Genomic DNA, 281,899 nt, shown 5'->3' with positions numbered 1-281,899 from the left:
CTTACAGTTATGGTACCCCAGTGATGTTTTTCAAAAGGAGACAAGAAGGATAAATAAAGGGAACATGCACGTTTTTATTTATTTTTTTAAGTGAAGTGAAATGGTCTTGCAGTAATAAAAAACAAACGCAGATGCTGTTGTGTAAAGTGATTAGAGATTAGTGGGGAATTAGTGAGGACAGGCTGGAAGTAATCAGTAACTAAAGCCAGCATGTCAGGCTGAGATAGGGACTGGTAGGTTTCTCAAGCCCAACAGGGCAAAGGAAGAACCTGCAACACGAAGGAATCTCAAGAGGCACCACCTGCACGAGCCTACAAATACGTGCTTGATGCTCAGTGCTGTAGCAGAACCTATGAGAAGAGAATTGACAGTGTTGAAAAGAACCAAGGTTATGTCATGAATCAGCAATTGAAAGAAGGGTTTATTTCAATTACACACCGATATGGATTAAGCAAGACTAAAACAGATGTTATCAAGTATAGACTACTTTTTTCTGTAGTTCTCAAGATATTTAAGCAGCTTGACATTTCTTCCATCAGGCTTGTAGCAAAGTGTCAGTTGCTCTGTCCTTATAATTGTAACTGGCATATACTTGTGTAATTCGATCAGATATCCTTGTCCTGCTGGCTCAGTTATGAATTCAGAGTTCTTGCCCTAGGGGGGCAGTCCACATCACAAATCCACCATGTAAATGTACACATCATTTGGTCACCTTGGCTATCATTATTAAAGAGAGAAGTCTAAGTGAACAGCTGGTCCCTTCAGCAAGCCAGGCTTGAGTTATGCATGTAGGGCACGTGTCACTGATTTGGGGTACACCTTCTCAATGATATAAACAGAGATTTCTATCTCGGTCTCCAATTCAGCCTATTATTTAAAAACAAAAACAATACACTAATCCCATCTGTATTTTATCTTAATACTAGCTTATTGCCCTGAAGAAATCCAAGCAGAACTGTTAGACTCCACAACGACAACACAATAGAGTGATCCTGACACAGGAACATTCAGTGGGTCTACAAATTTTACTGCTAAAAGTATGTCAGTCAATAAGGGAAGCAGCTGGTTGGTTAATAAGAGGGAAGAAGCCATTGAAAGGTGGGGAGATGGCAAAGGAAGTGCAAAACTATCTGAAAGCATGGTTTGCAAACATAGATTTCTTTAAACTAGTGTAGTACCGGGCATTGTGTTTTAAAATAAAGAATACATGTTTCTTTCCAAATGGCCCATGTGAGCCCAATAGAATGTCTGTAAGTGCAAAGCGGGTAAGACCGATGGAATTATCTTGTTTTACACTATGTGTGTGAGTAAAGACATGAACAGCTCGGTGTCTGTCTTCCCTTTTTGTGTGTATTCTCTCGAATCATTGTCATATCCTTTCTAACTACAAACACTTGAAGATCATTTTGTACGGGTAGCCCGATGCGCAAGATTTACCCCAATCACACTGCCAATCAAGCTGGGATTTAACCTTTGACATCATGCTGACTCTGTATTCTCGTCATGTCTCCTTGACATCACCCCAGCAGGCTCCTGGCCTGACCTTTGTGGTGGTAATGTCAGTGAGTGGGCTGACAGGGAAGACCCCCATGTGTCTGTCTGAAGGATGCAGGAGGCCCTTTCACCTTGTTACATGTTTAGTAATGGATTGTGATATTGTGGACACATCAAAGGTCTCTCTGTTAAAAAGGGAAAGAGAAATACGTTTCATGTGATCTGGAATATTTATCACATGTTCTTGGGTAGTCGTCATGTCATAATTTCTCTTGTTGTTCAATGTTAACTTCTACCTATCAAGACACCCTCCCTTAGAAATGTTTATTGTCGTAAATGTACTTTACCAGACACCTTTACTGTGCTTCACAATACTTTGATATGATTTTACCTTGGCATATCATGGTATATTTTTTATATTTAAATACGACACAATTTGGGAATTAAGTATACTAAATATACAGACTAATGTACATCAAACTGTATATAATAGGGCTCTAATTTCTTCAAGGTTTTTGTCAACATATATAGATTTGATTAATCAACGTTTTCAATGTTGCAATCTTATTAGTACAGTAAGGTGTATTGTATTTGTTATAATTAGTCAGACAATTTGATAATATCACTTTGCTTATTATAACACTCCAGTTAATATCAATCACATTTATGTCATGCAAACAAACGCCTCAATATTAAAAGGTTCTATTTAAATAAGGTGCTGGACAGTATTAAAATGGTCTGAAATGTAATATAACATATAGAAAACTGCAATGCATATGGTAACAGCTTTTTAATGCTTTTAAGTATTGCAAAGTTCAAATTAAAATGTATTAAGGGCCACTATTGAAAGCATACCTTTTACTATATAAGCAAAACAGGCATATTTGTTCAAACTTTGATGTTATTTTGCCAGGTTATTGGTGAGCTCCTGATGCAATGAAACCCGCTTGTGTTGAATTAACCAAGTCTGTGAACTGCATTCAGCCACCCCATGAATAGTCAAGGCATTCAGTATAAAATTAGAATTCAGACAATTGCATTCATGCCATACCTCTGCATATTTAAATTAAATGGCGATCACTAATATAATAATTATGTTTCTATAAATCTTTAGCTAACTGTGCTAAATACATTATTCTATGCTTCTTGGTGCAGATCTGAAAATGTATAATCATTGTCCTTGAGCTGGGGTCACCAAGTGTTTTTATCTGCATCTCTGTCCATTACAGATTACAGTGCAACTGCTTTTAACCCATAGTAATACTGTGGTTTGAAACCAATACAGCAAAGGTTTTCAAATGTCGAAGTTTAGGTATAAGAATGTCGATTGTGACCGATCTATTGCAGAGGATTTGCCGCCCTCTATTGGCAGAAAGAAAGTAATGCTATATCCAGCTTGTGTTTTATATCGGCTACGTTTTATAAGTTGAAAACGTGATTGTAAATATTATAATGTCGAATATTATTTAGTAGTAATGAAAAAAATGTACTAAATTAAAAATGCGATGTAAATAAATGTAAATACAGCATAAGCTAGACAAGGAAGGTAAATGAAAGTGTTATAGGTAGTGTTGCATTAACACACTTGTGAATATAACACTACCTATAACACTTCGTTTGAGAATTTTTAAGCAGTTATTATATTTTTCAACACAAATATCAGGCAGATCGCTTTACCCAGAGGCATTCTGCAAAGTAAGCAGATCACCCAGAGCACGACCTGGACCCGCTCAAAAATTAATACGCAATTTCAGCGAAGGCCCGGGCGTCACCCCGGGACGTTATTTTCCTTACTCATCAGTTTAAGGCATAACAACACAGCGCTCGTCGTCGGATAGGGGCTAGAGGGGCCAGACAGCCCTGTCATGGTGCATTGAGTGGGGGCGATACATTAATAGTGCCAGAGACGAATTTAACATCAGAAACATTCTTAACACTATCGGACATGTCATTGAAGTATATGCATGTATTTAAACACGTATTATATATACAAACAAAACACGTAATTCAAGATAATACAAATAAGAACGACGCAATGCATTGTGGGAGACATGGCTATAGCTTCGGCAGGTGTGGTGTGCTACAGGTGCAGCGCAACGTTCATTAGGATGACTTGCATATGCAATATATTGTATTCAAATGCAGTTTATTAACATACAAACATGTTAAGTTCTGGATTTATGTCGACTGTCAAAATTACATCACCTATGGGGTGGAGTGGGGTTTACGGAATTCAAATGTAAAGTTTTAAATTAATCAAACTATGAGCTTAAAAAAGTAAACATAACATTTTAAGACAACCCCAAGCTTGCAGTGCATTGTGGGAGGTTTGCACAAACTAAGCGCAGTTGTGGTGTTGAAAATACAGAAATGCCATATTCAATTATAAAGCATAACTCTATTTGATAAGACTTGATAGTTGCATTTAGTTACAGTAATGCAGTTACTGTACATATATGACTAGCTATGTTAATAAAATGATTGAAGCCACAAAAAAGAGAAAGCCATTATCCCAATGCATTATGGGAGTGTACAGTGTTTGTCTGTGTGTGTGCGTGTATGTTTGTGTGTTATGATGTTGCAAGGAGACGTTTTGTTTTGAAGAGACTGTTAGAGGTTTTCCAAAAGTTTGAGTTTGAACTACTTGACTAGAGATACAGAGTTCCAATGACCCACAAAATTCCACCAAGCTTTTCAAGATATGAAAAGTGTGCATTACACCATGGCCACTAGATGGCACACTATCCAATGCAGTACCGTATTACAGGATCAATGGCCTCTAGATGGTGCACTAACCCTGGTTTTGGCAGATGTCTTACTTTCCCTTTCTTCAGTCAATGCCAATTAGGAGCAGCAGGGGGAGAGATAAGCAGGAAATGTTACAGAGACGCGTGCATTTGAATGCTCTGCAGAACAAGCTGATAACCAGGGATGCCAACTGCTCTGACCTATTTGTACTCAACCCAATGAATACCAGACTTGCCAGTCACCATTGAGAGGAAAAAAATCTATTCAAATATCTGAAGCAATGGTTATGACTGGGGTAAAACAGGCAACTAAAGTTTCTCCTTGTCAAATATTTACTCTGATCTCAAGACAGCTGTACTTTGAAGGTTCTGTAGTGTATATTGAGAACCAAAGCACGTAATGCTGAGGGAATTCAAGGCATGTTTTATCCTGTGACAGTGATACACAAGTCCACAGAGGCTGCTATTGGGGGATAGCAGTGCACAAGCCTGGAGCAGTGCCATCTGCTTAGACAGATTTCAAACTGCCACTCTCCTATCTGAACAATTACATTATTGGGCTTACGATCTGAAATGTCACCTAGCAATCTGAGAGCCAGTGTAATGGGCAGTTTTGTGTGATGCATTGCCATTACGGATTCTGTCCCGTCTCTGGTGAGATCAGGTTCAAAGCTTTAAAACCATGAATGCAGACGAGCCCGGTTCTTTTGTAAAGTGGTTAAGATGACCACGTGGTGTGCGGGGTCGCCGGTTCATGCCCAGCCTGTGAAGAGGTGCCAGAGGCCAAGTGTGTAACACAGATCACAATTGCACACAAACACTAGAGGGCGCTGTGCCTCCTTAATTTAATTTAAATGATGGGAAACAGCCCCACCAACAGGTTACTGATGAAGGCATTATTTGAAAAGTTTGTAACAAAATGATAACTGCAGTACTAAGAACTTGGGGCATGTTTTCACTGTATTCTTATTGTATGTAATTGGACAAAAAGAGATACTCTGAGTAAACTGAAACAAGATGACAAGTCTTCAGCCAATGCAATCATTGCAAAAAAAAGAATGGTAATTGAAAGTGACATAACATGGAAAGATGTTCTGAAACAAGGTGCATGCATGCAGCAAACTGTCAGCACACACAGATGGCAAAGGCAAATAAAGCCAAACATAGCAAATGATAGACGCTTCTAAAATTGCTTTTAAAAGCAAGGCTTTCAGATTTGTATCTCTTATGAGCTCTAGCAATATTATCACCAGCCTCCCTTTTCTTCCGCTGAAGTTGGTTCTTAGTTTGTGTTTTATAAATTGGTTTGGAATATGCAGGTATGTTAATACTTCAATGTATATTCAATAATATGAGGGATAGACTCCTATTACATAGCAGTTTCACCCATCTCCATTTTTATTACTAGCTTGATTAGCCACAGTGTGCAGGTAACAAGCCCAAGTGTGTCATGTTAAACTCCTAGTAAAACCAGGAATGGATAAAACAGCTATGCAATGGGAGTTTAATTTCCATCCCTGTTTTCTGTATATACACATATGATTAACATTTCAAAAGGGGGGTGGAATAGCCAACTGGTTTTTCAAAGACTTCAGTCATGAGAGTTAACCCCTTCCATCTCAATTCAATTGAACATACGTGGGATGAACTTGAATGTTGCATGTGTGACCACAATCCTCTGTCCATTGACCCTGGGCCATAATATTTGAGGAAATATTCAGGCCTATTGGAGACCTCAGATGAAAAAGATATACTCGGTGAGTAAACTGGAAATAAGACTGCAAGTCTATAGTCCCGAAACAGCCAATGCAATCACTGTAAGAAAAAAAGAAAAGTTAATTGAAACTGGCATACAAATGGAAAGATGTTCCAAAACAACACACACACTTACATGCAACACACAATGCACAAACTGTCACACTGATCATAAAGGCAAAGAGAAAAAAAATCTTGTATATAGAAAATGCTAGATGTTTCTGCAATGCACACACACACACACACATATATATATATATATATATATATATATATATATATATATATATATATGTATATAGCTCTGGAAAAAATTAAGAGACCACTGCAAAATTATCAGTTTCTCTGGTTTTACTATTTATAGGTATGTGTTTGGGTAAAATGAACATTTTTGTTTTATTCTATAAACTACTGACAACATTTCTCCCAAATTCCAAATAAAAATATTGTCATTTAGAGCATTTATTTGCAAAATGGCTGTGTGGCATGGAGCATTGTCCTGCTGGAAAAACCAATCCTCAGAGTTGGGGAACATTGTCAGAGCAGAAGGAAGCAAGTTTTCTTCCAGGACAACCTTGTACTTGGCTTGATTCATGCCAAAGCTGCCCGATTCCAGCCTTGCTGAAGCACCCCCAGATCATCACCGATCCTCCACCACATTTCACAGTGGGTGCAAAACACTGTGGCTTGTAGGCCTCTCCAGGTCTCCGTCTAACCATTAGATGACCAGGTGTTGGGCAAAGCTGAAAATTGGACTCATCTGGGGGTGCTTCAGCAAGGCTGGAATCGGGCAGATTTGTCTTTGTGAAGGACGCATGAATCAAGCCAAGTACAAGGTTGTCCTGGAAGAAAACTTGCTTCCTTCTGCTCTGACAATGTTCCCCAACTCTGAGGATTGGTTTTTCCAGCAGGACAATGCTCCATGCCACACAGCCAGGTCAATCAAGGTGTGGATGGAGGACCACCAGATCAAGACCCTGTCATGGCCAGCCCAATCTCCAGACCTGAACCCCATTGAAAACCTCTGGAATGTGATCAAGAGGAAGATGGATGGTCACAAGCCATCAAACAAAGCCGAGCTGCTTGAATTTTTGCGCCAGGAGTGGCATAAAGTCACCCAACATCAATGTGAAAGACTGGTGGAGAGCATGCCAAGACGCTTGAAAGCTGTGCTTGAAAATCAGGGTTATTCCACCAAATATTGATTTCTGAACTCTTCCTACGTTAAAACATTAGTATTGTGTTGTTTAAAAATGAATATGAACTTATTTTCTTTGCATTATTCGAGGTCTGACAACACTGTATCTTTTTTGTTATTTTGACCAGTTGTCATTTTCTGCAAATAAATGCTCTAAATGACAATATTTTTATTTGGAATTTGGGAAAAATGTTGTCAGTAGTTTATAGAATAAAACAAAAATGTTCATTTTACCAAAACACATACCTATAAATAGTAAAACCAGAGAAACTGATAATTTTGCAGTGGTCTCTTAATTTTTTCCAGAGCTGTATATATATATATATATATATATATATATATATATATATATATATATATACAGTAATGGTAAAATGGATTTTGGGATCCCGTAACAAAACCCTAATTAATCCCTGTTAATGGTATTAGTATTTGCTATTACCTGAATTCTCACCAATTAAACCTATTAGTAGCTTACACACAGAGAATGTGAACTCTATATCATTTGTAAGATTCAACCCACATTAATTCAAGTAGCAAAGCATTTTCTGACTTTCCCCTTAAACATTTCATTGCCAAGTAGAGGACAGGAAGTGTAATTGTGCACAGCCGAGTTACCACAGAAACATAGGGACTATTGATCACTGTAGGACACTTAACTCAGGTCAGAGAGACTGCAAGAGAAGAAACCTAAACTTAAATTCCAGGGATTTTATAGAAATATATTTATTTATTTCTTGCAGTTAACTCCTGACCAGATTAATGGAAGGGAATGTGCTCTTGCATGTGGGATGAGTTGGTGCTGTAGACACCTATCCATTGTGAGGATCAAAGCCTCAGGGGATAGGTCACAATGGGATCCTACAGTTATGCAACTCGTTATCAGTGTTACAGCTCCAGCAGCATGCACTGCAGCAGATTGTAACCCAATACTCTACTCATTCACTCCATTGAAGAACAGAGATCTGTTTCCATTCCCGTGACTACAGGCTGCTAACAAAAAAAACAGGCAGAGGGTAGACATCATTTTTGTTGACGGATCACTTTCCAGTTTTATCCAAGCAATCAATAAACAGCCCAGCCCATTATTAATACTCTAACATGGAAAGTTATTATATGTTCAATAGTGTGAAAAAATGCATACATGCAATGGAGAGTTTCAGTCTGATGTCATTGTTTTATATTTAAAGGTAGTTATAGTCACCTGCCATAGATATATGTAATGTAGGCTAGATCAGCCAAAGTGTTTTTTTTTATTATTTAAGTAAGCATCATCACTATCTAGTGTGCAGCCTTCTATTGCCAGCTAAACAAAAGGAAACTTGATCCAAAGTGGTAGATCAAAAAAAATGACACTGCCTCTTACTTCTATGAAGACACTAGCTGATCTAGCCTCCTACATATAGTATATCTATGGCAGGCAAGTGGAACTGAGGAACAAAAAAACTGAGTATTGCAAACACCATAAAAAGGTAAGTGGACAGTAAATCTAAGAAAATGAAAATGTACGTAAACAAAAATCACAAATTTCCATGTCTGGATGAGACGCACACATTTGCCGCACTCTAAAATATGTTCCTGGGTCATCAATTTCACCAGGCAATGCTGATCAATCTTCACAGCTCTCTGGAGTGTCACAGTGTTGACAGCCATTGATTTGCTGTCATCAACTTCAGCAGATCCTTACGAGGAAAGGGAGGGCCTTTCCACACTCCATGCAGCATCTGTGAAAAATTGTGTTAAAACATCAATCACTCTAGATGTTAAACCTTCGACTGTATATTGTACATTTGACTTTCACACTGTGTTTCAGCTCCTAATGGGGGACTTGGAAGTGTGTGAAACAAATACAGCAATGTACAACTTGTCAGTCTCCTTTTGTGGTTTGCCCTACGGGGAATGAGGAACTTTGAGAACTTTTAAAAGCTAGTAAAAAATGGCATTAATCTGACCTAATGTTCTGCCATACACTGTAGGTCTGCCATTCTGGGGTTTTAAAGAAACAAATGCATATTATAACGGGCAAACATCCAAAAAATGGACACCTGTATGCGCTGATCATGTCAGTCTGTCTGTCTATCCCACTCTATTTGGGACTGCATGTATTTTGCATCGTCACCAGTTTTTAACATACACTGGTAGCCTCCTATTCATATTTCATATCGCATTATATAACGTTAAAGGGTGGCGGTATTTAGATCTGTCACGGTTTAGATCATTAAAATTGATCTCAGTGTTTTTGTGTAATATTTCATACATTCAGATTTCATACATTCACCATTTGAAGTAAATGTTGCTAGGCATGAAAGTGTACCTTTCTTTTCACCTTTTCTCAGATGCAATATTTAGCCTCTTACTTGCCGTTTGAACATTAAAATCATTATATATTTCTCTTGCATCCAAACACCCCAGTTTTCTTTATTATGCATATCAATCTTTGCAGAAGACTGTAGTTTTTTCCTCGGACGTAATTTTCTGGTGCACCAAAGGTCTCCTCAAGAAGCTGTTTTTAAAGAGCGAGCGCGGTCTGTCCAGACCAGAGTGACGCGCGGAGCTCTGCAAGAACGCATTCAGTTGGACAAGAACTGCAAGCATTGATATAACACTATTGTAGAGTTATGGCCATTATCGTGGAGATTATTAGCTAGACATGCAAGTAAACTTTATTTACCTTATGCTAGAAAAAAAGTATCCTATTTCTTCAAGTGTGAATATTTTCATTTAAAATCAAGCTCTAACCACTAGGCCACTCTGCCTCAGTCTTTTCAACTCTAACCACTAAACCACACTGCCTCCCAGTCCCTTGACTCTCAACACTTTACCATGCTACCTCTGATTCCTGCAGCTCTAATCACTAGGCCACACAGCTTACCTCCTTGTCTCTTATGTCCAGATTCAAATGCCTCCCAGTCTCTCAGCTCTAACAACTAGGCCACACTGTCTCTTAGTCCTCAATATGAACAGAAGGGCACACAAAGTCAACTGCCAGTTCTAATTTATTCATTAGGCATTCTAGTTGAATCCTCTTTTAAAAATACATAAATACAGAGTACAGTATATATATAATAAGACCAGTAACTGCTCTGTTTGCAAAATATTTTTTTATCCCAAAGTTAACATTTGCTAACATGGTGAACAAGAAAAAGATTTTAAAATGATAATTAAAATTAGAAAGGTTCATATGTGAGGTTGCTTTTAGCCGTAGGGTTGACTCATTGCTGACTGACATCTATACCTGCTAAGCTGCTTAGTGAGTGTTTATGTTTCATGATTGTGTTTTTTACTCCTCATTTATTGTGTTTGAAGTTGTTTGCTGTGGTGGTGGGAGCCTCTTGCCAGGTCGTCATTGGAAATGATAATTTGTTCTCAATTGACTCATCTGGATCAATGAGGTTTTGATTGATTGAGTGGTTGATTGAAATGCGGCTCGGATGAAGATATTGAAGAAAGGAAAATTATAGCAAATTAAACAAGTGCCCATCATACATACCGCTTACCTATTGCTGACATTCATCGGCAGCTGGTCAGAAACAACTCATAAACATAAACTCTAAAAGGCGGGTTATTTTGTGAACCCTTGAAAAATAAACAATGGAAAGGAGCAAGCCCATTTATATCTAACATATTAGTATTCTTATAATCTCACCCATTACAACTTTACGAATTTTAGATTTCAGTAGGTGTGGTCCAGCTTGAGGGAGAGAGCTCTTCTGTACTGGTACACAGGGACATGTCAAAGTGAAGACATGCATTCTAAATTAAAAGTTCAGCTGCTGTAAGAGAAGGAGGTTTGGGGAAGGCAGTGAAGTTAATAAAATATAGGCAATGGATTAAAACCTTCAGGACTACACTTCTGTAAGTATTCCAAAACTTAGACAAACTGAAGCTTCGTTAAGTGCTGCTGTACTTAACCCAGAGCATGTTCATCCAGAGCATTGGAGCAGAAAAGGTCAGCTGGGATCAGACTTTTATTCTCTGCTTCGAGATTCATGTCAGGTTCTGGAAGCAGTGTGGATGTCTGTACTCTGGCTGGTATTTTGAAGGGGAATTTCCATGTTCTAGATATTAAATTACTCATGAAATATTTGCTTGGCCTCCAGGCTCTTTTCCAGCCTTTTTAGAACACTCCATTTAGCCCTGGCAATGTCTCAGAGAGAAAGCCTGCGTCACCTCTCGTAGCAAGGTCAATTTTTTCAATTTAGAGCAGCAACATTAGAAGGCAAGCAGCATTTCAACACACATTAGAGTCAAAGGGCAAGCACTATACATTCACTGTTGTGTTTTATTTTTTTTTCTGGAGCTGTTTGGGGTGGGTTGGGTAGGGAGAATGAAGCCTCCAGGACTTAGCAGAATGGCGGGGCAGAAGAAAATTGTGTATATATTTCTATTCATGTATTAACAGAGTAAGACGTCTGCACTTTCCTCTCTTTTGGATGAGAGGGTTTGTTTTATAATTTCTCCTTGGAGCAGGAGGCTGGGGTGACCTAAAGGTCAGCTTGAATGCGGGTGGCAGTAATGTTAGAACTCTGCACTAGAAGCCAGGACTCTTGATCCACACAATCGATGCACCGCAGTAGCACACGCTATATCAACTGATTATAAATCACAAGACTGTTCTCGGCAGGGTCTGTCCCTGTCCGTAAACCTGTAAATGACCAAAAATGTCAGTGATTTTGGATCTAAATAAAGGATGGTATATTTGTTATTGATTTGCGGCTTTCCCAATGGCTCGAATGACATATACCTACACCTTATGTGATGGCAGTGAAAAGTATCAAAAGAAGAATGCCAATTAACAATACTGTCCTGAAATCAATATGCGTTCTTCAACCAAGTAGCCACAGCACAGCGAGCTCGGGAGACATCGTCCAGCTTGCAATGTTTTTCCCCACAGATTGTTCTTGGAAATATGCTGGTTAGCCTAGAAATGGAATGTATGCAGTACCAAGTGACTGACTTGACAGATCTTAGACGGGATCTAGAGGCTGATGAAAACTGGCACAGAATTGCGCTCTTGTCTACACCTAGCGGAGAGCCGCGCTTTGCTTCACTTGCCAAGCTTGCCATGAATATGTTGGCTTTGCCACACAGTACTGCAGAATTAGAACAGGTTTTTTCACAGATGAACCTTGTAAAAACAGATGTAAGAAATCAACTGGATCGAATTCTGACTTTCAAGACTGCTGTTAAAAACAGCACCAGTAATGAAGCAAATGATCCAGTCTGCAAATGTGTTCATGTATGACTATAATTAAATAATACTTAAAGAAATGTAAATACATACAAACTGCCTGTTTTATAATGTATTTTATTGTTTCAGATTTTTTTAATGATGTCTGTAAAAAAATTTGCAAGATTGGCAACCATGGTTCTCTGTAATGCCTATTTAACAAAGTGTATGTTCTATGCACAGGATATATACCTTTGTGTTACCAAGTGTATGAATAAAACAATTCGATGTTCATGACACTGTTTCTGTCTTCTTTTGCAACATGAATTCACAACTTTATTTTATTAATAAATATATTAATTTATTGTAGCTTGCAAAATAACTCCATAATTCTCCATGCAATGTACATCCATTCACTGTATACTGTAGGTGTAAAATGTGCAGATTCGAAAGAAATCTATGTTTTAGTAAACATGTATTTTCATTCTAAAACATGCATTGTGGAGCTACACTAGGTTAAATAAAGCTCTTGGCAGACCTGGCTTTCAGATAGTGTTGCACTTGCCTAGTCGTTGATATTGTCCTGATCTCTTCAATGGCTGCTTTCCTCTCATAAACTAAGCAGCTGCTTCCCCTATTGACTGACATGCTTTGACCAAGAAGGCACTGCTGAGTTTAAATGACCCAGGAAGTGCAAGTGTTTCTGAGTGCAAGGCATGGAAACTGAGAACTTTCTTTAACCGAAAGTAATACCAGGTATTGTGTTTTACACAGAAAATACATCTTTGCTTTAACATGTATTTCTACCAAAAATGCACATTTGAGGCAAAACAGGTAAGTTCATGGAATTATTATGTTAGCTACAATTAAATAACCTGCGAGTTAAACTGTGTGAATATGGCCCAATGATGAAATTTAGATGGGTAGTGACAAAGTACTGTTTATAAATTTATTTCCTTTTATTTAAAAAAAAATCGATGTTGAAAATTATAGCTCTGAGCGCCACAATCTGGCTCTTTTGAAGTTTGAAGTTTATACTTACATAATATAATATAGTTTATAATAAAAGACTGTCAGACAGCAGAACTAGCTGCTCAGTATGTAGCTGCCACAGCCTCAGAGACGCCACATAGACAGACACTCTACACTGGGACCAGTCACAACTGTTCTTGTGTTATTGTAAATATGGGGGGGGGGGGAGTATAGGGAGTGGGGTAAGGGTTGTATACGGGATGGAGGGGCGTATAGGGGGAGAGGGTACTGGGGTTATCTATTTGTATTGATGAGTTGTGTTGATGTTCGTTGTTTAAATGCTTTGACAAAACGTAATTTATTTTGTCATGCCAAGAAAGCATCTTTTTTTTTTTTTTTTTAATTTGAATATAGTGGGTTTGAAACACAGCAAGGACAATCTGTAGTCTTAGAAGCACATGCAGTCAAAATGCAGCACTTTGATGTTTTAATGAGAAGGAAACTACTAAACAGGGAGTCTTACTGTTGCTGCTTCTCTTTAGTCAGGGTCGTAAACTAAACATTTTTTTTTGTATGGCTCTATTGCCAAAAGCATTTTTGCTTTCTTAATATAAATAAAAATATATATTATTCTCTTTTCTGCATGCATCTCTCTTTACAATTTAGTGATGAATCCTCTACTCAAGTTAATATTATTTTTAGTCCACCATGGAGAAAGCTTCAGACCATTTCTTTTAATCCAAACCCGTTGCTAGGTTTAGACCTTTTCACTCATAACATTAAAATTGAATCCCAGTCTTTATTACTCCTGCCACTGCAAGCCTTTTTTGTAGAAAATGTCATTTTTGTTTTGTTGCAGCAGTCTCGCCCCAGCAGTTTACTGTATCCAGCGCAGTCCTTTTAGCCTTGGTGACCAACCTTGAAGCGCTGTGCTGAAATATTTATATCTGACATTTTAAAAGTGTAACAAATCCTTTAAAACCGTATTCACGTTTTTTATTCACCGGGGTGCAGTTTCATTAAAATTATATTGTAGATGATTTCCAAAAGGTGAGATTCCAGTCATCTGTGAAGTATTAGCATTTAGAGAATACATTTGAACAGTGAATATGGAGAATGTGTGGCACAGTGGTTTGAGGTGAGGGACTGGGAGGCTGTGTGGTAGTGGATAGAGATGTAGGATGTAGGACTGGGATACCTAGTGATTACAAACTGAGAATTAAAATACCAGTGTTTTATTAAGCCCTACCAGAACCATTATAGGTAGGGATTCTGATTGTTAGGTTAAAAATAAAGGTTCTGTTTTGTTTTAATCTGGCTTTAATTCTACACTTACACAGAGGGAATCTGGTAGAATCAGGTACTATTTTAACTTGAAAAAATTAATAAAGTATCCTTGATTTATGAGAGCTAATCATGTTAACTTACATTTGATGACAGCTTTTTCGTGTTGCATCAGGCCTAATCCCTTTATGGGTTGTGGTAGGGTAGCTTTGCAGCCAAGGGTAACTTTGAGAGAATAGGTAGGCACAAAGAAACAAAATATTTACACCAACAAATCTAAATAAATCTGCACCCAAACAAAGGCTAACTCAGTACAGCTACAGGGAGCCCAATCTGCTGCTCCTGAAGTAACTGCCGGGAGCCGTCTCCCAGCTCCTATTTTGTAGGAAGTGGACAGGTGTAATTAATCATCAATGAATCAATTAGGACCGGGCCATATTCCACACATGTTTTAGTGGGGAGGATATTCTCATCCCAGCCTTTCCATATTAAACACATCCTTTTTGCCAAAAGGAAAACAAATATTTACAATAGGGGGGTAGAAATCGTGTGTTCCCGGGTTTAACCTTAAAATCTAGGGTTTCTTTGTATTATAATTGGTATACGGTGGTGTAATGATATCCCAGTGGTATTTTTCAAAGTGTAACAGATGAGCAGTAAGGACGCAAAGAAAGCATTTGAGCTTCTATCCTTCCTTCCCAGATTTCCCCGGAGGTATCACTATGCCTCCCAGTACAACCAGTTAGACGAAGTCAGAGGTGACACTGTAGTGCATTGGCTGGCAGTTGTATATCTTTCTTCATCCATAATTATATCAGAGTAGTTATGTGCTTATCTCATAAGTGCTTCCAATTATGTTGAATGGGGTTAAAATACACCACTGGAGTGCAGGGTGAATCATACAAGCATTCGAATCCTGGCAGTGTTGCATCTGGGAGTACAGCATTGGATCTGCTGGGGAAAGGTCACCTCATTTCACTTCAGCGCCCCCTACTGGTGAGACACTATGAGGCGTGCAGGCAGAGACCTCAGGGTTCAAATTAAGCAGTTTTCCCATGCTTTTCCCATGGTTACACTATGCATTTACCATAGATTACACTGGTTTGTATGTTTATTAATACCTCACCATACCTCACTATTCTTTATAACGCTTACTTATGCTTTACCATGCTTTCACTATGTTTAATAAACTTTGCTATGCTTTTACTTTGGTAAACCTTTATAAGAACTACAGGGTGAATCATCCAGTCAGGGTTGGAGAAGCAAAATTGTCTGGGTCAGAGCTAAGATCTATAGGTGCCTGTCACTTGCCTTTTATGAGTGCTAAAGTCACAAAAGAAAAGCAATTTAACAATATTGGAGCAGTACTCAAAGCTGTTTAAATATTTAAGGCCCATTAAACATCTAACTGTGTTACTCTCTTTAGTTTGTATATGGGTTCATAATTTAATAATTTGAACTTGAAAGGGGGTTTACACAATAGAGTACAAATCTTTTGCAGTCGCCTCTTGTGTCACTTCTAAAGACAAATAAGAAAACTGACTTGGAGGGTTTCCATAGAGTGTGGGACCCTGTTCTCTCACTTGGAGAATTCTTGTTTTCAAAGAGGGAAGTTATGTCTGTTGACTGGAGGTTATAATGACACTCTTCTAGAAGGTCAATAATGGGTCGCGAACAACCAAATGAGGCGGAAACGTCATGTTTGTTTTGTGTACAAATAAACCTGCTGGTCCTAATGTACATTCTTTAAGGAACCTAAAAGGGAGTCTTGCAGGTCTTAATGGAATATGCTTTGCTAGTCAAATTGAAGTGGATGCATGTGACAGAGATCGAATGACTCTTGGTGTTAGATCTCCCTCTCGACCTGTGAGGGCACGGTGCAAGAGGAACAGAGTACCCTTAATTAAATGGCACGACAATTTATTCCGTAGGGTAGGTGGAAGTCGGTCATTTAGGAAGGGGGCAGAGCTACGGCACCCAAGCTCATTGACCCGGACGGTAAGCGGCGTGGCATCCGAGGACTGGAGGAGCGGATGCGCTTGTTAACCTCGGGGTCAGGGGCGAGGGTATAAATAGGGGGCATGGCTTGAGTGATCTGTTCCTTTGCATATGGTTAAGTTAAATAACCGAGAAGGAGCCCGTACTGTGAAAAACCGTGAGTGTTTTCGTGTCTGTGTATTAACACTGTGTGTCTTGTGTGTTATCAGTCACTGAAGATTACTGAGCACGATCCGGAGCTGCAGCCGCAGGCCAGCAAAAACCCGGACTTCACCATTCACCTTTTCCACTATCGGAACTGTCTTTGTTTTCACCACTAGCACTAGAATCACGCACTGTCTATTTGTGTCTGTGTTTTGTGTTTTGTGTGGGTGACGGAATGGGACTTTGGTCTACGGGTCAAACCCGTGGGATTACAAACCGAAGCGATACACGCCGCTGTATCACTTCCAACACTGTTATTATTTGCAGGTTTGCCTTAAGGCTCTGGACATTTATTAAATTAAATAAACACCCTTGCACCTGTACAAACGTTGTCCGTGTGTTACTCTGCACTGCACTCACCTGCACGTCTTTACCACTTTGCCACAATGCACTATTTACATGGAGTGATTGCGCCTGTAGGCCTTAATGAACTGTGTTCAACTTTTGCCCCTGAGATACTATGGTTAGTTGTTGTGGGTCATACGTTTTGGTGATCTTAGCCCAGCTGAATAATCTAGTTTTAAAAACTGTATTATTTTGGAGCCTGATGGAGATTTAGTTCTTAGATGGATGACATCCAAGGAACATCAGGTGCTACAGTAGAAAGCTAAACTAAGAATGTAGTGCACACCCAATGAGTACAATGATCTGCTTTTCATTTGTCTCTCTGTCAAGCATCGTATGTCACAAGTAGGCCACGGAGGTCATTGTCACACAGGTAAACCTAGTGATACACAGAGATTGTGGGTAACTTTTGACCTACAGGCCAAGGTCACAGGACACTAGGGTCAACCTTCTGTTTTTCTCAAGTGGCAGAGGACGGAAGAAGCTACTTTTTTTAAATTTGCTTTGCCATACTTTACAACTAAAATCTGTATTAAAAAAAAGTCTGGTATGACATCAATCTGCTTAACTACACCTGTTTAAGCTCTATTGTCAGATGCACTGTGCTGGTATTATCTGTTTGCAGGACCTTATCAAATAGTACTAGTATTAAGGTAAGCCTACTACTAAATATGGAAATTGTGCAATTTTGAAATGTTTTTCTTTTTAATACCAGAAGCCAAATATTTGTAATAGGTCAGCCAGCAGGGTAGTGATTTGATGGGACAAGACCATTCCGCAATGATAATCCTATCTAATTCCTTGAGGCAAGTCTTTTTTCCAGAAAGGCACATACAGTCATCTTTTCTTTTCCTTGTAAAATGTCAGTAATGTGACAGGCTTTTCTGTCTTGTCCATTGTGAATGAAGGGAGATGCCGCTTTTATATAAAGTGGCATGAGTAATATTCAGATAGTTGCCCTTTGTAGCTCTTGCCTTCCTGCTGCAGTGTGATCCTTTTTCTTGGTCATTGTGGAAGGGTGGGGGTATTCACTGACACGGGAGAAGATTTTAATGGCAAGCACCACACAGGTGCCCAGATTTATTTATTTCACTTATTTATTCTTTTATTTAGTTTAGCCCGCAGAGAGCGCTGTTGTCCGTGGTCTGGATACTGTTGGCAGTAAACCAGGACCACGGGGTTACCAACACAGGTATCCCAATCCGTGCACCTTCAAGTGCTCAAAAATAATAATGAAAACAGAAGGCGAAAGAAAAAGGGAAAATAAAACACAGTAATAAAACTACAAACAAAAGTGCTGCTTATGCAGTGCCCCCACTGCCGCTACGCCGGTCAGCACGGGTCTCCGTCCTACACTTAGCTGTGCCTATACACTGGGGTTGGCCAGGGTTCCCCGTACCTCTACACACGTCCCCTCGGGTACGTATTTATTTATATCGCTCTGTGAAAATTAGTTTTTTTTTTTTTTTTTTTCCGAAAGGCAGCCCCCTCAGCCGGGCTCGCCTGCTCCTTGTTTCACGCTGGCCTCTTCTGCCAGCGACATTGTATTTTCCCCAACACGGCCACCCGAGTGCATAACCAAGCCAGTTCTTATGGGCCAAGCAGTCTCCCAAGGCCCGCCCCTCAGCCACTCAGAGAGAGGGAAAGCACACACACACTCTTCCCCACCTCCCCTGTTACAGTCATATTTAATGCTGACTGTGAACAGGTCAGCGTCACGGCCCAAGTGTTACAGGCAGGGAGAGAGACTTAGCACTATTGCGCATTTTTAATAAACAAATACAAAGAAAAAGACACAGTGGACAAACAAAATAGCACAAACACTCACTCACTCACTCACTCACTCACTCACTCACTCACTCACTTGCTCTGTCTTCTCTCCACCCTCCTCTCTAATGAGGAAGCTGGGCTTTATATAGCATGTGGCTGAGGGATTGATTGATCCCAGCCACATGCTCACATGGAGTTGGCAAGGATGGGTTTTAACCCCATCCCTGCCAAACTTAAATAAAGAAAACCTTTTTTTTTCTTTTTTTTTAACCCACCATCAATACACTCTTATTTACAGGGCAGGCCTCAACCCCCCCAGACAGACACATTTTCAACTTGACAGATTTCATGCTGGTTTATACCACAGCATGCCATTTCCTTCTTCAATAACTCTATTTTTAATTAAAGCTAGTCCCCTGTACAAAAATAGGAAAATGATTTTCATTCTCCAAGTGGCAGATCTGATAAAGGACTGTGTGGTGTGCAGGGTGAGTGCAGGTTCGTGTCCTCACTGTGCTAAGTTACCAGTCTTCTCTGGGGATTCCACAGGGAGCGTTGCGCTGTCTCTGGTGCTCCTGTCTGAAGCAAGAATCCTCAGGGATTGTTTCAGCGGACCCTTCTGGCCAGGCCTTTGTCCTGATCAGAAAAGTGTCGACTTCCGCTAGAGCTCCTGGGTGTAAATGGCTTGGTCATGGGATCGGAAAGCAAGTACCCATCAGCTCTCCTGAGCTGTTGTGCGGATTCTGTGGAGCATACCTAACTGAACATTATAAAATTGGCAACACATAGGGGTTAATAATTGGGAACACCCAAAGCAAAAAAACAAAACAAACAAAAAAGATATTAATAAGCAAGACGCACCCATAGTACAGAGGTACCCCATTTAATTTTATCCCATCATTTTATTATGTTGTCATAAATGTATACATTAATAAAGAGCCTTTATGAAGAGACACAGTAAACGGCAGGGCGCACCATCTTTGCAGTTTAATTTCTGACCTACAAGTCATGACAGATTAGACCTGATTGGATTGTTGGTGCCATATGTGACCTACAATCTGTGCTCTGCTTAGACTGGCAGGCAGGAGGGTCGCTGATCTCCCCGGGCAAAGGTTGCCATGGGAACGACCTCTGGATTCTCTCTTGTGCTGTTCTGCAGCCATGCTCATGTTGAGGCTGACTCATTTTGGATTCCTTTGTGTCAGCCCCATCGCATTCCGCTCTGTTTCTTCACTCCTGTGCTCGCCTCCTTCACTCGTTTTTTTCTTTCTTTCTCACTCTTTGCTCTTTTCCTTCTACAGCTCATTTCTTATTGTTTTCTTTTATCCCCATCCTTGTCATTTCTCGACTTTGTTCTCTGCTAGTTTTACACTCGCTAGTTTTCTTTATATGCTGTCATATTTGTTCTCTTTGTTCTCTTTATTTGTCTTATTTGGTCTTTCTTTTGTCTTTATTTCTCGCTTTCTTTTGTGTCATTTCCTGACAAATGCCTCCCTTTGATATTAGGACTGTGTGTCAAAGTGGTTTGCAGTGCGCAGGTGCAACAGTGATGCGGTGATCAATTAAAGACAGACAACGATAATCCAGGTGCAATGATATTTATTTATAATCCTGGTCTGACAATCACCAATAATAATACCAGGCAATACACAGCAATGTGTATTTGTCACAAAGACGGCCGGAGTGGGTGGCGTCAGACCAGAAGCAGGAAATAAACAGACAGAGAGGTGTGGTTTGGTGAAGCATTCGCTCAGCATTTAATAAACAGAACAGAAAATAAAAGGTTTGAAACAACAAAACACAGGACACGGCACTTGAGGCCAAAATAAAAAGACAAACAAAACGGACTAGACAGACAAACAAACACGGTGAGCAGATACTTATATTTACGTTCTTTTACTATTTTAGTTTCTCCTTCTCCACACTCGTTCTCCACTCACCGAACACCCAACCCCGAGTAAAAGAAATGTGCATCTATATATACTGTTGTGCTGGGATTCAATTACTAATTAATTATTCACTTGAATCCCAGCACGTGAATTAATTCTGTGCAAACCCCTCATATATTACATTTAACCAGCACGTGAAGTGATTTGTGCCCTCCTCGTGCCTAAATACAAATCTACATTTTTAAACCACACGTGAAACACAGACCCGTTTATATCCCGTGTACCAATCTATACACCAACATTAACACACGCACGCAACATACAACACATAATATGCACACAGGGGCGGGGCACATTGCCACAGTATTGTACTGTTCTAAATAACGGGTTACAGTTCCAAATAATAACGCAGTTATTTAACATACACACAAATACACACACGATCACAAGTCCAAAGTGAGTGGTTTAAGTGCAAGTGGTGAAATACAATGTATGTGATGCCAAAGTAGGTAGAATTTAAAGCAACAAAACTCAAAATATTGGGCCACATGGAATAATCCCTATTAACTCCAAGATGTAATATGAATACGCAATGCTGTTGATATTAGGCTTATAGAGCTGGATAAACATGTTTAATGGGTGTTTAACTAGAACGCTGCTAAGAGTTACACACATTCAAATTCGCATGTGTGGCTATTTCAACTGGTATTGATAAAACTCCTCAAGCACTCAGACAATAGACACAGTTTATCGAATGCAAATACAATAAAGTATGCAGTTCTTTGAAGATCCAGATTTAAACAATCTCTACCCATGTTTAACAATTGTACTTTGGTTAGCCGCAAAATACAAACATGCAAACAGGATGTTAACCTGGAGTAGGTCTACATTTAAAGACAGGCTTAGATGTAAGAACCACCACAGGTTTTAGGAGCTGCTAAAAATAAAAAAGTAAAGCATAAGAGATAAACATGCTTTATGAAATAGGCCCTTAGTTTGTTTTAGGATATCCCCAATTTAAGGTTAAGGAAGTGAAGTTTTTTTTTTTAAATATAATACTATATAAATTGCTGAAGTTTCAACAGGAAGTCTTGCTTCATGAAGAACTTGGCACAGGTCTGAAAACAGCTGAAGTTCATAATCACTTTGTGTTACAGTTGGGACATCCTGGTGACTAAGTTTAAACACCCCTGTGGCTTCAGAGGGGCTCTCAAACATGTCTTCTATCTGTTCAGCTGGTACACCAGAGTGTAACCATTAACCTGTCCCCCTGCAACACTCTGCCCCTAGTGGATGTAAGAAAGACATCAATCAGTAAGAAATACCACATCAAATAAATTGTTGGTATTGCTTACATTCACAGTGTTGCAGGCGGCAGTTTAATGGTTAAAATCTTGTGTATCAGCTACACTGAGCTATAAAAAGTCCCCAGTATGTGAAGACTGAAAAAGAAAATGATATACAAAGCGAATCTAAACAAGAACAATACTGTATATTGTTAAATTGACTGTGGTACGTCATACTCATACAATTCAGGTATCTCCTTTTAGGGAATTACATGATACATATTCCCCAGTATGATCATCTTTCTTTCTTTCTTTCTTTCTTTCTTTCTTTCTTTCTTTCTTTCTTTCTTTCTTTAACAGATCTGACATTTATTAGCGACACATTCTTTAATCTAAAGTGTCACCAGAGTTTGCATTTCTCGCCTTGGCTTTGTCACATTCGCCCTGCTGACTCGTGCTGGAAGCCGTCAATAACACGCTCCTCTCACTCCGAGTTGGCAGACCGTGTGAGTCTGATACCCTGTTCATTTAGCTAAAAGCAGAGACTCTCCAAGTGGGCAGCCAGCAGCCACACAGAAGGGTTCAGAGCTGCCTTCTCCTAGGATTCACTTTCACTTCAAGCTGTGTGTAAAGCCAATGCCAATTGCAAAGGAAGACTACTGCAGCGAGGACTAAAGTGGTTTATGTCTGTATATTATGAGAGTCTAAAGAATATCAATAAATGTAATGATTAAAAAAAAAATACTCTTCATGTGGAGAAATGTGAATCCTGACACAATTATATTAAAGATACAGTATATACCAAAAATGTGTTTTTGTACTTCGAAAACCACTGATCGCTATATTCTTAAATCTGCTTTTACACGCAGCTTCGCATAGCTAAGTTTGAGCTCCCAACTGAACCTGTCAACAGGTATGTTTAATAGGGACTGTGGGAGGAAACACAGCAGCAAGGGGGATGTTTGCGATGGAGTGAAGTTTTACAGGTTTTGCCATTGACTCAATTGAGGATTTCTTGTGACGTGTAGCTTGATTAGCTGTAGGTCTAAAGCATATCCTGCTCCTATTCTGTGGGCTGCTCAGACGTGGAGTGTACACACTCAGTGGAACTGAAGCCAGGGTCCCACCAGAGCCAGTCTTGCACATCAAACGTGAAGAAGATTAAGTAATTTGTAAAATGAGTTGATTAGAAAAAATGTAGTGGCGGATTTAAAGATCAAACCTTCTTTCAACCAAACCACGTGTTAGTTAAAGAAAAGGTAACGAGAGATAACGCCTTGCATGTTTTATTTTCGTACAGTGTGGCTTCACATTTTTTTATTTTTGCAATAACATTTTCATAATCGAGTAACAAATACGTTTTTATTATCACAGAAATTTAGATCTCTGGTAAAACAAGAATATTACTGTAATAGACTGAGATGAGCTATTTTAGAAGAGTCTATCTTGATACTGTACTCCAATTGTGTGACATTGAATGTCAAACCGGAACCAATGTTTGGGTGAACGATTGATCGCTCAATGTCACACATGTCATGGGGGGTTCAGGATAGGGTCATGGGGATGCGCTCCATTACTTCCATCAACATGCATGTTAATCTTACCTCTTTAGTCAAGAAGGAAAGCGATGCTCCTTGTATGCAAGATGGAGGATGAGAGACTAATGGTAAATGAGCCTGAACCCTTTCAGATGTTAGAGATCAATCATCTAATTATTGTGGAGGCCACAGAAGCTGGGAGATTGAGAGCAGTAAGAACCTGGGTACAGATGAGGGAGCTATCTAATCTAGTTAAGCAGGAAGGGAGATTAGAGGTTAGAGATGGTCTTGAGGGAAGCGATATGTAACACAACAAACTGAAAGAGAGAGAGAGGGAGGGAGACTGTAGGCCGGCAGGCAGGCAACTCTGTCCTGCTAAACCACTGACCTCTCAGCATGCAAACTGGATGTTAACCTGGATTTATGCAGTCCAAGTGCAGGTCATATAGGGCCTTTAGGGTCTCTAAATCCATCTAAAACAAGCAGACACATTGGAGTTTACCATAATCTGTGCCTGGTAATTCATGGTGAGGGATTTCAAAGCATTGGGAAAGGGGGTGGGATTGAATGAGGAGGCTAGCAGGGCAGGGTCATGTATGGAATGGAGCATTTCAAGGTTGGGCTCATGAAGCAAGAAAGCCTATAGACTAGGCAAGAACAATCCTCTTAGCCTTCTGAATCCTGTTTGTTATCACTCCCCATCTGTTGCTCAGGACAAAAGCTGTAATCCCTTGTGCAAATATCTCCCAAGGCGAAATTGGATTGGTGTGAAAAATATGTTTCCAGTGTCTTCTCCATCCAGTAGCTTAGGGCATGGGTGTTGGGCCTGCCAGTCCAGGTCTTTGATCCAACTATTTTCTGAATTGTTTAATTAAACTACTCATCTAAGTATCAGTTAATCTATTATACATATGAGTGAAAAGCTAGGAAAAGAATAACCGTCTTGGTTATACCACCTTGTGTATCTAAGGTACATCCCTCATCCATCAACAAGCATGCAGAAATGTAATGCATGCTTTTTTCCACCTCTGCGCGCTTGTAATTCTCTATATAAGGGCCTTGTCACCTCCTCCCTCACTTCCCTCTAATTGATCCAGGTTCTATCTGATCCCTGTCCCACAGTGTGTGCACTGGTTTTCTGTTAAAATCTTTTTTTTTTTAAATCATGATCTATATATTTAAAAGTTTAAAGCCAACAAAATAATCTCAAATTGTACCTGTAATGCACTTCCATTTGTTAAACAGGTCTCAAATGTGCAGTTTTGAAAGAAACACATGTTACAGTAACACAGTAAATTTGGAATTCATGTTGCACAGTGGAACTGGTGGAATACAACTGAGCAGAAGTGAGTATACCATGGGCATGTGAAATTCCACTGTGAAAATCATACAATTGTAGATGCCCTTGTGCTACCATTGGAGTACAGATCCATTGGATTGATATAGAAAAGTGATGGGACTCTGGGACAGCTGATGGGAAAAGGGGTTAATCTCAGTCAAAGCGGGATGTTTACATTTACGAAGCATTCGAATCAACACCTTAACATTTCCAGTAGCCCGACACTTCAACAGCAATAACCACACTGCTGAAGACATCACCATCTGTGGAATCAGTCAGTGTTTTGGTACAGAGGAAGGAACGGCTCATTTGAAGCCTTGACGTAAGGAAGAAAACAGAATCTGGAAGAACGCAAATAATTGTTAGTTATGGGAATCGAGCACTAAGAGTGTGAGGGCCATGTCCCGGGAGGATAAAGGAGGAAGTAAGACAGAGCCTTCTTTCTTGAAGCAAGATATAGCACATAAGCTGTGAAAGAATAGTGTGGCCAGTGGTCCCCTCTGACCACATGAAGTACCTGCCGAGTTACTGGAACTCCAGGTCGGGGAAGTGAGACTCACTATCCCCCCAGAGGGGACCGACACAGAGGCACGCGACATATGAAAAAAGTGAGGAGGAGGAGGGAGGAGGAGGGAAACAGCAAAACACAAGAGAAAGAGTTGAGCTGTGATTGGGTTTAAATAGGGAGTTAATGATGATAGACAGGTGAAATTAATAATGAGCGAAGCCCTGGATCACGCTCCCTGAACTTTCACTAACTTTCACACAATTTTTTGTTCAAAGAGTGCCGCTGTAGTTACACTTGCGAAGCAATAATTGAACTGTCAACTCCATCCCTTCACTGGGAACTGCAGTCATAACGGCTCAACAGAAATAAAAAAAGGAAGCACAAATCCATGTAATGTTGCATGTCACATTAATTCTGCTGAAAGATCTCAGTGACTGTACAGGCAAGTCCCATTGACCCCAGTCATCGCCACTCGTCTCCAGCAAGCACAGGAACAGTGGAAACAGAACAACTGTGTGGGGGGGGGGGGGGGAAGATACCCGTTTAACCCACCCTGATCCATTCCACACTAATGTGACACTTACAAGATCTATTTGAATAGCAGTACAAAAAATACACCAAAATAATTAGAAAGTGTAATATTTATACAATAACTGAATAACCTAAAGTGCAATTGTTGAAAAGTGAAATAACAAATAAAACTAAATGTCTTCTTTCATATGTAACTTAATAGGAATGCTTGTCTTTCATTTAATTAAACTAAAAGGAATCAGCACAGAGAAGTAGTGAGATAGTGTTTCCCGGAAGGAATGTTTTGGAGAAACTCAGTTTCACCCTCAGCAAGAAACCAGTGTCTTGTATTGTCTGAACTCACGTTTTGCAGGAACATTTATGCAGTCATTTAATGCTGAACCCTGATGCAGGTCACCGTTTCCAAGACGATAGTGGAATGGTCTCGATTGTTTAAACTCACATGGAGTCTCAAAGTCTTACATCGTTTCTTGCTATACTGCTTTAGATAATTGTCTTCTCTTCAAATGGTAATGTGTCAGATGAATTGGACTCATTCATAACACCTTTGTGAAGGCTACATCACATTAACTATGTGTATATTCATTTTATAATCACTTTGGAAACTGTATGCAAGTATTCATAACACTGTTGTCAAATTTCAAATGTCAGATCTTAATAAATCCAGGAACATTTTAATGAGTATAGGTGATAGAAATTCCCCAGAAACACTTCTGAAGTACTTTTTGAAGCATGTTATGTTGGTTTCCAAAGTTATTAGGAAGGATTACGGACACAGTTAAAAAGTGTTGTGTAGCCTTGTGAATGCTACAAAGTTTCCCATTCACATTGTTACCAATATTTTCATCAGAAATGGTGTAGTACACCAAGATGTAATTCATGCACAATGATTTGGGCTGGTCCATTCTCACTCTTTGCTGAGATTTTAATGTGCAATCTGTCTCACTAGCGCAATAGTACCAAAATGGGTTTTCTATTTACTGGTTCCACATTAAATTACCACCCTGTTGCTTTTACAGTGGTAGGGTGTTCAGTTGGAGTTAATTCATTGATCAATTGTTGCTTTCTGCGCTGCAGGAGAGAGTGTCAGAGGCGAGACGTGAGTCTAAATTAATAAAGAAACAATTGCTATATCTAGAAATATACTTGTTTAGAATTGTTAGTGTTTGTTTTACTTTGCCCTTTGCTTTGTTTTGTTTAAACTGTTTATTTTGTTAATTATTAAATACGAGCGCAGCAGCGCCGTTTCGCCCGTACAACCATTGTTATTGTTTCACTTCCTGGTCTGACGGCACCACCCACACGCACCACTCAAGCCACCTGATCACAAGGCCTCACTTAGTTCAATTCCTTCAGCTCAAACCATTAGTCCACACTGTCTCCTAGTCCCTAAACTACGAGCCCACACTGCATCCCAGTCCCTTGTCTCAAATCACTAGGTACACTGCCCCCAGCCTCAGCTCTTAACAGCCACACTGCCTCCAGTTCCTTCAGCTCTAACCACAAGGCCACACTGCTTCCCATTCGTGGATCTATCCACGAGGCCACACAACCAGATGAAAAGATACATTCAGCTATTCAATACTGTTTCTTTGGTTTGCTCGTGTTGGTGTTTTTAATGGACTAACTCTTTCCCCCCACTATTAAATCTTGTATAAACCTCCCCCACAACACATTCTCCTGGTATTGGCTAGCAAAAGGTTGTGTTTAAACCCCTGACGCAGATCACAGATGAATCACAATCTAGTCTGAACCTTGAGTTTGCTGGGTTTAGGTACCAGATGTGTTTTTGTACTTGGCAACGTTGCAGGTAAGCCAGATCGCTTCATGCAATAAAAACCTGGCTCCCTGGCTGACCTCACAAAGTTTCGGTGCTAAATCCGTGACATTAGAACATTACATTGTGTTGCGTAAATCCTAAATGTACATTTTCTTTCAATTTTCAAGATTTTTTAGAGAGTTTTTTTTTATGTTTAGTGCTACTTATTAAGGTTCAGAGTAATTAGTGCTGGGGTGATGAGAATGGAGTGTTTAGTTGCACTCATTATAAAGGTGCATGTATGACAATGCTGGAGAGCTCAGAATGAAGTGATACACTAGCATTCAATTGAAGGTGCTGGAAAGCTGATATTAATTTTGTTCTTAAGGTTAGAGGTGACAGTGAAAGCATAAGTTTAAAATGTTCACAGAGCTGGACAAATACTCTTTTTTCGAGATGATGTAAATGAATCCTAGTATCCCCAGTGTTGTTCATTTGCTGTCTTTGTTGCATCTTGGCAATTTTCAACTTTCCACCCCTAGATGGCAATATTGCTGCAAGTTGGATGGAAGCTAAATTGCAAAGGCAAGCGGTTTTTTTCTTCCGGAAAAAGAAAGTAATTTTTTTTTTTATTAAGTCATGTGAAGTTCCAGTGTATTACATATGAGTTTGATGAAACTATTCTATATATTTTTTTTTTTCGATGGCCTGAACTAGCCGCCGTAAAAGCAGAGTTACTCAATAATGCATTAGAATTTCCCACTTAAGCCGATTTTACAATTGCATTACACATGAAACTGTCAGTTTCCTTTAAAACCACTTCATTTATTCACAGCTAATATATCCTAGCATTTATAGTTTAGGTTGTATAGGTAGTATCTTAGGCAGGCGGATCAATACAGAGGTACCATGTGAATTTCATGTATGTTGGCTAATAATGGTGAAATATTTCTGGGGGGAAAATCAACTATTTTTGGTGCAGTGCTGTATTTACATCTGAGATGCGATTGTTGAACTGTGTGACTGACGATTGATGAAATGAATGCATGGCCCAGGGGATTTACAGCAATAAAATACACTTACAAATAACGGCGCAATCGTAATGTACATAAATCGATTGCATTTCATGTCAATACTGCTAAATAAACACATATTGCACATATACCGGTGTGTGAGTTCAAAATACAAAAACATACACATTAAATGTGCAGTTAACAACCTTGAATTTACACTATTATTTTCCCTAGTGTGTTCTAGGCTGAGTAAGTGCTCGTAAAAAAAAGAAAATTTAACAGAGCATACTGTATATGTTTGACTAAGCCTACAGTCGCAGGCAGAAGTATTGGTATCCTACACTTAATATAACATAATTCAAGAAAACGTGTTAAATGCAAAAATTTAGTGAAAATTAGCCACTAATTAATATGACAATGCCCAAAATACACAATGTGTGAAGGTTTATAAACAATCTTTATAAAAAAAAACATTTTTAAAAAGCTATTTCAATTATTTGTTTATGACAAAGGCACCTTTATTATACATTAAAAGTCTGTAAAAATATAATAGAAGTATTTTAAAAACATATTAATTGATTGAAACCCATCACACACTAACTAAGCTGCATTATAACGTCAATAGTCAGAAAATAATGATTTCCAACATCTGTTGAAGAAGAACGTTTTGGCAACACAACAGATGATGGTCAAGACAAATGAGCTGGATTCACGTTTGAGAAAATCACTTGTAGCAAACTACAACAAAGGAAATGGGTACAGAACAGAATCAAAGAAATAAAATCCACAATCACAGCAATAATCAAGTAGCCTACCACAGAACGAATTCAACTGAAACGCTTGAAAGAAGTGGACATCCAAAGACGATTACGGGTACAGCAGGTGGGAGGGGAATCGTTCAGCACGGAGTTAAGAAAGATTTAGAAGCATCGGGCATAATAATGCACAAAGAACTGCACAGACTCCTGAACACAGAATAGTTGCATGCAGGTAGATCTCACTGCAGACCATTAAACAAACCGTCTACAATTTGCCAAGAAATATGAACAGGAATCTTCAGCATTCTTCAACCAAATTCTCTAGTCCAATGGGACTAAAAAATAACCTTTTGCCCAAAATGGACCGCAGTATGTTTGGAGAAAAAAAAGGGATAGCCTTCAATTAGGAAAACCTTGTACCTACAGTTGAACATGGACTGGTTAGATCATGGGGGTGTTTTAGCAGTTCAGGGACTAGAGACATTCCAGTGATTGAAGATCGAATGAATGCAGCCATGTATCAAAACATTCTACAAAGATCTGCTTGTAGGCTGATTTGCAGACAGTTTATCTTCCAACACGTCAATAACCCACAGCATACGGCTAAATCAACCCTGGAATTCTTGAAGAAAACGAAGAAAAAGTTGTGGAATGAACCGCAATCATCAGATCTCAATCCAACAAACATGCTTTGGACTGATCTGAAAAACCTGCAGCCAAGCATTGTGTATCCAATCTGTTTGAGCTGAAGGAAATATCCAGAATGGGCAGATTTCACCAACAAGATGTCACATACTGGTTAAGAGTGATCATAAACACCTGAACGGCCTAATAAAAAAATAAAGGAGGACACAGGAAATACTAAAGCAGGGGTGCCAATACTTTTGTCATGAACGAATACTTCAAATGAAATAAGTTGGTTTGTTTTTTGATAAATATTATTTGTTACATAACTATAAATTGTGCTTTTTGTTTTATTAAAAAGTGCTTAAAGTTTACTAAATGCTTGTCCTTAATCTGTTGCCTTGAATTATGGTATAAGCTTACGGTGCAAAATAATTATGTCAAAGACTGCGACTGAATACAGTAGATCTACAATTAACACATTTTGCTTCAGAGAGTCGATTGAAACCTGCTGAATAATGTCACGTTAACGTATTGAATTACATATGGCTTTGTAGTTTTCCATATCCTTAACGAAAAACTGACACATTTTAAAATGTAACATTTTAAAATCTAACACGAAATACTAACCTACTACTATTATGGCTTCTGGAAGATTTACCCAATATCATGTTGTAGTTTCTTTGATTGCATGATGTTAAATAAAATATATAAATTATGTTTATGTCGTTTTTGTTTCAATCCTAAAATTCTAGGTGATGCAAAACCTTTAGCCATTGCTGTATGGGTACTAAATATTCAAACACAATTTTAACATCGCTGACAAACAAACCTGAATGTTTCTGATTGGTTTTGATGAAGCATTACAATTAATTCAGAACTCGGACTGTGTAGTATTTTCTAACCAAAAATAACATTTGTGTATTAAATTATGATAAGTGGCAAGCCCAGACTCTGTTTACATCACACCCATAAATAAACATTGGAAACATAAAGCTACGTTTAAATATATATACATAACCCATAATGTAAATAATAGCAATACATAATATATAATGTAACAATAAAGTACATGTTAGTATTGATATAGGATATTGATATTGATATTTGATATGAACTCGGTATCATCTGATTTACATTTCATAGAAAAAAGTGAATTGTTCTATCTTTTTAAGTAGATGTTTTTTTTTTTCTTTTTTAGTATGTTTATAATACAGTCTGTTGGGTTGTATCTGTTATTCATGAATGGATTTATACAAAGTAAAATAATCTTTATCTTGAAATTGTACATTTATTTTAATATATTATTATGTTTTAGACAGATAATCATATAAAAAGCTTTTGTTCTATTTAGAAAAGTAATTATAATAAAACACAACATGGTACGGTTTTTGATCCATTCCATATAACGTTCTTATTAGTTTAACAACTGAACACTTTCGTTTTTTATTCTACAGTACAAGCACCAGTCGCGGGCATTGGTTTGAAAGTATGTTTCATTATTCGGAATGTTCATAAAGTTAGTGGCGGCACCGGGACATCTATTTGGAGGGAAACTTCAACTGAAACAGAAAAACTGTCAATGTGCCCAAGCAGTCTGTGTGTGTGTATATATATATATATATATATATATATATATATATATATATATATATATATATATATATATATATATATATATATATATATAAACATTTATGTATGTATGTATGTATGCATCCAGGCGATTGAGAATATATGTTTGGATAATATAAATATCGTTTAAACTAATATTATAAATATATTGTAAACCTGTTGATAACAAGAAAAAAAGAGCAAATAATACCTTTAAAACAATACAAGAACGAATAAATTGCGTATTTCGAGAACCAATTATATAGAGGGACTGATATACGTGCAGTTGTCAATGTATACGAAGTATAAGGACCTGCTTGACAGGAAATGTCACTCCACAAACCAGGCCATTTTGAGACGATAAAGAATTTTCACAACGCGAGTTGTTGCTTCGTTAGCAATTCCAAGAAGGAAAAAATGCCCTCACAATTTAATAACTTGAATTGAACTCCTGCCCAGACATTAACGCTGTTCCCACTCCTCGTGAAATATTCATAGCCAGAAGCATATTGGTCATTTCTTCGGTATTATCAATTGTGATGATTAAACTGTGCTCATTTATTTATTTATTTACCTACTGTAGCCAAATTGCCGAGTTGTTTTTATTAAGTGTGCATGTTGCATTTGTTCAAGTAACTAACTGATTACAATTCCTTTTGATGTTTTTTTCAAATGTGCTAAGCTACTAAAGGTATGTTGTTATCTTTTCAAAATAAAACATTTTTATATAAGTAGAACAGAAAACAAACATATAACAATTGTCTTGGTTAAAAGAACTCCGTTTGTTTTGAAGTGTTTGAAATAACTGCTTAGCATAAAGAAACTTTGCTTAATCGAACACTTTTTTTCAAAAATATAATGTAATGCATTTTTAACATAAATAACTTTTAAATTACATTCTATATGATGGTTATAAAAATGGAAACTGTAAACAAATATTCGTGTATTTTCTGGGGGGAAAAAAACAACCGTGTAGCTAGTAACGACCGCAAATGAAAGCAGGAATACGAAATTAGTAACTTCAGCGTCCTCATCTTGTTAAAGGTGTGTTAAAAATATTTTACATTTATATCATATGGTATTTGCGATTTAAAAATGAAATTCGTTTAAAAGGGAAATTCCAGTTCATTGAGAATAATCAAACTTTTTTTAATTAAGAGATGCAACTACATTATGGAAGGTAAATATTGCTCAGATCAGATACTATCAATTATATTTCAAATATCTTTCTGAAGTAAATCTCAAGTATATAAGGGTTATGGTGTACCACTTCTGTTCTAACAGCTGAAACATATAAACAACAAATACAATATACGGATTTTGCACTCAATCATAATTGCGTGGCTATAGTATATGCCAAGGTTCCCCAGTGTCCCAGTGGTCTCAGGTGAACAATGTAAATGGTGTTTGTGTTCATCGTTCAGGATCAGTTTAACCTGCTGCATTACAAACGGAGTATCGCCAGGCCGGCTTAACTCCCACGCTATTAAATATTTATTATCAGTCGGCGGTCAATGCCGATGTATATACAAATTGTAATAAATCAATGGCTAATTAAATATCCCTCCCTCCCTTACAGATTCAAGAGTTATTGCTGTGATAACAAGGACGAACTATTGTACCTAATAGACTATTAACACAGTAGTTATGCGTAACGAAAGCTTAATTGTTCATTTAGGGCGCTTAGCGTTGCCCAGCAATTTCTCAGCTGCCTAAAGCGAAATACTCATCTGAAGTGAAGTCCCCCTTATTTAGAAATTGCATCTACTTCACCCACCTTTATTAGAATATGTGCTGTCATTTGTATAACCCTGTTGTGCCTTGAAGTTTTTTGTTTTAATTCTTTAGAAAGACGTTCTTCTAATAAACAATGTTCAATATAAAGGGTTCAATAGCAGACCAACTGCTAGAACCATTAGGGCTTGCATAATTATAGTGAATACTTAATTAGGAGGTTGTTTTCTATAACACAATACTAAAAAATCGACATAATTTGAAGGCGGCTTTTACCGGATTATAGGTTAGGATGGAACCAATGATCTGGTTGCTAATATAGTACAGGGTCTTATAACATGCGATTATTTATTATCTACCTTCAATCAGTTTCCATCATTTAAAGAATGGATAATCCTAAAATTACATGTAGGGTTAGCTAATCACTAACAAGTCCTGCTCATGCAGAACTAATTTATACAAAGAATTTTCGGCCAGAAGGCCATCGCGTGACGCTTATTGTTCTTAGTGGTACTGTAGCAGTGACATCATTTCCAACAAATGGAAATTGTGAAGGGAAAAATAATATGTTAAGTTCCATGTTTTTAGGTCAGAATAGGGTCTTTCCAGCTCACGTGGACTCAATTCTGGGCAGTTGTGCTCTCCATTTTTGTGTGATGATACACGTGAGTCAATTCATATATATATTTTGGAAACACGTTTTATGATACCAACTTTATTTGCCTAGGTCAATTCGGTCAAAGATGATCAATATTGGTATTTTATTACCATCTTCAGACACTTTCTCACCATGTGGGTGGCATGAGTTCCACAGCTCTTCTTTTGCAGGACCTGGCACCATTTTCACAATTCATATAGAAAGATTGAGTAACCTCTGTTGGTCCACTTCAGCTGTAAAGAGTAAATTATTCATTGATCAGTAAGTTAATGTAATAGATCCTAGGCTGATTTAGGTATTTCTTAATTAAATCATTTTTATCAATGTAACAAATGAATTCAAATTCTAGCACAGCGATGTGTTATTATCACATTGAGGAGTGTATTAGCCAAACCATTTGCATTGCCTAAAAGCTCATAGAGAAAAGTAAACCCCATTCCAATACAGGTGTATTGCTCTGAAGAATACCTATACACACAACGCAGAATTGCCTCCAGTTACACTGTCTGGTAATGATATGGTTCAGCAATGGACTACAGTACTACTGCATATAAAACACTACCACTGTGGTACCAATCCCTATGGTTCATACCATTGCAGCTGCACTGCCATTGCCTGTTAATACACAACAATTATATGGAAGCATTGTTGTGGTACTTTGTCACTGAAGATGATTCTATGAGGGGATGTTCACTGTGTTGAATGATGGGCTAATAATGGGTAGCAGTATAGCTCTTTGTGATTTTCACTTTCATTAGCAGAAAAGCTCAAAGTGAAAGCTGAAAGGGTTTTTTTTCTCTGTCTGGGTCTCTTTGCTGCCCTTAGTAGAAGTCAGTTCCACCCGAAGCTATGTTAGTTGGAAAGGGCATTTCTTACTAAACTGGGTTTGTGTGGAGGTTTGAACTCCCAGGGTTGATGTCGTTGTTTTCCTAGCGATTAATCATTGTAACCTAAAATACTGTTTGAAAAGAAGTGGCAACTCATGGTGAATTTGCACAGGATTTTTGATTACCATGGTTTGCCATGGTTTTATTATGCTTTACCATACTGTACCTCTCTGGGCTTTACAATGCTTACCTTTCACTATGCTTTATTACATTGTGCTACGCTTGTACTGTGATACATTTTTATAAGGGAATATTGGGTCCAATGCATCAATGTATATTAATTCCCTACAAATGTTACATGAAATAAAAAATGCAAACAGGACCTAAACACTTCTAAACACATAACCATGTTTTTTGAGCATCATGTTTACCAGTGTCTTGTAAATATAAATAGAAATCTCAGTGTTTAGTATTGGCTTCTAAAATAACTGGACTTTACAACACCAAACCATGCACAGAAGGCTATGGAATAATTTAGTAAGAAGACACCAAATCATATTTCATTGTAAAATGGTAAATGACTGTGGAACACTGCAGCTTTAAGAGTTGCAGAATTTTTTTTCCTGCAAGCAACAATATATGTATTAGTTCAATTGTTGTGATGAAAACCCTGCAGTTTTAGCAGAGATTGTGTTAAGCCATTAATCTGGTTCTAAGATGTCCTCTTTTTGTCTATGTGCAATCTGGTGAACATATGCTGCTACTGCACCTACAGAGTGTTGATGTACATAATGAAACTTCATCAGCTATGTAACTGTAACACTTTTGTATAAACATTGTTCTGTTCATAGTTTACTAAATCCATGCACTGTAAAAACATAATGGTGTCTTTTCAATTGATCTAAACACCAGCCCTGTTTAAATCTTTAAAGGAAATAAAATGGCAGTTTTTCCCATTTATATTTTTATAACAAACCAAAAAAGTATTTAGCTGTCCAAATGCTTCATTTCAAATGCATTTATTTTATGGTGTGTACCCGGATAACGCTGCTTACGATTTTCAGTTCCAATTATTACCTGGGTTGTACGTTTGACATATTATTAAGTGGAAATAATGCTGCTTTTAGTCAGATTTACAGTTCGTGGGTGGGGGTGGGGGTGGGGGTGGGGGTGGGGCATAGGTGCAGAGAGGTCAAGTGGCTCTCCCCCAGGTCACAAAGCCAGGCACAAGCTGAGCTGGGATTACTAGCCTGGTCCTCGTGGCACTGGGGCAATGGCCTCCTTTTCTTAGGAATAAACGAAACTGTCTTTGAAAAACAGGAATACAATGTGTATGCCATGGCATGGACAGTCCTAGAATTCCTTGTGTTTAAGGAGCTGTTTTCTTTGTACCGATATCCCTGTACTGTCTTGTATTAATTATGTGATAAATAAGGCCTCGTCTCTCAAGCTGTATCTGCATTAAAACACGTATTCCTATTAAAAGTTGATCATCAAGGGCTCCCGAGTGGCGCGTCTGGTAAAGGCGCTCCGTGTGGAGTGCAGGATACGCTCTATAACCTGGACATCACCACTTTGAGTCCAGGCTATTCCACTGCCTAAAAATAATTAGATATTCTAAATTGAGAGAAAATAATAAAAATAACTTTATTAACTACTAAATTAAAAAGAAAGTTGATTGTCATGAAAGCCTCAATTCACAAATGAATCACCTTGCCTGTATTTCTTTTTATTACTAGCACATGCATGTTTTCATTTGCATGATTGCTTTTCATTAATACAGATTTTGTTCAATGCATATATTTTATTACTATGTCTAATGTGTCTAAAACTGTTTTTGTGTGTCTGTGTGTCTTCCATTTTAATATTAAACACATTGATTATTGTTGATCATTTTCTGTCTGATATTCAATTAGGAAATTAATTGCTGAAATGCATTCTGCTCTCCAGTATAGTGATATGTATTTCATTCATTTTTAAACATTAGTTTCTATCTAATTAGCAGAGAGCGTTATGAAAAACTTACTTCAGTGTTCTGCATTTGTCCTTCGTGCTAAGTCTTACTGTATTTTTATGGTTCATAACTAATACATCCCCTAAAGCTTGCCTGATAAAATGCTTCTGATTATTCAATTTACAGATTACTTTAGGAACAGTCTTTTAATAGATATGTCATATTATTTTTAACTTTGCCCTGCCAGGTGTAAAATGTACTGATTTATTTATTTTATTTATCATCTTCAGTATTGGCCTTTTGGTGATAAAAATGAGTTATGCTGTTGTTATTGCTTTTAACACAATTGAATATAGAACCACAAAATAAAAGTCTATTTATGATGCATAATCTATACGACTGTATGTTGTCTATAAATTTGAGCACACATTTTGGATTTGAAGCAAAGATACATTAATACAATAATTTAAATGGTGCAAACTGTACTAATGTAAAGTTCCCTTTCTGTAGTAGTTTTTGTTGTTGTATACCATTGCTGGTTTGGTTCTTAATGGTAACCAGTATAAACACTGCAGACCCATTAAAAAAATGACACATTTGTTACATTGATAAGTCATCTGAATTTAGGTTATATAATAAAACTCAAAAGCTGGATCATCAACATGTTTTAGGGTTTCCAGTAGCTTGAAATTGATTATTTTTCCAATAAAACAAACATCACATTTTCAAAGAATGATCTTGCAGTGGCATTGAGACTTTAATAATAGTCTCATAAAGACGATTTAATTCCTAAAGCATTTAACAGTATCAGTCTTCAAGCCTGAGAAATGAAGAAGTCCCACTGGGGTAATTATGAGAGACTGTAATGTATGAGTGACGAAAAGAAGTTCTTGAATAATGATTTGCACATAACCCCAGTAAGGCAAGGTAACTTTTTAACTTTTGTTTTTACATTTTGATGAGAAATCTCTGGTGTTGATTGCTTCCCGGATGCCCTGATGACCCGACTGTTAATAAAACCTTTAATATTCCTCAAACAAGTTAAAACAAAACTGAGTGCTGCATATATAAGTAAATGTCAACACATCATAGAACATGCGATTTACGGTAAGTATCTCGAGGCAATTTCACATGAATCTAAAACGACTTTAACAATAAAACGCAATGCACGAGTAGAAACGTTTTCTAATCTGGCGTGTCCCGGTATGTCAAGTGTTACAGCAAAGGTTGAGTAAACTAGCGTAGGTCTACAGGTTGGCAACATTTACGGACGAGAACAAAGATCCTTACTTTATGTTTGTTTTGCTGAACTTAAGGGTCAGTGGTAGCCTGTAGATACGATTTTAATAAATAATATATACTGTATATACATTTAAGGCATTTTTGGTATATGTATTGATATGTGTAGTCCCTATAATTACACAGCAGCACACAATGAATGAAAAAGACTAACTTCAAATAAAAAATAAAAAAAAAGATTCCAGCAGCTAATGTAAGAATGTTATAATATATGCATGCCACATGTACACATGTGCTTTTCATATTCAGTTTAAATTGCGGATAGGAAATTTGTCCAAATGTTTTATTCGGAATATGTGCAATCCATTTAATTTCAAATGTCGGGTATTTCCACTGCATTTCTCTCTGGTGTTTCAGTGATTTCTAGACCAAGAACATTGTAAAATGTATGTATGCCGCCACATTAAATAAGCAGAAACCACACTATAAGACATTAATACATTTTTTATAGTACATGCTTGTCAATTACACACAATTGCCCCAAGGTAAAGAAAATATATGGCAATTATAGGCTATATCCACGCCAGTTAGAAAAGTATACAGTATGTTTTGCATCACCTACAATTTTAAAGATTGAGACATAATTTAATGTCTATTTCATATTAGATTTCGAAATCGTCACATTTCTCTATTTTGGTCAGTTTTTCCTTAAGTATGGAAAACTACAAAGCAGTATGTAATTCAATAGGCCTTTAGCGTAACATTATTCAGCAGGTTTCTTTCGACTTTATCAAGCAAAATTAGATAATTCTATAGGGTGATGCAAAACTTTCGGCCATAGCTATACACTATTTGCACCACTAAATTTAACACTGCCATGTGATTCTGGAAATGTGCCGCTAAACAGGCATTTCTTACGATAAACACTTGTAAAGTATGTATCTGCAAAAGGAATACATGTATGCAAAAATTACACTACAGACCATTTACATAACAACAACTTAGACTTTGTTTCTGCTTTTCAACTATTTAAGAAAAAGCGTTTTGTAACGTTGATTCTTGACATTATCCATGTACAGAGTGGACCCCGTTGACAAAGGAAACGGTAACATGCCTTTTAATTCACCTTGCTTTATCATGTTTTACATATACTTTTCAGTTTCTTCATTTTTTTAAGTTAAGGATGTAAAAAAATCTTAATTTCAAGTTATTTTGAAAAACAATATATTTTAGATACGTATATTCAAAACAGTTGTAACCTGAAAAAATATTACATTCATAAAAATACAACAACAACAACAACAACAACAACAACAACAACAACAACAACAACAACAACAACAACAACAACAACAACAATAATAATAATAATAATAATAATAATAATAATAATAATAATAATAATTAGTTGGTTCTTAAGTGAGTTACCATTAAGTTAAAAACTTCTGAGGTAGCAGCCTTTACTACTGTATTACTAAAATATGAAAGATTACTGTTGACTTTTTTTATTAATGTTACTCACCTTTTAAAATGAAACGTCCCCAGCGTAAAAAAAGAAAAAAAAGTATACAAATGTCTTGTTGTAATAATTGCAATGCAATGCAATGCAATGCAAAAAAAAAAAAACATCTTGACACACATACCAGTAGTTAAATAAAGTATTACAAAGTAAAACAAAAAAAATAAACAATGATACAAACTGATGAAGGAAACAACTAATAGTTGTATAGAACAAAAGGAACGTCAAAGTTACTTTGCACAGTATTCGGAAGCTGTACCATTACTTATTAAAAAAGAAACTCCGAAAGATGAGTCTTAAAAAATCACTGCTTTAGTCTGCATGATTGACAACTCGGAAGCGTGGATAATATTTTCGAGGGGTGCGCGAATTCAGGGGTCTTTAAAAATAGCACAAAAATAAAACAAACATCGTATTATGTTGCATATAAAATAATGTCATAAGTCAATTATGTAACATTATAAACACAACAAGTATTTAATTCCTGGGTGTAAAAAAGGACTTGCTCTGAAATCCGTTGTCCCCCGAGTCTGGCTCCTCTTGGTATCTCCCAAACTTGCTTTAGATTTTTGTTCTCTTTTCATGGGATCTGGCTCATTCTGCTGTAGTCAAGGATTGCTTGTCTCCCTACTCGTCTATGCTTTTAATGGCTTTCTGGACATATTTGCATTGAATGCCTGGGCTTTTATATTTTCCCCACTGAGCACACCCCACGCAATATGGATATCTTGTGGATTTTATGGATCGTACCCACGGTTTGGGCTGTAGAAGGTAAGACTGGCTACGTCAGCCGTTGCAATCGATTTTATACAATATATATGGTGCAGAATATACGTCTGTTTGTAATTATTGCACACGGACAAAACATGTTGCGGTCTCCATACATTTCAGTTTGTTGCAAAGGATGCACAGTAACGATTTCTATCCGCGTTTTGTGGGCGGTGTTGTGTGTATCGCGTTTTATTGTGCAAAAATTGTGCGTGTCTTTTTTTAATTGCAAAACGTAAGGTATGGTCAGTTTGCGTGTGATGGGCACCCTAGCACCGGTTTCCATACCTTATCACCGTACATCACTTGCAACTTGTATAACAAGTAGCCTATATCATTTACATTACTGTGCATTTTTCTTTTTAATTTAACAATTTGTCACATACCATTCTGTATGTATTTTTTTCATTCTTAATACCATAGGTTTTCAAATATTTAATAGCGCTCAAAGCATCGGTCCAATGAATGAAATTAACATAGACATTATAATATTAACAGTAATAAAAAAGGATTGAACAATTATTTTTATCATAAAAAAATATGACACTCCACATCTTTGTGTTAAAATTATGTAATGGATTTAAACTTGGCTGTTGGGTTCAGGCATTTTCTTGCCAATATTTAAACTCATCAGAAATGCTCTATAATTAAACATGCTGTAAAACACGACGGATGGCGACGTGTATCAGTCGGTATTTACTGTACAAGTAACCATTTGCTCATGTGTAATAGAAAATACCCCTTTTATGATTTTGTCCTGAAGTCTCACGCTTTCTAATCTAGGAGAATTATTTTCAGATTGTTTACTTTTTAATGTTGCATTTTGATTTTTGATTCATTTTTGGTCAGCTGTCTGTGTACTCTACGGCACGGCCCATCTTTTGTAGCACCGTGTTATTGAATCTATTATCATTGTATCCACTACCTCTCGACAGTAAACGTACACATCCATCATTGTACGTTATCTACGGCAGTTTACATACAGAATGGCCCCCGTATTAAAAACCTAGGAATTCAGTATTATGATTTAGACGTTTGGGCAGACTAAATGAGTTGACAGAGAAATTTAATTTTATTGACATCTACGTTCATTTGTATATATTTGCACTCACAAAGAAACACCACAATACCTATATTATACTATATAAGATTATTATTATGTTGTAATGCTTATGATAGTTTGCCTGTACAGACCTTTAAAATACATACATTTGTATGCAAAGATAAATAAACATATGCATGTATATATTATAAAATGCATATAAAACATGTACTAGGTGGACACCATATGCTTTAGTGGATGCAACTAAAAGAACATTTAAATAATTAGATAGATTTGCTAATGCTGTATAAACACAATACTGATAACTTCAAAAATGGAATCATACTTTATTAAACACACAGGAGTCCCTTATAAATAACGGAATTGCTCGCTCCTTGCTGTTTTTATTTCGCTCTCAGCCTGCTGACCTGTAGCCCTAAAAAGCAAAAACATTCCAGGCCTGGCTAGTATATTTCAGTGCCTGGCCTACCAACGAGCATCAGGTCAGACCCTAGAGGTGCCCCATTTTGAGACCTGGTCTTTCAGTGTTGACCCTGTTTGAGGGGAAAATGGAGCCAGTATCTGTGAAAGAGTTTTGGTCTCTGTGGTCTTTTATATTTTATTTGGAATACAAATATATAATCGTAGTTTTTCTAAAATGTAAGTTCAACATGGCCTTTGATTATTTTTTAAAATTTTTATTTTACAAAGTTGAGAGGCAAGCATGACCTTGTTCGTATTCACCGGAAATAAGTTGTAGACATTAACACTCCAAAAAGCAACAGCTTTCTTTGTAATGTGTTATCTGCGATTTAAAGTCATTAAACACCTTTTACCATACAGAAAATGGTTATCTCATTTTTTTCATTTCAAGTTAATTGGGTGGGATACAAGTTTACAAGGTTTACTCCTGAAACATTGTATGAATTTTAGATGTTATGCATTTTTAGACAATAAAAACAAATTCCACTATTGGTCTGAATTTAGAAGAATCTTTAAACATGAAAAGTTTGTTTGTTTCAACTCTATATATATATAATGTGTGGTTAAACATACATACATGGATCAATGTAGTCCCGTTTTATAGCCAGTCATAATAAAAGTAATAAAATAAAAACAAAATACAACATTTTTTCTTCCGCCCTCACAATCAATGATTTAATGTCTACAGAAAAATGTTAGCGCTGGCCAATTTGAAAAATTTCGCTGACTGCGTGTAATATATTTCTTAAACTAAAAAACAGATTTCCACGAGGAACACAGTGTTCCACTTTATTTATGCATCTCTGCCTGTTTCACTTACCCATGACATATGAAAGTATTATACAGCACTGCATGAGCCATATTTCATGATTTCCAGATAAAATGGGAATGTTAAGTTGGCCCCTCAAGATAGATCACGGGCAGTGTTCTTTAACAAAGTCATTTGGTTCAAATGATAGCTGTTACTGACGATACTGATTCATAAAAAATGCTAACCGATCTGTTATGAAGAACGCAGCAGCACAATCTGTTATTTGTTTGTTCATTTTGTGTCAACATACAGAGGAATAGAAGTACACCTGCTTTTAGAAAATCTCTTCTTGAAACATTTAGGCCAACGTCCCCTGAAAAGGTGAGCAGGTCACACCAAAGACCCCCTTGAGAGTGGGGCTCTTTTTTCTGCTGCATAGCTCTCCTGCTGTTTGGCCCATTCAACCCACAGATTTTAATCACATCTAGGCTGGAGGAATACATTGGTTGATCGCTCATATGAGAGTCGGGGGCACACCACCAGGTTTCTAAAAAAAGAAAAAAGATAAAAGTAGAGTGATTAGGGGCATCGCTTCTGTTCTGCGTTGAGGCAAGGACGGCGTAACACTTTTCCTGTTCTTTATGATTTCTGCTTCTGTGTAGATTGGTTTCTCATTGGTGACGTCCGTCCGTCTGCTGAAGATTCAGGGCGAGGGGAAATTGTCTGGCGAATGCAATCTCTTTGTGTTCTTTCAGTATTTGGAATTCATGTCCTTGCAGAAGAGTGCTGTGATCAAACAAGAAATCTTTTTTTTTTCTTCATAATGATCGTAAGGGACATGCATGACTGCCACGGTCTCTGCTTTTTGAGTTACATCCAGCTAAAAAATGTATATTAGGAGGGTTAGAGAAGAGGCCAGCTTGTGCTATTGGAGATGTGTTAGCCATTAATCCTCAGGTCTATATTTTAATTGTGTGCTGTTTGTATAATTTGTACCACCTTGCCTGAAAAGGGCAGCATGTATTGAACCTCATGGTTTTCTTTCTCTTCCACTTTGCAGTTTACCCTTTCAAGCCAACGCTTAAGGAATACATCCCCTCATTGCTGGATAGCTAGAGAATCGTGGGTGTAGATTTAGGACACAGCTTTACATTTTTCTGCAGTTTAGATCTGCCGGGAGGGGGACACCCACTGTTCTTTTTGTTTTTGTTGCTTGTTTGAATTATTTATTGAATTTGTATTTCTTTAAGTATTTTTTGGGTGGTTCTGTTTTTAAAAACAATTGATTTAATTTTGTCTTCTGTCCGCGTCCGGTCATGATCCAGCCCATCTTTGCAAACTCAAAAAAGGGTACGAATTAAAACATTACCCAGTGGTTTTAATCATGCAGTTTGGTTTGGTAAAGCCTCGCAGCTTTGGGCATCATCTTGCTTCTTGTAGAATTTATCTGATTCTCAAAGCCGTCTCGCTTTTTGCTTTGTTGAGCTCCTAAGTCTTTAACCGATTTGATGATAAAACAAAATACCATTTTTTTATATGGCCTATATTCAAACCTACATCATTGCAGTACTTGTATTATTATTATTATTATTATTATTATTATTATTATTATTATTATTATTATTTACTGACAGAAAAATACCGATACTGTATGTCAAAATCACAAATATAAGTAAAATAGATTTATTTAGGTCACCGAGAGGCAGGGAACTACATATTTTAATATCCTCTTTTTTGATTGGACAGACTGCTCATGGAACATAACGGATTGCGTTTTTTTTTTTTTTTTTTTATGCCCGCAACCGCCCTAGCGGTTCAACCAATAAACTGAAAGTAGCGCACTGTGCATGAAAATGTAGAGTTGAAAAAAAGGTCAGTGGCGCTGTAACCTAAAAAAACAACTTAACAAACGGGGGGGGGGGGGGGGGGGGCGACTGACAGAACTGACGTCATCTTGTACATTTCCAGTGCTCCGCGGCATCCACTTTAATTCCTAGTTACGCCATTTATTTTACTTTTTTTATATGTAAAAATACTATATATATATATATATATATATATATATATATACATAGTAGTATTCTGTGGCGGCAGATTTTTACCAGATGCCAGATATATTTACCAGTATACAAAAAAAGCCCTTCTGAAACGATTTTAAGGATGCAGCAATGCTCTGATTATCAGATAGCTTTATTTATTAATTATGCCTTGATCTGTGAATGCAGGAACTCTCTGAGATCCTATATATATTTGTCAGTTCTTAGATTCTCCACTACGAGTTTCATAGGTAGACACTGACCTCTGGGTCACAAGGTCAGAAGCACATATCCAGGCTTCGACCGTTTTGGACATAATCCACCAACAAAATGCCTTTTGTGGAGTGCGGCTTATGAAACTGCATAATGGAGGAGATGAGAAAATGGAGGTCCCATCTGCTCTGCAAACATTCAAAAGATCACAGCCTTTTGTCAGAGAAGAGCAAGGGTGGCCGGGCCCGAATCCTGCACTTCTTATTCAGATCAGGGACTCAGGGAATGAGTGTGTTCAGAAAATGGAATATCCTCAATAAATATGTTGCTTTCCGTGCTATGCTGTCACTTTACGGAAATGTTTGCATTATAGCTTTTTCTAGGACAGAATTTCCAAATTCCAGACCATTTTGTATAGAGAGCGCAATCTATTTATTCATGACTTTTCAAAGAGACAAATGATGTCTATCATTTGGAGTCCCTATTACAAAGCAAGTGCAAAGGAAGATTTTTTAGAGGAATTCAAAAATTGCAACAGTAAGGAGCTTATAGTTGCTAGAAGGAGCAGTTAAATGATTGTTCAATTTAGCTTATTGCTAGTTTTATAACTTTATTATAATTGGAAAGAATATATGTACAGTAGTAAATATTAATGTTTTAAATTTTAAGCAATACAAATATGTATAGTTTTTGCAAGCAGACATTTCCTGCAGCATTAGGAATTTTTATATTTTTTTTGCTAGGCAGACTTTATAAAGAATATGCATCAGATTATTGAGATGAGTGAGATTTATAATTAGGGGAAGGGATTCTAAGAAAATGCATTGGGATTTCCTTTCTTTTACGGGTAAAACTGCTACAATTCAGACAAACTGTTCTACAAAATGTGTAATACTTGGTGTATCTGCATCCAGAGTATAAGAATCGATAACATGTATTTAATTTACATATATTACCACTGTGAATGCTATCAACTATATGAGTGACTGTTTGGGTAAAGCTGATCAAGTTACTGTATGTGGGGTTTTCATTTATAAAATGTAAAAACGTTTTTGTTTCCCTCAATAAGAACTAGCTGCAGTGTCAGTTTAACTGTGGTGAAATTAGTTTGCGTGCTACAAAGAAGTTGTTTAACACAGTATGAGATGAATGGTGGAATAAGGGACTCTAGGTATTCAAACAGGGCCGTCTGCCCTCTGCAAATCAAAAGGCTTAAGATTTTCAAACAAAAAACTACAAACATCCACCCAAGATAGTGCTTTTCAATCAATAGATGGGTTAGTAAACAGTTTCAGTCCAGTGAAGATGGTCCGTTTGCACATATTAACCTACTAAAATCACAAACTGTTCAGCCATTTATTTGTAGGAAAAAAGATAACAACAAATGTCACTGCAAAGGATGTGGCTGTATGCCAGGCCATTTTTCTTATTTTATATGACCTTTCCTGGAAATCTATCGTTAAATAATTAGTTTCCTTTTTTTCGGGTAGTATTGAAGGCGTCTGGAAATACAACTCACTTTCTCTTTGTTTTGCCACTGTGAATGCTATCGTGACTGTGCAGGTAAAGCTGATCAAGTTAAACTGTATCAGTACTACAGGAAGTTAAACAGACACCAGTGTATGCATTAAAACAAATGTATTATTTATGCATCTAATGCATGAAATATTATGGATTTATTTGGTGTGCATCATATTTTTTAAAGAAATATTGGAATATCGCTTCAAATAACAGCCCATAGCTTTGTAACAAACTGGACATTATGGTTCAAAATCTGTAAAAACTGAACAGCAAAGACATTGTCTATGAGAGTGTGGCACAATAAAAAAAAAGTGATATTTAATACAGGCTCTCTCCATGTATGAATGTCTATACAATGTGAACATGCACATGATAAAAATTGCAGGAATGCTGTAAATAATGTAACAAAGACCCATTTAGAAGAAGAAAACGTTAGAAGAAAATATATTTTTCCTTTAAGATGGCAGCTTTCTGATTTGTAGTACACTTTCGTTGTAAATGTATGTAGGTCAAGCTGTTTTCAATGAGATACAACTCTTATGGGGCGGATTTTATAAATATGAGTCACTATAATGTATACCATGCATACATCTGTAGTCTCTTTTTTTAATCAGTTTCAAATGAAAGTGGTTTTCAAGCAACAGAATAAAGATTGCAGCGCATTTTAAACAGTGTGTCCTTCATTTACGTTGATCTATGTTGGACGTCGTCTATACAAGGAGTACAAATAAAATGTATCTTTGAAACAAAACTAGCAAAAATAAAAAGAAATGAGCACAGACATATTCAGCGCACCTGAAGTTTGTTCGTTTACAGGAGGTTATAAATATAAAAAACGACGTATTTTTATTGAGCATTTACATTTACAATTTACATTTACAATTCGGCTTCTATGTTATCATTCTCTAAACAAATAAAAACATCTTAACATGTTTATACGCTTGCTAATAAATATACACTTTTAAAAAAATAAAATACTGTTAACTGTAACTTGTTAACCTTACGCTGCAATAGCTAAGATCTAATCATGACCTGTTACACGTGAAATTTCAATCAGTACGGTGTGCTTGGCTTTCTGTTACGCAGGGTGTTGCGTTACAGTTTAAACCTCGTATTTACCTTGGTGTGATGGAACTGTTCAGCCAGGGAGGCAGTGGGGTCAGATGCTGCCAAGGGAGTAGCTAGGAGCCGTCCAAAGCACTAAAGCTCCACTATCCTGGTGTGGCACTATTTCATTGCTTTGGAATTTAAAGCTAGCAAGCCGTCTGCTTTTGATAGCATATAAATATTTTTGATCTAAATCACTAAATGTCCATGTAATTGCAACTGCTCCTCCTGTTGCTTTAAAGAAGCCAAAGGTTAAAATGTAATTTGAGGTCTGCGTTGCCATTTGACCCCTGGTTAAAGTATTTCCTTGCAGACATGAGGCCTGTTGGCAATGTGGGGATCAATAAAAAAAAAAGTGTTTTGCTGTACTATTTAAAATAAACATGTAATACAAGGTTGTGATTTTTTTATTTTATTTTTTCATTTCTTACGGAACCGCAATTGTTATTCGATCAGGAAACTGCTACAGACACAACAGCAAGCTGTTAAAATTGTTAACCAATTTCATTTAAAAATAAAACACACGCTGTCTTTTATCTCGGCTATGGTACAAATGTGATTATAGATAAACAAAGGGACTCCAGCATGTCTAATTTGAAATCTAGCTATAGATTTGGCTCACCTTGCACTTGATATGTATGTTTTATTTTGAAATTAATTCATGTTTTCAATTTTAATAAAACACAAAATCCATCTAACACTTTTATTGTCACACGTTTGCATGTTTTGTTGATACTTTCGATTCAGGGGTGGTGGGGGAGGGGGGTGCGGTAGCCTCAGGGTAAAGGTCAAGACGAAATTCATTATCAATATGTCAAGTCGACAGGGATATTTTCACTTCACAGAAAACAAGAATCTCAATCATCTTTCTTGTTGACAAAAACAATTTTTCTAACGCATTGCTTTTGCGCGACGCATTAGGTGAATTATTAAACCTTTGTGAATTCCTGCCAATCTGTTATAATTGAGAACTGTGAGTGGGATTGACCCCTGAGGTTTAGCACTTGATGTTGGCATGAAAATATTACACTAAATTGCCCAGCTAAAAGTTTTACAGAATGAAAGAGATTTAAAAAAAAACAAAAAACCTTTTTGCTTTGATAAACGTTGCTTGGAGACAACCTGGCGATCCCCCTGCTGGTATTACAGTTCCCTTATGAAGAGCCATATGCTCTGTCATATAGAGAAAGGTGAAACTGTACGAAGGTTTCAGCAAGTGCATTCTCCAGAACCTTTGTCTACATGACTGGAAGCTCCTTGCTTTGTGATTGGGTCAGAGGGGCTGAACATGTGCCTCGAATTCCAAAGCTCTGGGTGTCAGTAGAGGTTTCTATTGAGCTGTGGATCTGTAAGAAAAGTGCCAGTTAAAATTATCACCTTTTTAGATTTCTTTCAACAAGTAAGGCAAGGTTGCAGGATAAGACAGATGCCGCATGGTTTATTTTCCCTTTGGGTAAATGTTTTTTATTTCCTTTTGATGAGCTTGCTACTTCACGCTGACACAAACTTCAGTGTGTGTTTGGTTTATATTTAGATTGCCAATGACGGCAGCCAAACCAATAGTGCCTTTCTGTTTATATAGCTTGATACCTTTACTAGCAAACCTTGATTTTGTTATTTATTTTTGAATCTTACCAAGTACAATGCAGTGTCCTTCTTCTTCCATTTGCTATTTGTATTGGGTTAAGCTTTTTTATTTCCAATTAATCTTCTAAGCGTCCCACAAGGGGGGACATATCTAAAACAATGATGGGGTATAATGGAAGCTACCGGAAGGCTGTAGTAAAACCTGGATTTACTGTCTAAGCTATAGCCTTCTTTTACCAGACAGTTATAATCTCAGAAAGTATTTTGTTTTGCTTGTTTTCTTTCAGGCACATTATAGTAAGCAGCCACCAAGTCCTCTGTGAATGGTTCAGGTTTCATTGTACGATTTTTGAAGAAACTTCCGGATGCACATGGATTTTTTATGAGTTGATGCTCCGAATCTACTGTGGTAACCTTTTCTAAGGGCAGCACTTGTAATGCACCGTGTTAAACATCTTTAAAAACATGTTTTAAACCAAAGCCAAGAAAACCAGAAAACAGTACAAGACTTTTCCAGAGTACAAGTGTGTACTCTGGAAAAGTGGTGGCAGATGTCTGTTAACTTAAAGACTGACCTGATGTGTAACAAACAGGTTTCAAGGATGGAGGAAGCTTGATTTTTAATAGCTTTAACTACCTCTGGAAGTACAAACCAACAAAGTAGGCAGCAAGGTGAGCTTAGCAGTGGAAAACTGTAGTAAACAGACACCGAACCAAAGTATATTTCTGTCTAGTGGGACTCAGCTTATACAAACATAAGCAAATGCAAACATACAGTCATTTCCTTTTGTTTTTTTTATTTTATCAGTATAAATGTTTGTCTTTTCTGATGTTGGATTGCTTGCAAGCTGTCCAATTTTACATGATTTTTTTCTACTGTTAGCATTTCTTTAACACAGATTTGCTAAGCAGTTGGTGGTTGTTCCAGTAAGGTATAGTAAAGATGGGTGCAAACTGTGGGAGAGTTACTTACAGTGAGGTATAGAGGGATACCTTACAGTTCCACACACGTGATGCAAGACTCCCAATCCCTGAAAAGTGATGTCTAAACTGTTGGTTTGTTACGTAACTGTGTCAGGCCTGACCGATTTTCCAGTCCTGTCAGTACTCATTTAATAAATGTAGCCTGTCCTTACCAAGAGACACACAAACACACACGCTCCACTTTGGTTTAATGTAATGCTACATTTCTATGAAATGTGCAGTGTATTTTTAGTCCAAATATAAAACCAGCACACACCCTCAGCAGAGAGAGAGAGAGAGAGAGAGAGAGAGAGAGAGAGAGAGAGAGAGAGAGAGAGAGAGAGAGAGAGAGAGAGAGAGAGAGAGAGAGAAAAATGCTGCTTTGGTCATTTCCACCCTTATAAAGGTTTACGCTCATGCACCATGGTAAAAAGAATAACAAAGTGAGGTAAAGCATTGTTAGTTAGCACAGTCAAGCATAATATATAAGCATAATATAACCCCAGTATAAGCATGGTAAATTACTTAATTATCTAAGTTGAAAAATCAAAAACACAACAGTATTTCAGCCGCAATTTCAGGGATTGTAAAATCAGACAGAGACTTTGCTACAAGACACACACATGCACATGTATGAGAAAACAGCAACAGTACAGCAGCCAGAGCCACTTGTGTATTAATAGCGCAGATGATGTGTTTTTTCAGTTACTTTTCTTCTGCTGCTGGACGGCTTGTTGTGACTGCTGGAAATCCTTTGCGAGCAAGCTAAAGGTTTGCCGGAGGATGCTGTTTTCTGTTTTTTAATACCTGTGCTGTGTTTCAGCCCATTATAGACAAAGAGCAACATGTTCTAGGTAACCGAGAGAAAGCTCACTTCAAACAATTCCATATTCCGAATTCCGTTACCAAGCACAAATGCCCCACTGACAGCTATGACCAAATGTTTTGCATCACCTATAATAAAAAAGGATAATAAAAATAATAAATACATTAATTAATTAAATATTGTCAGTTTTTCGATAAGTATATGGAAAACTACAAATCTGTATGTAATTCAATATGTTAACGTATCATTATTCAACAGATTTCATTCGACTTTATGAAGCAAAATTAGTTAATTCCACAGGGTGATGCAAAACTTTTGGCAATAGCTGTAGTTATACTTGGGTAATATTTGGGATACCACTGAACTGGGACAGATTTGCTCATTGAAATCTTTAAACATTTTTTTGATGAATGGGGAAGTAATATTTTTAGGGATTATTTAGGATCTGAGTGGGGGTAAAATGATTAACAGTACATCTCCCCACAGCTAAAAACACTTTGGAGTAATAGGGTTGTGACCCTGCCCTTCCTGTGTAGGATTTCCAATTCTGTAGTTCTGTACAAAAGAAGATGTTGTTTTTGTATGATACAACAGAGTTCTACTACACCAACTTGAGTTATGTTGAATATTCCACTGTTATAGTCAGGCAATCTGAACCTTCAAAGTAATATCAATCACAAAATAAAACACTGTAAAGGCATTTTAATGAATATCACACTGATACAAACTATTGTAAGAAAAGTAATGTAATAGCTACAGAAAGTTTGATTGTTCAGATTAGACATAGCAGGCCCGCTGTCTCTGACTTTTCAAGAGCACTGTGAAGATTGTTGTACTGGATCTTCAATTAAGTAATTTGCACACTTTCTTGTTACGCTCAGATGCCCTTGTCTCAGGATTTGTCTGTGTGATACTGGTCATGGTTCCTTTTAAAATCTCTGTTATTAGAGCAAGCTGTCATTAATCTGAACAAATCTTATCTTGGAAGGTTGATGCTGAAGGCTTTGCAGATAGACATGTAATTGTTGCTATGACACATGTATGTCAAGAAATGCTAAGTTAAGCTATTTTACTACAAGTGTTTGACAAACCTGGAGACTGGATAAATGAGATACGCTGCAGGCTATATAACCAGTGACTGAGATATTCAGTACAAAGACTTGAGCTACACCTGGGATTTGAGCACAGAAATACTTGAGCTACAGGCAGTCCCTTTGATCACCTGAAATTCAGAGGTAAAATGAGGGCTTGAAAAGGGCAAGGGTGGAAGGGCAAGAAATTAAAAACGAGAGGGGCTGAGGAGAAATTGCCTTTACCAAGATCTTCAGTGGCAATGCAGTAGAGACTAGAACTGCTTGAAACGATTATCAATCTTGTTGATTTAATCGATTTATTTCTTCAATTATTAGACTATTCTGATGCAAAATCTGTCAAACGTATGCGTTTGTACCTGATACAGTTCTGGGTGTTTTAGTCTGCTTTATTATACCAGTACAGCAGCAAAAATGATAATAACTTAAAATGTACCTAATATAATGTGTACTACATAAAAAAAGCACAACAAGCACAAATGATGCTGAATAATTCATTGAGGGATCTGAAATGCAGTGCAAATGCACTGATAACACTACAAACTTAGTGCCATTAACATTATGTCAGGGCTCGAAATCCACCGGTCATGTGGCAGTTGACGTGGGTGCCCTTCTTGAATGTCTATTCACTGCAATTATGTTCCTTTTTAGCTACAGCAACTAGAGATGCCTGTACATGCCAAGTGGATCCAAACAATAACATGATGTCTGTGATTAAGTCACATCAGTGGGGAAAAAACAAGAAACAAACAACAAACACTCCCCTCTCAAGCACATGGATTTCTACTGTGTGTAATAATGCCATCTTTGAAAAGAATCCTGAACAAAAAGTGGACGGCCTTGCACAATCTGCAAAATCATTGTTCCAGGACAGTAGTTTAGAAATGTTTAAGATACTTACTTACAATTGGTTTTCTTTCAGGTTTAGCAAAAATAGATTTATTGTAACTAACTTAAATATGGTTCAGTTGCCGTTATCCCCTTATTTTAATTTCCTTATTTTTTACAGCAAAACGGTAGGAAATGCTTTTCTACATTGTATTACAGTGCTTATTATCATTATTTGTACATCTTGTGATGAAGGTAAGTTTAGGTTTTTCAGTTCATACATAAATGCAACACAGTGCCTCTGTATTTTGTATGTTACACACGGGAAGGATATTTCTGAGTTTAGCTTATGTTAAACTGTGTATATATAAAAATTGAACAAAAGGCTCCCATGGTGTAGCAGTAAGAGCCAATGCCTTCAGGACAGGGAGCTACGTCCTCGCAGGCTCCAATCTAGGCTGCTGGTTGCCGTGCCGGCGGGCCGCCTATCAGCAACGTAATACAATTGGCCACATTGCTGGTAAAGTTTAATTTCCTGGTCAGGGATCTCGCTGCTTCTCAGTGCACAGCTACCCCCTGTCTGCCAAGCTCTGAATTGTGCGGTCTCAAGGATGACAGCTGTGTTCAATAAATAAAGTAAGCACATTTACATACCCTTTTTTTTACATTTTACCCTTTTGTAACATTACTAGCTTTAAACATAAATGTGTCAAGTCTTGCTTAATCCTTGTGTTTTTATCAGGATGAAAACAAATACAAAACTCGTTTATTATGCTACGGTATCTTGATCTTTGTCAATCCGACTTCAGAGTTGCTGCTGTTAGAATTAATTTGACTTATCTTTTAATCGAAACGTAATTGGCACGGAAGCTGTATAATTGAAAAAAAAACTGCCTTGGGCCAGAAGCCACACAGGACAGTTCATACAATAAAAAATGTAGAGGCAGCTTTTGTGAAAAAAACTGTTAAACTGTGCTGTTTCTTTCTGTGGCTAATAATTAGCTTTGTATACAAATCTTAAGCACTTTGGCCATGACTTAAGTTTAGTGGCTTTGGGCCCTCTACAAATTTATTGAACTGAAGGCCTTTTTTTGGCCAATTCGGAGCCCCGGTAGGTTAATGATGGTGCTTTTAAGTTGGAGAAGCGAGTAATATATTTTTAAAATATTCATAAATGACTACAACATTTTGATTGATTAATCAAATTATTTGAATGATTATTGCAGCACTAGTAGTGACACTACAATGACAATGCTATACCATCTCCAGAAGGGTCAGAAGCAGTGTTATGAGGCTGGTATTGCAATGGTATGAACACACAATACACACTGTTACCCAAATGAATGACCCTATTCATCTTATTGGCATCACTCATGAAGTGACCCAGTACTGGATAAGCATGACCGTATCAAAAGATCCTCTATGGAAAACACTAGTGGCAGGGAAGTGCTTCTAAGAGGCTCCTACAATGAGATTGTCATTGGAAGAAAGGTACCTGATGGTAAGATTTGTAGATTTTTCATATATTCAGTGGTCTGAAGCAATACACACTGATGGTATCCCAGTGCAATACCAGGCAGTATGCTGCTGTATCAGGACCAGTGCGTGATATATGTTCCAAATCCATTGGGTTTCCATTGCCGGTAGGGCTGTGGTTTGCTTTCATAGCAACCCCCCCCCCCCCCCAGGTTGTAGCTAGTCCAAATAGACAAGACTACCTTGCTGAATTAGACTTCTTAAGGGTATGGATTTCTCAGATTAAGGATTGGTGGCCGGGTGCAGAAACAGAATATTTGTCTTTGTTTAGAGGGATTTAGATTGCAAATCTGATTTGTTGTTCGGTGCAAACTTGACCTCTGTACAGTAGCATCAAGGTGGGCACCATCAGAGCCAGAAGTAATAAAGGCAATGTAAGGTAAACAGCTGGCCACTAATGAAATAACCGATAAGGATCACCAGAGCTTATTTTCACATGGGGCCCCAGTGACCATGGGTGAAAATGAGTGGGTGAGAGATACAGATGTCCATGATTGAGATTTATTAATGTTGATAAAACAGACTCAGCTGCTTAGCACTCAAAGGGTGAACAAGGGCTTCAGTCTAACATTCATACTAGAAACCCTATTGAGCGTTTTATATTTTTTTCTGGGATTTGTAAAGAATGTTTGGGGTTTTAATAATTCTAATAATAATCATAATCATGCATGCGACTCACAGAGCCGTACAGCCATCTAGCTTTTAGTGGCTCAGTATTTAAGATTCTTACAAGATGCTTCTAATGCAGAGAGAGAAAAAAAATGCAGTCATGTGACCTGCAGTGCTTAAAACCCAACAGTTTGTATCGTCTACATTTTCTAATATTTCATTTCCTACCTGTTTGATTTATAACATGTGTTCTCTATGGTTTTCATTTCCTTTTTCTGCTTAGATAATCATTTACCATGTATGCTATCTATTCTTACAAACCTATTACTTCTGAAAAAAAGACTCCTCAAGCTTGAATGTGGGGAGGCGGGGAACTATATGAGTGTTGCACTATACACTGAAAACCATATGTAACATTGCATGCAACTCAAGCCTGTGCAATGATAAAATGTTTCCCCAACATCACTTTCACTCAGTCAGCCGTGTTAGTGAATGTGGCAAATAGTAATCTAAACAGAAACAATAATAGAGAATCATGCATACCACATATGCTCTCATATTAAACAGGTACGAAATTAAATGTAAAAAAAGTGTAAAAGGGTAGATTATATGCTATATCTATCCCATATTATAACTTTGAAACAGAGCACAACATGTAAAGTGTCGTGCAGCTGACTATTTCACTAGTCTGTCATGTTTTTTATTGCAATTTAAAAACAAGGAAAAAACAACGTGTCAGTGGTAAAATGGCCGTTACTTTTTATTATGGCTAAATAAGTTTTACAAATACTGTACATAATATGCAACACAATCGTGTTCTACAATCTAATACACCAGGTGAATCTTTATCGCAGCCTCTGACAGTGTGTGCTGTATGAGTGACAATCGTCCAGACCTGCCAGTCTCTCAGGATATTGAATATGACATGTGACATCTCTAATACAGCTTTACATGGCTACGTTGCCATGTCAACATAAAGGTCCATTTGAATTGCATGTTGTTGATGTTTTAAGGAACTTTTGCTTCCGCTAACCATAACCTAGCAATACCACCTTAAAATATTTCCGAGTTTAAGATTTCACCACAAACCTAGATCCTCAGAGATTACACAGTGGCAAAATTAAGTATAGGCCTCCTATCAGCCTCATTTTAAATGCAAGTTAAAAGATTGGCAATAAAAGCTGGTTTTGTCCACAGCTGTTTTATAGGCTTGTATAAACTGGCTTTTGGATAGTTTGACTATCCTCAAAGGTAATAAAACCGCAGTGTCTCTCAAGTTACTTTGAGGCTGGTGTGTATATTGTATGCGTGGAAGGAAGACGGTGACACTCATTGGTTCTATGAAGTTATTAAATGTCTCTGGCATGGTGCCCCCTCACACACTGCAGTGCTTTGTTCAGAGTCAAGGACCTGCAATTCCATGGAACCACACATTTGTTTATTTAGCAGGCGCCTTTATCCAAGGCGACTTACAGAGACTAGGGTGTGTGAACTAATTACAATTACGTCTCACCCGAAAGACGGAGCACAAGGAGGTTAAGTGACTTGCTCAAGGTCACATAATGAGTCAGTGGCTGAGGTGGGATTTGAACCGGGGACCTATTGGTTACAAGCCTGTTTCTTTAACCACTGGACCACACAGCCTCTCTAAGCCTCACAAGAGTGCTGCCGTATCAGGACCACCTTATCTTTTCAAATGTTTTTCTATTGCTGGTAATTCGTTAGCCTGCATATGGTTCTGCTGGAGCTCATTAGCATAATGCGCTGGTATTGTAATAGGATCCCAATGGAAATGTTCTTTTGATAGAGGCAGAACTTTTTCCTTGCCTCCTTAGTTAACAAGCTGTTGGCTCATTGGCAGGAAGGCAGTGTGTGATACTGTTATTGTGCAAAGGACTAAGAAGAGGCTAAATGTTTAACCCTTGTCAATAATATGCATGTTGAATATTCATGTCATCCTTTGTGTTTACACAGTAGTGTGTAATCTGTGTAAGGCTAATATTTCATATTAAACGTTTATTTTTTTTCCATTATGAATGTTGTGCGTATTTACTCTTACAAGATGCTGCCATGTTATTTTGCGATTCACCTCTGGATTAATTGACTGGATTAATTCATGGATAGATCATGTTGACAGTAAACATCCACTATATACTGTAGAAGGCCCTTTAGTCACATTTTCAATATTTCTCAGTTGTCAGATAAAGATCTACAAACTAGTTGATCTACAAACTGTCAGATCTTAATACCGGAATCACTGAAATCCTTCCAAAATTACTTCTTTATGACAACTCCTAACAGTGAGCTTCTTAATTGTATTTCCTTCAGTGACGACATATACACTTTCAGGGTGCAGGTGCTTTATTGACTTGAATGGTGGTATTAAGTTACTCTGTTTTAGATCAATTGTATTGAACCCTTCGCCTTTTACATCAAAATGCTCATGTATTGAATATATAAATAAATAGCAATGTATTGGAGGGCTTGTCATGATTTTATTATTTGTTCTATGCATTTCAAATATATTAATGCTTCAACATTTTCCCCTCTGTAGTCAGCTCAACACATTTCAGTACTAAATCCAACAGTTTTCTTTCTTGAAAGCAAAAAACGCAAGCCAGATTTCACAGCAGGTGGCAACAGAGATGTTCTACAACCCCACCCCCCAATGAGAAAGAAGAAAAAATCAGTTAAAGGCTGCATCGCTAATACTTTTCTTAATTATGCTTACACTATCTTTCTCCATTTAACGTAATCTCCCTGCACATTTGTGTTGGCTGTCATTGCGCCAGAACAAGATGCCCAGGAACTGACATTGCCGCTGGGTATCCGGGCGTATAAAGAGATGTAGCTGACTAACCCACCGTCTGCAAAATCAGATGAGAAAGCTTCTCGCATTACTATCCCTGAGCGCCGCCTTATCTCTTGTTGCCGATGTGAAAATTACCATGGAAATGAAAAGCAAGCAGATCGAGGGACTGGGGATTAAGAGAGATGTGGAGCCGGCAGTTAACTCCTTCTTTCCATCCATTCCTCTGGGAGAGCGAGAGGGAAATCAGCAGTGCTAGTCAGCCTACAGATCGGCAGCTACCCCCACTGCCCACTGGCAGCGAGCTGGCGCACCACGTGGGGAGTCCGGGCAGGTCCAGGACAGCTGCTTCTTTGGTCAGAGATCACAGAGAGCTGCCAGTTGTAGGAAATGGCTTTTTGCATTTTTCCCAGGCCATTGAAGTAGTGACACACTAGTAGATCTACTGAAGTGGTCTAAGTGAGTGGATTTTACTACCCCCTAATGTTTTTGCTTCAACCAAAATCTTTTTTTAATGTATTTTTTAATTTGTATTCCAGTCTGCTGATGAACATAGACACTAAGGCAATCCCTGTAAATTCTCATAGACGGTTTGTGTGCTGTACTATGTGCACTGGAACACAGTGGATGTTTAAAACAAATATTCAGTTCTTGGTAGAAACAAAAACCTGTTGGTGATGTTTCAAGACCGAGGTTGAAAACCACTGATCTTAATCTTTTCAAACTGCTCTGTTGTATTTACTAGCCCTCACACTAATACACACAAATACCCGCTTACTACAGCTGTGCAATGTGGAGTTCTTTTACATTAAACATACCTACCATACATATATTTATATAAACAAGAAACCAATTCCCTGTTCTTCTGGAAATCTTGGGGATCAGTTGAGATTTGAAACCAGGAAGTGATGTCATTTTTATTTGAATTTACATGTTTCTGGACAGTATTCAGACTAGATGAATGGGTAAAGACTAATGGGGATTTTCTTTATGATATTGTTTAGGACTGTTATGTGCTGTCATACTCTTCATGGTGAACATGATAACTGCTTTCATTTTGCACTAGTCTTACCAAACGTTTATCATACACTCCTAACCTCCTATAGACTTACTGTATTTGGCTATAATCAGATAAACTCAGATTTTGAACCTTTAATTTATTGTTTGCTTATTGCACAATTATAAGGTAATGGGGTTTTTGAGGTTTTTAATTTTGCAAACTACTTCCTATCCTCGTCATTTTTTATGGTTAAGATGAGTAATGGTGATGAAAGCTTTATTACACACACTGTGTTTTGTGTGCAAAGTGGAGCTCGGATACGTTATCCAGCTCCTATAACATTGCTGAGCAGAGAATAAAATAGCAGCTATTGGCTCACAGCTGTGGGATTTCTGTTTTAACACGCAAACCCTTCTCCACTGTTGTCTCCCCAGCAGGCTTGCTGGGTTTAAGCAATTTGACTGTACTGAATTTCCAAGGAATGTATTCTAATGAAGTAATTGCAGGAACAGTCGATCCATTTTAATATCACAGATTGACTGGACAATAATGGAATCAGGACTTCACCAATAACCTGGCTAAAATAACCAAACACAGAAGTATTGAAAAAATAGACCTGTGGAACATATAGTGCTAGCCTGGTAGTGCGTTGAATCCAAATAGTGTTCATTCATAAACTCATCAGTGTTCTACTAAATGTACATGTATGCTAGTTTGTGTTTCTTTATGTCAGAACATTTGAATAGTTTACAGCATCGTACTTACATGTAGACAAATATTATGCTGATATTGACTGGGGCGAAAATTGGTGTCAAAAGTCATATAATAAGGAGCTTGACCCTATTGACTCCCATTTGAAGTCTGAGCATTTACAGACAAAGCTTTCTGTTTTACTGTGTTTTGCTGTGATATATTACTGTATAAGCATATCACAATGAAATAGAACCTAATCTCTAAACTAATAGCAACCCAAAATACTATATGTGAAAGAATTTGATACTGGCTCCAAAAGTGTAAACTCCCAATGATGTGCCAGCCTTGCCAGACATTTCTGTTAAGTGATCTTTTGCCAACAGATGTAACCTGAAAAGCCTTATGGATCAGCTTGAGCAAGGGTTTTTACTGAAGCGCTTGCCAAACTGGATTTAAAAAAACAGCTTTGTGCAGATGTGAAACATCACAGTTGTTTTAACCAATCTCTTCTTGTTGCTTATATCATTTTCTGTTTCAGTCACAACATCCTGGTCCCTTTTTCAAAACTTTAAAGCATGCCTGTGCCCTCAATAGAGCTCTCAAACAGGTCTTCTCCCTAAGTACAACCGGTACACCAGAGTGTTCCCATTAGCCTGCCCCCTTGCAACACCATTATTGTTGTAAGTAAATAAATCAGTAGGAAATCAACTGGGGGACAGGTTAATGGTTACTCCAAATTGTTCTTTAAGCAACATAAAATACAATACAACACAAAACATTGTAAAAATGACGATTACAATGCTCACAGTGGAAAAATATAAAAAAACTAGAACGATGTCAATCACAATACTTTCTTATTTATTTATTTGTATCAATATTCTACACATAGGGGTCGCAAAATGCTAAACAATGCAAATTCTCCCTTTTAAACGGGAGCTGTATTTGTCTCCTATACTGTTTAGATCAATTGAAGACGTACCTTGGCTTGAAGAAGAAGCTTGGCTTAATGTTCCGACTCTGCTGTGACTCTTTCATTCAATCGATGACGCACTCCAGCATATATATCATTTGTTAAAATATATACACACACTGCGGCTGTCCAAACCTGAAATCATATTCTTATGTGCAATCAGACAGGGTAGTCCCTGTGGTCTGGTATTTCAGAGGCTGTTGTGTGTCTCCTCATTACCTAGAAACGTTAATCTGTATTCATTATTTCCAGGCAAATCCTGTGTTATTGACTGGAAGCCCTAGACTCCCCAGGGCTCCATTGCAGGCGAGACCTTTTGGTTTTAGTGGGTTAGCTCCCAATAGAATGTATTTTAATAAAAAGTATTGAACAGCGGTGCACAGCTTGTTTAAGTATATGCATGTACATGCAGCAGCTTTCCAGGTCTGTCAATGTTCCATACAAATAAGAGAAGCTGCATGTTAACTGATAGACCCACTATAAATAGGTTACCATGGTCCCATCAAAATGTCTATAAAATAGGAATTTTGCCTAGATGTGAGAGCCAAAAATGAAACTATGCAATATTTAATATACAAATTGTTTCACCTTTAATAGAACTACCATATGGCGCTTTTGTAGAATTAACTTAGCACCTTGGTTTTTTTTAATCCTATGTAAGCCCACATGATTTGTTTTCCTACTTTGCGTCCATTTTTTAATGTGCGCCTCATCTTTAAGCAATATAATCTTTTAATATTTATTACAGCTCATAATGCTAAACAACATACCGAAGACTGAAGCTGTTTACAGATGACCCTCACATTTAAAATAATAATAATATGCAAATCGCTCTTTTAGATTTCTCTCTCATGCCCCCTCAATGGAATTACAACATCACGATACACTGCCTGACATCTATTCCTCTCTATATATTGTATTGTAAGAACACACACTTGTATAGATTTATATTACTGTATATTACATTTGAGCTTATCTAATATCCAGACGTTTAATTCAGTTCTTAATAAACTAAGCAGGCAAATGCTCTGGATAATACCTTTATCACTGAGTAGTCCTGCGGTGGTGTTTTTCATATTCATTGATCCAGTTCTTCAAAGAGACAGCGGTGTTCAAAGAGCAGTATGGAAGAAAGAATGAGACACCTTGCGGTTTCAGGTCTGACCTTACCTTCTGGAGAAAATCCAACCTGTTCAGAGCAGTCTTTTGGGAGGAGTCCAAGATACTCGAAAGTCTGTTCACTATTTTTTATTGGCTTTATTCTTTTTTAACTGGATTTACTGCTCAAAGAAGGCGAGGCACGACTCTCTTTTCAGGATTTCTAGTATGTCCTGTGCTTGTTGGCTATCTGATTGGGTCATTCCAGCTCAAGTGGACCAAATAAAAATATACATTTTTAACCTTTGCATTAACTTTTTTCACGATCTTACCTTTACTCTTACATACATACAATCTGCTGTTCGGCACCTCAAACAATATTGCACTTTTATATTACAAAAGCTGTTCAAAACTATTTCAGGTACTGTGAAATTATCAAGATGATCTGAATGTGCCTATTCTGTGGCATAGATAAATAATATTAGTATTATTTTTAAAGCTTTTTTCAAAGGCTTTCCACAAACACAAAATGAATTGAACTTAGCTGTTGACACAAGGATCAACTGCGATTTATGAACAAAGTGATCTTTTAGCACAAGAAAAAAGCCCAGTGTGTAATGCAGCGATTGCGAACGATAAGAAAGAAATATGTTTTTTATAGCCTTTTATAGCCCATGATTCCTTGAGGGGCGTGTTTGAGCCTCTTTTAATACTTAAGATGTGGCATCTCAGTCTACTACTTTGGTTAAACAGTAAAGATAAATATGAAGGATTAAATCTGCCATTAAGACGGCCCTTCATCTAAATGAACAACACACAAAGGATTAAAAAAAAAAACACTCCAAAGGCTTAGAAATGACACTGGCTCCGGGGCCTCTACATGTTATCTTTGTCTCTAAATATTGTTGGCTCGAGTCCATTAACAGTAACCCCCTCTGCTTTAACGAAGCATTCCCTCAAGACGTGCAGATTTGGACGGTAATTGGTGTGCTCAGTTGAGCGCTGTGGTTTGTGGTTAGTGGTTGCAGTCTTCTAGATAACCGCAAAGACAGATGCTGATTTAATTGTTTAATGTAAGGAACTTAAGGTTGTATGATTATTTAGTGTGCATCCGTGTGCAAATGTTTAAATACTTGCTTGGATGCAGTTATTGTGTGTGTGTGCTCTGTATGTATGTATGCATGTATGTATGTATGTATGTATAGTGTTGTTTGCATATGTATTTAGTATCAAAGAATGTAGTCTGTATAATACAGGAATGTTTAGGTACACATAGACTTTCAACAGATATGACCTCCCGTTACTTGTTGCACAGTTTAAACATTTCATTATGTTTTCATTGATTCGGTCCCTAAACTGTAATATTTTGTGACTGTGGCACACTTAATACGATTTTTCGTTGAAAAGTTTTATTTTGTGCAATAAATGTACACCTTTACAAATATGAAAAGCCTATTGATACTGTCCGTGGGTAGTATCACTGTATAGTGTGTATACTTCAATATATACGCTGCCTTCTATTACTTGTAATACTCTGTGTGTCTGTATCACAGGCATGAATGTCAAAAGTGAGGTACTGCATCCATTAGGGGTTTAACGGCTGCAAGTTCTAAGCTTGTTGTGAGCCCTGCAGCACTGACTAGTGTCTGCCTGCCTACCTGCTCCCTTCTCCATTCTCTCTCTCTCTCTCTCTCTCTCTCTCTCTCTCTCTCTCTCTCTCTCTCTCTCTCTCTCTCTCTCTCAAATCCAACAAAAATACATTGTGAAAAAAAACAAAAGGAAGTTACACCTTAACAAAGTCTTTGACCTATGACCTTTGCCCTTGAGGTGAAACCCCCAAAAATAGAAATCTCAAAAAATGACCAGGACAAGGTGTCAAGGTCTCGGCTTCGTCAGCACCAGTCAATGACCCCTTCTCTGTCTTCACACTTTGTCAGTCTTTTTGAGATCTTGATTCTGAAACTTGTAGCCTCTTGAGGAAGATGAAGTGAGACTAGAGCATATAACACCTCGAAGAATGTTGCCATGGGGTACCCAGCATTTGTCATCCTTCTCTGGCCAGCGATACTGCTGTGATTTCCCACCAGGGTGCTTGAATTGGATTTACAAGTCCCCAAATTCCTCAGATATTTTCAATCATACCCATCCAATACGTATCTGCATAGATGACAGAAACAAAACATCTCTGATATAAAGCTGCATCTTTTTCCTCAGCTTTGGAATCATCAGAGCCATCCCAGGACATACTTACAGTTTCTGATTCACTTATGGAGAGGGAAGAGACTTGAAGCTGAGTCTGGGAAATGGGGATGAATCTATGGAGGCGTTTAGTGCCCTTTATGTTTTAAGTATTCAGCATTGGCCATGGTGTCTTTTCCTGGTGTCTGTCTGTCTATCACAATCAACATGGTGAATATGATGCCTTGATTCTCAATGAAGTATACTATTTGAATAAACCTGGAATCTGATGCAAAATAAATTGTCCCTCCCTTATAGCTGCATGAGCAACTCCTATTAGACTACAGACACTGTTTAATTCATGCTGTGAGGATCATTTCAGAGCAGAGTCACCAGGGGCCTGATTCTTCAAAGTCCTAACACCTGGCACTTTCAATAATAAACCTAAACATAGGTAGTTCTGAAATCCAGGCTTGGGTGCCAGGTTAGTGTGAGTTTCAAGCCCTAAGTATCAAGCCCTGCGCCTAAACTTGGGATTGTGAGTCAAGTTACTGAAAAGCAGCATGCTTTTTAAGGGTTAATCCCACCCTGTAATCCTGTAAACAAATAAAAAACAGTGATGGGCCTGACTTACCTTACAAACACTGGGCATTTGTTTAAACCCCTGCGATTAAAAAAATAATAATTAAAAAACAACACATGAATAGGTTGTTTGTAGCTAGGGACAAGTGAAATTGTCAAGCTGAGAAAACTTCTTTACCAGTGAACAGTTTAAATGTAGACATTTGTAGAGTGAAGGCTGAGTAAGCCTCTTAAAACTGAGTTTGAGAATAGTACATTTTATAATATCGCCTTGTTAAAAAAGAATGCTTCCTTTGTGTCTGGTACGATGAACAAATACAAAATTACAAAGCTGCCAAAAAAATCATTGCTGTATGAATAAAACTTTTGCCTCTTGGTTTAATCGCTGGGTTTATGATATCCCTAGTGAATTCCAGTGGGAACATGTTTGGTGTCATGAAAGTATCCCTTGAATTCATCAACTGATCATGTATTATTCAACATGAGCCGATGTGTAGCAAAGGCTTTGATGTAAGCTGTTATAGTGAAATATGCACAAGGACATGTTTTGTTTGGATTTCAGAAGTACGAGCAAAACTGGACTTGTCTCATAGCGTGGGGGGAATGACTTCTGCAGTGTTGTTTTCTGTAGGTAATGCTGTGGATTTCAGAATACATAGTCGGCACACAGGGCCATATTGGTTTTAAGGCTGAAAGAATGGAGGGCCACGGTTTACTTGAGCTCCCCCTGGTGGCTCCTGACACTGGCCCGATGTGACACGGTCCTGTCAGCAATAGACCCAGGGGCTCTCTCCCTCTCTCCTCTCCGCTCCGCTGGCTCACACAGACAGACTGTTCCAGCCCAGGCTTTGTCACTCCCATTTTTCCACTGAATTTCAGACAAGTTTTCTGCTTAATTACAGCCAGATCAGCTTTGCGGGAGGTCGCTATAGCAACAGGCCACTGTCACCTTCACTGCAGTTTAACCCTCGCTGAGCCGCGGCCTGCTCCTGGTTCCACTGATATACTTAAAAATACATTTTCAAACTGCAGTCTGAAAAAAATGAGCTGCACTGTCCTTTATATCTAATCTAAATACCAAATAACAAAACTGTGATAAATTACTTTATGCTGTGCTTCTAAAACGACTTACCTTGTCTAAAGCACCAATAATATTTTCACAGTTAGTTTGTTTTGCAGTTTGGCACTTCCTTAATCTGCTGTACGGATATTGGCGCCATAATTAAAATTGAATTTGTTTTAGGTTAAATATTGCTTTCCTTGCTTCTCATGCCCTAAAGTGGTACAATTGCAACACCTAGCTGGAGTATACAGTATGCATTTACATTTTGCATTTTGCATAAAGCCTCTCATCCCTACTTAAACGTAAGGATTGGCTAAATCGGTTTGATCTATAGTTCCATAATTTGTCACTAAAATATAATTCCTGGTTGGTGCCTATTTAAAAATGTTTAGTCGTGTATTATTATATATTTTTTTAGTTAAATTAACTAATGGCTTCAAATTGTCTTCACAAATGCCTATTAATATAGGAAATGTAGTATAGTGCGTGTTACTGTACACCGTACTGTCGGTCCGCACAGCATCTGTATTTGTCCTATGGTTAGACTCTTTTCTATGTCTACAATATTGATACTGTATAAAGACAAGGAAAAAAAAAAATTTTCCCTAATGAAAAAATAAAATGCAGAGATGTGAATAATTTCTCTGGTGGCATTGAGAGCGCTGTTCTGTCTGCGAGGATTATCTGTTCCATCCATGTTATTTCATTGCCCTACTTTTGCACAGAAAAATAATGCTTTTGTTCTACATTAGAGGAATGCCTGGACAGATATGAGGGGGCAGGGTTTGTCTTAAGGATTTACATTAAAGCGACATTAGGAGAGGCACATTTTATTTATACATCTATTAACACGCTTTTTTAAAAGAAATTCATCTTCATAGGCTTTATGAAGATACCATTCGGAAACGATTTGTCAGCTTGTAAAAAGCAGCAGAAAACGTGCGGTCTGTGTGCAGTACTCATGTGGAATGTGTTGGTCTCTGCTCATCCTACCTCCCTGCACAGGCACAGGATTTTTTATCCTGTTGCAATTTCTCATAGTATAAAAAATAATGCATGATCCTGTATGTTTTAGATTGTTACTACTTTTCACAAATAATTTATCTCGTGTGAATTTGAAATCGTGTACTGTATAAGAAATCACTGTTAAACATTTGTTAAAACTCCAGTACATTTGATCCTGTGTAGAGATATCATCCTGTGCGCTGGGCACACAGGACAGTTAAAGTTAAACAATACTTTGTCTTTATGTGTAAAAGTGGTTTATGAATGTAATCTTCGGTTTTGGAATGTACAATAAGTTAATATGATTTGTGTGTGGTGTATCTGGTTATACCATATTGCACAGTTTGAGCAACTACAATTGCTCACTTTTAACCTTTACATTAATTAAAAGTATTAATACTAATATCGAGACAAACACCAACTTAGTAAATGTATCCTCTGAATTAATTTCCAGTATTTCCATTTGAATAGTCAAAAGTTTGTACAGCAAATTCAGGTTAAATGCTTCTGTTTTGAAAGATTGATAAGAAACGATTAATTAATAAAACTCTGCAAAAACAACGTAACTGTTTAAAAATAAGTCACCTAGAGGTTTTAATTCTATCACACTGTTTCTATTTATTATTACAAAGTGCTGTTTTAAATGTCAATATTGCACTGAAATTGTTAATGTTTTGTAATATTACTTTCATTGATTTAACAACAAATTATATATATACAGTACTGTGCAAAAGTTTTAGGCAGGTGTGAAAAAATGCTGTAAAGTAAGAATGCTTTCAAAAATAGACATGTTAATAGATTATATTTATCAATTAACTAAATGCAAAGTGAGTGAACAGAAGAAAAATCTAAATCAAATCCATATTTGATGTGACCACCCTTTGCCTTGAAAACAGCATCAATTCTTCTAGGTACACTTGCACAAAGTCAGGGATTTTGTAGGCATATAGTCAGGTGTATGATTAAACAATTATACCAAACAGGTGCTAATGATCATCAATTCAATATGTAGGTTGAAACACAATCATTAACTGAAACAGAAACAGCTGGGTAGGAGGAATAAAACTGGGTGAGGAACAGCCAAACTCAGCTAACAAGGTGAGGTTGCTGAAGACAGTTTACTGTCAAAAGTCATACACCATGGCAAGACTGAGCACAGCAACAAGACACAAGGTAGTTATACTGCATCAGCAAGGTCTCTCCCAGACAGAAATTTCAAGGCAGACAGGGGTTTCCAGATGTGCTGTCCAAGCTCTTTTGAAGAAGCACAAAGAAACGGGCAACGTTGAGGACCATAGACGCAGTGGTCGGCCAAGGAAACTTACTGCAGCAGATGAAATCATGCTTACTTCCCTTCGCAATCGGAAGATGTCCAGCAGTGCCATCAGCTCAGAATTGGCAGAAAACAGTGGGACCCTGGTACACTCATCTACTGTCCGGAGAAGTCTGGTCAGAAGTGGCCTTCATGGAAGACTTGCGGCCAAAAAGCCATACCTCCGACGTGGAAAGGCCAAGCGACTCAACTATGCATGAAAACACAGGAACTGGGGTGCAGAAAAATGGCAGCAGGTGCTCTGGACTGATGAGTCAAAATTTGAAATATTTGGCTGTAGCAGAAGGCAGTTTGTTCGCCGAATGGCTGGAGAGCGGTACACGAATGAGTGTCTGTAGGCAACAGTGAAGCATGGTGGAGGTTCCTTGCAAGTTTGAGGCTGCATTTCTGCAAATGGAGTTGGGGATTTGGTCAGAATTAATGGTCTCCTCAATGCTGAGAAGTACAGGCAGATACTTATCCATCATGCAATACCATCAGGGAGGCATCTGATTGGCCCCAAATTTATTCTGCAGCATGACAACGACCCCAAACATACAGCGAAAGTCATTAAGAACTATCTTCAGTGTAAAGAAGAACAAGGAGTCCTGGAAGTGATGGTATGGCCCCCACAGAGCCCTGATCTGAAAATCATCGAGTCCGTCTGGGATTAAATGAAGAGAGAGAAGCAACTGAGGCTGCCTAAATCCACAGAAGAACTGTGGTTAGTTCTCCAAGATGTTTGGGCCAACCTACCTGCCGAGTTCCTTCAAAAACTGTGTGCAAGTGTACCTAGAAGAATTGATGCTGTTTTGAAGGCAAAGGGTGGTCACACCAAATATTGATTTGATGTAGATTTTTCTTCTGTTCACTCACTTTGTATTTTGTTAATTGATAAATATAAACTATTATTTTTGAAAGCATTCTTACTTTACAGCATTTTTTCACACCTGCCTAAAACTTTTGCACAGTACTGTATATATATATATATATATATATATATATCTCAATCACATTTTGATTTAGCAATTTGGACAATTTTTCCTAAAATAAAAATCAAACTGCTAATGTTCTAAAACACTTTTTTTGTGTTCTTAAATTGCCTTTTGAATGGCCTTTTACTAGTTTAGTGCAGGCATTATGGTTCTCCTTTCAAATAAAGCATCTGGCACACCATATTTAAAACTGTGGATCAGGTTTCTCATGGTCTTTTGTGAAGACGTTGATTAACTGGCCCCTCTGTCTCGAGCCATGGATAAAAATATGCTTTTATACCTCAGATTCCCTGCTGTAATTGTGCCTGGCAATTTTTCAGTCAGTTGGCAATACTAAAAACAGAAAAATAAGAAGTCGACTTCTGTTCTGTGTAAAGTAAAAACACAGGTCTTTTTGCATAACATTCTTATTAAATGAATGATAATTTACTCAGAATCGCTTTAATTTTATTACATGTTTACAGCCTAAACACCACTGTCAAATAAATAGTCGCTATGCTAGAAATTTGATTGGAAGATATTATCACTGGTCTAATGTCTCCTGCTATTCATTATTCACTTTATTCACATTAAAAGACCCCCTTTTATTGAGAATAAACCTCTTGTTTTTTAATTGGAATTTTCTCTTTGTTATACCGCAGTGTATTTTAAATGCCATTAGTCTTTAGCATGCCGTTGCAGCCTCATCAATCTCAGGTGCTGTTCTCCATATCCCTAGGCAGAGCAAGGCTAAAAATATGCACATTATTTACACTGTTAAATGCCATGGAAGGGATTCCACTGCTAACACTGTGCCATGCTTCACTTGGCATTGCCTACCAGCCTACAGCTATGGCCAAAAGTTTTGCATCACCCTATAGAATTAACTCATTTTGCTTCATAAAGTCAAATGAAACCTGCTGAATAATGTTACATTAACATATTGACTTACGGCACATACCGCTTGTAGTTTTCCATATACTTAACGAAAAACTGGCAAAAATTGAAAATTGAAAAATCTAATGTGAAATACTGTACTACTATTATGACTTCCAGTAGACTTTTGCGATATAATTTTGTAGTTTCTGTGAATACATGATGCTAAGTAAAATATCTAAATTATGTTACATATCGTTATGTTTTTTAAATGATGTCTTAATCCTAAAATTCTGAGGCAAAACTTTTTGGCCAGAGCTGTGGACACTGTCTTAGGCAATGCTTGCATGCATGCAGCATGCAATATCATAACAATGTGGTAGTGGTCTCTGTCCTGCAGATTTAGGGCTGGTTTCTATAAATTTAGAAATAACAAAAGAAATCAATTCGATGACAAATGTTTTGACTTGTCATTCTCAATGTCTTACAGTCATAAAATAACATGCAGATTTTTTCTTCGACCACAAATCTCCCAGTTTACTTTCAAATTAGCTCTGTACTGTTTTATGATGGCTATTTAAGGTTATATCTTAGAAACCGCTTGCCCATGACACCCTGTCCTCCCCCCCTCTCTATCATTTTTATTATTGCTTGATTTCCCTCTTCCTCTCTCTGAGAACGCAGCTCTTAAGCGCTAAAAAGCCACACCATTTTGAAGCCATTAGCACTGCCGGTGAGACCCAAAATAGGTTTTACATTTACCTATCTAGGCAGAAGCGATTGAAAAGAAATGTTAAAAAACAATGTTGTCTCTTCTCCAAAATCCGGTCTCACCGCTCCCCTTTTCTTCCCTGGATCTATGGAAGACGAGGACAGAGATTCCAAGAAACAAGGAGCTGACCTGTTCTTAATAGGACTACCAGAACACAACCCTGTAGATACTATACAGGGGGCTATATTGAAAGCATATACAATATCTAGTCTTTTAAAAAATAATTCCAGTGCCATGCTACAGTAGCACACTGTCAGACACTGATAATTGGTATGTATTGTACCAGGAAGCAGACAGCAACTTTTTATCCACAGCGTTTTTCTTATTGTACTGTGATTCTTGAAATGTATTTTTGTTTACGACTGTAAGTCGCCCTGGATAAGGTCGTCTGCTAAGAAATAAATAATATAAAATGAAGCAAAGAACCAAAAGATGTGCAGAAAACCTTGGCTACTTCTTTTTCTTTTAAAACAAACAGACAGGGTGCAGCGTTTCTCAGCCCTGAATTCTTCATACATCGGAATGTCGGCAGCAAAAAAAAAAAAAAAAACTTAAGTAAATTGTTTTGACAGTAGCATTACTGAAGTCTACATTACAGCTGCTTTTAAGCGTGTATGCTGCCCTTGAAAATGTGAGGGACATCTGGTTGACGCGACCCATTCTGACAGGTATTACCAGCTATTTCGCAGTTGTTTTAAACAAAAGTTTTACATCTGTCCATAATTCTCTTTGGACAACAACAGTATGGTCATTATGCATCTTATAGCCTGTTTGTCTTGATGAACCTCTGTTTGAAAGGGTGGGCCTCTGCTTTGGAACTCATTTGCCTAATCCTGGGAACTGGAGTGGAAGCTGGCTTCATAATGAGGTGTGAGGGTGGGGGGGTAGGGGAGTGTGAAAGCTCATGGGCCGGACTCTGAAAGCAGTGGAGGTATTAAACGGACAAAGGGGCAGCTGGGAGTTTAAATAGAAGGGGGATTCAAAAAGAAATGCCTTTAGAATCTCTAAACATTTCAGATTTAAACTCTTTTGTCCCAGAAAAAGGGTAGTATTTGGGGGAACGGAGGGCCGCAAACATTTCTTCAAGCTGGAAGAAAATCGTGAATGACGCTCCAGAAAAACACATCACGAGCTAAGGGTGGCATATCGTATATTTTTGAATTCCTGCATTGTTTTAGTTATTCTGTTTGTATCATATTTCAGCCTTACAGACGGTGTCCCACACAGCCATGATATATTGACTTCATCTTTGATGTCCGTTTATCTTCCTTCAATTAGCGCTCCTTGCACACTGCTTCATCCCAGTAGACCCAGCATAGGAAGTGTTGGCACCTCAATACTGACCTGCACACTCCCTGGCTGTCATGGCCACTCTTAAGCACAGCCTGTCTGAGCCAAGTTTAGACCACCAATCTAATTTCACTGCTGATTGAATCTCTTTTTACTAGGGGCAAGTTTCATTTAATTTTCTCAATGTTTAGACTTCAGTAATAAACGCTTTTAAACTTTCTTTGCAACCAATCAGAAAAGCCACCACGAGAAGCCCTTCATCACGTTTTAATTATCTCCTAGTTTTTGAAAGTGTTAAAACACCCATTAGCTTAAAGTTACAAAATTAGAACAAAACTACAAAGTAATCCAGGCTCTCTGAAGCACTCTCAATGTGTTTTTTTCTGATTTTGTAACATTAACATTGATTTTTCTTCTTTAAAAAAAAATAGGAGTTAATTAAAGAATGGAGGAAGCACTTTGAAAATATGGCCCTATTGTATATTGTATATGGATAAGACTGGAAATAATTATTCAATATGAAATACATTGGACTATGTTGTGCACTTACTACTATATATAAGCACTAAGGCTAACACTTGATTTACTAGTTTTGTAACATAGATTAGCACTAATCTTAGACTACCTTATCTACGTTAACATTAGGTACTCCAAGATAGGTGCTAATCAGGGTCTGTGAAACAAGTCAACAGAGCTCTGTCTGTAAGCGACAGTACAAAAGGTTAGTACAGATGCCTGGTCTCCCTTGAAGTAAATTCAGTCTCATGATAATGTCAAATGACATAAACAGATTAAACTAATTTTCATACATTTTTACATTTTTTTTTTCTGTCACCACTGAATAAAGCTTTTTATCTGAAAGCAGCATTCATGCTTCTATAAAAAATGCACAATCCGTTTGTTATAGAAACTAGAAAATATATGTATGACTCCCTCAAAGGGTATAAATAGCCTATTATAAATGTAACTAACCATGAACTTTTCTCATATGGTGTGATCTGCAGTAAGAATGTATTCTAACCAGTGTGGATCTTGATCAAATTCAGGCCAACGATTACCAAGATGTAGCCTTCATTAGGGTAAGCAATCACAAGCCAGGCGTTGAGCATAAGAAGGTTGCCATTAAACAGGTCCAGTTGGCTGTCCAGTTTGTTTTCTTTCACAACGCTAGTTTCGGATGCAGGCCCTTTATACAAGTTCACCATAGTACATGCATATCAAAGTGTGATAACGCATCGGTAAGCATTGTAAAGCCCTGAGAGGTACAGCGAAGCCTATTAACAAATGTGGCAACATTACAGTAAGTGCAAAATAACCATGGTAAACTGTTATAAGGGGACCCTCAATCTTCCTCCCTTATTGAAGCTACCTTTTTTAATTTAACTATATTTTTCATCTTTGTATATCCTGAATTATAGGAATAAAACCAAAAAAGGGTCAGAAAGGTTTTTGATGCATTTTAAAGCCTTGATTATCACTCCTTTAAATGATTATATAAGCAAGCAATCTGTACGTACTGGAGTAATGAATTAAAACATAATTTTGTGATTGTGGTTTTGTCATTAAAAATAAACTCAAGAAGAAAAGCACTTTTCAAAGTTGTGATAATATCGTATACTGTAAGGGAAATAGTATCCTTGTGGTCTGGAAGCCCAAGGCAATTAAGAGGCAGAAGAGAAGCGAGGGAGAGGGGAAGGCTCTTAGTAACAGCTGCTAAGAGGTGAGATGAAATGTCTCAACATGTTTGCTTCCACTTGTCAAAAACCAAAGTGTGTTTTGAATTCCCCCAAAATTAGAACATACCTCTGCTAATACCTTACATCCTTGCTTGGCCCAAGCTCAACTTCCAAAGCAACTGTCCAAATTACTGCCATCTTTAAATAGTCCTCTATAGAAACATCCACATCGTTCCTTTAATTTCAAATGGCCAGCCAGTCATCTTACCTGCAATCAGTGCCCTCCAGGCAAGACATGTACTGTATAAGAAAGAATCACAACCTCATAGTCTGATAGGATAGTCCTTCCTGGTTAAGGCAGTCTGCAGCGTGATTTTAATAGCATTCAATGAATGGGAGACTTCATACCTTAATGGTATCTTTACAGTAGTTTACAGATAACGACGCATTTGTGTGCAATATCTTGTAATAATTATAACATTTAACACTCAGTAATATTCAGTAATTCTAAAATGAAGCATAGTTTAAATAATAGTCTTTATTAATGTTCTTGGTGATTTTTAATTTGCTGGGTGATTCTGTTTTTCTAATTATCTGGGGATATATATTTGTGATGTTATAGAACCTCTTACCTAATTGGGATGAAACATGGTTGCTGATGTTGTGCTCTCCTAGGTTACACTAATGTGATTAGAGATCATAGTTATAAAAAACAATGGATAAAGACCGTGGTGTGACTTCCCAAGAATCCAGACAGTGAACTGCCTCTAAAGTGTGCACTAAACAGAGCTGTTTCGCGCATTGCTTGAAGCTTTCTACTGCCTCTGTTCCAGTGCTGTGTTTGTACAGCTTCTGAACAGTTGCCATTATTCTTAGTTCCTTTGAGAGACCACCGTTTCCGATATTAAGTCTCTGTCCTAGCCACTGAGGCTGACTGTGCTCGAACACTGTGTCTGGCTGGAGCAGTCCTCCACTCTCAGACAATAACACAGTCTCTTCAGTATTTATATGGTTGCCAGAATCCACTCCTTCACCCTCCTCCTCAGACTCTCTGCTCCAACAACACTGCTATAAACCTGCTATTCCCTTCACATTTGTATTGTATGGCTGCCCTGTATACTGTGGATGTACTGTAAGGCAAATTTCTGCAGCTAAAGTTTCCCTTTAAGTCCTATTAGCATCGCCTTCAGTGGAACAGGCATCTCGCTATAAAAATGCAAAAAATGCAAAGGGTTGGGATGTAGAGGGACCATTCATTTGGAAAAACCTGGATATTCCGTATCTAGTGTCAATGTGCTGAAGGATGTAAGTGGGGATGGACAATATGCAAATGAAAAAGCCGACTTTCCCAACTTTAGAAACCTGAGCAGGGAAACAGCAAACCAACATTTTTTTTAAAGGCATAGGAGCCTTCCAAATGGATGAAGTAAAACACCACAGAACTGATGAACCCATAACACTGAGGTGTGAGCCAAAAATACATGTCTACTTAACCTTTCACACAGCATTCAATTCTCGCTGCAGAGTTTGAAGTTATGGATAAACTTGTACAGTGCTACCTCATTATTCCACTGTCCAAGCTTTGTACATGTACCGTTTACTGTCAACATCGCCTAACAGTGAATAAACCAACGAGGGTCCACTGTATTTTGGGACAGACAGTTCTTAATTTGGAATAAAGCAAGCTGGTGCAGTACTTGGCTTCATGCATGGCGTCTCTGAAGACACTTGTGGATTTGAAGCCCAAATCTCCCCCTCCCTACGGGTGTTTGGTATAGTTCACTGCCTCGCCCTCTTTATTCCAATACAGCGGCCGCTCTGACACCTGGGACCAGCTCCCTCCGAGTTCCTCATTATTTGCCCCTGATATTAATAGGATCTGAATGCTGGCAAATTAGAGGCCTTAAAGAGACACTAGCTTCTTTCACCCTCTTTCAGTCAGTGACATCGGTATTAGATTTTCAGGTTATTAAAAGACCGTGTTTAATCAGTATTTTTTTTTTTTAATCAATTTTACACAGATTATAATTGGGTAGGTTTGTATTTTATCATAGTTTAGTTTTAAGAAATAAAACACCACTTAGTTTTCATTTCCATTTAATATTGTAATAAAAAACTTTTTTTTTTTTTTTACTGTAAGAAACTATAGTTTACAATGGCTTGGTTACTGTGTTCTCGTTTAATGCCATGCGTGATGAATGTACTGACAGAATATGCCAATATGTAGTTAAAACAGATTTCAGATCTAATTTAAACAGTGCTCCAAACATTTAACAAGGAAACCAGGCAACTTGCACAACATCACTGTACAGTGCCAGTAGTAGAAGAATTATGTACATTTTAAATAAAAACACAGGAACTATTATTAAATATATATATATATATATATATATTTGTTGTGTGTGTGCTGTATGTTTAATGCATGTGATGACAGCTGTAAGACATACTGGAATTCTTTAGCAGTTCAAACCTTTAGCAGCTGATTTTTCATATAGGATTTATAACTGAATTCTAAACAGTGTAGGGCCATGTATCCAGCTAGTTAGTTTGACTGTGAGGAACGATAAAAGATTTGTAAGCAATGGAATTTGCATCTTGCATTATTGGGGTTAATGTTAATTTGTTTTTGTGTACCTCCCCGTAGCACAGGATGGTAGACTAGTATGAAACACTTTCAGAATATCCATGTTGCTATTGAGCAGTAAGTTTAAAAAAATAAGCCATTTTAACCATTTCACTGTAGTGTCAGTCCTCTCTTCCTGGATAAAATTCTATAAAAAAAATAACAAGATTACTGCTAAATATCATTTATTACAAAAAGGTCTTATTACTGTAGATTCAGACGATCGTGGAAGTGATTCAGCTGTTTTATATAAATCCTGAGCTTTAATAATAAAACTGAGGAACTCGCTGTAAGTTGTATCCTGAAATACAATTTGTTGATGTCTGTTATAGTGACAACATTTTTAAAGCAACCGTAACTGGCATCTTAAATATGTACAACATTTGTATGACTAGGGTTACCATATTTGAACTTACAAAAAAGAGGACACTCTGGAGAGGGGGGGGGGGGGGGGGGGGGGTTGGTGTATCTACCAACTCAAGTTGTATTAATATGTGTTTATATATATATATATATATATATATATATATATATATATATATATATATATATATACACTGTGTACTACACGTCTACACATCTACAACAAGTGTTATAGCCTCAGAAATCAATGTCATTCAAATTTAAATGTACCTTTTTACATGTGGTGAGTCATTTTCTTCTGTGCTTCCTCCTGATGTGCTCATCAAGTAGCCATAAAAGAAAGTCTTTGCCTGAAATGTGATCCCTTTCAGTGTCTATTTATTTTTTTAAAAAAAAAGTGTAATGGCCTAAAAAAAACAACGAATTTAAATGTCTTTTTACATCCACCAGTCCTTTTTCAGTCCTCTTCCTCCTGATGTGCCCATGCATACTTCTCTGTAGATCGCACCTTTCTCAGCAGTGGTTGATTGCTCATCAAGTAGGCATGAAAGTCTTTGCAAGACGTTTGTCTGAAACTGTACTGTACAAGTAGAATCCCTTTCAGCGACTCAACAGTCAAGTGGTTCCTTTCCTTTGTCCACTGGCTTTGTATCAGTGAGAAAACTCGCTCTACATTTGATGTTCGAAAAATGTCTTAATCACCGTGGATAGTTTGTCCTGTGACAGAAAGAACGACTTAAAGGCCGGAAACATCTGTAGCAGCCTTGTAATGCCTGGGAATAAGGACAGCCATCGTGTCTTGCTGTGAGAAAGCAGCTTTCTGTATTTGATATCAACAAACTCACAGTACTCTTTCAGATGCTCAGTTCGGACAGTATTGGTAAATTTTAAAAATAATGTTCTCAATGTCAACATCCAGTGTGTCTGCCCCATGATGGACACAATTGTTCAAAATGTGTGCTGGGCAACCCACACCGATTAAAGTCCTCTTCTGCAACAAATTCTTTAAGTTTGCAAACACGTTCTTTCCTCCTTCATCATGCCGGAGTCATCCGAAATTTGTATTGCAGTTGTCCCCCGTAAACGCGATACACTTCTCAAACAAACCGTTCTTTTCCAGTTTCCTTGACGTATTGCGCAATCGTATCGGCAGTCTCATTAGGTGTGTTCTGGACCTCGATTAATTTTGACTGCAAACCGCCGTTCTTCCAGTCAAAATACTGAATTATTACGGGGAATATTTTCACTGAACCGTGATTGCTTCCATCTGTAGCAATTCCACAGTAAGCTATGTCATTTTCTTCAAGCGCGTTTTAGAGCAGTGTCAACAGAACGCGGTGCAAGCACAGAGTTAACAATCGCTTCTGTCTTGGTTCGAGCACTGGAACATTTCTCAGACTCAGGGAATGTCTTCTTCAACAAGACAGAAAGAAGTGCAATCCATTGACTTGAAACTATTGTGATGCTTAACGGTGTGAAATGCTAGAGCACCCTCAGCTGCAGTAAGAGCATCCTCTGATTTGCTGCCTGGTTTTACAAAATAATCTGTTAATTTTGCTAATGAGCTCTCTCCTCGAACTGCCTTCTTATGCTTCTCAATTCCACATGAGATTGTAAATCAATAGCACCTTTATTTGCCACAGAGACGTAAGTACCAGCTCTACATACCAAGCACTCGGCTTCCAATTCTACTCGACCACTTCGAAAACACGGAAATTTTGTTTTTAATAGTAATACTGCAGTCAATTTACACTTTCGTTTTGGCATTGTGTTCGGTGGTAGGTGTCTTCATTTAAATAAAAGTGTTCAACAATTTCAAATCAAATTCTAGACTATTTCGCACCTGCTGCCACTTACCCCGCTTCTAGCTCTGCAGTGTCAGTTGGCTACGCTCGTGCCTGCACTATGGAAGCGTATTGCTGCCACACATAAAAAAAAAAATTATGACTTAATTACTTGATGACGATCACGTAATTACGTGATAGGGAACTAACACCTCGTGGAAGCTCACAGGAGCTGCTGACAATCCTTAACAGCAAGTTCCAAAGAGTAGATATTATTAAAGTAAATAATACGATCGAGGCTGTATGCAAGTTCAGTTTGTTCTTATTACGTGATAACTCCATATCACGTAATTACGTGATATATATATATATATATATATATATATATATATATATATATATATATATATATATATATTTTTTTTTTTTTATGTGTGGCAGCAATACGCTTCCGTACTGCACAGACGGGCCTCTTCTAAACACGCACGGCACACACCGTTCGTTATAGGGTATATGCACACTGGGAATTGTAGTTCAATGGAAAGAGCAGGGCAAAATCCCGGACATTTTTAGAAATTTAAAAAACCCGGCCGGACGGAGATTTAAGGACCAAAAAAGAGGACATGTCCGGGAAAAAACGGACGTATGGTAACCCTATGTATGACCATTAGATGCAGATGTTCAAAAGAATGTTGAAACAGGAGTCAGGTAGACCCCATGTTCAGCAGGTGTCTGGTCAATGTGCTCCAGTGATGTTGAGATGTGAATGTCAATCACATCCTTTGCATTGGGCACTCATTCACCTCCACCAGCAGAGAATGGAGTTTGAGAGTTTGTGTGCCAGAAAACCTCAATCCTCACCCAATTGAAACCAGGTTGAACTTGGTCTGCTGCCAATTTAAATGAATGGGACTTATTTCTGCTTGCTTTCAACTCCCAGTGACTGTTATGATACCAGTACAGATATTCCCCAACACTGAATTCTCAAGAAGACATTACTATAACCAGAGGACACAAACACACACACACACACACACACACACACACACACACACACACACACACACACACACACACACACACACATTCTAACTAATTGAAAAATCCATTAGGAATTCAGGAGGATTTTCTTAAGGAATCAGGCACAGCGGCTTAAAATCGAGGTTTGCAAAGGAAAGAATTGCAGCACTGGAGACAGCTAAGCTCCAGTCTTGCCTGTCTGTCTGTCTGGTTGTTTGTCTGCTGGGCCAGGTACAGGGACTTGAACACTCAAGTTGAGGCCAGCTGCATTTGCAAATGAAATTATACTGTAATTTAATACCACAGAGTTCATTTTGCAATAAAATACATAGTAATTGTCTGCCTAGCTTCAGCCTCGCAGTAGAGATTAGTAGAAGTGTGACCGTTATCAGATTCACTGAGTAAGGGGAATAGAGTGATGATAGGGCATACTGTAGCAGGTGACACATTTACTGGAAAATGGAGTTCCACAAAAACGTTTTGTGTGATTAGATTTTTTTTTTTTTGTAATGTAATCTACAGACATTTTCTGACATTAAATAGCATGCTACCACTTTTCAAAATAAATTTCCAACCAAATGATTACATTATTTGAAATAATCTTAAAATATCAGACAGGGTATCTGAAAGCAACACTGCTGCTTGGACTCCAGAGGGAGTCAAGTAAACAGGGTTCGAATCCTGTTTGTGTTGAGTTGCAGATCTTTCCTTATAAAAGTTTACCAGAGTAAAAGCAAAGTGTAATAAAGCACAGTGAAATCATGGTAAAGCATAGATGAGCCTGTAACGAATACCAAGGCATGGTTAAGCATATTAATAAACATGGCAAACCAGGGTAAACTGGTAAATAACTGCAAAAATGAAATGCTAAACTACTGTGATAAACTTTTATAGGGTCGGCCAGGGACACACAGGAGCACATTGTTTTTAATATCTTTATTCATAGTATACAAACGACAGTGAACATTTTGTTTTTCCTTTTTTAGATAGAAAGATAAGACAGACGTGCCTTCGGGCCAGGCTGGTTTTATATTTCCCCTCTTAATATGAATCACGCTGTTTACACGCATTCCCCAATATTCCATCTTTCATTACTACTATTATAAATATTAGATCTAATTACATTGGGACTCTCCCAGGGAATGGTGTCATGTCATCTAACCATATCAGTGTTCCCTGGGAGCCATGGCATTGCCAACTGTCTGCTGTTTAATGGCCTATGAAAGCAAGGACCACAGTCTATTCTGCAAGATCAGAGGAATTGTTCTATTTTTGTTCTAAGATGTAAAACATGTAAGGGCCTTAGGGCAAATTTTCTCTGCGAAATTAAGTAATTTGAACCGTATAACACTAGCAAGACAAAACTCCTAACCGTGATTGAATTGCTCCTTCCTGCAACAAAGTTCCTTGCGTGTTATATATTTAGAAATACTAAAAGATCAATTTAATGACAAACATTTTGACTAAAAATCTTTTTCAGTGTCTTGCACTATTGAGTGTTTCATATTGCAATTGTGTTATTCCTTTCAGAAAATGTGCTTTTGCATTCACTTCAACAGGGCACAGAGCTTTTTCATCTTTTAAATCATCTTCGACTTGTGACTGAGCTTTGCTATTGATTGTGGGCTCCATTGTGAAAATATTGTTTAGCATGCTGTTCTCTGATTCTGATTTCTGTATTAAAAAAAACCACAGCTCTGATTTAAAAATCAAGAAAGACAGTTGTATTACTGATTTACAAAATCTACACTCACAGTTTGTAAATCAAAATGATGTATTACCAAGATTCATAGATCAGATTTGTTAATATTCTATTTTCCTAATTATGTATAAATCAAAACCAGACATTAAAAAAAATCACACTGGCAAATCAGAGAAAAACATGCTAAATAATATTTTTATCCAACGGTGCCCCTAATTGATACAATTTGACACCACTTATTTTAAACAATGCTTATATTGGGGTGCACCTTGATGGGGGGGTGATGGGTGGGAAGGGGGGGTTCAGATTATGTTCAGCATTTGAAAGGTGTATTTTGAGTGCTCAGTAATGGTACAGCATAGTTAAAGGTCGCTGCAGGGTTTATTTTAGTGTTATTGGATGTCAGTGATTTTTTTTTCCTTTATAAAATGAATGCCAATTAACTGACCACTGGGCTGCTGCACCGCTGGAATATTCTGATTAAGAGGCTGTGAAATATCAAGGGAAAGTAAGCAGGTTGAGGGATGAATTTAGTGGCTGTGAAAGGTAATAGACTGGCAATATTGGGCACTCAGTCTGCCCTTCCGTCTGAAAAGCACAAGGACTGGCAGCCCTCTTATTAACAACTTATTTCATAAAACAAGCTTGTTTGTCAAAGAAACAGCCCAGCCGATAGTGTGTATTGACGCTAGAGTGGTCCTGAAACTTGGTTTGAGTCTGGGATAAGGCATGCATTTTTCTTGTAACTAATATTTGTTCTTGTTGACATATAAGTGAAAATGGGTCTGTTTTTATGACTCTTGCACTTTAGCTAACAAGCTCCTGTTGGCGACAGCTCCTAAACTCAGCTGTCAGCAGTCTCTGATGTCTCTGAATGCCTGGGAGCTTTCACTCCTTCGTACCTGAACACTGCAGTGTGTACTGTGTGCTCTGGAATTAGTAAACCACTCCCCTCATCGCGCTGTGTACCCAAGGTGGGCTGCTTTCATTGTTAGTGGCGGCACCTGTCTCCAATTTGCTGTGCTCAATCACTGATAGAGTGAAAGGCCTTGTATACACTTCAGTGATATGCTCCAGCTCTGTCAGACCCAGATGCATTGCATAAAGACCAGGTTGTTCCTTATTTATTGCCTGCAGCAATCTAGCAAACAGAGTAAAGTGGTAAAAGAGGGATTCAGGTTCTTTTACAGTGGTTGGGGAAATTGCTAAATAATTGACGTCAAAACTTTGGATTATAGAAAATTGATGAAGAGCGGGAGATGTCCTCAATGGAGAACCAAGACTTGCATAGACATATGAACTATATAGCTATGGTCAAATGTTTTGCATCACCCTATAGAATTAACTATTTTTGCTTCATAAAATCAAATGATACCTGTTGAATAATGGTACGTTAACATATTGAATTACATACCGCTTTGTAGTTTTCCATAATGAAAAACTGACAAACTGAAAAATGTGACATTTTCAAAATCTAATATGAAATACTGTCATGGCTTCCAGTAGACTTTTGCAATATGTAGGGATTTTTTGTATTACATGATGTTAAATAAAAGATGTTATATAGTTAAAGATAAATTATGTTCATATAGTTTTTATTTTTAAATTAGGTCTCAATCCTAAAATTCTAGGTGATGCAAAACTTTTTGGCCATATCTGTACATTCCAACATATGCTGTTATTCTTATGGAAGTTTAAATTGCCAAGTTGCCGCGATTCATTCTCAGTGCTACAGTAATGCATATGATACTGAAAAGCTTGTCATTTTGAGTTTCCAATAGTTTTACCTCACATTTATACACATAAAAGTAGTGGACATGCATCAAGTTATTATTTCTGGTAAAGGGGGTAAAAAGACCATTGGATAAAAACCAGGCCTTGTCTGTGCTTATTTACCAAAGGTATAAGTGGATCCACAGGGAGTGTAACATAGCTTCCTTGGCAGGCTTAAGTAAACCGAAGTGAGAATAAAGGAATCCAGTTCTCCCATCCCCTCCATACTCCACCTGCTCAGGAAATATGTACAAGAGCTTATTTCTTGACTGAAGTGCTTGTGTTTACAGGGTCTCTGACAGGGGAGTCTGCTTAGGGTATTTGAAGGCAGACCTTTTTCTAACAGCAACACCTCGTATAATGCATGAACACATGCTTTACCTTCATCCAACAGGAATTGAAGAAAGTTTGTGAGAACGCGCCCCTCAGTCCTGGGCCTCTCTCAAGCAGAGACTGGCAATTGTGTTGTGGTTTGGATATGTGGACTATTGTCCACTGGATCCAGAATGAGACTCAAGCCTGAAAGGCAAGTAAGTCAGCTGCTGCCCCACCTTAACCATTGGTGAGAAGAATCCACTTGTCCTTTTTTATTGCTGTACCTCCTGAAAAGGTCTCAATAATCAAGCTTGCTTTAAACTACTCTCCAGGTTAATAACAAGCATTATAATGTTATCCCTTAGCAGAACTATGAGCAGACTGCAAAGTTAACATACCAGAGGGGGCAGAAATTGTACACTGTGTATATAGCCGTGCCCACAGATGGGTTGCACAACCATTTTTCATGGTTTGTAACATTCTGACTAATTTTAGTGTGATGCTCCATTTTTTTCCCCTGTTTATGTCACTAGTCTAAAACATTAAACATTAATTTATGGTCTCTTGGAAAACACGACTGGGAGATGTCTGTTACCCAGAAGAAACCCTAGCAGAAGCATTAGCAGAATGCAGCATTGCTATCAATGGAAACGAGGTGGAGCACACTGTCTGGCACTGATATGGTACAATGGCACTACCTGTGTATCTTAGATTTAATTGTAGACCTTGCGCTATCAATTCCCCTTCATACAAAATGATTGCCATTGTAGCACCAGTACTGCATTGACAAGATCAAAATGCAACCCAGGTGTAACCAGAATAAAAGGGGCCTATCGCATCAAACCCCCCCATAAGAGAGATCTTTTGTTCAGATTAGTTGGCAGTCCAAGGATACACGACATTGCTCAGAATTAGCCCTGAAATTCTTTCTTGCTAATTTGATTTTCATCCCCGGTGTGACGGGCGAGTGATGGAGTCGCTTAACTCATCTAAAGTCCCTCGATGCTGCTGAAAAATTAATTTATAATTTAATTTTTTTGGGAGCTTGGAGTAGCCGAGGGGCTACAGAAAGAAGTCACAAGGATTCAATTACGGCAGGAAGTCTGAAGAAATTCTGAAATATTGCGTATCCTATTTTTGTACCCCTGCGGGGTGAAGGGAAGATTGCCGAGGTAGGAAGGGAGAAGGCAGCTGGTCCCAAAAGCCATCTGTGCTGATCTGACATCCAAAACAGACGTTCCAGTTCTATTATAAATCATTGATTTTTTTTTTTTTTGTAAAACATGTTTAAGCTCCATATTGTATTTTATGAATTTTACAATGTCGGCTTACTTGCCGATTTACTCGTCCAGTATCTAAAACCAAAGAAATAACTGCATTTTCACAGAAAACAGTGTACCAGGCATAAAGCTGTGGGTCTCATCATCCATAGGCAACATTTATAAGAAACTTCATCAAGTAAGAAAAGCTTTGGATAGTGTAATAATCACTAAAGGAAGCACTAGCAAACCCATTTGTCTTCTTCAGAAAGTGTCTATCGACTGGTTTCATAGACCTTGATTTACACAAGTCATCGACTTCCTTATCTGAATTAGGTTATGCAAGATTAGTACTAATTGGGGTTTGTAAAACCGGGTGTATAAGTGTTGCCTTTATATTATTATTATTATTATTATTATTATTATTATTATTAATTAGTCATTTAGCAGACACTTTTATTCAAAGCAACTTACAGAGACTAGGGGGTGAGCTATGCATCAACAACTGCTGCAGAGTCTCATCCGAAGAACGGGTTATGGTATACCTGGGATCAGTAAGTACAGCCACATGAATAAACAACATGGCATCTGTTCCAAGCAAGCTAAAAAAAGATAGGGCTACTGCCCAGATCTTTTAAATGGCAATGGTATTTTTCTAACTTTGAGCAGATCACAGCATTGCCTCTAAGGGGTTCTTTATTATTATAAGTATCGGTAATGTACATAATGGGGCTCTGAACATTTTACAACAAACTGTGTTGAAAGTAAATTATAGGGAATTACACACAACCAAGCTTTCTTGCAGCCGGTAGGAAATGTATAGAAACGCTTTGTTTTTTAAGTAGCATTAATTATACAATTATATGTGTATTTACATAGTTTATTACATAACTACCTGTGCAAATTAGTGTAAAATCAATGCCAGTGTTACAGCGGTGTAGATGAAAGGGTGTGAATTCTGACTGGCAGTTCTTTCTAAGTCTGTGAACTGTTACCCTAATTGTAATAATCACTTAAGTGTTTACATTCTCTGCACAATCTCCCTCTGCACTGTGTTGGTGGAGCAGAGAAAGAGAGGTTCTTACACTCTCGTAACAGCCTCCCTCCGCTACACCTCCCTCAGGTTAACATTCAGTAGTTTCTAACCAAATTGGAAATATTCTGCAATCTTATCAGATGGATTAAGGGAGGATTCTCCAATATGGTTTCTCACAGCGATTGTGGGGGGGGAAAGTCATTGAAGAAAGATGGCACCCTTGGAGATTGGAAATCCAAGACAAGTACAAAATAAGTGCTAGGATTAAAACAAAAAAAACATTTCAGTGCAGGATTTATCCATTGTTTTAATAGCTCTTAAAGGATATATAATGAGTTGTAGACCTTTCGGTTTTGGCAGGTTAATGAGAGGGGGCTGTGATCATTATATGTGTGTTTTTTAAAAGTGCAGGATATTAAACAGTCTACCAAAGCTTTGAATGGAAACCAGAGACCGGAAAGCAATAAACTGGGAGGCTTGTTTGGGTGTTCATAAAGTCTCCTTCAGAAAGAAGGGACTGGCATGCCAGTTTGGTGTGTGTTACAACTCACAGCAGGGTTATTTAGAGTGCAAACAACTTGATTTCCACTGAAGGAACGATTCTATGGTCCATTAGGTGAATTTGTAATAATGAAATTCATCATATAGAAAGACTTTTTGAAGCTGTTGTTGTGAATGCTTATTATCACACGCTGGGGATGAATATTTCTGGGTGATGGCAATATAAAGCATAAACTGAACTGGTCTAAATGAGTAACGCTAAAATAATCAACGAGTGAAGGAAAACATGAATACTGAAGGATGAAGTCCAAGTTTTTGATGTCTTTACTCCCAAATGGATTATGTTTTGCGTTCCCCTCGAGACCCATTGTGTTTTCTGTTTATCCCATGCGTAATTAACCATTCTTTGTTTAACGGATTAAACATTCCTGTTGCTGTGGGGAGCTCTGATTTCAAAGCTTTTCAGAGCTGTTACTGTGGCACCTGAAAAATAAATGTGCCTCGGAACACCCACACGCATAGTATAAAGTGCAGGCATCTGTATTTAACACTTTAGAGTTTTACACATATCGACAGTAGATAAGTATTTATACAACTGCGGTGAGTGAGAACAATCAAGTAATGTACACGTTACATTTTTTACAGTACCATTGATGTAGGTCATGGTGATCTACTTTATGATACTGAAAGCTGACATTTTTTATTAATTTCTTTTGTGCAATAATAATATACATATGTGTCTAATTTGAATTGTTTTAGTGCTACTGTAATACGAGATAGCAGATTTATAATGGTACAGTGGCTTGAGCTGGTGGTAGAATGGTACAGCAGTTTGACGTACCGATGGAAAAACCGATGGTACAGCAGTTTGACGTACCGATGGTAATCCAGCGTGCTACCGTAACAGCACAACATTTACTCCAAATCCATTGTGTTGACTTTGCTGGTAATGAAGAGACCTGCTAAGAGTTTATTTAGGGCGGCAGACCAGTAGTATTTTCCAAAAGTCCATAAATTAACGTTTAACGTTTTAGATCTGTAACATAAACAGCTCTTTGCTTTTCAGGGAAAATGTATGTTTAGCACCGGAGCATAACGCCCGTTTACAATTCCATGAGAAATGGTTGTGTAACCCGGTTATGGGCAAGGCAGAAATGGCAATGCAGGGAGCTATGCAGTTAGACATCTGCATTCTTCTTAGGAATGGGCTGTCAGGGGGCCAAGTGTTGGGAGAAAAACCATGGGTGGGGAAAGGTTGTAATTACCTCCCCGAGGTGCCCTGCGGGGCTTGTTTGAATAAATAATTACACTATTCAGTCAGGATATATGAGCCCATAAACAGCCATGAAAAGAAAGAGGTGGAGAGGAGGAATGGAGTAAGTTTAAATTAAAGGTTTGGAGAGCTGTGACAAACAGAATGAAAACGATAATCACAACTAATAAAGCTATACAGGTTTGTTCAGGCTTTCGTTTTTGAAAGTAGCAATTATATATATATATATATATATATATATATATATATATATATATATATATATATATATATATATATATATATACAGACGTGCTCAAATTTGTTGGTACCCTTACAGCTCATTGAAATAATGCTTAATTTCTCCTGAAAAGTAATGAAATTAAAAGCTATTTTATCATGTATACTTGCATGCCTTTGGTATGTCATAGAATAAAGCAAAGAAGCTGTGAAAAGAGATGAATTATTGCTTATTCTACAAAGATATTCTAAAATGGCCAGGACACATTTGTTGGTACCCCTTAGAAAAGATAATAAATAATTGGATTATAGTGATATTTCAAACTAATTAGTTTCTTTAATTAGTATCATACATGTCTCCAATCTTGTAATCAGTCATTCAGCCTATTTAAATGGAGAAAAGTAGTCACTGTGCTGTTTGGTATCATTGTGTGCACCACACTGAACATGGACCAGAGAAAGCAAAGGAGAGAGTTGTCTGAGGAGATCAGAAAGAAAATAATAGACAAGCATGGTAAAGGTAAAGGCTACAAGACCATCTCCAAGCATCTTGATGTTCCTGTGACAACAGTTGCAAATATTATTAAGACGTTTAAGGTCCATGGAACTGTAGCAAACCTCCCTGGGCGCGGCCGCAAGAGGAAAATCGACCCCAGATTGAACAGAAGGATAGTGCGAATGGTAGAAAAAGAACCAAGGATAACTGCCAAAGAGATACAAGCTGAACTCCAAGGTGAAGGTACGTCAGTTTCTGATCGCACCATCCGTCGCTTTTTGAGCGAAAGTGGGCTCCATGGAAGAAGACCCAGGAGGACTCCACTTTTGAAAGAAAAACATAAAAAAGCCAGACTGGAATTTGCTAAAATGCATATTGACAAGCCACAATCCTTCTGGGAGAATGTCCTTTGGACAGATGAGTCAAAACTGGAGCTTTTTGGCAAGTCACATCAGTTCTAAGTTCACAGACGAAAAAATGAAGCTTTCAAAGAAAAGAACACCATACCTACAGTGAAACATGGAGGAGGCTCGGTTATGTTTTGGGGCTGCTTTGCTTTGGAGCGAAACGTACTGCCCAGTGTCAGAAAGCTCTGTCTCAGTCGCAGGTCATGGGTCCTCCAACAGGATAATGACCCAAAACACACAGCTAAAAGCACCCAAGAATGGATAAGAACAAAACATTGGACTATTCTGAAGTGACCTTCTATGAGTCCTGATCTGAATCCTATCGAACATCTATGGAAAGAGCTGAAACTTGCAGTCTGGAGAAGGCACCCATCAAACCTGAGACAGCTGGAGCAGTTTGCTCAGGAAGAGTGGGCCAAACTACCTGTTAACAGGTGCAAAAGTCTCATTGAGAGCTACAGAAAACGTTTGATTGCAGTGATTGCCTCTAAAGGTTGTGCAACAAAATATTAGGTTAGCGGTCCCATCATTTTTGTCCATGCCATTTTCATTTGTTTTATTATTTACAATATTATGTTGAATAAACAATCAAAAGCAAAGTCTGATTTCTATTAAATATGGAATAAACAATGGTGGATGCCAATTACTTTTGTCAGTTTCAAGTTATTTCAGAGAAAATTGTGCATTCTTCGTTTTTTGTGGAGGGGTACCAACAAATTTGAGCACGTCTGTGTATATATATATATATATATATATATATATATATATATATATATATATATATATATATATATATATATATATATATATATAATAACAGGGGTTAAAAGTTGGTTGTACAAAATGTAGTTATACTTATTTATTTAAATATATTTTCATGGATATTTTAACCAGCCTACAACATTCACAATTTCTTATCCATAGTGATATGGCTGTGCTTGATACAGTATAGCTGGTCTTTGGCTGCCCTGTGGTGGCAAACAGACAGCCAGTTTCAGTCTCCAGTGCTGTTAGTACCTCACTGCTCTGGACTAAATCCATCCCTCTGCATGTTCTACATTACTTTATTATAGTTTTGTCTGTGGGCAGACGTCTCCATCTCACTAAAATTCCATTTTCAAATTCCCAGTTTAATAATTTAGGGTAACAGTTCCATATACCAGGCTGTTTTCACTGTGACCCAATTTGAAAACAAATTCAGAAGCACATTTGTCAAGGCATTAAGCCAATAACATTAAATATGGCACAGTAATTATTACAATCACATGACCTACATATTATTGACCATTGACCCATCCTGGTAAAAGATGTGGTGATAGCTAGATTTTCTGACACCTATCCGTTGCTCTGCTGTCATACGTTTTAGTTTTCTTCAATGATGACCGTGACCTATAGTAACGAGCCGTGTTTTACATAAGCTTAACCTTACCCAGACCGTGCTTGGAATATAGCGCACCTGCCAAACTATGTTCAGTTGAGTTGTGTTACCATGAATAGGCTTACCACAGAATCTCTGGGACTGATCTGCATACTGTATAATGTATACTGATCTGTGGATTGTTGGTTCTAATACTGAGTAATGTATTGCTGTGCCAGTCTCCTGTATTAAATTGGCTGGGAGAACTCCAGTGTTTATACTGTAACACCCTATTTGTGTCATCTGTGTTGGAATGACTACACTGATCCTAGAACTGCGTTTTCCAGATTGAATTTGCTGCCTTACTCATCCTAGTGCTAAGTTCTATTAAATTTGCCTGAGTTCCCGTCTGTATTGAATTTGCTGACTCTAATACCCCAGTACGGAGGTCTCTCTCTATTAAATTCACATCAGTCTCAGTTTGCATGAGGTAGAGTTGAGAAAAGAAGCAGTCTTAAGTTTGTCAGCAGCCCAACTTGACACACATAAGCTGGGAAGCTGCTACTGCCGCCCCTGTTGAAAGAGCCAGCTTGCTTTATTGGAGAGCTTGGGAAATCCTTGCATGTTGGTGCCAAGTACAGTTTTTCAGGCTCACAAAGTGTCTCCATCAATCAGGCGCGCAGATGCTGAGAATGAGAGACACCGGCAGTGTAGTGAGAATGTAGTGAGAATTGATATTAATAGTTTAGAAATAAATGTTTAAACTTAAGTCAAGTGTTAATTGTTTAGAATTTCAAATACAGATTTCCCTTGGCGGTTATGCAGTTGTACGTGTACAGTGTAATTTACTTCATATTCAAAATGTATTCAAAGAATGTAGAAAAGTTAAAAAAAAAAAAATGACATTCGGAATTGAACTGGGATTCAAACTGCACAATCACTTGTGTGTGCGTGTGTGTGCGTATTTGGAGTAATTCATGCACACATAATCAAGCAAATAGCTAAAAGCATGCTACCGTATCTGTTCTAATGAATGATTTTCTCCTGACATAACCCATCCCCCTCCGACTCTTGCATAGTCACGCAAAGAGCTAGGCATGCTTGACATTTGAGCAGAACCGTTTGCCAGGGCTTGAAATCTGAACGCAGACGCTTATTTCTTTAACCTACCGTGCACTTTCACTGAAATGCTAGCCATTTCTTTTCAGGAACAATGTAGCTCAGTTCCTTATACTATAGGGTGCTCTGGGGTTTTCACGCACAGAATCTCCCCTTGTTTATAAAAAGCAAGCTTTTGACTGCAATCCAGTTATCAGATTCACAACCCTCCTGTTAAGGCTGGTTTATACTGCAGTCGTGCAACCATCACTTTCTAGTCTCTTGTCGTGTGACTCTCTGCCGACTCAAGAAAGTCTGGTTGCCAGAGTTACATTTTCAGTCCATCTCTCGGGTGTCATAAGCCTGTAGTCTTTCTCATAAAGCTGGAACTGATATTTGAATATTGAAACAAAGCTTGAAATGTATATGGTGGCAAAATGACCAGATAAGCATGCAAGGAAACCAATGCAAAAATGACATCTCAAATGAGCACATATTCTACTGTACGCAAGGGGTATCATTTTCACATTTTGACAAACCAATTGTATCTCAATGGTTTGACCACACTACAAACACTAGTAGTCCATTACAGTACCATCAGTACCTGTCAACATGCTACTACCAATGCCTCTAGAGTCATATATGAATCCTAAACAATACGTTTTTTTGGTCGTCAAAATGGTGGTGTGGTGTTTAAACATGTGTGTGGTCTGGTTAAACAATCCCTTTTTCATTTGTTATTTTTTGTTTAGTTTGCATCGCTCTTTGAGAACTCCAGGTCATCGATATGGCTCTTTCAGGCAATAGGTTAGACAGCTCTGAGCTGCTGTATCAGGACCACTGTGTGCTGTTAGTTTCAAATCCACTGCGTTGCCATTGCTTGGATTTGGCATCCAGGGAAAGAGTATTGGGGTAAGGAGGAGACTGCTCTGCTGGAGCTCCTGGGACTGAATCCTGCAACTCTTCACTCTCATTTAACTGACATGTGCAATACTTTTTAAAGAGCTCTTCTGTCAACACACATGAGCACTGCTATGAATGAACAAACTCACACACACAGTTAACAATCCCATATCAATTTCATGCTTGGTTGAGTCCTAAATAATATTTTGGCATGTTTATGAAAAGTAACAATTTAAGAAGGCAGTCCTTATTTTAACCAATTTCATACAAATCCAGTAAGTGTAGATGGAGGAGCCTGTTAGGTCAATTCCATTAACTCAGACTTTCAGCGTTTCCGAAGATTGTTTTTTTTATGGCCTTTGAACAGCTGTTGTGTTTAACTTTTCATTTCAGTGACAGAGATAATCTTTTACAAAATCTGTGAACCAATTTGAAGGAATGGACCCAGGCTCACTGTTCTTTATGAAGCACTTCAGCCTCTATCTAGTGCTCAAAGCCACTTCCTTCCACACTGCAGCCCAGCACTTTCTCTAACAACTGAGCTACTCAAACCCACTACCTTCCACATTGCAGCCCATGACTTTCTCTAACCACTGAGCTACTTAAACCCACTACCTTCCACACTGCAGCCCAGTACTTTCTCTAACCACTGAACTACTCAAACCCACTACCTTCCATATGGCAGCACTTGCTCTAACTACTGAGCTACTCAAACCTGCTGCTTTCCACACTGCAGTCCAGCACTTTCTCTAACCACTGAGTTACTCAATCCTGCTGCATTCCACACTGCTGCCCAACACATTCTCTAACTACTGAGCTACTCAATCCTTCTGCCTTCCACACTGCAGCCCAGCACTTTATCTACAGGGTTCTATAAGCCAGGGTATGAATATAATTTATATATACAGCTCACAAACCTAGCATCTCAGCCGAATGCCTGATCAAAACGAAAAGCCTTTACTGAGATCGCCTGATTTGGATTCTTGTTGTCTCCAGCAGCATTTCACAGTCATGGAGCATAACAGGCAGCCAAAACACAGTGTGTTGTTTGTTTGTCAACCAGAAGGTCTAAGCTGATACATATGGGGTGAGCGAATAAAAAGGTCCTAAGTCTTAAAAAAAAAAAAAAAAAAACCTTCCTATCATGGGAATAGTGTGTCAGTGTCAGATTCAGAAATAGACAACATGACTTTAGGTCTGTTCCTAATAATCAACATTCCAGAAATGTATCTGCGTTTTAACTCAGTTTCTGAAGGCAGGAATTTCAGATTTTTTTCATTTGTATTTATTTATTTATTTATTTATTTTTTTACTGTGATCTTAAATGGTTCTGAGCTGAGGTGCTCATGGGGAGCGTCAATGGTACGAAGCTGTTTTAACTTAACAACATTAAACCTCTGACTCATTTTTACTGAAATAAGTTTAGCATGTTCCCCAAAAACGACCTTCTAGAAATCTTCGTTATAAAAATATCAAACTCAATTGACTGTGTCTTTTTAAAAGTGGGTGACTCATACAATAAGGAAAGGATTTTAACAGTGCACAATATTTTAAAAAAAAAACGCATTTAAAAAAACTGTTACTAAGTTTTCCTTCAGGACAAATGCTAGCTACAAAGATTCCCATTAAAATACTGAATAACTACAATTAGTCAGTGGAAGAATTCAGTTACTTGGAGTCACTTCTTTTAAGTAATGTTTTGACAGATGAGTTGCCAAAAGTAAGATCACCTTCTTGTCAGATTAGTTTTTTTTAGCCAAAGTCTTGTGACTCTCTTTTTTTTTTAAGGGTTTGTTTAGCCTTCAGGTAAAATAATCTCCCTTTTTAATTCCTTTTGGCAGAGGAAACACACAAAAACACAAAGTGTTGAGAGCTGACACTGGGCAAAGGAACAAACGATCTCAAGGTCGTGACCGTTATACCTGGCATGCTATATACGCAGGCTTTAATAATAGTCACTTTAGAAGAAGATGTTCATATGTGACTCCATCAAGTTTGGCCCAATTTCAGACACCCCTCCCTTCATCATCAACCATCATCACAATCTGGTGAATCATCATCAGTCCAACCCAGCCGTCCCATCACAGAATAAAACATGACCAATTAAAAAAAGTAATGCAATTTATTATCAGCATACAATAGTAAATACTTGTGATCAAGATGGCGGAATGTGGTGTAAAAGAATGACAACGAATCAGGTTTTCCTTAACAAGCCCCCGGTTTTATTGAACGTAAAACCGACGTCAGATGGGCACCAAAAAGTCAAGGAGAATAAACAAAATAAAGGGGAGCCAGGGTACACAGCAATGTGTAACCCGACAAAATAACAATAACGAGGGGTTGCAGTCCCAAACGAGGTGAAACACAAAAATAAAGTCAATCCGTCCCTTTGATCGGGGAATGAAAACAACGGGGTAAAAATCCAGCACTTCCGGGTTCGCGCTCCTCTGACGTATTCCCGGAGCGTCCCGGTAGTGCTCTATAAAATACACAAAAAGACACAGGGGTTAGCAGGTATGCACAATCGCAACCACCTGCTTCCTTGCTCCCCGTCTCCCTCTTTAATTCCCTGTTTGTATCTCTGTATCTCTGTTTCTCTCTCTCTCACACACACACTGTACCTTGCCAGAAGGAACAGAATCCTGGGCCACGCCCCCTTTTGGTCAGCGAGGGCAACCGCCGTCAGCCTATGCGTGATTGCCACCGCGCTTCCCGACCGGGTCTGTGACGTTGCGCACCGCGGCTCCGCCTGCTCCTCCTCCCCAGTGCCCTCACTGGCGCACTTTTCTTAGTGAGGTTCACCAGAGGATCGACCACGGTGGCATACTCGGGGATAAAGCGGCGGTAATAACCAGCCAATCCTAACAGTGACCTCACCTGGGATTTAGTTTTGGGGACCGCCGCATCCACCAAAGCCTCGACCTATTTGTCCCGCTGCTGGTATGACAGCAGGGCAGGGGGAACCATTCTACCCCAGCTCGGGGCCAACCTCTGCCTCCATTGTAAGGGGGATGGATGGCCCGACGGGGCCGGTGATCTGATGGGCCTGGGTCCGGGGAAGGGTTCGATGGCGGTCCTTTGGCAGCGGAGGGAGGGGGGCAGTCCAGCAGGGTGGTTCGAGCGGACACCAGGGAGTCCTCGAAATTTTCGGCTAATGCCACGGCCTGCTCCAGTGTCGTGGGGTTATGCCGGCGTACCCACGCCTGCGTCTCAGCCCCGACCACATGGCAGAATTGTTCCATCACAATGGCTTCCCCCATCTGAATCCCGGTTTTCTGACTGGGGTTCAGCCATTGAGCTATGTGGTCGCATAATCGCTGGGCTACCACCCTGGGCTGGGTGTTGGGGGGTCGCCGGAACTCCCAGAATCTGACACGATGAGTCTCCCCCGTGATATTGAGACGACGGAGGATAGCCTGCTTAACCAGGTCATACTGGGCGGCATCGTCGTCAGTCATGGCCCGGTACGCTGCTTGTGCTTCCCCAATCAAGCAGGGACCAAGTTGGCTCGCCCAGTACTCCCTGGGCCATGCTGCAGTGGTAGCCAACCGTTCAAAGGCTACAAGGTAGGCCTCCGGGTCATCCTCCGCCGTCATTTTCTGCGCCCGGGCCTTCGGGGCAGCCAGCACGGGGCCCGTCGCCGTTGACGTCATCCCCATCCCGACCCTCTTGATGAGAGCCGTGTATCTCTCCTCCCCCCTCCGTTCCTCAGCCTCCCTCCGGCTGTCCAACGCCTCCAGGATCGCCGACAAAATGGTTGGGTCCATCCCACGATGACACCATGTGTGATCAAGATGGCGGAATGTGGTGTAAAAGAATGACAACGAATCAGGTTTTCCTTAACAAGACCCCGGTTTTATTGAATGTAAAACCAACATCAGATGGGCACCAAAAAGTCAAGGAGAATAAACAAAATAAAGGGGAGCCGGGGTACACAGCAATGTGTAACCCAACAAAATAACAATAATGAGGGGTTGCAGTCCCAAACGAGGTGAAACACAAAAATAAAGTCAATCCGTCCCTTTGATCCAGGAATGAAAACAACGGGGTAAAAATCCAGCACTTCTGGGTTCGCGCTCCTCCGACGTATTCCCGGAGTGTCCCGGTAGTGCTCTATAAAATACACAAAAAGACACAGGGGTTAGCAGGTATGCACAATCACAACCACCTGCTTCCTTGCTCCCCGTCTCCCTCTTTAATTCCCTGTTTGTATCTCTGTATCTCTGTTTCTCTCTCTCTCACACACACACTGTACCTTGCCAGAAGGAACAGAACCCCGGGCCACGCACCCTTTTGTACGCCCCGTCCCATCCCCATTGGTCAGCGAGGGCAACCGCCGTCAGCCAATGCGTGATTGCCACCGCGCTTCCCGATCGGGTCTGTGACGTTGCGCACCGCGGCTCCGCGGAGTTCACAGAGTTCACTCTCTCTTTGTCACAATACTATAAGGCATAAACATAACACAACTGTAATTTTTCAGATCACAGTACCTCTAAGGGGTGCCACTTTAGTTAGCAATTTTTATAAACCGCTTGATCTAGTGGGCAGAAACTTTCTCCCCAAAATGTGATTATCTCCACTGTTCAAATGCATGACATACCATCAACCACAATTGGAGATTGACAAAACTGCTTGAAAATGTAGACCCTTAGCAGTCTGTTATGAATATTTAAAAAGTCTTTTCTAGATTATAATATGCTAATGTAGTGCGGTTTATATTTTTTCTGTTGAGCACAGTAAAATGATCTGCCTGCTAGCTTCTTTGGCAGCAGAGTCTGTACTGAAACATGCAGAGTAGATTAGCGTTTTAAAGCATCACACACTGTGATCAAAACCCATGGAACCAATATGATCATGCTAAGCTGACTCAACATTATCTGATTCATTAACCCTTAATTCTCTCTTCCTATCTACAGAGATGTTAATGGATTCCACCACAGCAACAGCAGAGCTGGGTTGGACGGTAAATCCTACATCGGGGGTAAGTAAAAACTCTTGTTTAATAGCAATAAACCATGGAGAGGGTCTTAATGCAATTATACGTACGCACATGTGCTGTGTTATTTCTATATATATATATAATCAGATTATAATATATAATATATAATATATATTATATATATAATATATCTTCAGATTGTGATCTAGCTTTTGCATGAATATATTGGACGTCATGCAGGGCTGAATTGATTTCAGATAATCGTTTCTTAATTGCTTTTGCTAGGAATAAGTACTTTCAAAATGAAATCTTTGCGAACTATAAGGAATGGCATAAGCGATTAAACGTGTTGTATAATTCAAACTGTAAGTCTAGCTGCAGTCAGATCACATGACCTGTTTATTTATAACGTTTACTAAAAGAAACGTAATGGGATCATAGACCAAACTTTTGAATAGAAGTCTTTCTTAACGTCTTTGTGAAAAATGTGAATCTCCCTTAATTAACAGGAACCAAATGAAGTGCTAAAAGATTCTTTGCATAATTAAAAAGAGACCAGTAATAATGGTAATAAACTTCAGAAAATGGATGGCAAAGGATTGGGTTAGGACTTGTAGAGCTTCTAGAGTTGTTTTTTTTTATTTCAAATTCTTTTATGGAATGTAAAAAACCCCCTGAGAATTCTACAGTCCCCTCTTGGACCTGACCCCTGCTCTGGAGTCCAGGAGATATGTGTGCTGACCCATAGCAAGCTCTAATGCAGCCGCATCCACTCAGGTGAGGGGTAACGGATGAGCATGGATTTGTGCACAAAACACAGTCTTTTAAATCAGGATATTTTTTTTTATCAATGCCTGCCATTGTTATACGAACTAAACAACGTGAAACAGCTTCCAAACATGAATCCACGCATCCATCAGATTTAGACATAGACATTTGAAATGTTCTATCTGTGCTTCATGTTTATATTCATCAAGGAATTTTCATGATATTTCAGTATGTTTTAAGGCCCAATAATAGTTACAGCCTGTATTCTCCCATATTGACATTAAAAATGCATACGCAAGCAAAAACTTTATTATAAAAAAACAAGTCATTTTTTAAATTCTTTCTTATCACAGTACAAATACAGCAGAGCTTTCATCTAGGAACACACAAGCAAAGCATGTGGTACTAGGTAGCTACAGTAGCTACAGGACGCTCCAAATAGGGTATTAGGACGATTAATTCACGTCAAATAAAAGCCATGGCAATAAATAGCTGAATTAATAGATTAATTGTTGCATCTCTAGTCTTCTGTTGCAATTATCTCCTCCAACACTGCTTGCACGAAAAGAACCAACAGATTATATTAGAGTGCTTCAGTTACCTGCATCGCTGCTCCATGCAGCCTACAAGTGCATTCTGTGCCAGACTGCATGGAGATGTGATCAATCAAACTGTCCCCCGACACCCAACACGAATCCCGTAGTGTGCGTTGTCACAGGCTGGCTAGACTTAACTTCCTGCCCTTAGGAGATCCCATCTTTAGACCATCTTGAAGAAGCTTAATTATCTCCTGTGCTCCCTGTGGAGCCTCTTCCAGGTGGGTCAGCTGGTATTACAGCACTGAGGAGGCATTGTCAGGACTGTGAAGAGGAGGTATCCCCAAAGGAAGACGTGGCAGACTGCTTGTGACTTGCTTGAGTAGTTTTATCACTTCTCACTGAGATGCACCTGAAAGGGTTCAGATTGGCACTGGATTTTAACCTACAGTATGTTTACTGGAAATACAGTATGGTATGTTATCCTTATCCAGAGGTGGGCAACAGCCAGGGAGAAATGGAATTAATATAATTCCAAAATACCAAACTATATTTGATATGTTACACAGGCCAATCATATTCATCAAATAGATAAATAAATCGAATATATTCCTGCAACTCTGCTTGTGCATTGTACTGTCTTTTTTTTCCATTTCGACTAAAAAATAAGTCAGTTTTACTGCTGGTTTATTTACACTTTAAATTCAGCAAATATTTAAATTAATTATACTCTGAAATGTTTATTTTCAGTGCAAACCTTCTGTATATCTATATTGATTATAATTGGTCATTTTACAGCATTTTTTAAAATGTGAATTTAAAAATACATTTTAAAGTGGTAGGCGACTGTTTACACAAATGGTTTAAATGTTTACTGTATTAGACTCAAATTTGAATGACCGTTCCTCTATGCTTTTAAGACGTACCAAATAAAACAAACACTGTGATAGAGGGAAATGATGTTTCTGCAGTGTTAGCATTAAATAATTGCACACAGTTACCATAATTACTGTTATTTGGTACTTGGAAGGATAGCGGAACCATAATTAAAATGTAATCCTATGGGCTGGTAGCAGGGCGTTGCTGGGTAATGCAACAACATGATAAACTAAACATATTTTGGTGCAGCGAAAGGTTATTTGTGTACAAAATGCCAGCAGAATAGATACAGAAAACAGATTAACACTCTGTCGATGAATTATGAATTGAATTGTTCAGACTCTTGTGTGAGTCAGCTGCAGGAATTAACTCTGTAGGTTAGCTGCCAGGGCTGTATCTGAATGAAGATTTGGCTGCCTGCACAGCGGTGAGCTGCTGAAACTTGTCCATCGCACCATGTCCCCTCTAGGAGTGAGCCCATGCTTTAGTAACTCAGACGGATGTCCCAGTGCGCTCCAGATAAGGGAAAGCTCTCCAGGGTGCTTTTAGCAAAGGCTTGCTGAGGAAATGATTTATTTGTTCTGAGACACCATACCCCGTAATAATGAGCACTCCATTCTCAGCTCTCCAGCACTGTCATTACCCTGCACCTTAATACAGTGCTGTAGAATGACGAATGTCTGTGTAGCGGAATATCGGCACTAGTAGAAGTGAATGGACCGAGGCTGAAAGCCACGAGTGTTGATGTAACCCATACAAGCTCACCATCCTATTATATACTACTTTATTATTTAAAATGTTTTCTAATCACAACCTCTATTTAGTCCATTGTCAGTTTAAGTGAAAAGAGGGAAAAGGTTGTTGAAGAGAATACCATTAAGAAGCTGAGGTACTTGGTCGATTGTGATGTCACTGTTTTGAATGGACTTTGCAATTGAATGGAATTGTAAAAGGTGCCTCAGGTATGATTTTTTAAAGCAGGTGACGTCAACCGTGCAGCACGGTAAAAACTGAAAGGAGCAGGGTTGATGTCATGAATAGGGTTTCTCCGTGATGTGTCGTGGAATGTAGAAGGAAATATTTGCACTCTGATTGGCTGAAAGATCCTGAGCAGTCTCTAATAATAATGAGCTCTGGTTTAAACTCTCCATTCCCAGCTCTCCAGCGCTGTCACTACCCTGCACTTTAGTAATGGCCACTAGTCTAAAAAGCTCCTGGATTCAAAGATGGAAGATTTTGGAAGTCACATATATTCTATAGCATACAATGATTTTAGATACAACCATGCTGTTTTAATTAAACTAAAACTCTTTTGAATAGAAGACTAATCTAAACACTTTTTTTTCTAATCACTGATGGAGACACCAAATGAACCAAAAGGCTGAAGCTAATTATTAAGGAAATCATTGCAAGCAATATTTTAAAGACTGCAGAGAGATTGTATATAATTCACAAGCTCTCATCCTGAGTTGCACTCTGGGCTTCCATGGCCTGATTTGAATTATTATTATTATTATTTTTTTAATGTACCCAAGATGTTCCTATCCAGTCCGCAGCCTAAAGATCAAATAGCTTCAAATTTTGTTTTCTTAACTGTTTTATGATGTTTGCAATCATTCTGAGTGCAATTACTTATATACTTTTTTTTTTTATATTATTCCTAATCATCCACCGTTAAGAGACTACTGAGAATGATGGGTGATGTTCGCTCTTAACTATTACAGGGAGGGGCCCTTCTTATTTGATATAAAGAATACCATCACATAGAGTTCTTAATCAGTACACTGAAGAAAGCATGAGCAGAAATGTCTAACATTGTAGTTTGTGTTATAGAACGCCCACCCGTAATAGCAGATGTGCTGGTATGGAGATCCGTGCCTTGAATCTTGCCCTAAAATTTTTGGCAAACTTCTAGCTCGGCTTGGGAGCGGATTAAAAAATGCCTTGGCTTGCATGGTCGGATTTCTTAAACCCTCCAAAAACAATTAAAGCTCCCCAAAAGAAACTCCCTATTCATACACATAGCAGGCCGCCTCACTTGAGCGTTGCTTTAGTTTGTGTTGTGCGTTTGTCAAAAACCATTTAGGAGTCTTTAATCCACCGAGGCAGTACTCAACACAAAGACCAGTAATAGTACGGAATTTTATTAAGCACTGTGTATTTTCATGTCAAGCGTTAATTGTGGCATTAAATGACTAATTTGCATTCAGTACTTAGTTTTGTTAATAGAAACATTTAAAACTTTGTTTTTGTATCCTTCACCAGTTCTTAGCAATCACCAATGCAGAAACCCATTTTTAAGGGTAAAATGAGGGAACAAATATCCCACAGAATCTTGTGTTAAAAGTAAATGGTTAACTTTCAGGGGTACCACTGCTTATTAAAATCATTTGCAAGGGAAGATTTTCTATTCAAGAACACCAAACAATCTGATTGGGTTAAAATGGGTAACAAATTCCCCACCCCCAGCCAGGGGGTAGTTGAATACTTTTTTGAGTCATTCTACAGAACTATAATATTATATACAATAGACACTGTATGTATTTGTCTGTTACATATACAGTAGGACCTTTTATATTTCGTTACTACAGAATCCTGGAAACACAAGACCCTGACTTCAACTGCGTAATCTAAACTACATCCCACATTCCCCAATTAAAAGAAAATTCAAGGTCATTGCGCTTCTCTGTGTTAAAGCCTTCATTTTAAAAAAAAAATAATGTATTTCCCAGGCAATTCACTGCTACTTCATCAAGTAAGGCTTAACCCCTACTCCCAGTACCTTTAAAACACATGACCGAGCCAAAGCATCTAATTAAAAAGAAAAAAAAGAAACTGTGAAAATGAAGACGTTTCTTCTAATTTCACACTTAGCGCTTGATCGCTGGCCCCTTATTATCCCTCATTTGGTTCCCTCCACTGCCTCCGATGAAAGCGCGTCGGGAAAGCCTTGGCGTGACAAAAGGGGGCCCATGGGCCCGAGAAGTCTGTTTGGGGTTTTTCTTTCCTTTTCATTAATTCTTGCTTTTTTTTGCATTTCATTTGATCTGTCAAAAGTTCTAGCTTTTGGAAAGGCTAGCTCTTGAACTTGTTTAGCTTGTAGCAAAGTGCGTTTTTCACCGAGAGGTCAAACGAAACCACCACCCCTGTACACACACTCAACAAACCCTTTGATCAGACCGAAAAAATAAAGAATTCACCTGGAATCCAAAAATCCCATAAAGGAATGTCACTAATTTGCTTACACAACTTTGCTGTCTCTAAAAAAGAGTTGGCTGTTACGGTGTGCAAAACAAAACCATACTCCTATGAATGAGCCTTTGCATGACCGAATTGCTTTTGTGAGCTTTGTTTTTCCATGGAGATGAATTCGGACGTGGAAAAAAAGGCTGCACTAATTAATCCAGGAAAGTTGTTACACAAATATATGTAATGTTTTTTAATTAGGGGTTGACTTCCCCGCTTTCCTGTCAAAACCCTTGTTAAGCGAGGACTAATTTGAAGGATTATGTTAGCTGTGAAATGAGGAGTGAAGCAGAGAAGGGGGAGTGAAGTGGGGGTGAGAGCCACATGTGGTCTGCTCTATAGCCTTTCTTTAGTGAGGAGGGGTAGAGGGGAGCATAGAGGTCAAGGTTGTGGCTTTTGCTGTGGTCAATAGCCCCTGTCGTTCAGCTCTAGAGGGCTCCAATGAGTTCTAGGTCTACAGGTTTCACCACAAGAGAGTTTTAAAGGGACTAGTTGACACAATGACATGAACTTCAAGTCCCTGTTAAGCTAACACTGGGTGGTCTATGGCTTTGTTAAATCCAAACCTTAAAAAAAAAAGTATACATAACTACAGTATTATACACTGAATAGTGCTACATTTCAAAATACAGAAAGAAAATTTATAAATTCAATGACAAATGTCTCGACTAGAAGTCTTTTTCCGTGTCTTTTAAAGTTGAAAGTTAGTTTTGACAAACTATTCATTGGGAACTGTTTCTGTCAATGTATTTCTTTTTAAATGGCAAACACATCCACAATGTTGTTTTTAGAACAGTACTAATACAATATAATATAATATGGTTTCACAGGAAACATTAGAAGTCCAGGATTAGTGCTAAGCAGGGTCTGTGAAACCAATCGTAAGTCTTTAAAGTTACAAATGAATCACTTTTGGTTGGAAAAATAAAGTGCTAAACCATTTAAATGTATTTTTTGTAAATACATTTCCACAGCAATTCAGTTTGCTATGTATTTATCTGGCTTTGATAAACTTTCTTTACCATGCACATCTTTACTGTACTGTAACAAAGGCCTTGTATGAAAAGTTTGTCTACTTGCCGTAGTGTCTTTTAGTTTTACATTATAATCTGTGTCTGAATGTTTGAAGTTATGGACGAACATCAAAGGCAAGCGGTACCAGTTTAGTGTTATGTTAACATAGGTGTTTGAAAAAGCTTAAGAACTAGGGTTGTAACAATACCCTAAATTCACATTGCCTACCGTTACACACAATATGCAGATCATAATATAGTATGTGATATTCCTAATAATACTACAATATGCGTGATCTATTATAAGATGGAGAATAAATGTATTCAAGAACCATTTAGTTCTGACCACAAGCAGCTATCCTTTTGGTAATATCACCCTGCTAATACCCAGTTTCTCTTTTTCTTTCTCCAACAGTGGGAAGAGGTGAGTGGCTACGATGAGAACATGAACACAATCCGCACCTACCAAGTGTGCAATGTCTTCGAGTCCAGCCAGAACAACTGGGTGCGCACGAAGTACATCAAGAGACGGGGCGCTCAGCGCATCCACGTGGAAATGAAGTTCTCAGTGCGGGACTGCAGCAGCATCCCAAACGTCCCAGGCTCCTGCAAGGAGACCTTCAACCTGTACTATTATGAGTCAGACTCGGACTCAGCCAACAAGGTCTCGCCAGCCTGGATGGAGAACCCTTGGATCAAGGTGGACACCATAGCGGCCGACGAGAGCTTCTCTCAGGTAGACCTGGGCGGTCGTGTCATGAAGATCAACACTGAGGTCCGCAGCTTTGGCCCGGTCTCCCGGAGCGGATTCTACCTGGCCTTTCAGGACTACGGGAGCTGCATGTCCTTGATTGCCGTCCGGGTCTTTTACCGCAAGTGCCCGCGGATCATCACGAATGGGGCCATCTTCCAGGAGACCCTCTCAGGGGCTGAAAGCACCTCGTTGGTGGCGGCGCGGGGAGTCTGTGTGCCTAACGGCGAGGAAGTGGACGTGCCCATCAAGCTCTACTGCAATGGGGACGGCGAGTGGATGGTGCCGATTGGGCGCTGCATGTGCAAAGCTGGGCATGAATCGGTGGAGAACGGGACGATATGCAAAGGTAAGGTTGAAAGACTGGCTGCCTGGCTGACCTTCTTCATTGCATAATTTCTTCATTCATCATGAAAGATATCTCTTCTTCCTGCAGCTGTGTGTTATAGTATTTTTTTTAAATAGACAGGTGACAGGTGACCCAAGCAAAATGGGTTCAGCTGCAGTGTGTTTTATAGAAAGCTTGCTTTCCTTGGAGGGAATGACGCAGTCAGCCACATGTCCTTTACTTCTAGAAGTTCAAAACCTGTCCAGATAATAAGCGAGTTGGGTGGATTTAACCGGGCCCTCTAGAGGTATAGGACTGAACAACAGCAATAGGATTTCCTGTGTACAGCTATGGCCAAAGGTTTTTCATCACCTAGAATTTTAGGATTGAGACATAATTAAAAAAAAAAGGATATGAATATAATTGATGTCTTTTATTTAACATCATGTAATCAAATAAACTACAAATGATAGTTCAGTTTGTGTCAGTTTTCCATTAAATATATGGAAAACTACAAAGTGGTATGTAATGTAATATGTTAACGTAACATTATTCAGCAGGTTTCTTTCAAGTTTATGAAGCAAAATGAGTTAATTCTAGAGGGTGATGTAAAACTTTTAGCTATAGCTGTGTGCTTTAACATTATGGGCTGGAGCATAACTTGGGCCATGGTTGGGAGAGAATATTTTTAGGATATATATAGGAATATGAATGTAACTGGTTAAATAAACTTAAAAGTTGCTGCCGAGTGCCTACTGTCAGCCCATTATCAAAATCTGCCAAATGAGCTATTTTGGCCATTGAAACTGAAACGGAGACAACAGGAAGATATAGCTTTTATACTGTATATTACATGCTACATATCGGGGATGCTATTTGCATACTTTCATGACATATGCATTTCTACATCAGTCCCAATACTTGTACAAAGGAAGTGTATGTAACATGCACTCATACTGCAGTACTGCCTGTATTGAGCACATCTATTGACAGTGTTATGGCAGGTGATCGAAATGCTACAGAAGGTGACGGCTTATTCTCTTGCAAATGGTTCCATGCTTTATACAGTCAAACAAATGAAGAAATGTGTAGCCCCCGGAAATAGAGCGCTCTCCAGTGACAGATTGAGCAGTGGCATAAAACAAACTCACTCTGTACTTCTCATCTCAAGCACTGGGATGCCAGGACAGTAGGAATGTGCTGTGCCGTAAGCAGTTGTGACAGAGCGCGCCATTCGGCTGGTGAGGAAGTGCCAGCTAAAATTTAAATATTTGCCTTGCATTTGATTAATGAGGGAGATGGGAGACCCTGTCTCTTCTCTGCAAATATTGCACAGCATGTTGTAGCTCCCCTGCAAAATTTCACCCTGCAGTAATACAACACTGTCTTATCTGGCTGTAGATCGCCTAACACATATTTAGGGAGGCACATAAGTGGGCACATTACCTCCTTTCATTAAAGCAGCTCTGTTCACTAACTGGTCTTTGCTCTTACAAGTCCATTAGTCCTCCCTTGGGCCATTCTCAGACTACAGCTATGGCCAAAAGTTTTGCATCGCCTATAGAATTAACACATTTTGCTTCAAAAAGTTGAATTGAACCTGCTGAATAATGCCACGTTAACATTTTGAATTACATACAGCTTTGTAGTTTTCCATATACTTAACAAAAAACTGACAACAATTTTAAAGTGTGACATTTCAAACATGAAATACTGTACTACTATTATGGATTCTGCTAGACTCGAATTTAAGAGGCAGCCCAAATTTCCCACCCTCAATTTGAGGAAAAAAATTAAATAAATCTGCATTTACAAAGATACAAACTCAATTACGCATATTGAGGTAGTTTGTGGCCGTCTGTTATCACACAGAGCATTACAGTTATTAGCTGCTTCTCATTTCCAGTGATGATTACTCACACCTGTTTTTCTGCCAATTTGTGAACTGTGGTATTGCTTGGCATGTCAAAGTACAGGGGTCTGATAAGCATCCGATCTGTCCAAGCTGGTACTGTTTGTTAGAAACGCTGAAATTGTAAAAGCTTCTCATCGAATTCCTCAGGAAGCTAATGACGCTTCTTTGAAAATGGCTGCCGGTATGTCATGAATGATTCGAGATCGGGCAGTAACGTTTTGGTTTGTCTTTTCTCGGCAGTAGGTCACATTGCTGCTTGTGTATTCGAGTAGTCACGTCTTTTGTTGGTGATTTTAATACACGCATCACTACACTGTACTCGAATTTAAGATGGCGGCTATTTTTGAGAAGCAAAAAATAGTTTTAAAAAGTGCATCTTAAATTCGAAGGAATACGGTATGCCTTAATCCTAAAAATGTAGGTGATGCAGAACTTTTGGGCATAGCTGTACAATAAACTATGTTGTGCTTTTGATCTTGTATCATGATAACAAAGATCCATACCTCTATTACAATACGATCATGTAAAGAGAGTATCACGATTCATCGATACACCTCTACTATTGTGACATCAACACCAGTTAATGCACTGCATCACCTGATCCCAATTGGAAATCTCCCATCCAAGAACTGAATAAGCCCCACCTTGCTTAACCCCATGGAAGCTGGCGAAATCCAAAATCATAAAATGACTGGAGGATCATATACAAACAAGAAATGTAATTTTCCCAAATACACCTTTTGCTGCACTGTATAGGACCTTGTAATTTTGGATTTAATCCCAGTATAAAACGTAAAGATAGATGAAGGTATTTGGGGGGAGAAGAGTTGTGAACAAACACAAATCTCATTTGTATTGACATTTTTATAAACACATTTTTAAGTTCATATGTACAGCTGACTGTGTCTCTTATGGTATAAGCATGTCATTGTTTGGGTGGGTAAGTGGTCCCACCCATAATGAATGCGTCACAAAGTATCTTTATGGCAGGAGACAGGGGAACAAGTAGGCCTATGAAGCTGTTAAGTTCTATGGGTTTTGAATTAGGACACAACCACAGTCCCAAAGCAGGGGTAGTTAGGAAAATGAGGGGCCTGAATGAGAAGCAAGGCCTCGTGCGCTTATCTCTTTGAAGTGTCTAAAGCAGATGAGACCTGCCAGCTTCGTCACCTCAGGAGGAGGGCAATTTATTAAAACTGCGTCTGTCTGTGGACCACTGGGGAGCGTGGGCTTCCCTTTCATGTCTGAGTTGATGTATGTATGCCTTTTTTGTCATTCATTTTTCAATAGATTAATAAACCTCTGAAAATGATATCAGAGTGTGCACAAGGTTGGGGGGGGGGGGATAAGAGTCTTATTATCCAAGTTTACCTTCAAATGGATTCAGTTTCTCTTTTTAAAAAAACTGGCTCGGTTTAAAAAGTAATGTGTTTTTTTTCTTTTAAGTCAGACTGCTTGTCAGGTGAAAGAGACTGAAAACAAAACATGTTGAGTTAGTAAGGGGTGGAGGCCTGGGAAGCAGACAGCACTGGTGACAGAATTCTATTAACAACACATATAATCTCGACAATGGGACGTAAATGTGGCAGAACCCCCCCCCCCAAGTACAGTATTTGTGCATTTCTTCATCTGTTGTACCCACTAAATAAACACTCCCTAGGTGGTGTGTGGTCAGCATCCTGATACATGGGCCTCTGGAGAACACTGTGTTTCTGGATGATGGTGCACCATCATACAGAGCATGTCCAGTCACCCAGTGGAAAGAAAATGGTACTTGATGGATGTAAACCTTTGCCCTTACCCAGCAGTGTTTCAGCCCTGAAGGGTGCCCTCCTTGAATTAACAACAGATCCCAGGAGAAGATTGCCACTCTCATTTCAGGGATGCCTGATCGTGTCACTGTTTAAGAAGGACATTCCTCAAGGTATTAACTGATACCAGTGATGTTGCCTCTATTTCAGGCAGGGTAAACATACATTTCCCACAATGTTCAGGGTCTCTAATTACTTCTGACATGTCTCTGTGTTCAACAAAAAAAATGGTAAAAGAAAAATGTAGAGGAATGGAAAGTAAATAGTGTGGTCTGTCTGTCTCAAATGAGCAGCAGCTCACTTGTTCAGTAATGGAATCTAAAATAGGATCCCCAGCCCCCAATGGAGGCTTTCACTAGATGTTTCTTTTAAGCAGAGTGTTTAAAGATTAGAGAGAGAGAGAGAGAGAGAGAGAGAAAGAGAGAGAGAGAGAGAGAGATTTAACCATTGCATTACGGTAAATTGTGAGGGGTTTGTTTAACTGTGGTTTACGGGAATTTAATGTTGTTGGAAAGTGAGGGAAATGGCTACAGGGAGAAATGGTGTTGGCATCATGAGAGCTTCCCCTCACAACTCTGCAAGAGAGAGAACACACGTCAGTTTCATAATATTTAATTTCTTACCTCTTTAATATCATATTACTGAAGGACATTTATATTGGAACAGACAGTAAGCCTGTTAAATAATGATCTATCTTTCTCTATTGTTGTTTCTACTTAGAGCATTATTTACCAGGCTTACCAATTATTCCATCATACATGTCCTTTTCTAACCAGAAGAAGCAAGGATTAAAGTGTAATCCCTGCCCATCAATCCCTGTCCATCCAGGAATCCAGGAAAATCTCCTTCTTGATGGGAGCCAGGTGTCTTACTCACTCATTCAATTTACAAACAGCGGCCAACATGAGCTGTCTAAGTTCTGACATAATTGATCGGCTGATTCTTGGGGGAGGGAATGTGTTTACTAACTGGGCACAAAAAACCTAGGATTTATGTTCAGTTCTGCTCCTTTGCTGAATAAATTGTTTGGGTTACTAAGTAAAACATAATTTTACTCTATCAGAGATGGTTTCACAAGCCAGAACTCGTCTACTCGATAAAAACAGACCTGATTCTCTAACACATTAACTGATTGTCAAGAAGGTAGAATTCTCCCTTCCTCACTTACCAAAAGGTATTTTGATTTTTTTTTTTTAATTGCTTTTTATTTATTGCCAATTTTAGTATTGGTTTGCATATTACTTTTTTTTTACATCAATAAAACAGTTGAATGAAAAAAAAATGCTTCCTAATTTTTCCTTTATCAGATAAATTAATAAAGGTTAGGTCGAAAACACGGTTTTCCACTGTGGGCCCAATTTACTACGGAGGGGGGTGATTTGCCTGTGATTTGCCCATAGGTGAAAATATAGGCCATGCTCTTTCTCTGTTTCCTATTCATACTTGTAGACACTTAATAGTCTTCTATCAATTAGAAACATGCTCTCATATGCACAGGAGCACACACGTTAAACATACATGCATTCACTGTGACAATGCCGCTGTCCTGCTGTACTGTCCCTGCACGTTGAAGCATTACTCAGACAGCCCATGAGGAACAAGGGCCTCTGAGGCTTGCAGTAGCTTGATATCTCCGGGCTGTCTGGGAACCTTATTCACAGAGCATTGCGTCCCATCCCCTGAGCCGGAGCAGAGGATATACCTCACGCATTCATAGGATAGCGATGGTCCCCAGGAGGCTGGAGGGAGACAGAGAGAAGGTGTGAGACTGAGATGAGAGATCGGATTATACTGTTTGTACCAGAAGCAGTGAGAGAGAGGGGAGAATAGAGACTGAGAGAGAAAGAGAGGTATGCAGGAGGAGAGACAGAGAAGTTGAAGAGATCATGATACTTCTGCGTGGGTAATGCAAAAAAAAGCCTTTTTTCCATCCTTATTGAAGACATTGAAAATGTCTAAATGTTTGTCGTTGAATTTTACAAAGTCTATTTTCCGTATTTCTAATTATACATTTTCTCTGCTTAAATGGCAGGGGTTAAACTAAAGACACTAGCTGGCCTGCTCTACAGGATATTACCAAACCAAGTGAGCATCTAGAGAGAAAGTAAAGATCTGAGCAAATCATGACAGGAAGTACCATTGGATAGCATTATAATCCTAGCCTGAAGAAAACACTAGCAGAACCATTAGCATTACCAGCAATGGAAATGGATTTGGAACAAATATTGCACATTTGTCCCAATAGTGGAGCATGCTACAAGCCTAAGGCCCTTAATGAAGTATTCCAGCTTTATTTCAATCCCATTCATTTTACACTGCTGTCCTAAATTATTTATTGTCTAAGTCCTCCCACGTTTCCTTTCCACTTGGCTGCTTGGCACGAGACATGTAGTGTCCGCACAGCAGGCTCGATGCATTCCCTTGGTGTGGCTCGTACACAGCCTCTCCAGCAGCTATCATTGTTATTATACTGGGTTCCTGGTGTCCAGGTTCAGACATATACAGATAAATGGTTCCATTGTCATAACATAAACCACTGTAACATGAAACAGCAGTGTCAAACTGTCCTTCATGATTAGCAGTGCGGAGTTTTTGACCACCAATAAGATTTGAGTATTTTATTTATTTTAGTGTTTTTCAAACTTCCCATTTAACTACAGTACTGTTAAGGCCATTGCACATCATTTATCATCCATTATCCCTACGTGCTTCAAGTTTATTACACACCAGATTGATTAACATACACAAGCATGCAGAAGAAAGATGACAAATGTTGTGTCTACTATAATTGAAATAATATGTATATAATACTTGTTATGTATATCACTTACTATCATCTGTACTGCACACAATTCACATATTTGGATAGGTTCATATTGCTTCATGATGTCATGTCTAACTCCACAGTAATGGCTTGGCAAATATCGTCATATAATATCATATGCAGCGTTATCCAGTTTTTTTCCAAACTCTTTGTGTCTTGGATAACAACTTCATTGTAATATTGCATGAATGCCAGGTAACTCTTACAGTGACTATCATTGGTCACTGTCATTTTTAGAACAAGGAAAATCAGATTGAATAGAAATGATTTTGATTCCAAAATCAATGCATTACTCTCGTCTCGTCAGGCAATTCTGGACTTGGTGTGCAAGATAAAATCAGATCAAGAAAAGGATCTGTTGTGCAATGACCTTGTATAGTGGAAGTAGGGAAAAGGGTGACACTGATGGATTCCAGCAAAACTTTCAACAGGAATAAACAGGCAGGGAATTTTTAAATCAAATTCCACAAACCAGACAAAGAGAACCATGGCGGGCATTTCTGTGGACTCGGCCTGCCACTGGTGCAGTCAGCACCGTGGCACTGACGGCCAGCACTGGCAGCAGTTCAGCACACTCATAACTCACAGGTCAGGGCACCTCGGTGCAAGGCAGATGCTTGCACCAGGGTATCTCTCCCATACCTTCATGCCCAGCCCCCTGCAATGGTGCCAGATTGCTTTGGCATTGGCTGGCATTGCTTGGCACAGCCGCCCCCACACACTGCTAGTCCGCAGACTGGAAGACAGGCTTGCAGATGCCCGGCGCTCATGTCCAGTGTGTGCAGTTGGGAGCTGTAGCATTTGCCAGGAATAACAAGCTGGCACTGTCTTGTTGGCACAGTCTATAGGGGCACCAGACTTCAGGTCGGCATCTGAACCTGAATAGAGAAGGCCAAACCCAACCCATCAACAAACATAAGTTGCAAAGGATTACATCAAACGTTACAATAGAAATAGGCACTAATGTAACACACCATACATGGGGTTCTCGTGTCTCATTTTAGCCTCAGTATGCTTGTGGTATTCTCTAAATAATGCAGGTTTCATGTCAGTTCACACTCGCATTTGTGCGTGAGCTGTATGCTTGAATTGAAAAGAGCCTCCATTTTAAAGCATCTTAGTCCCCTTCTTCTATGTGACAGTGAAGTACAGTACATGGCTCTGCTGTTTTGTATTATACTGGTTGGAGAGGGGAGCCTTAAAGACAGCTTATAGAGTTCTGCTCAGATGGAATGAATAGGGTATTGCAGGCACCAAACCACCACTACCAAGGCGATTTACCACCTACCACTGTTTGCAATAAAGACGGGATGAAAAGCATATTAATGCCTTTGTGCAGCTGACGTGTTGTGACTGGTACAGTGCAAAGCGGTCCACCCAGGGCAGCCGTCTCTATTGAAGTCGTTAGGAAATGCTTTTGGAAGCTGGGACCGAGGAAGGGGGTTGGCTGACTGTGAAGCAGAACTATTTTATTTCATCTCCATGCCAGCTGACATTGTGTGGCAACATTTTAGCATGCCAGGGTCGCCAACTCTGCTCTAAATGAACTGCCATTCAGTCATAGAAAGTCTTTCAAAAGCCAAAGAAAATGAAAAGCTCTCAGGCAGTTCAGCTGCTAATTGTATGCTGTGATTTCTCCAAGTTTGTAATATTTATTTTCTTAAACTAAAATAACATTGGGGTGCCATTATAATGCAAGTGAAACCCTAGCCGAACCATTTACAGAATTACCAGCAATTTCAACACCATAGATTTGAAACTGCACGTTCTCTTGATACAGCAGGACACTGTCTTTTCTGATATTGTACCGTGTTACTACAGCAAACCAGTAGATTGTACTGTTTGTTCATACTAACGTCATACCTTTGGCTGAACAAAATATGAACATTTTACCACTGTGGTACCATTCTACCAGTGGTTTATATAATCTTATACAATGTTCAAGGACTTTTCAGCCAACCAGGGTACAGATAGTCATTGAGATGACCTTGCATGACAATTGCATTAGACATATAGATGTCCCACAGTTCAAACACATCTCGGTTTCGTTACTAAAGTTAATGCACTACTTGTCAACCATTTGTTTACTACAAAGAATGTCAGCCACCTGCCACCTAAATACCAGCCACTGCTAACATCTGTTCCTTTGGAACAAGGCCAGACAGAGACTATTCTGGCTGGACCTTGCCTCCCAGGTTCAGTAGCTTGGCAACAAGGTTCGGCAGGTGTAAAGAGGCGATTCCTTGACAGCAGGAACAGAGGTTGTCTGTTGATATTATGCAAGGCTGAAACTGTGAGTGCACCCCTAGTGGTCATATTTATATAGGCCTTGCTGCAGAAAGTCCACCTTGCTCAAGCTTGCTCAGAGTGCAGAAACAGTAATACATGATGACTGAGGACACATATTATGAGAGAATAAATCCTTTAAACATAACTTAAGATTCCCATAATCAACGTCACAAGGAATCCCATTTTGATCTTTTTGAGTGATTGCACTCTTGTGAGCTATCCAGTTATACAGAAGCATGTCCAGGTCTAGTCAGAGCACAGGTAGCCCTGGGTATCATCTCACAGAAGCTTTTGTGCAGTTTTTTTGTTAAGGGATCAATTACATGTACTTTGTACTGTGGTTACCTCAGTTGCCCCCCGGCACAACAGAAAAAATACAACTATCGTGTTGTAGTACTGTGCTGAATTTGCTTGTTCCTTTGATCTAGTTCTGTTAGAAATGATGCTGGAATGACTCATTCTTGGGAAATCGTTAGTCGTATTGACAGATTATGCTACCGTTCAACTTTTGTGTTTGATTATTTTGGGTACTGCAGTCTTGAAAAAGGCTACCACATTTCAATGGTTTGTACATCAGCTGTTTCACAGTACTGTAAACAATACTGTGTAGATTACATGTGGATGTTTATTGATAATTACAAACTGACAAAACAGACTAATAGACTTTGTATTGTCATATGACATAGATCAAGGCATTAGCTGAAACATTTGTTAATTGACTTCACTAAACTCATTTATTAAGGTAATAATTCCCTTTATGTTTATTTGAGTCCATTTTGTATTGCTTACAAAAGAGGTGGCACAGTCAAACACATTATAGACTTTAATCAGACCATTTCTGAACGGTAGTTATTATTAAGGTCATTTTCCTTTTCCAAAATATTTTAGTGACACTATACTTGGTTTCTGATTAGCATCATATTGGATTTTCAGTCTTATGTAGAAGACAGTGAACCCATATGAATATTTATTTTATAGCTGTAACAGGAGAATAGACTAATAACCCCACTGTAAAACATTTGTAAAGCTTTCATAAACACTAAGATTGATTAAATTAATCAAAATGGGTTTAAGAAAACATTTCTTGAACAGTTGTGAATAGGGCCCTTTACCATATGTTTCATTATAAAAAATGTTTTAATGGTAAGATACAAAATGAGAATAAATTATATGACAGTATCTTTATTTTATTTTTTGCTTCCATCAGGGGTATGCTAGAGATTCCCTTTTTAACTGCTTGCAACTACACATGTGCACACACACACACACACACTGACTGTGAAGGATAATTAAACACGTATCAAAGACACCTAAATGAGAAATTCCTTCACCTTCACTGGTGTGTTGGGTGTTGAATTCACAGTTTAATTTATAGTTAATTACCCTAATTAGAACATTACTAACAGTTGGCAGCACACAATTCTTAGGTTTCTCTGCATACAACACTTTAGCATGCCTGTAAGACAACAGCACCATATTCACATTGCAATTACAATTCCATCGGGGAACATCTATTTTAAAATATTCTCACTCCTAACGAGATGCACCATCTTCTGCATATGGGGGTCCCAGTGGGGCATATATTTCTTAATATTCCAAATACACAACAATTAAACCAAATACCAAGCAGAGAAGATGATCTGTCATAATTATATGGTTCCGTCAAGTATGTATACAATACAGTGGCATATTCAAAGTTATATTAACCCAGCCTGTTAACTAACTAGATGAGCTGCTGCTGAACCACTCGGAATGACAGTGAACATCATTCAAAGTCAAGGGGACATTTAAAGAAATTGTAAAATATAATTTGAAGCTGTATACCCTTAATTTTCACGTTTGATTATGCTGAAGCCCGTTTATAATGCCACAACTCATTTTTAAATGGAAAACAGTCAAAAAAGTGAAAATAAAGTCTGGACAAAATAGTATTTCAAACTTTCGTTGGAGTAATACATTAGAATTGTATTCAAATCTGATTTTTTTTTTTTTAGAAGGGTGAAGACTGTTCGACTATTAGGTGAACTTTTTATGATAGCTTCAGTCTTTTCCACTTTGTTTCATGTCATTGGTGGGATTATTCTGGCAACCTCTTTGCCCTGTCTGGGTTTCTCACACTTTCCTCCCAGTGTTATTCTCCTCTGCTGTGCAATGGCAGCTTCCCGACCCACAGTAATGAATGGACTCCCAGTCTGTTTGTTTGTTTTCCTCATGAGCTCTCATCCACTTGTTGACTGACACTCTCATTTCAAGCAAGTGACTCAAGATCATCTCATCAGGACCTCTTCAGCCCGTCGCCGTGGCAACAGCTTGACTGGGCAGAGGTCCAGATCTCTTTGGCAAGGCTCACCAGCTGCTCGAGAGAGAGCGAGAGAAAAAGTATGCCAGGCTTTGAACTAAGTTTCAGACCTTTTGAAAGCCAGACAGTCAACTTGACTATGTATGTAAGGTAGCTCATACATTTAGAAGTAACAACTGAGACTAAGAGGTGGAATCTATCCAAACATACAACAACGCCTTGACTCAATCTTCTGACACTCATACTCGCATCTTTTCCCTTTTCTGTGTCTGAATTCGTATTTCCAGGTATAGGAGGGTGGGCCTAAAACATGCCAATGCATTCTCAGAATTGCCAAAACCTGGTATTAGCATTTGCCCTGTTGAAAAAAACAAAACTTACCTCAAACTCAACAAAACAGTGCATCATATTACCCCTCTCAAAACAAATGTGTCTATCATTTCAAGTATCTATCTCTCATTTTACAGATAAAACAAATAAAAAGCGCTGTGGTTTAACTTCTGCTGATAGCCTGTCACCTTCACTCACCTGAGCTGGAACGGGGAGTGATACATTACAGATCCGATTAATTACACCTAAAACAAGACCATGCGGGTCTCCGGTTTGGTGAATTGGGGAGAAGCTGATGCTTATCAGTACAACAGAGTTTCAGATTGCACTTAACAGTTGTCTTAAATTACAAACAGGTGTGTCTGACACTTTTTAATTTTAATTTGTTTTTATTTAGTATGTCCAATTATCCCCTCGATTTTCTCCCAATTTGGAATGCCAAATCACTTTTCCTCTCACCGCAGCAATTCCCCACATGGCTCTGGAGACCCAAAGGTTCATTGGATGTCCTCCGATCCCACAACCAAGACAGTTTCCTTTTTCACCCAGGAACTCAAGAGTGGATGTCAGTGAGCTACCGACCTCTGGAGGACAAAAGCCAACCCTGAAGATGTCTGCCTTTGAGCACATGGGCACCTGGCTAGCAGGGTTCGATGTAGCACGATAAGGAGAAACAGTCCCTGTCAGTTTTGCCTCTCTAACCCACGGGAGCGCCAGAACCAATGCGAAGCTCCCTTCGAAGTCTCCAGCGAAGACCAGCCTACTTCGCTCAGCCAGGACGTGAACCTGTGCTGTATGACTCACCTTTCGCACCACATGGCTGCACTTCTACCAGGTGAGCCATTCGAGGACCCCTGTGTGACACTTTTTTTTAGAAACGTGGCGGTCTAGTTTTCATGGGGCAGCCTTACCTGTTATTCAAACTATAGCTATGAATCATTTTTGATAGCGGGCATACAGAATGATTCTAAGATGTGATTCATTTTATTTTCTATGACTCAACCTAACTGGCTGCCGTCTTGCTTGCAGGCCTGCAATGTTTTTCCCATCCTAGTCTATTTTAATGATCTGTGGCCAGTGGCGGATCTAAATAATGGTGCTTGATAACTTGGTATTCAATACTGTGCAATCAGGTTTAGAAATTTGAAGGGTGGTGGAATTAAGATCAGACAATGTTTAGACCTTTAAAACAGACCACATTTTCTCTTTGCGTGAATGGGCTGTCTTGTCCATCAATGTAATTGATTCATGTGTTCTGTAAATGGCATCCCTGATATATATATATATATATATATATATATATATATATATATATATATATATATATATATATATATATATATATATATATATATATATTCTGTTATATATAAAACAGCATCTCCCTGTTGCAAGTCCGTTTCTGTCGGATGCCTGAAAGTGGGTATTTGGCAAGTGCTTCCATATATAAATTCAGTTTCATGAATGAAACTGAAAGGTGATCTGGTTTTGTTTAGTGTACGCCTGTTGACAGTGTTATAGCAGATGACTGCATCCCTACAATCTTTTTTGCCAATCTTTTAGAATAACAAAGATAGGCCTACTTTATGTAATGGAAATCTTTAATACTGTAATCATATGCTTGCATCACTCACTAAGAATGCATCTTGTCATATTCATCTGTGTCCAATTACAGAAAGTCTATCCTTCTAATGTTAAAATTCGGCCATAACTACTGCAGGCATACTTTACGAAATACTGCAGTTGCACAGCAGTTTAGCATGGTAGATTTGACAGTATTTTGAGAGCACTTTACACTTATACTATGCATGACTGCTATGCTTAACATGGTTTTACAGCTCTTTCATGATACTACTCACTGAGATATGCTTTTACCATAGTTAACTACAGTATACTTAAGGGCTTAAGAATGTTTTCTACAAGACAGCCTTTATCAGCAGTTTTGACTAGTCCCATACACACTTACATTACCTATATCTGGAGAAATCCAACTGTGATGAAAGCTACAGAAAAATGCACACATTATCAGACTGTAGGAATATGCAGAGGCATGGAAGTGCCTGTCCCTCTTTACAGAGGCCACATTTACACTTTTACATACAGTCGTGTGCAAATGTATTAGAACACCTCAAGATTTGTCATTTATATCCTTTATATACCTACCTGCATGAAAACCTCTGGATGTGAGAATTCAAATTTTCGGTCAGTAATCGGTGATAAATGTAATCAATTAAATTAGACCACCAATTTGCCTATTTTGACAATTTTCCAAGATGTTCAGTTCCAGTGGTTTGATTTCATGTGGACAACAAATCAAAACTGCAGAAGCAAGTGTACCTTTTATGATACTGATCTGTTTATTTACAGTAGGCTATGGTGTGAGATATGGATATACAATTACTACGCAAATTATGGAAACAACATCTAATTTACAGCAAGACTAGGGGTCGTCATTGTATCATTTTTCCCCAGACTTACCAAATACCTTGGTATCTCGGAATAGATACTCGTCCGCAATACAATTGCCACCCCCGGTCTTTCTGTAAATCATTATTGTTTCCATACTGTGATTTATGTCAGTACTCTGTGTATGTACGTTATTGACATCCTTCTTTAATAAACCCAGACCGTGAGAGGGGGAAGTCTGCAGCTCCCCCACTAGGTTGCCGTGACAACACAGCCTAGCTCATCATCCCCTGTGCCCTTTGCTTGCCTAAACCTTGCTAATACAAGCAGAGTACTCAATTTCGCTGACCCCTAGGGCCTGGTTTTAAGAGGCCGCACAATTCAATTTGCATCGATTAGTGCAAATTAAGCCCAACACAAGCAGCGCTGCATGGCTTTAGCTTGGTTAGGAGCATGGAGTAAGGGATATGATGTAGATATTTTTAATGAATGGACGTATTTTCGCCGGTCTGAGCTAAAAAAAAACAAAAACAAAAAAACGCCATGTTGATTTACCAAGGAGTAAGTTTATTAAAAAGCTGACTTAATTTGCAGCAATTACACTCAGCCAATGCTTCAGTAGTTTTGTGCTCATTAAACCTTGCATGTTTAAGCATCAGCTTTGCTGTATTTTGACTGTACCTGCTTATACATTACCTAGGAATACAGATGCTACTTGCAGGCTTGCTGAAGCCTTGAATGAGATACTTCAAAAGAACCACATTGTGGAGATCAGTCCATTAGACAGCCCTGCCATACACCATTCCAAGGGAAATCAAAGTAAAAAATATTGTATTGATTTATTTGTCTTCTTCATACTACAAGTATTGCTATCCCCATCACCACATGTTTAATGAATAGCCAACCATTTTTTCTATTAAAGCCTTAAAGTGTTACTGAACAGGCTGTAGGGTTTAACACAGCCCATTGCTTGTCCCTATCCTTTTGCTTTGTTGTACGTATTCCGTATATATTTTTCAACACAGTAACGATTCTTTTGAATCATGGAATAAGAACCAGTAATAAAAACCTTAAGTGAGAACTCCACATGTTAAGCAACACAACAGCATTTAAACAGACAGCAGATCTCACTCCCTAGGTTATAAATAGTTCTGTGTGACAATATCTTATGCATATTTTAAGTGCAAACATAAATATTCATAAATCTTGCATCTTCGCTCTGTGAAGCGGATGTTGTAATTATACGGGCCTTGTCATGCATATTTATAAACCTGTCCCATCCTTCTGAAACTGCCTGAGCGAGCAAGTAGGACAGCTGAACCAATCAAAATGCTGAACTTTGTGAGAAGAATCAGGGAACCAATTAAATGTTTCTGATTGAACAGGTTGGATTCCAGCAGCCCATGTTGTGAATTCAGAAGACATTTTGTCAGGAAAACACGATGCATAACCAATGTGAAATGAAAATAACTGGTCGAAACTGATTTATGATCAAGGATATGTTAATAAAAATATAATGCCTTGTGTTTTAGACCCTACAGTCTGTGCGGTCTGATCAAAACGGTGTTTACATAGAAAAGTACCTTAACGTTCTTGTTTAATGTCTTGCTGCACTGCTAAACAGCAGTCTGTAAACACCATCAATTTTGAGCTTTCACTGCAGTTTAAACGTAGCTGTTTCTGGCATGAGGTGGCAACAGATTTTTACTTTTCATGCAGCAGTTACGAGGCGGGGAAAGGCTGGGGTTAAGCTTTCAGTCCCAGCGGTCCCATTAAATCCCTTTGGCTAGAATTGATTTAATCTTTAATAAGTTTACGCCAAGGAAGGGCACGGATCTGTGGCATAGCTTGTGAATGTGATATCCCAACTCTCATTCGGCATTTCCCTGGGGGGTGTAGGAGAGGGAGGGGGGTAGTACGGGATAGGGAAGCTAACCTGCTCTCCAGCTGTTTTTTAAATGTTGTCGTTTTCTACCAGTAACCCCCATCCTTCCCCTGCCCTTTCAGTTTAATATCTTTTGAAATTATCGATCCATCAATCAAATGCCACTCTTCGCAGCTGCTGTGGATGCGACTGTCAGTCGACCTGTCCCTTAAACCCAGGGGAGCTTGGGGGCTTGACCCAAAAGGTCACAGTTTTGAGCTCACCATCGCTCTTGTCTGGATTCTTGTTTGGATCAAATTAAATGTAAAGCTCTCCACTCTATCCTGAATTAATAAGGCTGTTTTCATTTTCCAAACTTAATTTTCCAATTGGGCAAAGCTTTACCATAACAATGCTATAACCAACACTTCCTGTTCACTTCCTGCCTTACCGCTAATGTGGAGGTGGCGTTCTAATACCTGCCACACAGGAAGTGAACAGTGTTTATCAGGCTTATAGTGTTGTGACAGTTTTCATAACAAAAAATTACGACAGCAGAATTAAAAAGATCTGAAGAGATTCTGACTCACCAAAATGTTATTGTGAACTTTGGTTGGTGGTATGTGAATAAAACAAAAATATCCCTTATAAATGTCCAAATCCTCTGTATTTGATTGACAAGATCCACTGGTGATCTCCTGTCAACCACGTCTCTTGGGGAAGAGTGATTGACAGGTGTGTTCTGTCTGTAGGGATGGAAAGGGGCTGCCCTTACGCATACAGAATGAAATGAGCTCTATAATATGCAATTACATGTATGTTATTGCATTATTGCAATTGGCCCGCTTTGTTTGAGTGCAGTGTAATGAATAACTGGCCATCTGCCCAACTCCTAGACAAACACTGAAAATTCTGTATGAGCCCTCAGTGAGAATATTGCACAGTGGTCCTGAGACGGCCGTCCTGAAATGGATTAGCTGGGTGTATAGTGTGTTCATGCCATTGTGATACCATTGATATGTCAGAATATTAAAATGTTCTCACTGTGATTCCATACATATGCTACAGATAATACTGTATCTCATTATAACTGCACAGACTGAGCTGCCTGATTCACATTGCAGCCCATAAAAAAACTATTATGACCAGAATTTCGAGTAGAGGTTTTTGTCAATACTTTTTTGTATTATGACATTTACCATTGAGTGTTGTGGATGCAATCCATGCAAGACTTTTGTATTTTAAAGGTTATGACCATGATTTTAAAATCAATTTCTCATCTTAGTACTAGCAACATTATCACCGGACCCCCTTTTTGTGATGGAGATCTGTGACTTGTTTTTTAAACTTTTAATATGGGATTTGAAGACTCTTTCACTGCACGTTGCTTCCTGCTATCAGACCATGTGCTGCAAAACACAGGAAGTGATGATGTACCAGAAAGCAACTGTACAGCTACGGCCCAAAGGTTTTGCATCACCTAGAATTTTAGGATTGAGACATAATTAAAAAAAAAAAAAAACTATATGAACATAATTTAGATCTTGTATTTAACATCATGTAATCAAATAAACTACAAAATGATATTACAAAAGTCTATAGTACTTAGTTGATTCTATAGTACTTAGTTGATTCTATAGGGTGAGGAAAACATTTTGGCCATAGCTATATTCTTTTATCTGTCGAGTTTGAAAAATATCACTTACTGTTACTTTTTTTTAAAAGCAAGTGAAAAAAAGAATCTAAATAAAAGGGGAGGGGGCAATGCTAAGGTTACAGTGGATGAATATGTTAGCTCCCCAGCTCATCGACCCAGTTTTTGCTTATGAACAATCAAAATGACTGTCATCACTGGCTAAGTGTGGCTCTTGAAACCTATTTTGTTTTTAAATTCACTGCCATTTAGTCACTGATCCCAGTTTTAACCTCATTACCGCACTCATCAATATGCAGCAGCAATTGCAGGTTGACAGGCTGGTTTTAATAGAGATTAATGTTTGTGTTTGCATTGCCACGGCGAACAGAGTCACCCCCAGCCATCTGCTGCAGGATTCTCCTGGGGGTCCTCGAGTACAGATCAGCTTCCAACCTGATTGGCCCTTGAACTCTCCAGCAGGCTGTCCAAAGAAGTGCCTGCTAAATTTTATGAATTGTTAGGGTCTTTTTGCACAGATGGCATAGTTGTAATAAAAATAAGAGAAGTCTGATCTGTGATGGGTATTTTACTCGTATAAAGGGACCCTGTGAATTCAGGACCAGGTATATTTTAACACAAAGTGTGGAGGTGACTCAAGTGCCTGTGAAAAGGTGAGGCACTGACAAGACTGGATATACATCAAGGGCAGAAGCAATGATAGATGTAATGCCTTTGAAATATACCATATAGAGGGTCATTTTGGTGAGGAATTACATTTTGTGCAAATTTATTAGAACACCTAAAGGTTTGTCATTCATGTCCTTTATATACATATCTGCATGAAAACCTTGGGTGTGAGAATTTCAGTTTTTGGTCAGTGATATAGAAACAATAGGCTCTCATGTGTGAAAATGTTAAACCACTTTGTGCTTTAATTAGGCATATTAAACACATTCTAAAAAGGCTCGTGCATTTTACCATGTGTGGCTATGTGTTCCTTTTCTCTTACTATTTTACATTAATTGCATGTGTGCTCTATTAAAGTCATCTATTAAATTAGACAATCACTAATTTGCCTATTTTGACAATTTTCCAAGATTTTCAGTTACAGTGGTTTTATTTCATATGCACAACTACACAAATGTAAATGGATAATGACCAGATTTTAAGTTATTGGTACCTTTGAAGTTAAATGTTCATTGCTGTTTCATAGTCATTTTATTAGCGTGATGTTTAAAAATGTAAATGAAGATAAATGGTAAGATATATCTCTGTTAGAGAAAATGAAAAATCCAAAACTGTCAATATAAAAATAGTTACATGTACTTGTGTGACAAGGTCTTACGTCACGTGCGTGGATAGCCGCTGTTTACAAAGTACAGAGAGACAACTGGGGGTGGAGTTGAAACACCGGCACAGGCGCGCAGGATTTATTAATACAAACAGAAACAAAAGTAAAGGTGGTCATGTGACGTTACCAGCCATGGTAATGCACAGAGGACACATACAGCAAGCTGTACAAAAGGCAAAATAAAACAGTACAATAACTAAAAATAAAAGGTGCCACAGAGGGCGAGCGCTAGCCTTATAAACGAGGCGTCCCGCTCCAGGAACCGGCTACACTACGTAACCCTCGCTATACATCACATGGGATCACTATCCCCTAAACTAACCTACTGATGAGCTGGTATTCAGACAACGACTCGTGCTGCTTCATACGGCCTTGGCTGGGCATTGCCTTCACAAGCACCGCTTGCAGTCTCAAGGTTGCGTAGCTGTCGTTCCTGCAGAGCGGACCCTCTCCTCCCGAGTATACGCTGCTCCCTTGTGGCATGGCGTTGCTGTCACCCCGAGCTATCTCCTGTGGATGTTTTTGAACTGATGGACACTCGGTCAAGACCCGCCCACCTGCTGATTGAGGTCCAGGTCCAACCAAGCCTAGCAGGCAGCAAGTCTCAATCGAGCGCCTGTCTGTAAACAATAAATGTAATTAAACAAATCAACTCCAAAACGACACACAATAAACCCATTTCCCCATACAAATTATACCAACACTAAATACACATGTGCAGGACAATCGCCCTGCTACAACGTGTTTATGGGCAAAACAGCAAAAATAACCGTAGTCCAAACTACCTGCAGTGTGGGTCAGTACAGAGATGAATTAATTCCCAGTGAAAGTTAAAGGACTGGCAGTCTTTTAAAAGTCCTGTATATGACTAATTGCAGCTGTATACAGCTAAAGCCAAGTTTTTCATCACCCTATAGAATTAACTAATTTTGCTTCATAAAGTCAAATGAAACCTGCTGAATAATGTTACGGTAACATATTGAATTACATACCGCTTTTAAGTTTTCCACTTAACGAAAAACTGACACAAATTAAAAAATGTGACATTTCGAAATCTAACATGAAATACTGTACTACTATTATGGCTAGACTTTTGCAATATTATTTTGATTACGTGATGTTAAATAAAAAATCTCAATTATGTTCATATATATATATATATATATATATATATATATATATATATATATATATATATATATATATATATATATATACACTGTATATATATTTTTAATTATGGCTCAATACTAAAATTCTAGGTGATGCAAAACTTTTGGCCACAGCTGTAGCAGCAAGTCAAACTTGGCTGACACAAGCTCTTCTATCGATCCTAATGAAAATAAATGCACTTGAGCCTTTTGCCAGAAAAGCAATACAGTGCTGGATGAAGCCCATGGTCTTTATCTCCACAAGGTTTCGATATCCTGTGTCTGTCCCAGATCATTGTCAGATTGAATCTTCAAACTCCAGCTGTTTTTTTTTTTTTTTACCTGACCAACCAACCAATTTTGCAGATGTCACATGCATCTCAGACTAATCTCCTGGACATGCATTCGCCTAACACAATCTTTAGAAGGGTACTGTCAGCTCTTCAGCAGAATTCTCCATTTAGATATGGATATGGTAAGCCAAGGACATGGTTTCAGGATGTTCTGGGTATATTTGTAAGTGAAAAAGTGAGGATCACCCAATTCATTTTAAATATAACTTCTACAACTTTCAATGCTGATTTGACAGTCAACATTGTAGTAACCTATATTTACAGTATACTATTTAACCCATGTCCAATGCAGTTGTTCTACATTGGCCTCTTTAATTAAATGGAACAAAACAGATTTACCCAATTTCATTGACCCCAGTGTTTGTGACATGGTGTGCAAGTGCAAACAATAAACTGTTGACCCCAAGACATTTACCCCCTTTTAAAAGACAGGACCTTTTTTTCACTAACAGAAGCTATTAAATATTGTGGGTAACTAATTACATTGGAGGAAAGACGCTGAGAGGGAATGGAGATCTAATTTCTTCCTGCGTCCAGGGTAATGGGAATGCCAGTTGTCTCTAATTGCTTTCACACTGCCTTTATTAAATTAGCTGCCAATGTCGGGGCTCTAATTTAATTTCAGAATGCTTCCCAGTTTTAGTTCCGCTTTGCCAAAATGAACGGATTCCTCTGGGGGATGCTGGGATTAAGAAGAAGACAGGAACAGCACTGACACCCTGAAGGTAAAGGCCCACTCTCTCTGTATGAGTAAAAGGGGCTTAGTAATGTGCAGTGTGGCCTAGTGGTTAGAATTTAGGGACTATTATTATTATTATTATTATTATTATTATTATTATTATTATTATTATTATTATTATTATTATTTATTTATTTATTTCTTAGCAGACGCCCTTATCCAGGGCGACTTACAGTTGTTACAACATATCACATTATACATTATTTCACATTATACAGATATCACATTATTTTTACATACAATTACCCATTTATACAGTTGGGTTTTTACTGGAGCAATCTAGGTAAAGTACCTTGCTCAAGGGTACAACAGCAGTGTCCCCCACTGGGGATTGAACCCACAACCCTCCGGTCAAGAGTCCAGAGCCCTAACCACTACTCCACACTGCTGCCCACTAGGAGGAAGTGTGGCCAGGTGGCTAGAGCTGAAGGACTGGGAAGCAGTGTGACCAAGTGTAAAGACCTGATGGAGTGGGAGGTAGTGTGGCAGGGCAAGCACATGAATGATCTCTCTACTACTGACTCTTATTCTAGCTTCTAGAGCCGGTGGACAAAAGAACGTTTTTGTGAAAAAAACTTCGACCATCTTATATGTAATTATATTATGTGTCTGGGGGGGTCAAAAAGTGGAAGACATAATGTCATGTAGATCATCTGGTGGAGGGGGACGACAAAACAAGGTCTGAGGGGCTCCCGAGTGGCGCATCCGGTAAAGGCGCTCCGCGTGACTGCAGGATGTGCCCTATTGGCCGAGCTTTATATTTGTAATATAAAACAAGGTAAAGTATGGTGAATTGCAAAACAAGTACTATAGTAAACTATATGGAGTTACTGTGGTAAACCTACTTGTAAAACAATACACCAGAGGAGAAATCATTTGTATTTCTTGGTACTGCCAATAACAACCAAGCTGTCCTTGGCCACAAAGCATTCATTCGACACTACTGTTAAAAAGAACTTCACACATGCGCAGGCACACATGCACACGCACACGCACATGCACACACACACACACACACAAACAGGAATGCCTGCAATTCTTCTCATTTTCCAGCTTTCAGAGCTTTTTGCAACCTTCACAATAGTTTGTGTCTCTGTATCTTTTTTTTCCAGCCTTTTCTCTTACCCTTCCTCTTATTCTCTCTCACTCTTTTAAATTTGGCTTTCATTAAATTCAGCAGAATCGGGCTGGATTTAGTCGTGCTGAATGGGCAGACTGCTAGGGGTGGCCCCCTTTTGCTGTTGTTGTCGCCCGAGCCAGTGGACAAAAGAACGTTTTTGTTGCATTGGGATGTTGGAAAAGGAGGGGGGTGGGAAACAGGTCAGGGATTTCATTCAATAGACCTGGCTTTAGTTGGATTACTTTTTTTACTATTTTTTTTAGGAGAATGGGGATTCAATTCTGGACGCTCGTGATTCACAGGGGCAGGTAGATTTGGTGTAGCTGGTTTGATTAAAATGTTGTACCTTTTTTTTTGTAGTATTTTTTCAGAAATACTATTAAAAAGAGGGAACATATTTTTTAGAGCTGCACTCAGCCTTTTCTTCTTATCAATTGATCTAAATGTTGGTGAACCTAGATGAAATTATAAATAAATATTAAATACATAACGGTATTTAAATAAAGGGGGGCATTCTCAGTTGTAAACACTATATAATGTAGGCTATATCATTTATTACATATATGTGTGAACATCTGATGTCTGAATATGTATGTAATGCTATATTATAATATCTATAAATGTATATTAAACTTAATGTGTATATTTCTATATATCTCACTTTGAAAAAAACACTTATAACTATAAAATAAATATATATATATATAATTTCATCCAAACTATAAAAATCCATAACTATAAAACACTCAACAGTGATACATTTTTAAATACTTAAATACATAAATCCAATGACAAAAGTTTCATTGAGGGGGGCGAGCTCCCCCCCCCCTGCCCCCGCGGTTTTGCCGCCTATGTGCTTGAGCCTGACTGTATCCAGCACTATTTCACGAGTAATACAAATTACAAGCCCTAAAATAAATACAATACATTTCCTGGCTATTAATTTTGGCTCCTGTTTTTGTGCAGCAATATTGTTGCAAACAAGCTTCCAGTGTGGAGACTACAGCTATGGCCAAAAGTTTTGCTCACCTAGAATTTTAGGATTCAGACATTCATTTAAAAAAAACATTTCATGTTAGAGTTCGAAATGTCAGATTTTTCGTTAAGTATATGCAAAACTGCAAAGCGGTATGTAATTCAGTATGTTCACGTAACATTATTCAGCAGGTTTCATTAGTTTTTATGAAGCAAAATTAGTTCATTCTATAGGGTGATGCGAAAATTTTGACCATAGCTGCACATATCGCTCATGCACAGCAACAGTTCCCACATGGGAAATGGCAGTGCTCTTCAGGTTAGATTGATGGGATTATTTCATTAGTTCGGTGAACTTTAAGGGTCTGCATCCGCAGTGAGGCAGCAGTGTCTCTCTTTGGTAAAGGTGTACAGAAGGCAAGGGTCTGTTTCAGTGATCCTTCACCCTCCGCTGATACTGACCTCAGCTGCCTCCTAAATCTTTCTCCCCTGGCTCTGTTGACTAGTTTTCCTTGTTTTTTGCAGCCTGGCTCCTGCACGCTGCTGCTCAGGTTACCTCCTCCGGGCTTCTGTTCTGCTGTATTGTGTTGTAAGCCAGCTTCAGATGTTCCCAATCCTTTACAAGACAGCACTGGTGTAACCCGGAGGGGTCTGTGTAAGAGTGTGAGGGTGTGAGTGAAGGAGCTTTGCTGCAGTGTATCTGCTGCCCACTTTGAGTTAAGAGGATTATCCAGATATGAAGCAAAGCTGTTGTGCCTTCAGTTAGCAACAGGCTATCAGAAGATAGGAGCATCTAAAAAAACTGAGGGGGTGGGAATGGTTTGTGTTCTACATTGGTACCATATAAAAGTGTGAACAAAAAGGTGTGCCTTACAAATCTGTCTAAAAGCAGGCACCAGCAATTATAATTAAAAATCTCTTTATTTTTTGCAACCAAGAGTAATATCTGACAGTCATAAGCAGGCCATATCACATGGCTGTAATAAACGACCAGATGAACTGAAGTCCTAAAAGAGTATTTCGAATGGAATTCATTTTATTTTGATTTGCAACTGTGAAAAAGATGGATTTTTTATATGCTGTTTTAGGTGCTGTGTGTTTTAATCACTTCAATCTTGTATTTTTTAATTCATTTAGTATATGTGACATTAATGTGATTAAAATTGTTTACGAAGAAAATTGATTTAAATTCAGGAATACAGGAATGGTTAACCAGTATTTTTGCCATCTGGAAAGGATCAGGAAGTTTCAGATAAGGAGGCTTTCCAGACAGACAAGGTCATAAGCAACTGTTAATACTAGACAACTAAGCAATCCCCCTTCTCTGAGATGAACTTTGACTCTGATACAGACACACACACTTGCTTGCCCTACCTGACTCCAAACATTTGTTTTCCTTTGTGTTTAAAACTGGGCTCGAATGAGGAAAGTACTGCGTGTTTGTTTGGTAAACACACTTAGCGATTCTTTAGCCCTTTCAGACAGCTTGTTATATTAGGCCTGTCCCTTTCAAGTCAAGACCTAATTAAAACAAAACTAGTCTCACAGCCCTTCCTCCGCAGCCCAGAGTGTGATAGCATATCACTTTTGTACCATTTTTGTGAAAGGAAATATCTGTTGCAAAATTAGTAGTAAACAACTCTAGCGTCCTTGAAATCAACCTTCTCTGACTTGCTTGGTGTTATGCAATCAGTCACTCAAGGAAGCAACTTAAAGTGGTCTGTGTTGGTTTTTAAATCCTGAAGATACAGTATACCAATGACGGCACTTTTCTAAACGTTTGTCAACTGCTTTCTAAGTTTTACCTGGGGAATGTGTAACATAAACCTTTTCACTGTTACCCATAATGCCTTACGCTTGGCAGGGCTCCTGAACTGGGATTCAAATGCAATGGCCCCTTTTACGCTGGTTGTCTTTAATGCAGATTTGACTGAAGTTGTCTTAATTCCCTTTCACAACAGCGTCTCAGTACTGTAGTCCAAAAGCAGCTGTCTGCTCCGCAAAGGGAGTCTATAGCAGTTGGTCTTGAATCTGGACATCTGGGTCTCTGTTATATATTAGGACACCGGCATACCTTTCCAGCAGTTCCTTACAATGTGTGTGTTTATGTGGGTGGATAGTGGTTAGAGAATACATATATATAGCCAAAAGGTCTTGGTAAGCTGGCCACATTTCTTTCCTACACATTCCCCCCAGCTCCGATCCAGCATTAGTGTCCAATCAGTGGGCTAAGCTGCATACTCATCTGTAACTGTGCTGTCAGCAAGCGTAGTTGTATGGATGTGAAAGGGACGTGTACTGTTTGTGTAGCTGGGCCGAGGGTGTGGGTAAAGCCATCCAGGAATGTGGTTTGTGGAAGCCAGTTTTCAGGTGTGGTAGTGAGGGGGAGAGTGAAGGGGAATCAAGTGGGAAAATACAGGACCAGCCACGGGGTTAGAAGTGATACAATAAAAATGCTGTGGCTCACTCAAGCAGAAACTGCCAACTGCAGTGTGTGGAGGTTTTGTGATGTGGACTGATATCCACTATGTGGTAAAGTGAAACTACTGACTCAGTCTAAAATGAGTTGTTTCTTGATAGTTGTATAACATTACAATTCAGGTACGTCCTGGAAAAAAAAAATGATATCCCTGTAGTACCAAAAACATTTTTTTTAGTCTAACCTGCTTAAGTGTATTCAGTCATAGTCTCTTCACACATCTGCATGTTATTTTTGGCTACTTAAAAACTGAACAGAAATCATTATCGACATACCTTTAACAAATGCTGTGCTCATTTTAGCACATCATAGTCCTTTACAGTCTCTTAATGAAAAGTCTTTCAGTTTCCTTTTTTGCAGCCTCTTTAAAGCAGGAATGTATTGAAAGCGTTCACATTTCTGACACTGGGCCTGTGTCTGTTTACATCAGTTTACAATGCACATGTTCAGCGAACTGTATGAAAAGTGTCCGCTGTACAGTAAAACAGAATATACACCTACAATATTACACTCAAATGGGATGAATTTAATGATGCAGCATTGGTAATGGTTTTGGAATTTGGAATTTAATACACTTAGGTGGGACATAAACAATATCCGATGAGGTAGACTGTAGTGGAAAAACTTTATAATCAATAAATACGTCAGTTGCATAAAATTGTATTTATCCATATCAATGCATACATTGTTTTCCTGGTGTACCAGTAACAATTTGAGTTTCATTTCAAATGACACTATTGGCATAACTTGACAAAAGAAAATGTGTAAAACAAACTACTACAGAAGCCATTAAGTGAGACGTTCTTTGGTTCATTCATGATTCTTCTGCTTGTGTTCTTCTTTAGCCTGTCCGTCTGGTTCCTTCAAGCCCACCCAGGGGGATGACTCCTGCTTGCACTGCCCCATCAACAGCCGTACCACCTCCGAGGGGGCAACCACCTGCGTCTGCCGCAACGGATACTACCGCACAGACTCGGACCCCGTGGACATGCCCTGCACCAGTACGTACCCCTCCTCCCAACTGCACAGTCAACCAGTCACCGACCTACTATCTGTCCCACAGCAGCTAACAAAGCACCATGTCGAGGTGTTTTGAAAGAGAAGCTTAGCGAATGTTTACATAATTTGCGGCTGTGTTTGTTTAGTTCTGTGCTGGCTGTTGAGTACATTCTTGCAAGACTAACTTAAGATGTAATGTTCTTGTACTCATGGCTCTGTTTTTTCCTCTAATGTAAATACGTATGGAATGTATCATAACGTAGAGTAACTCCTTATGGGTGTGATATATCACTGCTGTCTTAACCAAAGTATTTTTCTTCTTGTGTAGATTTGCTTTGTGTCTGTTTCAGTCAACACATCATCTTGCCTCTTTCGATCATGTAAAGCACCCTTGTGATTGCAGTAGAGCTCTCTGAATCATGTCTAGTCTCCAGATGTACACCAGAGTGTCCCTAGTGGATGTGATGAAAAATGCATCTAATCAACAAGAGGAATACATTACGTACGATAACTCTTGATATTTCATGCCCATATAAATTTAAATTCCTAGATCAAACTATACAAAACTAGACGTAGCTGCCTAGTTTAACCATGTTAAATAAAAGAAAACAAGAAAGCAAGGGATTTTTTCTCCAAAGCCAGTTTGTGTTTGTGTGCGTGCTTTCTTGTTGTGTCTGGCAGATTACTTTGGCTTTGACTGAGAAATGCTATTTTGTAAATTGCCAAATACTATTATTGCTATCATTTTCTTTCTATAGTATTCGTGCAGTACTGTATTTTGGTGTTTTAGACACAAAGATGTACCTGACATTGTTAATTTATAATGCCCCAACTAAAATGTTCCCAGTAAAATTGCCCATACCTGCTTCAAAATCTGCCTCACCTTTCTGAATACATTTCATTTGTTGGTACAGTAAATTTGCCTTCTCCATGACCAGCACAGCGCTTATGTAGGCAAGCCTATGTGGTTGCATTGCACACATGAGTGAGTGATTGTGTACTTCCGGTTGAAAGTGGGGGTTCGGTGGACCGGTCAGTTCGTAAGTTTGGTGTTCGTAACTCTGGGGTTCTACTGTATTTAGAAAAATAATAATAAGAGGCCATACAAGTTTTTTTTTTTGTGTGTGTTTCAAATCCTTGGTAATGTGAAGCATGGTAACAGGCAAGCTGGTTCTTAGAGTATCGTCACGTCTCTGTGAACGCTGGATGCACGTACACGAATTTCCGGCTTACTTGAGGAGTAACTGGTGCTTCATTTGCCATTAGCTAAATCCAAGAAGAAAAAGAGGGATTGGGAATGCTAAACTTGTGATCAATGCATCTTTGAAGCACCCTGTCAGCAAGCAGAGTGAGGCAATGTTGGAAAGAGACAGTCCACATTGCATAACACAGTCACTTTTTCTAGGGTTGCAAACTGCTGCCTAATGCTTTTCTTCCATCCACCACTGGGTTAAAAGTTATTTAAAATCAGTCCAACATCCAACTGGTTTGATAAATTGAGACTCTTTCAGCACCACAATTGTTGCTCCCTGTTACCCACTTGGAAAATAAACATATCAAAAACATATACTGAATATATTAGGAAAATATATTTAGAAATGTCTTTAAAAGAATATTCAATATAATTCAGACACATATTCTAAAGCATTCCAAATCTATTTAAAAAACGTATGGAGATATATTTTAAAACATATTATAATATATTCCACAATACAAAGTGTTTCACAGTATATTTTTACAGGTTAACAATGTAGTGAACCAGTCCCGTTCTGATTTGTGTGTGTGTGTGTTTTTCCTCCTCTCGTTTCGCAGCAATCCCCTCAGCTCCACAGAATGTCATCTCCAGCGTGAACGAGACCTCCCTGATGCTGGAGTGGAAACCCCCACGGGAGGCAGGGGGCCGCGAGGACGTGGTCTTCAACATCATCTGTAAAAGCTGTGGGGCGGGCCGGGGATCCTGCACGCGCTGTGGGGACAACGTGCAGTTCGTACCTCGGCAACTGGGCCTCACAGAGCCTCGGGTCTACATCAGCGACCTGCTGTCCCACACCCAGTACACCTTCGAGATCCAGGCAGTCAACGGGGTGTCTGACCAGAGCCCCTACTCACCACAGTTCTCTGCAGTCAACATCACCACCAACCAGGCCGGTGAGTCACCAAGAGGGCAGGCCTTAGGGAGGAGGGAAGGACAAGAGTGGTCAGTCTTCAAAATGGCCGCAAATAAATATATTAGGGTCTTTTTAAAAGTGAAGGTTCACTATCAACTGTGTTTTTGGTTGCAACCTTTTTAGTTGTATGAATCTTCAAAATATAGATATTTCATCTATGGTAAAAGCCTAATGTGGGCCTTGTCACTAATGCAGGTCCTTCCAATAGAGTTGTGTAGCTTTTTCACTAGCTTCAGTGCTTTATTTCTGACTCTAGGTTGAAGTTTTCATCCAGAAAATCAGTTATGTTAAAGTCCATTGTAATATTTAGTACTAACAGAAATGTTAGTAAAAAGGGGACAATTTTGTAGAATTTTCAAATGTAAACACCATGACATAATTATAACACATAATACAAAAGGGATCCAAGCTTTTTACTCTAAAGTGTAATTTACAGTTTGTGGTTGACCATACATAATGGTGAGCAGAGTTCCAGAGTAGGAGTCACGCGCATACAAAAGAAGAGATGTGCAGCTCATTTTGATAAGCATTTTGATTAGCTTCATTTGTCTCCGTGTTGGTGATGAACTAGACGAATAAAGCACGGGAGAGCTCGCTCGCCCCCTCCATCCAAACACTGTGCCAGTGTGCAGGGGGATCAGGAGCATGTTGTCCTCTATTGTGGGAGGCAGCACCAGCAGACCTCCTTGCCCTTTCAGCATGGTCTTTCTTTCACACGTCTGTTTCCCCTGCATTTGTGCTCCCGAGTTTTGAAACAGCCCCTGCTCGCACTGATGGCTCATAAAGCCCATTCTGAGGAGTCCATTCACAGGAGCCGCAGGAGGGGGAGGGGATGCTTAATTGGTGCCCGATTACAGTTTGGACAGTCTTTCATTCTTTTCTTCCACTCTCCCCCTCTTCCTGACTGAGTCCCTGGCTCTCCTCATTATCCCTGGCAGCTGTGAAAATCGGATTCTCTGAGAATATGGGGGGAGGGTAAAACACCTGACAAGTAATTGAGGATTTTGAACTGCTTCTGTTTTTCTGAATGTGTTTATGTAGTAACCAGATTAACAAAGTTCAAATACTAGATACAATACATAGTGTACCACACTGTATAACAAACCTCTGTGTTTGAGATGTATTGCACTGGGGGGATGGTTACGCGTTTTGACTCAGGTCACAAGTGAAATGTGTTTAGTACAATTGGCAGCCTCTTCCTGTAAGATGCACAGGGCTGAATGGCAGGCAGGGGGTACAGGTCAGGGCTGAAGGGCACTGTCTCGCACGCAAAGCTGTTAGGAAAAGCTCTCCCGACACATGCCAGCCCCTGCATCGCCACTGGTCCTCGACTTCTATGCTAAATTAAAGCAGAGAAAAATAAATGCACATTGCATAATCCATTATACTGTATACAACAAGAAGGGTTGGCCCCTCCCTATGAGAATGTGGTGCAAATGCCACCCAATATTATGATGATGGATATGGAACGATGCTAAGAGATGGAGACGGGAGAAGGGAAGGTGTATGTGGAAAGTCATTTTTAAAAAAAACGACCACTATAACAGCATTTTTATGTAAAAACATGACGGAATAGACTGTACTGGCAATTGTAATGCTATTTTAAAGATCATTTAAAAAGATAAGCAATGGGTTGAGGGAAAAGTAAAGGAACTAGAGTATATTTTCTTTTAAAGTGGGCTTATTTTGTTAATACACTCGTATAAACACACAGAAGCCCTTTTGAGGCGATGACAGGTGAAGCAGATAACAGATAATACCTGTACAGCATAGCGCTCACACAACTTGAGTGCAATACATGGAGCAGGTCCAGGCTACTCCTCTGCAATACCTTGTTATGGTTCAAACTACGGGTCTAGGCTTGCCTAGAGACCAGCTACTGTAGTAAGCCATGGATATTTCCTCATTAAAATATGATTTTTTTTTGTAATACTTTGTCAGCGTTCACAAGCAGGTTGTTTACAGTTTCCTGCTTTCCTGCTCCCTCTTACCCCCAATCCCCCCCCCCCTTTCCAAAAATAGCCCCCACTTTGTTTATTCGGGCCTGTTAAGTCAGACTGAGGCCTCGGTTCCCTCAGTCAGCCCTTGAACAGCAACAAAACAATGAACCAAACAGCCTAGGAGTAGGACTTGGGAAAGTGTAAGGCCCTGCTTTGCCTCAGCTATTTGCCTGTCAGTTTGATTCAGAATGACAGCCCCTGGCGCAAGACTGCCAGAGTGGGGACTCAAAGGGCAGTATTCCCCTCACACCTGCCTTCATCTCTGGGCTTGACCCCAAACACAGGGCTGTAAATAAGGTCTGCGGAGAAGGAGGGAGAGGGGGTTGAGGCTCCATTGTGTTTTGTGTGAAAGCAGAAGGTTATGTAAACAGATTGTCACTCTGAATTAGTTGATACTCTTTTTCTCCCCTATTTTTAATCAGAAATGTATTTGCATTGTAGTCTTTATTGGAATGTGCTATTAGAACGGAAAAAATACCACAAAACAAATCCAAACTGTTGCATTGTTGTTGTTTTCATTGTGTTTTTATTCATCAGCCAGCTGTTTTCCTTCTTTTCCTGCAAAAAGGATTCTCACACTAGAGGTTCTCAAGTGAGCAGTCCGTTTGCATTTTTTTTTTGTACTGGCCTCTCCCACTATTTCCCATTTTTGGCAATAAAACCAAGCCTGTTTTAAGATGTGCTACAATGGAGTTAAACAGATCCCAGAGTGGGCTTTTACAGTTCAAATTGGTAAATGGACAAGGGTTTATAAGATGGAAGTTGTTTCAGCTGTAATGGAACTACCATAGGGTATATTACCAGAAATTAACTGCCACGTTCTTAAAATGTGGGCGTGTAAAGGATATGATACATATGGAAGAAATAAGAATTTGGCAAAAGACAATTTGATTTCTGCAAGTATACACTGTGATAGCTGAATTAAAGGTGAAACAACTCATACAGTATTTCATATTTGGCTGTCACTTGTTATTATGTTTAGTCAAAAAACAGTAATAATCCTTTGAAATAAAAAGTATTTTTACAAACAATTATGTATCTACAGCTGCGGCCAGCATGATAGCATGATAGCGCACATAATCACATTGTGATAGCGTGGTTCAAATGATATGTCAGTTCAGACTATGTGGGTCAGATCAGTGAAAATCTACTGTATGTGATTGTATTCACTTCTGGTGATGAACAGTAAAATATATTTATTAAAGAGCAAGTACATTTAAATTTAGTGGTCTCCTGATCACTCATGGGCCCATATGTATAAAACTATGTAAAATGTATAATATATGTAAAAAAACATCACTCATCACAACTTAAAGACTAATTTTCTCATTGACATATTATTCATCTGATTCATAAATCTGTATTGTGCCGTTAATTGACCCTCACCAGCATCATAATTAACACGTGTCTCAGACCGGGCAGAGAATGAGATGTGTCTTAATGGTATAATTTCCTAGCATTATTTCTGTGCTTAGGAATATGTATTTAAGCCTATAGCTATAATAAAAAAAATTAAATACATTTGTTTGATAATCCAATAATTACGTAATTTAAGTATTTTGTTATTTGTAACGCGTACATTAAATTGCATTGTTAAATCGTCTCAACAGGATAGGCTACTTACAAGTTGGAAAACACAAATCAGGTTTGTAGCCTATTCATTGTCTAAGTGGGGAAAATGTCAGGCTTCGGTGTGCTTGTGTGGGCTGTGTATCAAGATATATTGGAAGATAATCCTCCCAGAAAGACCCCGCAGATTTGAGCTGCGACTTGACCCTCTGAATTACTCAGATGATGTGAGCAGGTATCAATTTAGCAGGAGCACAATTACTCACCTTTAGGGAGAACAAGAACATTAAAAACAAAAACACACACACTATTTTTTGTTCCTATATGGATCACTGTCTGTGCACAGAAAGCTAGTACTGCACTTAACATATTTTTCAGAAGGTTATATTTTATAAGTCCCGCAACATGTACACGTGTTTACTTGCTGATGCTCCAGTGCCTTCTGCTTTCTTGTGCGCTGGAAAGGAAACGTATGCTAACATTGGAGGATCATGAACTGTGATAAAAATTACATTTCTGGTCGTTACAGTTCTTTTTCAGGAAGGCATGTGCATATATAAGCTATATAAAAATATCATACTTTTTTAAATCAAAAATCGTACACTGCCCATAACCTCTCACTCATGTCCAGTACCTGTGTGTGCAATGTATTCATATTTTTTTTTAAACCTGACATCTCGATATTTTGGACAACTTGTCTGCCTCCAACATGACGGTGTAAACAGACAGTGTATGCCATCGACATCTTAAGTAGAGAACACAGCTAATTTGCATACCTCCGACAACTGGTTAGATACAATCTCTCGGTAACAATCCTTGACAGCAAATCACATCTAAACCCATTACTGGCCTGTAAAATAACCAGGCAGTTGTTTTATAAATGGCCGGAAATTACTGCTGTATTTTATGCATTTAGGCCAGGGTGTTTGCATCCATTCTGAGTGTTCCTTATTGCAATTACTATGTTAATGATAGACAAGTAGAACTGAAGAGCAGCTTCTGAACGCGAATTATCAAAAATAATTATAGAGATAGATAGACAGATAGATAGATAGATAGATAGATAGATAGATAGATAGATAGATAGATAGATAGATAGATAGAAATATGTTTATTTCTAATTGCAATTAAAAATAAACTAAATAAATTATTGTAGTTGAGTCTTGTACTAGGGGATGCACCAGTGACATAAAATACTTAAAATGTTCGTCAGTACCCCAAAGTTACATGTTTTTTAAAAGCTACAGTATATTTAGACTGAGGGTAGCCCATATTAACCTTATAAAGGGGTAGCCTAATATTTCCCCTTTAAGCAAAAAACATTCCAGTCCCTCGTTATTCCAACTAAACAGTCGTTTAGGCTCTGTTAAAAAGGCTTCCAGGCATCCCCTAAAGCCTAATTTACTCTGCTTGTGTGAGATGTAGATTTGATGATTAATTACACTGCACGCCTGCAGGAAGGTGGAGAGGTGAGTCAAAGCCTGCATGCTCCCAGTCGGTTAGGGAAAGCGCATGTGTTTAAACATGCTTTGTTAAAGGGGAATTGTCTTTGTTTAATCAGGTGTTTTGTTTAGTATGTACTCCAAAATGCTGTAATTCAACATCAAAAAGCTGGCTATGCACAATCACATTTCCTTTATTTGTAATAAAAATACAATCTACTTTTAATACCCTTTTTTTATATGGTTTCTTTGTGACTTACTGCAGACGAAACTGACGCTCTGATTGGCTACAATATCCTCTGCAGTCCGTAATATGTAAAAGTGTATTAAACAGACAAGAAGTAATGTATTACATGGGCTTTAGGGTTCTTAGAATAGTGAATAGGTAATATCTGTGTGTAGGTCCAACCAGGATAGTGAGATGTTACTGCAGGAGTGTTTCTGCATGATTGTGTGTGTGAGTGTTATTAATTACTCATTGTTAGTGAACTCCAGTTCTCAGGGATGGCTTTATCTGCTTCCATATCAGGTGCTGGAGGGTGATTTATGGTTTAATTATCTAATAAATTGCTACAGCACGATGTTACAGCTGTGTCCCAGCGAGCGTTGGAGGGCAGGGAGGTGTATTCATTGTTTACTTGTAGTCAGGCCTTTCCTCTGTCAGTGTGTAATACATATTTGTAATCCTATACGTTTTTTGGAGACATTTTATCATTGTAGTGTGACCTGGAGACTCGCTCGGGTTCTTTTCCTTTCCAAATCACGGCCCAACACACAGAATGGGAATTTTAAGCGCTGAAGCGCATTTAAATATACAAAATAAATAAAACAAAACAAACACCTAGCTCCTTCGGAGCACTGGCTAAACATTAGTGAAGAACCTACTCTAACGACGCCAGACAGCTAAGCTGTTTACCGGCTGAAACAAAAACACCGTTTTTTTTTTTTTAGTTGAACACAAACATAACAAAAAGGTTTCACACAGTACATTTTGTATTTTACGGTTGAAAACACCATCAACCGGGCCCTCCACACAGCAGCAGCCCTGAGCAGACTGACTGCTTTCTTTAAATACCCTGCACCTGGCTCTAATTTACAATATTAAACAATAAAACAATTAAATTAGGGCTTTTCAGCCCATGTCCTTCTGGGAGGTGTAGTCCTGTGTTCTCCCCGGACTACGCTTTCTTACACTAGTAAACACCCTTTTGGATAAAGTTTGTTTTTTAATTCTAGATTTCCTGGACTACATTTGCAGAAAAATATGGGCTTTAATATAGCACATATACTACTTCAGACATTGGTAGGGTTATTCAGAGATTTGCATGTTAACGCTCAGTATTTGTAAATTCACAAATCTGGATTGAAATTAAATCGAACACCCCTCACTTGCCGTTTTAATTCAAAGCAGGTGTCAGGTGAATGGTAACATGCAAATATCCAACTGTACAGTCTGTGTTGGATCCTGATTATCCATCCTCTATACTGTGCCTGCCCTATATCCCATCCTCTGAGCATCAATGTGGTGCATCACCACAGACACTAATACAGATCTGGCAATGACTCTGCACACTGGAACCTGGAATCATTACTCATGCATCTCGGAATATCCCTTCATTCAGAACAGTATGCAAATTGTTATATAGACAGGTTATACAAATGGACACTGCTTAGGTGTGGCAGCATTATTTTCAGTTTAAAGGATTTGAAGTTTCTCTAAGCCATGAGTAAACTGTATTAAAATATTCATATATTTATTTTCTTGAATGTTAGCCATTTTATTTATTTTACCACTATCAGCAGTCACAAACGTATGAAACCTCTGTTGAATAAAACACACGTGATGCAACTAATTTGCATGTTTGATTTTAAAAAACTATTTGTGACTAAAGCAGCAAATTAGAACAGTTTACAGAGAACTAAAATAAACCATATCTTGGTAAAATGAGTCAAATGTTTCGACTATGTACAGTGCGCCATTCCAGATGATGGGAGAGAACAAATACTTTTCAAACAATTACTGGTGCTAAGACCAGGTCGGCTTTATGACAGAGCTGTGGGGAAGGTCATTTATATATAATTAAGCACCACCTCTGGAGAGGTGTAAAATACGGAGTCGCTTCAGAATGGGACCCATAGTACCTTCAGTAGTAAGGCCACCACCTAACGTTTTGTTGCCCTGCTGACTGGTATCAAACCCTGTTCTCCACAGTAAGTGTAACCCAGTCTGCACAAAGGTTTTTGATAGAAGTGCTCACCAGTGCTGTGCCTAGGGCCTTTAGAAGCTGAGAGCGTTTCATTGAAAAGGGGAGTTAGCGCTTCTATGTCATAAACCTAGCAGACTATGCAGTGCTTTGTGGGAAATCAGGATCCAAAAATGAACTGTGACTGTCTGAATAATTTCTGGTGCTGCTGTAAATTGGTAGCTGCTTCTCTCTTTCTCCTCGTCACACCCTTCGGAAATAGTTCTCATAAATAATGGAGGGTTCTTGGTGCTACGCTGAGTTTTCTGTCTGCGGTGATACACAAATGGAACCGCTGCCATTAGACAGCAAGTGAAGCATGTGGAGCCACATTAACTTGGTATTACTTCACCCCAAAGACAAGATAAAACAATAACTAGTAACAAACCATTAAACTGTCCCTTCCTGCAACTGAGCTGTTTTGTTTTTTGAACTGTAGTTTTGTACTGTTTTTTTTTTTTTTTTCAAACATTAAATGTGCCTTTGCTTCAAAATAGGGCCCACAAAGTTAGAATTCTGTGCTGCACATATGAAAGGTGGGACTCTGTTAACTGTAACACAGGAAGTGAATAGGTTGAGGAAATCAAACTCCATCGAACGTATAGTGTTTTGTTTGGAAGGACAATTTTCAGACAGGACACTGTTTAACTGCATAAAACTGCTGGAGCATATAACAGTGGCGTGAAAAATCAATGCAAATTGTTCTTTCTGGTTTTCTACCTTTACATAATTGTATTCCACTCTATGCATAATTGCATTTGCCTCAGTGCCCATAGTCTTGTGGGAAGATAAATGGCCTTCACCTGATAGTGAAAATAAATCCTGGAAAAGCACGAACAATAAGGGTCTTATTGAGCTGATCTGTAAGAAATGTATTTTTATAGTTTTGCTTGTTCTACATTCTTAAAGCACATCAATGAAGGTATTGCACAGCTATGCGTTTTCTGGGACATATATTTTTCATGATTCCAGCCTAAAAATTAAAATCCAATATCCAATCCCCCCATCTTTATCTCCCCGCTTGCTGAAAAGTGTTGATTCTGCTGAACTGAAAAGCAGTTATAGAGCTCTAATAATTAAAGAGATTAAAGCCCAATAAAGACTCAGTATCTGCCCTTATGAAAGTCTGCCTCACTGATAGTGTTGAGAAATCAAGCTTCTTTCCTGTGAAGAGGCGCGACACTGTTATCTTACCCAAGCAAACAATCTCCCATTGGTTTTTGTTCCATTTCAATTCAGATTTGAAGGATTTCTGCAAGATTTTGTCACTTGGTGCTTAGGGGGATTTTCCCAAACACTTTTATCTGACTCATCAGCTGTACAAACTGGTCAGTAACTTCCCAAACATGAAAAGCAGGGCAAGTTTCAATATCCAATCACAATGTGGTGGAATCCTGCAACATAACTGGGGAACTATGTACTGCAGGGTGTATTGAGAATAGCAGTGGTTCTAGAACTGTGGTCAGTTTGGAGTGTAACGCTGTAACTGCTTTCAGTTAACATTCGAAACTATAAAAACACTCACTAGTGGTACATTTAGAAAGACTAAAAAGAAACGTTGTACATTTCATTAGCAAATGTTTGACTATAAGTCTTCTCAGTAAAGACATTGAAAAAGTTTATTTGAGTATTTCTAGCTTTCCACTTCAAAATGATTGAATAACGACATTGAAGACTGTGGTCTGTACATTATCTGTGATTATGAAGTGACTAGGACTGATTTTGTTATTCTTTAAGTGTAAAAAAGTGCTAATTATTCTGTTTTGCACAGTTAACATGTCTAGACAGAATGGACATTTGACTTTCACTTTGTATTCTATAATAATTATTGCTTTCAATAGTGAATTTTACTTATTAACCATACATACCACCATGGATAATCTGATATCAACTTGATAACTCTAACACCCCTTCTCTCCCTTTCCACTCACTGCCTTCTCCCCCTCCTCTCCCTCCTTCAACCTTTGTGCCCTCTACCCCCTTTCACTCTCACTTTTCACCCATTTCTTCCTCTCACCTATTTTCCTTTCCCCTCTTTCCCCTCCCCCCTTTTCCATCACCCCCTGTCCATGTTTCCCTCTCATCCTTTCCTTCTGCACTATGTCCTCTCCCTCCCCTCTCTCTTCCTTTCCCCTCTACTTCTTTCTTTTCCATTTCGCCCTTCCTCTCCCTGGGCTCTGTGGGTAACCTAAGCCCACAGATCAGGGCTTGTGCCTAGCACTCAGAGCTCTCTTCATTTCCAGCGCTTAAAGACCTGCTGTGTCTCACTTGATAAGCTCATTTAATGAAGTTGCCTATTGTGCCCGAGAGATCCTCAGGAAAAATCAATAGACTCCTGGGCTGAGCCCAACAGCAGGCTGGAGGAGCTTGGATGGAGATATAAATGTGCTAGTTCAGATTCTTCGATCTGTTTTCAGACAGGTTTTGTTTCTGTGTTCTGTTGCTCTTGAAATGTTCCTGGCCCCCCCATACCCCCACCCTATACTCCTAATGTTTCTCCTGCCCAGCATACTAACCACTGAGCTACTCAAACCCTCTACCTGCCACACTGCTGTGCAGCACATTATCTACATTACTCCTTTTTTACTTTGTGTTGTCATAGAAACATATTCCATCCTTGTGCTGCATAACCACTTAGCACAGCTTCCCACAGTACTCTTCCTCTATTGTAAGAAACTAGTTCCAATAAAGAATGCCATAGTTTCCAGTTACTGTTGAAGCAGGGACCATAGCTCATTGATAACCTAGCACTTCTTTGACTTGTTGTATAACCAATTTATTGGACAAAGGAAATACACCAGTAATGCTACATAATTATTGAAAAATAAGGAGCACCTTAAGAGGTGTCTAGGGTTTATAAAAACAAAAACAAAAAAAGGATTTGTCCACATCACAAAACCACCACAATTTGGCTTTAGTCTCTGCTTGAGGGAGGCTCAGGACTGAATGGCAGGCCGGGGCTGTTCAGGTCTGATTGAGATCTGGCCTGACAACAATATCATTGCTCCTTGTGAGCACTAAATTCAAATTCTGAATCTTCAGATTAAACGGTTAACAGTAACACTATAAATGAACCAACTAGTTTTGTAACATTTTCCAGTTTTATTTTACTTCAACAAAAATGGCGCCAAACTGTTGATGGGTAAAGTGAATATCTCTGTATGTTGGTTCACAAACCTGTGGCATGTCATGTTTGCGCCCCCTGTGCTTTTTCATGTTGATTCCGAGTGGCTGCTGTTCATTCTCTTTCTTTGTTTTTGTTTTGTTGCCTTGTTTTCTTGCCGTCACCAACCAAATCCCTGCTTGTCCTTCCTGTGACCCATCCCTCCCCCTCTCGCCTCCATCATCCAATCAGAGCGCAAGGAACACTCCAATGAAATGTGGACTGAAAGAGGTCAGTTAAAAGCATGCATAGGGGTTAGGGGCTTACTACAGATGTAGATATTTTATCCTGAGCTGATATACCTTAATCGCTACATCTTCCCTTTCAAGTTTTGAGTAATGTCTTCATTGGTGTTATGCTGATAAACATATTAGCTGCAACATTTGTCTACCCTCAGAATTTATGATTGAGTGAAGTTATGGGAGAACACAATTTTTATAATGAACTCATTTTTTTTTTTGAGTCGTCTGTTTATGACTTGGTTTGAAAACCATTTGTTTTTGTTAAGGGTAAGTGTTGCATTGCGTACTGCTCCTGTCTCTTATGCTGTACATATCAATGTATTATTGTTTTTTTTTTTCACAGATTGTTTTGATATTTCCTAACATATTTCCACAGGAAAGCGTATCCCCAAAAAATATTTCTCTTTGATTGCAAGGTAATTGCAGTATCATAAAATCTCTGCAACTCCGAGCACTTGCAAATAATTATTTGATTTAGTTTTTTTCTAATATTTGACCTTGTTTGTCAACCAAATTTGAAATGCCCAATTTGAAAGTCGTTTCATAGTTCTAACCCACTAAAGATCAATGAATGACCTCTGTCACTGCTGTCAAGCAAATCACCTCTGGTCACCCCTGCCGAACCTAAGCGGATGTTACCAAGCTCCTGAACCCTGGATCCTGGAGCGCAATGAAGTGAACTACCATTAGTTTTTCCTACCTAACCCAGTCGGAGCGCTGAACCCATGCAGCACACCCTTTGGGAACCCAGCCAAGATCATCAACTCATCATGTGCAAACCACACCTACCAGCCACTGGGAGCCCTTTCCTGCAAAAACAATATGCTGATTAGGATATGTGAATGAAAATATCAAGACAATCATGATTATTTTTCTTGCTCTCTTTCCTTCTCTTTGTTATACTTTTCTTTTTTCTTAATGGTGCCGTACACCAGTGACCACTGCAGAAAAACATTTTTTGAAGAACAATTGGTAGACGGACACATTTCGGGTGCCCTGGCACTAGTGGGAAGTCTTGGCTATTTAGAAGAGGGGAAATCTCTTTTCTAAAAATCTGGAGTGTGGTGTATAATTACACTGTGGACATCTGTTTTTATTAAACCCTTGACTTGCAGCTCTGAAATGAATTGGAACTTGTTGAAGCACATATCACGTATGTTATAATATAGAAATTAGACTGTAGCACACCCCTGCTTCCCCTGCTAACTGTCTGTAAGTAGTGACGTCATTAACAGTATTTCTGGAATTTCTACAGGCATGACAACTGCCGTTAGAGACATGGAAAAATACTCTGAGGGGAATCTTAACAAATTATCGAGTGAGTTTTACACCAAAAGTTCCACTGACAAACTTGTTGGTAGTGCAGTGAATCCTGAACTAAACATTCACCAAAGAAACTGAACAGGTGTGAGTTTGAAGAGCAAGCTTGTAAGCTCTGAAATATCGCAGTTAACTAAGATGTTCTTCTTGTTAATCGCTTTGCTTATCCTTTTTTGTTTCAGTCATCACTGCCTGGTTAAAGTAATTGTAGATACCAAAATAATTCCAAAACACTACACATGTATTTGAATTTGAATTTTCAAATCTGATTTCTGGTGCCACTTTAGGTAAAAGGAAGCTCACTGTTTCTATGTCTTGCCTTATTCTTGAATTATCTGTTTGTACTGTACTTGTGTTTCCTAGGTCAGTTCACCTCAGCAGTGTCTTCTGAGTAAAAGCATGTTACTGGCTGAAAGCATGTCAGTCAATAGGGGAAGCAGCGGATTGGTTATTGACTAAGGAAAGAAGCCAGTGAAGGAGTGGGGACAATTTCACTTTCCATGTGAAATGACCCAGGGAGTACAAGACAGTCTAAAAATACATGTTTGCTATAGCATTGGCTTCTTTCAAAACTGCAGATTTGAGACTTAAAATAAACCGATTTGCATGGTTGAGAAATGTTATGGGACTGTTTTGTTAGCTACAATTACTTTAAAATTCAGAAGTCTTCTGAGAGAGGTGGAGATGAATGGTTACAATCTGATGTACCTGCTGAACTGAGAGAGAAGACATGGGGGGGTGCTTGAAAAAAGTCACGAGGGTGTGATAAATAAAACTGAAAATTATACAAAGTGAATAAGCACAAGAAGGTGACGACATTAGCAAAGATAACTGCTATTTCAGACCCTGCACATTGCTCTTTAAGACTGCGTATTCAAAGTGCCCCTTACTGGTATTGATGAAAGACACTGTTATGCGGTTTTCTGGCTGATAATAGCCGTTGACCACGTGGTTCCAGTGGCAGTGCAAACAGATTTAACTGTACTGTGGTTAAAAAGGGTTTAATAAAAAGTGTTCCTTACAGTTTAACCCCATACACGTTGTGCATGCTGAAGAATAAATGAGTATAGAACAGTCACTGCCTCTCAATTCAGTGTTAGCTGTCTTCCATGTCGCTTTCCCTGTGTTTTTTTTCTCCTCAATACTGTATAGTGTCAGTGGCAAATGCAGTCTGTTTGTGAATGGTCTTCTCCCTTGAAACTTCTTAATAACAAGCAAAACAGCTTCTTCAGGACGGTTTATTACTGCAGTCTTGTCAGTTTCTCTGGAAAGTAAAGGCAATTGAATTTAAAGGGATTTATGCAAACTTACTAAGCTACTTAGTGATTAAGTATTTTAGTTTTTGTTGAAAGTATACATTCATTAAAGGGCCATTTTCACCACGGTTTAAATTGCGATAATGAGTCTGTTTCATGAATAAAATAAATATTCATGAAACTGTTCGTTTGTTGAAGATGCCAACACCAGTCTAGAACAGTTTAATGAATATCAAACTGTTTTATTCATAAAAACAGAATTTAAATTAAATTTTTTAAATTGTTGTAGTCATTAAAAACAGACTTCTGAAGTATGCCTCTAATGCCCTCAAAACTAACCAAGAATCGCGAGGTGTCATACTGACTGCCAATCAGTTTCTTGTATACAAACCAGTCACATTTGTCTGGTCTTTTCAACTTCAACTTCAACATTTGTCATTGATTGGTACTCTTACTAGCAGTGGATCTGGAACACTTATTCTAGTGTTCCTGATATGGCAGCACACTTTCTGTCTGGTACTCCTATGGACCATGTATCAATAGATTTCCAGCAGGTTTTATGGATAGTGTTGGTAGGTCAAAATATGAAATAGCATTCTATTCTACAGTAGCTACCCAGGTGCTACCATTGCTCCATAGCCCAGAACTGTTGCCTTCTCGTCGCACTGCTGTCGATTCTGAAAACAAGGGAGTTTAAGGGCAGTCAACATTTTAGATGTTTGTAATGTATAAGTGTACAGAAAGATTAATTAACCAATTACCACAGTATTGCTGTTTTGAACATAAATTACAAAATAGCTTTTGTACTTTCCTCTCTCTCCCCTACCTCTGTCTTCCATCCTTCCTCCTCTTCGTCTACCCTTCCCCCTACTCCTTTTATTTATTATGGCTGTATATTTTCTTCACCCCTTTCATGTACCGGTATATGCTATCATCACCCTCTTCACCCTCCTTAACTCTTTCTGTCTCTATAACCCCTTCCCTCTCCAGCCCCCTCGGCAGTGTCCATCATGCACCAGGTCAGTCGCTCAGTGGACAGCATCACTCTCTCGTGGTCTCAGCCCGACCAGCCAAATGGAGTCATCCTGGATTACGAGCTTCAGTACTATGAGAAGGTAAGCCCGTTGCCCATCAGTGCTGCTCAGCTGTAGTGGGGAATTGCTGCGGTGAGTGAATATAATGGCTTACTGTGCCCCTTCAATTGCTGGTGAATTTATGCATGCTTTAGTTTGTTCTTCTCTCTGGGCTGTCTCTTCACCTGTCAGTAACGGTCCTCTCTGTGTCCCACAGGAGCAGAGTGAGTACAACTCGTCGGCGATCAAGAGTCAGACCAACACTGTGGTCATCCGAGGGCTCAAGCCCGGCACTATCTATGTGTTCCAGGTCCGAGCACGCACAGTGGCAGGCTTCGGGCGCTACAGCGGAAAGATGTACTTCCAGACCATGACTGAAGGTGAGGAGATATGGGGGCAGCTGGAGATGGATTCAATTAGTAGAATACGATCTAAACAACTGATTACTATGCAGCTCAGGTTCATAACTTGCCTGATCATTGTCAGGATTATTTAGTGATTATAACAAGTTAAGATATAAGTAGAAAAAATGAATATCAAGGATGAACTCACTTAAAATGTTCTAAATATACCGCTTGGTCTCAGATCTACTCCCACTCTGTAACTGAGTTTCTTACATAAATCCGGCATCTGTTCCTATTGTGTTGCTCAGCTATCAAACACCCGAGTTGGCCAAGGCTGATTCACAAACCTGACCTGTACTCTCCGGAGCTGTGGCCTTCAAAGGCATTAAATATATCCTTCAAATGGTGCGCACTAACCGTGTCCTCCAGGGCAATAACTGCTTGCTCTGTATCGCTGTTCCCCTGCCTGCTGCCTAGGCAAGGAGAAAAATCATTTCCTTCTGCCTGCCAAAAATGAGCGAGCTCACGCACGGCCCATATGCTCTGCGTCCTCGGGTTTGAAAAGGCAGGCAGAACCTTCCATCAGCCCTGAGAGATCCCTGCCTGCTCCTGATTATCAATGACCTAATAATCACAGGCTGCTACCACTGCTCTCCTTAGCACTTACATGAACAGACCGACGTTAGGGTGGGAAAATCTGGCCATTCTGCCTAACTTGCAGTTTTCAACTTGTGTAATTTAATACTAATCAGTGAAGCACAATCTTTCTGCAGTTTTAAGTATAAATGCTCCGGTAAACATAGATAATAATCACAGAAATCATACTTTGACGTCCCTTTAAAAACGACCATTTCAAAAATATCATCATCTCCAGCATTTTGAAACTGTTAAAAATTGAATCAAATTTATAATTTCTAGTAAAAAATATACCTTTAAGTATAGTGCAGTAATTGAAGAAGACATACTAGGTGCAATTTCTTTTTATTTTTGCTTGTAGTGTTTTGATCTCAAAACACAGTCAAAACTTCATTGATGACAGCGTAATATGGGAGTTTGCTATGGGTCTGTGGAACTGAGTTTTTTAGCGTTACCCTTTTTCAAACTCAATTGGGCTACACTGCTTGACTCTCAGTTCATTAACTCTTGCAACAGGATATGGACTGACATCTGGGAGGAAGTGATTATCTGTTTGATATTATTATTATTATTTGTTTACTTAGCAGACACCTTTATCCAAAGCAACAAAGTAGTAGCTTGAATTGATATCTATGGGAACGTTTGAGTTTGTGAGAGAAGGTTAATCAGAATATCGCTTAATGCTCTTTCTGACTTGCCATACTTGTTATTGAGGAGATAAAAAAAAAAAAAATACTGAATAGCAGTCTACAAATATTAACTAGGAATGAAGGATGTGTGTTTAATAATAAAACTAGCATGTCAAAGAATATCATACTTATTGAAACTGCCCTTAGTTGACCTTTATGTCACTTCCAAGCAGATGATAAAATGGATGTCCTTTTCAAAGTAAAGTATGTCACATAAATACAAGACTATAGTCCAGTTGTTATGTTCAATTTTTCTACATCTTCATATTAAAGACACCAGTACCCTATCACCCTGTAAGCCCAGTAGGGAATGCTCCTGCTAATTTATATTTTCAAGCTTTGCTAACTAAATGGTAATTAACAGACGCTATATAAGATTTCCCTGGAAAAAAAACCTAATGGGCTGATGTTGAGCTTATAAAGTAATAACATTTATTTAAAATTGTAAAAACATGAGATTCAGTTTTTTTCAAAACTGTCTCTTTTGTGAATTGAGTGTTTGTGAAATGTTATTGCAGTACTTCATAGTGCAGGCAGGCAGGAACCATGAGAGATTCCCCTCACAGGTCTGCTAGGAAAAAAGAGCTTACCTCAGGCCTGGACTGACCCTGTTCCCAATTCTGTAGACTTCCAGAAGTGTGGGACTGAGTTGAGAGCTGCTGCAATATAACATGGCGCTGTGTGCTTATTTTCAGAGGAGTATAAGACCAGCCTGCAGGAGAAGCTTCCTCTCATCATTGGCTCTGCGGCCGCCGGCATCGTCTTTCTCATCGCAGTGGTGGTCATCGTCATCGTCTGCAACCGGTGAGTCATTCTGTAACACCCTCCACAGCAAGCCCTACGCGTCAAGCCAGCTGTGAAAACTCTGGCTGTTCTTGTTAATACGTATCGTTTAGTGATGATAAGCTATACAAATAACGTGAGGGTCAGCCATAATCGGTTTGCTCAGGGAAACACAAATCACATTCAATTTGATTGAAAATATTTAGAAAAGTCTTCAAAAAGATATATTGATATATATTTCATTCACACATAATATAGCTAGTTCTATAATGTAAAGGAAGTGTTTTGGCCTTACAGCCTTTACCTCAGGTTTTGTGACCAGCCTGCCTGGTTTTTAGCTCAGTATAATTGCTGGGAGAGAGCACTGTGGTCCCAGGCCTGTTAGTATGCTAGGCCTCCACAGCCAGTTAAGCCACATTTCTGAGTAGCAATCAGTCTCCATGTGCCAGCCCCTGTTAAGATTTTAGCACGTTGGCAGTAATATGCTGTAATAGTTTGTATGTGCACCCAAGAGAAGGGGCTCAGTATGTGTGGGAATGTGTTCCTCTTATCAGGGTTTCTTGTTGCTTGTTTACCAATCTGGTGGAATTTTATAGCTCTTTGTGTTTGCGCCCAGGAGGAGGGGCTTCGAGAGAACAGACTCGGAGTACACTGACAAACTGCAGCACTACACCAGCGGCCACAGTGAGTACCGTAAATTCCTCTGTCTGCCTGTCTCCATCTTTGCAAGTCTGCTTGCTTGCCTTTGCATCTGTCTGCCTACTCGCCTTTCTGTCTGTTTGCCTGCATGTCTGTCTGTCTCTGTATGCCTGTCTACCTACCTGCCTGCCTGCTTCCCTGTCTCTCTCTCATTATGCCTGCCTACGTGCCTGTTTATCTGTCTTTGTTTGCCTACCTGCCTCTCTGCCTGTCTCTGGCAGAGGGGCAGAGAGGCAGGTATCTGTCTGTCTGTACGTCTGCCTGTCTGTCTCCATCTTTCTCTGGCTGTCTGGCCGCCTGGCCATCTGTCTTTAAGTGTGAAGCTGAACCTGGCAGTAATATACTGCAGCTGGAGGCCAAGCTCCCCGTCTTTTCCTATTCACTCAGCGTGAGGACAGCACGTTTCTTCCTTCTCGCCTGGAGAAATTTGATGCTGTGACACATTTCTACAGAGACTTATTTTGGTTCCCCCCGGCTTATCAATTTAGACAGTTTTGACATGGTTTAATCAATAGTATCAGATTGCTGTAAATGCTGTATTTATGAAACTCAGATTTATGGGAGGGCAGTGAAGGTGAACCCAGCTGGACAGGGGCCATTACAGCTACTGATATAATCTCAGTCGCCTCCCATACTATAATATGGCAGACATTCTGAGTGAGCCGGTAGGCAAACGAGTTAGGGCTCTGGAACCGAGAAATAAGCTTTAGAGATGCCTGGCTAGTTGAGTGTCAATTCAATCTGTCTTATTTCAATTAATATGATACCATTAAACCCCACTAGACCACAATGCACTTCAGCCCCTCAGCTCTAACCACTATGCCAGCCCTCTTCCTAGCCCCTCAGCTCTAACCACTATGCCAGCCCTCTTCCTAGCCCCTCAGCTCTAACCACTAGCCCACACTGTCTCCAAGTCCCTCAGCTCCAACAACTAGGCCACACTGCCAGCAAGTGGCTCAGCTCTAACCACCAGAAGGTTGTATGGGAAGGTCACATTTTAATGAATTAAACAACGGCGGTATTTAGACCCACCGCCGTTTTAGAATAATTGAATAGACCCCTTTATGTTTTCCTTTCTTTCCAAGTGACTCCAGGAATGAAGATCTATATTGATCCGTTTACATATGAGGATCCCAACGAGGCGGTGAGGGAGTTTGCCAAGGAAATCGACATCTCCAGCGTGAAGATCGAGCAGGTCATTGGAGCAGGTAACTGTGGCCGCTGAGGTGTCTCCATATTTACATGCATACATGATGCCTTTATCCAAATCATGTATTTTATGCATTTGTTTTAACAATTGCATATTGCTAAACCAGATAAATAAAACCATTAAATAAATAAATATGATTTATAAAGACTACTACTTTGTCGCCTTGGATAAAGGCATCTGCCAAATAAATTAATAATAATAATAATAATAATAATAATAATAATAATAATAATAATAATAACCGTGAGCTACCATGTAATTGCAATGAAAATCTTTAGGTTCTAAAATTCTGAACAAACATGTTTCCAGGTACAAAAAAATGAAACTAACGCATTTGGTCCCTATTCACGTACACAAAGTAGACCTACAATTGACCTGTGCAATTGACCTACATCACAGCATAGAAATATCTGCATATATCGAATTATTATAAAAACAAGAAAGAACCAAAAGATGTTCAACTTAAGTTAAGGTCTGGTGCTAACAGGAGAAAGGGAAAGGGATTTTGAAGCTCCTTTAAGGCACTTACCTGTCCGTCCCCTTCCAGGTGAGTTCGGAGAGGTATGCAGTGGCCACCTCAAGCTGCCAGGGAAGCGGGAGATCTTCGTAGCCATCAAGACCCTCAAGTCGGGCTACACAGAGAAACAGAGGCGGGACTTCCTGAGCGAGGCCAGCATCATGGGCCAGTTTGATCATCCCAACGTCATCCACCTGGAGGGGGTGGTCACCAAGAGCAGTCCAGTCATGATTATCACAGAGTTCATGGAGAACGGCTCCCTGGACTCATTTCTGAGGGTAAGAGAGAGACAATCGCTCAATCACACACATACACAGCTGACGGCTGGTTTCACAGACCCTGATTAGCACTCATTTTGGATGACCTAATGTTACCTTAGTATGTCAGCTTATTGTCATGTATTTCAGATTTGCATTAAAGGCTTGTTGGTTACAACTTCTAATCCTTTTTAAAATACCTACAAAGTGATTGTAGTGGCCTACTGTACACTGACTGTAACCTAGTTTTAATTTTATTTTGAACTCACATTGGGCTGTAATCTCAAACCTGTTTTCCTAAACCAAATTCAAGTACATATTAAAGTATGCTCCTAAAAGGTATATACACAACTGTCATTTGCTGGACACTTGGGATGCAATGCACATCACACAAACACACACTGGTCTTCAGATTGCTATGGCAGTTTATACCTCTCTGGTTGTCACAAACCCCTGCTTTTTAACTACTGTGCCACTATATAGACTTTCTAAAATCCTTAGGAGGTCCATCTTCCACAGAAACGACAGGAGGCAGCTAAGCTCCCAGCAACTGCAATTTTCCATGCAAGTTGCTTTATTTTCCAAAAAAAACAAACAATTAAAGAACCTGCTGTGCTCCTAAGCTGAGGAAAGAAGACATGCAGTGAAAGGGAGATTGATCGGTATAAACCTAAACAAAAAGACAAAAGAGAGCGAGAAAACAGGGAGGGGACAAGAGAAGAGTAAGAAAGCATGGGTGCCCGGTACCGTGAGATTTCATGTGCCTATTATTATGCAGTAATTGTCTTAAAAATAGGAAAATGGATTGCTATGGATTGTGGTTTCTTTTACCGTTTTTCTTGACTGAGACACAATTTTCAGTTGAATTTGAAAATGAATCAAACAGATCAAAGGATGGCGTAAAAGAAACGTTGTAAACATGGATGCAAAACACTTGGCACCTTTGTGGTCGCACCAAGAAAGAGTCACTCAAGTAGGTGACTCTGCCTCAGGACTGCTGAAGTTAAATGCATCTCATCTCTTCTCCAGGTTTTTTTTTAATTTATAGCCCGCTCTGTCAAATGCACGCAGGGCCTGGTTTTATACAGCTGCTCTCACAGCTGCATTGACACTGCCAGCTGTGCCTGATGTGAACACGCAGCATATCCACACTCTCAAAGGAACAGTTGGTCAAGAAAATATTTGGACAGCTCAACAATTTTTCTTTGGGGCTTAATGAACAGAGCCTGATTAATACCAGATATACCATATAGCCGATTAATCTTAATAAGACCAGCGTTTTGGCTGTGTAATGTACTGATTAAGTATGTTGTAACACCGATGAAGGCATAACGCCCTAATAAGCAGACACCAAGGAGTTTTATTGTACTGTACAATTGAAAATGATTGTCAGACTCTGCAGCATCAATGCTTACTCCAGTGCTATCCAGGCTTAAGTCTCACCAGAATTGTTCTCGATGTGTTGCAGCAAAATGACGGTCAATTTACAGTGATTCAGCTAGTGGGAATGCTGCGCGGCATCGCGGCTGGAATGAAGTACCTCTCGGACATGAACTACGTGCACCGTGACCTGGCCGCCCGCAACATCCTGGTCAACAGCAACCTGGTGTGCAAGGTGTCCGACTTCGGACTGTCACGCTTCCTGGAAGATGATACCTCCGACCCCACCTACACTAGCGCCCTGGTAAAAGTCTAACCCCTAAACCTTACATTGAAATATATATATATATATATATATATATATATATATATATATATATATATATATATATATATATATATAAATATTTATATATATATAAAGGTTTAATCATGATGCTGTGAACAATCAATTGATTGATCAATAATATCATAATCATATTTTTAATATGAGTGCTATATGATGTGGAATATGACTTGTAAATACTTTTCTATTGCTTTTAGATCAATTCTCACCTGCTGATTAAGGCTGCACCTTGATTTCCCAACCCAAACAAATCATGTGACATTGTGACCTTTCAACCCTCTTTACCCCATCTGCTCTGTGCTATAAAGCAGAAGCCCAGTTTATCTGAATGTATGAAACGCTGTTTCTCTCTTGCGTGTAGGGCGGTAAGATCCCCATCCGATGGACCGCCCCTGAAGCCATCCAGTACAGGAAGTTCACCTCAGCCAGTGACGTCTGGAGCTACGGCATTGTCATGTGGGAAGTGATGTCCTATGGGGAGAGGCCATACTGGGACATGACCAATCAGGATGTATGTATTTCTGCCCTGAGGCATGACTCTGTGTGCTTGTTTGTGTGCGTCGCTGTGTGTATACTTGTGTCCTCTTAATACTTTCTGCACAGGAAGTGACTCTAGAGTGTGAATTATCAGTGAAAACAAATTCTGGAATTGAATTTAAAATAATGAGCAACACATTTTCTGTAAGCCTTGGTTAATTCCCCTTTAAGATCCAAAGAACATACATAAACACATTTTTAAAATCAGAACCAATTTATTATTTGAGTTTCCTTACCATTGGAATTTATTCATGAAGGTGCCTAGTGAAAAGGTTAAGAATATGCAGCCAGAGGTCTTGCCATGCTAACTATAACTCAATCTCTATGGGGGTTTGGAAGAAGGGGTCTGCTCTCAAACGCCTCATCTCCTAGTATTCATAGTCTCTGGACTCTCAATTAAAAGTTAACCTTTTCATTACCCTGTCGACCATGTACCTCCCATCCAATTAAAAATAACATTTAAATCAGGCAAGGGGCACTATAAATATTGAATAACCTGTCAGTTTAAGATTTCTCTTTATCTGGAATCAGAGAGCTAGGCTCGACACCACAGCAGATCCTAATTGTATCTTATTACCAAGGTTTCTTTTTTTTTAAGTTTATATTCTTATTGAGTGTTTAACTCTTTCAATACTAAAGACCTCTGAACAGTTCTAAGAAAATATCTCAGAATGGGGGTGCTAGTGCAAAATAAAACCCACAGCAGATTTTGTTGTCTCCTTTTTTCCATACACTGTATGCATTTAATATATTATACAGCAGAACCCCAAGGTTACAAAAACATGGGAAATGGAGGATGTTCATAATGCTTGGAACTCTGAAACGTGTATTTTTTTCAATGATTTAATGTACCGTAAAAAATAGTGTATAAGTCGCACCAGTGTATAAGGCACCCCCTCCATTTTTGAGAACCTCCTAAAAATTCCTAGAAAATAGACTTATACAAAGGTTATTACATGTCCCCTCTTGATAAAAGCTCTACATCTTTAAAGCTTTAACTGGTAAAATACACAGCCTGACATTTACAGCAGCCAGGAGCCCCGTTTCTGGTTTATAGTGGTGTGCTGGTAGACAGTTCCTGAGTGTAACTTTGATGTTCTGCTGTAGTACTTAGTGTAATAATGTTTGGAATAGTCTCAATGTTATACTCAATTCAGCATATCAATGTTGAAAAATCATGACCAATTATTTCGTACACGTGCAACACAAGACTACTCACCATCAATAACCTTGGACAAACCATGCCTGTAGTGCCTGCGCTGCAGTAACTCTGCCTCTCTGTCTGCCCTGCAGGTGATCAATGCAATCGAGCAGGACTACAGGCTGCCCCCCCCCATGGACTGCCCTAGCGCCCTGCACCAGCTCATGCTGGACTGCTGGCAGAAGGATCGAAACAACCGGCCCAAGTTCGGCCAGATCGTCAACACACTGGACAAGATGATCCGCAACCCCAACAGCCTCAAGGCCATGACCCCTCTCTCCTCAGGGTAAGAGCATGGGACACTGCGGATCTGAGAGACAGAACATTCAATACAGTACCGTCTAGGAAACCAAGTGCAGTATTGGAGAACTGCGAGCCAGAAAATTGAGTACAGTAGAGTGAACTTAGTACTGGGGATCTGAGAGCCAGCTTATTCAATACACTACTGTATAGATAACGATGTACTTTACTGGGGGTCTGAGAGCCAGCCCTGTAGCGTATCAAGAGCGCATTCAGTACAATATAGTACGGAGAACTCGATACTGACCTGAGAGAATTCAGTACAGAGAATTATAGAGAATACAGTAGAATACTAATTCAATATAGAAAATGATTGGGTAGGAAGTTGCTATGCGGCACCAAAACAATGTGTTTTTTACCATTATGCTATACAAGTAAATGTTAGAAATAGGGTGAATATCAAATAAGAAAAAATCTGCCCAAAATCTTCTTGCCTCATTAGCAGATGGTGGGGTTTACAAATGCTGATCTGAATACAGTACTGCCGTCACTGACATTTTTAAAAGTGGACTTTATAAAAACCAAGGTCTATAATAGCCTGTACGAGTCTTTTTAGTTTATTTTAAAAGTCAAATTTAAAGTTTGTACCTTCTTTAATATTGAAACGGTGACAATATGAATGACCCAATACTTTTTAAACTGTTATTTGCCAATAGTGTAAGATGTTGGTAAGATATACAGTGATACAACTCTCAAAAACAGAAAAAATATGATAATAGCAGGAATAGCTAACTTTCAAAGAGGTCTCGTCAGCCAGCCAGCTCTCATAAGTGTTAAACAGTGGATCTCAGCGGGCTATTGGCATCCCAGGCCCTGCCATTCTTCAGTCACAGTGCAAGTCTACTGGATGCCTGCTGGTGAGGATGAGAAGCTGTCTGCAGCTGAACTGAGAGGCAGACAAGCACTCAAACCCCGATGGTCAAATCTACCTAAAGATAACGTACACAGGCTCATTCCTGCGTAACACATTTCTAAATAGTTGGAAACAGCAAAGCAATGGGTCCTGTTCACCAAAAGGATTGTTCTAAGGAATGGTTTTGAAGGGCTGTTTTTGAACAGTTGAAAAGGGTTCAAACTGAATTTCATTAATCAAAAATGGCTTTAAAAAAAACATTCCTCAAAGAAGTCCAATATGATCCCACATCACAATAATGTTAAGCTATTGAAACATCAATTATCAGAAAATGCAATGTAGTACTGGAGATCTGAGAGTGATGACCTGCATATGTGTGATTTTTGGTTTGTTAACTAAGGCTACGCATCTTTGGAAGTGATTGCATTTGATCATAATTTACATAGACAGTTGTTCAAATTACAAGTGATTTAACATTCTATCCATGTAGATCACACTATAGGTAACAAGCTTTCAGGGCCATCGTCTTATTTGTTTCCTTCATAGAGTACATTCAGTATTTCAGTCAAATATCTTTTGATAACAGCTTGCTGATTTGCTGTATCTGTCTGATTGGGGCGGGACAGTGCAAAGCAGAATAAGCATTACATTAATATAAACTTCACCCCAAGGTTAAACAAGAAAGAGTGAGGGTGAGTGCATAATCCTCTATAACGACGGAATTGCACTCTTTTGATACATATTGTTTACCATATAACATTTCAAGCAATATGATTTTAATACATGTTATGATGCTCTCCGGATAGAATTGCCACCGCAATTAAACAACTGAACACATTTATTGAAGCCACTCACGCAATTCACACCCACTTGTTGATTTAACATCAATTCATTTGTGGTTAGAGAGGCGAGTTAAAAAACCTGACCTGCCTTAGTGTCTGTAAATTATGGAGACCAGCTGGCAACCCTGGGGTTGGTTCACTTTGGCACATAGGGATGTACGTGGTTATTGTTCTGAGCCCTGCTGGGCTGACGTCTGTGTTGTTTGCTGTGCAGGGTCCATCTCCCTCTGCTGGACCGCAGCGTCCCAGATTTCTCCAGCTTCAACACCGTGGATGAGTGGCTGGATGCCATCAAGATGGGCCAGTACAAACAGAACTTCACCAGCGCTGAGTTCACCAGCTTCGACGTGGTGTCACAAATGACCATGGAGTAAGTGCCAGTCTTTTATAATACCTGTATCTAGGGAAATGCTTATTTTAAGAAAAACCGAGGATGGCATTAGCTGAACCATTTGTCTACTTAAATGAATGAGTTTGAGTGTTTGAAGGTATTTAAACAAAACAAAAGCATTTTACAACTTCATAGTTTCCATTTCATAATTACTTTTTCAAATAAAAATATAGCAGATCAAATTGGCAACTTAAAAACCATCACTATGACTAGACTTTTTGAAATGTAGTCAGTGAAAGGTATATCCTCTATAAATACCTAAGTTATTTTTAAAGGACTTTTTGGAGTACACTGCACTTCAGAGTTGGCTTATCTGTGTTTCTGTTCGCTGGTTTTCCACAGCGATATTATGCGAGTGGGGGTGACGCTCGCAGGCCATCAGAAGAAGATCTTAAACAGCGTGCAGATGATGCGAGCTCAGATGAACCAAATCCAGTCGGTTGAGGTTTGACGCTGGAAAGGAGAACCAGACGCTGGAAAGGAGAACCGAACCCTGAGCTCGGTCTTCCTGGGAGACCTCTCTCTCGGTCTTCCTCTCTCTCTCTCTCTCTCTCTCTCTCTCTCTCTCTCTCTCTCTCTCTCTCTCTCTCTCTCTCTCTCTCTCTCTCTCCCCTATCCCCATCCCTCCCTCATCTGAGACACAACAGAACCCGATTTTCCTTGACTACCAGCACAGAGCTCCAGGAAGACAAAAGCTGAGTCTTTTACTATGAACTTCCGCAGATTGAGTTTTTTTTTTGTTGTTGTTTTGGATTTTTAAAGAAAAAAAAAATAATAATAATAATGAGAAACATAAGGAAATATATATATAGAGATTATATATATATAGAAATAAATAAAACTGAGAAAATGCTTCCCTTTAAAAGGGCTTTGAAGATGAAAATGGGAGTTGAGATGCCCCCACATCCTGTTTCTCCAAACATTGTTTAGTCTTAAAAGCAATGCGATGAAGACAACGTTTCCTACTTCTGAAAATGGCAACTGAAGGAGATTGAGCCCGCTGCTGAGCCAGTTTGGAACTGATTTTTGGAAGTGCTCAAGCATTCCTGGTATCAATGGAAAACGGTCTGTGGAGGCTTCAATCCATCAAATGGATCTCTCGCATTTCTTGTTGGAAGAAATTGCCAGTTGAAACACAAAAAAGTGTTAAGATACTTTAAAAAAAAGAAGAAAAAAAGAAACGAGGACTTTTTTTATTTTCCTCGTATTAAAATAGTCTCTTTGCCTGTGTGGATACTGTGATGTTTCTTTTTTGTTTCTCTATTTGCATCATTTAATCTTTTTCAATTGGAACTGTGTTTTTTTTTGTATTTTTCGAAGTACATCACAGCCTGCCAAATGGAACTTCCCTATGCACCACCGATGATGTCATCCTTCTGTACATATCAAATGCACTCATCATGTTGTGGTGTCATCGCTTGAGTCCCGGCAACCTTGCCAGACCCCAGTTTTGTCAGATTCTGAAATGGATGAACTAATTTGAAAGAGATAAAAGTGTTTTGTTTGCTTCTTCTTTGGGGGAGGGGGGGCAAGCAGGGGTAGACTACTCTTCATTATTGTTGTTGATAGTTTTAGTTTACATCATACAGATTCAGTAATGCTTATGCCATCATTCTCCACAAAGACTTATATAAAGAAAAATGTTTTGGGAGAGGGACCCTGAGTGCACATTTTTGGTCTTCACTCTATATAGAAATGATTCCCTTATTTTGTACCTTGCTGTTCTGGTACTTGGCCTAATGTGACCTACACAAAATGGCCGCTCCTTCAGCCAGGGAGCTAGAGTTTGTGAGCATGCTGAGTTAGGAGTGATTTCACTGGGAGCTTCAAGACACTTTACAGAACACTGTGTTGATGTGTTTTTTTTCTGATTATTATTTGTTTTTGAGGTAACTTTACCTGTTTTTTTTTATTAAAAAAGAGATGTTTTTATATTGAAGTATTTAGGATTTTTAATACCACATATAATGACAGTAATGTAATTTTGACTGGACTAGAGTAGAGATTTTTTTTTTTTTTCAGGTTGGGCAGACTTTGCAGAATTGATGGTAGAATAAATTTATATGCTGTAATTATTATTATATGAATAAGTTCTAGGGAGCACAGATGTTTTACGCACCTTTCCTTACAGGAGGGTGGAGGGGTGTATTAATTTAAGATAGTCGGGGTGCTTCAACGTAGAGAGCTATGCAGGGGGAGGTTCAAGATTTCTGTCATCTCCAGCACAGGAATGCAGTCCCATAGAAAAAAAAAAAACATGACAACATTAAGGCATTACGTAGGAACATATATATTCACAGTGTATGTCAATTCATAAAATCATACCCTGCAAGTGTTTGGCTGCGGTGAATTCTTATAATTTCATAGGAGTCAACTAGCCATGTTTGTTATGTTCAAATAGGTTTATTTAGGAAATAATACAATTTCTTTCATGTGCAAAATAATAATAATAATAAAAACCCTAGGAAGATTTATATATGATAATTATGTTTATATAACAAGTATGAAAAAGAAAGTAAGTTAAAAACTAAGTTAAACAGCTGAATTCTGAGAGTTATGTTCCTTAGATCAAGTTCTGCATCTGCTTAATGGCGTCATTCTGCTGTTGGATTTGAAGGCATTCATTTTTCCAAAATGAGATGCGATTAAAAAAGAAATTAAATCATTAATGTTGAATATAATTTATTAAACGCTCATATCTGTTAAAACTGCTAGAAATGAAAGGATATATGCATATGTTCTTGTAAAATCTTATGTATGTTCATATGTATTTTTCCTATGGGCTGTTCGTTAGCAGACTCTTTCCAGTTGGTGTAGGTAATACGAACACTGTACTGGTAAATTGTGAAATGGAGACACACATTTTGACAATTGGCTTCATGCTGGCACAAACTGACTGGGAACAACAACATTGTTGCAAATGTTACTATAACTAAATAGATGGAAATATTACACACACAAAATAAGTACACATACATAACATGGAAAAAGGAGTACCTATTGGCACTGTGTTTTATTTGATAATGCGGTCTAATTTGGGAGTTTTGACTTTAATTGGGGGTGGTCTGTTATTATTACTACTTTACTTCATAGTTTGATCTTCTGTACAAAGGTTTTCTCAAACCCAACTGCCCAATAGCGCCCCCCTGCTGGCAGTGATGGGACTGGAGCAGCTGCAGCCTCAAGCCAGTTTATGGCTTTACCTAAATCTGTATGGCATATCTGGAAGTCCTGTTTCCTTGCACATCCTAGAGTTGGGCAGCTATTATCTGTATGAAAGAGGAAGGATGATTACCAGTTTAAAGGAGATCACAAAGCATGACACATGGTCATCAGTAGTTACAAGCAAGAGTGAATGGGCTGGATCATAGGGCTTCAGAAGCAGCATCAAGTCTTAAGGGATCTACTTGTGCTTCCAATGGTAGGGATCTTTCTGCTTTTCCAAGGCCCAGCCTAGATTTGTGGGAAATCTATCCCTAATGCTTCCCATTCTAAAATCAAGGTCTCTTGTCAGTTTATTTATAGGCAGCTTAAAAGTTATGCTCATCAAATTGAAGTAGGTTTCTATTTCGTCTATGGATACCCATTACTGCTCAGGCACAAGGATCTTCCAGATCTCCACCACCAACCATGTCCGTCCCCATTCCTGTCCGTCCGCCTGTCCGTCCAGCTTTCTAGGTCTAAGGGAGAATGGGGCTAGTTTGCACTTAGGGTTTTGCAGCCTAGTTATTTTTTGTGCTGCAAAAACAAAATCAATGAATTCTTAAATCTTTTTAGTGAAAATCAAAGGACCTTGTAACCCCAAAAAGTCCACCCCTTACTCGGTTTTAATCTCATGATTCCCCTCGAAATCATCTCCAACAAAATGCCTCTATAAGGTATAATGTTGTTTATCAAACTGAGCACCATCTCACCTACATGAGCTAGCCTCAAGACAGCAGTCTAATAAAGACCCAGAGAAAAGCTGGTCATGTTTCTACTCATTAAATAAATATTAAATTCATTAAATCTATTATGCCACCATTCCGTTTGCCACTGGGAGCTGAAAGTGATCTGAAATCTGCCCCATTAATTTCCATCGGCAGTGGACCTGTTTGAAATGGGACTCTTGTCAGTCCTAGTTGGTTTCTACAACTTGACCTTCAGATACAGCTAGCAACCTAATTAGTATTCACTGCTAAGGATGCTTTTAATCCTCAAATTGAATGGAAATATTGGAGGTAGGTGAAGATCTTTAAAAAAAAAAAAAAAAGGCATTAAACAAACATAAAAGTGATTTTTGACATTTGTGTACGTTCGGTTATATAATGCACAGGGTATATAATGCACAGCAGTAGGAAGCCCCAGTTTGATACTGGAATCAGTTAAGGTTGAGTTTGCCAGACTGGTTTCATGGTACAGTTGGGAAAGGGGTTTGCTTCCTTGTTGACAATGACTGCTACTGGTTTATCCTGGTCAGGGTTGCTGGTAATTTGGCTAGTTTGCTGGTTCATGCTGGTTCAACAGATTGCATTCCTGGTTGACAAGCTGGTTAAGAATAGAACAATTTAAATTACCTTTAAAAGGTGTATTTTACACTCTTAAATGAATATAATTGCTGCAAACCTGTGCAAATGTTTTACATACCAACTGGGTATCTGGTAGGGAACTAGAAAGCCTGTGTTCCAATTCTCAACCCCAAGAAGGGTTGTCATTTTATACTTCAGTTGCTTTGTTATTTAATTTTCTACCCAGCCAAGCTGGTTATATACATGGTACGAATAAACAGATTTTTATTATTTTAATTTCTGTAAATACAGCAAACAGTAACTGTGTTTGTGATTTCGGTACTATAAAAAAAAAATCTAGATTTTTCCATGGTTAAGAAAATATGCAAAAATCCAAATTTTACAGCTACTGTCTATGAAGAATCAAGGTTAAACAATAATTCACGTGGACAAACATTTCAGTGAATGCCTTCACATGCGTTGTGAGTTTTGTTGAGTATTTCCTTCATATAACTGTAACAGGGTTTATGATGTACATATTTGTTAGTGTAAAGAAACCATTCAAGGTTTTCAATTAAACTGATGAAGGCAGTATAGTCTCTTATAGTTTTCCCTTATGATTAGGAGGAACAGAGTATATAGAAATAACAAAACAAACACACAGTCTCTGGTTTACCTGGATATCATATGCAATACAAAGATGTATTTTAGATCCTTGTGAACTACAGAGAGCATATTAAAAATGCAGCATCACTTTTGCATTGCATCATTCCAGCAGTATGTACATAGATACAATAGTGATCCCAGGTTTACATAAGTGTCTGCCTTTGAGCCACATAATTGAGGCAATTTCTCTGAACAAGCAAGTGGCTTTAATTCAAATGCTGACTGGTGTAGTACTGTGCAGTCTAGGGTCTCTTAGAGCGGTATATTCATACCCATTCGAACAGTCCCACACGTTTGGTAGTTTAAGTTTTATACCCTTTATTTAACTTCATTAACTCTTCCAGTGCTCCTATAATTGTGTAGTCCAAGTTTGAACTACCTTTCAAAAGAATCTGAAGGTGCAACCCTCTTCTCCACACTTTTACTTTGCCGGCCCCATTGCAAACGGAGGGACAATGTTTCAGCTGAACATAGCCAGCACTGGAGGATCCTAATACCTGCAGACAAGAATGGAGGCGTGGGGGGATAGTGTTGGACCTTCAGAGATATTTCAAAGGAAGACGACTACGAGGGAGTGAAAGGGGTACTTATAAAGGAAACAGATTTGAATTACACTATGTTTGATGTCTTCTAGTAAATACAAAATCTATTTTCTGAAATGTGATTACGTTTTCCTCATAGCTTTTTGATTAAATGAACACTACTCTGCAGTGTGAAAGTACAATGAGGGACATGCCATAGCTGTGCCTGTGCTTGAGGCTCATTGCTGCTGCTGTTGGCTATTAAAAAAGAAAACAAAGTTGTCCGTCTTCCCAACATCCACCTGCTCGGGTACAAAGTAAGAAAGTACAGCAGAACCTCAGAGTTACCAACACCTTGGGAATGGAGGTTGTTCGTAAGTGTGAAATGTCCGTCACTATGAAAACTGAATTTTCAGTGGTTTTATGAAATGTGGACAACCTGCTATCTACACCCTCAATCTGAAAAATAATACAAGGATACAGCACAGTAATACAATACTCATATTGTTATGGTTCTAAAGTCTTTAACTAAAATGTTCCTAGTAGAATTGACTGTACTTGCTTTGAAATCTGCCTTTCTGGATACATTTGTTGGTACAGTAATTTTGCCTTCTCTGTGACCAGCATGCCACTTATAGGAGCGCCTATGTGGTTGCATTGCAATCATGGTTGAGTGATTGAGTACTTCCGGTTGAAAGTGGGGTGTTCGGCAGACTGGTCAATTCGTTACTTTGGTGTTCATAACTCTGGGGTTCTACTGTACTCCAGTCTGACATTTTAGAACTCCATAAATTGCAAATGGACCTGGTCTCCAAAAGATAACTTTACATCTATAATGTAAAATGTATAGACAGAGTATATACTGTATGGTGTTCTTGAAAAGCATTTTAGGGTGTGACTCTCGATTAAAGGTAAGGCCCTTTATTTTGTTTTTTTTTATCTAACTTTTTATCACTTTTGTTTTTAATCAGTTGTTTTGCTTAATAACTGGTTAATATTGGGCACATGTTTTAAACCTCTGCATAGCATTGGAACCCATTTCTTATTTAATTCTACATTTCCAATGTGTCTACTTACACTTCTCAAACATCATGGATTATTTTGGATATAAATGTAGATTCTCTGTTGTTCCAGTTGTGGGTGAAAATGAGTTAAACCTGAATTATAATTTTTGAAAGTGAAAACTGAAAATAAAAAGTTAAGTATGGGCATAGAGACAGCCCCACCTGCTGGCCTGCTGGTAAACTTGCTTCCTGAATCTCTCAGCAATTCGACTCTACAGCCCCCATCCCCACTCCCAATTCCCACACAGCACTGCCGGCCCAGACCACTGTGACTGAAACAGGACGTCCTGTACTCTGTATAAATGTACATTGACTGTAACCCTGTGAATGATGTAACAATTTAATTATTTGTAATATTGTTATCGGTTTATTTTCTAAAATGGACAGCCCAACTTGATTCTCCTCAATAAAAAAAATGAGATCTGTCAACTTCGTTTGTGCATCCTAAGTCATAGCTATCTATCTATCTATCTATCTATCTATCTATCTATCTATCTATCTATCTATCTGTCTCTATCTCTATCTATCTATCTATCTAGCAATATAAAGAATCCCAAGTGAAATCACTGTGGCCTCTAACCGCTGTAATATTTGAAAGTCACAGAACTTCTATAATGAGATCCTGTAGAATGAATGGGACTGCAGCCTGTCGACTGCCATTTTGTCTGCCGTTTGATAATCCACCTCTTTTATTATTATTATTTATTTCTTAGCAGACGCCCTCGGATACCATGTGGCTCCAGATTAACCAGACGCTGTGAGAGAACAGGATTTCAAACTTGCCCCTAAATTGAAATAAATGAAGGTGTAAATGAACCATCCTTAGCTACAATTAAGAATGGTGCTTAAATACCCGCATGCGCGTCAAATAATTGTATTATACTAAGAATGAATTGCAGCCAGTCCCTATTTTTTTCTGTTTGTTAAAATTCAATCACCCATATTATTCTGCAAATACAATCAAAGCATCATCATCTCGTTGCTCTATCGATAGATTAGCTATTCGTTCATTAAGATCTGATCAGAAGCAGCTGATCAATGTAACTTGTTTGCTGCCCCCAAGCAATTCCAGCAGGATTAATCTCAGCAAAGGTGGAGCTCATTTATACGTGAATTTATACGAGAATTACTTTCAGTTTAGGGGGAATTTTGAAATCCCGGTCTGTCTCAAAGCGTCCGGTTAATCTGGAGCCATATGGTAACCCTAACAATTACCCATTTATACAGTTGGGTTTTTACTGGAGCAATCTAGGTAAAGTACCTTGCTCAAGGGTACAGCAGCAGTGTCCCCCACCTGGGATTGAACCCACGACCCTCTAGTCAAGAGTCCAGAGCCCTAACCACTATTCCACACTGCTGCCCTATTGTGTGGCATTATGTGTCATGGGGATTGCGACAAGTTCTCCTGTAGGATATGAAAGGCTAGAAGTCTATCTGTCAGTCAGAGTGAGTTTATTCACTCCTCGTTAGAACAATGGTTCAGTTATTGTTCCGTGTAGCTTCCTGCTAGATCTGATTTTTGAGTGCTTGTGACACTCAGTTTTCCGCTCAAGACTCCCCAATAAGACCCCGTGCCCCTGAGACAAGCAGATGTGTGAAGGAGTCGTGACCCTGCCGTGACCCTAGCGTGCTGTTCGTGTCTTACTTAAGGGAGAGGTCACAAGTTCAACATGAGGCGTTCAGAAAGGCTGGGCCCCCTCCCTCTCTCAATTCAGACCTCTCTTAAGATTCTAATGGAAGTGACTGTTGGCTCAGTGGGAACCTGAGGACTTGAGGTCGCAGATCCTGTCTGTGGAGGTCGGGGGTGTGGGGCTGCCCAGCTGGAGGTATCATCTTTTGTACCAAATTTTAAAATATTTCAGACAGGGTGGTTGACCCCACAAAAAGCCCCCAAATTGTTAGGCCATTTTCGAAATGAAACGATAAACGTTTTTTTTTTTTTATGTGTGTGTGTGAGTGTAGTTAAAACTGCATAATAACACTCCTGTTAATATTACCCATTGTGAGGACAAGCTCCTGAGAATGCCTGTTATTATCACACTGTGCTTAAGATCACTCACAGTTAACAGTCTGCCCTACTTTTGGAAATAAAAGCCTAAGATAAGTATTATAAGTAAGATGAGTAAGGAAGGATTATAATGTTTTAAATATAAAGTATGGTAGCAAAGTGTAGCATATTGGACACTGCAATCTGTATGTTCACTGCTTTCTTATGTTGTTATTTATTAAAAATGTGTTGTGCATGTACAGTATAATAGACTGTACATTGAAATACATTTTATAGTGCTGTTTTGGACCTCAGCACAGGCATATGTACAGCATTGCAGTAACACTTTGTTCTGTGTTTTTATGTTTATTTGACCCTGTTATTGGTGAACCCCTGATAGTCAACTTTGGTTGCTGTCATCGTTTTTGTTCAGTCCCTTTGATGTGAAATTAAAAGGACTGGACTGCACATTAAAATATTAGTTGAAAACTTGAATTCGTCATGAATCTGTGGCCAGTTTTTTACCCTGTAACTACTATCCACAGGTCCTATGGACCCAGATCACTTTTAAAATGCCCACTGCTCTTCTGCTACGTGCAGCTGCTCACTGTACCCTCAAGTAGTTTCATGTCAGGTCAGTTGTATGGACCTAAATAAGAGTGTAGCATGGTCTGAATTCCTCAAAGGACTTGGAAAAACCCTATTTCATCCCTTTATGGAGCGCAGAATGGCCAACACCAAAGCACCTCTCAAACTCTGCAGGTGATATTCCCAAGTCCAAAAGGAAAAGGCGCTCCATTTGTCCATCATCGAAGGACCGAAAGACAAAACGTCTCCAGCGCCTCGTGTCCATCACATGTGTCCAAATTGCATCAGAGCGATTATCCTGCTCTGAAATATTTGAATAGTGTTGTTTTCGGTTGCTAAAGTGTCATTTTTGTTAAATGGATTTAATTGAAATAAAAGATGGGTCCACACTCTAGTGTTGAGTTTTCAGTAAACACATTAGAAAGTACAGTGGTAAGCTAATAAAAGTGTGGAAACTGGATTTTGAAAAACCCCACTCCACCTTGCTGTTTCTCTGTTCAGTATTGGATATACACTGGGGGAGGGGGGAGTGCTATATAGCTTGCATGCTGCCGAAGTGAGAAGATACTGCTTTTCTTTCCTGCCTCCTAATCGACATCGATTTATTGACATGAAACTCCACAGTATAGTCCTTAGTGCATGTGTGTTCAGCAGACATCAAAGACGCTGTCGCCAATTAAACGCCAATCAACTGTGTGTCTGCTTTCAGCTCACATGTTTGTGTTGCTAATGGGAGTCTGACACACTGCTGTTTGTCTCCTTTAACTGCTTTCTACAGTTAGTTTAACTGGATGAGCTGTCCCTAGAGATACTCCCTCCCTGGCTTTAAGATCCACACGTGGCAACCGAGAGTTGAAATGATTAGAAGCACAAATTGATTAAAATGCAACAGCCCCTCCCTTCTTAGATCTATAATGCTTGACAGCATCATACCGATACAGTACCTTGGCTACTTTTAAGACGATAACGCACCCTTCCGGAGCGGCTTCAAACAGATTCATCATCAGGATCCTCTGCCAAGCTGTCTGCATCAATTGCATGAAATTTTTATATGAATGAATGGACTAAGATTTCTTGTGACACCTTCCTCATTCCTTTCAAGTCATGTGACAATGTCAGCTCTGCTAGCCCCATCTGCTCTACATTTTTAAAGACAGATTACCCCTTTTCCACTGGCTATATGTCAAGCTGAGGCAGAACCAAACCATCAAACTCTGGCCTCCCAACACATCTGAATCGCAGGGCCAGGGGTGGGGTCAATGATTTACATTCCTTCAGTCAGTACACTCGAACCATTCAGCGAGTGTCTTGCTTGTCAGATCCAAATTAATTCTTCCCCTCTTTGCATAATCAGCCCGTCGTTGCATTTCAATCATATTCAGTAATATATGAAGAATGAAAGCAAAGAAAAACTCAACCATAACCTCTGTGTCTGCCATTCTCAACTCAAATACAGCGCCTCTTAATACCGCGTCATATACACGCCACGTTCATTGCACATGGCTCGGACTCTGCAGTGGAAACACAACCAGGCTCCTCCTGAACCACGCTGGGCTGATAAAGAGTGGGTTGGTTTGGAGATCATATTGTAATACAATTTGAATGAGGAAGGCTGTTCAGTTCCAGCACTTCAGACAATCTCAAAGCAATTTAAAACCAAGTAAAGGCAGATTTTGAGAAAAATGAAAATAATAAAGTATTGGAGCAACAAAACAAAGAGCCACAATTATTAATTATGTATTTGTTCAGTCACTTATGGATGTCTCTGATTTGCAAAAATATTAAAACTTGAACTAATTCACTGATTCAAATTAGCAATCGCATCTTTAAATGTCAAATAAAATTGAAAGCAACTAACTACACAAGAGGCAACATATCTTGTATTTAAAGGAGGCCTGTGTGATTTGCTTTGCAGACACAGTACTGCAGCTACTCTCCTGGGATGATGCTAATGAGACAGATTAATTAATTAATCAAGCACGTCTCGGAACAGCACTCTGTCAACACGGGCAAGTCTTAATTACACTGTCCAACTTAATGATCACGTTTGTCACTGCATGCCATCTCCTTAGGCATTTCACGCTTTTCATTTTTTTTTAATTCCAGAAGAAAGAAATATTCAATGATCCTGCAAAACCCTGCCTGTAAACTAACATCCTGTTCAAGCATGATTATTGATAACGAGCAACAAGCTCACTGCCCCCTGGTGGATGCATCTGGTAAGAGACTGGGCCAATAACACACACAGGATTTTCCATGGTCAGTCCAATTAACTAGTGGAAGTGTTACTATGTAAGCCCACCCTCATATTATGCCTACATCTAAACGATTTATTATAATACAGTATGTCTAAAGCTACTCTTGATTGTCCTTAATAGCAAGGGTTCACTATATTTGAAACTAATTCATGGTGTATTTGATATTCCAAAATCTCTGATATTAAATGAGATAACAGTAAAAACTGTTATGCGTTTTTCTTTGTTGTCACATGCAGTTAACTGTTTATAGTTTGACATTTTATGTAAGCGTTCAACATGCAGTATTAGGGAATGTAGAACATTTGCCCACAGCAATGCAAATGAGCTGATTAATAATTTAAACACATCATTGTACACATTTCCAGCTTAACTCTTAAGGGTGACATTGTTCTTTGTATATATTTGCATAGCTAAAATATGCTTGCAGTATTTGCCATATGCACCATACCATCTGCATGTATAACATATTCCATACAATGGTCTAAGGGTTGCATCTGTAGAATGGTACAGTACTGTACCAAAGATTCATTTGAGGTTTACAGAAATACACTGGTGCCACTTCTCTAAAAGTATATAGATTTGTTAAATCCATTCCACATCATCATGTTATCTGTATACATCTTAATATGTGGATCGATTTGTAGTATTATGTAAACACAATTTTTCTAGCCATCATGCTCTAATTTCCTGTATTAGTTAATAGAATCCCACCTGGGCCTTTCTCTAAATAGTATAGGTGCCTGGTACCAAAATGAACATCCCAAGCAGCCGACACTGCCTTTAGCGCATGCAAGGCCTTGCAGAATGGATGAAACTGTGTTGAGAATTTTAATAAAATGTTGGTGCATTATATTATACCTGACTGGTAATGCTATATTCTCAGACAGTATGTATTTGAGAGCATTTAAGAGAGATTTTTAACTTTCATAAAGGAGGAGGTGATGGGTTGTGCCGCAGCACAAATTAAACACTGTTTAACTGCATTAAAAATGAGGGTCATTCCTTCTTGCGTTGGACATTTGGGCGGCTGTAATGTAACTTTGATTTAATTTTGTCCGTAGAGGTGGATTTGCAACTATAGAAGAAGTAATCCAGCTGTAATTAAAAATAAGCAAGGTTGTACACCTGCCCTCTTTTGTGGAAAACGCAACCTTTCGTTCCCTATCACACAAACACTGCAGTATAATTTGGATTCCCAGAGGGAGGGCTAGGCCGGAGCCTGAGGCTGCAGGAGCAGCAGAAATTTCAACCCAAAGGTTCTCATTTGCTTGGCAGGGTAGTGCGATTACACGACATGACTGTTTCAAGGTGTTTTCACACTTTAAGTGTCTGTGCTGGGGGTTTGAGGTTTCTGATAGCGGGCAGGCTTCACTGAAACACCCAGCAGGGGTAGGCCTCTGAGACGGTTGTCATGGCGACAGAGTGGATTAGAAGGCCTCTGTTTCGAAGGATGTGTCACAATCATAAACTTGCAAGCAGTGATGTGGGCACTTGAAGCCCCCATTAAGGGTGATTTGCGGAGAAAAGGGAGCTTGGATATTGACAATCAGGAGCTTTGTTCTGTCAGGGGCACCCCTAGAAAATAGCTCACTCTCTCTTTCTGTCCTCTAATTCGATGTAATTGTTCGGCACCTCTCTCTCTTGGGTCAGAGCAGGGATAGTGAGGGGCGCTCTTTCGGGGAGCCTTGCTTCTTCACAAAGGAGCACAGCTGTACTTGGGATAGACTGGCATTAGTGCACAGTGGTACTGAATTGTTTGCTCTTCTAACTCTCACAGGGTTTAAATGTGTACCTGTTAGGAGGACTCTTTGGAAACAAGATGATAATCTCATTGAGCTTCATCCGGTAACGTTTTAATAATAATAGAGACAGAGCTCCAGATTCAAGTCAGACCCTCACAGTCACTACAAAATCGGCTACTTCTGATTATATAGAAATCACCTCACAATCTAATAGGCACTGTGTCCGAAAGAGATCATGATACTACAAATGTTCGCTGGTGTAACTATCATACATAACCTGTGATAGTATTATTCAGGGTGCTGTACAATACCAGCTGGAACCACCAGAGGGCACTCATATTCATTATCCTATTGTTGTTGTTGTTTTTTTTTTTTTAAATATTTCTGTATATATAAAATGTGAAGTTAAAGTGTAAAGTTAGTCTGTATCAGTAAATGTAGTATATTGAACAGTATGTGTGGTTGGCTGAAAGCTCCTGCAATCTTGTCCCCTCCACTGCAAGCCATATTTAACATCCAGGAGGCTTCCTGACCGTATGTTTGTTTGTTGATTTGTTAAAAAAGAAAGTTTTAGTTTGGATTTTCTTTTAAATTCCAATGCTTCTCTACCACAATTAATTTATAATAATAATAATAATAATAATAATAATAATAATAATAATAATAATAATAATAATGCTACATACCGTAGTACAGAATTTCTCTGAAAATATTTTCTGTAAATCAAGAGCCATACAAAATCTACATGTTACCTATCTACTATATTCAATGCATACTATATAATATATTCATTGTCGGAAGGCCTGCCTCCAGAGCCCGCTCCTTCTCCAGAGCTCTAAAATGCATGATCTCAACTTAATTTGGAGATGCTGTATCATTAATTAACTTTAAGATATCTCGAAATAACTTCCTGTTGATTTCAAGGCATCTCTAATTCAGTTTAATATTGGTCAAAAATAACGTTCTGTTTATTTAGAGATACTTCCTGTATCTCAATTGTATTTAAATATATCTTTATATTAATTTGCAAAATCTTCATGTCATATTAAGATATCTTCAAATATGGCAAGCCAAATTATAATTTATCATATCTGTAAATGATTTAAAGATACATATTTTAAAATATATCTAAATGAATTTGAGACATCTCTCAACGATAACCTGGCTTGCCATAACTTTCTCATTGCAGTACCTCGTGTAGAATGTCCCGTGTATTTTTTGTTACAGCACCATCTTGTGGCGAGGACTCTTAATTGCACTCTTATTTATCGCTATAACATTGTGAGTGCACTATATATTGGCGGTGGGGGGAATAAATGTTTCACCGTCTCACCTGTACCTGAGCATATCTGCTTATCACTGACTCCCATAATGCACTGTCCCATTTTCATTTGAATTTGCAATAAAACAAAGTGTTCTTGTGGATTCTAAAGTATATATTTTTATATTATATACTAGTATACTGTTTCTCGTCATTTTCAGAATATGCATGTCATTGTATTAGTCTCGAACAGCATAAATGTCTTGTCTACACCATTGGGTTGATGCCAGGGTCGTGGTTGAAATTGCGGGTCAATGTTTGAGCGGGCCCTGGTCATGCTCAGGGTGACCTGCCTACTTTTTAGGAAGCCTTTGGGTAAAGCAATTTACCCGCACCTTTGATCTGATTAAAAATAATAAATAAATTATCAATACCCAGAACTTCCACACAGCATGAAAACAATTATGTGCAAATCATGCTTTATTATTACATTGCTGCATTGGTTTCTAATCGTGGATGCATTTTGCATATTTCATCCTTATTTAAATCGGATTATTTCGGTTTGCAGAGTTTACCTAATACTTGGCTTAATAACAGCGTAGTGACAGACATTGTTAGGGCCTGGGCAGGTTTCTACAGATCCCTGCTGAATAAATTAGGCAGAGCTATTTCAGGGGATATGTCTTATTCAAAGGAAATCTGTTGAATGTGGGATTCAAAACATGAAGCGTGAAGTCCAAATTGGATAGCACCTATCTCCTGCATCTGCCGGGGCCTGGATTTACTAGGTGTGACGTGTCAGTCAGATTGTCCTATATGTGGGTGACTGTAGCCTTTAGTTGATTCACATAACATGAATGTGGCCGCGATGATCACAGCTCTTATCGAGGTGTTTAATAGATTGATATCTAAGCAGACTCTGTGGAGTGCAGGGAAGAAGCTGGTCTTGTTGTGTCTATCATTGGGAAATTTGAGTTATTGTGCAATTTGGTATATATTTCACAATACAATCGAGAATTTACTACCTGCATTTTCCTATAGAATATACAAGAGTGATATTTACTGGCACCACAATACGGCTTGCCAGAATTTACTACCTGCTTTTCTCCATAGTATAAACAAGGGTGGCATTTTTTGACAAGGTGGCAAATTTTGACAGTACATATAATATGCATAAATACGCAGCAACCATGCTCCTCAATCATTGTGAATATAAGCTCACTACATCCTCTGTTTGTTTTATATAATGACATAGATGCATTTCTACAGTATATAACATTGACTACGAGAGAGAGAGAGGGAGAGGGAGAGAGAGAGAGAGATAGAACGCACTGTACTGATTAGCACTTTGATTTTGAATGGCTTGTTGTTTATTTATATAAACTATTGGTAATGCTTCATATTAACCTACCAATAATACACTTAGAATAATAATTGCTATAAGATATTATAAGTAATTTTGTTATGATATTAACATTATTAAGTTATTACTTTATTAATTAATCTAATTTCTGTTCTTGCCGGGTTCATTATATAAAAGGCGATCAGATTAGTTTTTTGCGTAGAAAGCGGAAGTCTCTAATGAAAAAAAAAATAAAAAAGAAAATGCAATTGTAATTACAGATTCCAGGTTCAGCCACCAGATGGGGGTATAAGACTTACCCAGTTTACAGGAAGCAATTGTGCCTTTTATCATCTACCTGAAAGCGTTACACTATTTAGATACTAGGAGGTTAACACATGTCAAAGAGATGTTTAAATCATTTATTTCCCATGAATGATCTTGAATGGGATTTATCTCAGCTGAGCACTGAAAGTAAACATCTTGATTATAAACATTTATCTACAGTTTTAACACAGTGAATGGTGTTCAGATTCCTAGCTGCGTGTTTACATTGGTTTGGAGCTTCAATTCTTATTAATAAGCACCTTCTTTGAAAAACGAATTTTGAGCACTCCCTCAAATTGCACTAAAATATGAAACAGTATTGATTATTTAACTCGATACACAATATAATGAGACTCAATTTTGAGATGGAGGAGTGCCAGAACTAAACCACACAACTGAGCACTTCATGGAGTTATTAATAATTGATCTTTTTTTGAAATTGCATATCGGTGTTGTGTAATTTATCAGTTCTGCAGTGGATACAACCCCTGATGACAGGCTATAAGGGAGGAGTTTGTACAGCACAGGACCAAACAACACATGTGCAGCTCTGTACATATTTCCATATAACTGGAAACCAGTTTATAAAGCTTAGGGTTAACATTATTTAACATACGTTTCTGAGCGATAGATTCTGGGGATATCACCCTCTACAGAGACACCTGTGTCTGTACATTTGTCCATTTCTATGTCACAAAGTTTACATTTAAAACTGCGTATTAAATGGGGATGAAACATGGTGTTATAATTGCATGATAAGTTATTGACAGGATTAGTTAATGGAGTATATGGTTGGTGATGTCTCTCTGTCAGTACATTTGTTCATCTGTGTATTACATTTACATTTTTGCATATATCTTGAAAGCTGAAACCAGGTATTAACATTTTTTATTGAGAGTATCAGATTGTGGGGACATATGGAGGTGTCTCTCTATCTGTTAAGTAGACAGTCTGTCATATTTTATCCACATCACAAAAGGTGTGAAAGTTATACTGATCAGTATTTCACAGATCGGATGTCTGAAAGTGTGTTTGTGGGGTTGTATTGACATGCTCTGGGTCAAAACTATTAAATATAACCACCTTTGTTTACATTGATTCATCTAATGCCTGTCTCAAATGGCAGTTCTCATCAGCTTTCAGTTAATAGAGTGCTGTCTCCTACTCCCTCGCTGAATCACACACCGAACACTTTGCACAGATATTCCATCTATTTTCTTTAATCTAGTCAGATGTAATTACTTACTTTTCTTTTTGGAAAAAGCAGAATATGTGCAAACCTAAGGATGGAACTGTCATTTCTGAACTCTGTCTAACATCCAACAATTAAGTCAAGGATCATCCACACTTAGGTTTTAACAGAGCAGGGATGTCAAATATCGAGGTCCAGGGTCCTGCAGGTTTTGTAGGCGTCAATAAGTTAAATTCAGTAGTTCAGGGTTCAGGTGGAATAAAACCAGGATAGCTCCAGACACTGAGGATCAGAACATCTTACAGGACGAGGAGTTGAATCAACCTCTTATTTTCAGGGATCATTTTGAGAGAACCACGGATTTGTGGTTGAGCAATCCAGGGTGATTCCCCAGAGCTGTAAAATGCTCTAATACAGGGGTTCCCAAACTTTCTTGGCTTAAGGCCCTCCCCATGACACGGGGCATTCTGACTCAGGTCCCCCACCTAAAATTTAGATTTTGATCCCTTCAGTGAGAAGATGTTCGTTTGTACCGGTACTGCTTTCTATGTTAGTGTAGGCATGAGCTGACTTGATGGGCACCGCCACAACGAGGGCCAAGGGGGCCATGCCCCCCGCCCCCCCCCCCCCTACTTGTCCCACTGGGGAGGCCAGTATATGGCCCCCCTACATTTTTGTAATGTTTAACTGTGGTACCCCTTCTCTCACTCACCAAGACAAAACTAGAGAGCCTTTTGAACTTCAGAAAGGCTAAACATTTGTTCCCAAGGTTGGGTTCTACTCCCCCAATACCTCATTGATTTATCTCTTCATCTCTGCGAGGGAAGGAAAGTCATTATGAAGTTGTTTGCAGGCCTGGTGTCAGTCATTCTCGCTCCAGAGAAAATAAAGAGGACATTTGTCGAAGGATGCAGGGGGAATTCTCCTGATTAATTCAGACAGTCAATAAATCCCAGAGCTCTTCCAACTCTCCCAGCCACTTTCAATCACTCAGCTCTCCTCCGTTCTCCACAATTAGCAAACGTGACCTTCGTTTACTTGAAATAAAAACACTCTGGAAAAGATGTCCTGACATTCAGTGTCAGCTGAGGCTTGGTCATGGCGAGAGGATTCATGATACTGCTGATTTGAAAAATAGATCAGAACAACACCAAGGCTGTGCCAGTGAAGCCCACTCCAGCCGACCCAGCAGAATCTGATGAGCTACTGTGTCAGCTGCTTAAGACATGTTTTGAACTTTTTCAACATTATTACAACTACTACCGCCAATAAAGGTGCAGATATATAAAGTTAAAGACCATAGAAGACCTTCAGACTTTTAAAATAAGAAGGCTTATCTCTGTTTGAACATAGCGACTGCAGGTTTCTGGTTTACAAGCATGGTGAACTTTGCAAAAGCAGATCTTTTTAATTTTGTATTTTTACTCCTACCTCATATAACCAGCTTTCTAATGTAAACAACTGCATTAGAGCTCCACTGACAGACACTGGCTCTGGATTATGACGTCACAATGAAGCTTTGAATTTGACTTCCTTTGTAAAACCCCCACTACAGCTGTATATGTGAGATAAGTCATGTTTGAAAAGGTTTTAGGTATGTGTCAGGTAGGATTTATCAGAAATGTCTTCTTGACTAAGGGCAGATTTGATCAACTTATTCCCTGCCATGATAAGCCACAGCTTGATTTTTTTGAGCATTTCACAGCATTTCACTGCAGTCTTTCCTGAGAGGAGCCTCACATTGAAGGGGCAGAAGCTTTGTCGCTAGTGTGGCGTGTTCTAATCACAAGACAGAAGGGCATGTTTGATGGTTTGATAGTTTGAGTCTCCCACATAAAATACAGGTCCTGAGCAGAATGATAAGCGCTCTGCTACTGCTGCTGCTGCTTGTGCCGGCACTGGCTTTGATGGGATTTGTGATTCTCCTGAAAGTTGCAGAGGAACAGGTCACCTCTATCTAAATTTAAAATGTGTCAGAAATGGAAGACACATATCCCTCATGTTGATATGGCTTAACTGCAGAGATTGCAATCATTTTTTCTCCTGAGATACCTCGGCTAAGAAACTCTGGTGATGCTTTAGAGATAAGTAGCTTCAAATGTCATTTTAACGACCCCGTCCTCCTTTTTTATGATGTGTGTGATCATCCTGTTGTCAAATATTGACATTTTTTCCTCATAGCTATTTTTAAATAGCTAAATTCGCCTCTGCTGTTGAATGCCAAGTGTTCAGACATTCTTTGGTTGTGTTGCATTAACCTGTACAGTACTTATACAGGAGTCTTTGCAGATTCTGTGGGGTCCGGACCATTATGATATCTTGCTTCTGGTTATAGGTCAGTTTTGATTACTGGGGTTCAGTTTAGCAAAAGTCTGCTATACTAGACTACCATATACTGTACAACAGGTGAAATCAAAAGTCAAAGCATAACATGACTTTAGGGGGGTCATCTATACTTGGGCTGTTACCAGTCCACATGGTCATTTAGCTGAAAGACTGTTACAGAAAGCTATGTATTGTGCACACATTAAAGGGAAATTTGGAGGGAATGTAATAACATACATGGCTCTGATCTGCCCCCTATTTTACTGCATTTAATCCTGTTCTTTAGAGTACTGTAATCTGCCAAGTGTTATTTAATCTGTAGTATTTTGTATTTAATTATATCCTGATGTAACTATCACTGACACTGTTATCTGCTGTATTATTAAATCGTATTTTGTCACACTTATACTTGCTTGAACCAAAGGCATTGTATTTATCTTGCTCTTAATTGTATTATTACTTGTACTGTGATTCTTGAAATGTATTTGTTTACGACTGTAAGTCGCCCTGGATAAGGGTGTCTGCTAAGAAATAAATAATAATAAGAAGAAGAAGAAGAAATGGCAGTTTAAGCCATTCTAGGTTTTACTGGAGCTTAAATAGACCATCTTATGAGCTTAGGTACTGAATGAGTCAGACTCAGAAAAACCTGGAATGGTTCAAACTGTTAAGCAATGTGGATCTTCAATACCAGAACTATTTTGAAGCCTTGCAAATTTAATCTTTTTGACAAAGGAGAACTGAGGCCTTTGGTGGCGCTGTGGGCCTATTCACTAGCCTCCGGTTCGGAACACAAATGAAATGAGTTTGATGGTCTCAGCTTAGCTCATGAAACCACCCTGCAGCGTGGCTCAATTCCATACAATATCTCTGTTTAAACGAGGCCCAGGACTGAATGGCAGGCAAGGAGGGCTATTGTCCCTCACCTTTCATCAGTGCTGAATGAAAAATTCAAGAAAGAAAATACGAAAACACAGAATAAATAAAACAAGATAATGACTGTATTTTATTATCCTATTAAGACTGTGAATCTGTGTAGGTGATCGCCAGTAGATATTCAGTCACCATCTGTCTCCTCTATGCCCCTTTTATGCACTCACTTAATGGTATGGGTGTGTGAGAGGAAAAATTGATTCTGCCTGGGTTAAGTCCTTGGAAGAGTATCTAAACCTGGGCAGGCAGGCAGGCAGACTCCCTGGCCCTCCACGTCTATCCCAGCTGGAAACAGCTAATCTATTCCAAGGAGGCTGACAAGATTCAATTACATCCACCGCTGTAGGAGTACATACGTCAATCACTCTGTCTGCTGTATTCCAGCAGAGGAAGGACACTTAAATGTTAGGCATTGCCTGTGTATGTGGGTGTGCATTAGCTTGCAGAAACCCCAGCAGAATCATTAACCAACCCCAGCATTAACAGCAATGGCAGTATGATGGATGAGATACTTCTATTTCCCAGTGGACCTGCCATCTCTGGTACTGCCATTGTTATTGCAATGGACTACCAGACTTGTGCAATGTGTTTCCTTGCCATTATAATACCATTGGAGATTTAAAATGGGAAATATTGTGGTATCAGTCTATTAATGGCTATATCTTTATAGCTGCCCTTGTGCTATTGTAACACATTGGAGGTTGGGGACAAGTTAGCAACCAGTTATACACCACAAGTGAGCGTCTTAACCACTATGCAAAAGAGACATCTGCATTCATGCTTCTAGAGCTTTTAACCTGATTGCTAGGGGTCAGATCCGTAATGGAATCACGCAACATTGCCCTTTACTCTACCACTGCCCCTTAGTACAAAGCTGAACCAGTATAGTTCCACTGCTGCTTTGCCATTACCTGTTGTTTGATAAGGGTTTGGTTATACCATTGTGATATCACTATTCTACCAATAGCAGTCTTACCATCGCAGCTGCCCTATCGCATGCACTGGAGATTAAAGACATCAAACACAGCAGCATTTTACTAGCTGGTCCCAGCTGCTGTATTTTATTTATGAGGTGCTGAGATTTAAAGAGAGGCCCTAAGCAGCTGACACACAACATCCCCTGTACCTACAGGCAATACAGTAAGGGCCCGTGAATCAAATCCCCTTGCTATTAAACTCTGACAGGGTTAATCTCCGGTTGAAAAATATAACGGCATGATGTGTGAGATGTTTGTCTGCGCTTGCCTCTTACACTATCCATTACCGTGCTGACATCACTCTTCTTTGCAGAGTCCCACTGTGATGAATCACGATTTTAAAGACAACACCAAAGCCAAGGGACTAAGAGCTCTAATAAAAGTATATCATCACTCACAGAATACCAGTAATGGTGTCTATTTTAATGATCGTAGATCTAAATGGATTACAAGTGTGTGTTGCTTTATACCATTATGATGTCATATATCAGGTTCTGTTCAAGTATTACATAATCACTGGAGGAAGAGGGTGGTAACAAGATTAAATATAATGTGGCAGCATTGTTCAAATCCTGTTTGAGTTACTGGTCTTGCCTTGGGACTCAACAGGAGGGCTGCATTGGCCTTTGCATTCCCACTGGGCATAGATCACCTCATTGTGCTTTAGCGACCCCTACTGGTCAAGTGCCCCACCGGTCCCATCATAGACTTCCCAGAGTTCAATAGCTTGGCAACTTAATTGCTTCGGTTCTTTTGGTAAAAGGAGGCGATTGGCTTGACAATGGGAATAGAGGTTGGCTGTGTACTTCAGTCTTTCTTATCGCTAAGTGAGTTTCAGGGATGAGGCGACATCAAATTAGTTAGATAAACGTGGGGAAATATTATTAATATTATAAAAAAAAAACATGCAAGGGCTCTCCATTGTACAACCCCCCTTACTGAATAGTGCATTGTGTTTCAAAAGTGCAGGACATTTTTGCAAACAGCAAAGTGGTGATGTTAGACTGCAGTTTAATAGTAGAGGATTGAGGTGCACTCACTCGCTTGCAGAGCTGTCAGGGGGTTCCTGTCATGAACCCTCCCTGCCTGCTAACATGGTCCCTGACTGTAGCCAGTGCCATTGTCCTTCGCCTGCCATAAAGACTAAAGTCATGTATTAATATTTAAAGGGCGAAAAAATAAGCAAGAACTTGGTGTGAAGTAGGGGCATCATCAAATAATCTCGTAAATTTTTTATTTAAGTTAAATTACATGTAATCAAGTGGAGACTAGATACAAAATTAAACATCTAAAATCAAAATAAAAAAATAAAGCAAGACTGCTGTCTTTGACCTGGTATATTAAAGCTTCACATTTTGGTGACAGACTTACTACAATTTCATACTTCAAAGCTCCAAATGGGAAGGTGGCTGTGTTTTGCTTTCAGCACCCCATCCCTTGTGAAGACAGGTCCACACGCACTCTGTGAGTCTGTGAAGATAGATTTCCCTTCAGCGCCTAACCTTGGGCTGAGTGCTGTCTGGCACACACAAGTAAGAGGGCGTGTCTCTCACCTGTCATTGAGCTGCTCAAGTGCAGCAGAGAAGACCGCCTCTAAAGAGTGCAGCGAATTCCAAGCTCACTTACCAAGTGCTGTGACATTTAGAAACCGCTTAACACTGATCACATCCATATTAGGACTTATTTATTTATTTGGTTACATGTTTACATAATAGCTGTGAAATCCAATGTCATAATTGTCATTCTTATGACGTAGTAATACTTATAGAGATATTGAGAAAGACTTCCAGTCGAAACACTTCTCAAAGAATTTCATACATCTCTTAGTATACACAATTTGTATGTATAGACATGTAAAAATAATCACTTGTTGCCATTTATTTTGCAAGCCTCGAGTAACCACCCTGTTTCCCTGTCTGGAGCCTCACATTGCCAGCTACCCAGTAGTGGTTAGGGCTCTGGACTCTTGACCGGAGGGTTGTGGGTTCAATCCCAGGTGGGGGACACTGCTGCTGTACCCTTGAGCAAGGAATTGCTCCAGTAAAAACCCAACTGTATAAATGGGTAATTGTATGTATTAATAATGTGATATCTTGTACCAATTGTAAGTCGCCCTGGATAAGGTGTCTGCTAAGAAATAATAATAATAATAATAATAATAATAATAATAATAATAATAATAATAATAATGCATGCTTTGTTTGTGTGTTGTTAAGCAAAACCTCTTCTGTTTGTTTTTTTGATGAGACATGTCAGATTTAATCTTCTTGCGTTTCATAATAGTATTATTGTTATCATAGTTTTCTCAATGCACCTGCTGTGTATAAAAATATGCACATGCATGTTTTCTGTTGTATTGAAGGTTTTTGTGATATAGGGAAACTCAGCAGGTCATTTTTTTGGACAATCCCCAGTGCATGAACTAAATTGTATGAACTTCATACATAGCTAGAATGCATTTGCTTGGCAGAAGCCCTGTTGCTAATTATTTTATTATGCGGTATCATTTGGACAAATGTAACCCCCCTCCCAGGAAGATGAACTGGAGAGGACGGCAGGCTACCGGATCTCAGTGTCGGGGGGAGCAGTGGGGGGGGAATATGTGGGAGGCGATCACCCCCTGACAGGCTGAACAACACGACTCAGGACATCTCACAACACTCAGGCAGAATCACGCGGCTCAGCCCACTGTTACTATTGACAAGCAGATGCTTGGGCAGGACCCTCCACTGCTACAGTGCACTAATTTATTTATTGCACTACACGACAAGATTATCTAGAATGAATCTAGTTTTATATAAGAACAAGCAGACACAATAAAATCTTACCAAGACAAATTTCATGCTCCAATATCAAAATGTTTCATTTGCGCTTTTTTTTTTGATAAACAGCAACACTTATTAGCACACTTGTCACCTGGTACTGGGTTCAAAATCAGCAGTGGTTGTGAATGTGAATAATTCTGTAGTTATATGCTGGATTTGTGTAACTTGTTTGTTTCCATCTTATTTATTTCCATCAACCACAGTAGTTTAGAGGTGCTGTTCTGTTTAGACTTTTCATATTCTCGGAATTGAAGTATTATTTTTGTGGAGTCAGCGATTTGTATTTAATACCTGTAATGTAGTCAGTTGTCTCTGGTGAGTTTTTCAGGGCTAGCATTTACCAGATTTAACCCATACTTACCAAAACCACAGTCGTGCTGCATTAAACTGCTTGTGACACGTATTTGCTAGCTGGACATTCTCATGAGGCTCTGTTTGTTATGAATCTGCAAAATCAATCAGGTTGGGGCCTAATTCTGTAAAAACAAAACAATTATTTTGTGACCTCACTGTAGATTTTTTTTTTTTCAGAGCAGAGAAATCGAGTTTCAATTATTTTGTGATAAAATACATTTTCACACATGAACACTATCAGTAAGCAAATGTATTTCTTGTACCCGAAACCTTAGTCTCTTGGTGCTCAATTTGACCACAATGGTGTAGTGTCTCCTGTTGCTTCATGCTTTCTTTCATTGTTCTCTGTTACTTTAGCATATCCATTATTACAATTTTATAATATAGTTAAATAAGAAACAGTATACAGTAGCTACTGTAATATTATTGTGACATCCATATGATGCAAATTTTGTCATAGAAGGTCATCTGATACAAACAATAGATGGTGATTCCATATCAACATCAGGGTTTTAGTATACTGTATTTTAAAGCAAAGGTTTTAAATATTCCTAACTCTGGACACATATCCACTGCACAGTCTGTCTGGATTACATTTGTGTTTTGCAAACTGACAGAGATGAACTACCAGGGGATTTAAAACTGTATTAAGTTTTTTCTTCAGAGTGTGATTGTTAATAGCCGCAGGGCTTACCTGATATCACAGTTGTATAATGCAGCTAACAATATTGTTGTGTGTTGCACAATAATAGCCGGAAGAGGTTTTTTTTTTTTAAAGGTCACTATGGTGACGTTTGCATTCACATGGATAAATGAACCTACACACAGCAGTTGCATTGTGTAATACACCGGGCTTGAGAGAATCCCTTTTAAATAATGTGATGTAACCAAGCTAACCATACTCAACCAGATGAAGGAACCGGCTGCATGTTTCACTTTTATACAGGATGAAATGCTCTTAGAGTTACAAGATCCAAGTAAAAAAGACCACTCTAGAGCTACAAAGCAAAGCTGCATGGAACTGTTCTGTAGCATTTTATCAACATATCGGTACTGTTTATGAATTACTTCTAACCTGAAATGATTACAGTATATCCTGTTTTTAGGTTTGCATCCTTTGAGATGCAGAGAGAGAAATAAAAACACAGTACAGTATATATATATATATATATATATATATATATATATATATATATATATATATATATAAAAGCTGACATTTAAAATGTATATTTTCCATTCAATTAAACTAAACATTGTCTAAAGACTGCTGACATTTAAATCTGATGTTTACTTCATTGTACAGACAGGTTAATAGAATTCACTAGTTTAATTATACAGACAGATTCACAGAATTCACTAGTTTAATTATACAGACATTCACAGAATTCACTAGTTTAATTATACAGACAGTCACAATATTTAGATACGCCACTTATACATTTTGAATAGATTCATTAGTATGATTTTCACAATGCATGTTTAAATCCTTCTACAATACTAGGATTTTTATGAACAATAGAAATGCACTACAGAGTATTAACCAATACCAGTGTGCTACCATAGTAAGATCATTGAGCAATATATTGTTCCAAATCCATTGTTCCTTTAATGTATTGCAGTATACTGTACCATGATAGAAGCTCAGCTGTGTGTAGTAATGTTTAGTGAAGCACCAGCAAGCATTGAAAAGTGTACAGAGCTGTGTTCAAGCATAGCCTGGTAAATGCAAACACAGCAAGAGGTTATAAATGGTACTCCAAACTGTGTTATATCTGATATTGTCAACAGACTGTAGGTTTATATGGAAACAACCTTCTTAAATATTCACAGTATTTTTTTTAAACCAAAAAGAAAAAAATTAGTAATTTACAGATATTTAATAAGTACATATATTGTATAAGGTGTCTCCTAATGTGTATCAGTTTGAGGCATAAACTGTTTAAAGTGATGTCTGCTTTAATATGACACCCTTCATGTGTCCTAGTATATTATAAATCACAACACTGCGAAATTACTATTCAACATAAAAAGTTTTTTTTTGTTTTTTTTTATTAGAATTGTGCACTGGAATTTTGACCTTAACTGTAATTGGTTTATTTCTTGTATGTGATTTCTAATATTAGTACTTCATAGATGTGAAATAAATCATGTCAAATGTATTAATAAGGCATTATAGACATTTAAAATCTGCATATATATAAATACTTAAAAAGGTCTGATTCTTTTGTGGGTTACCATTTGACCGTTTTCTGTGGGGTTCAGTATTGTACTGTTGGTTCTTTGAACTCCAAGCCCCACATTAAAAGGCCCCTGGTGTGTTCCCCAGTATTTCTGATCCCCTTCAGCTATGGGAATCTCCCGCAGAGTGCCGGCACAGTTTAATGGCAAGCCGGGAGATTATATCTGAGCTACCCTTTCAACAGCAGAGCCTTCCTGGGGATTCTCTGTATCAAAGACCCAGGTGTGCTGCTTAATTAATCCAACAGCAGAGACTTGAAATTACCCTAGCAAACCGACCTCCCCTTTCCCTTTACCCCCACCCCCCTTGCTCTCCCAGCATTTCCTAATCTCTGGTTTGCTGGTTTCTATTTACCTCTGTCCTCTAATCTCCCCTCCCTCTCTCTCTCTCCGCAACTCTCTCTCCGCATCTCTCTCCTCCCCTTACAGCTGGCTGGCTGCTATCTGATCTAGACTCCAGCTACATGATCTCTTGGAAACAAAACTCGGTCTCTCACAATAGTTGCTCGAACTGCTTTCAGGTGCTGAGCATCTAGGAAAGATGCCTCTGTTGCCTCACCTTTGATTTTTACTCCCCTCCTTTCCTCCCTTCCTAATTTCCCTCCCTTTCCCCCCTTCCCAGAACCCCACTCCTCCATCCCCATCCCCAATCCCTCTCCCCTATCCACCCTCTCGACAATGTTGTCATGCTGCCGTTGGCTGCAGCCTCTAGTCCAAGCCAGCCTCCTACTCTGTTCTGCCTTGCTGAATCACGGGCAGTTTTGCTCGACTCCTTGCCTCTGCCCGGACCCTCACACTGTTGACTGCAGCGGTCAGGGGCTTGGAAGCTTGCCGGATTTCATCCCCCTGAACGTTCGGAGGCTCTTGCTGTCCGGTAACTTTATCGACCAAATCCCGGCAGATTTTCTCGTCCTCTACAGCGATCTAGTTTGTCTGGACCTGCGGAACAATTCCCTTTCTGCAATAGAGCCTGGCACGTTTAGTACGTCCTCCAAGCTGGTGTTCCTCGATCTGGGATGGAACAACTTGACAGAGATCCCAGCAGGCACTTTCTTGGAGTCTGGGAGCCTGATCAAGCTCCGTTTAGACAGTAACCCTTACCTGTCATCGATCAGTGAAGATGCTTTTCTTGGTCTGACATCCCTACGCGAGCTGGAGCTGGAGAGTAATGCCCTGTCCAGCATGAAGGTTGCATCCCTGAGCCAGTTGTCCTCATTGAAGGTCTTGAGGTTGGAGGACAATCCTTGGGTGTGCAACTGCAACTTTGCCAACCTGTATGCATGGCTGATGGAGAACTTAGACAGGCTTCCAAGAGGTAAGTTTACAGCAGTGTTCTTTTGCTCATGAGCCAGCTGCCCAAGGGAGCTGTATTATAGGTATTGTAGTCAAATGGTCAAAACTGTATTGTAGGTTTCTAGTGTTATGATAACTAATCACAAAATCTTAAATTCTACTGTTCCAGAAACCAACAGCAGATTTGGGAATTTCAAACTTTATCTAACTCAAAGCAGACACCCTAGCAGCATCCCTTAGATTAGAAAGTATAAAATACTCAATAGAAAATAATTTATCATTGCTCAGCTTGGTATTTGTTTTTATGGTACCTCTGTAGCTTTAATAACAGCACAGGGTTTCATTTGAACATATCCAGCCAGTGTTTGCATAGCTGTTAACATTAGAAAAATATTCCACACCTCAAAATAGAGCATTAAAGCAGATGGTTGCATTTATGTACAAGCCCGTCATAACTCTGGGGAGAGAGCTGCAAATAAGACACCTCGCTGGAAATGAGGCTGTCAACTCTGCTTCACTTCTCTGACAAAGCTTGTATCTTTCTCTTTTCAATTGTATATACCATACGTTTCAAATGTTTGTCCCAAAACCAATACTGGCAAAACAAATAGAGACATATTTACTAGACCTATTTGTAAAACTTGAGCACCTAAAGATAAATCAATGTGAGCTGGTCATGTGAGCAAACGAGATGCAAAAGAGAAATACACCAAATTCTCAAATTTTTTCCAGCTTTATCGAATTGAGTGTTATATATTATATTATATATCCAAGATACTGTAGAAAACCACTTATCCCATTGTGATTAAACTTGGTATTAACATTATTTTGCATAGTATATTGGGAGGATTAGATTCTGGGGATACTGTAATGGGTGTGCCTCTCTGCCTGTACATTTGACCATGCATGCACTAATTGGATACAGTTCTTATACTAATAACATTGTGTTAGCTGGCTTCCTTGCTGAGGTCAATAGGGGTCTCTGACATCTGGCCACATTTTTACAAAATGCTTTAAATGGGAAAAGTGTCAAAAACAGAACAATCTGTGACCACTAGCTGTCCCGGGTTCAGATTGAATCTCTAATAGAAGGCATCTCATTGGTATTAAGTCAATGAAATGGGTTGAATTACAGAATTACACCAGGATGGTGCTTCTAACATTATTTATATTATTGTGCACTTTTGAAGTTGCCTGCAGAAAAAATTAGACCGATTTAAATTTAAAGTAATTATCCCAAAGGGCGAATGGTAATTTAGAAATCAAATAGTCTACCTCTTCATTCGCTTCCCTTTCTACTATCTCCCCTGGTTTAGTTTGCATTTCAATAAGCATTCTTATCACTGAAAATCTAAAAAAAGGGAAAAAGGCTGAAGTTTCAACCTTCTCATACTCTAGCAGTTATAGTGATAGAAACAAGAGGATAGAGGGCACAGTGAGAGAGATGGTATGAAAGGCTGAAAGGCTGAGATTGATAAGTGGATACGTGGAAAGGACAAGAGGAAACAAAGGGATAATTAACAAGGAGGCTGTGTAAAATGACCTTGTCTAACGTGTACACTTCACAATTAGATTAGTGTTTTAATGATGTGGACAGTTGCCTAAGGGGAACTTCATTTCCTAATGTTCTTCAATGACAATGCCGTTGTTCTGTACAATGTTAGCACACTGACAACTAATCCACCTGCAGTGGCTGTCATTCATGTGCGGTTTGGGGTTCAAAGAACCCACAGAAAAATATTTAACCCCACAGTAAAGGGTCAAATGTGAACTCAGAAAAAAAGACAAATATTTAAAACCTTTAAAAAAAGCAAACCACAAAATAAAAAATAAAATAAAATAAAAATTAAATTTGCTATATTAGTAATCCACAAGTACAATATCTGTTTGTGATTTATAATAAGTACAGCTTATGTAGTGCGTCTCATTTTAAAATACATCATTTTGCACATTTTGAACAGCTCATCATCACTTTGAGATCTTCTCACAGAAACTGCAAGAGATGACAACTGTAATAAACCCCCTACACACAGCATATCAGTGTATAGTATATTGTACCAGCGAAACAAGGTTCACTTGTAGACTGAAAGAATCAGCCTCGGGTCATGTCTCTCACTCCCCAAGCCTCATTTTTCTGGTACAAGCACCAATCATTATTATAGGCACAGTATAACATTCCATCCTGGTTATGGTGTATGTGAGAAACTTTGAAACTTTGAAACTTTGAAAAAAAAAGGGAAATGGATAATACACTGTTTTGACATTATATTGAATTAGAATCATTATTATAATTATTATTACTGGTCATTCTGTAGTTTAATGGACCCTTTTTAGTTTATCAGCTGTTAGCAAGTAGCTTGCTAACACATTAACAAAAGTTGTTCATTTTGTTTTAATAGTTAGTTAATGTATAGTAACCCATTTATAAACAAAAGTCACAATAATAATCAAATATTACTACAGTGATGTCATAGGTTAAAAAAAAATTAAACCCAATTTCAGTTCAATAATCCTGAAGATGTTTGCTGATTAGTTTAGCTGGCCTTTTTATTATTAGCTTAGTTAAAAGTTGCAAGTTATTATGAAAAAATGAATAACATTTGTTCTCATGTAGTTCTCAGTAGAGCATCCCTCTAAAAGCTAAAGCAACACTAGAATCTAAAAACTCGCTTTTCAAGGCAACATTAAGTTCAAAGCAGTTTAAACGTCCACATACACATAAACATTTGTTCAGTTTATGATAGCATTAATAACCTCCACAGTGATCACTACCTGTAGGTAATTATTATTATTATTATTATTATTATTATTATTATTATTATTATTATTATTATTATTATTATTAATGTAATAGAAAAGTGTTAAAGAATAAAATTGATTCCAGCACTGGTTTATATTTGCAGGAGTGTGCTGGCATTTATGGCCAGTGTATCAGACTGCCTGTTGTAAATTACCAGTCTAAATGATTCAGCAGGATAACTTGCATATACATGACACACTCGTGTACAGAACTCTCGGGTTAAGGATGAACGAATGCAATCCATAATTTAGTGGAATACAGAATGAGATCAAAGTTACAGACCAACGCGGGCCATTCCAGACCACCGCAGCTTCCTAATGGAAACTGCTATACACCTGAAGGTCTAGAATGCTCTAGCAGGCTTTTTATACAACACAAATAATATACTGTGTACTGTACTTAGCAATAAAACTGATAATTGACTTCTGTGGCAATTTTAGTGTCTGAAGCGTAGATTAAGAGGACTTAGTAAGCAACAGTTATCTAGCATTAGTGGATTCATTTGGCTAATATTAAATAATCACTGTATTTCAACCCATGAAGAAATATTAAACAAGCATACAGCCTGTTCCACACTTTCTTTAGTTAGGAATAGGGGTAGCTTTGTTATACTTTTGTATTATCTTGTATTATCTTGTAATATCTCTAATTGTCCAGTCTGAACAGGATTGGAAGGAGGGACTAGGAGGCAGTGTGGTCTAGTGTAGAACTGAGGGGCTGGTAGGCAGTGTGGTCTAGTCGTTAGAACTGAGGGACTAGGTGGATGTGTGGCCTAGTGGTTAGAACTAAGGGACAAGGTGGCTGTGTGACCTAGTGGTTAGAACTGAGGTGCTGGGAGGCAGTGTGGCCTATTGTTTGGAGCTGAAGGATTGGGATGCAGTAAGCTTTGTGGTTCGAGCTGAGGTCTCTTAAAAAGGTGTATTAAACAGAAATAGCTATAGATGCATCACAAGCTTGTTCCAGCTTTCCTGATGAGTCCTGTAGGCTCCAGACTCACAGGAAATCGTATGCCAACCTGCCCTGTAACCCTAACCCTAATCCATCATGAACAGACACATTCTGTAATGTGTCACCGTTGTAACTACAACGAAGGTGCCATGTCAACAGCATTGCTTCAAAGTGTCATTCTCCAGCACTAAAGAGTACTAAATCGTACTGCGAGAAACGATAAAGAAAGCTTAGTATAGGCCTGGCACAGTGGAGCAAGGTATAGCACAAATTCTGAATGTATGGCAAAGCAAGAGAAAATTTACAAGGATAATTCAAGGATGTTCTCTTGCCTATAGAGAACAGTGCATAGAATGCCTTTATTCATTGAGCTACCTGTAGAAGCCTATAACTAATGTGAAATAATAAATGATAAATGACAATCTTACAGTTCATGATGAAGTCTAATACCTGCGTCACAAGTGCTGGTGTGAGGACACATTTATTTATTTATTTATTTATATCTACCATCATATCTGGAAATTGAACTGTCATCAATGGAAAGCCATGACAATAGCAGCTACTGTATAGTGGTTTGTGGCATATGAATGAATACACTGCAATACCATGATGTCAGTATCAAACAGTGTTCTATCTGAACCACTAGAAAATATGTGTTCCAAATGTATTATGTTGCCATCAGTGCAAGGCAATACACTATATCAAGTATCAAACTATTATGAACCTAAAAGGTCTGGAACCACAATAACAATTTAAACAACATGTTTTTTCAAATCTTACAGGTTAATGCATTGAATCAAACACAAAAAAACAGTTTGACTCAATGCATGTATAATTAAATGCCCAGTCGTTCAACGGCTACATTGAAAAAGTCTAGAATGCTCTTCACAATGGAGCAGCATAATGGCTTTGTGACTTGATTCTGCATTTATGAGAAGCCACAACCACTGCTTCCTATTTCTGAACGATTCAGTGTATAATGCAATCTGAAGGTAATTTGAAAACATTTATGCAACAAGACCATTAGGTAACACTGCCTCTGGTGTGGAAGTGAAAAGCAGTTTAATTTACCATAAAAAATACAGTGTTGAGTAAGCTTAAAGGCTTCATGTTGCATCTCATCTAGCTGTTGAATGCTGGTCTTCAATCCACAGGGCTAGGTCTTCGCTGTCCTATGAATTTGCAGACCAGGAGATATTTTAAAATGTATCTTATAAAAGTTTCATAAGTAAAATAAAATATCATTAGTTTTGCATCTTTTGTTTTGGTCATTCCTGTGTATTTTAGGAATAATTCAGATAACTTTAATATTATCTACACCCCTTGGTGAACGCCCACATATTCCTGTCATTTAGGACTTTATAAAATCACATCAAAGATTAGTTAATTGATTCATTTATAATATACTGTATATATATATATATATATATATATATATATATATATATATATATATATATATATATATATATATACTGTATGTATTTTGCAGTCATTGTGGAGTTTAGTCATTTAGTCAGACTAAATGCATTGTTTAAGTTAGCAGTTTTGAAACAGTTTGAATATCTCGCTTCTAATTTACGAGATTAAACTAGGCATCGGAAACACAAAACATGTGTTTATATATATATATATATATATATATATATATATATATATATATATATATATATATATATATATATATATATATATATACAGACGTGCTCAAATTTGTTGGTACCCTTACAGCTTATTGAAATAATGCTTCATTCCTCCTGAAAAGTGATGAAATTAAAAGCTATTTTATCATGTATACTTGCATGCCTTTGGTATGTCATAGAATAAAGCAAAGAAGCTGTGAAAAGAGATGAATTATTGCTTATTCTACAAAGATATTCTAAAATGGCCTGGACACATTTGTTGGTACCCCTTAGAAAAGATAATAAATAATTGGATTATAGTGATATTTCAAACTAATTAGTTTCTTTAATTAGTATCACACATGTCTCCAATCTTGTAATCAGTCATTCAGCCTATTTAAATGGAGAAAAGTAGTCACTGTGCTGTTTGGTATCATTGTGTGCACCACACTGAACATGGACCAGAGAAAGCAAAGGAGAGAGTTGTCTGAGGAGATCAGAAAGAAAATAATAGACACGCATGGTAAAGGTAAAGGCTACAAGACCATCTCCAAGCAGCTTGATGTTCCTGTGACAACAGTTGCAAATATTATTAAGAAGTTTAAGGTCCATGGAACTGTAGCCAACCTCCCTGGGCGCGGCCGCAAGAGGAAAATCGACCACAGATTGAACAGAAGGATAGTGCGAATGGTAGAAAAAGAACCAAGGATAACTGCCAAAGAGATACAAGCTGAACTCCAAGGTGAAGGTACGTCAGTTTCTGATCGCACCATCTGTCGCTTTTTGAGCGAAAGTGGGCTCCATGGAAGAAGACCCAGGAGGACTCCACTTTTGACAGAAGAACATAAAAAAGCCAGACTGGAATTTGCTAAAATGCATATTGACAAGCCACAATCCTTCTGGGAGAATGTCCATTGGACAGATGAGTCAAAACTGGAGCTTTTTGGCAAGTCACATCAGCTCTTTGTTCACAGATGAAAAAATGAAGCTTCCAAAGAAAAGAACACTATACCTACAGTGAAACATGGAGGAGGCTCGGTTATGTTTTGGGGCTGCTTTGCTGCGCCTGGCACAGGGTGCCTTGAATCTGTGCAGGGCACAATGAAATCTCAAGACTATCAAGGCATTCTGGAGCGAAACGTACTGCCCAGTGTCAGAAAGCTCTGTCTCAGTCGCAGGTCATGGGTCCTCCAACAGGCTAATGACCCAAAACACACAGCTAAAAGCACCCAAGAATGGATAAGAACAAAACATTGGACTATTCTGAAGTGGCCTTCTATGAGTCCTGATCTGAATCCTATCGAACATCTATGGAAAGAGCTGAAACTTGCAGTCTGGAGAAGGCACCCATCAAACCTGAGACAGCTGGAGCAGTTTGCTCAGGAAGAGTGGGCCAAACTACCTGTTAACAGGTGCAGAAGTCTCATTGAGAGCTACAGAAAACGTTTGATTGCAGTGATTGCCTCTAAAGGTTGTGCAACAAAATATTAGGTTAGCGGTCCCATCATTTTTGTCCATGCCATTTTCATTTGTTTTCTTATTTACAATATTATGTTGAATAAAAAATCAAAAGCAAAGTCTGATTTCTATTAAATATGGAATAAACAATGGTGGATGCCAATTACTTTTGTCAGTTTCAAGTTATTTCAGAGAAAATTGTGCATTCTTCGTTTTTTGTGGAGGGGTACCAACAAATTTGAGCATGTCTGTATATGCGTTTGCTGTGGTAAACTATTATAAGTATATATATAGTAGTGTGCAAATGTATTAGAACACCTCGAGATTGGCCATTTATTGAGCTTTGCACACAAATAAATATTCATTTACTACAGAAATTAGTTATATGTTTTTTTCAAACTCAGCTTACATGAAACTAATTCAAAACTAAAAACACAGCCATGTCTGAAAGTGCCTTCAATACTAATATTTATTATGGCCACCTAGCTTTTCCGGCTAGATTGATTGAATGTAATTTGCTTGTGAAGTCAACATTTCTATTAGTATTACCACTGTACTGCTTTTAGCTATTAGATTCTTCATTAATTATAACTCTCTATTTTGTCATAAAAATAGATAAAATAGTTCAAAACAGTTGTTTAAATTATCAACATTATCATGTCCCTTCTGGAGTGTGATTAGTGTTCCAGGCCTGCATGTCTTCCCTATATGTCTGTCAAGTAAGTGGTATATATACTCAACATCTTGATGTCAGGAAAATGCTTTAAAGCGTTATTTATTGCTTATTTTAAAAGGGCATCAGTACCTAATTGGAAGAATTCAAAATTAATTTTATTGTAAATAGCAAAGTGTAATAAAGCATGGTAAAACATTTTAAAGCATTGTTGAGCCCAGAGAGGTATTGTAAAGCATATTCAAATCATGGTAAACGATGATAAATGGGGGGAAAACATGGGAAAACATGGGAAATGGGTTTAGTATAGTCCCTGAGCAGCAGTTCAGAGGTACTGAATTTTGATTAAATGTGTTCTGAGAATCAAAGCTCTTTCTTTTAGTGACAAACCATATATTTCAATCCGCTTCAGAGTCAAGGTTCCATGAAAAGAGCCGGTGGCTACTGGTAAAAGAAGAAAATAAAATACATCATTTTACACCTCATTGAGCCCACTGTCATTTCTGAAGAATTCAAAGAGACACAACCTTGGGAGGGAAGCTGGTACCTTCAATTAGCAGACATGGATGAAGACGCAGTCCTCAACCAAGCGAAAAGTAGTTATACAATGAGACCAACATTCTAACATCTCTGTCTCACATTGTCACTTCATCTGGAGGTGAACGCTCCAGGAACATGCAAGCATTCAAGAGCATCTACATATAAACCTAATCCTGTCCCAAATCACCACCCTACCCCAAACCTTACACTTGATCCTATCCCACATCACCATCCCACCCAAACCTTACACTCTTGAGTTCTGTGCACTCCAGAGTGTATATATATATATATATATATATATATATATATATATATATATATATATATATATACAGTACTGTGCAAAAGTTTTAGGCAGGTGTGAAAAAATGCTGTAAAGTAAGAATGCTTTCAAAAATAGACATGTTAATAGATTATATTTATCAATTAACTAAATGCAAAGTGAGTGAACAGAAGAAAAATCTAAATCAAATCCATATTTGGTGTGACCACCCTTTGCCTTCAAAACAGCATCAATTCTTCTAGGTACACTTGCACAAAGTCAGGGATTTTGTAGGCATATAGTCAGGTGTATGATTAAACAATTATACCAAACAGGTGCTAATGATCATCAATTCAATATGTAGTTGAAACACAATCATTAACTGAAACAGAAGCAGCTGTGTAGGAGGAATAAAACTGGGTGAGGAACAGCCAAACTCAGCTAACATGTTGAGGTTGCTGAAGACAGTTTACTGTCAAAAGTCATACACCATGGCAAGACTGAGCACAGCAACAAGACACAAGGTAGTTATACTGCATCAGCAAGGTCTCTCCCAGGCAGAAATTTCAAGGCAGACAGGGGTTTCCAGATGTGCTGTCCAAGCTCTTTTGAAGAAGCACAAAGAAACGGGCAACGTTGAGGACCGTAGACGCAGTGGTCGGCCAAGGAAACTTACTGCAGCAGATGAAAGACACATCATGCTTACTTCCCTTCGCAATCGGAAGATGTCCAGCAGTGCCATCACTCCGAATTGGCAGAAAACAGTGGGACCCTGGTACACCCATCTACTGTCCGGAGAAGTCTGGTCAGAAGTGGCCTTCATGGAAGACTTGCGGCCAAATAGCCATACCTCCGACGTGGAAACAAGGCCAAGCGACTCAACTATGCACGAAAACACAGGAACTGGGGTGCAGAAAAATGGCAGCAGGTGCTCTGGACTGATGAGTCAAAATTTGAAATATTTGGCTGTAGCAGAAGGCAGTTTGTTCGCCGAAGGGCTGGAGAGCGGTACACGAATGAGTGTCTTCAGGCAACAGTGAAGCATGGTGGAGGTTCCTTGCAAGTTTGGAGCTGCATTTCTGCAAATGGAGTTGGGGATTTGGTCAGAATTAATGGTCTCCTCTATGCTGAGAAGTACAGGCAGATACTTATCCATCATGCAATACCATCAGGGAGGCATCTGATTGGCCCCAAATTTATTCTGCAGCATGACAACAACCCCAAACATACAGCGAAAGTCATTAAGAACTATCTTCAGCGTAAAGAAGAACAAGGAGTCCTGGAAGTGATGGTATGGCCCCCACAGAGCCCTGATCTCAACATCATCGAGTCTGTCTGGGATTACATGAAGAGAGTGAAGCAACTGAGGGTGCCTAAATCCACAGAAGAACTGTGGTTAGTTCTCCAAGATGTTTGGGCCAACCTACCTGCCGAGTTCCTTCAAAAACTGTGTGCAAGTGTACCTAGAAGAATTGATGCTGTTTTGAAGGCAAAGGGTGGTCACACCAAATATTGATTTGATATAGATTTTTCTTCTGTTCACTCACTTTGCATTTTGTTAATTGATAAATATAAACTATTAACATGTCTATTTTTGAAAGCATTCTTACTTTACAGCATTTTTTCACACCTGCCTAAAACTTTTGCACAGTACTGTATACAGTAAAGAAAGAGTAAGGTGACAGAGCTGAAAGGTTGTTACATGATTTGAATGGAATGGGGGAAGGATGTTAGTCCCAGTATTTAGCTCAAAGCCAGGTACTGTAAATGCAGATTTAGAGAAAAAAGAAAACCCTTTCAGAAATCTTTAATTCGGTATTTAGTTCAGAATTTATTAAGAATTTTGATGTCCAATACCTTGTGAAGTTTAGGAAAGTTAATCTGCATTAAATCAATGCAAATCCCTGAAATACATTGTGATCAGTGTGTGTGTGTGTGTGTGTGTGTGTGTAAGGGTGCAGGTGTTTGCCATATGATCAGATCACCCTGCGGACTATAGAGTTGATTCCAATAGACAGGCCAGATCTTTATATTACATCCCTATTCCGACACATTGTATCTCATTGTTCTTATTCTGCTTAATTGATAAGGAGGATAAATCGATGCAATCAGGACACACAAAAAAATGTATGTCAGTATTAAATATCTCTGATTTAACACAGCAGTGACTCAGTGTTGGACATGGCATCACTCTGTCATATAATGGTGACTCTCTTCCTTAGGGAGTCCTGTAGTCCAGTCCAGTGCTCACAGAACACAGCCGGGACTAGACATTTCATCATTGCTTTGCCAATCCTGTAGTTCCCTCAGCCCTGACTTGGCCAATATGTGTAAACAGCTGCACTTCACCTGTTGTGCATGAGAGCTAGCAAAATAATCCCAGTAAATCTTACCTGTTCAGTATTACCATCACTTAGGTCTCACATTTCCCTTCATAAAGGAGACATTCTGGTAAACATGTATTTGTTGTATTTGTTTGTTCTGCTCGCTCCTTGAAGATATTCCACCGCCTCTTTGTGTTCTACTTAAAGAGGTCACACGAGGAACACGTTGGACTAGATTCTCAAAGCTCTTTAGTCATCATTTGCAAAAACATTTTTAAAGAAAAAAGCCTCCAATAAACCAGCAAACCAGAAATAAATATAATTAATTTAGGTTAATCAAATCCAGAACAAAACAAAATGATGTCATCCCATTGAGTCACTGGAAAAGCAGCGGTTCGATACTGAGGAGTTGATTCAGAGAGTTTTATCAGACTCCCAGAACACTGATGTTTAAAATGTCTCTGTGTATTTTGTGTGACCACTTAATGTGCAGCAGTGAAATATTTGCTAGGAGCGATCTGTAAATTTTATCTCATTATAAAACCACAACACATTATTCAGCAATGGATCTGTTACCATAAAGGAGCCCTCAGCCTACCCTTTAATGGTCTCAGCTGTGGATTTGTGCTGTATTTACACCATGAACCATCTGCTCTCTGCTGCAAATCATTTCAAATATTATGATGCCAACACAAAATATTACAAGGTAAAAAAAAGAACAACACAAGCAGTAGATCATTTAGGCTGACCATTACAGAAAAGTTATCAATGAGATCTCATTATAATGCTACCCTGAAGAAACCCCAGCATTATAAGAAATGGCAAAACAATGGATTTGGAGCAAAAACTGAAAGGTGCGGTGGTCCTGATACAGACTGTCCGGTACTGATTTAGTACTGTAATGGTTAGAGAAAGGGAAGCGGATAGGTAATATTAACTATTCATAAGGTTAATTGTCAAGAAAACTCATCCCATCAGCCAATAGGGACCTTTAACCTACTTGCATGACCAGTAGGTCATTACCCATTGCTAACTGTAACCGCCCCCTTCTCATATCTCCCATCTCTATTTTACTTTACGATTCTCAGCATGTTAAATGATGCCATTACTCAAAGCTATTCAGGTTTGGGTTCCAGCAGGGATGAGGTGAAGTTGGAAGGCTGGTTGTGACAGTGTTGTTTCTGGTTCCCCTGCAGGAGTGGACGGGATGCAGTGCTCGGTGCCCCTGGATGGGCGGAGGGTGAACATGAGCCAGCTCTCGGAGGACAGTTTCCGGGGTTGCCAGCTGACCCTCACCCTCACCGACTATCTCATCATCATCTTCTCAGGCATCTCCGTCTCGGTGGCTGCCATCATGACCAGCTTCTTCCTGGCGTCCACTGTCCACTGCTTCCAGCGCTGGAGCAAGGCCAACAAGACTGACGAGGAAGAAGGCGAGGACTAGGACTGTGTCTTCACTGGAAACCCTGAGACCAATGGGTGGGCAACTCCGGTCTGGCAGTGCTGCTCCATAGCAGGTTTAATAGGTGGAACTAAATGCACGTCAGGATATACACTTCAGGTTAAATAGATGAAGAATTAAGGACATGGTTGGAACATGGACCTGGATTGGATATGCTGATATTTCTACCCTTACCCTGCACCATAATCGCTACATACTTCTTACCTTTCATCATAAGCCAAAGAAATAGATAATTATCTAAATGACCAATTTTGTCCAATAATTTTTTTATGTTTAGAAAAGTCTGAAGGACAGGGTTTTCAATGATCTTCATTGCTTAGTTGCACATAGTACACAGTGTAATTAAGAATAATTAAAGAACTATGTGGCACTATTAATGCTTAATTTCAGGGTCTTGTAACACAGTTTAGAATGTGTTCAAATGTTTAGGAAAGCATTTATCATTAAATGCCAATAAATACTTAATTACACATTAATACACCTTGATTGGTAACCCTTAAGTATTAACAAAATATATTGCTATACAGTAGATCTTTTTGAGAATGTGTATATCATTTTAATGGCATAACTTTTAATTAATTGCAAATTAACATTACACTTACATTCTGTATTTAGAAAATAATTATTTAGTATTCAGAAGAAAAAAAAACTTATTAGAAAACATATTGTGATTGAGAGGGGGTCTAGGTGGGGCAGTGAGCTGGGGATCTGGGTTCAAATGAGTTTCATAGTCTCAAATTCAGTGAACCTGTCCTACAGCACAGGAAGTGATTAAACTACCAGGAAGCAGCAGCAACTTTTAATCTGTTATATTGTATTAATAAAAAAAAAAACTGCAAATCAAATAAACAAGCAAAGGGGTCAGTTAGACTGTTGGTCATGCTAATAGGTCAGCTTGGCTATTGCTCTTGTAAAGCAATTCTAATGGTTACTAAATGTTGTTTTTTTTATTTGTAATCCTGCTTTCACATGAAGTCTTTTTAATGGTAAACTGTACCACCTTAAATGGGACGTGAAGTAAGTCACACAATCCCTACTTTCAGCACATCTCCAAACATTATCCTCATCCTTGTTGTTCTAAATATTATTATATTACCATAATGTTATTATTGCTGTACTATAACCAATTATCCAAATTATACCAAATGGAACTATTTGTACTTAAATCGCAGTAGCTATGACGATATATATATATATATATATATATATATATATATATATATATATATATATATATAGATGTGCTCAAATTTGTTGGTACCCTTACAGCTCATTGAAATAATGCTTCATTCCTCCTGAAAAGTGATTAAATTAAAAGCTATTTTATCATGTATACTTGCATGCCTTTGATATGTCATAGAATAAAGCAAAGAAGCTGTGAAAAGAGATGAATTATTGCTTATTCTACAAAGATATTCTAAAATGGCCTGGACACATTTGTTGGTACCCCTTAGAAAAGATAATAAATAATTGGATTATAGTGATATTTCAAACTAATTAGTTTCTTTAATTAGTATCACACGTGTCTCCAATCTTGTAATCAGTGATTCAGCCTATTTAAATGGAGAAAAGTAGTCACTGTGCTGTTTGTTATCATTGTGTGCACCACACTGAACATGGACCAGAGAAAGCAAAGGAGAGAGTTGTCTGAGGAGATCAGAAAGAAAATAATAGACACGCATGGTAAAGGTAAAGGCTACAAGACCATCTCCAAGCAGCTTGATGTTCCTGTGACAACAGTTGCAAATATTATTAAGAAGTTTAAGGTCCATGGAACTGTAGCCAACCTCCCTGGGCACGGCCACAAGAGGAAAATCGACCCCAGATTGAACAGAAGGATAGTGCGAATGGTAGAAAAAGAACCAAGGATAACTGCCAAAGAGATACAAGCTGAACTCCAAGGTGAAGGTACGTCAGTTTCTGATCGCACCATCCGTCGCTTTTTGAGCGAAAGTGGGCTCCATGGAAGAAGACCCAGGAGGACTCCACTTTTGAAAGAAAAACATAAAAAAGCCAGACTGGAATTTGCTAAAATGCATATTGACAAGCCACAATCCTTCTGGGAGAATGTCCTTTGGACAGATGAGTCAAAACTGGAGCTTTTTGGCAAGTCACATCAGCTCTATGTTCACAGACGAAAAAATGAAGCTTTCAAAGAAAAGAACACCATACCTACAGTGAAACATGGAGGAGGCTCGGTTATGTTTTGGGGCTGCTTTGCTGCGCCTGGCACAGGGTGCCTGGAATCTGTGCAGGGCACAATGAAATCTCAAGACTATCAAGGCATTCTGGAGCGAAACGTACTGCCCAGTGTCAGAAAGCTCTGTCTCAGTCGCAGGTCATGGGTCCTCCAACAGGATAATGACCCAAAACACACAGCTAAAAGCACCCAAGAATGGATAAGAACAAAACATTGGACTATTCTGAAGTGGCCTTCTATGAGTCCTGATCTGAATCCTATCGAACATCTATGGAAAGAGCTGAAACTTGCAGTCTGGAGAAGGCACCCATCAAACCTGAGACAGTTGGAGCAGTTTGCTCAGGAAGAGTGGGCCAAACTACCTGTTAACAGGTGCAGAAGTCTCATTGAGAGCTACAGAAAACGTTTGATTGCAGTGATTGCCTCTGAAGGTTGTGCAACAAAATATTAGGTTAGCGGTCCCATCATTTTTGTGCCATTTTATTATTTACAATATTATGTTGAATAAAAAATCAAAAACAAAGTCTGATTTCTATTAAATATGGAATAAACAATGGTGGATGCCAATTACTTTTGTCAGTTTCAAGTTATTTCAGAGAAAATTGTGCATTCTTCGTTTTTTGTGGAGGCGTACCAACAAATTTGAGCACGTCTGTATATATATATATGTATATATATATATATATATATATATATATATATATATATATATATATATATATATATATGTGTGTGTGTGTGTGTGTGACATTACACTTTTTTTTAAATACTCATTGCTTGTTTTGTCTTTTTTTGATCCCTCAACATCAACAGTAAGAAAAGGGGATCATGTTCAGGTACATCTGCGTGTACCGGTAATTAGTGTTTCAGTAAAGATTTGTGCTTAACGACTTGGTTTACAAAGCTTTCCGATTCTGGCCCTTATGTGTACATATTCTTGTGTTTTACAGTTGGTAAGTACAGTACGTTTTTTGTTTTTTAATTAGCTTTTCTATTTATTTTTTTGTGAATTTGCTTTATATAAAAAAAAAATGGTGTCAACTTCATAATTAGGGTTCTTGGATTGCAGTATGTTTTTCGCTACCCATAACAACGCACACAAATTAAAAGCGTTATTATTTTTTATAGAATAGGGTAATCCTATTCATAATCTACCTTCCCCTCAGATGCATTCACATCTTGTAGTCTTTGAATGGAACAAACACTCCTCTTATATGTTCAAGCCACATTTTTTCTATGCCTTATTTTTCTATGCCTTATTATAAACTAGAACTGGTCTGGCATGCAACAAAAAATAATTCATATTTTTGCTAAAAAAAAGAGCTTTAATCGTGTCTGTTGTCATGGTAAACAAAGCTGGGGCCTTACCTTTGGGGCAAACAGGAGCTCTCACTGATGGTATACTCCTCTCAAAGCCTGTCAAGACTAATCACCAGTCAAGCTTAAAATAAAGACCAGAGAGCTGGCAACAAAGAGCATTTTATACATTTTGCTATTTTGTTTGATTAAAAAACAGGAAGAAGGCACAAGGATTTTCCTTTATTTATCACTATGGTTACACATCCAGAAGACTCAGGCCATACAAAGGCCTATCTGTGACATAGTAATTATGAAGTGGTAATGTAGTACTGCAGAAACCACGCGTCAGCAAGACCAGGAATGATCCTGAAGATACCAACGATTGAATGTTCTTAGCTTCAAAAGTGTCAGTAATTGGAAGTGTGTGAAAATGATTAGACCGAGCTCAGCTGTGAATAAGATTGCTAGTGACCTGTTCAAATTCCTTAGAATTCTAATTGAGCCTTTTGAAGTTATGTTATTATTGTGAGTTTGCTGTGTGGTCCAGTGTGGTCCAATGGTTAAAGAAAAGGGCTTGTAACCAGGAGGTCCCCGGTTCAAATCCCACCTCAGCCACTGATTCATTGTGTGACCCTGAGCAAGTCACTTAACCTCCTTGTGCTCCGTCTTTCGGGTAAGACGTAATTGTAAGTGACTCTGCAGCTGATGCAGAGTTCACACACCCTAGTCTCTGTAAGTCTCCTTGGATAAAGGCGTCTGCTAAATAAACAAAATAACAATAGTCCAAGATTAGTGCTAATCGGGCTGCTAAACCAGCCCTACAAGTAGTCAATTTAATATTGAGTCTCATCCTGGAATAGAGTACTGAAGTTAAACTGTGTGTGGACTGTGACAGTTAGAGAGGCTACGTAACAATAAATCAAACATTCCAACATTTCTTTTTCTGCCTCTTGTCATCAGTACAATTACACAGCATGCCAATAACAGACCACCACTCTTCTCTTCAAGGAAGTTGAAAGCCGGGCTACCATGGAAACCCCAACTGGAAGCCAAACTTCCTGTGTGTCTGGGTCAAGGGAGACAGGAATTAATGCTACACCTTAATAGAGATGACAGTATGAATAATTGCACAGTGACTTTAGGAAAGAGGGTGGTCGGATTTCAGTGTAACCCGAGCACCATTGAACTGGGTGCTATCTCCCATTCATGACTATTGGAAAGCAGTCAAGTCTGTATTTAATCCACTAATACAGAAATTTGAACCAAGGTCATGGTGCGTTCAGGTTCAAAGATTATTGTGTAAAAGCAAGGCCCCTGAAACAGGAGCTCAGGACTGCTTACCTGTGAAATACAGGGAGACTTACCACACCTGGAGCTACTTAGAAGTATTTGTTTAAGTGAAATAATTAGGAGGAGGTTGTGTTAGGTGTCCTCTCCGATATGTAACAAACCACTCCCAATTAGCATAGGCTTGCCCTTTTCACTGCCTCTGACAAGATGCTTCCCTATTGTACCAATGACAGCAAGAGATCTATTCATACATTCATTGTTAAAAACGAAGGTCGAAACTGTGATCAGTTTCCTCTCCATTGTGTACCATGGGGGCATGTTTTGACCTTCGTCAGGATTTATAATCTTGGGTTATGATGAAGCAGCTGTCAAAGTAGTTGACCAAAAATATTTTCATCTTCTTGGAATGTCTTTCATTTTTTTTCCCACCCCGCCAGTTTTGCACGTTTTCTTAGGTAAGCAGATTTTCAACTTGAATATAGACTTTGAAGCATTCCCTGTGTTTGAGGGTCTACAACAAATGTTACACTGTTTTTTTTTGGGGGGGGGGGGGTAACCATAGGAGAGACCAAGCATCCTAATTTCAACATCTTGTGTTTGCCTATAGCAGGAGTGCACAACTCCGGTCGTCTAGGTGCAAAGGCCTCCTGGTTTTTGTTCCACCTGTATCCTGCTTAATTGAACCAATTTAATTCCAGTTCTTAATCAGTTAATTGTTTAATGATACCTATAAAACCTGGAGGACTGCTGACCTCACGGACTGGATTGTACACCTCTGACATAGAGTAAAAGTGGACTTGAAGATGACACTCGAATTCAATAACTGATATATCAGCAGACATTGTCTTGAAATCCCAAGGGAGGATAATAGGGGCTGCATAATATCCAAGACTAGGAACTGTGATGTTTCACAGTGCTAATCATGTGAAAAATCTTTTCACACACAGAAATGATTTTAGATACAGTATGTTAGGAAATGCCTCTCTAGCACAATGAGTTTAGCCTGTGTCAAAGGCAATCGCACCCCCAAGTCTCTCTGGCAGTATTACATTACTGCTGCCTGGAAGCACAGCCCTATACAGCTCTGCATATCCCTGTACTATGTGTCTGAAACAAGCAGCTGCCAGTCCCTGGCACATTGCAAGCTCCGGAGGGAGTGGGGCAGATTCAGGCTTTCTGAGGAACTTTGCAAAACAAATGTAATGTTTGTTTAAGGACAGTTTTTTTTTTAAGTGTTTATAGACATTCTCTTTGGTTATAAAACAGTGCTTTGAAAAATCTGAATAAATGTATAAACCCTTTCTAAAACAGTTGAAAAGGTTGGGAAAATGGGCTTTTAAAAAAACAGTTCTTAACAAAACATTGAAACAGTCATTAAAGTTTTGTGAACAGGACCCAAAGTCTTAAAAAAAAACCCCTTTTCCTTTTACATTTTTTTTTAAAGCTGTTCAAGAAAGTAACTTTTGTTTCATATACCCTTAATTCATATTGAGGGGCAGTCTCCCTGTCACTTTTCAAAAGCAAGCAAGTAAACTTTAAACAGAGCTAAGCTGAAGGTGTAGTGGTGTCTTCTCCTGCTAAACTCCCCAGCAGAAAGAGGCAGGACACTTGAGCTGTTTGGATGGGATTCATAGTGACTGATGTCCCCATTTCTATATCAGGGAGACTATGGCTGTCCTGCCAGAGGGAGAATGCTGTCTATTTCTATTACCCTCTCTAATAGATCAAAGCCTCCATACTGGCTGTGTGGAGGGCTAGAGGCAGCAGACAATGTTATTTCAATAAAGTACCGGATCATTAGCTCCCTCATGCAGAATATTATCCGGCCCTGACCTGTCTGTGACATGGAAGAGAGTGATTGAGTACCGTACCTGCTGGAGGAGAGCGTCTTATTTTCTATAATTTATTTATTTTTTTAAATCAGTGTCTTCATTATTTTCCACGCTTGCTATTTTTGAAAAGACTCCTCCAGGTTGATTCTGGGGAAGTTAGGCTGAGTCTGTTATGCTAATATTCTGCTACTCCTCAGAAAAATAACCATCAGGAGTCCTTTCAGAAGCAACGTTTGGTGGAATAGTGTTGGGCAGCAGTGTGGAGTAGTGGTTAGGGCTCTGGACTCTTGACCGGAGGGTTGTGGGTTCAATCCCCAGTGGGGGACACTGCTGTTGTACCCTTGAGCAAGGTACTTTACCTAGATTGCTCCAGTAAAAACCCAACTGTATAAATGGGTAATTGTATGTAAAAATAATGTGATATCTGTATAATGTGAAATAATGTATATTGTGATATCTTGTAACAATTGTAAGTCGCCCTGGATAAGGGCGTCTGCTAAGAAATAAATAATAATAATAATAAGAAAACAAATCACTGATCTCTGATTGATTTTGATGTCCGACCTCTCAAAAGGAGCAATTTCTGTAATGAATCCATAGCTACCTTAACCCGGAACCCTGCCATGCTTGGGCAAAAGGCCTATGATCTAAGCTGAAACAACAATAGAGACGCATTATATGATATTAAACAGTTAAGAAATGAAATATAAAAAGTATACCTTTTAAAGTCTGCCAATTGCAGTGAAATGGAAATCTGCAGCAATGTAGGTTCCATTTGGAGTCTAAACTAATCCATTAATAACAATGTATCATAAGTGTAAGAATGGGATTGACGCTGTACATTATTTCAGGTGATGAATGCTTGGTGATGAATGGTATGCCTGTACGTTGTCACATGGGGGTCGAATTGGAAAGGGCTCTGACAGATAGGCATTCATCGTGAGCTCTAGCTGTTAGATCACCACTGGGTGTTGAGCGAGTGTCTTTCCTGGCTCTGTTAGCAGTGAGATTACCTGTGGCAGGTGCGTCACCCATTACCTGTAATGAAAAACAACAGCGTCAGCAAGGTAAAGGTCAATGTGATTTGGGGTCCTTTATTTGTGTCATGAATCTGCTCTTACTGGGCGGGGTAGCTTGTCATCAGACTGATTAATGTTTACTGGACATTCCCTTGAACATGCATCTTTTTTTTCTCATATGGGAACAATAATTTCCAATACTTGCATTAAAAGAAAATTGGAAATATTGATAACTTATAAGGCTACAGACCACATTCCACTGTATTTTTGTTGTATTTAGTAAAATTAATAATAGGTTACTAATTTACTCATACTGGGGAAAAAACAGCTAATTACTGCAGGGTTACAGGGCGATGAATGTCTGTGTATATGGGTAATATCAGCCTGTAATATCAGAAGTGATGGTCCAAGGCTGAAAGCCGTGGTCTGTTTCCCTGCTTATATAGCCTATACACAGACACTCTCAGTCCTTGGAATCTATTATACACTGCTTTATTATTAATATGCAAGGTCAAAATCCAGCTGTATTTGTTTTTTTAGTCCATTGTCATTTTCATTGAAAAGAGGGAAAAGGTTGATGAAGAGAATACCGCTAAATGGCTGAGGTAGATGGCCGATTGTGATGTCACTGTTATGAATCGACTTTGCAGTTGAATGGAATTCCGAGAGGTGCCTTCAGGTAGGATTTTCTAAAAGCAGGTTTAACACTGGGGGCTGAAACATTTCGGGGGCTGATACAGTAGATTTGGAGCAGTGCCTGGTCACACATGGGACCTGTGTTTGACAGCAGGGATTAACTGCTGAAATAGCAGTAAAGAGGATAGAGGATAATCTCCCAGTTATGTCAGCGAAAGCAACATTTCTTTTAATATGTGTAATATCAGCTCCAACTAAAAATCAAACAAACAATGTTCCTGCTGATTAGTTGCAAATTTAGGTGCTAACTTTTTTTTTGTTTTTAAGTAGGCATTCAATCATAGATCCAATTCCAAAGTTACGAACTTCCTTTCTACTAATCTCCAAGTCTTTAAAGTCTGTTTTGATTAATTAAATACAAACTGGTGGCAATCATAAAGTGTGTCTTGAATGTTTTCAGCTTAATTTTTAAGGGCATTCCTTTGTTGTATTTATTTTTTTTTAACAAATGTTGCAGATCCAGTTATTTTCTTTTACGATATAGTGGTTTTGTATTGCAGTGTAATGTGTTTTACGGTTAGATGTACAGCATCTGGGAGGATTGTTTTAAGGGCCCGTTAACCAGAGCTAACAAGCTGAAGCCAATTGAGTTTGATTCAACTCTTTTGATGCAATACAGTAGAACCACAAAGTTACAAACACATCAGGAAAGCAGATTTGTTTATAGTGTGTATTTCCAGTAATGTCATGCGTGTGTACCTTATTCCTAAAAGAGTCTACAGCTTTAATCCAAGGAATATGAATAATAACAATGTGAAATAACCCAGCAGATCTGTATGGTCTGGTAAATTCTGCGTCTGATCGTCACATTTTTCACAGCAGCACGGAGCCTGTTCCCAAGTAAGAACTTTTCCCAAGTAAGAGTTGTAGATTTAGGGTCAAGTTTTATAATGAGATCTCTTGGCAAGGAATCGGCAATTGCACTTTCTCACATGAATATCTGTTCCTTTCCAGCTAACTCTTCTAATTCTGCTGCCAAACACAGATGCTATTCGCTTCAGGAAGCGGGAAGTGGGTAAATACAAAATCGACGTTTAAAGGAAGCACTGCTTTTTTGATAAGACTCCCCTGAGGCATCTGGAATCAATACAGGGGTTGCCTCGGTGATAAGAAGCCACTTTATTGAGCCACAGCATGAGTTAAGGCTTGAAAACATAACAACATTTCTATAAATGGACTGTACAGTACTTGCCGTACTTGCCGTAATGTTGCCAGAAAGTGGCTCATTTGATGTGCCACTTTCACAAATAAAGAGGCGATTTTCAAAACTCCAAAGTCTAAATTACTCTGCTTTTTCAAATGGTAAAAAAAACAAAAAAAAAACCCCACACACTTTAAAATTATGATATGAATCATAAACAACATAAATGTGTTAAAATAAATGCTTTAAAATTCCCGGGGTGTTTTCTTGTTTTTTTTCATATAACATTTTTCACTTTTTTCAAATTTATTGGCCATGTAGGACTACATTTAAATTTTATTTTATGTATGGTTATAGATTTTGTGTCCCAAAAATGTCGACTCAAGCAGGCTATAGCAGGAATTACCCTTTCCTGATCGTGGAGTCCACGTGGAACAGTATTATAGTGACAGTGGTTTGGCTATGTCATTATGAACTAATAGAAAGTAAACACATCACAATGCAATACTGTACAAAGGAGGTCACATGATGCATCGTGACGAATCCCAACACAAATTCGGATTCAGACTCAGCCAACATGTTTTCTAGATCTACTCCACATTGCTTTACCAAATAAGAAAGCTATAGAAACCTCTTTATTAAAATACCCGCAGGTGTGATTTGTTAAACCATTTTTAAACTAAGCAAAAATAAATACAATACAAATTCAGTATGCAGAGCAGGGATACAAGTTTTGCTTTTGCGGTATATAGGCAACTTATTTGGTGGACTGATAGAGTACTACATGGATCTTTGCACTCCCCCTGTATTAGGGAGAAAATTGATCTTGGGGTAGCAACCCCTACAGGTCAGAAGCCTGCCTAGTCCAGCCAAAGACTTCCCAGGCTGTTTAAATCATTCAAATTGATGTTCTTGCCAATGTGCCAGTTTCAGTCTGCAGATAGATGCTGCTGGAACATGCTACAGACTCTTACCCTGGTTATTAGCACTTGTAATCCCCTTAAGAGCTTTCTGCATCTTCCAAGACTTTAACTGGGAGAGCCAGGGGCAGCTAAAAGTCAAGTTTGTTAATTAAGTTAAGTGGAGGTCAGAGGAGAAGCAGACCATCATCTGGTTTAATATGTTGTGGGCTCTGGAGCTGTATCGCTTTACACCTAAAGTTTGATTTTAATGTGTTGCTGGTGTCGGGTTTTAAAATGGCATCTTTACGTCAGGGGTTTTTTCCATGCTGCCTAAAAGCTATGTACTGTTTGGCATATTATATGAAACACAGTTATCAGCATGGAATCTGAGAGGTTTGTCCTTCATCTTCAATGGCAATGCAATGGACCTGTAGAGAGACATAAGGGCAGCCACAATGGTAAAAGTCTGCCATTGATAGAATGGTAACAGCAGTAGACACACTGGTGGTAAACCTCTACTTTACCATGGTTCCATATCGCTACCAGACACTGTGTTACTATATTAGGACCACTACAGTGTAATACTGTTCCACATCCATTGTGTTGCCATTGCTGGTATGGTCAGCTAATGGTTCTGCTAGGGTTTCTTCATATATAACCTAGGTTCCCATTCAAATATTATAAAGCTGTTCTCGACTGAAGATAGTCCTAGTATTTTGAACCTGGAATCATTTTAAAAAGCAGGTACAGTAGCTTCAAATGCTTTACATGTCTTTATTAAATGTCCCTGCTATTCCCTGGTGTTTTCACAAGGATTCTGGGTTCTGTTTCTCCGATATGAATAATTACAGTTTTAGTAGATGCTGCTCCCTTGTGGCCATTAGTGTATATGCAGGTATGGTGAAGAATGGAACAGATTGTAAGAAGCATGTTATGGGGTTTGCACTGATCTGAAGTGTTTGCCTGTTTGACTTACTTTCCTATCATTTCCTATCGTTTTTGAAGATATGGATACTTCTGTGTTGCCATTAGTATAAACAAAAATGCAAAACAACGCTTGGGGCAATAATAATAATAATAATAATAATAATAATAATAATAATAATAATAATAATAATAATAATAATAATATGACCACTGTATGTGCTTATTTACAAAATGAATCATAGTTTTCATATAATCCATAAATATATGCTCGTTCTAAAAGGGTAAATGCAATTAAGGTTTATTTATTTTAAATAAAATGTACAACATATGTGTCTTTATGTTGCTACAGTATGATGTCACAATTTTAAAAAATGTAACAATGTCAAAGACGTAAGACTATGATCAATCTTGTTCTTGACACAGCTTAAAAGACATGCAGACGATGCATTTTCGTAAGTTTAATTACTTATTGGACTGTTGCAACGAAAATGCAATTCGGTGGCAGTGGAGGGTACTGCACTTCTTTGCAGTGCTGGCCTCCGAACAACAGAGGTCCCTGACCGCCGTTTCCAGAGCTATCCCGGTCGGCGCGGGTGTTTTGGTCATGTGGTTCAGAGGGGGGTTGTTTTGACAGGAAGAGCCGTGTTGGAAGTTCAGAGATACCAGGAAGAGACCGTCCTTGTTTATGCCCGTGATACTGACATCTAAAGAGAGAGCTATTCGCGGAACGAGGCTAAACTAACACAGCTCTAACACAGTGACAACAGCAAGAGTAAGAGTTCATAGATAAAGTCACGACAGTGCAGGGCATCGCTGTATGAGTTTGTTCATTTATACCTGCCAGTTCCTCGGCAACCTGGTGACAACCTTGCCCGAGTCTGGTTTCTAGAAAACTGTCCACTGGGTGTATGTGCTGACACATTCAGGTCTTGTTCATGTTTTAAATGTAACACGGTGAGCAGGATCGAAATCGTCAGTATCGCCGTTTCTGGGACATTCTCTTCTCTCTGCGTGATTACCGGCGGTACCCTGACCTGAGTTTACCGTTGCTTATCTCAAGTGTCTTCTCAGAAGATGTTGAGGAATCTGTGCTACATATAGAGAGAGTAAGGAGAGAGAGAGATAGAGATGGTAAGTGTGTGAATATTTAATGTCAGCTGTTAATGAAACTGTTTTATTTGAATCTGTGTTGTCAGAACTTCTAATCAGTTTCGGTTTTGTCAACTTGAAACTTGAGTGTGTGCAAAATGTTTATTGCTTGAATTTTTGGTTGTTGCGTATTATTATTATTATTATTATTATTATTATTATTATTAGTTATTGACATGCTGAAGGTAATGTTTTGCTACATGTGTGACTGTCTTAATCAAGACACGCTACATTCCATGGCCTTTTGCACGCTTCGTAAATAAAATAACTGGAGGCGTGTCAGTTTGTTTTTCAGCTTGACATTCACATTTGTCACATTCTTTTAAAGGTGCCGTGGATGGATTGTTTTTACTCTCTTTTTTAACGTTTAATCGATGTAATATCAATACCTACTTCACCTATTGTTTTGTTTTGTGTTTGAGATCCTACTCATTTTTATGCTCACAACAAAACAAATTCGTTTGAGTTACTGTGCTACAAGCAAAATCTGACCAAATGTAGACAGTGTGTGTGTGTATAGATAGATAGATAGATAGTAGCGTTTTCAGGTTCTTCTGGGACAGAAATGAGACTGCAACCGTGAGTAGATGAAGGCTCAAGCCGTTTACGATTTACAATAATTAAAATGAGCACAAAATAAAACCATAAAGTGACGGGAAGGGGACTCGAAAATGAAAATACATGATTTTAAATTGTTAGTATTTGTTTCCTTTGATCCCTTTTCTCCTTTCTGTCTCTATCTCTTCCCACACACACCCTTTTATTATTATTATTATTTGTTTATTTAGCAGACGCTTTTATCCAAGGCGACTTACAGAGACTAGGGTGTGTGAATTATGCATCAGCTGCAGAGTCACTTACAATTATGTCTCACCTGAAAGACGGAGCACAAGGAGGTTAAGTGACTTGCTCAGGGTCACACAATGAGTTAGTGGCTGAGGTGGGATTTGAACCGGGGACCTCCTGGTTACAAGCCCTTTTCTTTAACCACTGGACCACACAACCTCCTATGTCACTCTTGCTGTCTCCACTCCCAGTCTTATCCCTGCACTCCCTTATATGCCCTTGCTTCATCCACGCCTGTCTCCCAAACCTGCACCCCAGTTGTCATCCACACACACACACACACACAACCCCTGCACACACACACACCCAATGCAGCCCCTGCACCCACACACACAACATGCAACCCCTGCATGCATACTCAAAACATGCAGCCCCTGCACGCACACACACCCAGTGCAGCCCCTGCACACACCCACCATGCAACCCCTTGCACACACACACGCTCTACACTATCATGATTCATCCCCCGATCACTACTATATATCTATATATATATAGATAGATAGATAGATAGATAAGTAACAGTAATGCAGTATATGTTGGACTGAAGTATGACAATTATCATTATTTATTTATATACCTAAGAGGTTGGTTGAAGGAGTGAGGGATGGTTACAGGCCTACTGCATGTGTAATTGTACCATGTTAAGTTTCCTATCTCTTCAGCACTCTATAATGGATACATGTTTTTTCAAAGCCTTGGCAGATTGGGAAGGTAAACTATGAAAGAATGGAGTAAACAATCACCCAAGAATCATATTAGTATGAAATAATCATGGGTTCTATATTTAAATGCAAAACTGGCTGATGTTTTGATGTGATCCCTATTTCTACTCTGTTTCTCTTTCTCCCCCCAGATTCCTGAAAGTGAGGCAGAGAGAGGCCCCTGAGTCCTAGAGACCACCCACCCATCTTCTCTTAACCCCCCCCCCCCCCCATCCCCACTGACCCCCCCCCCCCCCCCGCCCTCACTATGTTGGAGGGTCTGGCTGCCTGGGTGCTCAACACCTACCTGGGCAAGTATGTTAGCAACCTCAACACCGATCAGCTCTCCATCGCACTGCTCAAAGGTACTGATCCACCAACAGTCATGTATTTATTTGTTTACTTGCTTTGTTAAAGAAGTGCTTACCACTAGTAACTCTTATCAGTCTGATGCAGTAGACTAGAATTAAAAGCTGCTGTTGCTTTCTGGGCCCTAAATGCTGTGCTGTACATACTGTAAATGCAAGTCATTTTGTGATTTGTAGATACTGATTGCACTTGTTATGTGCGTGAGCTCCAGTGCTAGTTGTTAGATGCTAGTTTGTTCTATGGAAACCCACTAATAGATGTGTATTGGGATATGTTGGTTAATGATGTACTTGTTAGTAGGCCGGTTATGAGCCGCAGTGTATAATATTGATCTTTCTGTCTTAAGGTGCGGTGGAGCTGGAGAACCTGCCCTTGCGCCAGGATGCCCTTCGGGAGTTTGACCTGCCCTTTGAAGTCAAAGCAGGTGGGTCCAGCTACCTTACTGTACCACAGAAAAAATCCTAGTTCAGTGGCATTGCTTGCTAGCCCATTAAAGCCCTAAGCAACCATTGTTTTGCCTTTCTTCCCTTTAATCTATAAGGCAAGCCTGATGTCAAGGATTGATTGTGTTCTAGTAATGCTGTTAAGAAATTGTTACAGTAAATTGCATTGCTATTCTTAAAAATAGAATTCACCTTCACTTTCATTCCGGGATAGAAAAACCTCACCAGGTCACTCACAATGTGGTAATGTAGGATTATTTATAGCAATGCACTTCAAATGTTAAAAAGCAAAAACATACTCAATGCTCATGCAGTCTTCTTGCTTGCTTGTCTTACTTTGAGGTAGTAAAAATGCCCCAGGTAATTGCACCTCAGCAGTGGGGTCAAAACATGCCAGTCTTTAGAGGAAGCAACTTGGCTAATGACAGGAAAGAAGGTGGTGAAGAAGTGCGTGAAAGATCCCTCTCTGGGTAAAATGACCTAGGAAGTGCAGTAGTGCCTGAAAGTAAAATACATGTTTCCTATAGCGTGTTTATTTTCAAATTGTGAGACTTACATAGTGACTGGAAGGTCATAACAGAAACCATTTAGTGAATTATTTGTAACCACTTTTAATGTCATAACTTCTGAAGGTCCTACCTAGGGTTATTGAGGGCAGATATAAATTGACACAACTGGGCCAGCTTTAACTGCTCCTGGCTGACACCCACGAAAGGATGGACAGCTGCTATCCAAATAGGCCGCATATGCAGGTTCAGTCTGTTTTGGTCTGTGGTGTCCTGCAGGGTTCATTGGGAAGATCACCCTTCAGATCCCCTTCTATCGGCCCCAAAGTGACCCCTGGGTCATCTCCATCTCCCAGCTGCACCTGATTGGAGGACCAGCCCGTCTGCAGGAGTTCGATGAGGAGGCAGAAAAGGAGGGCGAGAGAGAGAGGAAGAGGGAGCTGCTCAGAGCACTCGAGGATAAGTGGAAGGTGAGTGGCGAGGGAGAGGGAGAGGGAGATGGGGTCTGTCTGAATTCTGAGGGTTTGTCATTTTCCTTGCTGTGTTTTTTCAGAGCGAGTGCCAGCAGAAGGGAGAGTCCTACTGGTACTCTGTCACCGCCTCCATGGTGACGAGGATTGTGGAGAACATTGAGGTGAGTGACTAACCAAACTGAGGTCCTGTGGTTTTCTGGATGATAAAGGCCCAAAGCTTAAATCTTGGCTCCTTATTCAGTACATAACAATATTCTGTGATCCTCAGTCGTGTTTGACTATATTGGAAGTTTTAAAAGGAAAATTGACTCACTATGGCAATAAGCTGACACAGCTACACTGCCATTGCCTCTGTGGCTATAATAAACCCTGCTTGCTCCATGTATTGCTTCATCTCTGATCTAGTATGGTGACCATATTGCGGTCTTGCTTGATAGATATAGCACACGCTGAGATACTTTCTTTATATTTGGTATATAGCTATATTCTTTGTCTCCATTAGTGTGTAGTACAAATGTACTATTTCGCTGCCACATTGTTTTAATTATTCAGACCAAAGAACCAAACCATGTGTATAACACAACATGTGAACAACACGTCTGTACAGATATTGAATATCAACAAATATCCATGCATTGTACACGTGCCACTACTATATAAACAAAAAGGCTAACATATATTTGACATGCATGTTATTGACAATGAGTAGCCATTGAGGCACGATTCTAACCATTTAAAACTTGACTAACATTTCAAAGAATTTGAACGTATTAAAATGAAGAGAAATGGGAGAGAAATGTAGCTAATACAATGACCACTAACCAGGACAACACTGCAGTCCAGCACCTTTTACCTCCCAGGTAGGCCTGTAACTGTCTCCCTTTCTTATTTTCTTCACAGTTGAAGATTCAGGATCTGCACCTGCGCTTCGAAGATAACATCTCTAACCCTGAGAAGCCGTTTGCGTTTGGGGTGTGCATCAAGCGTGTGTCGGCACAGAACGCCACCAAAGAGCCGGTGAGCACAGAGCAAGTTCTATATGTAACATCAGAAGTGGCTTTTCAGCTCTAGTCTGTTGTAGACATATATAAAATAGGCTAGATCAAGGTTCCTTTTGAGTTGCTAGCAATATATACAGTAGCAGTGCATTAGGTGGTGCTGGTGGTTACTTATATAAAGACACCTTTGAATGACCTACTTTTCATAGGTCTGTCAGACCATCTCTCCCGCTTGCTTTAAGTCTCCCCTCTGTCCTGTTCTAGGCGCAGAAGCTGCAGCGTCAGAAGCAGTTGGAGATCGAGGAGTTCAGTGTGTACTGGGATGTGGAATGCAGTATGCTGGGGGACCTTCCCCCTGCAGAGATCCAGGTGGGGTGCTGCCTTTACTCCCAGACAGGTTCCGTTTACATACCTTACTTTCATTTGAGTCCAAGCATGTCATTGGCTGTGAAGCATGTCTGTTATTAGCGGATGCATGTGGTTGGTTACTGACAGGAAAGAATGCATCAAATTGAATAAGGAAGAGCAAGGATACCATTTGATGTAACTCCTTACTCCTGTGACATTCTCATAAACCTCTGCAGTAGTTTTGATTTTGTAGTTTGGTCCTCCATCCAGCTTTATGTTATTTCCATATTAAGAGCATTGACATGGAATTCCTCATGGATTAATTAACAGAGCAGCCTATCTGTCTTAATCCAGTCCATCACTTCAACAGGACACCGTTTGTATGTTCTGAATGTCAGATTACCATAACCTCGTGTTTCAGTTAAGCAAAGCGTGACAATGTGCCTTGTGACGCGATCATGAGTTTATTCTCATTAACTCCCATGATAACTGACTGGAATCACTCCAGATTCATGAGACAAGCAAATCTGATCTATTCACTGTACTTTCAAATAGAGCACTGTGTTACAGGCATACAGGTGGTAGCACACATCTTTCTGCGATAAGGGCTGCCCCTCACATGAATTGATTGATTGTTATGCAAAATGAATCCTTGACCCATAAAAGATGCAAGTCAGTTTTAGTTCTGATAGGCAGGAGTGGATCTTGCAGACTTACATGCCGGTAGTAGTTGCTCATTTGACAGGTGCTTCTGTATTAGAGGTATTCATAGTTTAGAGTTTAACCCAGAAATATGCAGGCCAAATATGTGTTACCTTAGTGTTTACTTAATAGTAAGTGTCCAATGTAGGCCAATTTATTTCATATTCAGTATTTCTTAACAGTCTTTTCCATATACAGTTACATGCCGTTTCACATAGTCTTATACACAAATACATGATGCAGTCATTTATAAAACGTGATGAAGAGTTTCCTATGATGGTTTTCCTTAGAAAGCATGGAAATCAAATGCAGTAGAAATGAAGGAGTAGGAGAATGTCGATGAGATTGGAGCTACAAGACTCAGCAGCAGTTTCTCTCTCCCTCTCTTTTGTTCCCAGGAGGCGATGGCCCTCTGCATGCAAAGCCGGGAGCACCAGTACATCCTGGAGCCGGTGTGTGCCTCAGCCCTGCTGCGTCGGCACATCTCCAAAGAGCCCCTGCGCTCCCGGAGCAGCCCTCGCATTGAGGGGCAGGTCCAGCTGGAGTCCATCTCCCTCAAACTGTCCCAGGTCAGTGAGTGAATGAGACCATGCCCCTTCAATACACTGTATTCACTGTAAGAGATGGGGTACTTTATTCACATGACACATCCTATCGCAATAGAGGGGTATATCATCATACATGACCAAAAGCATAGCTACTTGTAAGATACCAAATGGGAGATAAATGGGATTTATATTTTGTATGCATACGTATCATTGAAGTTTTGTCTGTTAACCAAAAAAATCACTTGATGACGTTACAAATCATACAAAACTGTTTTGATACATATAGTATTGTGACCTTCATGTCACGTTCTGTATTGTATTATGCTTATAGTGTATTTATTACACCGCTTGTAATAAATACAGTCATAACTGGTATAGATAACAAAGAATACGCTGGGGTTTGAGTCTGTGGCTGATGTCTGTTCCCCTATCCCCAGGTGCAGTACCAGCAGATCATGGCATTCTTGAAGGAGTTGGATCGGAGAGAGAGGGAACTGCTCTTCAGGAAGTGGAGGCCAAAGGTCCCAGTGACCAAAAAGTGAGGCCATTTCTTCTGTGTTAACAGTGTGTATACTTCATCTGGCATAGGCATTAGGCATCACCTTTGTAATGAGATGTTAAACCAATGTCCCAATCCAGATCAATAAAACTGGTCTGGATAAACAAATGTTATGAAAATAGCAATACTACAGCTGTATAGTCAGTTTCTTTTTTTCATCGTCTTCTTTTGTTGTCTCGTAAGTTATTGTAAAATAGGCTGCACAGTAAAATAGGTCTGACTCCTGTTCTGTAACCCATCAATGACTGCCTGCCTCCTTGCAGCTGCCGGGAGTGGTGGATGTTTGCCATAAACGCCAACCTGTGGGAGATTCAGGAGCAACAGCACCGCAGGAACTGGACATTTGCCCTGCAGCGGGCACGCGATGCCTTACTCTACACCAACCTGTATTTCCAGAGACTGAAGGGGGGGATACTGAGCCTGGAGGAAGAGGTGAGACGTCAGGCACATGGGGAGGGTGACCTATCACATGGGGTATTATCAAAGTAGGTGTTAGTCACATGATCATGCAGTATTTAAGCTGAAAGTAGACATAGTCCTAACAACATGCAGTACCCCACAGCTAGGGGGTTTTGATCAACCTATACCCTGTCATGATAACCCACAGCTGGATTCTTTTACAGCATTATACTCTTCTGGAAATCACAGTGGATTGCATCAACCACCTACATTTGTTATCCAGGGATTACCCTAAATAAGTGGCCGGTTGAATTGGATTCTCTTGTGCTGTAAAAAGCTTTGGCTTTGCCGGCGGGGTATAGGTTGATCAATTCAACCCCTAAGTCGTGCAAGCAACCGTTTTTTAGCTAGTGCCTTATAACTTAAAAAACAAACTGTCAAGTTACCCTGCTGCCGCCTTGCTGTTCAGGAGGAGATGGAGCGTGTGGAGGATGAGCAGAGTCTGGAGGAGTTGAAGAGCCTGCGAGAGATTGTCCACGAGCGATTAAACAAGCAGGAGGAGCTGGCAGAGGTGAGCAGCACACAAATCCAAAAAGACAAGCGTTTGGGCTAATTTCTTCATCAGTGTTCTTAAATAAAGAATGTGCAAATACAACAGAGGTATACATATAAGCAGTGTTTGTGACGCAACCTTTTTTCTGTGTGTTACAGAGCCTGAGGGAGCCCATGTCGGAGCCAGCCTGCGCCTCGCCCTCTGGCTCGCTCCCGAAGAGTGGCAGCACAGGGATGATCCAGTACCTGCAGTCCTGGTTCCCGGGATGGGGCGGCTGGTACGGAGACTCTGAGAACTCGCAGCAAACCGGGGAGGGTGGCAGTATGCCAACGGAGGGCATGATCCCTGGGGCAGAGTCCTGGAACCCTGAAGATCTGCTGGGTAAGGATTTGCTCTCTTTTGTAAAGCTGGAAATTGTTGCTTAATCAATTAAATCAGGCAAAGCACTTGTTTTCAGGTAGATGACTGTCTTGTGGATTATCTTACAAAGGTGTTAAAAGAAAGAAATGTATGCCCCAAAGCAGATTTAACAATTATTTTTTTCATGTAGACTTCTGAGAAGTCGGTATTCTTAATTGTTTACATGATCATTAGTTGCTTCAATACATGTACTTGATAGAAGATTTAATAAAAATCCACACAATGTATAAAACCTTTAAACCTTTTGTTTAAATGCTTAAACTATCATGCTATCATAGCCTGCAACACAGATGAGACTAACTTGGCTCCCTCATTTATATTATGAGTGGGCATATTAGTCCCAGTTGTGTCTTGATTAACTTTCCACAATCGGTGTAATCCCCACTCATGTGGACCGTATTCTGGGGAGCTATTTCTTCCATTCGCAGTTTATTGATACATAAACCACATATGGTAGTAGTAAAAATGACCGTGTTTCAAGGGCTTTCCAGCAAAAACATTATACATTGACGTAAGGGGTCAAGCAACCTTGAGCAGGAATGACCCTTCCATAATGAGATGATCCTTGGCCCTTTTTTTAGCGATCACAACTTTATACGGATGGTTGTATGTAACTGGCTCCCTGTTTGCAGTGTAAAATGCATTGATGCTGTGTGAGGGTAGAGCAGCGCTATACAAACCACAGGCTGTGATGGTGGTTCTTATTGTTTCTGTCTCTTGGGCAGGGGCGGATGACCTCTTTGACCCCCTGGAGGACTCTCAGACTCTGAACAGCTTCACCCGGCGTGACCGCGTCTTCGCTCGGCTCGACTTCCTGCTTGAGAAGGGTGCGGTCACACTCCTGCACCAGGACAGGAAGAGCGCGTTGCCGCGGGAGACCGGCATCATACAGCTCGAGTTCTCAGGTACCTCCCTCCATAGAAATGTTGCATCACTGGAACTATGTGAGCATCTGACCTATTCAGAACTTCAAGAGACTTCAGGTATTTTGTGGCGCCAACAATTATTCTGACAGTTTTCATATCAATTCTACATGGTTTAATTGAGTAATAAAAAGTTCCTAATATAGTGAATTGCCTAATTTGATTTCCTAAAATAATATTAATTAAAAAAGCATTCGGCCAGTATTGAAAATAAGTAAAATAAATAACTAAGTGCAAGTTTCACTTGACTTGGATGCAATAAAACAAATTATATTAGCAAATATTGGCAAACCTAAACTGTTTTTCTAGACTTTTATAGATTGGGCAAATTAATCTATTGTCAATTCAATAATCAAACAAGGTAAATACTTTATGCGGAACGAGGGCTACACAAATGTAACTTACATACTGTATATACCTATATGGTTATTAAAATGTCGGGCAACTGTTTGAATGTTGTGTGTGTGTTTTTGCAGGGGTGAAGATCGGAGTGGAGTCCCTCCCTCGCACTGACTCCTCTCTGCTCTCTGTTCAGCTGGGGGGGCTTTTTCTGCGGGACCTCACCACCCAAGGAACCATCTTCCCTGTCCTTGTCTCCCCCAAACCGGTAGGTGTGTGACAGTGCCTCAGCTAGGGCAGAGACTGAGCAGTTTGAGCTTTGGTATAGGGATGCATGACTAAATTAGCTGCTCACTCCCTTATAGAAACTATATGCCCATTCTACATTAACTGGAGCAGGGGCAAGCAATCATCTCATACCAAAAGCTTCTCCAAAGCCTGTAGAAGCAACTTAACTGATTCAACTGATTGAAAACTATAGCATCTGCGAACCTAACTGTAGTATGATGTGTGGATTTGCAAATTAGTTTCCTTTTTTAATGTGTTTTGTTTGTTAATGATAACAGAACCGATTGTTGATTGTAAAAAACTAGCTTCCAAAGCCCCAGACCCACAGAAACCCAAACAGAGAAATGCCTCTTCTGAAGTGACACAGTAATAACAGTTCTCTAAATGTTTTCTCTGCAGAGCATTGGTCAACCTTTTGGTCAAAGTAGTGGTTCGGAGACCCAATACACAGGTAAGACATTTGTCGAGTCTAGTGCTGGGTCTGTGTTAGGGTGGAGTTTTGGGGTCTAATGTAGAGATAGGTACAGTTACCTGAAAACCTGGGTAACTGCCTGTGTAAAAATATCCGTCCAGGAATTTGTTTATCAACCCACTAGAATTATCTAAGGTTTCGTCTGCAGTGCTGGTTAAAAGTTTTCTCTTTGTTCTCAGTACTAAAAACTAACAGATCTCAAAGGGAAAGGTATGTGGATTTTTTTGTAATTCATTTAATGCTGGGTTGTCACGTATGAGCTTGAAATTGGTAGTCTAATATCAGCCCCACAAAATTAACTTAAAGCCTTTGTAGAAGATACTCTTCTCTTCAGTCTCTTCAGTTTCTAAGTGTCTTCCTGCCCCCCAGGCCCTGGCTCAGAGAGCACGCAGCCCCCAGTGTTCGAGATGATTTACGAGAGGAATCCCTCGCACAGCGACTTTGAGAGGCGACTAGAGGTCAGCACCAGCCCACTGAACATAATCTACAACCAGCAGGCCATCAAGAAGGTGACAGACTTCTTCTACAAGGGCAAGGTCCACACCACAGGTACTTGCTAAACACTTTCTAGCTGAATTAACTTGCCTTCATAGTTATCTAGAGATTTGTTTCCAGTCACTCTACGGGAACGCTCCTACTTTCTAGTAACTATGCTCAACGGTATAAAAATCTCATCCCATTAAGAAGCTATTGCGCCTGCTGAAACATTGCTGTTATTGCTGAGTTGGCTCATCTTTAGTTGTCCTGTAAGGCACTGTTATGTCAAGAAATCAGGACTGATGGCCCGTGTCTCCCCAGGGTTTGGCTACCAGTCAGAGTTGGAGCTGCGGGTGGCAGAGACAGCCAGGAGGCAGTACAACAAGCTGAAGATGCAGACCAAGACTGAGATCCGGCAGACCCTCGACCAGCTACTGGTGGGAGAGTTCATTGTAAGCCAGCAACTCCACTGGAGTTTCCTCCCTGGAAACTTCCCATATTCTTTCTGGTCAACCAGGACCTCTAAGATCATGCTCACACAGATCATTGTACATCTGTAACTTCTGTACATGTCTACCAGCTCTCTCAATACCATATTTAAGGATCATTGAATAACATTGTAATTCATGGCAAGCCCATTGACTATTGTCCTTCCTGGTAAATTATGGACTTTATAGTGTGCATAATCCATGTATAAACCATTGAAAGAATTACACAGGTCACCACTGATCAGGAAAGATAATGGATATAATCCTATTTGACCCTGTTTAAGCAGGTCATCTTTTAGGGTCAGCTCAACATGTACTTACAATCTGCTTCCACCCCAGGTCTCTTGGTCCTAACAATATCTAGAGCTGGTGCCTTGGCAATCTTGGTGCCTTGATACCCTTCCCCACCCCAGTGTACCATGCATGTCCTGCTAACTAAGCCCTGTCTGTGTCTGGGTGTGCAGGAGAACAGTAAGCGCTGGACCATGAAGCTGGATATCTGCGCCCCCCAGGTTGTCTTCCCAGATGATTTCCAGTCCCCTGACCCCGTGTTGGTAGTGGTGGATCTGGGGCGCATTCTCCTCACAAATTCACAAGGTAGCAGAATCAATCCTACTATGGGGTGCATATATAGTATATATAACATATGTATAAGTGGAAAGTTCAGAAAGTTAGTTTACAGTAGGGTGCATAATTAGGAACCCACCTGCAGCAGTTCAATAAACAGTGTAATAATTCCAGAAAGCTTGCATGGTATACACTTCCATTAGTTTTGTAAGCTCTCAGTTTGCATGGGTTACCTTTTCAGGTTGTCTATTATAAAGTCCTTGTATATCATTGGTCAAATTATGTTCATTGACTACAGACCATAAGGGAAAGGCAGCTGGATGGTTAATGACAGGAAAGGATGATTTGACGGAGTGGTGAAACTACCTAAAGGCAAGCCATGTAAAGTGAGATCTATCTTTAACTTAGTGTGGTACCATATTATATATATATATATATATATATATATATATATATATATATATATATATATATATATATATATATATATATATATAATTTTATTGAAAATGCATGTTTGCTATAACATGTGCTACTTTCACTGCACAACAAGAAATATGTTTTACATATGCTTTAAACAATAGAACCACTACTTTGTTCCTGGTTGATTCTGAATTTATTTCTTCCTGTCCTCAACAGAAGACTCTAAAGTAAAGTCCAGGGGCACACCTGTGGAGGGGGAGGAACTTAGTGATGACGAATACGCAACCCCCTTAGCAACGCCACCTGGGTCCCCACCCCCCGAACTCGAGGCCGAGGTCAAGGGTCAGGGGAAGTGCCTTGACCTGTCAAGCCTGTCAGGAAGCGAGGGAGGGCTTTACTACAGCAGGAAACTGTACGAGAAGTATTCCTTGTCATTCTTAGACCTTCAGGTCATGGTGGGCCGACACAAGGACAACTGGAAGAACCTTCAGGAGAGCGAGGTGGGGCCCACGCACGTGGTGGAGAGGTTCAATGTCCTTCTCCAGCTGGAGCAGCGGCTGCGTTACACCTCTGACCCTCAGCTCCCCGGGGCTGTGCTCTCAGGAACTCTCCCGGACCTCAAGGTCCATATCAACGAGGATAAGTTGACAGCTTTGCGGAACTGCCTGGCCCGACTGGATAGCCCCGACATGGAGCAAGCGGATGCAGGGGAGAAAGAAGAGCGTGAAAAGTCCAAATTGGCCGACTCCTCAACTTTGCGTCATGAGAAGATCTTCCTGAAAGATGACAGCCAGTGGAGGTTGCAAGGTTCTGCCATGAACCTGACCCAGAGTGTGATGACCCTTGAGCAGCACACCAGAGAAGTCCTAGTGGAATCCAGACTCCTCCTGGCTGAGTTCAATATCAATTATGTCCAGCTGGGGGTGGAGAGTGGTGGGCGCTACATCTCTGTCCTTAAAGTCTATGGCACAAATGCCCACTTTGTCAAGCGACCCTATGATGCTGAAGTGTCCCTCACTGTCCACGGTCTTCTGCTGGTGGACACTCTACAGACCTACGGCACAGACTTTGACCTCCTGGTGGCTTCTCACAAGCACCTCAGTTTTGACGTGCCCACTGGCAGCCTCCGGGACAGCCGCCCACAGTCCCCAGTCCCCCCCAACTCTCAGCCGACTAAAACTTCTACCCTGCATGACGAATCTCCTCCTGGGTCAGCCTCTGATAAGATGCCTTCCATCTCCACAGCATTCAAGAATCAGGAGGCCCTCATCAAGCTGGAGTACCAGTTTGTCAGCTCAGAGTGCCCTTCAATGAACTTGGACAGCTCCCTGCAGGTTACCTCCATGCAGGTCAACAACCTTGACATTATCCTCAACCCTGAGACGATAGTGGAGCTGCTTAAGTTCCTCCAGAAGTCTTTTCCCAAGGAGAAGGAAGACCAAAGTTCTCCACTCCAGCAGCAACAGACTGCACATGACCAAATCGCGGATGCTTCCGATCAGGAGACCTTCCAGTCCACCTATGACCAGAACACAGAGGTGACAGTGGAGATCCACCGGCTGAATGTCCTTCTGTTGCGTACAGTGGCTTCTGGCCCTTTCTTGGGGTCTGAAAAAAAGTGCATTAAGATTGCCACGGCAAGTATGAGCGGCACAAAGGTAAATGTTTCTATGGGCAGTCGGCTGGAGGTAAGTGGCTCCCTTGGATGTCTGCAGCTGGTCGACCTTGCCCAAGAAGGCTGCCGAAGCCAGTTTGTAGTCAGCATCGGGAATCTGGAAGATGTTTCCCCATTCATGGGGCTGGATTTCCTGGAAAATGCTGTAGGGACACCCCTAGAAGCTCTGAGTTTTCATTTCCTCAAGAAGACCCAGGAGGAATGCTCCCTACAGCTTCAGATGGCCTCACTGCATTATAACCACTCGGCAAGATTCCTCAAAGAGCTGAGCCTCTCAGCCAATGAAGTGGAGGACAACTTCCGCTCCATGCTGAAGAGCGCAGCTAGCAAGGTGTCCACCGTGTTGGTCACAAAGACAGCCGAGTACAGCGAAATGGTCTCCATCTTTGAGCCACCTTCCAGGAAGAGCCGAGGGGGCTTCCTCTTTGAAGAGGAAGCCCTGGAGGAAGAGCCGAGCATGGAGGAAGAGCCGAGCATGGACGAGCTCATGGTCAAGCTCATCCTGAATGTCAACATTGACTCTCCGGTGGTCTCTATCCCCAGAAAGCCTGGCAGCCCTGAGCTGTTAGTGGGACACCTAGGGAGCATCTCCATCCAGAACTTTGTGGCCGGGCAGGGCAGTTCGGAGAGGGCGAGGCTGCAGGTAGAAGTGAAGGACATCCGACTCTACTCCCTCAACACCAGCAAGCTGGGGCCCCGCAAGGCCCCCGGCACAGACCTCAGCCCTTCCTCCTCCCGCTCCCCATCGCACAACGGCATCTCTAACCAGGATGAGCTGCAGTTCACCCGGCATGACTTCTTCGAGTCTCTGCTCCGCAAGCAAGGTGAGGAGCAAGCCACGATTATGAGGATGTAGGGGATAAGGTATATAATTCTCAGTGTTCGGCCTCAATGTAAAATGTAGTGGGATAGTAAAAGGGCTTGGCTGCAGTTTAGAAGATTGTGGGTTTGAAAGGTCAGTGGTTAGATAAAGTTCTAGGCTAGAGCCCTGCAGCGGGAAGTTTAAAAAAAAAAAAAAAAAAGAGTTCAGAGTCGAGAAGAAGAAACATGGCAAGTCAGACATTTGGGATACGTTTGTTTAAAAATGAGTAACTATTGCACAATCAGTTGCTAGTCGTTTTGCTGATTGAGTAGGTTATGTTCACTGGCTGTCTAAGAATTGTTTATTTGTTTTGTGGAGTTTTGAGTAAACAATTTATACTCTTTATGTAACATAGGGAGTTAGTATTTTTGTTACATGGTTGAAGCAAGATTTGTTTTACTCTTTTGATGCCTGCTTGATAAAACGTAAAAATTCTGTCTGGATCCAATTTGTTAAACTTTTAAAAATAAATGAATAAATAGCAGTGTGGAAGTTAGTGGATAGGAGTGGTTAGAGAACTTGCCATACAGGGACATTTTCCTCAGCAGTCACCCTGTCTCTGTCTTACCCAGCCTTTCACATCCTGAAGGACACCACTATCCAGTTCACTATGGAGAAGGTCCCCATCGATCAGGATTCTGAGTTTTCCTTCCTCTCCTGCGAGGATTCCTTTCACAGCAACAGCCTGATGAAGATCGAGGGCAAATTTGTCAATGCTGTGCAGGTAAACCAGCATCTGTCAGTCTGGCTCTAGAAATAATACGACACTGGAGCAACACTAGCTTGTAGTGCTTGAATGAACATGGGTTTTTCATGTTCCAATATGCCCCATAAATTCATGACTGATTCTTATATTTTTGGAACCATTTAAGTTCCTAACTTGTGATGCCAGATGGTCCTGGTACTGTATCTCAACGGAGTTTTCCACCCTGGTAAAAAAATGAATTCCTAAATTTTAAAATGCAACTAACCATGAAATGCATGTCTAATATTATCTATTAATTCAACAATATTAAACTTATTTAAATAAGACACATTTTACTTATTTTTCATACTGGGTTTAAAAATCAATTTGATTTAAATCTTCTAGAACTGAACAAAATCATGTGACTGTTTTAAATATGACTAGCATTTCAAAATGTCCCTTACATTACTGCTTATGTTTGTCTTCGTATAATTATTCTTGTCTGTTAAAACAGTATATACGTGTGATTAAATTAAGGCACAGGATTGTTCTGGTCCTATGTTTGAAAGTTTTATTAAATAGTGCAGTAGCATAGAAATACAGTCTTAAGCTGTATTTTTTGATTGAATTAATCTCAAAGCGCTGTCCTGTTTTCCCCAACCAGGTGTCGTTGGCAAAGCCAGTGTACGAGCAGGTCCTGCAAACCCTGGACAACCTGAACTTCATTGAAGAGCAACGTGTCACCCCCAGTGAGTCCCCTACCCCCCCTCCTCCAACCCCCTCCTCCTCCAAACCTCCCCGGTTCCCAGACCCGCAGGGGGGGCTATTCGGACGAGATGCCACCTCCACCAGCCTCTCATACTCCTCCCTGTCCTCCACCCAGCCTCTCACCCCACCCAGCGAGCCTCCCTCATTCACCCAGATCCAAGCTACCTTCAGGGTAGCAGAGCTCCAGGTTCAACTGTCTGCTGATCTCAGTTTGGGATCCCAAGGACTGGTCAGCCTCTGCTTCCAGGACTTAGAAGGGGAGTTTTGCAAAGACCACCCTTATACACTGGCTGTCCAGCTGACCCTCCGCTCCCTCCTTATGGAAGATCTCCTGGAACCCAACCCTGATTCCAAATACAAGCACCTCATGGTGTCACGGGGAGCCCCCAAACCCTCTACCTTCTCCCCTAAGGAGTATCTCTCCCAATCCTGCCCTTCGTCATCCAATGCCCAGTTCCCTGACATGCCTCGCTCCCTCCCTGCCCATATGGAGGAAGCCCAAAATGTGTTTGAGCTCTATCAGAGGCACCCCGGTATCTCTGCCACCCCAGGAGGGGCCAGGAAGCACAAGGAGGAACCAGCCTACCCAAGCACCCCACCTCCTTCCCCCACCCACAACACCCCATCTCCCAATCCCATGCCAGCCTTCGATGACTCCCTGGTCCACATCAATGTCCTCCTGGTAGACAAGCGTCATGCGGAATTCCAAAGCCGCTACAGGGGAATCGGCCGCAGTGTGGACGTGGATTTCAACTGCCTGGATGTTCTCATCACCCTTCAGACCTGGGTAGTTATTTTGGATTTCTTTGGGATCGGATCTACCGCCAACAACCACGGCCTCCGAACCACTCTCTTCCCAGATGAGGACCACCCCCTGCTGCACCCCTCTGCCCCAGGATATGCAGAAGAGGATGATGAGGATGAAGAGGGGAAGACAGAGGGGGTCAACACCAAGCTCGACTTCAAGGTACTTCTTACAAATACTCAACTGTGAAAATGAATTCAAATTTATACCAGACTTGTTTAGAATTGTACTGGGTGAGTTTTTAGTGTAGTTTGTCCTCCAATTATTATTATTTTTTTGCTTCCTCTATTGACAATAACTGGCAAATATTGTCTATTTCTCAGTCTTTGGCACATAAATGCCATTGTACAGACATATGTCCAGAGCTTATAATTACTGTAGGTGCCCCAATGAGTAGTCTAATTGAGAATCACAGACAGAGCAATTATAATGGTACCATGCCCCACCCCTTTTTAAGTCGACCTTTTATACAACAGAACCAGTTATAAGACTGCATGGTTGTGGCTCCCATTTGCACCATAATGCCATTTGTCTAGCACTTTTATTCTCGTTAACATGGAAGTCAATTAGCTTGATCTCATAATTATGGCTCCCGACTATAGCTTTATAATGGGGGGGCACTATATAACTATAGCTGTCAAAAATGACATCATTGAAATCTGCTTTACTGCTTAGTGTTCATGTACGCTGTGTTGTTTCCATCCAGGTTCATGCTCTGTCTCTCGTGCTCAACAAGAAGACCAATGAGCTTGCCAAGGCCAGTGTCTCCAAGCTCTCCACCCATGTGGAAATGATTGGTGAGTCCGAACCCTGCCCTGCACTCCACATCACCACTCTATTGTGAATAGGCTGCCATGACCCACAGTACCTGTCATTTAACCCCAACCCAAATATGTGTATATATGCTTGAGGGCTTATTCATAAAAGCTATAACTCAAGGATTCAGTCCTTTTGTAAATGGACTGTTTTGAATCCAAAAACGAATGTGCAAACTTAATGGGGTTTGAAGGAATCTATGCTTCTGAATCTAGGAACTTGAATCTGGTAAAAAAAAAATCCCACAGCCGGATTCCAGCTGAAGATTTGGTTGAGAATTCACAGATGAATTTGGAATCAGTTCCTCAAATAGCTAGCTTGAATACGATTATATTTGTGCAGATAAATGGGACAATTGTTAAGTAAAAGGAGGGAGGGGCAGGACATGGTGGTCTTACATTTAGTTTAGAAATAAACTAGAAACTAATGACAAACATTTCGACTAGAAGTGTTTTTGTCTTTAATGTCTTTTGACATTTGTTGTATACTGTTATAAAGGGTCTAGTTATTTGAACTGAATCTCATGGACACTAATGTGACGTCAAGTCTGTACAAATAACAGGGAGTTCAACGACACGGGATGTTTAAATAGAAATATCACAGCAGTTGCAATAAAAAATAAATAAACAGTACGAAGAATTCAAAAAAATATTGTTTAAAGGGGGGTCTGTGGGAGTTTGGCCTCTTTAACCCTGGGCCTAGATGTTATCGGTGACAGATTTCCTCTTGTTTTCCAGACGGAGATCTGTCTTTGCAGGGGAGCCTGGGAAGCCTGTCTCTAAGTGACCTGACCCCACATGGAGATCTGTACCGGGAGCGTTTCACCACTAGAGGGGGCGAGGCACTGATCTTCGATATCTACAAGTAATACATCATCTGTGTCAGTTTAATAAATAACTGGGGGTGACTGTTAAGCTTTGTAATGTAATATAACTTGTTTCTGACCTACCTTATTCCACAGGTATGGTCTCCCTGACCCCAGTCTGTTGCGAAGGTGTGATATCAAGGTGAGCCTGCAGATGGCGTCGGTGCAGTACGTGCACACCCAGCGCTTCCAGGCCGAGGTGGTGGCCTTCATTCAGCACTTCACCCAGCTGCAGGACGTCCTGGGCAGGCAGCGGGCCGCCATGGAGGGCCATGCAGTGAGTACCCAGAAACCAGGCCTTTCTGAGAAATTGAGAACAAAAACTCAGTAAAAGGCACATCATTAAATGAATGCAAAGTAAAGACCTAAACTTAAAAAAAAAATACAATGGCACTTCCAACTTTTTCTTTGTGAAATAGTGTTCTGTTAGCACAACAGGAATTTTTTTTATTCATACTAACAAAGCTTACAATCTGCAAGACAAATTCAGATACTGGCGGTAGACACTAGGTGTTTCCATGCTTACACTGGGCTTTTATTGTAGACACTTCAGTTTCTAGAGCTTACCGTCATTGGACGTGAATTTTCTCTCGAGCAGAAAGAAGAATTAATTAATTAATAAAATCTAAAAGAGTGATATTTATCCAGTCATTACAACAAAAGGTAGCTGAAATATAGGCAGGAATGTCAGTGTAGGATTTAGCTGGCCTTTCTTGTAATGACTGGATAAATGTAGCTCTTTCAGTTGGTATAAAGAGAAAGGGCTTTTTTATCCCCCTAATTCTCCTCTCTAAATCACATTTTTTATGGCTTATAGACACTGCAACAAACTTGAGCCAAAAGCCCCCAAGCTGAACTTAGACTTATGTCTGTGAAAGGTGAAAGACCTCTGTCTGTTTCTCACAACATTCAAATAGGGTAGAAAAATGGGAGTTAAATTAAATTTAAAGAAAAGAAAAATATAAAACGTGGAAGATTTAAAGGTGATATCCTACAGTCCTGTATGTTCTGACCTCAAAAATAAGATTGAGATTTTTAACAACCTTATGGATTATGTAAAAAAAAAATAATAATAATAATAATAATAATACTAATCTTGTAAACATACTTGAAATGAAACAAATCTGCTTTCTTTCTGATTAAGGACAGGATACAGCAGTGATGAAGTTAGGAGGCTTAGTTATCAGAAGGCAGACTTCCAGAAATGCTGCTTTTCTAGGTAGACAGGAACTTCCTCCTACCAATGCTTCTCCTTCAGTCCACATTAACAAACAGATATGTCTTATTTACTCTGTCCATTGATCTCTGTGTGCCACTGATTTAATTTTGAACCACACATGTTTTTATTGTGTTTTTTGTACTTGTAATTGTCTTTTTGATTGTTTTACAGGACCCCCTTGTAAATGAGGCCTCGGTCTCAATGGGTAAATCTCCTGGTTAAATAATCAAATAAATAAATAGGGTCAGCGGGGAAAGAACAGTGAAGGTGTATTGCTGTATTTTGTGATGCACACATCTGTAACTGTTAGAAAGAATTTTGAGCTGCTAGATTGATACTTCTTATATTCTGAGTGTGGATGCTGTGTTTGATTTTTGTAGTGGTTTGATGCAGATCAAATACATAGAGACAATAGTAGCATACACTATACTGGCTGAATTGAACAGTACTGTTGTAACGTGAAGTCTTATGATCGGGCGCCAAATTATATAACAGTCAAGACTGGGTTTAAAAAAAGTTTTACATAACTTGAGAAAGTGTTTCCAGTTTCTTAGAAAACAAGGTTGGAACTTCAGTTTGTGATGCGATTAGGTCTTGATTACTCCTGGAATGTTTCATTCCTGCTTATAAGCTTTAATTAATCTTTTTTTAGACAGATGAGAGGATAAATGTGGCTCGTTCACTTTGCAGTAAACTATGCTATGCCTTTGGAAGGCTTTAACATTTGTTAAAATATGTCCTTACAAAACCCTGGGGCAAAATGTAATTGACTTTTGATCATACCAAATGCTTAGAGATAGTGTCTTCTGTATATATTTTAACTTCTAGGTCAAGTTATAGGTATCATCCAATCAAATTTATCTCAGACACTGTTCAAAGTACATACTTCATAAAATAAATAATTGCTAAAAAGTCTTCATTACCTCATACTTGTCTTTTAATGTTGCATTGGCATGTTAAATAAAGTGATGAGCATGTTTTGCCTTTGGATCACAGTCTTTGAGCAAGCCTGGAGGAATTTGGGATTTCTGTAATGAGGCTTGCATGAAAATTATTACTTCAGGTGTTCACAGGAGTTTGTTAAACACACAAATAAAAGATCAGTCTTGAGTTTTATTTTTTGAATATGTTATATTTTACGTTTCTTAACGTCTAAATATTTTTAACGGGGCGTTATATTTTATGTTTACAAACTAAAGGTGCAATTCCTCTCACGTTTTACCACAGGGGGTGTTCAGACAAAAATAGCGCTGCTCATGGCAGCACAGTGCCACACTCACCGACCCGTCTCCTCTGTCTCTGTCAGGTTCGAGAGCGTCCTCAGCGAGCTGCGCGGGTCCTCCTGGATATTGAGGCAGGCGCCCCGGTCCTCCTCATCCCAGAGAGCTCCTGCTCTCACCGCCTCATCGTGGCCAACCTGGGCAAGCTGCGGGTCCGCAACCGCTTCCTGAACGCGGGCTCGCCGGGCACCTTCTCTCTCCGAGACAAGGTAGAGAAAATTACCATGGCTCATTCCTTTTTCCCATCTCTGGTGAGTCCTCTTTCTCAAGTATCTCCTGTCCCGTTTGAATGTCTTGCCTGCTTTTTTCTTACCTCTTTTATCATTTAACAAATGGCAACCTAAACCAAAATGTTGTCAAAATCAAAAATGGGTCCTTGAGTGGCTAACTTATTACGTGGTGTGCAGGGTGAGTCATAGAGATAAGAAGGGCAAGTTCTGGCTGTGCAAAGGCACTGATCTTCGCTAGGGAGTTAACAAGGAGTGTTGTATTGGCACTGGCACTCCCACAGGTTTGGAAGGCTTGCTACTTGCCTCAGCTTGCTTCAGCAGCCCCTACTGGCCATGTGCCAGGTGAGTGCAAAGCTGTCACCTGCAGTGCTGGCCCTTCTCCTCCAGGAGGCGGTAGCTTGCCAACATCCACTCTCGAGCTCCTGGGTGTAAAGAGGCAATTGATACATTTTCATCTGTTGGTAGTTCCACAGGAAATAATCACAGCATTGTTCTGAAACCTGGTGAGGCATTGTAGATTGACATGATTCAGTTTTAAGATATTAGAAGATAGATTTTTTTTGTGACCGCTACTCTTTGTATAAATAAAAGTGAGTCAGTATCCTTTAATACTTTAGCCATTTTTTGGTGTTTGTTGTCTAACCGTGAAAATTAATGCAGTTTTGTTTTCGTTTGTTAAGAATTTGATTTTGCATGCAAATTCCTACAAGGATCCTACTTATTTCCAGGTACCCCTCTGAGCATGGCTTGTGCCAGCATGTGCGTGTGTGTTTTCTTTGTTTCCTTCTCATTTGGAAGTGTGCTTGGTTTCATTTGTTTATTTCGCTCTTCTTTGTTGAAAATTTCCAGCTGATCTGGCTTTTTTGTAACACTTTCATTGGTGTCAATGAAAATACAATTGTTTTAATAAACAAAACAGGAATACTTGGTCTGTTGTTCGGGTGTCAGTATGGATTTGGGTTCTTTTGTGGTGAAATCTACTTTTAAAGCAATACCTTTGGCCAATTCACTTCTGCTAGCACCTGTGTTTGTATCTCTTTGTTTGGGGAGAAGCTTGGCACATGTGCTGTCAGAAACCAGGCCAGATATGTGCTCTGGCAGAGTGAACGTTAAAGCATTGTTAGGAATGCTGTGGTAGATTCTGTGAAACTAAAAAAAAAATGAAATGATATTCTGAATCGCGTTTACTGCATGGTGTGGATTATTACTTGATAGCATTTGATTTGACTAGAATGAGGCAACTGGGCTAGGTTTTTGATTATTTATTTATTTATTTATTTATTTATTTATTTATTTATTTATTTGTTTGTTTGTTTGTTTGTTTGTTTGTTTGTTTATTTATTTATGCTTCACATCATAATTCTTGTAAGACAATGGGACTGCTACTTGGCTTGGGTAATTGTCCTGGCCATTACAATTCCTACTTATTACGGAACTCCGTCAGACATGCCTCTGAAAGTGATCAAGTGAACATGTTTTAATGTGGCATCTTTGATGCTGACCTAATGCTGTTCTGTCTTTGTGGAGCAGGATCGTGAGAAGCATGCCCCCCAGGGTGAAGGTAAGAAGGGGGCGAGTGAGCAAGAGACCCAGAGTAAGTCTCCCCCAGACCAGGCGAACTCTACGAGTGACCCCCCTGCTTTCACACTGGGCCGCCCGCAGTGGGGGCCGGGAAGGATGCCCGTAGTGGACATCCCGGTAAACCCAGGTGAGGGTGGAGTGGAGCAGCTGTTTGACATGCATTTTTAAGTCATGGTTTCTTTTTTACATATGTCTAGAGCACCGTTTATCCAGTTGTGATGAAACTTGTTAAGGATATTCACAAGCACAATTTCCTGTCAGAATCTGGGACAGTCCTTCTGCCGTTGGTCTAAGGCTACATTGTTACTCAGTGGATGTAGGTGATCTCCTTTTTCATTGAACAAACAGTCTGCTTTTCCCCTTTTTCTGTCTCCTCAGAGGACCATGTGTGCCTGCTCGACTGCATTGTGCTGGACCTTCAGGAGGTGGATATCTTTGCTGCAGAGCGGCTGCCTCGGGACAGCTCGGAGTGTGGGGAGGATGAGAAGGAGGCCAGCACAGACCTGCTCTTCCCCTCCTACTCGGTGAGGCGCACCGGGGTCAACCTGCTGAAGGAGCGCTGCCGGCTCAAATTGCAAGTGGAGAGGAACCTGGACAAGTGAGCTCCAAAACAGCAACCAGACTGCAGCACAGATACCACCAGCTCAGGATATACTGGTTATCAAAGGAGAGCAAATGCAGTATTGTAGTACCAGAATTATGTATTAATTATGTCTCAATCCTAAAATTCTAGGTGATGCAAAACTTTTGGCAATAGCAGTAAACTTCTTCGTAACTCAAAAGACCCTTTTTCTCCCCCCCCCCCCCCCCAACCACACCACTCAGGGAGCTGAGTCACGCCGTGCCGGACATGTCTATCCATGGCAGCCTGTCCTCAGTGCACTGTTCCTTGGACTTGGAGCGCTACCGGCTCATCAGGGGACTGCTGGAGAACAACCTAGGGGAGCCAGTGGAGGAGTTCCTGAGACCCTACAACCTGCAGGACCCCAGAAGCTATGTAAGAGAGCAGCACCTACCCCTGCATACCTGATACACTCACTGTACACAAGACATCCTACAGGATCCCAGCACCTGCTCACACACTATACACACAGATCACAAGACCCCTTACAGAACCAATGCAGCCACTTGACACCTCTACCTGACAAATATTGTTATCCTAGATAAACCAGGGAGGTAAATATGACTCCCACTGCATAGCAGTTTGATCCATTCCTGGTTTTACTATGAGTTTATTGAGACACACCTGAGCTTGTTACCTATACACTGTGGCTAATCAAGCATGTATCAAAACCTGGAATGTGTAAGACTGCTATGCAATATGAGTCTTATTTCCATCCCTGTAGATAGTCGCATATATTTTGGAATTAAAAATGAAACCTGCCATAACACTGTCAGTACGGTGGAGGTCCACCATGGGCCATGATTTCACCATGTGACCACGATTTCCTTTGGGTGAAGCATCTGCCAACCCAGCGCCTACTGTTATCTCTTTAAATCTCTGTCAGATCAGTACACATGTTTAATATAGTACACCAGAGTGCATGGGCCAGAAATGCTATTTGCACAACAGATTGTAAATGTGGCAGCTTCCCTGTGATATCCATAAATATGTACTTTCAGTTCTTATTATATTAGTCATGAGACCAATTTAACATGACCGTCAACAAAGACTGGCTTTCATTTTCTATAGAGGCCAGTGTCACATGCCAAGATGTATTCCCATAACCACTCCATTCAGCAATGTTTGCAGCTACTAAATCAGTGGTCAGAATCCGGATTATCTCTGGCTGGGGATACAATTGTATACTTGGATTGGTGCCCAAAAGTATTAAACAAAATAAGTGAAAAGGTAACAACAAAAAACAAAAAACTGATTCTATTCAGATTGCAGCCTTATTGTTGAAGGTTTCTAGATCTTAACAATGACATTAAGGAAGAAATGTGCTAAACATGTATCCATTGGTTTTCAAACGTCAGTGTGTGTCCAGGTGCTCAGCTGCTGTTTGTTCCTCTGCAGACGGTGCTGAGTGGAGAGGTGTACACAAGCCTGTCCTTACTCGTCGATATGATGAACGTCAGTCTGGAGCTGCTCGATTCCTCCCAAACAGCAGGGGGCAGCACCTCCCTCGCAAGGTACACTTTCCTCCGTCCAGTCTGTCATTATGTCAGGCCGGAACAATAAGAGAGATTTTCAAAGGTCTTTACTCTAAATTGTACTCCATTAAAAAAAAAAATAAACAACCTAACTACTTAAAAGTCCTTAAATGAATTACCTGATGGGTCTCCTTCTAGTAACATTTTGAAATGATTTAAAAAAAGCTTTGAAAATAATCCCAGTCCCGGTTCCCATTATCTTTTGAAATGGTTTCTGAGGTCAATAAGCTTTTCTTCTTTTGTTTTAATGCATCTTTCCATCTCTAATAAATAGATCTATTTGTAGAATTGTGATCCCTTCATCGGCTTACACTCAGGATCATTACTAGATCCAAACATTAAAACTAAAGGAATAAGGCTTTTCAACTGGATTGTACTGGATGTTTCAAAATTTTGAAAACTTCATTGTAAAAATATGAGATCACATTTGCTCAACACAAGTACAAAACTGATTGATTTTTAGTAAGTACTTCTTTACACAATGCTGCTGTATCTGCCTCTCAGGTTTGATTTCATGAAATCCAAGCTGCTGTTTGAGAGCTTTTCCAATGGCACCAAGTCTGTGAACCTGGTGTCGCACTCCCTCCTGGCTTTCGATACTCGCAACATGGGGCACAGTGTGACAAGCAAGGGACAAGCTGCCAGCGGGACAGAGCAGAGGCACAACGTCTTTGACTGCATCCTCCAGCCTTCCAAAACCGGGGCCAACCGAGCTTCCCTGCAGATGGAGCTGCACTTCAGGTACACAGCTATCTGCAAAATGAAGCTGTTATCAGCACTTAAACAAATGACAGGGGAGGTCCTCCTGTTCAGACCACCAAAGATTTTGAAAAAAATAAGGGATGGACAATTTCCTTCATCACATCCTGTTGACTGTTTTAAAAGATTAAAAAAATCCTAAATAGAGCACCTAGAAACATTTATTCTATTTTACTGAGTTCTGATATCCATCAGGGGCAGAGTGTTGCAAGGGGGCAGATTAATTGTTGTACTTATAGAGACAAAATGCTTGTTCTGGTCTTGATGAGATCCTAGATAGAACTAGGATGTTTTCAATTCCTTTCAAAATGGAAAATTGACACAGTGAATGCCTGAGATTTCTGCTTTGATGTGCTGTTCTTTACCTGCCAGGTCTACGCGTGACTCTTCCAGCTTCACGGTGGTTCTCAATAACCTGCGTGTCTTCTTGATCTTCGATTGGCTGCTGCTGGTGCGTGACTTCCTGCATACTCCGGCGGAGAAGGCCCCCCCTCCTCCTCGGCAGCGCTGGTCGAGTGGGAGCAGCACAGAGTCGGCACCGTCCGGAGCTGTGATGCCCAAAACCATCAAGACCGGTGTGGTGACCAAGCGATCCACCGTCCCTGTCACCCAGGAGCACCATCTGGAGGTGAAGGTCAACGTCACAGGTAAGAGACGGCTCCGATAAGTGACCTAACACCAAGGCCTTGAAGGGATGCAGCATCAGCATTTTGCTAATATTGAATGTCTTACCGGTTTAATATAATATTATATTGTTCTGTATAATTTGATAAGTTGTTGTTTTTGCTTAGATCCTTATTTGCCATGCTTACTAACTTTTCGTAATTCATTAACTACTCCCGTTTTTATTACGCACGTAATCAGTTCAGTGACCAGTTCCAGATACCTGTTACTCATCCAACAAGCGCAAAGTGTTTGTGCATCTCGCAGAATTCCACCTTTTGATTTTGAGATATACAGTTGTTAGGACATTAAGTTTCAGACTCAAATGTTGGGCTAATGAAAGCCATTTATTCGGAATTTGAAGAAACAGGATATTCCGCAGTGCTATTGCATTCTGAGCTCTGGCGGGTGATACTGTGTTAGTGGCATTCCTGTTGATTGACTGTTTTAGGCACGGAGTTTGTGGTGGTTGAGGACTCCTCTTGTCTCGACACCAACGCCATCATCCTCAAGGGCACCACCGTCTTGACCTACAAACCACGCCTAGCCGAGCGCCCCTTCTCAGGCAGCCTCGCGGGAATCGAGGTGAGAGGCACGGGCAAATACTGAGTGACAAGAAGTGCAGTCCTATCTAGGGGGACTAATAGTTTAGAGTTTCAGTGTTTTTAAACATTGTCAAGTGTTAAATAGATACAATATGTATATTAAAGTTTGATTTCTAAAATTAAATGGAAACCTTAATTATCTCTTTCCCTTCATTCCTCTACTCCCTCTCCCTCTCCATCTCTGTCTACTTTTCTCCCTCTCCCTCCCTCCATCTCTCCCCTCCCAGGTGTTCTCGTGCCGGCTGGGCAGTGAGCAGGAGACGGCCCTCTCTATCATCGACCCTGTCAATGTGCAGGTGGAGCTGATGGGGAACCCCACCTACCAGAGCAGCTCTGGACTGCTAGATGCCTTCAACACAGAGGACTTCCCTCCGCTGCTCGAGGTCAGGGGGCCAAGCAGGGTCACTGTGGGGTCAGAGGGCGAGTGGAGGTCACCGTGGGGTTAGGGGGCTGAACTTGGCTAGATGTTACAACTGCATTTAAATAACATATATTAAAATTATTATTGAAATTAATGCAAACACTTTGGAAGAAGCGAAAGCTAGGGAACAATAATATTATTATAAATCATTTTGTATGTTTTAATTTTGTTAAAATTTTTTTTTTTTTTTTTACTGACAGCCAGCTACTAAGATATGTTATTATTTTTTAGGATTTGTACATAAAATGTGTGAGAGAGCAAGAACTACTAACGAGGGAGAAAATCACAGTTAATAGGAATTAAAACAATGATCAATGATAAGCATCATCATCATCATCCAATGCTTCTGGAAACTTGGCAAATGGGCTCTATCCCTAAAGCCATGCCTTTGCCTCCCTCCTCTTCCCTAGATCCAGTTCCCAGCCCTGGATATCCGCCTCTCCTACAATGATGTGCAGCTCTTCCTTGCCATTGCCAAGTCCATCCCCACCTCGGGGTCCCCTCCAGACCCCACTCTGGACACAGAGCCCAGCACCTCCAAGACCACCCAGGAACTCTTCAGGCACAAAACAGAAGCCATCCTGGGTGAGCGCAGGACTGTAAATCTGGATTTATCAGGAAGGTGTACTGTGTAAACGGTTTGTCTGTATGACACTTTGAATGTACATTAGGTCCTATGTCTTCTGTTTGCAGAAACGCAGCTGACTCGATTGCAGGACCTGGGCTTTAAGAAAGAGGACTGTCGACGGGCCCTGGTTCTCTGTAAAGGTACTGGCAAGCATTGCTAGGAACATGGTTGGGGTCAATCCCTTGTTTTCAATTCCAATTCCTTTTTAAAATAAATTCCCAAATCCAATTCCCTTTTAATCGGTTCCAATTCCATTTAGGAACATCTCTGGAGGGTGAATTTACCAGGGGATCAGATTAGGAAAGGGGAGTACTAGATAACTCCTATTATTCTGTTATAGTAGAAGCTGCTCTGGTAATTTTGTGTAAGAGGGTATTACTGCTGTTATGCCAGTATAAACATTAAATAGGTGTTTTGTTTATCAAATTAATATGGTAGGCCAGTGAAAAATTGTTTAAATATTTTGCTCTTGTAAAACGCACAGTGGCCAATAAGCAGTCAATGGTCACTATCGATCTTTTCATTGGCTCGCTCCCCGATAGGTCAGCTGGACCAGGCCGCCACATGGCTCTTCAAGAATGCAGAGTCGGTGACATCACATCCTGTGGGCAGTGGTGCCGCTGGCTGTGCCCATCCCGTGGCCCAGCCTCTCTCTGGGGTGGAGGTGAAGGCGGAGAGCGTGTGTATCTGCTTCATTGACGACTGTCTGGACTGCGACGTGCCACTAGCTGAGATCACCTTCTCACGTGAGTGCGTGTGAGTGTGTGAGTGTGTGTGTGTGTGTGTGTGTGTGACGACCTGTTGATGTTACACTCCCACCTTGTAGGGACTTAAGTCTTAAAGATAATTCTTCCATCTGCATTGTCCTAATATTGAATTTCTTACCTGCTAATATCCTGTCGTGTGTGTGTATGATTTCCTATTGTAATTTCGGCAACAAAAGGACTCCTCAAGGCTTATTTCGAGCTGGGGAAGTATGTTACTGTTGCGCTGTGCTCAGAAATATGGATATAAAGTAATTGGAAATTGGGTATAAAACACTCACTGCAAAGCCCGACCTTTTTTGAAACTGTAAAAAAATGAGTTTGAAGTTTCTGACTAGGTACCATAAATAAGAGACTTTTGTTCTAAGCCTGTTTATAAGTCATGTAAGACAAGATAAATAGAGATTGGATCTACTGCCACTGGCTTCAATTGTTAATTCTGAAGTATTTAGTTTAGCTGCAGTATTTAGGACTGTGGTAATCCATAACCGTGTTGATTCTGGGGAAAAGTAAAACTATCTCTAATTCCTATGTGTGCAGAGCAGCTTTCTTGTAGAGCAGTGTGCTGGTGTTGTGGTGCTCATTGAAGTCTTGTTGTTACAGGACTGTACTTCCTGCAGCGGGTGGGTTCAAACCCAGAGGGGACCGCCAGCTTCACTCTGTCAGGAGATTACTATAACCGTGAGCTCTCTGGTAAGGCAACTGTTCTCTCTAAGCTACACAAAGCTTCTCAAACCCACTACCTTCCACAGTGCAGTCCAGCATTCTAACCACTGAGCTTCTCAAACTCACTACCTTCCACAGTGCAGTCCAGCATTCTAACCACTGAGCTTCTCAAACTCACTACCTTCCACAGTGCAGTCCAGCATTCTAACCACTGAGCTTCTCAAACTCACTACCTTCCACAGTGCAGTCCAGCATTCTAACCACTGAGCTTCTCAAACTCACTACCTTCCACAGTGCAGTCCAGCATTCTAACCACTGAGCTTCTCAAACTCACTACCTTCCACAGTGCAGTCCAGCATTCTAACCACTGAGCTTCTCAAACTCACTACCTTCCACAGTGCAGTCCAGCATTCTAACCACTGAGCTTCTCAAACCCACTACCTTCCACAGTGCAGTCCAGCATTCTAACCACTGAGCTTCTCAAACTCACTACCTTCCACAGTGCAGTCCAGCATTCTAACCACTGAGCTTCTCAAACTCACTACCTTCCACAGTGCAGTCCCTAATCACACGCCCATCAAACCCTCGTAACCCTTTCGCTCTTGATTCTAGGCTGGGAGCCGTTCATCGAGCCCTGGCCTTGCTCTGTTACCTGGCAGCAACAGGCCGCTGGACATCTGCATCCTCCTCGCTTGAAACTGGGAATCAAAGCCAGACAGAGACTGGACGTCAACATCACATCTGTCTTACTAGGTATTACTGAACTGTTTCTAGTGTCGAAACCAATTGAGAGGAGAACATGCCAGCCAAATGAATAAGTACATTTTGGTTTGTATGTGGAAACTCTGTATTTACATTGTATCACAATTATCTGGGCAGTTCCAGAGGTGTACGCTAACTGCAGCAACCAATAAACATTAATTGTAAGCATCCTTTATATTGGGTACATTTCTAGACAGGATATCTTGTCCTTATCCCCTGGAGTGGGATCGGCTGAAACAAGATGACTTGATTGTTGCATTCAAAGGATCTGCAGTCAGAAACTAAAGTTATAAACAACAAAAAGTGTGAAATTGCTGAAATAGTCCACTGGTTCAGGGCTATTGGACTCAACTAGAAAATTGCAACATTTACCTGTGCCCTATTAATAGAAGTTTAAGGATGCTTTTAAGGAATGTTTTTTTAAGAGTGTTTAAAAATTATTGTCTGGGGTTTGGCCTAAGGTTCCATGAATGCAATCTCGATGTTTAAAATGATAGAATATAAAACATCAAAGGATAGAAATGTTTGATCCCACTACTGCCTCTGTAACCCAGTCTCTGTTGCTTGCATCCCCTAGAGCAGTACAACACGACCAAGTCCTCCTGGCTAGCAGATTACTGCAAGGGGGAAGAGCTGGGGCAAGCTGGGGCCTCTCCCTCTGTCTCCTGGATGGGCTCTTCGGTAGACCCCCCATCTTTCGGGCAGAGTAAGTCTTGTGTATGGGGGGCGGGGGTAACATGTATTTATTGTGCATGCATACAAATTAAAACTAACATTCAGAAACTGTGTGAATAATACTAAAATTAATATGTAATAATAAAGCTGATTGAAATAATGGATTTTATAGCTAACATGTAACGTTTCGAGATATCCGCAATATTCAGGGTGTCCCATAAGTTTGGCATCATAGGAATTAATATTGCAGTGTGTCTGTTTCTTTGAGGTGTGAAATGTCTTTTAGCAAAGAGGAGCACATTCACATCATTTAGATGTGTGGTGCTGATAGTCAACAGGGTGTCCTCTCTAGTTATGTTATATCAGGGAGCATGTTGATGAGTGAATACTGTTAGAGCAATCAGTCTGGTCTTATTATTCATGCTGGTTACAGTATTGATCGGAATGTCTTCGCTGTTTCACTCTGTCCTTCTCCCTGGGTATTGTATCCCTCCCTCAAGCTCCCCCCTGTCCCCACTAACTCTCTATCTCTGCTCTGTTAGGTCTCCCTCTTGCCTACCTTAGAACTAGAAGCACAGCCAGCCTGACTAGTCTTGAGAGGCAGATCCACTCTAGAGGTACTGTTCTGAGCACAGATAGGTTTACAAACAAATACATTAAAGAAGCATCTCCCTATAGCCGGTAGAACCACGATGGACATTTTCCCTTTACTAAATTTAAATACATTTGAATTACATTGTTTAGTCAGTAATGGAAATAGCACAACGAAAATACTTAATATATGACGCTCTTCATGTATTGACAAGGGGAACAAACACGATATGTTAAATCTCCAGAAACAGCTCTGGCCCCTGGCAGTTCACTGCAGAACAGAAGAGAGGGGATCCAAGGCCATGATTGTAGTCAACAGCTCTTCCTATTGCACAGACGCACACTTTGGTTACACCGTGATCAGAAACAGCATCTGTGAAATCATTGTGCAGTGAGAGAACATCTGTCTTTCTCTAACAGAGATAAGTAATGCATCCACACACATCCACCAAAAATTATTCAGTGACTCAAATGAAACCAAGCCCCCACAAAATGAAATAAAACAAAACGTTGTGATGCAATCAAATGCAACACAAGTTAATAATATATTAAATTCTGAAAGCATAACTGTCAAATAAAAGATGCAGTCAGGAAAAAAGTACCGTGGATAGACATTGTTAATACTTCACACAAATCAGTTAGCTAATAACATGTTGCTGTCTGGAGTTTGTAAAGCAATGCAGACTGATACAAATGTTATGGTCTGGCTGGAACAAGAAACAGGAGTGGGATAGCGCACAGGCACCTGGGTAGGCCAGTTTTTCTGTAATCCATTCTTGATTGACTCCAATCCTTCACAATCACTAATCTTATGAGTGTATATTTCCCCATTCGTTCACACCATGAAGAGAATGACACATGGAAATACTTACCTCTTTAGTGCATGCTGCATTGTACAAGCGCTGGTTTATTTCACTGTTTTTTTATTTCATGAGAATGTCTGTAAACATCCCACTCGGAGGCTCATCAATCACTTGTCATTGCTGTGCTCTGTGTGCAGTCAAACACCATGGTGGCTTGCTAACTTTAATCAGTGTGTCCTCCAGGGTCGGGTTAGCCTTGCAAGATGTCTTCAATAATGATAAAAACATTGATACAATATTAGTTGCAGGCAGGAGCAGATATAGGATGTGCTAAGTAAGTGAGCGGCTCAGAGCGAGACTTTTTCCTCTCACTCTGATCTCTGATGAAATCTGCTCTGCAGCACTCTGAGCCGCTCAGGGGGAGCGGAACTGAGCATGCCGTTAAGTAGGGTTCTTCCACTGAGCTCTGAGCAGCTCACTTGCGTAACATGCCCATTGTTTTCAGCTGTTAAATGAACTTGCCTTGCAGCGGATGTGAAGTTCTCAAAGAGAAGACAACCGTTTGTGCCGTACGCCTTGAGGAACCACACCGGCTGTACCATGTGGTTCGCTACCATCACCACCACGCCCACAAGGTAAGATTGACTATACTATTATTGTTTTGTTGTTTTTTCTTTTTTGACTTGTGACCTCACGTGTCATTCTGTTCTTGTCTAACAGGGTGGCTCTGTCCCACAGTGGAAGTTCAGACCCTGTCTCTGATGGTGAGGAGGGGAGGAGCTCAGATGACACCCTCAACATCAGCCAATGGCGTGAAGTTCTGCCGGGAGAGGAGATTCCCTTTGTGTTTGAAGCCAGAGAGAAGCTGCGACACAGGTACATGCCGCGGGCACTCTGTCAGGGACTGACAATCCAACTGGAGCCAAGCTGGGGAAAGAGCAGCCACTGGAAGAGGCACACTGTGTCAATAATGGGAAAATGGGCTTTGTTTGTCACTGCGCTTAAATGATGACTTAGTTAATGCAGTAATATTTTAAAAAATGATGCCAGAATTCATGCATTTTTTAACGACATTTACAGTAAAATCTGTCATATCCGATACTGTAAGATACCATACCATCTATTAACTGATGGACCTCTGGCATATATCATTTACACATGCTGTTATCAACTGAACGGTTCTGATGGAAACTGATCAATGCACATTTTATTACGGGTCCAAAACAGTAAATTCAGCTCTTAGCAGGACAGAATGGATTCAGTTGCAGATTCAAAAAACACGGTGAGCAGAAAAATTCTCACTCTGAGCCGCTCAGTTATTTAACACACTGTATTCTAGTGCTTTGTTTTGTAATCATTTTTAATGATTCTTTGTATAGTATACATGCAGTACCATACAATACCCTACTTAGACACACTGATGCACCTGACATTGTTCATAATGCCCCAACGTTAATAAATCAACTACAATGTAGAATAACGACTACTTCTGAGATATGGTATTTTTACCGCTGGAACCAATTAAATCAGGTATGACAGATTTTACAATATTTGTTTTTCCCTTAAACTGGGATATGTAACTTGAAAGGAGGGCTGTTTCCAACCGAACTGAGAAAGTGATGACATATTAGAATAATCCAGTTATCTTAGCTAATATATTCTTCTTCATGTTTAGAGTCACTTCTGTTTCTGCTTCCTATCCTATTGGCTTTTAAAACTCAAAGTGTACAGCTCTCCTCTCAATAGAGCTCTAATTCTACATCAGGCACTGAGTTTATGTAAGAAACATTAGCTCCGCTAGTCTGTTCCCTGTTCAGTGGTACATCGTTTGGTAGGCCTGGTTAAACATACAACCTTTACTTGGGTAAGACAGCAGGTGTGTGTGTGTTCTCGTTGCTGTGTTTGCTCTAACCCGCCTCTCTCACTGCAGACACACTCACGAGTTGAAGCTGCACCAGTTGCTGGTGCGGGTGGGGGGCTGGGAGCAGGTGAAACCCGTCTCCGTGGACAAGGTGGGGGTGTTCTTCCGAGACGCTGCACCGGATCGCAACAACCCCTCTAGCATGGTGAGTCAGACTGCACACACACGGCAGGGGTTGGGGTGCGGAGTCTGTCCATCAGTGGGGTCCCAATGAATCATGATACTTCATTCACATGATATATCATAACATAATGGAGGTATATTTTGTATTGTGAAACTCCACTATCGATACTGCTTAGCTACTTGTAGTCCTCTAAATTGTAATTGAATGATACATTTTTAAAACTGATATGAAAACATACCTTCCCCGTCTCATTTGAGTCTTTGCCTTTTCACAAAATCATACATGGATGGGTGGAAATAAGACTCCCATTGCACAGCACTTTGATCTATTCCTGGTTTTACTATGAGTTTAATAAGACTTGCTTGAGCTTGTTACCTAAACACTGTGGCTGGTCAAGCATGTATTAAAATCTAAAATGGGTGAAACTGCTATGCAAAAGGAGACTTATTTCCATCCCTGTCATACAAAGTAGCCAATTAAGACCTAACATGTAATGTGATCCATTATTCTCATGACCTGCATATCGTGATGCGTGTCAAACCGCGACTTTAGTGTATCATCACAACCCAGTTGGTTAATGAGGTCCAGTTGGGTATAGGAGTCAGTTGGTCTCTAACACAGTAAACCGCGTGTACCATGGTGTGTAAATGTGATTGTTCATTGTCTTTAATTTCTAGGTTGGAAGCCCGATCAGTAAGACTAACATTATCCATCCCCATGTCTATGTAAGTACGCTGCTTGAGAAGTAACATAAACACTGTCAAACACTCCCTTCCTGGTGCTCCATTCTCTATACTTACAAAGGGCGCAGTTCTAGCAATGGGGATATAGTGGAGACGCACACTTTAGAGCTGTATATGTGTCTACACATTGCTTTATCCAATTGTAATGAAATTTGGACATTCTCAGCACCATTGATATATGGAGCTTGTTTCCCTTACCATTCTACATATGAATCCTGTGTTTTCATGATGGTGATGATATCTCTAGTTTTATATTTCCATACGTCACAGAGGTGTTTTATTATTAATATTATTATATTGTAGAGGGTCCTGTTTTCTGTAGCACCTGTCTGTCACAATGTGCCAGAGCTCTTTTTTTATTTCAGTTCTCAGCTCTGCCCCCTGTACGAGTGGTCTTCTCCATCACTTTGGAAGGCAGTGCCCGCAAGGTCATCACAGTGCGTTCAGCCCTGATGGTCAAGAACCGCCTGGAGGTGCCCATGGAAGTTCGACTGGACAGCCCCTCGGCCCCCGACAGTGAGTAACCCCCCCCCCCTCTCTCTGCACAGCCATGCCAGCCAGTCATTGGGGGTTTTGTCCACAATTAACTGGGGTGGCTTAACTGGTCAGTGGTTTTTGATGCCTTTGTAATTTAACCTCCTGGGAGCTGGATGAAAAATAATACCTGCTTGTAATGTCCTTGATTGTAATGTTGAGGAAAAGCGTCTGCACCCTGAGTGTGATCGGACTGTGTGCTTGTTGTGTCAGAGCCCGTGGTGCTGCCTCCTATCCTGCCCGGGGAGTCCCAGGCTGTGCCTCTTCACCTCACCTCCTGGAGGCTGCAGGCTCGGCCTAAGGGCCGGGGCCTCTTCTTCTGCAAGACGCCCATCCACTGGACCAGCATGGAGCGGCCTGGCGAGGTCAACAGCAGCAAGAGGGAGTGCCACTCTGCAGACTACGAGGAGCACCTGAACCGCAGCTTCAGGTAACCAAGACAGACAGGCACGCGACTGTTTATTTACTGTCAGGATTTCATCTTATTAATACAAACAAACCTTATAAACTGCTATGCAATGGGAGTCTTATTTTCATCCCTGTAAAGTTTGCCACTGTTTTTGTTTCCAGGTTCTGTGTGGTGATTAAGAAGGAAAACTATCCTGACTGTGTGCCCGCCACACCAGTGCCTGGCAGTGCCAAGCAGATCTACCGGCAACCAGGGCACACTATCTACCTGCTGCCCACCTTGGTCTTGGCGAACCTGCTACCCTGCGACCTGAGCTTCTACATCAAGGGCACCTCCATCAAGGGGGCCCTGAAACCGGGCAAGGAGGCTGTGCTGCACGCAGCTGACACCTCACAGAATATTGAGCTGGGTGAGAGCAACAGGCACATTTACACTAATAGTTAATAGTCTTCTTACAGTATCATCCATATCTATACAACCTTGGTACATTTAGAAATACTAAGAGAAACTTTGTAAAATTCAATAACAAACGTTGAAACATTTGCCATTGAGTTTTACAAAGTTTCTTTTTGTGTTTCTAAAAGGAATACAAGCTTAACAAGCAGTGCCCATGACAAGTATCTTTCACTGCACTAATTACTTAAGCTCTCGGTGTGCCGTATTTTGCTAAAATAGAAAAAATAAACTTGGAACCTTACCTAAAAATCTTATAAAAGTGTGTGATCTTCTGAAAATGTATATGAAGGACATATCCTGTAAATAAAGGCAGTTTTGTTATACAAATCATATCATTTTTATACTGTTTTATATTGCTGTTCTAACTACAGTCCAGCCATCAAAATATCAATACTTAATCTATGCCTTTAGAAAGTCACTGCAAAAAAACATCAGTTTGTCTTATACATCTTAATGGCAGTCTTAACTTACCAATGACTGGGTCAGTGCAATTTTAAAGTCGAATAGGCTGTGTGCATGTGTATTCTTACAGTTTAAAAGTTTCAGGAATGCAACAGAATCTACCACTGATGAAGACACCAGCCGAATGACTACCTGACTTGTGTTTCTTATAAGTATTACATTGGAATCCTAATAACCCTACTCTCTGGCTCTCTGTAGTGTGTGAAGGGAAGCCACTGCCTTGTAGCCCCTAACCTCCCCCTCTCTCTGTCTCCCTCGCAGGGGTGCATCTGGAGAACTTCCCTGTGTGCAAGGAGCTGCTGATCCCCCTGGGCACGCAGAACTACGTGGTGCGCATGCGGCTTTACGACCCGAACAAGCGGCTGCTGTGCCTGACCATCCGCATCATCTTGAGAGCACAGGGAGCCCTGAAGATCCTCATCTCTGCCCCCTACTGGCTGCTCAACAAGACTGGTAGGGCTAACATTGTGTGGGGTTGTGGTTTGTTTCGGGAGAACAGTTTGTTTTGAAAAATCTGTACTTGAAAGATCCCACTTAAAAGCCTTCTCAGATCTGCAGGTTAGAGTGCTACAGAGCAGATTTCATCAATGATCCGAGTGGGAAAATTCTCGCTCTGTGCCGCTCAGTTACTTAATTCACCCGTTATGTACGCTGCAGCTTAACTATGATGAATCCTAGTAAGGACATTGCAAGTTCTTTGGCTATGTGTTGTTCTGCATACACCGGTCGCACTTACGTTTTACTTGATTACCACTTAGCCAGTTGGCAAGGACAAAAGTAGTCAGGCTGAGGAATGATGCATTGAGCTCATGATTCTCTACCTCCCCTCTGTTTCAGGGCTGCCCCTGATTTTCCGGCAGGATAACGGTAAGACGGACGCAGCTGGGCAGTTTGAAGAGCACGAGCTGGCGCGCAGCCTCAGCCCCATGCTGTTCTGTTACTCTGACAAGGAGCAGCCCAACATGTAAGATCCTAATGAAAATTGTTCTTAGTTTGGTCCTGTGGTTTGAGTATTGTGTTGTTTGGTGAATTTTCCAGTAATATGATCCTGAGTCATTCTGTGCGCATTGCTGTCCCTCAGGTGCACCATGCGAATTGGGAGGGGGATTCATCCAGAGGGGGTGCCCGGCTGGTGTCAGGGCTTCTCTCTGGACGGGGGCAGTGGAGTCCGAGCGGTCAAAGTCATCCAGCACGGGAACCGGCCCGGCCTCATCTACAATATAGGCAAGTCATGTCCAATCAGAGTGTCACTTCTGTTTTGAAGCCAGTGATTAACCTGTAAGTTTAAAACCAAACGGCTGGATTGTTAAAGCTATTTCCTCCAAATTTATCATTTTTTTGTAAAATAAAAAAAACACCAATTACAATTTGGTAACTTTATTGGATGTATTTTTTTCCTTTGGAAAAAATTGCACAAAGGACAGTTAGGAGTAAATAGCTTTGAGAATCTAGCCTATATTGTCATTTACTCTTTAATTTTTGAAAACAGATAATTTCACATTAATGGTAGAAATTGTGAAACTTTAACGACTCGTTTGAAATGTAAGTTTAGAGAGGGCAGGACAGTCTTTGGCCCGCTCATTAATGCCAGGGAGGTGGTTTGTGTTTATCAGGGATCAACGTGAGGAAGGGGAAAGGCCGCTACCGAGACACCCACATCGTGACCTTTGCCCCTCGCTACCTGCTGGACAACAAGTCCTCCCACCAGCTGGCCTTCTCCCAGCGCGAGTTTGCCAGAGGAAAGGTAATGATCTGTGAGGGACAAAACAAACAATACCCTAAAGTGTCATGAATGTGAGATGCACAATAACTGTTGTGGTCATAAAAACATGGAGCAGTTACTATTGGCAATCGCTAAAGCAACACGTTGAGGTTAACATTTCAAGTGAATACAATTTTAAGAAACCAAATCAAAATGTGTAACAAACTTAAGTGAAGTAGGCAAACTTCAATACAACGACTTGTTTCCTAATTTAGTTTTTTTACAGATTTTAAATATCATCAAGAATGCGTTAAAGTATTTCTCAGCAAGAAACATTTTCAGACTATTACCGTTTGCAAGGTATCTCCCTATAAAGTTTTGTTTTGCTCTCAACATACTATAGACTTCCTTCCTGAGCAGCAGGTATTAGAACCCCCTCTTAGGTGTATCATCTACAATACTCTGACCACTTTGGTAGGACTTTAGGTGGAATCACATGTGCTGCACAGGACACAAATCTAAAGTATTGTGACAGGAAGGACTTTGCATGAATCATTGTGAAAATAAAGCAAGGATGTGATATTACAAAGTAAGAAAGGCTTGGTTATTACCCTTGTTCTCAATGACGGGCTGTGTGCTTTCCAGGGCACAACCAATCCAGAGGGCTACATCTCAACCCTGCCTGGCTCCAGCGCGGTCTTCCACTGGCCGCGCAACGACTACGACCAGCTGCTTTGCGTGCGATTGATGGACACGCCCAACTGCACCTGGTCCGGAGGCTTCGAGGTCAACAAGCACAAGTCCTTCCACGTCAACATGAGGTGAGAGCCGGCTCTTACCAAACAATATACCACTGAATCACAGCTTGGCTACTACTGGCTCATTCTGGCTCATGCGGCACAAATTCGGGGAAGATGTTTTTCCATTTGTGGTTGATGATACACTGTCACATTTATGATGACCCCATATTTTTCCCATGTTGGTGAATGGCCTAGTGAAATTGTGTTTTAAAGCATGTTTTTTGGGGCTTTTCATTAAAATTGTTTTATTTGACGTAAGTAATTGACATTCTTAATAACCCTGTTGGTTCTCTTGAGCTGGAATGAACCCACTGTTAACTGGCTAAATGACAGTATTGTAGTCAGCCACGTGACTTGGTTGAACTGCGTTGCTCTGTGTTGAACTGCTTGGTGGCTGTGTGGTGTGCAAAGCAATAGTGTAGACTGAGACCAAACTCTTTTCACTTGTGAATAAAGCTGCTCTTTTTGACCACACCGCTGGTCGAGTCCAAGCTGTGCCCTGACCTGTAGTTTTAACTACCCCTCTACAGGGACACCCTGGGGAATTGCTTCTTCCTGCGTGCTGAGGTCACCCTGAAGGGGGCGACGTACCGAATCTCCTTCAGCGACACGGACCAGCTCCCACCTCCGCTGCGCATAGACAACCACTCGGAGGTAACATGTGGGTGAATGCGGAGCCATTATTGGAGAAGAAACCAACAACGTTAAAAAAAAAAAAAATCATCACGCTGAATAAATGGGCCCTGTTTTGTCTCTTTACCTTTAGGAAATTCAAAATAAGGGGATAACAGATAGAGGTTATTGCAGTCTGAGGCAAAGAAAGAGCCATAAATGTGTTTAATAAACCTCAGAAAGTGACCTGTCAAAAAACACAACCCTGACGCTCCCAATCTCTCTCATCTTACCCCCCTTTTCACTGCCCCTCTGCAGGTCCCGATTCAGTTCTGGCAGCACGGTGTTGCTGATCTCCGCTTGCACACAGAGGTGAAGCCAGGGCTGTCTCTGGACTATGCCTGGGATGAGCCCACCCTGCCCTCCTACATCACCCTGACAGTGAAGGGGGCCGGCTCCTCCGAAGTCACCGCAGATATGAACTTCTTCCGGGAAAACAATAAGCTGTACTATGAGAACTTCATCTACATCGCTGCTTCCTACACCTTCTCACAGTATGTACAGGGAAGAAGGGGGGCTATTTTCAGGGTTCATTTAGGTTTTAGAAATTCTCCTTCTCTTGCACTTCTATGACTATTGTTGTGGCTAACGTTTGAATACGATTTCAACTACTGTATTAACACCCAAAATAACAAGCATGATCTCCCAGTGGCAGTGGTTCGGTGAACAGCTGAAATAAATTTGACCTCACCTGTTAGCAGAGGTACTTTAAAAAACGTATAGAGCGGTAGCCTTTTGCATTGACTTTAATCGACATGCTCAATTCTCTCAATACAGGAGCCAGGAGGCCAGCAATAAGAGACCAAAGTCTGTAAACAGGGCTGTGAGCTGCGCTGAGCTGGTCCTGGATGTGGAGACGAAAACCCAGAGAGTCATTTTGAAAAAAAAGGTAAGTTGCTGAGATCACACAGTTCCACGCAGTTTATACAAAAAGAAAAGCTGCCAAAAAAATGAACTGACTTCCGGTACTAGGTAAGGTTCCCAATGCACTTCAGTAATCCTGATTTGAAGGACCACACACACCTGCTGTTCAGTCCTGAGCCTCAATTATTGTGTGGTGGTGATGCTGTTTGTTGAGCCTTGCCTTGGGACTCACTCTCGCTCTCTCTCAGGAGCCAGGGAAACGCTCTCAGCTCTGGCGTATGACTGGCACTGGAATGCTGTGTCACGAAGGCTCCTCCCCACCGCAGAGTAAGCCCGCCCAGCCCCGTCCCCAGGACTCCTCCCTTGTGCTGGACATTGCCGGATTGGCTGCTGTCACTAACAACAGGTGAGAGCATAGGCCACTTGACTTGGTATCTGCTTCTCTGAATTTCATGAAACTCTGGGTCACGTTGACCTACTGTTTCAAAGTCCTGACAGTTTTTTTTACCTCTCTGAAAATATTTTAAAAATATAAAACTATCAAAGATGCTTCTCCAGAAGAATAACTTAACTGCTCCTTCCTGCTGCAAAGTTTCGTGTAAGTTTATACCATTACAATTGTTTTATTTCTCTCTGAACATTTGTCTTGCTTCCTGTGTGTCAAGAGTAGCCAACCTAAAAATCTTCACTCAACGGTGTCTTACTTTGTAAGTCAAGGGAACAAACATTTGGTTGAACTGTAGCTGTGTGCCTGTGTTTCAGCTTCGAGCCCCTGATGCTGAGGAAGCCAGACTCACGGCGCAGCACCACACAGACCTGGTACTTCAGCGCCGGCAAGCTCACCTGCGGCCTGCCTCGACTAGTGGTGCAGGTGAGAGACACCGCCATCACACACTCTCATATCACTGTCCATCACACATTCTCATATCACTGTCCATCACACACTCTCATATCACTGTCCATCACACACTCTCATATCATTATCTGTCACACACTCTCGTATCATTATCCCTCACACTCTCTCTCTCTCCCTCTCTCCTTCACCCCTCACACACATGGTCTCTTTCCCTGTCCTTCACGCACCCCCCTCACTCTCCTGAGCTCTCAGCCCTTTTCCATTTTACCCACCCTCACACACTCTCTCCCTCACACATTCCCTCCAGTGTCTGCGGTCTCTATGACAGTACAGAGCTTGTTATGACCCCTCTCACTCTCCCCCCCCCCCCCCCCCCCCCCTCTCCAGACGAGGCGCGGTGTCTCTGGTCTCTATGACGGTGCGGAGGTAGTGCTGGGTCCGGACCCCTTCTCTGGTCTCGTCGACCCCGTCCCCCCGGAGCAGCAGTTCCTCAATCAGAAGATGCGTCCCGGCTCAGGGGTCCTGTCAGTGGGGGTGATGCCTGATGGGCCCACGCGTGTGCTGCAGGTTGGGGTCTCACTCCAACCTTATACCCCCTTCCATGGGTTAATGCATGGAGCTTGATCACTTTGAGCTGTAGTATGATCCTCTACTGGGGATGCATGTGGTAATGATTAGGATATAGTGGAGGCACCCATACCCACAAGTTTTACATATAGTTAGAAAAACGCTTCTCATTTTGATGAAACTTGGAAGAGCATTCTTTAAAAGTTAGAGAGCAACAGATTCAGGAAATATAATGATGTACAATTAGGAATATAAATATTGAACCCTCCCAGTCTGTATACAGTATGTTCTATTCACCTGGTGTTCGGTACTGACAGAAGGTCTGGGGTATGTTTTCAGATCACTGATCTTAACCAGCGGCGCCCGGCCCGCTCGTCCCCCAGCTCAGAGGAGGCTCTGGACGGGGAGAGCGAGATGCGGAAGAGCACAGAGCAGGAGCTGGAGGTACAGAAAACAATCAAGGCTTAAAATATCAAATCTCAATGTCAAAATCAAGTATTCTACCAACCTGGTGTGTTCTCCCTGTGTGTGTGTGTGTGTGAGATCAGAACTGTGTTCACTTTGCTGGGTGTGTGTGTGTGTGTGTGTGTGAGAGTGTGTGTGTGATCAGAGCTTTGCTCCCCTGCATGTGTGTTGATATCAGAGCTGTGTTGTTCTTGTGTGTGTTCTGATCAGAGCTTTGCTCCCCTGCATGTGTGTTGATATCAGAGCTGCTTCTCCTCGCCCTGCAGGTGCTGGTGAGCTTGGAGGAGGGGGTGGGCCTCTCCCTGGTCAACAAGGTCCCGGAGGAGCTGGTCTTCACCACGCTGTCCGGGATCGACTTGCACTTCACCCACACTGCAGCCAGCCAGGTCCTGGAGCTGAGCATCAACCAAGTCCAGGTGAGTCCCTCCATTCAACAACACAGCCTTGCAAACTCAATCAGGGCTTCTGAAGGTTTCACACGATGCAGCACGGTTTCTGCCGCTAATTAGGATTGATCTAAATTTGATTGGAGATGCTACCAACAATAATTATTAACAATGCCTGCTTCAGTTTAGAAAACCACACAGGTTCTGTGGGATAATTTATCCATACTTATAAACCACTCAATGGTAGAATATGCATCTAAACTGTATCGGATCATGTCCGTGATCCCCTATCTCTCTCAGTTAAAAGGTATTTTCTGTTTTTATTTCTTATGTGTGTGACTCAATGTCGCCCCCAGGTGGATAACCAGCTGCTGGGCACGACTCAGCCGGTGATGCTGTGTGTCACCCCCAGTAACAGCGAGAGTGGGGTGGTGGAGACGGGGCCCGCACTGCAGCTCAACACCATGAAGGTGCCCAGCAACCTGATGCTCACTGACCTCTTCAAGGTACCTACGGCATATCCTGTTAAAAGTAAAGTATGGTGTGATTGGGCTGTATCCTTTTATATAAGTTTCTCATAGTAAAAGCATGGCAAAATGGAGTAAAGTATAGTGAAAGCCTGATAAGCACAGAGAGGTATAGCAAAGTATACTATATCCCTGATGCTGTACAATATATCTGATTGCACTTTACCCATGATAATGTAGTGCGTGTGTGATTGCACTAAATCTCTAATGATGTACAATGTGATTAATTGTGCCGTATCTTGATATATAATGTGTGTGATTTGCTCTCAGTCTGATGCAGAGTGTCTGTGTTTGCGCTCTAATATCTGCTGCAGTACCGTATGTGTGACTGTATATCGTGTGTGTGATTTGCTCTCTATCTGATGTCCAGTCTGTGATTGCGCTGTATTCCTGACACACAGCATGTATGACTGTGCTCTATCTCCTCAGCACCTCATGGTGACAGCCCGTCGGTTTACCGTCCAGATTGAGGAGAAGCTACTGCTGAAGCTGCTAAGTTTCTTTGGCTACGGACAATTGGAGCCAGGTAGACCTTGCATCTGCACCACCTACTGTCTGTCCAATGAAACTGTTGTACACTGCAGCAAGAATGCAGGAGGTAGTGACACTTAGTGCAGGAGGAAAGCACAGCTGAACTACAGGGTCTCCCTTAAGTCAGGCATCATAGGCTGTATTATAACCTGCAATGCTATTGTAGGTGTAGCATGGAATAGTCCACTAATCACATGTCATGTGATTGCAATGTGAAGTGAAGCGTGCTTTTTAAGATGGATGGAAGTACAGTTGTAATCCGTTAACATATAAATTACATTTTTAGAACATTTAATAAATAGTTATAAAAAAATCCAGACGGTTTTCAAATACAGTGCACAAACAGCAAAGCATTACGAAACAGTATGTTCGTACAGCGCCAGACATTATAAAATACATGATTTATTCATATTTTGTTTTAAGTGGCAACTAGTCCACCTATTCAACAATTTTTACCTCAGCTGTGGGACACAAACTAGTAATCAGCCTATCAAACTAGTAATCAGCCTAACTCTTGAGAGTGCCATTTGAATGTATTGTAGAGCAGGCTGTATATGCCTGGTTTTCACAGCGCTGTGTGTGTGTGTGTGACTCAGAGATGGAGAAGCTGGATGAGAACCTGTATGAGAAGCCCAGCGAGCAGGGAGGAGCTGTGAAGCGCTACTACTTTGAGAACCTCAAGATCAGCCTCCTCCAGATCAAGCTGAGTGTCTTCACTTCCAGCAAGCTCTCTCCCGACCTCAAGGTACTGTCCCAACGGCTGCTTTCAAACCCGACCAAGGGCTTGCATTGAAAACAAGAAGCAAAACCTGGACCCCTTCTACTGCTTCCAAATGTGCCACATATACAAAGAAGTGCAATGTCCAGTTCTCACAATGAAAAAGTAAAACTAACACAATTAAACTGTACATTGTTAAATACAGCACTCCCCATTTGTTAAGTAGTACAGGACAAGTCAAATGAATAGCATATTGAATGAATTTAGTGGCTGATATCCCTGGAGTTTATTTGAAATGTTTAGTAAAAGGCTAGCTGTTTGTATATGTTTCTAGGATGTAAATTGAATGTAAAGAGGTTATACTTTCCTTACTGGAATGTGGAAGGTGACACAATGTCCATGGTCACTCACCACTGCCCAAAGGAGACATGGTCCAGATCAACAGATACTGGAATAATGAGGAATACGTCAGAGCAGTGCAGCGCTCTTGTCTGCCTCTAGGTGGCAGCTTGTTCCTATTCTAAAACATGATCAATCACACTGCTCACCAAACAGCTGTGTTTTACCAGAGAACACCAGGTGAACACATTAGTGTAACTTGCTGTTGTGTGATCCGTTTGACCCCCAGGTCAAGGTCACAGACCAATCCTTTTCTTTTCTACTAATGTCACTATAGAAGTAGACCCAGTGATAATGATCTAATATTTATAAACTTGTGTACAGTTACTGGTACAAATCCTATTAGTTTTCAAAGAAGCACAATTACTTACAAAGACATCTCTTTCACAGAAGTCATTTATCACCAGAAACAGTTTCTGTGGGCTGTGTAATAATTTGATAGCAGCTGCTATACGAAAATATATGTTTTATTCTTTTTTTATTATTTCCCTTTGCACTTCACAGTAAGGGTCATTCCAGCTCATGTAGACCAAATTCTGGGGATGTGTTTCCTCCATCGGTGGTTGATGATGATACATAAAGCACATGTGTTTGAGACAATTCTGCTCGGGCAGGTGTGGTGTGCATTCAGAAGGGCTGTGTAGTCTCACATGGTGAAAATGTGTCTGAAGGTGGTAACAAATGCCCATTTTGATGACCTTTGCCCTCCCTTTTCTCCATGTGAGGGATGACCTAGACAAAAAAAAGTATTACTATCATTTTAAAGCTTGTTTCAAGGGCATTCCATTAAAATGAATTGTCATTGACAGAAGGTCGAGCATCCACCGCTGGTCTGCTTGAGCTAGAATGACCCTGTGCCCCAGCCTTATTCATTACTGTTAAGTGATTTTAGCTAACAAAATAATTCCTTGCATTTTCACGCCATGCACATCCATTGAAATGTCTAAATCCTTTGACCCCGAGCTGTTTAACCCTTAGTACCAGCTCAGGTAGTCTGGGGTGAGGGATAAGGATTTGAGACTGACAAAAACTTTGTTCAGTAGGGCTGTGCTGATACTTGTATTTTCTGAGTAATTACCTTTAAGAAGTATTTGTAGGCAGGTATTAAATAAATGAAAACACACCTATTTATTAATGTGTTGATTTCAAAACACGAAAAGCGGCCCTTCCCTCACCTTTACAATTGAGTACCAATCAATGGCAATTAACTTCTGCATTGAGTGGTTTAAAAGCCAGCTGGATTAAGCTGCCCAATTAGATTACCAGCACTGGCCAAATTCTTAACATTCTCAGCAAGGTTTTTTTGTACATTCGGGGTCTCTTCCTCTGTGTCCTGTCGCAGGCTCTGAAGAGCACCCTGGGGATCCCGCTGATCCGTTTTGAAGATGCTGTGATCAACATGGACCCCTACACCCGCGTGCACCCTTACGAGACCCAGGAGATAATTATCAACGACATCCTCAAACACTTCCGAGAGGTCAGGCTCTGCTCTGTCACTAACCCAAAGAGGTCAGCTCTCTCACTAACCCCATTAGCACTAAACCTGGACTACCTTACCGGAGGTAGCGTGATGAAATCCAGCATTAGTGCTTATCGGTAGAATTTCCTAATCAAATATCAGACATGATATAATCCTCAATCAGTGCTTTAAGGACACCTTATTCAAAAGCCAGAAGGAAAACAATATTGTAGAAAATATGCATATTTTACATAGTAATATAATACGTGCATTTAGAAAACATTATTATAAAGCAAGAAGGCATCCATTTTTTTTTTTTTCATTCGATTCTGCCGTCTCTCTGCACAAACAAATACAAACCAAGCTTTAGTGTTACAATGTGCAAGCAAAGCATATGTTACTGGGTACCTAGGTAGCTGATTCTGCTTTAGCTGCTTTAGGTCATATGGTATTATATCTTGTAGTATTGTGCAGCATCACATGATGTTCTGAAATGAGGAAGTCAAAGAAGCCAGCAGTAAATAAAAGCTAGGACAACTGATAGAAATCAGGCTTTATCGGGTTTAACCCTTAAATCACAGATCACTTATCCAATTCCTAATCCCGGACAAGTAGTACCTTATCTTTAATACACTATTATTATATGGCTTTAGTGCCTCTGGCTGCCTCAGTGTAATATATGTGTGTGTGTGTGTGTGTTTCCAGGAGCTGGTGGGCCAGGCTGCACAGATCCTGGGCTCAGTGGATTTCTTGGGGAACCCCATGGGTCTTCTCAACGATGTCACCGAGGGGGTCTCGGAACTCATAAAGTATGGCAACGTGGGAGGGCTGATCCGGAATGTCACGCATGGGGTCTCCAACTCAGCTGCCAAGGTAAAAACCCTATCTGAATAAGCTCTGTTATAAAACACTGTGGTGTTCCTGAACTCTTCTTTCCTAATAATTAGCCTTGTGTAAACCTGTACTGCTCCCATCTCCCAGGGCACCTTCCAGGAACACATCACTGGTCTCAAAGGTTTTCTTGCTGCTGTAGTGTAAGGATAAAGAAAAAGTAGCCTCATATTAAATTGTATTTGTTTATTTAGATTTCCCTTACTATGTTACAATGTTTGCAATCGTTACAAGTGGTGGTACGACAATAAACATTTAAAGGGATATGGAGGGATGGAGAGACAGGCATAGAGACTTTGGGGGGTGGTTGGGGGACTCTGATTTGGACCAGCATTAGGAAGGTACATTCAATGACTTTTGTGAAGAAAAATATGTGACCTGTTCAAGCTGGGGAAGTGAAGGAAACCTGAAAACCTTCAGGGATAGAGCTTTAAAAATCTGATTTAGAAACAAGCAACCTAGAAAAGAGTTGCCTGTGTCTGGTGTTTGCTTTTCACACATTCCTAACAGCAGAACCTTTCATGGAAGCTCCTCATTGCGATGGGATCTGCTTGAAGAGGCTTTGGGGTCCCCGCGGTGTCCATTTGTTTTTATAACCTTGGATAATTCTCCCCCTGCCTGTTCATTTTCTTTTCACTGGCCAAGTAGGGAAAGGCAGCCCTTCATGAGCCTGTCTGCTGAGCTCGTTCCCTGCCCAGGCCTGGCTGCAACAGTAATGCCTTTCACAGCTTTGAATTGGCCCTGAAGACAAAGCAAATCACAAGATATAGCAAGACTAAAGGACAATTAGTTCAAATACTTCAGACAACCATTTATGCTTCTATTTTAAACTACTGCTGTTTCTTTTAGTTGTACTGTATCACACACAGACGTTGATAAATTGATAAATCCTAAACTTATTCTGCATCATAACTCGTATTCCCCATCATACATTTATATGTTACACTCATATCTATATAATATGACAGGTGACTCAAGTACTGGTAGCATAACAAGGAAATATGTATATATACTGTGTAACCTGTATAAATCCTCATTGTATGTGTGTATGTCCCAAGTTAAACTATGCATAATAGTGAAGTAGTTTTTGGTACATGACTGAGCTGTCTTGGGTTACATTGATTCTATAATCTGCAGAAACATTCCCAATATTTTTTATAGTGTGTGCGTTATTCCAAAAGTTCCAGTGGTTTTTATGTAATTGTCATAATTATGTAAGTTAATAATCGGCTCTCCAGAACTCTGCTCTCCTCCGTCTGTTCCCTGTAATGACTCATTCAATTCGTGCACGCAAGCCCACGAGCCGCACTGTGCACACCATCGCTGAACGAGGGAGGCTGTAAACTTGAAAGGGCTCGCATTCTCTTTCCCATCCCAGGAGGAGGAGGAGGAGAAGGAGGGGGAGGGGGGTTATCTGGAAAGTGTATTAGTTTAGTTTTCACAAAAGCCGAGCTGGCCTCCAGTTGAACTCAGCGAAGACTTTACATGCTGGGGTCATCCCAAGTTCATGCATTGCACTCTGTGACTCGCCTAGCGCTGGCTGTTTATGCAGAGCTCCGTCTTCCAGCAGGGCTTTCTCAGGCTTTGTAACACAAACCCAATTCCATAGAGCACCTGCTGAGGCAGATCCCAGGGGGGCAGTGCTGAACAGTCAGGTCAGCTGGAGTGGTAGGAGGGGGGTGGGGGGTGGGATCCACGCAGACAGAGCACTTAGAGGTTGATGTGTCAGACAGATCAGTAGATTGATATAGGAGAGTGGACGTTGATGAAGTCTGTGGCTCTGAACTGAAGACTTGGCCAGATTGATCCAATTTTATCTGGGCAATGCATTGGGTTCACTAGACTGCTGTCAAGGGTGTCACAGGAGGAAATGGCATAGATAGTCTGGGGAATATAGGGGATGAGCAAGCACATAGGAGCCTATGGTTTTTCAGTTGTAATACCCTAAGATCATCTGGGAGGTGCGATACAGTGTAGTGGCCTACCAGGGTCTATTTACCAGCTGGCAATCTTAAGACTTGGTACATCAGTGAATACTCTCTCATTACTAACTTTTATTATCTTCCGTGCGCTACATATTGACATTAATAAAAAAAAAATACTTTTTATGTGGCTTTATGGAGGAATTAAACATTTTGCATTAGGATTTGAGATCTAGAAACCGATAGCAAAATGTCTGCAAAATGTAGTATATTTGGCACTGATGGTTCCTCAGATGCTGCAGAAAAATACAGAAGAAGGAGAGTGCTTGATAAACACAGTCAGGCAGATAGGTCGTTGTTTGAATGGAATCACTCATTCCACACAGAGAGAGGGGGAGCAGTCTTCAAGGACTGGGATGGCCAGCTAATCAGGCAGTTCACACAGACGCCCCAGCGGGGGTCCTTGGCAGGTTAAGTGGTCCTGCTAGCTGTGTCGAGAGGGGCCCGGTCAATGAGCTAATGAGTTGAGGACCGAGGTAATTAGTGGCAGAGCTTGGGTGTGTGGGACAGACCCAGGCGTTATTGGAGGGCCTGGGAATGTAGAGACACACACACACGCACACACACACACACACAGTGTGTTTATTGAACCTTGATGCCTGCAGACAACTGGATTATCTGTCAGTTCAAAGGACCAGTTTTAATCCATTGTGATTAACCCCCTTCGTCTGCTAGAAATCAGCGCTCTCGCTGAAAAAGAAACCAGCTGCAAAAGTGTCTTCCATTTCTAGAACAGCTTTTAATGTAAAAACTGAATTATAGTCTAGAAACCATGTGCAAGTGAAACTGAAACCCCGAAACGAGAAGGGGAAACCAAATGGGTCTGGAATCCAAAACTAAATACGTATTTTACTGGTCTGCTGCGAGTACTGTGTGTCAAAATATTTTCCGTTAACCACTTCATATGTCATACTACATTGATCATTGAACTCCAGGTGATGATGGATTTGAGATTATAGCTACCGTTCAGTTGGACCATTTTTTAACCAAACAGCATTATTCCCATAACTATTGTCGTCAACTGACTGCTGCAATGTTAAATTTAATCTGTAAATGTCTGTGTATCATAATCCCAGGGTGTATGGACTGTCTGTCTAACAGTCTGTATCTCTTACTCACATTTTAACTGTTCATATACAGTTATATACAATGTATTTTATATGTGTCAACATTTTAGGTATAAATGTTAAAGTCTTTTTTAACTTGGTTGTGATGAGGATGAAATATGGTAAAATGAGGAATTATGTTTATTTTCTTTTTTTTTTTTAATATAAACCCTGTCAGGAGACTACCAGTGTAATCTAACCATTGTCTGTGCTGCTGTCTGAGCCAAACTCCCCTGTTTTTGTTCCAGTTTGCAGGGACGCTGTCGGACGGACTGGGGAAGACCATGGATAACCGGCACCAGACAGAAAGGGAGTACATCCGCTACCACGGGGCTACCAGCGGGGAGCATCTGGTAGCCGGGATCCACGGCCTGGCTCATGGTAGGCTTTTACAGGGGCTGGGCCAAAAAAATAAGAAACACCTGCCATAACACTGTCAATACCGTAGCCCTCTATCAAAGTCTTTCAGATCCGCCTTGCTGTACCATTGTTACAGAAACTGACATGCACAAGGGAGAAGTAGCTTTTGCATAATAGAACTCAAACCATTTACTAAGCAAATTAAATGAACTAAACAGGAATATGAGCCTTTTCACATACAAGTGTGTGCTTTAGATTGTAGGTGTTTCTAATGCATTGTATTTTTGTGGTCTGTTGTACATGTAGATTAGAAACCCACTACAATTTAAGTTATGTTGGTGTAGAACATTTTGAATTTTTTTTTTTTTTTTTTTTTAAAGACTACAAATCCGACCTGTATGGTCACAAGTGAAATAGCTTTGATTAAACCACACACAGTTCAGCACAATGTGCAGTCATTGCTTGAGAGAGGCCCAGGACTGAATAGCAGGTTGGTTGCAAAGCAGTGAGGAGAAGCTCTCCTGAAGCCCATCGGCACAGAGCTTGACTGCAGCTACTGTCCCTTCTTTTATACGAGAACTAAATTCTTCTTAAATAATAAATGCCTGTTTTGTGGCCTCCAGGAATCATCGGCGGGCTGACCAGTGTCATCACCTCTACTGTGGAGGGGGTGAAGACAGAGGGAGGGGTGAGTGGCTTCTTCTCCGGTCTGGGCAAAGGGCTGGTCGGCACGGTAACCAAACCGGTGGCTGGTGCGCTGGACTTCGCCTCTGAAACTGCCCAGACCGTCCGAGACATGGCCAGCCTGAGCAACCACAGGTGAGGGGAACTCAAAATGAAAAAATAGACCTTAGAGAAAATGTTATTCTGTTAAGGTAGAAGTGTACATATAGGCCTATGTATATGTGTGTGTGTTTTGAAAGTTCTGGATTTGCAGCCGTGTCATTTAGTACTGTAATACTTTTTTGCTAAGAACAATGTAACCTCATTCTCTCACTGTATAGAAAGATGGTTGTGTGATAGTTCCCAGTGCAGTTCTGTTGCTAAACCAATTTCATTATCCGAAGACATATCCTAGAACTGTTAAAAGGGCCTAAGAGGAGTGAGAAAGGCAGGTTTGTACGTCAGGGCTTGTAATATTGTAAAATGAAATGTTTGTAAAGCCACTGTAAAGACAATGTCTTTCAGCACTGGAGAGTCAACACAAGGCGTGCAGGCCACTGTGCCTTTTAAACTCTGAAATGTCTCTACTGACGTTTCTTCCATAAATGTATAACTTTCCACATAAGTCACAGCGGGAGCGAGAGGGTGGGGAGGAGAGATGGGTGTGCTGGGACCAGACCTTATGCTGAACTGTGCTGCCTGAAGGCAGGTGATGGGAGCAAGGTTGTCAACAGCGTGCCTGTGAGTTCAGGCAGAGTCAACTCTGACAATGTGGGCAATAATCCTTACACTGTCCGTGCACTAGAGCGGACATTTTGAAAAGAGCTTTGAAACAGACTGTAAATTTAGAAGTATAAAAAGTTGTCAGGATGTTAACAATGAAAATAAAAAGTACAGGTACGTTATTGAAACAGTTGTAGGAAGATGTTTTTTGGAACCCCGCTACTTACTCTTCAAGTACTGCATTATATCCAGTTTCCATATTTTCTTCTATACTATTCTGTACATACTGTTGATGTGCGCCATGATCATAAACTTTTTCGGCACACTGATGGCTCTAATTTTGGATTCACAGCCATGGTGGTGATGTATGTTACTGACATAATGGTTTAAATGATCAGGACCAACAAGTAGATGTTTAAAAAAAGTACCCCTCCCTTATAACTGCATGAACCACCTCTATTAGTAAATCTACAGACTCAAATGTGACTTACTCATGCAGTGATGAGAAGTGGCGATTGTTCAAACTCCTGGCACCTGGTAATTTCAATAATATACCTAAACCAGGGGAGTTCTGAACCCCAAGACTGGGTGCAGTGCTTGTGTGAGTTACAAGCCCTGCTGGATTATACTGTACCTGCCTGCAGAAAGGCAGACGGTTTAAAGTCCTGTAGGGTAACCGCAAACAGGAAGTAAACAAGTAAATGAGAAGCAGACGGCAACAGTGAGTTGTTCAGCGGCGCAAGGGGAATTGTGGGATTTTCCGTACACTCACTCTGCCCTCCTGCCCTTCCAATGAACTCTCCCAGAGCGCTCTGCAAACATCCCCCCCCTCACCGCCCCCCACCCCCACCCCCCGCTGCCCAACCTCCGCTCTCTTCCAGGCACAAAACAGGGAGGAGAGTGTGCTTTTTGTTTTTGTGTAAGACTTGGATTTGATTACATATTTCCATTTTCTTTTAAACTGTCTTGCTCCTGTTTTTTATAATTCAAGCATTGGAAAATACTACTGTGGTGGTTTTAGTGGCTGTGAAAAATGAGGGGCTGACTGCACTGGAGACTGGATCTCTCTGTCAAGTCTGTTTGTCTGTCTGCTTCTGCCATTAGCCACTATTCCGTTTGCACACACGTGAAGTTTGTTGTAGCAAGAAATAAGATGAAGGTAGAAGCCATCCAGTTAACTTTCTGGTTCATATATATATATATATATATATATATATATATATATATATATATATATATATATATATAGGACTACATTTTTATGCTTTAGAACCGTGTATCCAAATTTTGATGAAAAATGACATTAAAGCAAATACACACTGTGGTAGTTAAAGTTGAAACAACTTCCTTAGTAAATATTTCATTTTTAGCCGTGGCTTTGAGAATTACCCCTGGCTGTGTGGGTGCAGGAGCCCTTTTGTGTGCAGAGCTGTGTTGGCTCACAGAGACTCAATGAAAAAGCCACAACGCTAGGAAGAAGCTGAGCTAATGCACCACCCCCCTACTGCGTGCTCCGGAGACTGTTTGGTCTTATTGACTGCTGCCTGGCTCCCAACCAGCCCTGTAGCCTGACCTAGAGTTGAACCCTATTGTCGAGGCACGGGGGGGCGGGGAGGGATTCCAAACAAAAACTGTATATGGAAGCTAGACTTAAATCAAAGGTGTAATACCATTGAAAACCACATTCTTACAGGTCCCTTTTTTGTATTCCAGACATTATTATCACTTGACTTGACTTCTTCCTGTGTTACTGGTAATAGGACCCCATCTGAACTTTGCAGTCCAGGCTGTACTTACAGTAGGAAACTGTTGCCTGTTGCCTGTTACACAGGAGGGTAACACATGTACTTTGGGCAGCAGTGTGGAGTAGTGGTTAGGGCTCTGGACTCTTGACCAGAGGGTTGTGGGTTCAATCCCCGGTGGGGACACTGCTGTTGTACCTTTGAGCAAGGTACTTTACCTAAATTGCTCCAGTAAAAACCCAACTGTATAAATGGGTAATTGTATGTAAAATAATGTGATCTTGTAACAATTGTAAGTCGCCCTGGATAAGGGTGTCTGCTAAGAAATAAATAATAATAATAATAATAATACTCTTCCTGTGGATGTTAAGGGACAGTTTAGGAGTGGCTTTATAAACAGGTGCATCGTTTAGCAGAGGAAATAAGGTGGGGCCAGTTTGCTCAGGAAGTAAGGTATTCAAACAGTTTCTTTAACTTACTATGGCATCAGAATTGTTTTAAAATAAGACGACACACAGTATAATATGTTTCTTTCAAAACTACACTTTGCAATAGCAGTGTGGCCACTTAGTGGCTCCCCACTGTTATATTCTGTCAGTGTGGCCCTTGTGACCAGTTAGGAACTCCTGTCTGCTGCATTGTGCCTGCGTGGCTTCTTAGTGAGTCACCTGATGAGAGAATGGCACTTTTTGACCATGGCTGGATGAACTGTAACAGATGTTGGCAGGCTGCCACTTTTCAAAAAGCGAGAGAAAGAAAAAGAGAGAGAGAGGGGGGGAGAAAAAAGAAACCTCAGTACAGTACTGTCTTTGTGAATCAACTGGAAACCATCAGCTAATATATAATGACCATAGAAAAGATTCAAGCCAGATGTAAAAATTCCACAGCTCAGTACTGCAGCTGAGTCTTACAGTGGCAGCCAGCAAGAAAGGTCATTTACAGGAGAAGTTTGTTCAGAGCTCAGTTTCCAGTTTGTTCTCGGAAAAATCGAATGTAGAATTACCAGAGTACAGAGCAACTTCTGTTCCCTATATATGTATAATGACCTATTAACCTTTTCAATGTTCAAAAGAAATATTCAACATCCACATTCAATCAGTTTAATAGAGTAAACCTGGAACCTATCCCATTCGTAATGGCTAATTCTGAAGGCTCATGGTTTGTTGTCAAAGCAATCCTTTGTTCATGCCTGTGCTCCTGGTTCTAAAGCCCATGTAAAACCAAGCAAATGTCAGGCAGCTATTTCTGGTACGGGACATTTTAAAGCAATTTTTCAAGCTCAAATCAAGATTGTTTAGAATTTGGGTCTTTGAACATTTCACACAGGGAACATTGCTTACACATTTCCCTTTCGTCTTGAAGTGGCCAACGCTTAAATCATGTTAAGAAACTGGGATTTCACAAGCATTGCTCTGTGGACATTGAGCCTGTTCCAAAAACGCTATAAAAATGACCGGGATGGAACATATAAAGTTCTTAAAAGTCATTTTAAACAAAACTCTCTAGTTTTTTTTTTTTAAATAAACAATTGGGTTTCTCCTGCTTAATGAAATGCTGTTGTGGAATTTGAAGTTGTGGAGTGGTTGTTTATCGGCTGTGTCTGTGCAGGATGAGTATGCAGCGCGTCAGGAAGCCACGATGCTGCAAGGGCCCTCAGGGCCTCCTGCCTCGATTCTCCTCCACCCAGGCTGAGGGACAGGAGCAGCTCTTCCGCCTCACAGACAACCTCCTGTCAGAGTTGTGAGTATCAGTGTTATTGTTCATTTATACCACACATCCATTTTCAAAACCCTCAATCAGAAAGGTAAAACTCAACAAGTAGGCAAACATCACTGAAGAAGGCACCAGCCGAAATGTTTGTCTGGTTGACTTTGTCTACTGACATTTCTTACAAGTTTTATTATATTTCTACCATATGTATTGTATTGTGTAACTTGGAATAAGGCTGATTTTGGTAGCTGGTTCTCAGTTGCATTTTCACAATCCCATTTTGGGGATTTTTTGCTTTTTGTTTTCCACACATCTGACTCAAGTGCAGCTAATTGTTCAAGCCGCATTATATAATGTCCAAAAATAATCAAATTTAAAGTGAAGGGCTTTCTGTGTTAATGTCACAAAAGAATACTTTGAATGTTTGTCTCAGTACTAAAATATACAAATACCGGAACAAACATTAAATTAAATGTAACCGTTAGCAGCAATATTCATTTATATAATATAACAGAATGTATAAATAATCACAAAGATGGAAAGGAAACCAATGCATACATAATGTCAGATGAAAAGCCCTTTCTGTGGTACAGAAGAGTGTTTCTCTCCGTTCTCTGATATGGGGACAGGGTTTATTTTGCTGCTGAGATATTTTGTTTGTAGTGTGTTGTTATTCTCCAGCAAATTAAAAATGTATCGAATATTCAAATATTAATTTCAATTTTGAAATAATATTCAAACATGAAAACCATCCACTAATATGCTTTTTAAATCTTTGTATTGTGTCTAAAAAAAACTTGCAAACACAGCTAGTTGATTGGAGTCATCCGTCATGAGCACGTTGTTTGGCTGAGGCACACACTCACAGATGCCCTGTGAGCTGTGAAAGCTCGTTTGTCACCCCCCAGGCTAATTAATCCAGTTCTGCAGCCCCCCTGCTTCTAGACTGACCTCTAACCCCAGAGGTGTTAAACAGGCAATTACTCTCCCAGCTTCTGTGCTACAGACTGCGGGCGTGAGCAGCTCTGTGTGTGTGTGTGTGTGTGTGTGTGTGTGTGTGTGTGTGCACGCGTGCCGGCTCGCGACTGCATGTCTGTGCCAGAGTGCATGCTGTGCGTGTCTGTGTGTAAGCATGTGTCCCTGCATGTTTGTTTGGTTGTGAACTATACTGTCCCAGTCAAAACTTTGGACGCAGTTCCTGAACTGGCAAATAAATGTATTTTGTTTATTTATTATTATTTTTTTATTTAATTGTATCTATTTGTAGGAGAGAGTCACATTGTGGGAGAGGTGTGTGTTCAATTTTTATAGTGTCATAACGCACTCATTGTGTAGTGTTGTTGCGGGAGTATTGTCCATTGTAAACAGCACTAATGAACCTGGAAAGAACTCCAGCAACGTGTAACATTTATATCAATTATAAATTGTACTCTGTGAAGTGGTTCTTTTAATAAAAGTTTTATGTAAGTGAAATTAAATTTAAGTTGAAACTCTGGGAACCTACCTGTGTTGCGATACCGCACCCAAGAATTATGAATCGCGTATGAGAAGTCAACCAATCACCTTTTATCTTGCGCATTGATGCCATTTTGTGGAGAACATACAACACAACTGTTTTATGTTTTATAGTAGTTCCTGTGCACATTCTATGTTCCGTGTAGGGTGTCTTTTATAACAGAAATCAGTTTGCACAGTTTAAGCAATCAGCTACATTTTGTGGTCCCCTTGCCCAAACTGCACTTCTAACAATGCGAGACATCCTAACGATCCTAATCGCAACCTATTATATCCATTTATGACATCCATTTAGTAACATGACATTACTGACCTAGAAGCCATGGCTCCTGTGCTAACCCGTCTGTCATTTCCCCAGCTTCATTGCAGTAGAGCCCATCGACACATACTGTGTCCTCATCTCATCTAAAGCTGTCTACTTCCTGAAACCGGGGGACTGCATAGATCGAGACGCCATCTTCCTCGAGATCAAATATGAAGACCTCTACCACTGCCTGGTCTTCAAGGATCATGGGAAAGTATATGTGCAGCTCACCAAGAAAGCAGAGAACACAAGCAGTGGTGTGGCCATCCCAGGACCTTCGCACCAAAAACCCATGGTGAGTGATGGAACAGCACCATTCACTCACTGTACACTGTGTATTCAAATAGAATGACAGTGCAGGAGAGCTGAGAATGCAGAGTTTAGACTAGTGCTCCTTATTGGGGTGCAGGGTAATGATGGTGCTGGAGAGTTGAGAGTGTTTTAGTGCTGTTAAACTGCAGTTTTTTTGGTGTTGGCTTAATTACATTTTAGAGACATATCTAAGTCTATGCCCACACTGTAAATTGCATGGGGGATGTGAATAACTGATTGATCTGTTCCGTATTTAAACTGGTATGCCAATACCCAGTAGCATATGTGCTGCAACAGTAAAAGAATGTCAATGCTTATTGCAGAATGTTTTGCCTCTATTGTTTTTTTTTGTGTTCCTGTGTATTAAATCTCAAGTGCTGTCTGCTTGCAGGTTCACGTGAAGACCGAAAACCTAGCTGTCAAAATCTCTCAAGAAATCAACTATGCCAAGAGCCTGTACAACGAGCAGCAGCTAATGCTGCCGCCCAATGAGAATGAGAATGAGAATTACCCGGAGCTGGACTCCTAATGGGCCAATCAGGAAGGCTTCTTCGGTAACAGGTTAGCATCCAATCAGTGGGGAGAACTTCTTGAGATAGCCAATCACTGATTCAACCCAACGGATGCAGCAGAGCGGTAACAAAAATCTGGAAAATCGTCTGTACAGAAATCAAAGAAGCGCCGCCTTTTTCAGTTTGAGTGTCTTGACAGCATCTTTTCTTTTTAATCCAAAGTGGACTGCTTGACCTGTAGAGGCACACAGCTGTAGCGGAAAATATGCAATGAGAATTATTTTACGGTGTTCTGTATTTGCAATATAAATTTGAGATTAGACAGGGGTGTGAAGAGATCTTTATTTTGCTACACTATGTAAAAAAAAAAAAAAAAAACTAAAGAGAAACACTATCTATTGCGCCCTGTAAAAATGGAAGGGGTCAACACAATAGAAGTATATACAAAGTGTGTATAGAATGTCTTGTGTGCTGTATAAAACTGCCTTTACAATTAAGAGATGACACTGTGGGCAATCTGTGAGCACTTGACTGAATCCAGACCACACTTACAGGCAGCAGCGGCTATGGCGGATACTGAAGCTGCACAGCCTTACCTTGCCCAGGAGGGGTTGCTAGAGCCTAATGGAATATGAATGTCACTGACAGTGTATTGTACGGTGCATACATGAAGCACTGAATTTATGAATGGTCTGATCACCCTGCTTCTGAACTAGCCACCACAGGCTGCTATAACACAGTGCTCTCCCATTTGAGTCTTTCAGATCACAGCCGTTAAGGAGTACTGTAAAATGATAAATATTTGCATGCCAGAAATCTTTTGCAGGATCAATGTTTTTAGAATCCCATATAAAACAATGATTTGCTTGTGTATTTAAAAAAAAAAAAAAAAAAATCTTAATTAAAAATGTTCAGGGACAATGCTGGTAATTTAAAGGGTCAAAACAATTAAATATGCTCAGCTAACTTGCAACCTAGCATAACTATGTAGGATAAACCATGAACATGAACAGGGATTACTGCAGTTATGTGAGTGAGTACAGCTTGTTTGCAGCTATGTGAGTGAAATAACCACAGCACTCCATGAACGCTCATGGGGTATTCTGTTTATAGAGTTCAATGTATGGGGAAAAAAAAGTGTTTAACCCTAAATTAAACAGCTGAATCCTGAGAATTACAATCCTTCGATCACGCTCTGGATCTGCTTAGATTAAACTCCCAGTGTTCGAACAAAGTCTTCCAATTTAAATTCTTTTTTTTTTTTATATATTTTCCCATCAAAAGTGTATTTTCTGTGCTTGTGCAAACCCTTTGATGTTCTAATTATAGATGGTTAAACATGCACTTCTCATTTCACAGAATGAGAAACAGCTGCGTTGCAGGGTCAGGGGATTCGAAAGTCAAACAGTATGGTGTTATTTTACAAGAGCCCAATTGAATTAGCTTTGTAGTTGGGGCGGAAAGTTTGCCCTAACGAAACAACAGTCATTTGAATTCCATAATTTAATTAACAGCTCGTCAACGAGGCGTTAATTGAAACTGAATCAATATTGATTCCCATTCACTCTGTTCATTACAGAAACTTCTAATTTCCCAGTAAATTTCGCTCCAGGTAATTGAATTAGGCTGTTGAAATGCGTGGATTGTGTATTGATCCTGTGGTCACTTTATTGTTTTGTTTCTTTTTCATACCATAGAAATCGCTGCCAATTGCAGTTTTATAACTGATCTATAACAATTAATGTAAAAAGTTCCAACAGTAAGTACGCCCAGTTAATTAAGATATTTAAATCAAAATCCAGTTTTTCTTGAAGCACGAACTATTTCAAAACTAGTGCAACATGAGTTTTATGGCTATATTTCTTGCTCATATTTTTCAGAATCTCTTCATTCTTCTCTGATCAGTGCCACAGGGTTAGCCTTAAACCTAGCAGGAGAAAGTCAAGGCAAATTTGTGCATCTTTAAGCCTTGCAAAAAGGACACAGATTACCTAATACAGGTAAAGCTTTTTGCTTTTTTCCACTTTGTCTGTGACAAGCTAATAGCCCTTATAAAAGTGTACCACTTTTTAAACTTTAATTTTCATTGAATCACTGATTAATTAATAAACCAGAGTTTAGCAGTAGTGTTGGGGTGCAGCAGTCTAAAGGGTCCCCCTTCCGTCCTTATACTTTCAGTTATTCATTTATTTATTAACAGTACTAGGAACAAAAGGTAATATTTGTAATCCAAACACAGATGTAACCTATATGTGGAAACCCCAAAGCACTGATTGGATTACCAGTGTGAGATTATGATATAGTAGCTGTAAGAAACAATATCACAACATGGTTTTATTTTAAAGTTAATCAATATCAGTAAGCTGACCACAGGATGCTGTACACACTGCGCATTCTTTTTGTTTTTCCCTTTTAGTAATGCTTGCTGCTCCGAAATGGCTAGTTATCTGGACTGCAAATTGGATATCTCTGCTCAAAGTAATCTCATATTGCACAATCACTGTGGTGGTGTAGATTAGGAAGGTTTATAACCAGAAAGATGGTGAGTTAATGAACAAGCACAATTATTTAGACAGTTATCTATCAATAGCCATAGTTCTGTACATCACAATTGTGTAAAAAAAAAAAAAGTTTCCAATAAAACTCTTAAATGAATTCCATTAAAAAAAAAAACACATTTGGCTAATATTGAAGACGATAATAAATTAGTTTAACTAAAAAAAATTTCCACAGTTTAGATACCTTAACCAAAGTTTATTAAACTAATTAGTATATATTTTTATTAGTATCTAGTTTCAGATGTGTACTAGTCATGAGCAAAAAAGTATACTGCAGTAATTTTAAAGCCTAGTTATAACATGCTGTTTGAAGCTATGGATATTAAAACTATGGGTAACTGTCTGAATATTATTTGTGAGCTACTGTATGTACTAATAGTACTAGAGTTTTAATCTAAAAGTCTCTGGAAATGTCCTTCTGGCCTGTTTGTATAGCTCAAACCACTGGATACAAATGTTTTCTATTGTTTTCATCTGTACAAAGTGTAAAGGTTAATAATTAAAATCATTTTTGTTTCTCTAAAGCTGTGGGTTTCAATTTGATTGTGAACCTCCCCCCCCCCCCCCCCGACAGACAGACAGGCAGGGGTTGGACGTTACCCCTGCAAAATGTAGTACACACTTGTCTGACAGAAGGTGCTATCCTTGACTGACTTGAGCACCCTGAAGGAATTAAAGGTGGTAATCCATTGAGGAATGGTCATATATCCCTCCAGATTGGCGACACCTTATTGACATTGTTATGGTAGGTGTTCCTAATGATTCGGCCTCCCCTGTATTGGCTGTAGCTGCCCAGTTGCCTTCAGATGTATCCAAGCTTCCCTCCACCTCTGCTCGCCCCATTCTTCTTGTTGATTGGCATTTTAATGGGGCAGGAGGGTCACCCCCTGGCTGGGGGGCAGTTCAAGGGCCGTTTGTCTTGCAGGCTGTGCGGGGCTCAGCAGCTCAGGCAGACCCTGTGATGGATGAGCCCAGTGTGGAGAGGGAGAGAGCAGCACTTCTCACTTTTCTGCCTCTGTCAGGGCTTCCAGACACAATAACAGTGCAGACACAGCCGAGAGCCCCGCGGTGTGAGAGCCTGAGAATGCAATACAGTATGGGACAGTTAACTAGAGAACTTGGTGCTGGGGATCTGTGAGCCAGCTAATTCCATACAGTATAGTATAGAGAACTCAGTTCTGGGGATCTGAGAGCCAGCTAATTCAGTGCAGTACAATATAGAGAACTCAGTTCTGGGGATCTGAGCCAGCTAACTCAGTGTAGTATAGAGAACTCGGTTCTGGGGATCTGAGAGCCAGCTGATTCAGTGCAGTTCAATATAGAGAACTGTGGATCTAAGAGATGGCTGTAGGGTCATTACATGCCAAAACCTGCAAATCCAGATGATCAAGGCTGTATTGTTTCCAGGGATATGGTGTTTTCACTGAATCCATACAAGGTAATGTATTCTGAACAAGCCAGGTATGAATGCAAATAACTTGTAAATGGCCATATGGACCAGGTGGAGAAGCAGGTGGGTAATTTAATGATTAAGATGTATTTAATAAAAATAAATCATGAATAGTTTCAAGACCTTGGATCCAGCTGCTGATTAGACACAGAAGGAGCCTATAGTGTAGAGAACAGAACATTATTTACAAACAAGAAGAGGCCATCCAGCCCATCAATTCTCATCTCGTTTATAGTGACTGATTGATCTCAAAACTTTGCCAAGTTAAATGATCCCAATGATTCAGCATTATGAAAGTGGCTAGATAAACCATTCCATGCCCTCCTCACTCTCCAGAGAAGTGTTTTCTACCTTCTGCCTTAAGTCCACTTCATTTCCAGCTGTGTCTTTTGGCCATTGGTTAAGGTTAACTTTGTCAATTTCTTTTAACCTTTTAAGTGTCGTCCCCCCCCCCCCCCCTGTTATTCCTCTTTGTTCTAGGCTAAATATATTCAGTCAACCTATAGATCCTAAACTTGCTATCAGCACTGGCAGTGGGAGAGGGGCTGGTGGCTGGATATCCCCTAAGCCTCCCTCCCTCTCTCCACCTGCGTGGCCCCACAGAGCAGCACGTTTAACCGTGTGAAGAGTTCAGCGCAGGGTGAGCTGTCTGTCTCCTAGTCCTGCCTAATTTATCCACTGTTTGGCTAACCTTGCTCTGAACTCGCCCCCTGAGATCTGAGTTCTCCTACACAGCAGCCCCCCCCCCCCCCCCACACACACACACACACACATGCACACAGGGATCATTAGGCAGAAAAAACAGATTCCCCAGCAATGTCAATTTTAGACACGCTCTGTGTACCCTACAGGAGAATACAAATGGTCCCTTGAAAAAGGTTACATAATATTCTTCTGCTTTCCATTGTATCCTGCAGTATACAGTACAGTGGTTCTCCAATGGATGGCTCTTGAGCCATATTTGCCTCATTGAGCTCCCCAATATGGCTCTCTTGTTTACACATTACCCTGTTCAAGGCTTTCAATAGGGTTGAAAAAGACTACTGGGTAGTCTTTGGTAGAATTAAAATTGAAGTTGTGTTTAAGCATGACGCATGTTTAATGAACATGAACATACTTGAGCTGTGTCTTTCTGCAGTCTGCTTAAACGTTATCTGTGTTCTACAGTGAGGTGTGGCAAATATGGGAAATCTGTAGTATATGCATGGGTAATGTATAGGGATATTGTAGTTCCTGAAACCACTCTGAATATAACATCCCAGTATTAATCTGTATAAACCACTACAAAATTCAACACAACTGTCAAGTCTGTGCTTGAGAGAGGCCCAAGACTGAATGGCAGGCACCGGGTGTTCAGGTGCTGATTGAGGTGTGCTCTCACTTGCAAAGCTGTGAGAGAAAGAACATGAAAAGTAAATTCACTAACGAGAGGAGGCCATTTGGCCCATCAGTGCTTGTCCAGTTCCAAGAAGCTGATTGATACCAAAAGAGTGGTCTTAAATGATGTCAATGATTCAGAACCAACAATGTGGCTTGGTAACCTATTCCATACTCTCTCAAAATGTCTTGTACTCTCTGTCCGAAGTCTGTCTCCACTTAATTTCCAACCGTGTCATCTGGTCCTTGTTTCTGTGCTGAGTTTAAAGTATTGGTAAACTTCATAAACTCCTTTTAAGATTTTTAAGACTTTAATCAAGTTCCCCTCGCTGAAGCAAGTTGTCCGTCGCCTTTCATCTCTAAATTCACTAGAAATTTGTAGAGAAAAATACAGATTACATTGTCTTGCTTTTGATTAGATAATTCAACTGCATGTGGCATGGCTTTAAGGAGTTAATAATTTTCTCCCTTAGGCTTTGTGATATCAAGAGTGATCTGTAACAGTGTTCCCTGTATATGTGAACAGAAGCTAATTCAGTCCTTCTTCAGTCCACTTTAGTTTGATCTTTTAGAAAGACCAACAGTTTACACACAATGTGACACACACGTTGTAGCCATCTCCGATTTAATTATTTTTTATTTTTTTTTTCAAGAGGGGAGCACAAACATATAATTTTTAATCTGATAAATTTGGTGATACTTTGACAAAATCTGCACAAATACATGTAATAAAAATATAAACACAAAAATGGAGAGAATTAATTAAAAAACAGAGCAGTCAACAGTACTTTGAACATAATTACAGTGTAAGTCACTGCACAACTTTATTTCAAACTCAATATAAATATATAATGTATATAATTATATTTAGGTCTTGAAGTTTTCATGTCTTATTTTGAGCCTTTTCTTTTTCCTAATTAAACTCAGAAAAAGCTGTTAATTACAAAACAATGTCACTTGTTTTTACCTTTATGTCTTGACTGAGCCTGATTCTGTTTTGCTTAATTTGTATTTAAACAGACGTGACAAATTATATTAATTGCTCATCACTTCCTAATTACATTTCATTCTTGCAGTTGCGTAGTTTATCTTCGTTGTTTTCACTCGATTAACAGAGTTGTCCTGTCAGATTTTCTTTTACGCATAAAAGTGGTGTGCAGAGAGTCAGAGTCAGGGGAGCACCCTGGCTGTGCGAAGATGCCAGGCTTCACTGGGGATTCCACAGGGAGCATTTTATTGGCTTAGGGAGGCAAAACCATCAGGAACTGTTTCTTCTCACTGCGCTGCAGCGGAGCTTGCTGGCCAGGTGCCTGTTGAGATTAGGCGGACACCTGCAGGGCTGGCCTTTGTCCTCCAGAGGCCGGTAGCTTGCTGACATCTGCTCTCGAGTTCCTGGGTATAGAAGAGGAAACTGACGGTCGTGGGATCGGAAGGTGCCCCACTGAACCTTCAATTCTCCTGAGCTGTGTGAGGAATTGCTGCGGTGAGGGAACGTAATTGGACATTCTAGATTGGAGAAAAAAAACAATGGGGGTACAGTAATTGGGCAGTCTATATATTTAAAAAAAAACATGGTGCGGAACCAGAGAACGGCAACACTGGGCTGTGGAAATGGAGCCTGCATGCCAGCTCTGTGTCTGACTGCAGCTAGTTCCATTGTACCTTACCTTTCATCTGCACACAATCCACCACTTTTGTTTTCTTTTTTCTAACCATTTCGCTTGGCCTCTTCATTGCCAAATAATGACTTAGTTATTGGAACAGCAGAGGCACAGCTGTCTATAATCTTTTATCTAAACAAGACTTTATGAGTTCGTGGCGCCTCGTCTTTTCTCTGAATTGGCAGAAACACAGCAGAGGCATAATAAAGCCGACTTCAGCTTTTGTTTTCAATACCTAATTTGATTATTCCCATTCTGCAGCTGAAGTGGCTAATTAATGGTCTTTACCAAAACCTCAGCACGCTTAGCTAAGGGGGGACTGGAGTTTTTTGGCTGAGGGAATGTCAACAGAACTTGTTAATGCTTGTGAGTTTGCCAAATTCAACCATTAGCTCCCATAAACTTCTTATTGTTTGTAACTCAAATGTTTTTGTATTCTCAAATGGCTATTAGGGTACAAGTGGACTGTGTTTGCTTCATGTTTCATGAAACTTGGGAACTTCAACAGGCAAGATATTTTTTATTTTAAACCATTTTTATTATTATTATTATTATTTAATATACATAAAATGATTAAATTAACTGTTGTAGTTAATTTCAAACATATATATGATGTATGTAACTGAAAACCATGGCAACACCATGCCTAAAGAAACAAATTACAGCAAATTTTAAAGGAATAAAAAAACCCTTAAACACAATTGTTCTCACTAAAGTCCAATATTATACCTATGCAAATGGTGGCTGAGGGAAGCAGTTCAGTCAGATATTGGTTTCCATGGAGATGACCTGGAAGTGTTTTGTTTTCCCCCCAAAAGTTAACCCATCGGGTTAAATGTTCAGTATGTTACTTTTTGAGCAAAATAGCAGGACTTGAGGGTACAAATGGAAGTTGAGGAAAATCAATCTCAAAACAGAAGTTACGCAGCACGAATAAAACCCAGAGAATAATAATAAAAAAATATGTGATTGTACTCTGGGGCTGAATGTGTGCTAGCAAGGAACAAACCATGGTAGGCCGAACAGCCTCTCCTTGTTCGCAACATTTCTTATGTTCTGCTGTTCAGTAACATCCAAGATGTCCGCCGTTTCCAGGGGCGTTCAGCTAGCTTGATTTAAGGCAGAGCACACATTGTAATGTCAGATTTTTCAGCATTTATCTGATTGTCTGTCGGTCTGTCTGGCTTAATCTTCTATGTCCGTCCTTTAAAGGTGTTCATGCATGTGTAGCTTCCCGAGAACTTGTGGATTTCTTCAAGTGCTTGCTGTGGCATGAAGCTATAAAGAGAAGAGAAAACAACAAACAGTTTAGTCTCAACACAATACTCCACAAGACCCCGATTCCATTATGAGAGATGAACTGTGCTCCCAGCACCCAAGTTGTTTATTGCTAGTTTTATCTGACCACATTTCACATGAAAGGAGTCAAGTTAGAATAAAGAGAATGAACGTGACAGAAATATGGTTAAGGTTTGGCAATTTAATTTACCAAACTCCTATATACAGTGGTGCTCCTGCAAAATGCTGTTATTCACTTTGATACTATTACCACTTTCGAAATCTGGATTTGTACGCATTATTATGCATGAAATTTCTGCTCAACGCAAGTTCATAATTTAAAATTCAGATGATTCCACTGTATTTCTTAACTGAAAACGACTTAACTAAACACTACTAGTGTTGAGCATATTAATGGAAATTAAAGCAAGGAAATGATAGGAGGGTGTCAACACTGCTTTATATTTGGAGAGTAACTGGATTGGTGTTATTCTGGGACAGTTTACCTTTTGAGGATGACGAGCGCGTGCATTGTCCAGGGCAGGTAGAGCAAGGCTGTGTTTTTTTGGACAGCTTCCACTGTCCGCCTGGCCACTGTCTCCGGTTTCAGAGGAGGGAACAGGTTAGGGAACCTGGAGACATGAACCAGAGAACAGTTCATTCTGTTTCTGAAACGATTATTAGTGATTTGTGATAGGAGAATTATTGACAGTTTGAAATATACTTGAGCCATGCCAAATGTCTTTATTTAAAAATATTTTTAATCAAGTGTGCTTTAGATAGCTGGTCCAACAGAGACTCCTCGAATTCTCTTGGCAAGAACACGAGTTAAAAGAAAGAATGCCAAGACGAGTGAGAACCCCAGCAATGCTGAAGAGAGTGTGCTTACCTGACTCTCATTCCTTGGAACATCTCTGTGTTGGTGTGGAAGGGCAGCACGGTGGTGGTGCCCACGCCAGGGCAGTCCAGCAGCCCCAGGGTCAGGCTCTCCATGAAGGCAAAGGAGGAGGCCTTGGAGGTGCAGTAATCAATGGCTCCCGGGATCGAGGACTGAGACAACACCGAGTTGATACACACCACGTGGCCGTTCTGCAGCTCCAGCATTCGCGGCAGGAACGCTTTGGTGGTCTGTGGAGAGAGGGAGGTGGTTACAGCCAGGCTTCTCCATGACATTTCAGTTACAGTATATATAGCCTGGCATTTGAGTTATTGTTACACTAATGAAACTAATGTTTTACTAATAATAACAACAACAACAACAATAATAATATCCCTTTGTGGTACGTACCCAGAACTGTCCGAGCGTGTTGATATGCTGAGATTTTAAGAGGGCGTCGTCATCGCTGTCCATTAGAGACTTCCCATGAACCACTGCAGCATTGTTCACCAGGATGGTGACATCACCCACCTAGCAACAAAAAAATCCCTATTTCATTGGTTGAACAAGACTTACTTCTCTACTGGAGTACATTGTACACACACCTTAGGTGTTAAAGGTTTTTGATAAACCTCACATTTAAATTGTGCCGAATTGTGTGGAGGTTTTGTATTTCCCTTAAGGACTTGAGAGGTGAAAATGTTGCAAAAATGGTTTTAAGGAAAGGATAGGCTGGAGGTAGGCTGAGATTCTCAGATTGGAATCAATCCTGGGTCCTACTGGCTAGTGTAGTCAAGGTAGGATTTACTAAATGCATATATTAGTCTTTTATGTAACCGTTTCTCTGTGAATGGAGCTCTGCTTTCCGGTGTGGCTGTACCTACCCTCTCTCGTACCACCTTGGCCTGCTGGTACACTTCCTCCCGGTTGCCCACATCACACAGAAAGTAGTGGCACTCGGTTCCCATGAGCTTGATCTCCTCGCAGGTTTCCTTCAGACACTTCTCTGTGCGGCCCCACAGGATCAGCTGAAAGCAAGGCAGAGGTCAGCATTGTGTTAAATCGTCATGGTTCTTTTAATATTAAACTCCATGAAACTGCTCCTGGTTTGGATCCTTCTCAGTTTCAGTTGCTTGCTTTAACTTGCCTTACATGCGTTTGAAAAGGTGTTCTTGTTTCATGGTCTCATAAATTACTATAAATATGCAGTAAACAACTTAATGGCTTTCCAGATTTAATCACGTAGGATTGGGACTCTTGAAAATCTACCCTGTCGCTTTAAGAAATTGCCTTACATTTCCCCTTCCACCCACACACACACACACACAGTGAAGTGTTGAAGTCAGTCAGAGTTCAGGGAACGGGCAGGCAGGCAGGCTGGCAGGCTCATACATAACTATCTGGTAATCCAAACCCTGCGTTGTGCCGTGACTACTTGGTTCTCGCTATAGTGGGCACAGGGGGTTAAAACATGCTGTAAATTATAGCTGCAGTAGAAAACCACTGCTACACACAGTATACAGTATCTCCTTTTAAAAGTTTACAGTGGTTTACTGTGGCCTTGTAAAGCATGGTAAGTGTACGCCCTTACAGAAAACTTAGAGAAATTTCATGAGGAAACTATTATGAAACACTGTCGTACGGAAGAGCTGCATCAACATTGTAGTGCCACAACACTTCCAGTTAAGATATTTTGGTAAGGGTAGTATAAGGTAAACTTTTCTATGGGTAAAATAACTTCAAGTTGGACAGAAGAGAAATGTACTGTATGAGATAATCGTTGGCAGCATCAGGGCAGGTTGACCCAAAACTAATGATTGTTTCTGAGTTATGTGTGCTGTATCTGAGAACACACCCACTGAGCCTGATATCATATCTCCACATGACAGAACCCTATCCTTTGGGATAAGGCCCCTCAACATACTATCAAGTGGTATAGAGCATTGTGTTCTATATTTAATAAGACTAGCCAGCCAAGTTATAAGCCTGCTTTACAATTTGGTGAAACAAACAGACAAACGTTTCAGCTAGTGCCTTAGTGAGTTTTACGCGTGACATAGATTCTTAAGTCTTAGTTTACCCCAGAATGAATGACTGGGGTTATAGCTATAGTTGAACTACTTTAAACTGGAACGAAAATAAATTATAGAAAACTTGTTCCACCATGTTTCCTCCCTGCAATCCAATTTGGTCATGTTTTTAGCTCTACACCACCATGTATTAATGTGTATTTGAATTTTTGGAACAATTCTTCAGTCTTCATAAAAGCCTATAGAAATGTTCATTAACCATTCTCATCACAGCGAAAGTTAGGAAATTCCAGTTCTTGGGAACTGGGCCAAAAGGCTGCTTTATATTCAGGAAACCATATTAAAAGTGTTTCAGCAATTTATCAGCAACTTTCTAAAACTGGGCATGACTGTCAAAAAGATGTTAGCAGCTCGTCAGATTTTTAGAGGCTTAAATAAAATAATTCTCCCACTAGTTTAAAGAGAAAATGTGCAAATTGCAAACTGACTAAGATACAGGCTTCATATAACCTATGAGAAATTGGACTGGGGAGCTTTAAAAAACCAAATAGTGGCCTGTGACTGGAGATACTGTTCTAAACCGAACATTACCAATGATGCAGAGATTGGCGCTGGGGCCTGTCAATCACAGGGGTCACACAGAGGTAACGACAGTGCTGAACTCCCCACCCTCTCCTCCCCAACTCACACACACTCTCAAAGAGATTACATGGCTCGCTGGCTAGATGAATCCTGCAATTTTCTGGTCAGGGAGTTTCAAACAGTGCGTGTGGTGAGTGCAGCCGAGGGGCAGCTCAGAGCTTGGCCAGTTTCCAGGGGCTGCGGCTTATCTTTCCACAGGCACTCCACTGGAAAGTGATCCAGTTTAGGGGAGGGGAAGCAGCGTGGAACGCATCCATCAAAACAGGAAGGCTTGCAAACAACAGCTAGCCGCACTTGCTTTCAGTGTATTGAGTGGTAGTCAGTGCACTGCCCCTGGAGCCACCTGTTCTATTCCCTGAACTGGGAAAAATACTTCTTAAATTGAACCATCCACTGCTTTATAGTGTAGTCTAGAACACTTTTAACTCACAAATAGTCAAGTTGGCCAAATGTGGGCTGTTTATTATTATTATTATTATTATTATTATTTATTATACCTGGCACAGCTTCCAATGAAAAAGTCCCTACACAATGCAGTGCTCTGGTGGTATAATTTTACAGCTGTCATTTACAGTTTACACG

The 281,899-nt window shown here is 39.8% G+C and overlaps 4 protein-coding genes and 1 non-coding gene across 15 annotated transcripts in view; 3 read left to right on the top strand and 2 right to left on the bottom strand.

The window, feature by feature from the left end:
- Positions 1–3,154: 3,154 nt before the first annotated feature.
- On the bottom strand, positions 3,155–3,305 carry LOC117426003 (U12 minor spliceosomal RNA). Its single transcript, XR_004548079.3, has one exon. It is a non-coding gene; the product is annotated as a U12 minor spliceosomal RNA (small nuclear RNA).
- Positions 3,306–40,307: 37,002 nt separating this feature from the next.
- Positions 40,308–165,144, top strand: LOC117425646 (ephrin type-B receptor 2). 6 transcript variants are annotated; one of them, XM_058993325.1, is made up of 17 exons: positions 40,308–40,498; positions 96,432–96,496; positions 103,312–103,996; positions 130,363–130,518; positions 132,329–132,664; positions 143,294–143,332; positions 146,910–147,034; positions 147,210–147,372; positions 149,357–149,465; positions 150,064–150,128; positions 151,238–151,351; positions 151,901–152,148; positions 153,596–153,811; positions 154,215–154,364; positions 155,684–155,877; positions 157,801–157,956; positions 158,320–165,144. In XM_058993325.1, exons 1-17 carry the CDS (start codon positions 40,447–40,449, stop codon positions 158,426–158,428), a joined length of 2,982 nt encoding a protein of 993 aa, XP_058849308.1. In that variant the 5' UTR covers positions 40,308–40,446; the 3' UTR covers positions 158,429–165,144. The 6 variants fall into 6 exon arrangements, with proteins under 6 accessions (XP_058849308.1, XP_058849306.1, XP_058849307.1 ...); XM_058993323.1 differs by having other exon boundaries at positions 151,229–151,351; XM_058993324.1 differs by having other exon boundaries at positions 150,061–150,128.
- A 20,344-nt stretch (positions 165,145–185,488) lies between these two features.
- Positions 185,489–199,646, top strand: LOC117425094 (leucine-rich repeat-containing protein 38-like). The gene is made up of 2 exons (XM_034041763.3): positions 185,489–186,382; positions 198,184–199,646. Exons 1-2 carry the CDS (start codon positions 185,746–185,748, stop codon positions 198,429–198,431), a joined length of 885 nt encoding a protein of 294 aa, XP_033897654.2. The 5' UTR covers positions 185,489–185,745; the 3' UTR covers positions 198,432–199,646.
- Positions 199,647–212,703: 13,057 nt separating this feature from the next.
- Positions 212,704–272,526, top strand: LOC117425356 (intermembrane lipid transfer protein VPS13D-like). Of its 5 annotated transcripts, XR_009307859.1 has the most exons (71): positions 212,704–212,819; positions 213,170–213,247; positions 214,052–214,242; positions 214,326–214,406; positions 215,146–215,262; positions 215,508–215,612; positions 216,692–216,862; positions 217,279–217,379; positions 217,664–217,832; positions 218,269–218,370; positions 218,511–218,733; positions 219,498–219,677; positions 220,172–220,302; positions 220,722–220,773; positions 221,164–221,343; positions 221,593–221,723; positions 222,224–222,356; positions 222,966–225,248; positions 225,859–226,010; positions 226,636–227,706; positions 228,251–228,341; positions 229,098–229,224; positions 229,322–229,502; positions 231,751–231,933; positions 233,485–233,662; positions 233,914–234,133; positions 234,361–234,532; positions 235,556–235,671; positions 236,197–236,433; positions 236,824–237,098; positions 237,566–237,699; positions 237,947–238,102; positions 238,551–238,725; positions 238,834–238,908; positions 239,311–239,514; positions 240,136–240,225; positions 240,811–240,951; positions 241,538–241,666; positions 242,178–242,252; positions 243,559–243,664; positions 243,750–243,905; positions 244,960–245,095; positions 245,752–245,799; positions 246,183–246,333; positions 246,565–246,781; positions 246,922–247,169; positions 247,940–248,131; positions 248,516–248,642; positions 248,760–248,902; positions 249,292–249,422; positions 250,026–250,201; positions 250,711–250,834; positions 251,111–251,346; positions 251,630–251,741; positions 251,965–252,122; positions 252,479–252,587; positions 252,960–253,139; positions 253,479–253,583; positions 253,871–254,020; positions 254,347–254,496; positions 254,947–255,043; positions 255,645–255,793; positions 257,508–257,642; positions 258,330–258,497; positions 261,852–261,984; positions 262,587–262,782; positions 266,700–266,831; positions 268,675–268,915; positions 269,324–269,493; positions 271,325–271,444; positions 271,861–272,526. XR_009307859.1 is itself a non-coding variant. In XM_058993319.1 (70 exons), the coding sequence occupies exons 1-69, from the start codon at positions 212,723–212,725 to the stop codon at positions 269,459–269,461; spliced, it is 13,251 nt and encodes a 4,416-aa protein (XP_058849302.1). In that variant the 5' UTR covers positions 212,704–212,722; the 3' UTR covers positions 269,462–269,493; positions 271,325–272,526. The 5 variants fall into 5 exon arrangements, 3 of the variants coding, with proteins under 3 accessions (XP_058849302.1, XP_058849301.1, XP_058849304.1); XR_009307858.1 differs by having other exon boundaries at positions 269,324–271,444; XM_058993319.1 differs by having other exon boundaries at positions 271,325–272,526.
- A 2,922-nt stretch (positions 272,527–275,448) lies between these two features.
- The window catches only part of LOC117432364 (short-chain dehydrogenase/reductase 3), a 21,865-nt gene continuing 15,414 nt past the window's right edge, over positions 275,449–281,899 (bottom strand). For both annotated transcript variants that reach the window (XM_034054170.3, XM_034054169.3), the window contains exons 2-6: positions 279,530–279,673; positions 279,057–279,176; positions 278,658–278,896; positions 278,275–278,400; positions 275,449–277,768 (exon numbers count right to left, since the gene is read on the bottom strand). In XM_034054170.3, the coding sequence (XP_033910061.1) occupies positions 277,684–277,768; positions 278,275–278,400; positions 278,658–278,896; positions 279,057–279,176; positions 279,530–279,613 (654 nt within the window). In that variant the 5' untranslated portion in view covers positions 279,614–279,673 and the 3' untranslated portion in view covers positions 275,449–277,683. The remainder of the gene's footprint in view (positions 277,769–278,274; positions 278,401–278,657; positions 278,897–279,056; positions 279,177–279,529; positions 279,674–281,899) is intronic.

This window comes from Acipenser ruthenus, chromosome 20, assembly GCF_902713425.1.
Source record: "Acipenser ruthenus chromosome 20, fAciRut3.2 maternal haplotype, whole genome shotgun sequence".
NCBI lineage: Eukaryota > Metazoa > Chordata > Actinopteri > Acipenseriformes > Acipenseridae > Acipenser > Acipenser ruthenus.
Note: the sequence above shows the minus strand (reverse complement) of the source record. Positions and strands in the feature narration are given on the sequence as shown.

Coding starts and splice junctions, on each gene's coding strand:
- LOC117425094 (XM_034041763.3), top strand. CDS start 185,746: ATGTTGTCATGCTGCCGTTGGCTGCAGCCTCTAGTCCAAGCCAGCCTC. Junction 186,383..198,183: donor CTTAGACAGGCTTCCAAGAG/GTAAGTTTACAG, acceptor GTTCCCCTGCAG/GAGTGGACGGGATGCAGTGC.
- LOC117425356 (XM_058993319.1), top strand. CDS start 212,723: ATGTTGGAGGGTCTGGCTGCCTGGGTGCTCAACACCTACCTGGGCAAG. Junction 247,170..247,939: donor CTCACAGAATATTGAGCTGG/GTGAGAGCAACA, acceptor TCTCCCTCGCAG/GGGTGCATCTGGAGAACTTC. Junction 253,140..253,478: donor GGCCCACGCGTGTGCTGCAG/GTTGGGGTCTCA, acceptor GTATGTTTTCAG/ATCACTGATCTTAACCAGCG.
- LOC117425646 (XM_058993322.1), top strand. CDS start 40,447: ATGGATATCTTGTGGATTTTATGGATCGTACCCACGGTTTGGGCTGTA. Junction 147,373..149,356: donor CTTCCAGACCATGACTGAAG/GTGAGGAGATAT, acceptor GCTTATTTTCAG/AGGAGTATAAGACCAGCCTG. Junction 150,129..151,228: donor GCACTACACCAGCGGCCACA/GTGAGTACCGTA, acceptor TTTCTTTCCAAG/TGACTCCAGGAATGAAGATC.